The sequence below is a fragment of the Tachypleus tridentatus genome, chromosome 12, assembly GCF_004210375.1.
Source record: "Tachypleus tridentatus isolate NWPU-2018 chromosome 12, ASM421037v1, whole genome shotgun sequence".
Classification (NCBI taxonomy): domain Eukaryota; kingdom Metazoa; phylum Arthropoda; class Merostomata; order Xiphosura; family Limulidae; genus Tachypleus; species Tachypleus tridentatus.
Window position 1 is genome coordinate 16,412,771 of NC_134836.1, and position 278,842 is coordinate 16,691,612.

Sequence of the window (278,842 nt, forward strand, 5' to 3'; positions counted from 1 at the left end):
TGTTAGTGTCATCATTTGATATATTTTTAATGGAAGAAGGAAGTGTCTCTACTTTATGTTAGTATCATCATTTGATATATTTTTAATGGAAGAAGGAACTGTCTCTACTTTATGTTAGTATCATCATTTGATATATTTTTAATGGAAGAAGGAACTGTCTCTACTTTATGTTAGTGTCATCATTTGATATATTTTTAATGGAAGAAGGAACTGTCTCTACTTTATGTTAGTGTCATCATTTGATATATTTTTAATGGAAGAAGGAACTGTCTCTACTTTATGTTAGTATCATCATTTGATATATTTTTAATGGAAGAAGGAACTGTCTCTACTTTATGTTAGTATCATCATTTGATATATTTTTAATGGAAGAAGGAACTGTCTCTACTTTATGTTAGTGTCATCATTTGATATATTTTTAATGGAAGAAGGAACTGTCTCTACTTTATGTTAGTGTCATCATTTGATATATTTTTAATGGAAGAAGGAACTGTCTCTACTTTATGTTAGTGTCATCATTTGATATATTTTTAATGGAAGAAGGAACTGTCTCTACCTCGGTATGAGAAGTTTCTTCTCCTTCATCTTCGTTTTCCAAATTTTCGCTTGAATTACTTAATTTAAATATTTTTCTTTTAGGTTTTCTATTTTTTCTTGAATTACTTTCTTTATCTCCTTAAAAAGATGTTAATTTAGCTTTCGCTACATTACACAGTGCCAATAACGGGGAGTTTTTTTCTGTATTAGCAATTAATTTTAGTTTTTGGCCACCAAACGAACTAGACTTACCTAGTTTATTTTTCTGGCCGCTAGTTGTGGATGATCCTTCTTTTTCGGGAGTCATTGTTGTAGTATTATTAGCTGTATTGGTCGACATCGCTTTTTCTTTGGCGACCCGCAGTTTCCACGACGTAGTTGGGTCACTCTTGTTCCTTGACTGGTGTTGTTTCTTATAAAATAAGTAATTGATATGTCTAAATGGGTATAGTAATTTAACCCTGCCCAGACAAATGAAGGTGGCTCTCGCTGGAATTGGTAATAAGTTTTTCCTATGCTATGCCTATACTCTCAAGAGCTTGCAAAAACACGTCTATCTCTTAGCTCACTCTCGCCAAAAGTCTCTGGATTTAAATTTGATAACGAGTTTATTAGTTTTGAATTTCGAGCAAAACTAACCGATGGCTATCTGCGCTAGCCGTCCAAAATGTGGCAGTGTAAGACTAGAGGGAAGGCAGCTAATCATCACCACCCACCGACAACTCTTAGGCTACTCTTTTACCAACGAATAATGAGACTGACCGTCACAATATAACGTCTCCACAGCTGAAAGGATGAGCATGTTTAGTATGACGGGAATTCTAATCCGCAACCTAAGATTAGCACTCAAGCGTCCCTAACCACAAGGCTATGCTGAGCCCAATAACGAGTAACCTGCTTTGAGATTAATAAAGTTTGGCTACGGCTTGAATTGCTGACGAAGAAACCTTTATTACAACTTTAACATAATCACAATATGAAACGTCTTGACCAGGTTTTGTCGTCATGAATAACGAGCAGATTATCTAGGTGCAGAAATACATGAACAATATGGAACATAGATGTTCCATAACGAATGATCGCTAAGCAGTTTAGTAAGGGTATTTTGATTTGGTTCAGAGTAGTGCTGTATTATTTAATTATGACTGTCTCTGTGATTTTTCGTTTGTTGATGTCTGGTTATTTCTTTAAATTACACTATTTTCGATACAAAACGATAAAAATCATACAACCCGATCACTTTCGAAAAGTTGACCTTTCTTTTTCACGCAGGAATTGAAAATGGTGGTGAATCGAATGACTGACGCATAAAGAGAATTACGTAACATCATGAAGGTCATATGGCTATCCAGGAAGTGTTTAGTATATTTTTTTCCATGTACTGTTATTATAAGTGACTAATTTTCGATAAGATGTAGATGACGACGCAAATGTTATTTGAAAAGATGTTAAGGTTATTTTGCTTTAGAATTGGATATATATGTATATATAAATAGCTCTACTCAACAGACTGAGTAAAGTAAAGTTTACACACGGATACAATCAAGTTGATTATTTGTCTACCCAAATTAACTTTCTTGTCGTCACTGTCTTTTTAAATGCCTGAATGTTACACACAGACTTATACAAAACCCTACAAACAGACCACAGTACCTTCATTTTAAAAAGTTAACGGGACATTAGCTACTGGAATAAAGAAAATTTGTATCAAAATACAGAAAACACATAAATAATTTAAAACAAACCGTGTTACAAGAGGATATAAAGACAGACAGAAGTAAAAGACTACCAACACTCAGTGGGAAAACATGTAACAATAAATTTTTAAATAGAATTTCTTTTATTATTATGTATCACTTTAAACTCAGAAAAGTTTTAAGAATTCTAAAAAAAACACACACAAAAAACGTCATTTCCTACAACTAAACGAGTTCCTGTCGTCTAGTTTCGAAAAAGCAGAACTCTAGAATATACTCTAGTATCTAAGACCTAAATCACGCAAAGGTGAATTACATCCCACCAAGAAAATGGTTATCATCCATGTCATGAAGCTCATTGTCAAATTTGCAAGTTCATAAAAACTACTGACTCGTTTTCTGACAAGCATAACCAAAGAAACTTTAAAATATTCAAAGAAATCGCTTGTGAAACACAAATCACTATTTACCTTATATAGTGTAAAAAATAGAATCACTTATGTGTAGGACATACACAAACAACTCTTACAGAACGTTTCAATGACCTTCTATTAACACAGAAAAAGATTTCCTTGTTGCTCAACACTCTAACCAACCAATATTACTGTCATTAGCATTGAAACAAGATTCAAAACTAAAGTAGATAGAGAAATAATAAAAAAAACTTATTGAATTGCTAATCTAAACACTGTTCAATCTTGTAGAATCAATTTAGAACCTAGAATTAGTGATCTTTAATCATTGATTTGATCTCTGTTAAAAATATTTTGTATTCTTTGTTTATTTATTTCATGTAGTGTGAACCCTGACTTTTCTAAAATACACCATTTATTTAAGACACTTTTCCATACTTGTTTGTATAAACTGACTAGCTTAATATCTCTTTTTCAGTCAGTTTCATGGTATCATTTTTATTTTCTTAAAGTATAGTTTTATGTATATATATATTTAGCCAATCCTAAATCATATATATATCTAAAAACGTTTTACTTAACTCTTTAGTTAGTTACACCATATCGGAGAGTTGGCACTTACAATAGTACATGGTAAAATATACTAAACATTTTCTGGAGAAGCGGATGACTTTTACGACGCCACCCTTTATATATGACTCATTCACTTACCCAACCATTTTCAAGACCAACAAACGTGACTCACGACCACACTTAAAAAGAAAACCCACGCAGCCGCTTACAGCCTCGCCTGTCATTGATGCAGTTTTATCTATTCCACAAGTCAAGAACAATTCCACAGACAAACTCACGTTAGCCAACAGATGAAAACAACAAACATCTGCACCAAATTCACTCAGACACCACCAATCCTGAAGCTAATAATTACCACAGTCCAGACTCAAACCACACGTATCACTACACTGAACACGTCCGCCTCTGTTGACAACCAATCAACCTCCAGTCATTAGACCCAAGCCCGGATAATTAAGAAAGACAAAACTCCAGACCATTGAAGAACAGGACGTTGATTACCCTACGCCCTACACTCAATACTTCACTGTTCAAGCATGATACAGAAACCTCCCGACTATAAATTCGAGAACTCTGACGAAGACCATGACCCCTGACATTATATATAACAATATTTCAGCAACCTCCGACCTCGATAAAGCTAATCTATTTGCTCAATATTTTACAAACACCTTTGCCACCACTGATATCTCATCCTTTGACCAATCCCACTATCAACGAACTACCCAAACTGTGAAGTCAAACCCTGCTATGTTCTCCACCCGATTTCCCATTAATCTTAAGCTAGATAAAAATTCCCACTCTTATTACACTCGACCCATAACTAAAACTGAAATCAAACTTATATTTAAAAAAATTAAAAGCAAAGCCCCTGGATCTGCCAGCATTAGTAACCAAGTTCTTAAAACCTGTCCGATACTAACCTTAATCACCTAGTCTCAGTCTTCAATCTATCTCTGTTCTTAGGACACTACCCAAACCTATGGAAATCCGCTTTAATTAAAGTCATACCCAAAAAAGATAAAGATCTTTCTAATCCGAATAATCACAGACCGATTAGCCTTCTAAACACTCTAGGAAAACTTATGGAAAAATCCATCACCAATAGAATTACTTGCTACCTCGAGACTAACAACTTAATTAGCGAAAACCAAAACTCTGGTAGGAAAAACAGACAAACCACTGACCACCTCGCTCGTCTCAAAGAATCAGTATTTAAAGGATTTAACAGGAAACAAACAGCCGTCGCTACCTTCCTAGATGTTCAAAACGCGTTTGACTCTGTCTGGCATGATAGCCTACGCCATAAAATTTTAACCATCGACATCCCACATATTTTAGTCCGCTGGATATCCAGCTTCCTCACCAATCGTAATGCAAGTATTAAGATAAACAACTCGATCTCACACCCATTCAGCTTTAACGCAGGCGTGCCCCAAGGTTCTGTACTCAGTCCAATACTATACAATATATATGTTAATGACATAACTTTTCCCTCACTAAACTCAACCCTCATCTCTCAATATGCAGACGATATCGCTATTTGGAGCACCTCATGTAACCCCCATACTGCAGCCTCACGAGTTCAAGCAACCCTTGATGCAGTATCTCAATGGTGTAATAAATGGCGTGTCATCTTAAATCCCTTGAAATCGCAAGTTTTTGCCTTCCACAGAAAAGTTAACAAGTATAGGAAAAAATTCAAAAACATTAAACTCAACCTCAATAAAACTGACATTATTTTCACTAAATCTATAATCTTTCTAGGCCTTACCCTAACTCATAACCTTTCCTGGACCCCACACTTCCAGAAAACCGCTAACCGAGCAAGTAAAAGAATCTTCTTTTTGAAACGTATAAGTGGCCCCAACAAAGGCTGTTCTCCCAAAACCATTATCACTATATATAAAGCATTCATTAGACCCTTGTTTGAATATGGTAATGCAGCCACATGTAACATGACTGAAAGACAATATTCATTATTACAAAACCTGCAAAACCGCGTCATTAAAATTGCTTACCGTCTCCCCAACTACACTCCTGCAAGCTACCTCAACTCCTTAACTCAACTATTACCAATCAAGGGCCGATTCATCAAACTCACCAAACGCTATTATACCAAAGCTTCTGATAGAAACCTCCAAACTCGTCAATTATTCCAAATAGCAGATACCCCTCATACCTGGACTAAGTATACTTCACCATTAAATTGGACCATTAACTACAGTGACCAACACTAATGTTGGAATGTTAGAACAGACAATATAGTGTTTACATGTCATTAATATTTCTTTTTAACGTTCCAGGTTGGGCACTGGGTGGGTATTTTTTTCGGCGCCCATCCAGTGAAAGTGGTTTTCTCCGGGTACTCCGGTTTCCCCCACATCTAATTTCTCGCCATTGGATTTATAGATCCCAGGCACCTCGGCCCTGAAAGGACCGTCTGTCTCTACTCCCATCTCTATCCACCCCTCCCTTTCCTTTCTCTCCACGTGTTATTCTCTCTCTATCTCGCTCTTTTTTTAATCTCTCTCACTCTCTATATCTATCTTTTCTCTCTCTCTCTCTCTCTCTCACTACTCATCTCTCCCTCTGTCACTGGTTCCCGGGAGAATGTGCGACGTGCTGCAGCCTTGGTCACCCTGCCCATGATTAAGAAGATTTCCGACCAAAGCCGACCAGTCCAGCTCTCCCGCTCCTCAACTCTCAACTTTCATATTTTATTGTTACATTTTGTCATACAACAGTCAATTTGTTCTTCCTTTCTTCATGACACGTCCAACCTTACACACGTGTGGGGCTGAAGAGAAACAAAAGTTTCTGAGCGCCCCTGGTTTGCCTTAAGGGTCTCCCTAAGGTCTTTAAAACCAAAATTACTGTCAAGTCTAAATAAATAAATAAGACCACGACATTTTCTTCCTAGCCAGATGGTGACACCGGATGTTTTGTAGTTCCACAAGATGTATCAACACTCTCTCATGCTTCACTGTATCATCAATCTCGTTTTTAGTTTTCTTTCAGCGACGGTCAGGATTTTCTTAGGGTATTTTCGTTTCTTCCACAGCAAAACTATCGCCTTGAGCCGTTGGATCTTGTGATCCCTGCCCTGAAAAAGTGCCTTCTCCTTTAAAGTTAAAATAAAGATAGAACCAAGTTAAAAAACCAATGTTCAAGCAAACCTTAAATCTAAAAGTCCTGTTCTAGTCAATCATACTTTTTTTTATAATTTGAATTGTAATCCATTAATTAACTAAGGAATTCGTACTTCGCCACTGTCTTGGGAAGTGACTATGATCGGGCATCAAGAAAACAATTTCAAAATATATCTCTTGGTATATTTAGTAATAGATTCGTGTAAAGTTACAAAAATGCTATTTTACTAGCTATACCTAATTCTGAACTGATGAAGTAGAGGAAAATCAGATAGTAATTAGCATCCACCACCAGCTGTTGGGCTACTGTTTTCGAATTAGTACGTCTCGGTCTTCACATGAATTACACACTTATAGTTACAAGGTACCGACAGATTGTTCTTTTACCGCAGAAGGATGCAAGACATGGACTCTGACGTCTGTAATGTGGAACACTAAGCTACGCCATGCCCCTCAATCTCAAAGTTTTTATGAAGTAGAAACATTGCTCCCCAGAGGTACAGCAGGTTTATCTGCGAACTCACATCGCCAAAAACCGGGTTTCAATGCCTATGGTGGGCAAAACACAGATATAGGTTGAACATTATATTATAATGACTTCCCAAGCTGAAAGGGCAAAAATGTTTTATGACAAGGATTCGGATTCTTGACCTACAAATTATAAGCCGAGCGCCCTTACTACAGTGCCTTGTCAGTCAATGCACCATGCTGATTTATGTTTTGTATATAGTGATTCATTAATTTGTAAAAGTTTAAGTTTAATTTAAAATTATAAGCTGTTTCTGATAATCGACTTTCGCACCAGCTTGTATTAAGATTTATGGTTCATTTATATTATTGGCACTTTACTTTAAAGCTATTCAATGTCTTATCTACGCTTTGTCTAAAGCGGGTAACCGAACCCATGAATTTAGCATTGTAAGACTACAAATTTTCTGCTTCTGACTCACATAGTTTTGATAGTTGTGGTTGTACAATGATTGGGTGTCGTCTACTTTAGTTACAAACTAGATAAAATGACATCGAAATTTTGGTAGAGACTGACACACAAACAAAAGTTTGAAAATTGTGATATCTACAAATATTTGTGGAATATTTTTATCATATCTGAATGAAAATCGCAGACATACGTCACATGCGATGTTTTTTACAACCAAAGTAAATGATAACTTAAGTAAATAAAAAAGTATAATCATTATTACTAGTTTTCTATTTGCGCGAAATTCATAACAAACCAAACCAAGTGGATTTCTCATCATCACAAATTACTTAACCACGGCGATTATACGAGAAGTGTTTTTTTTTTTTTTGTATACTGTCTTATCTATTTAAATTTCATTATGTCTGAACTTATCTACATTAAGACATATGCCTGGCAATGGTCAGTTACGAACTCTCTTTGTTAACCCAAAGATGACTCTTGAAGCCTGGAATGTTGTTCTGTACTTTATTTTAATTGAGGTTCTGTTGCCTATTATAGTCTTGAGAATACATTTTTACTTAAAGTGGAATTCTTGTCATCACGAAAGCACCTGTTTATACAGTGTAATTAAAAACATCTTAAGTGTGACAAAATGTCAGTTAAAAAAGGATTCAGCGTAAAACTTGAAGAAATGAAATCACAATTGGCGAACAAACTGTTAACTACACTTATAGCATTGGTAAGAATTTTATAGCAAATATTCATTCATAAGTTAGCCAGGCCGCATTTTTTGTTTAACTTTGTGACTAGTGGTGGATAAAACCTTTTAATTAGGAAATCTTACAGTGAATTTTGCTGAAAAGCTGGCAATCAATAATAATCGTCCAAACTCATGATTTTTTTGAAAACGTGAGTTAGAAACTGTTAATTTAGTATCTGCACGTCATTTCAGCTTATATTTTTACTTCCCTAAATCAGCTATCTTTAATTTGAATGAGAAAAAATAATATAAATTAAAATAAAATTCTTACTTGAAGCTATAGTAAAAATGTAAGACCGATATATCACGTGACTTATTTTAACGGAAATATCTGCGTACAGTTTAAATGTTTTTTTATGAATAACGTCACACAGTTGGCTTATATACAAAATTATATATGAAATTCCTAATTGTAAGCTTTAGAGATCTATTAGCGTAATAAATTTAAAAAAAACATATAAGTGAAGTATGACTCTTTTCTATGAAATATAGTTTTGTACTTTTGGCGTGAAGAAAAAAAAAGGAAGAAACTCAATAAAAATTGGAAATGTTATATCTCAAGCATTTCTTAACAGATTGCCTTGAAATCTATATCTGAAGTGTCTAATAGAGCACATTCGCTGAAAATACGTGATAATTTAGATCACCAAAGTCTGAGGTACGAAAGGAAGAAAGTCTCTAAACTATCACTGGTGTTAATAACACATAGAGTATCTTAAAGGCTGTTTTTAGCCGCAAGATACACTATCATTTGTCTTAATTTTCGGTGGTTTGATTCATAGTCGAAGTATTCATCCATATTTGTGGTATTCCTGTAAACTCCTGTAATAAATGTGTTATATATCTTTACTAAATATCACGTCAAATATATGGAAGTTTATAATATTTCCATTGAGAATTGAATTGTGAAATGTAGTCTTTTCATGAATTATTGAATCGTATCTAAAGTAGACATACCATAAAGGCATCGTCAACATATCTGAATTACGTCTCTTGGCATGGGATGGTTGTTTTGAGGATGCTAACCTCAAAACGTTGCATTTATAAGTTACTAAGTATTGATGACATGGATGTCCCAAGGTCAAAGCTTTTTTGTTCTTGTAGAATTTATCGAAAGATTGGTGTTAACAGGAATTTACTGCCGACGCCACGTTACATGAACACGATAGCGTGCCAACTTTCAGTTAGGAGATTGGTAGTATGTCATCTGTACATATGAGTCTTGTTTCCTGCTTGTTAAAACTCATGGTTGGATTCGTGTACGTTGTTTCCCTGAAAAACATATGAAAGAAGACCATCTTTTCCATAGGTAACTCCTGCTCTTTATATCCTCCAAAGAAACATGGTGTCTTCTACAAGCATCCCAAAGAAACGATGTTTCTTCCCTGTGATAGGGCACACAATGTATGTATTGTACAGGATTATGTTGGCCAGGATACTGTTAGAAAATTGTTATAAAGACGCAAGTCACCAGATCGTAATTCCACTGATAGTTGTTGGACAGAAACGAGCAAGAAACCAAAACAATAAACCAGCTAATATAACTGAGTTGCAGCGTCTTCTAGTAAAAACATGGGATGAAATCACGACAAATTACATCAATAACCTCATCGAGAGCATGCCTTGTCGCCTTGAGGAAGTTATCAAAGCGTGAGGATGACCAAACAAATACTTAATGTTTAATATGAAGTGATACAAGGCTACAGATGTTATTTTTAATAGTTTGACGTTATTTTATGTTATCATAATTGTCCTGGTAAGAACATGTGATAAGTGTTAATGCTGATTTACACACCTTTTTTGTAGGTGTTTTATAGAACTGTTTGATGTTTTAGTAAATCGTTCATGATGTCCACAGGACCTGTCTCATTATACAAAATGCATATGTAGATGTTTAATATAACAGGTATTTCTGAGGTTTACAACACTAAGAGTATTTTTGTTCCATCTTATTAACAATGATCATATTTGTTTCAAAATATGAAAAGGTTTTGGTCTAGACTGTGTTTACAGAATTTTTGCTAATGGTCATAATTTGTTGTTTTTCCTATATTTAGTTTAATAAATATTTTAGCTCGAAATAGTGAAAAGAAATTATGTAAAATGAAAATGCCTGACCCTTAGTTACCAATGTTAGCTTTGTAACGTCATCTTGTCATGATAAAAATTAATACTTAAATCATTGATTTTCGTTGTCACCGTCTCTCTAAAATTAACTTTAATACGTTTCTTCTCCTATATCAGATTATGGTTTCTCCAAGCTTTGGGCAACAGAAGATTGTTTGGCATAAAGTTTATATTTTATTTCTAATTGAAGGATTTGTGTGCGTGTGTGTATATGCTACCTTTTTTCCATATTTTGTAACATTATACGCTAAAAGTGTTTCTGAGTTTTACGTGTGGTCTTGTAGTAATTCAATATTGTTTTGTAACACGCTCAATCAGATAGAAGAAGAGCTTTGTAAGTTATTTGAATTTGTCCAAATATAAAAATCGAGAGGTACAATATTTAGATATACTTTTTCAAGATTATTGTAAATAGTGTTTTGTTAAGTCAAGCAGCAGAAAAGCATATTGCGCTCCTGACTCCATTAGTAGGCAACAAATGTATATCAAAAGCTGTGTTTGCATGTATGAGTGTTAGTTTTTGTTATGTTTTCAAGGTCATGACCCAATTAGTAAGCATCATTAGTTGGACAGGTTTCCTCTAAGAAGGACACCAACTTTGCTTTAATCTAACTTGCATATCTCGTCCAATAATATATCTATATTGTGTGCCAGTCTGTTACATACCTTTTACTATCATTTCCTTTGGAAACTTTTTTATGTTTAAAATTATAACATTCAAGTGATGAATAGTAATACTGCATTTATAAAGAGCATCCGATCAAAAGTACAAATATATTACTATTGTCTAATTCCTGGTGTTATGTATCAAACCGTCTTTATAAAACTCTACAAGTAGTAATTAATATGGCTTTCGTCAGCTTCATAAATAATATTTGGATATTCTAAGATTTAAAATAGGAAAATGAAAATATTTCTAATGTTTAAGAAGCAAGCTAATAAATATTATTTTGTTGAGGTTTATCCTTACATCTTTATTTTGTTTTTAATCATTTAATTTGTGTAACCTGAACAGACAGATGATGTGTAACTATGCTTGCTTTATCAATATAAAGGTGTTTGGGTATATACTAAACTTTCTTGAAGTTTCGAGTAAAAGTACGCGCATTTGATAATTTAATATATCTTATAAATACCGTAACAAATCAAATGATCTTTGTACATATTTTCCGAAGGCAAACCAACTATAAAATATAACAATTGAAAACTGGCTTCGAGTTTTGTTAAGGTATACAGTAAATCAATAGAAACATTTTGCAACAAATCTCTCCTTCAATATTGTATTCAAAATGGAAAAAAAGAGAGCTAAATTAAATACTTTTTAGAATACAATTTAGCATATGTATGAACATCGTATCTTTTATGTAGTTCTAAGATATCATCAGCAAGTCTATTTTGTTATAGACGACTATGGGTTTTTCTCGTGTTTGAATAATTATTTAATAGTTAATTATTAGATAGAAAAACTGTTTTTGTTTGTTTGTATTTAAGCACAGAAATACATCAACGGATATGTGTGAGTTACCTACCACGAGTATCGAAATCCGATTTCTAGCATTATAAATCGAGACATACCGCTATGCCACTGGGGTATATAGAAAAGTGTATACGCGCGTAAATAAAACGTACATTATATTAAAGTTGTTTTTCTCTCTAGTCTTTCTTATACAAGTCCCGAGCTTGGACAGAGGGTAAGTTTACGGATTTATAACTCCAAAATCAGAAGTTCAATTCCCTACTATTATACAAGTAACTCATAGTATCTAGTGTGAATTACCAGATTGAACAAAATATATTTTTAACATATTTGACATATGGGTTTCTTAATTAAAATACAAACCCATGGGTCTGTTTTTGCTGTGCAGCTCACATACATGTTTTTATTTATTGCTTTTTATTAAGTGTTTTAAAAAAACAAATTTCCTTTCTTGTCGATGTTTATAAGTAACTTGTATATTGTTATGTTTATTGTAAGAAACCTTAAAAAATGGTCGTCTTGTTCTGGCTCATTGAATAAAAATATAATTTATATATCTATGGGAGTAAATAGACTTAAATGTTTTCAAACATTATTTTAACCATTCACTTTCATAAAAGTACAGGGAAACGTTAGCAAGTGGCTGTTAAATCTACACGTCGTATTCGTCTATTTCATCATAATTAAAGTTATTAAATAAAAAAATATTTATTTGCATCAGATTGCGATAATTTTTGAAACATATGTTTGAAAAGTTTCTTATTATTATCGCCTTCCTGGTAGAATAAAATTTCTTACTTGTGTTAATTTAATGTGTCCTCATGTGGGATATTTATATGTGACTATGCCTCAAAATTTACAAAAATAAACATTCTTGCTGAATTATAGATGTTTCATTTCGCTAGAGAAGAAAAAACTGTATTCAACAGTGTGCTCGTTATTAATAAAATCATTCTAAGAATAAAATCAAAATGTTTTGCTGATTCATGATTTTACATATCTAAATATTAGAGTATTTGGTCCATCTGGACATCGAGTGATTCAAATAGGCTACATTTTATTTCAACAATTATTTCTGTTTTTTCTGTCTTATGTAAGATTTGGTTAGAAAAAATTAGATTACGTTGTATTATTTTAATATACTTTCTAAATCTACGTTATAGTCTCCTTTTCTCTTTAATACACACCCTTTCTTTTGTCAGGCTTCATTATAACTGTGTTATAATGTTTTATTATTGATTTTGTAACTCACATGTTATATTTACTAAGATTAGTATTTTATGTTTCCACACTGCAGTTATTAAAAGACAAACGTGTTCCAGTCATTTGAGTTTTAATATTATCAAATAATTCATAACAATCTAGTCGGCTTGATTGATCGGATACTTGTTCCAAAAGATATTCAGATATAAACAATAAATCGGAGACCTAAGTTTTTCAGAGGTAAAAAAAATCTTAAATAGTACGGCAAAGTTTCATTATCATTCATAACATCATCCGAATGACAGCTAACAGTGTTCTCTGATTGTTATTTTATTAATATATCCAAATTATTACCTCCGCAACCAATGTGAACGGAGGCTGTTTTCATTCCTCTGTGTATGTTTGTGTATTTGCCAATAACATTTATTAAAAAAAGGCTGAATGGATTTGAACGAAAGCTCAAGTACATTTGGACTATGGCTCAAGTTAGAATTGTTTAATTTTTAGAGTATCAAGGCCGAAGGTTGTAGCCATAGCAAGGTCACAAAAAATTCCTATCTGTTAAGATGGGGACAGATTTTCTAAATTATTTTCGCTCTGTAACTCAGTCAAAAATGGACTTATGTCGAATATTACTTCTCATTGTCGTGGCAAAGGTGGCGGTATGCACTTTGCTGAACGCCACTCTAGTTAGTTTCTTGTTTTATGTATTAATTTCTGATGAATAAAAGTATTTTAAATCTTAACATGAAAATAACATTGCACTCAGAGCATTCAACACTGATACCATATAACTAGGGACAAAGGTTTAGTAAAAATATTTTGATTTTGTGTCCACAAAATACTTTCAATTCACTGGAACCTTTCCAAATTTCGTGTAGATACTTTCAGAATTATAGTGTGCATTCCAATATGGTCACATTGTGGTTACAAGGTCGGGAAAAATATGAATCAGTTGCATTAATTCCTATAAGACTTGTTGTTCTCTGTATTAACCTCTCACTTGCAAGCTAACACAGAAAACGAACAATATTTGAAAAAATGTAACTGATTTCAAATCTAAATACAGTTTAAAATACTCTGGAGTTTGTAAAAGATATTAAAAATATAGAGGTATCAAATAACGAAAAAATGTTTTGTTTGACGTTTGTTGTCTTTTCTCCAGTATACCTGTTAGAAAACGTGAGCAAATTGTTAATAATTGTTGGGATAAAGGAAAAAGTAAATCCTCTAAAAACCCAGAAGCTAGAAACAATAATAACATGCTGTTTAAAGTAGAACTATTTTAAAGACTAGGAATATAAACAAAACGACTTGTTAGCTATAGGTACTTAGCCAAGATCCTTTGCTTGAAATTTTCATGGATAATTTATAGAATATATCGTTTAGTAATGAAAATAATGTACACATGTTAAATATTTATACTAATATGTTTGTCATATGAGTTGTTTTTGATAGGCTCCAAACGTCAATTTTATAGTGTAAAAAAGTGTATTAAATTTGCTGTGGAATATGGTAAAAGCGGAAATATTAATTTTTTCACTCAAATGTAAACATAAATAATGGCATGTATTCCTTTCAAATTTTCATGAATCAACTTACAGTGACACCATCATAATACGTTTTTCAAGAGATCTATAGTCTCGCACACTAGCCGGTTTCTCACTGTACTCTTGTCGCTGAAGGTTATGACATTAGTGACTAGAAAACATATTGCTGTCAATAATGGTTACACAACTTTAGTAGTTATTAACAACAATGAAATGGTTTAAAATGAGAATATATTATCACAAAATAATATAACATACTGAAAGACATTTATACAGACCCGCCTCCTAATGTACAAACAATCCCAGGAAATATGCTGTGGAGTAGCAAGGATAAATTCGAAACGTACAATAGAAGTATTTTTTAATAATTGTCGTATAACGTCCACCTGTCAATAGTGCTTAAATAGGACAGACAGAAGGTTTAATAGAAAGAAACATAATTAGAAAACATTCAACAATCGGGAAATTGAGGTGAATGGATTCGCCTCGATCTCATGGAAACTAAATACTAGTTTCAATCAGAAATAAAAAGATGCAAAATTTTACGAGTGTGAAAAATGTAGAGATAAAACTTAATAATACGGAAATTTTAGAAATAAATATTAAAAACAAAAACACACAAAGTTCTCAACGATGAAATAAACTTTAACTCTTACACTCAGCGTGAATATCGAGGTTTCTCACCGGATCTTTATAAATACATCTGTTTACAATCTATTCCATTGTCTATCTAATGACGTCTTTATTGGCAAAACCATTGTTGTAATAGATGAAACGTTTAAGAAACGCACAATTTTCTTATTTCTGTAATTATAGAATTCCATCTAGTAACGACGATTTCGAGTTTTAATTATAAAAAAAGAAAAACCTGTCTGCCTCCGAAAGAACGATAAGTCTTCGGATTTACAATGCTAAAATCAGCGTTTCAATTCCCCTCGGTGGACACAACACATAGCCCGATGTGGCTTTACTATAAGAAAACACACACAAAAGCATTGCTGCGTTTGGAATAACACTTTTTAACTATCCAAGTCATTTTAACTGCAAAATTATCGTATTATGCTAAATAATACATTTTTATGAGTAATTTTTTCGGATGTTGAAAACACGACACATAGATAAGCAATTGAATTATCATTTCTCTTCTACTAAATTGCCTATAATTTTGCATCATCAGTGACTGTAAACTTTATTAACGTGATGATGAATTGAAACGCGTTTTTTAAAGTTTATATCCCATTGATATAAAACGAAAACTCCACGATATGGGAACGGTAAGTTTTACATACTTACACTTTTAAATCAGGAATTCAGTTCCCCACAGAGAATACAACAAATAATTCATTGTGTTTTTACTGTAAAACCAACCGCTAAACAAACTCAACGAATATTAAGTTTTTCACAGAGTGTTCGTCCATGCAGCATTAGATGGCACGACTATCGCAGTTTACACTTTAAATAACTTGATATGTGACACGGTATAATATGAACAATAATGTTTATGTATATTTAAAAACGGCTGGTATGGGTAGTAAAAGCACTAGTAGAGGAACGAATAACGTTTCGACCTTCGCCAGGTTTACAAAGAAAGAAAGAGGTAACTGACTGATAGCTGACCACATGTTTGAAGGTGGTTGTGTAATTGAGTGTAGGAATGTAGAGGGCGGGCTTAATGTTTGATATATTTATTAACATTGGTATAAAAGTGTTCCTATGTATCGATTTATTTTGAGCTTGAGTTGTTGTATAAGTAAGGCTTCTTTAATTTTGCGTTTGTTTATGTTTGTTTCTTTATTTAATATTTGGGTGTTTTCTATGGTTATGTTGTGTTTATTTGACTTGCAGTGTTCCAAAACATGTGGAGGTGACTTTTATGTTCTTTGAATCTGGTTTCCATTTTTCTACTTGTTTCTCCAATATAAAAGTTGTGGCAGTTATCACATTGTATTTTATAAATAATGTTGGTGTTGTGTTTGTCAGTGTAGTTTTTACATAATATAGACCTTAGTTTTGTGCCTGGTCTTTGAATAAATTTGGTATTAACTGGAATGTCATATTTTGTTACTAGTTTTTGCCAAATGTTAGTTATTTTTCTGCTGATGTCGGGAATACATGGTATGCAGCAGTATATGGTTTTGTTATTTTTTGATTTGTGAGTTATATTTACTTTTGTCGGTTGATTTTACTTTTTGTCTAGCTGTGTGCATATAATGTTTTCTACGGTTTGTCGAGGAAACTTGTTGATGTTGATGAAGTATTGTTTTATTTTGTTTAATTCATCGTTAATTTTATCTGGTGAGCATAGTTTTGTGACTGTGTTTATTTGGTTTCTTAAGGAATGTGTAGTCCAGTATGGGTGATTTTTCGGTGGATTCCTGTTTTAAATTGTGTATCGGTTCTTGTAATTTTGAGGTTAAGAAATGATATTTTATTGCTATCTTCCTGTTCACATCTCAAGTTAATGTTGGGATGTATAGCGTTAATGTGATGGAAAAAATTAAACTTGTGTTATGTAGATGTGAATCCCGTAATCGTTTTTACATATATAATTTTCTCTACAAGTGGGTTTTCTTGTCATCACGGATTAATAATCTTTTAAATAAATAAACATTATTTCAAGAATATCAAATTCCACAAATACTAATGTTTATAAAGGGTCAAAAACATATCAATATTGATAACTAGTTAGTTTGCACTAGATACGTTTAATGGGAAATGTTTTCGTATTTGTTTGTCTTTAAACAAAATCTACGCGATGAGGTTTTCTGTGCTGTTTCTCTTTGTCCCTAGACTTACCGCCTAGCCACTAGAGGAGATAACTGGATAACTTACGTAAAGAACAACTTATTTTTTAAGGGTACTCTTTAATTAGCAGGTAGCAGGATATGAAGTATGAATAAGAGAAAAGAAGGAAAGGTCAAATTATTTAAAACATAATATGCAAGCTTTAGAATTCAAAGTATAGTTTATTAGTCCAACTAACAAAATTTCGTTTATATAAAATTAAACGTGGAAACTATTAAAGATTTGTAGAGTTAAGCGATATAAAATTAAAGCTATTAGAATTAATACTGGACTATGCAGAAACTTAGGTCAGAAACGTACTAAACTATTTGCTAATTACCAATAAATTTTAAGTAGTCTTCCTTGGATGGGCTAATTTTAAAAAAAAAACATTTAATCTAAATTTACTAAACATGCCATCTTATTTTGGTAACAAATTCCCTTGCAAGGAACTATAATTTCAACAAGAAAATCGTGACGACATTGAAACTACCTCAAGCCTGCATCTGGAAAATTTTTTCATGCTGATTTAGTGTTAAGACCTGATTATAGTTAATACGATGGACCTGAATTCGGAAATGACCTCCTTTTCTTCTCTTTAAGTAGAGTAGTTCACAAATTACGTTTAAAAAAATCACTAGTTTAGTAAATTTTCATCGTACCTGAATGAATGATAACTGATTGCCCCTGCTACAAATCGGTTAGAATATATGATTAAATGTAGGCGCTTTTCACAAATTCATTAATCTTACTCCATTGTTTTTCAGTTGAAAAACTGCCACAGATATAGCAGAATATATTTAGACTGTCTGCACTTTCTACGATCAATTATAGCACTGTACTTATTGCTCTTAAATTTCAAAATTTAATCTGAAAAAGAAAACAAACTAGCTATTATTAAAAGTATAATTAATATGAAATTATAATTAATAGTAAAAGTATAATTAACATATTGACAGTATGATTATAGTATAATTACTTATGAAAAATAAATGAAATTTGTAATTTCGTTTTCCGGATTTTGTGGGAAAACCTGATCTGATACTAAACACTAAACTAATTTTCAGATTCACCGTACTTTTTCCAATATAAACAACTGTTACTTTCAAGTCAGTAATAACTATGCAGGGGGGTGTAATAATTTTATTTCTGACGATTTTGATTGCACATGATCCCTTTTCATGAAAACAATTTGTAAATTTAATTTAACAAATTCAAATAATAAAATTGATTATAAATGCAGGCAAAACAGAAACAAAAGCGGAAGACTAGCTACTGGTAAGTAACGAGAATCATACAATAAAACAAATTTAACTGAGAGAAATTGGCATCGCGATTTATAACAAGCTCATATTTGTTTATATGGTATAATATTCAGAAGTGATATGATGGTCATCGTTTTCTTCGTACTTACGAATAGCGGATGTGCAAAAATCTGTTAACGGAGATCCGACTTTTGTGGATGTAAGTTTTTATAGGCACGAACAACAAGATGCCGGTTTACTCTCGTAGTTGATTATAGTGTCACCACATCTGTCTTTATACATATAATGATCACATTTGTATTTGTATCTTGTAAATTTGTGGCAAAGCTAGTGGTGCTGACTACTACCACCTCAAGTTTGCTTTGCCGAACATAAGGCCAGTCATTAGGACCAACACCAATCAACACAAAGAAGTTTGTATTGGAATGACTAGTTTAATCTGAAAATGAGCTTAAAAGGGTAAACTGCGAGTATATATATATTGTCTTCTAAGCTGAACGTGGTAATTAAGAGATTAGGTGCCAATTTTTTCAGGTTTGTGCGTATTTTAGTGTGGGGAATCTGGTAGTTAGAACAGATTTTACAGGATTTGTCGATAATATAAATATATCAGATTTTGCTTATAGTAGCAGGATATGAACTTGTTAGAACTTGCCATCGGCTTCTATTGTAATTAGACAAATCTGTATTAATATTATCTGTAACTGAAATATGGTAAAAATAAAACATATTGAAGAATGTAACTTAATTGCATAATTTCTAATAAGTTTATTGCTTTGAATAATTATAATTTTAAAGGATTACACCTAGATTGGTATATTTCATGTGTAAGAAATGAACTAGTTTCACAAATTTAAACAAAAAGATAACTATTGACTAAAACAGCTAAGAAATCGACAGCAAAAATGTCTGCATTAATGTTCTGTCTGCTTCATAGGAGTCCTGTAGTTAACTACTGCCTGGGGATTCGTACAACGGTTCTGAGTTTTCGTTTTCAAGCACGACTTTCGAGTTCGTAGCTCCGCCATCTCTTGACCGATTTGAGATCTAATTATAGTTTTGGACTCAAGAGGTCAAACCCATTCGATTGATTATTTGACCACGTCCAAGGTCTCATAGATTCATATACTCTAATTATACCTAAGAGAATTTCAATTTGAGGATATGGAAGTAAACCTGATGTGCAATATAATCAATTCGTGTATCGTGGTCCCCACACTTGATATTCCTGGCGCACAAAAATATAACTAATAGAAACGGGGATAAAAAAGTCTTATAGATTAATTTAATTCAATCCTGCCTAAATAAGTTAAAGTGCCGCGACTATTGGGAATTCCTTCTTGTTTTTAAAATATTATTACAAACATTACTTCTGATGAAAAGACTGAAAAGTCATTCACTTGTTAATATGTTACTAAAATATAATTACATCATGTTAAGATGTTATAAAATTACTATCCCACAATGCTAATATCTGTATAGCTAAACTAAGTTTAAATGAGGTGGCATACACAAAAAACTGTGAGGTGAATATCAGTTTCTAAAAGAGGGTTTTTCAACCCAAGAAGCATTAGTATGCACCACAAAACATTTTGAAATAGATAATAGTTTAGGCATTTTTTATTATTTTTTTTGTTTATTCATTATTTATTCAGTAAACCAAATGTTTTTTCTACTCAAGCTACTCAATGAATTGCTATTAACCAACAATGTTTATAAATATTTTTTCTTAGACGTCAACCTCTCTTTTGAGTAAATTTAAATGTTCGTTATGGAAATATAGCTCATGGTTATTGGCTTTTTTATCATGAAAAAGAGAAGCAAGGAAAGGAAATTACAAATAAATAAAACAGGTTGTTACAAATTAAGTTCCAAGGATGAACTGGTCAGTATCAGATAATTTTCCTACCAAAATACAGTAATCTGTTGAATAAGCAAAAATGACAGAAAATTCATACAGTCTGGACCTTCCAAGGAATCTATAGCAGAACCAATGTCAAGTTAACAACCGATAGTCTACAGATGAGACGTCTTCTAGTCACGTTTAGCTTACAACAATATATCAAAATTAAATCAGTTTTAGCTGGCTGAAGCGTTGACTTCATTCAAAATGCCTATTCCAAAGCGAGATCAACCAGCTTTCTGACAGCTCCTGTATCACCCAGAAACTGTATTTACATTGTCAATGTTCGCTTTAGCAAAACTCTTAAAAGTAATTACTCTAGCACTAGACAGACCGGAGTTGGTATGCCGACATAACACAAAAAGATGGAAATTGGAAGAGAGATAGAGAGTGATGTAATCAAAGATGAAGACGTTACAGTTCCAAAAGGTTAGTGGTATGTTGCTAGTCTGCCATAAGAGGCAGCCATGATTGATGATTATATAATAGTACCACAAAATATAGAATATCTTTTTAGTAGTCATGACTCACACAATACATGTCTTATCATGTCTAAAATTAATCACTAATTAATTATATCGTTATAGGATGTCAACGATAGTTAGTTAAATAATATATAATTAATTCATTAAATTATTTATAATTAAATTATCATAAAAAGAAAGCTTAACACTAATTTATTTATAAGATATTAAAGATTTTCAGTAGTAAATTATTACATTTTCTTTCCTAAAACGTTTATACAACGTTTTACATCGTTTATTATACAATAATGATTTTACTGACTTGTAACAAAATAATTCACACACGTTACATTATCTCATTTTCTACTAAGGTAGATTTTCGCATATACTTAATCACCATCATTACTGTAGAATTTTAACAATTATACTGTGACAGTAATTCTACAAGTTGTCAAAAATATTATTTAATGTAATATATTTCAATAATATCACGACTTATGTGTTACTAAGTATGATTAGGTCTCCCACTGGAACAGTAGTAAGTTTACGGATAGATTCGATTCTCTTTGGTTGACACAGCTGATAACCGACAAGGTTTTACTATAAGAAACACACACCAACACGTATGATTAATTATTATTATAGAATAACAACGCTTACCATTAACTATTGAGACCATAAGACTTGTAACGTGTTCAAAACGCAATCTACAAAATATCTGTGATAGCTGCCTCAATGAAATTATACAAAAATGAAAAACATGTACAAACTTATATATTATTATACAACTAACAAACTCGTATCTTCTGCAGACCTTGATACTGTTTAACATTACTTCACAAGCATACGGAGAGTTATTGTTAAGCTTTATTTCACACTACTTTATACATCCTGACCGTTAACTCAACACAGTTTACAAAGTGTGACTCACTGAATATGACTGACTAGCTTGAAAACATACAAGTTAGAAAAATCATCTGCTTAGGATGACATAGGTCAGTCCTAAGTTACCCAAGCCTCGTAAAGGTGTGAAGTGAGTACAGTGTATTGCAATGTGAAAGTAAAGCAGTGTTTGATGTAACACACCTATTCAAAGAAATAAAACGTGAAAGTGCGAAGTAGTTTTGAAAATATACAATTTAAAAAAAACAACACTGGATGAGAATGACCAAGTCTATTTCACAATAACTGGCTAGCTAGTCCAAAGACTATGAATTACAGACCAAGTAATTAAAGTTTTTGGTAACATAAATAACACAATTCTGTGTTTATCATATATTATTATACATACAACACATCAGTTACTATAATCACTATGCCAACAAACTCTAAACAATATTAATTTTAACAGTTTATTTGGAATTAAGCACAAATCTACACAATGAGCTATCCTGTTCTCTTCTCACCATCGATATTAAAACCTGATTTCTAACGAATGAGTCCACAGACATACCGTTGTGCCACTGGAGGGTCTGTTTTACAGCTAACTAATTATATTCACTTAGACCATAATTGTAATCTTTATCTATGTATACAAAATATATTTAATAAAGAATCCTACATGTGTACACCATAATTTAATTACTTTTGCTGAAATTTAGAAGTCAGCAAATGTAGTTCTTTGCATAATGCTTAAATGAATATTTTATTGCTCAGTATAGATTATTATATAATTACAAGAAAACTACCAAAGCGTTTAGTTCACTTAGAATAAAACGAAAATATGTTTTATTTAAACATGTGACATTTACAATATATTTACGGAAACCTTTATTAAAATAATTTTAATTATGATAATTGTTGTTATCTAGGTATTTACAATATGTTTAATGTTTATTGGAAAATGTTATTAAAATAAAAGTAATTTATTATACACTGTAGTTTATTTACAATGTATTTAAAATAGATGGTTTACTTTGCAAAATTGTAAATATGTAGTGACACATATGATTTTAGTACAATTTTTGTATTTAATTAAACTCTACATTTCAAAAATATTATTAATAATGATGAAACATCGTTGATGTCTACGTAATTTCATTCATAGTTATACAAAACACTAGATGTATATTATCATTATTTTACGAATTATCATACAGTTACTGCATAGTGTGCCTAACACACAGTAGGCCTAGAACCTTTTATTTTCAAAATGATAGATCGGTTTTATTTAAATATATGAAGTTCATTATTATTTCGGTTATCTGTTGTTTAGAAACAATTTTGCCATGTATTAGACGAATATCTCAAATAATTGACAACAACCAGATTATCTAACCGTAGTGATAAATTTATTATGTGACGGTTTTTAAATCGAAGACAAGGCAAATGTTTTATTTGTGTAAATATCTACATCAGGATGTATTACATTAACAATTACGCAGGTAACACACAAATCGTTTAAAATATTTTGAGAAACACCAACCACCATCTCAATTATACAAAAAACATACTCTTTCACCTTTATGTCATTTGGCTAGTAATTCTTTTGTGTTACAATTAAAAATAATAAATGATTAACTTTCTGTTATTGATACATTTTCCTTTAAAAGTTCACAAAATATTGAAAATAACTCACAGATCCATACGATTTAGAACTTGCTTCAAAGATGATTACGTCGTCACACTCATACACTTATTTCTCAATGAAGGATGATGAGATTATTGTCTCAACACGTCATCAGTGGTTAAAAAGAAGAAGCTGACATTATCTTAGGTTCACAATAGTACAGCAGTATGTCCATAGACTTAAAATGCTAGAACTGGGTTTTGTTACCCGTGGTAGGAAGAGCACAGATAACCCATTATGTAGTTTTTGCTTAATTGCAAAGAAACAAACACTATCTTAGGGATCTCACATATTATTTTTAAGTGTAAATGATATCACACAAATAAAATTCGTAAAACTGTGCAGCTATCATTCTATATCACTGAAAGCCATTAAGTAAAATTAAAATGCAAAGTCATGTTAAATAGTGTAATGGATTTACTATTATATATCTATCTTAATATTCATGTTTCTTTAAGTTACATTTATACTTTGAAATTTACATACTTCATACTTTTAAATCTGTATTGCTAAATTCTCGCCTATTCACTAAAGTTGTAGAAGATTCTCGAATGTGAGAATCAAAATGTGAGAAAACACTAGCTTATCATCAGTATTGGTGTGCTGGCTAAAATTTCTAGAAATTCTCCTCACGCCAATAAATGTAATCAACGGAAAGCGCCAAAAGAGAATTTATATTAGTAGTTTGATATAGCTGACATACTGTAAGCCTCGGAAGCTATAACTGTGATTAATGCTTGTCAGTCGGGAACTTCAGATATATAAACTAAGAACATTTACAAATTCTGAACATTAGAGACCATTTAACTTCAGTGAATTCGCATCAGACATTAGTATTTGTTACGAAAACATTATGTAACTTCATTGGTGGAAAACTCGACACAGAGAATTGTTAAGATAACTGCACCTATATCACTATTTGTAATAACCATTGTTATAAATTTCGTTATTGTTTGTGTATTAAAATATGTTTGTATTAAGAAAGAAAATTGTGTGTATGATACTTGCTGGCAAATATAATAAATTTGATACACATAGACATTTAATTAACTTCTAATTTAAATTAACATTTAATTTGTACAAGGGTGGTATGTGAAAGTCAGCATGACGGGATGGACAAGCACTTTAGTTTTTAAATTTTTGTATAGTGTATAAAATAAATAAACTTTGTTTACTTCCCTCTTATATTTCATTTATGGTAATCTACTTGAATACGTATATTTAAACAGGTATTATAACATTGAAGTGTGTGTTAGTATTTTATAAACTCAAGAGATGTGATTTGTATGTACATATATAACACTTTTATATCAGGTTATGATGAAACATGAGTTTTCCTTATCAAATAGATGTTTGTTAGAAACTAATATTCATAGTGTGTAATTTAACCATAAAAGACTAAGCCTAACTAAGACATTTTTGTAAACACTATTCTAGTGTATTTTTAAGTTTTGTTAACAAATGTTTCAATATGTGTGATATTTATGTCTGAGATTTTACTTACATATACTTAAGATAATACATTAGTCTATAATGATAAGCGAGTTTCATGTAAGAAAATCACAGAACTATGGTGATATTTGCTCCTTTGATTAAGTGCTAATGACAGATAAATCATGTTACGGTAACAGTTTCGAAATCCACGTTAAAAAATATAACTGCTTCTCAGTATTGCGATGATTTTTTTCTATGTAACCAATAACTTGATAAAACAAGAATATGCGGCAGTCATTAGACACAAAGGTAACTTCACCTTTAGTTGTTATGCAATAGTGATCCTGTTACAACCTACAAAGAAAAGAACATTGTCATTATTCTTGTTTAATAGCTTAATAGTTTAGTTTTACTAATTTTATTTGCATGATAGATTTTGCGCTAAAGTGAATAATCTGTAGAAAATAGTACGTTTTACTATATTAAGTATTCGTAACAAGTTATTTAAAGTATAGTATGTGACGACCCTTAAGGTAGTGACAGCTCCTTTCTAACCGTTGATGACGTGTTGAGACCATTATATTATGACCACGTAATCATCTTTAATATAAGTTCTAGAATGTATGGGTTTATGAGTGAAGTCAAAGTTTCGTGAACTTTTATCAAAAAATGTATGCATAAACATAAGTCAATCATTATTAATTTTAGTTGTAGCGAAAAGACTGCATCAAAAGGAAAGATAGCATGAATTTTATACAGCATATCTTAACCTTAAATGAAATTGGAGTTACGTTAATAACTTAGGTTGAGCTTAGTATAATAATACCTTTAACGTCCTGGTATTACAAGCTACAGTATTGGTAAAGATTATATTTGGCGCAACTACCTTAATAGATTTAGTTTAATGCTCTAATCTGTAGAATAATAATATCAAGTAATCTTTACAATGATAATTAAAATTCAAGAGAATTTTAATAAATGTTATAATAAATACTATTAATGAAACTAACCTTAGAGAATGGCTAGAGCATGTTTGAGTTATGAGATTTAGAGTGGATACAAATTATTAGTTGATTCTTAGACATGGGATTATTAATCATTATATTATTTGAAAACATTTATTCCTGAAACTTTGTCTTGTTAATAATACTGCATTAGACTCAGCAGTATTACTAATGCAAAATTAATTAATACCCCCTAAAAAAAGAAATAAAGAAATTATGCAAGTCTTGACTCATGATATGGGATCACAGAAGAAATGTAACTCTGCAAAAGCTTGATGTTTTTCATTATCAGGTTCTGTGGTTTTGTATTGATTAGCTCTGTGATTGCCTTGTGTGATAAATATAATACTTCAGTACAAGCTATTTGATACTGATACTTTAGTGATAAATTTTAATGAACTTGCATTTCAGTTTTGAAAATGTGATTATTTTTCAATATTTTATTTTATGATGTTGAGTGTGTGGGGATTTTTTGCTTTATTGTTTGTTAGTATTTTTAACTTTAAAATATATTAATTAATTAATCATACATTGGTAAAAAAGGAGTTTATCTTGAATTAAGATGATTTATACTTTATAAAACTTCACTTTTTTCATTTTTAGAATGATCTTAAAATAGTGGATTCCCTTGAAATTACAACAGATGATTCTAAGATAATCTTTTGTCATATTTAGTTTGTTCTTTATTTAACACTCTGTTTATGGCATTGGGGCTGGAATGTTAAGGATGTTTTTGCTGTCTCGCTCGTTAATGTCTTGTGTTCAGTCGTATTCTATTTATTTCTTACCATTGTTTATGTTTTATTTATCAATGTTTTGTGAGCACATCTTCCCACATCTGGTTGCATATGGTGAAACGTTGGTAAAGATATGGGACGTTATGGGCTAGAGCATTAACATCTTCTCATTTTTGTTTTTTTAAGTATGTGAGGTCAGCAAAGTTGAGGTTAAACCCAATATGTGGTATACCCTCAACGTAATTTGGGTCTTAACTCCTGCTGTTACCTCAAAAAACTGGGGCGCATTAGTAATCATAATGTGCCATCTTAAGTTTTGTGGTTGTGTTTCCTTACTATCTCTCTCTTCACAAAATTTCATTTAGTTGTTTATAATATTATATTTTTATTATGGAGATTATTTTGCAATCTTAACAATATTATATGGATTTAAGATTCGCATAACTCTTCCTAAGTTAACCAACTTATTATCGGGTTTACAAGTAGGAACGTAAGTATAGTATATTTAATTATCTATAGTCATTACTAGGTTTATGTTAAGGTTTACTCTAAGTAAGTGGTAGTTTGGTCTGATTGAAAGTTAATATTAATTAATACATATTTTTATGTATTTCATTTATAACTTACTTACTGATAAATGATCGTTATTGTAGCACAGCATACTTAGTTGAAATTTCATAATTATCAATTCAGTATATTGACTTTTTATTTTAAATTTGCTGATTTATTTTATCTTTTATAAAAAAAATATTAATAGAAATGTACTTTTAGCTCCCACTAATTGATAATATAGCAAGATTTATATGTTCCCATATCTTCTAGGTATCATTAATATAATAATTTAGGAATACTTTAGTTTGCATTATAAATTTGAAACTAATTTTAAAATAAAAATTAGAAAAAGTTCCAGTTTGCAAGATAATCAACATTATTTTCAGGATTTACAAAATTTAATAAGTTTTTCTTTTCACTCAGTGAACAACGATCCATCGACGTGTAAAATATTCAAATGCACATTCAAGAAGATGAAATAACTTGCGTTGCTAATTGAGTTATTAAATAAGGTACAACTGATATAAATAAAACTTATATTTGTCTTGAATGTTAGTGCTGGAAGTTAGTGGTTTGTGAAATAAGCCTTGATATAAAGGGTAAAAACAAAAAATGACTTAATATCATTATTAAATGTGTGTCTATAGTATTAGTGTCTTAAAGTTGATTATACAGAAGATAAGATTTACCTTTAATTGTTAACAAGAAAGTAATTACCTCAAATATAAAACAGTGGAAAAATAACCTCATTTAAAGAGTTAAAGTAAATTCATTACGTACAAAAATATGATCAAAGTAAAACTAAGGCAAATCTTGATTCACTTTAAAGACAAACATCTTTTATGTTTAAAGAACCAGAAAAAAAAATGTCCTCAGCAGAAATTCGTAACAGATTATTGTACCTTAGACACACTAGAACAGAAATTAGCAAAACTCACTGAAATCAAAACATTTGGTGAAAAAATAGATGAATGTTCGACTTAAATTTATTTATATTATATTTTAACAAAAGTAGTTTAAAATAACTGTAATAAGTTAAGACAAATTATTGTTAATGTTTTATAGAATTTGAAAATTTTAGTTTTATTGCGTTGTTTGGTTTCATTGAAAGTTTTAAGAGAAAATTATTTAGAAATTGTAAAGGTTCTATTGTCGTTATTCTTCATAACTCATGTAGTCCTGAAGACATGACTGCTTATGTTGAATTAATAGACATTAGTTTGGTTTGTTTTAAATTTCACGCAAAGCTACACGAGAGCTACCTGCACTAGCCGTCCCTAATTTTGCAGTGCAAGACTAGTGGGAAGGTAACTAGTCATCACCACCCACCGCCAACTCTTTTACCAATGAATAGTGTGACTGATCGTCACATTATAACGTATCCATGGCTGAAAGGGCGAGCATGTTTGGTGTGACGGGGATTCAAACCCACGCCCTCAGATTACCATCTGGCCATACCGGAACTAGTAGACGTTATATTTAATGCTTATATATAATTACTTTATTTACGATCCATATATCTAACATATAATAGTAAATAGATAAGAATAAACCTTGAAATTTTACTTATATAATGTATTTTATTTACTTTAAAGCCACAATTTAACCAATACAAACCAACTTCGGGCAAAACTCACAATACAATAATTTCCAGTGTCCGTGAATCAGGCCGTCATGTGTTTTATTTACAAATCACAGTCGTCAAACTAAATAATCTGATGACGTCAATCAGATATGATGAAGCCTTGAGATGTCAAGACCCACGGATGGCACTATGTAACAGTTCAGCAAAAGAAAATTTTTCGTAACATTTTCATACATTCATTCAACTGAAATACTTCTACACATACAAGTCCCGAATGCATAAAAAAATACACACACGATAAATTATTACACAGTTTCAAAATAGCAAATGTTTTAAATGACAAAAAATTATAAAGGCGAGGAGTGTTGATACATCATAATGTATAAAAACAGTTCTCTCACTCGTGTCGATAAATTAATGAGATAATAGAAAAGAACTTTAGCTTGAATGGGTATAATTATATTTCAATGACTCTGATTTTAATCAACTAATATTAAATGCACAAGATATTCCAGATGATAAGGAAAACACATAGATCGATATGCCTTCTTCTATATTGGATATTAGTAACAATTCAAAAAGTTGATATTACTTTCATGTTAGTTTCTTCTTTTAATTAATAGAAAATTGTTCATTTAATTTATTCTACTATACGTAAAACATTACAGAGAAACATATGTGTAATGTAAAAATGTCTTAAACACGATGTTTTGAATACAAAGTTTTTATCGAGCGCCACTGTTTTTAACAGTTCATACTATAAACGGTGTGGAGTTTGCATCTTTCTGCTTCGTCTGAGGTTTTATGAAGAGTTAATGATATTTATCGTGTAAATTTTGTTTTAAACAACCGGATTTGTAGGTCATCTTGAACTGAAGAATCGTTAGTTCGTCACGTATTCAAAATAAGCCTAAATCTTATAGATGCGTATTCACTTATACTCACAAGAAAAAAGGAACAGTTGGTTAAAAACATACTCATCCTGCCACAAAAGTTAAATGGAAAAGATTCTCAGATGATTAATTTATTTCTCATTATAATGACTTCTTATATAAATGATTATTAGTGTTTAAATACATATAAACTCTAATCCACGTAAGTTGTCAAATAGCATTGGATAGAAATGTGACTTAACCAACTTTCAAATATGGCAGATTGTAGAAGATGATTAATAAATGTTTATATTGACCCAAATTGCATGACTTCTTGTGTTTAAAGGAGAACAGTATCAATACAAGTATCCCAGAAGTCTCATCAGGAAAAATTAAATGTACTTGGGAAATCATCATAAATGAACGAGAACAACTTATCAAGTATTCTCGAACAATGAAACTTAATTCCTCAGCGTAGCTTGCTCACTATAAAAAAAAGTTAAGCAGTTCTGGCAGCCAGAAGTGTAACCACGAGTTATTAAGTCGTTTCTATTCTCTCGTCCAATCCCATAAATACTTTGTGCAATTGTAGCCATCTGATGTCTTTTGACTTTATGACCAGAAATATCTAACTAAATAAAACTTTATAGTTTTTACAACAATTTACCTATTAATATACAGTTGCATCACTGCATTTGATCAGAAAGCCAAACATGTATTCTATTGTAAAATGTGCAAAAACATATTATATTTTTAGTTTATTATCTTTGTTTCAATAACCTTTTGTTTTTTCACAGTCACCGAAAGAAATTATTTTCATTCATAATATCCAGTCTCTCTCTAAAATCAAACGACAGATGCCAGTTCTATTGTATCTTCATAGAAATAATTATATGTAGACGAAAACATTTTAACAGTTACTTGTTAGCATTTTTATTATGAAGTTGAGTGTAAAGAACATAGATAGAAGTTGGGGGAGGTTTCTCAGCCGGAACTGCGTTAATGTCTAAGGTATTAAAGGACTAAAGCACTTGAAATCGTTAATACATTGACTAGAAGAGGAAACCATCCTTTTCAGCCAGTATGAATATTAGAAAACCTTCTGAGATTATGGAATGTTATAATCCAAACAACTGAAGGTCAAGAAAGTATGAATCTGTTTAGCATGGATTTGATAAAGGAATACGAAAGAAGGAGTCACATGAGAAAGGACCGTTGTACGTGATAGAAAACGAATAAACCGAGGGAATCAAAGAACGAAAGTAATAAGTTGCCAGTATGAAATAAAACTTCTTTTTATATCTTTGTCTAATTGATTACTAATAATAAACAACAACTTGTTATTAATTTTACGTTAATATGAGTCAATACCAGATTGGTATAAGTACAAATAAAATAAAGTAGATGAGCATAAGAAGGTAAAGATAGGTGCAACTACAGTAACGAAGTGGTATCAAAGCAATCTACAACCATTTTGAAAAGTTTAATTACGTGGAAAATTTCAGACATTAAGTAAATGTTTATCGCATTAACACGTTAAAACTCAATTTTAACACAGAACTAAAATATAATGTAATAACTGAAGTGCTACTGGTTTCACAAATATTTAATTTGGATTATTAAATAATAGTTAGCTCTTGGTTTCACTTATTTTATTGACGAAATAATATACGATTTCATACTATGATTTACAAAGCACTTTACGATGTTTGTGTTTTTGTGTTATTTCTTTTTAAACTTCAATTTTTATTCGATTCGTTATTTAACGTCATATTTCTAACTGTATTATTTCATTGCCAAAATACAGAGTGGTAATAAGTAAAAGTTATTATGGATGACTCGAAACAGATTTTTTAATAATGTGTTCTGAAGACAGCTATTTTTGGTTCAAGTCTGAATGTTTCTTTTCGTTTTAGTAACGGAAGCAGTGTCCAGATCTGCCTCTAGTTCACATAATCAAAAGAGTGACGCTGTAGAATGTCATCTAAGTTTATTTTAGAAAGACTAGGCTATTGGATGTTTCTTCAAATGAAGCGCTAAGTGGTCTGAGCGAGAAAAGCACCGTTCGCAGTGGATACATTTGAAAGGTTTGGAGCCTGTGTGCTTACGATAGTGACGGGTGAGCTCGTCAGATCGAGCAAACCGCCATTCACAGCCTTCCCAGTTGCACTTATAAGGTTTTTCTCCTAAAGAAAAGAAAAGAATTATTAGTTTCATATAAATAAGTAGCTTCCATCATGCTGTACACAATTTGTTAATGCACTCTATCAACTTGAAATTAACAGTGTAGTTAAATTATGCAAACTATACATTTTTATAAACTTGTACTATGAATAAAATACTTCTAAAATAACTTTACCATCATTTTACTATAAGTAACTAAAATACATTTATGTAAAGGCAACTTATCTGTTTTGCTTTATATTAATCAGCTAATGATCTCTTCTGTATCACAGTTCTTAAGGACTGACAAGTTATTTATCAGCTAAACTGCTATCGTCAGTGTAAACATTAATCCAACTAATTACTACTTTGATTACCCTAGAAGCTAAAGGAAGGAGAGAGGAGGGATGTTATTAAAGTTGGAAACGTTATGGTTCCGAAACTGTCCGTCATCAGGGACAGTTCCTAGACTGTCGTAAAAAAGTGGGTCATTATGTCATAGTTCAATAAAGTGTCACCAGATGATGCAATTAAACTTATGGAAGGTTGAACTTATACTTTGATACCAGACAGGCAGCTATAATGGATGATTACATAATTGTGCCACAAAGCAGAGAATGTGTTTCTAGGCCACCATTACAGGTGGCCACGAATCATACAATACATGTCTTATCATGTCGATAATTAATAATTAATTATTTAATTAAATTATCCTTAAAATGACGCTTAAGAATAATTCATTAAATCATTCATAATCAATTCACTCTAAAAAGAACGATTCACACTAATTATATAGTTAATCATAAAAACGACAGTGAATGCTAATTCATTAGTTATTTGATAATTAAATCATTCTATCACAAAATAGAGAGCATGTTTCTAGGCAACAATTACTCATAGAATACATGTCTCAACTTGTACTTAGACCTTGAGGGTGTCACCAAACATTCAGTTTTTAAATTGTTCTATTCGCCGGCAGAAATAATCATGTAGCTACAAGATGTACGCCAATTTACTCTCAAAATACGTCAGTAATCACAAAACTAATGTAAAAGTGTATCCTTTATCTACTAATTATCTTTCATTCTTTAATATAAAACTTAGACGACTATAACTTAAGGAGAACCGTGTGATATGAATTATTTCTGTTACTGTCGTGAACTTTAGTAAATATCGTAAACAACAGAAGTATAACAAGAATTATACACTGACTTGTATGAAAGTTAATTTAATATTGGTAATCCATACAGATTATAGTATTTATAAATACCAAAGGTATTGTATTGCCAGATATATTTGTCCCTCAGATAAAATGAAAAAATGAATACTACTGATATTTCTTTACTTGCCTAAATTATTACATCTTCAAGAAGCTATAGTATGTATATAACTTTGTCTGTTATATTTAACCGACAAATATGTGAGCTCTAGATTCAAAAGAGAAAATAATAGCCTAGAAGTAGAAAATAACTTCCTATTGCACCATCAAATATTGTGAATATACATTTAGTTTTCTATAGTGATGTGTAAAGTGTAAGAACAGATGAGTTTGTTTTCATATAGAACCATCCTCAGAGTTAATGAATAGTTGACGTACAGTTTCTTTTAATTTATTTTGTAATACACTACATGGCCAAAAGTATGTGGTCACCCCTTCTAATTAGTGGGTTCGACTATTTTAGCCACACCCATCGCTTATAGGTGCATAAAATGAAGCATACAACCATGCAATCTCCATAGACAAACATTGGCAGTAGAATGGGTCGTAATGAAGAACTCGGTGACTTTTAATGTACATTGTCATAGGATGCCACTTTCCAACAAGTCAGTTGGAAAGCAACGTCAGCGCAAGAACTGTTCGTCGAAAGCTTCGTGAAATGGGTTTCTATGGCCGAGCAGCCGCACACAAGCCTAAGATCATCATGCGCAATGACAAGCGTTGGCTGGAGTGGTGTGAAACACACCACCAATGGACTCTGGAGCAGTGGAAATGCGTTCTTTGGAGTGATGAATCACGCTTCAATATCTGGCAGTCTGACGGAAGAATCTGGATTTGACGGATGCCAGGAGAATGCTACTTGCCTAAATGCATAGTGCTAACTGTAAAGTTTTGTGGAGGAGGAATAATGGTCAATGTCTGTTTTTCATGGTTTGGACTAGGCTCTTTAGTTCCAGTGAAGGGAATTCTTAATGCTATAGCATACAATGATACTATAGAGAATCGTGTGCTTCCAACTTTGTGACAACAGTTTGGGGAAGGCCCTTTTTTGTTTCAGCATGACAATGCTCCCGTGCACAAAGCGAGGTCCATAAAGACATGGTTTGCTGAGGTTGGTTTGGAAGAACGTGACTGGCCTGCACAGAGCCTTGATCTCAACCCCATCGAACACCTCTGGGATGAATTTAAACGCCGACATCAGTGCCAGACCTCGCTAAGGAAGGTAGCTAGTCTACTCTTCTACCAACGAATAATGGGATTGACCATCACATTATAACACCCCCGCGGCTGAAAGGGTGAGCATGTTTGGTATGACGGGGATTGTCAGATGAAACTTGTCCAAACTGTAAGATGGATGATATTTCTTTACATGCTTAAATGATTACATCTTTAAGAACTTCAGATTATGTATCTTTTGTTTGTTTTTGTTTGTTTTGAATTTCGCACAAAGCTACTGGAGGGCTATCTGTGCTAGCTGTCCCTAATTTAGCAGTGAAAGACTAGAGGGAAGGCAGCTAGTCATCACCACCCACCGCCAACTCTTGGGCTACTCTTTTACCAACGTATAGTGGGATTGACCGTCACATTATAACGTCCCCACGGCTGGGAGGGCGAGCATGTTTGGCGCGAAGGGGATGCGAATCCGCGTCCCTCAGATTACGAGTCGCACGCCTTAACACGCTTGGCCATGCCAGGCCAAATTATGTATCTATCTTTGCATATTATATTTAAAAGTCCAAGAGAAGAGTTCTAGATCAAAACCTAGCATAATGGAGGTAACAGCTTATTTGGATAGCAAATTTACTGATATAAAAAGTATGTATTATATTTTATCATAAGAAACTTGAAAGCCACTGATACAGAATTTCTAGATTGTTTGTCTATTTTATATAAACTATTGAAATACTTTTTTGACGCATCCTCTGTATATAAATATATATGTTTAATATATTTGTTTTATTTAAATCATAAACATTTAAATATTCCATAATATTTGAGTATGTGTGGCACTTTACAAGTTTTGATTTGTATATTGAAAGTGAGTTTTAAATTGTAAGTAAATTGAACAGCTGATTTAGTTTTCATATATTTTGTATAATTTCTAAAATGAAGATAACTTTGATTATTTGTGCAATGTGAATATTAATTACAGTTTATTATTATAAAATCATTATTTTAACCGATTGTTGTGTTACAAACACAGAATTGTTACGAAAACTTTAACATTAATATTTCAAAATATATCTGTTCATTCTAGACATGATTTTTTCAATGAATTGTAATTTCATTTAATCTATTATGTTAAATAATGTTTTTGACAGTTTATTATATTCATGTCACTGAAAATATGTAAACACTTGTTTGATAGTTAAAAAAGTAAGTTTAATAAAATACAGACCTTTTATGACACATAAATGATATGAAAACGTAATTTACTAATGAATTAGTGTACATTTTGGGCAGATTAATTATAAATGAATTAGTGAATTAATTATAAATGTTTAATTAATGTTAATCATCTTTTTTATAATGATTTAATTAACTATAAAATTAATGACTAATTTTATTCTTATTGAGACATTTATGAGTCATGGTTGCTTAGAAATATGTTTTTTGCCCTGTGGTAAGATGATCTAATTATTAATTAACTAATTAATTAGTGTTAAGTGTCCTTTTTATAGTGATTTATTTATGAATAGTTTAATGAATTATTCTTAAGCATCCTTTTAAGGATGATTTAATTAAATAATTATCGATATAATGAGACATGTATTATATGAGTCATAGCTACTTGTAACGGCGTCCTAGAAACACATTCTCTACTTTCTGGTGCTATGTAATCATCCATTTTAGTCGCTTGTCTACTATTGAACTATAATCTCAGCCCACCAAAAGATTAGTTGCCTCATCTGGTGACACTTTATTGAACTATGACATAATTGTGTAATGTGTAGTGGGCAAAACACAAATGTATGATTTTATTAATACTGCTTGATGTTTATAGCAATTGACCTTCGGTCAATGGTCGCGGATCCGAATCCCAAAGATGCTCGTCTTTTTGCCATGGAGTCATTATAATTTATAGTTAATGCTGCTGTTCGTTAGTGAAAGAGTAGTTCAAGGATTGGCGGTGGATGGGGGTATTTAATAGCTGCCTTTCGTCTAGTCTATCTCTATAAAACTAAGGTCAGCTAGCGAAATTAGTCCTGAAAAAGCTTCTCGCGAAATTCAACAAAGAAACAATTAAAATTTTGTTTACAATTAAAAGGAGAATGTTAAAATCATTACACAATAAGACGTTATTAAAGCAGGGACTAACCCTAAAACAAAGTCTTTAAATTGTAAATATACTTAATTTCCCAGGCTACAATAACACAAATGACGTAAAATAATAGTTCACAACCAGTACACCTCACCGTTTGTCGATAACAATAATAAATGATTTAAAAACAACACTTCTGTAAAACATATGTATTTACAATTAAAAGGAATACAATGTTTTAATCATTACAAAATAGTTTTTAAAACAAGGACTTAGCGGTAGAGTTTTTTACTAGAGCAAGTTAATAACTATTTATTGTATGATTATTCTAACGTCATTACTTTTAATTTTACAGATGTTTTACACAAATGTTTTAATTACTTAATTACAACTGTGATAAAATATATATTTCTGCTCCAGTTGGCTTCGCAATATTGGTCTTGTTGGTAACAGGATATTAACATGGGAGATAAAATATTACCAGTAACTGTTGAATAGGTTAGTATGTGAGTTTTTCAAATGATGTTTAGTTGTGAAGTACAGCAACTTTTAAGACTTTAAATATTTTGTTAATAAATTCACATAACTGACACCACGTAATACTTCTCTACATGTTCTGATGAACCAGCTAAGATACCATAGTTTATTTTTATTAATATAAACAAAATCACAATTTTATCGCTTCTGATTCGTGTTAATAAAACTCTGCCTTTACTCATAACACAAATCTACTTCACTTCCATTAATTTCCTCAAAAATCGGCAACAAAAACAATTAATGTAACATATAAATGACAAAGGAAAGGATATCAATTACAAAGCGAGATGGCAGCACAGACAAAGAAATATCTTAGAATTAAAGTTCTTTTGTTGTTGTTTTGAATTAAGCACGAAGCTACATAATGGGCTATCTGTGCTTTACCCACCACGGGTATCGAAACCCGGTGTTTAGCGTTGTAAATCCGCAGACATACCGCTGAGCCACTGGGGGCAAAGTTCTTCTGAAATCCTACTTTTCTATCAATGCATATAGTTTGTTTCTATAATAATAAGCATAAAATTTTGAGTGTACTTAACTTATTTGTATTTATCTTGTTTACAAACATTATCATAAAGCAAGTACGTTTCTGTCATCTAAGTTTATTTTAATGAATTAACAGGATCCATTGTTACTCTAAGTTATATTATGCACTGGAAGATAAGTGATTTTGTAAATTCTAAGGTCTTAGAATTGCGTTTACAAGAGATTAGGAGCAATTATAATGGAGCAAGAAACTACTTTGTAATAATATAAAACGGAAAAAGAGTTATCAACTTGTAAATAATTTAAAACTTGACTTGAAGTTCTTACAAAATAATTTCATTGGTTTTATTTTACGGTTGTGAAAAAAGCGCTTCATTTCTGAGGTAATTAAGTTATAAGGGCGACAAACTCGCATTGTACTCATTTTGTCTCTATATTTCTTAATAAATGAACACTTAAATACAAAAATGCTACACCATCGTATGATCAAAAGCCTTGATGACTTCGACTTTACTTGGCTTTTATAATGAGTTTTATTGCCATAGCTTTCAGAACATTGCACATTTGTTAGTGTTGGACGATAAGCAAATATGAAGAAAGGATATTGAAATAACTTCATAGTTATTTATACGCAATTAGGTTATTATGAATATGAGACATCTATGTCATGCTTCTTTATTCTTATAGCCGGATGTGGATGTGTGGGTTTATATGATTTTTTTCTTAATGATCTTCAAAAACAGTCAAAGACACTTTGGTTGTTATTATTCAGCAGGTGACTATATTTCGCTGAAAGTACAATATAGATCATAGAATGCAAAATTACTGTTAACCTACTCAGATACCAGAATGAGGTTAGATAGTATCCCTCAAACTAGACAATGGTGGATAGCGTGCTTGTTTATACTGTTCGCAGTTGTTTTTGTAATGTTTCAAAAATATATACGTAAAAAGTGAATTAAAATTAACATAAGCATTTCCACGTAGACCTTTTATCGACCCATTAGATCATGGTTTTCTGTTTTTGCAAAAACAGTACGATGTAAAACGAAAAAAATACTAAAATATATCAATCTATAATAGCTGAAAAGATATTTTAAATATATTTTTAACAACATTGGTACTGTGCTTTATTCTGGTTTTTGTATTATAAAATATGCTGTTATTCAAACTCTCGGTAGCTTAGTAGTACATTTGACTTAAAATGGTAAAATCGGGAGTCAATCTATACGATATGAAAAGCACAGGTAGCCCTTTGACTTGCTTTGATAACAAACAAGAGTAGTATTAAAAATAGGTATTAAGAGACTAATAGGAAGGTAGAAAGATGATTTCAGTATTACGTATTTTATTTGTTTGTGATTTTTATTAAATTGAAGTATTTTATTTCCATTTTAGATTCTGTGTATTTATAATTCTCTTTGTTTCTCTTCATATATTTTTAGGTAATGTTTTGGTGCTAATTCTTTAGATGAACGTAATGTACATTTCTTGATAAATTCTAATAGTGTGGTATCTTATTTTAGCTAGAAATAAAAACAGCTGTCAAAAGCAAGAAAACGAAGAAGCAGGGGGAAAAGTCAATAAATGCGTTCATTTGTTTGTTTGCTTCTTGTGATAGGCTGGAAGGAAGACAGTTTGCTAACAGCACCCACCACCAACACTTATGTCTAACAGTGGGATCTAATCGTAACTTGTCGTCGTCGTGGCAGCTCCTCGAGGTTAAGGGTGATGGTCCTGCAAGTTCATACATGGGTCTGTAGATTGTTAATTAAGCCAATCTTTACTGCACAGGTCTTTTTGCAGTAAGGGTAGGTCAGTTCAGAGGGAAGGAGATGTTTCAGTAGTAGCTGGTGTTGTTTCCTCTTCTCTCACTTCGCTTCAAAATGTTGTCTTCTTGATGACTTAAAGAATGCTGCTCTTTGATGGGTAAAGGATCTCCAGCTGTTTCGGTCGTGAGCGAGAGTTTCCCAATTGTTAACATCAATGTTGCATCTCTTGAGTGTTGTCTTCAGACCATCTTTGAACCGCTTCTTCTGTTCTCCTCTCATTCGTTTCCCATTTTTCATTTGACCATGCAGGAGTTATTTCGGGAGTCGAGTGTCATCCATTCGGAGCATTGGCCTGTCCATCGGAGGCGGCTCTTGATGATGTTGATTCTGTATTCCTCCCATTTGATCTTCAAGATACTCCGGAGGTACCTTTGGTGGAAGCATTCCAGCTGGTTCAGGTGTCGACGATATGTTTCCCATGTTTCAGATCCGTACAGGAGGGTGAGGATAACAACTGCTTTGTATACGAGCATCCTGATGACTGTCTTAATGTCTCGATCCTGGAAAACTCGTGTTCGGAGGCGTCCAAAGGCAGCTCCCGCACATTTCAGACGATACTAGATTTCGAAGTCGATGTCTTCCAAGGATAAGAGATGGCTTTCCACATAGCATAAACTGCTGACGTTTTCTAGGAACTGGTCTTGTAGTTTGACAGCAGGCGATACAGGGTTAGCCGTCGCGGGTGCTGGTTGAAGGAGAATTTGGGTCTTGGTCACGTTGATAGAGAGTCCCATATTTTGGTAGGCAAAGTCAAAAGAATTGTTACTTGTACTCACATATTTGTATTTTTGCCCAACAAAGAAAGTTCTACGGGTGATAATTAGAGTTTCTAAAGTGACTCAAATCTCTAAAGTTTGATATTATTAATTGTGAGATACCCAATTCCTACAGATAGAAAATAAATGAACGTTCTGGACTGAACCCAATTTTATAAAAACACTTTTCTTGCTTAAATATCATTCAAGTTCATAATTATTAAAATATTTTGACACAATATAACATAAACTTATTATAATAGCGTCTATAGCCCTGTATTAATTCATATCAAACATTCAGTGCTTGTTTTGTCCTCTTTGTTATCTAATAACCTTCGCAAGGCGACGTGGCAAGTTCGATGAGATTATTGATATGATCTAACTTGATTTCATCCAAACTTGTTACTAGATTGCAGTGTAGCTCAGTTACAGTAGCTGGTTTAGATTAGCAATTTTCCTGCTCAATTCTGCTCAACAGATTTTGCTGACCATGACAGTCTTGTAATTTCCTTGTAGTTTAGATAATTCTGTACAATAAACGCACTATTGGCAGTGGTTTTGTCATCCTGGAACAGAAAGTTATTGCTAAATTTTTCCCTAGCACATGGCTGAAATATTATCTCCCTATGATGCCTGTAGGAGACGCTATTGTCGTTTATCTGAAGAATACAAATATTAGGTTTTCTACCATGATGAAAAATTGCCCAAATATATACTACACAATCTCCTGTGTTTCTTGTAGGAAAGACAATCTTCCCTCGTCTATTTTCAAGGAAAATGACGAAAACGAATCCTACCATCAGCTTTAACAAGCTAAAACATGTTATCAGTGTTATAACTGTAAGTTATCGTGCTCTCTTGCCAAAGAAACAAGTTGACGTCAGTGTACTTTTTTTTTTTTTTCGCAAAATGACTTTGTTTAATCAGTCGTTTATTCAATGTTCTTCTGAATATCATGGAATGCACGTGTCAATGCCCTTCCTGTCGTAAGGTTTTGCAAAACGCCTTTTGACCTTAACATGTTAACGTGATCGAAATATGATCATCTCGTGCTACTGTGTCTGACAGCCTACTTTCCTTGAAAGTCCTATAGTCCAGTAATATTTAAGGATTCTAGTACAATGGGAGTAACTTATTGTTCTAGCACATCCGTTTGATTCATGTCATTTCTGGACAGTCGAAAAATTTGACGTTCTATAAATTTTGGCACGTGATAAGACGTAACTCAACACAGAAAATTTATCTGAACAAGTGTTGATTTGTATTAAAAAAGATATACTAAAATAACACCCTCTTATACACAACATGAGTTTTTGTGTGTCGTGATGAACAAATGCTCAAATCAATTTAAACAAACTACAATAACACATCGAACATGCTTGTCTGATCATATGCTACCTTCTATGTTATCACTCAGGTATTTACTCAATAAATACTCTATGCACTGTAGATAATAATATCAATATCGAACAGTATGCTCACATTATGGCCAAGACAGTACAAGTATGTTTTTGTTTGTTTTTTTTATTTCGTGCAAAGCCACTAGAGGGAAAGCAGCTAGTCATCACTGCCAACTCTTGAGCTACTCTTTTACCAACGAATAGTAGGATTGACCGTCACATTATAACGCCCCCAGGGCGAGCATGTTTGTTGCGATGGGGATTCGAACTCGCGACGCTCGGATTTCGAGTCGAACGCCTTAACACACCTGGCCATGCCGGGCTCCGGTACAAGTAATTTAGTAATATAATTTTAATTTTTTCTTTTGGAAAGACATAAAGGACAAAGATTGACAGTTTTATGTTTTAAGATTATTTAACGAGCAAAATGATTTTTACAATCTAAGTTCAAAAAATTGTTTTCAATCCCTAGAATATATCCGTGGTAAATAAATGCTAATTGTGAATATATTGCAATGAGTTTTACTCTAGATGTAGCAGAATTAATAATTTAACTGACAAAGTTTCTGTTCTTTTAAAATGCATACAATTAAACACGTTGATATATATATAGAAATAAATAGATAAATAATGATTCTTTGGAATTTCGCTCAAAGATACACCAGGGCTATCTGCTCTAGCAATCCCTAACTCAGCAGTGTAAGACTGTAGAGAAAGCAGGTAGTTATCAAGACCCACCGCCAACTCTTTTATCAACAAATAGTGGGATTGACCGTAACATTTCGTAACGCCCCCACGGTTGAAGCAGCGAGCACGTTTGGTGTGACGGGAATTCGAACCCGCAACCGTCAGATGGGGAGGTCAAGTGCACTGACCACCTGGCCATGCCGGGTAATAAATAGTAAATATTATTGGTTGAAGTTACTTGCCATAATTTCGTCATATAAATGTTTCATTGAATGTACTTTATCAAAGGTGAGATTTTGTACTATATTGATTTTGATGTAGGTTCAACAAATAAACATTTACAACAAGGTTAATATATTTCCTTGAGTAAATCGTGTAGAGCTGAATGTAAACCGGGTCTAGCTATGGATCTGTAGGTTCAGTGTTTGTGTTTCTTTACAACAAAACAAAAATAATATCACATTTCGCAATTTAGGATGGCGACTACGTTACAAAGGTTACGGTGAAATCCCATTTCTTGGTCAGAGTTGGCAGTGGATGCAGTTGACTAATTGTCTCTCTGATAATCCATTTATTTAATATTACGGATGGCTAGCTTGTGTGTGTGTTTTCTTATAGCAAAGCCACACCAGGCTATCTGCTGAGCCCACCGAGGGGAATCGAACCCATGATTTTAGCGTTGTAAATCCAGATGGCTGGCGCCTTTGAATGGCAAATATTCGAAAAAATATCAGATTATTTAATTATAGATTTCTTACTTCGAGGCAATATTTAAATGATCTAAGAAGCATTATACAGACCTGGCATGGCCAAGCGCGTATGGCGTGCGACTCCTAATCCGAGGGTCGCGGGTTCGCGCCCGAGTCGCGCCAAATATGCTCGCGCTCCCAGCCGTGGGGGCGTTATAACGTGACGGTCAATCCCACTATTCGTTGGTAAAAGAGTAGCCCAAGAGTTGGCGGTGGGTGGTGATGACTAGCTGCCTTCCCTCTAGTCTTACACTGCTAAATTAGGGACAGATAGCCCTCGAGTAGCTTTGTGTGAAATTTCAAAACAAACAAACAGTATTATACATCAGTTGTACATTAAATATTAGGTTGAATTTTTAAAATATACAGACTGATCAGAAAAAAAACCTATTTTTATTTTTTTTCAGAAAAGTAAGTATTTTTAAAATAGAATATTAAAACATAAAACTGGCATATTTATTTGAAACCATTTAATTTGGTTTCGACAATAGATATCTAATACTTTATAGTTGTTATTTCTTATCTGGTGGCATAAGAATGGTTTTACTCTGTCATTTTTGAAGAGTACTTGATTTTTGTTTGAAAATGATTTTTCATCAGTCAGATCCAGTTTATTCTGTAAGTCAGTTCCTTTTGGAAATCAGTGTTTGCTACTCATTGTTTGGATTTTTGTGGTTCTTCAAAAGGAAACGCTGTTTCTATTTTGGTAACTCTTGACAACATATTTTTTGTCTGTCACAATGTTTTTTAATATGTAATCAAGGACAGGCAGCTCCTAAATAAAAGTTGCCTGATTTCTTGTTATAAGGAAATAAGAAGTCAAACTCTCGTAAACAAAATGTTGGAAAAGTTTTTCGATAAGGACTTGGAAATACAAATAGCTTTTTCGTATGAAATAGCAATACACCTGTAAAGCAACCACTTTTAAAATTACTTTATAAACAAGAATATAAAGTACATATTAATGCACCAAAATTCCAGAGGTCATTTGTAAACATCAAACTGTAACAAAATAAAAAAATTGTTCAAATGCTACTGTTAAAAGAAGTATTAAAAGTGTTCTATCACTTTAACAGTCAACTTATCATTTTAGCCGCGGAATGACTAATCACAGAATGGCTTCGAGTTTTTTCCTTGTTTTTTCAAGTACAAACGTTTAGCTCATAGCTCCGTCTTCTCTTAACCGATTTGAGATCTAATTAGAATTTTGGACTCACAATGTCAAACTTATTTGATTGATATATAAGCAACGACCAAGATGTAATAGACTAATTTACTCTAATCGTACGTAAAAGAACGTCATTTTAAGGGTATACTGATGAGTAATACCATCAAATTGGGTATGCGCGCACTCCACGCTTGGTATTGGTAGCGCACAAAAAATTCCTAAGAAAAAATAGATTAACTTACTCTAATCCCGCCTAAAATAATTTCAAGTACTGCAGCTATTGAGGATTCCTTTTTGTTTTTTCTTTTTCTTTTTCTAGTGCTCAGTATATTTCTACACGTGTTCATTAATGTATCTATAGAGAATACTACCCTCAATAATTCAATTAACGAAGGACTCCACTGTTTCCATAGTGATTACCGACAAATTTCAGAGAATCTACACGGATATTGTTTTTCTGTAAGTTTTTCTCAAACATCTCTCGGTAAAAGCTGAAAATGAAAGATGATTTTGTTCTTGCCTCTTCCTTATTTCCTCATCCTAAACTTTTGTCCCTCAACCACTTGACGCGCAGAGCTTGACATTAGTCAAGCACCATCATGATTAGTAACACATCATGTTCATTAAATTATCTTATTAATCAACGGCATGTGAATATGATGTATACATGTATTAGAGTCCTGCTAAAAAGTTACACTGAGACAGATCTGAAAAGTACATAAAATAACCTTCTTTTAAAAAGTCTGAGTGATATCAAAATATTATATATTCTGTTAGTAACGTATATTTTTGTCCATTTCGAATGTTTAGATATTGTACCGTTACATTAAAATAACTGTTTCATAAAATCTTTAAATGGTTCTTTCATAATGACTAATTTGTGGACAAAAGAGACAGTATCAACAGTATGTCTGAAAAATACAAAATATAGTAAAATTATAGAAAATATTCTTACAGTAATTAGAAACAGGTGTTCGTCTGGTTTTAAACGGGGAGAAACAGTTTCGATAAAATCCTCTTTGTTGTGGTATCAGAATTTAATAAACTTACAAACTCGGACGAAATGTTAGATTTTTCTGAAAACAAAGTAATTAGCTTTCTTTATACCACAGTTTTATCACAGTTGTCTCTATTGTCAATTAATGACAAATCTAAATGAGAAAGCAAACAGGTATGCATAAATTCTGAATAAAAAATACCAACTTTTATAAAACTGTAAGTTAAATTATTCATGTTAAACCTTTCGAAAACGTAATTGTTTGTTAAAGTTGCATAAACTCGCGTGTTTTTGTGTCAAAAATAAAGAAGTCCAACAATATTTCACTCGTTTATTAAAAAACAAGTAAACTAAATGAAAGAAAATAACTAACATTCCTTGCTATGAAGTATCAATCAGTGTCTGCATGCTTGATTTACAAATTACTTCAATCGTTTCCACATTGGGTGTTACTGCAAACATAATTGCAGAAAATAAATACGACTTCCGAGTGTTTACTGTTTAGGATACACTGTACAAGTGATGTATAAAGCAGGTCTTTTTCACCTCGTAAAATAATGTCTTTTAATTAGTATAAACACCTGTGCCTCATTTTTAATTCATTACATTGAAATCTTTGAGAACAAGATTATTAATGATTAGCCAGTTTTTAAAGTTACACAAACAAACTTTGATTGTCATACATTCCAAGAAAACACTTTATGTTACGTTATTCAGTAAAACAAAGTCTTGTAAATCAGACGTGATGTTGTAAGTGAGACCGTCAAAAATAAAAGAAAATGCTTTAAGTAGTTTTCCGTCCATACGAAATCCCTAAGATGTTAACACTTGTTTGAGGCAAAAGGCGGCGCTACATGTCTGTTATGGTGCGTGTGTGTTTTATTTTTGCAAAGCTACATCAGGCTAACTGCTGAGTCTACCGAGGGGAATCGAACCCCTGATTTTAGTGCCTGTTATGGAAGTTAAATGAAGAAATTATCATGGTCGCTAGAATAGCCTGTATAAAATTGCACAGAGCACGTTTTCAATTTTAATGAAAACCACATGTAAATTAGTAATACCATTTCTAATCAGAGCGTGGTGCAATATAACCACGAATAAGAAATTTTATGCCTAATCACATATTTGTTGTAACAGTGAAAGGCTTAATAAAATTATGATTCTTGACTCTCTTTTTTACCTCATACAACTTGTCTTATATATTTATGTCAGGCGTGTAGTTAAAAACTTATTACTGCACAATGACGGTACTTCTGATAATTTGGGTAAGTATTTAGCTATTTGTATTAACATTTTGGATACTGCTGAGTTAGCAGCTGTTCCATTTTGCCATCTCACGTATTTTTACATTAAATGAAAAAAAAAAGTATATATATTGACAATAATTACGTCATGACTATTTGGATCTTCTGATTATGGTAACAGCTAACAGGTAAATCATAGTGTGTACACTTACAGCCCAAATAGATAAACAAAATAGGAATCTATTCAAACATCAAAATGTGTAAGCAGTACTTATCTAATATGCGCTGTTTAATCTTCAGACTTATAATTTACTCGTGTATTTGAACTTTAATTTGTATATTTTGGATTTTTTTTTGTTATTTAACCACAAAACCACACAATGGAATACGTATATTGTGCCCATCACGAGTATCGAAACCTGATTTTTAACGTTATGATACCGCTAAGCCCCTGCGGAGCAGGAGTATCTCCCTTTTGTAAGGTTTCCTTGTTTTTCTTTTAATCAAAGGAATACTATACTAAAAATAAAATAACATATATACATACGTCGAATTAGTTATCTTTCACACTTTCAAACATATACATATATGAGCGCGCGTGTATCCACTTTTGGAAATAAATTACTTATCTTTAAAACATAAATTATAACAGTATATCGAAAGCTACAAAACACATTAACAGGATATAACTAACATATCATGTTTTTTTATATTGAGAATTATTCATAACTCTATCAAACAGTAATCTATAAGATTATCAAATAGTTACCAACAAAAGAGTTTGTTTGTTTTTTGAATTTCGCGTAAAGCTACACGAGAGCTATCTGCGCTAGCCGTTCCTACTTTAGCAGTGTAAGACTAAAGGAAAGGTAACTAGTTATTACCATCCACTACCAACTCTTGGGCTACTCTTTTACCAACGAATAGAAGGATTGACCGTCGCATTATAACACACCCACGGCTGAAAGGGCGAGCATGTTTGGTGTGAGAGGGGTTAGAACCCGCGACCCTCAGATTATGAATCGAACACATTAACTACTTAGCCACGCGGGGCTTGCAAAAAATGAAGTGAAGAGGTAATTTAATTTTGTGTAATATTCAACGTTAATTTTGGCACACGCACTCAACTACCTGAAAAGCGTTCTGAAACAGAAACAGAACTACACAGTCACAAAATCATAACGATCAGAAATTTTATTTAATTATATTTTACTGTTAGTGGTATTTCTTCTTGGGGCGAACACCCTAATAATTATTTGAAATGTCATCATTTACACTTTTTAAATGGTATTAATTTTTGTTTGTTTTAGTTTTGTGGCAAGTAATTATTCCAAATTATCGAAACTAATAAATTATTATTGTTTAGTTCGTCTATTATGGGCACTTAGAATGAATCATCGGACTTCTATTTAATTATTGAGCGACATACATACTTACTAGGTAAGTAATAACAGGAAGCAGCAACTTTCAAAATGAATTGTATGTCAAGTTATGATCAGATTTGATGAAATCGAGCTATGCTTTCCGTTACTTTACCTTCTCAGTCACCTCAAATATAAAGTTTTCACAATTATTGAATGTTACAGAGGATTTCACATCTGTAGTTGGCTTCACTAATAATCTATATTTATATAATATATATATTATATTAATATATATATATATTATTTATATATATTATATTAATATATATATATTTACATAATATATTATATATATATTTATATATATTTGTAAACAAAACAACAAGGAAGGACTGCGTTAAAAACAGCAAATCCAAACCTCTGACTAACATTGTAATTTATTAAAAAGTTTACAATATCTGAATAATTGCAAAGTTATAATGCTTATAACAGAAAGGTACGATATATTGCCTTTCCAATTTATGGTTTACCCTCTTTTAATAGTAATGTACCATAATAATGGTTGAAATACTGATACAATAATGAATAGTTAATAGATTTGATAAATAAACTTTAAATAAAATTATTAAATTACGCTGTAACAAATGTAAGAATGTATTAAATAAATATAAAGAAATAAAAATGAGACAAATTTTGCTCAAAATTTCTAATAACTACTTTTAATTATGAATAAGGTCATTTAACAATTTAGCACTACTTGATGCGGATATACACCTTGCCGCATATAAAAGTTTGTTTAGAGCATGATAGTCACTGTAGACTAGTTTATTTAGATAATTGGATGGGACGATTCATACTAGTGTAATTCGTTTACTGTACTATCAATTAGTGCCTTTCTACCACACTGGGGGCTAGAATGTTAACTTCAAGAAGTAAGTTTTCAACTTACTTACCCCATACGGTAGATCCTAATTTTCTTATTCATGTTTTTATTTCAATTAATTTTTCTTCTTTACCTGTGAGAGCAGTCACTGTCTGCACTCAGTGAAGGGTGATATAGATGTGGGACGTTGTGGGTTTGAGGATCCACATTTCGCTCTCCTAATTTCTATTAGTATATCTATTGCTACACTTTTATTTCTTATGTGAGACTGGTGAATAAAGGTTAAGACTAAGAGACAGCGTATCCCCACTGCAATGTAGGCCCTACTTCCTCAGTCACCTCCAAAATCTAGGGTACATTTTATAATCCCACATTATAGCTTGAACCCTGGGAGCTTTTCAATTAGTGCAACGTTTTCTGCTTAATATATTTTTGTTTTGGCTTGTTTTTTAAGTTATAACAACCTAATATATGCTTTCTTTTTCGTTCACGTAAATGGGTCAAAAGTTCATATTATAGCATTACATATAGAAAAATATAAAAACGCGATGCTTATGTTATTATTTTATGTTAAATCGCGCGTTTTGCAAGTGTTTTCTCATTATCAACGTTTTCATCAAAATTACATTCTAAAACATAAAATGTATACTGTATTATATTTTATTGGAATATTATTACACGTTAGAAAACAAAACACTATTTTGGTAATGCGCATGTGCAGTTATTAAATTCACTCTTTGCTTTAAAGAGCTACTGCATAATTGATAATTTTTATTAGACTATGCGTTTTCTTCAGTAGGTTCACTGCAATAATATATATCTATATATTAGCTTTAAGTTACGTCTGTGTCATTACTACAGTTGGATTGTAACTAACAATAATAGCATATGTGAGATATCTGTTGTCTCAGAAGCTACAAACTAACATCCAATATCACTAGTGTGACAGGGTTCCTGTAGGAACAGCATAAACTAGGGAACAGATCAGTGTCGAACGATCACGTGAACAATTAAATATATACCAGCGCGTGTTAGTCACGATGCTTTTTCCGGTAAAGACCGACTGTAAATGGGAGAAGGAAACTCGTAGTTTAATTATGAAGGGATCTTGTTCGTACACGAAATTGTTGACTCATGGCGTTTGTTGCTATCTTTGCCAAATGTCTGGCTCCATTATAAAATATATTGGTTATGTACTGCAACTTAGTTCGTTAGATAATCTGTTTTGTTCATCAAATGTTGATTACAATATTAAAAGTACGAAACATTAATGCAATGCTAAAATAGTCAGTAATCATACAGCTTACCTTTCGCTTAAATCGCCCATTTTGAATATAGTTCACACAGAAATAATTTGTTATTTTATTATTTCGGCAAATGAGGATAATAATCATTTCATGACACATAAAATTAATCAGTATATGTTAATTAAGATCATAGCTAAAGTAAGATTTGTATTTTCTGCAATCATTTAATTTGCTAAATGCATGTTGAATAAACTAACAAGAAAACATTATAAGTATGTGAAAGTAACAGGCGCAAGCCACTCAGAATTTCAACTAAGAAAGAAAGCTTTCAGAGTCACTATTAATTGATACAAATTACCTTATATCATAAACTAATATTACAACCTATAGATCAATTAAATTTAAGTAACATCACAAGTGCAATGCTGTGATACGGTTAGGAAGTTAAATTTCCAGTCCAAATTTTCATTTTTGTTTAAGATACAACGTCATTAATTAATGAAAATAGGTAACTGAATGAAACATAGCTTAAATTTATTTCATTTTCATTTGAAAATAGTTAACTCTAATTATGGTAATAATTTCGTGAGAATGAATTTCATGAACTGCTACTTTGTTGGTGAAAATAATTTCTTTATGGATGATTTACGTGAATGTCTTTAGTATAAACCAATACAGAGTCTATAACACCGAATCGTAGTATCGTCAAATGTAGAGCTTGTAGCCCCAAACACATTATTAATGCATAGTTTAATATTCAAGCATTTTGAAACTAACAACTGATGTCAGTTTCGTTACTCAGACGAGGTTTGGTTATTTCCCGATTTTCTAATTAATGTATTATTACTAAGTTTATTATAATCCAAACGTGTCATTTTAACATGTATATTAGCATCTGAGGCATCATCAACATGTAATCATTGTCTCTCGTCCATAGTTGCGACTGTAGATTTCACATAAAATTATCGCAATGTTTAGCAACGATATTTTATTGAGAAACATGCGGCATACCACCGACAGAGCATTTATTTGGATACAAAATAAATAAAGACGGAATGAGCTTGTCTATAAAAATCTGTAAAATTATGGGAAGATTTGGTTCAAAGTTGTTTTGCCTGCAACTTTAGTAATTTATGATGAATGGTAACTTGTGTATACTTACCAGTGTGAGTTCGCTGATGCGCTTTTAGATGTGAAGACTTAGTATACACTTTCTTACACCCACTGTATTGGCACTTGTGGATTCTTCTCTTATTATCTGGAACCAGGTCAATATGACAGTGAGACTCAGGTGAAGGATTACTTGTTAATATTCGAGGCCGTAATGTTGATGTTTTGTCTTGAAGAATCGAGGTCTTTGTGGGCACAGAGAGTTGTAAAGTAGCACTAACGCTCAAATTTTGAGATATACGTCGTTTTATTGCGACCTCTGATGAATTTCCTATTTTAGTTAGAAGTTTAACAGAAATTCCGTCTTCACCTGACACAGATAACAAAGACTTCTTTTTCAAAGTGTGAAATTTATTTGTAAGTTCAGAGGCGGTAACATCACATTCTGCAGTTTTCCACATGATGGAGCTACACATTGTATTATCGGAGGTGTGGTCACTGATGTCCACATCTGAAACACTAAGCCTATCTTCCCCTCCACTACTATTCCCACCATCAGTGTTACAATTTCTACTTTCTTTAGTAGAACTAAAAGTAATTAGATGATCGGATATAGAGTCGCATGAAGACGACTCTCTGTCGTTTGTTATTGTAAGCAAGTTTAAAGGTCCTTGTATCCCCTCATTCTCTAGCTGTTTACAGGGGTATATTTTAGGTTCATCCCTCAGGTACCGTTCCATTTCGAGGACCGTCTGGAAAATATAAATAAAATATGTATGTTGAAAATCAAGCCATTGTATTATATGCTACAGTTACGACAGAAAGTGTTCGTACCCCTGAGTCGTGAGTAGTTTTTTCCTCATAACTTAAAAATTATCACGATTAGGATAATGAAAGTATGGTACATTATAAATATTATACTAACACACATCTACATAATTTTTTTATGTAAATTAAACGACAATTAAACTGTTTATAAACAAATAACCAAAAATAGGAGGAGCAGAAAGTGTTTGTGCGTCTACTTTAATGGTCAGTTGTGTAGAATCACTTGGCGCAATCTCTCCTCATAGCCCTCCATGATTGTTTGACAGTACTCGACTGGTATTTTCTTCCATTCTTTTTTACAGAAGGCCTCCAACTCTTGCAAGTTTTTCGGATGACGCTGATGAACCCTGGTCTTCAATTCATGCCAAACGTTTTCAATTAGGTTGAGATCGGGTGACTGCGATGGCCACTCCAGAACTCTTATATGGTTCCTCTGCAACCAGGATTGCACATATTTCGATGTGTGTTTAGGATCATTGTCGTGCTGGAAGATCCAACGACGCCGAAGCCGCAAGTTCGAGCATCATTCTCGATATAAGGGTCTAATATATCAACGTACTCTTCTTTTGTCATGATTCCGTTGACGCGGTGAAGGTTGCCTACAGCTGAAGGAACCCCATAGCATGATCGAGCCACCTCCGTGTTTAACTGTATGGACGGTGTTTTTTGGAAGATTTTGTTCCTCCTTCTTATGGAAATATATCGAACATTATTGTGGACGAAAAGCTCGATTTTAGTCTTGTCTGATCAAAGAATACTCTTCCAATAGGTAAAGGGTTTATCTACATGTTTTATTGCATACCTCAATCGTGCTTCTAAATGAACAGGCTTTAAATATGGAGTTCTATGAGGGCGGCATGCTTTGAACCAAGAAGAGCGTAACATGTTCGTAACTGTAGAGGTGCTTACTTCAACCCCAGTTTCCCTTACCAGTTCCTGTATGTCATTATGTGTTAACCGAGGTTTCCTACTAACTTCTCTGAGAACCTAATCTCTTGGTTATCACTGGAATTTTGATGGGGCATCTGGAACGAGGGAGGTTAGCAGTTGATTCTGTAAGCTTAAACTTGGAATTATGCTTTGAACAGTAGAATTCAGCACATTAAGTTGTGTAGCAATATTGGAAAGAGACACACGAGACTTGTATTTAACAATAATTCGGTTTTTTAAATCACTGGACAGTTGTTTCCTGTTCGCCATGATGACCAAGCAGATAATGACGGAGACGGCGCTAAATTGTCGGAAGTAAATTTTTTGCCGGCTAAATTCCAATAATTATGAACCCAGTGTCTAGTTTCGGGAATGGTATAATGTAGTTTATTCGCCAAACTAAACAACGTTGTTACGGGAATATCAGTTTTTTTTTCACACATTCTGAACTGTACGAACACTTTCTGCACCTCCTATTTTTGGTTATTTGTTTATAAACAGTTTATTTGTCGTTTAATTTACATAAAACATTATGTAAATGTGTGTTAGTATAATATTTATAATACATACCATGCTCCTATTATCCTACTCGCATTCATTTTTAAGTTATGAGCAAAAAACCACTTGGGACGCGGGAGTACGAACACTTTCTGTCGTAACTGTACATAAATCATAAATGCATCTCGACATTTTTACACCAAATAACATTATATCTCGATCTGATACTGTTTCCACTTGCTTCAGGACAAAAATGAAGCAATAAAATGTCTTCGATGTGGGTGATTTAAAGACATAAACTCTCTTTTATTTATCATAACACAACTTGTGTAATCTACTTCATGTACACTAAATCATAAACTATTCAAAAAATAACAGCATATTTTATTATAAGAGAAGCTATACCAAATATGAGAGATATAGTTTTTATTACACTATATTCTTTCTAAGAAAGGTGGAGATAGAGTGACTACATGCATAGCATGAGGAATATTTTCTTTGATAAAACCATCCATTTGATGTAAGCCATGTTATATCACGTTCGTTACATACTCTTTCAACTGAATAACTTATACACTCATCATAAGTTTAACGCTCAATGTCTTGAAATATAATACCTTCAATGACACTTATGTAATTTATTTACTTTAATATCATAATATATTACTGAATTTAGTTCAGACGTTAAAAGTATTTAATTTCTGAAAGTATTATAATCTTATGTTTTAACAACGGCTTTTCCATAAAGAATAATATTATATAAAATAATTTTTCACACTTCTCACAGTCAAATAAATTTCCATTTGCCCTCAGCCTCCCACTGTAATTTATATTTCTTTTTAAAAAATAATAGTTATTTATGATGCAAACTGTCACTAAGCATGTGTTCGTTCCATAAGCTGACTTATCAAATTAAAATAAATCTAACATTTTTTCGTGAGGGATGATAAAAGAAAGTATTGCAAATAGCATACATATCTTTCAAATAGTTATTATGGACATATATATGCAGTATGTGGTTTTGAGCATATAAATAACTTTAATTCTCTTTGCACGCTCCGTGAAGTTAATGGTTTTAAGTAAAACGACCTTGATATAGGATTCTAATATTCTACCATCCTCCAAAGACGCCCTTACCTATTTATTGCTGTGTAATAGAATGAATACCCATATTACGTGAAAATTACATTATTATGTGTATTATTGCAATGTTACTAACTTCATTACATAAGTGTGAACTCTCCGCTGCTGTCAGCAATTTCTTTACAAGTTGTCAAAGAAAAAAAAGAGGAAAATTGGACAAAACGAAAAATAGGCCCATTCTGGCCATAAAGTGTACTGTAACCTTTTCGTGTAGCAATTTGGTATTTTCAACTGAATGGAACCTTATGCTACTCACGGGCTAAAATTTCCGGTCAGTCTCCACGGCTGTGGCATAGCCACCCTTATAAAACTTTTCTGACCATAGGTATAGAAAATCAGTCAGCAGTATCATCACCTAAAAGTAGCGCGATTGACTGTCGCTTTTGTAACACACCCACAGCTGTAAGTTGGAGGATATTCAGAGCTGCATATCACTAATCATAACTTTTAACCATTCCATCAGCAGCCTAGTACGCCAACCACTTTCCCATGAAAAAACACATAAGCAGTAAATTTTTGTAAGATAAAAGAAAGTTTGATTTCACCAAGTGGAATCGTTTTAGATTCACATAAATGGTGCAGTGTTTGTTCATATCCAAAAACTGTAATATTTCATTCGAATTCTTAATAAATACTTATCGCGTATATTCTAAATGTAATTGTAAATTTCAGAACCACCAGCCATAAATTTATATAAATCTATAACTTGGCATTTTTGTTTTAAATATAACTTAATATGTGTGTTAGAGAGAAAAATTTGGCTATTTTTAGTTAAAATAACACTTAAGACCGATTAATCCGCAATGGATTATCAGTAACTTTACGAACTCACAATGTTAAAGTCCTAGGTTTGATCCATGTGGTGGACAGAGCGCAGATAGCCCACTGTGTATATTAAAAGATATAAGTATGCAATACTCCGGCTGAAAGTATCAAAATAATCTGTGTAGGTTTCTTTTGTAAGCAAACATAATATTGGGTTGTCAGCCGAGGCTATATGTGTAAGCATTTCTCCATACGCTTCTGGAAGATAACAACGATTTCTCATGGTCAAACTTCACATCGTAGTTCCAATTTCAGAAATAAAGGTCACAAAGCAAATGAAGCATTAAAATTTAAAAATAGAAATCAGTAAGAGGTTCCATAAGAGTTATTTTCATGCGAACAAATTTATGAATACAACTCATTTTTCCGTTTCCTATTTTCAATCATTGAAAAAATTTCGGTTATAAGCTATTGCGAAGTTAAAGGTTCAGATAATACTACATAAGAATTATTTATTTTTTAAGCTGTATTGTAAACTTCGATGTGATTATACAGTTTCTCGTGTAAAGGTTCTCTGTTTGGTGATTTTCTGACTTTTGTTTTTCTTTAGAACCACCAAGACTTGCACATATTTATGTGTTATCATTTCTACATGAAGAAAAGAAGAAATATTGTAACGCATTTCAGTGCTGTCATTATACAATACCTCAACTTAAAAGTATTATTAATTTTATAAACAGATCCCAATTATTGCAAGCTTATACTTCTAAAATTCGGGATTTAATCCCTACTGGAAACATATTGTGAAGTTTATACTAAGAAAACAACAACTTTGTAAACCAAAATATCACAAGTTTAACAACAGAAGTTCTGCTAACTCTGTATGAATAGCTTTGTTCAACAAATTAAACGTATATTATTTGCAATTACTCATTACAGTATTTTTAGTAATACTGGATTTAAAACGGAACAATTTTCTACTCTTGTAAGTTAAGAAAGGTTTAGAGTATATATTTGTGTGTGTAAGTGGACTGGTAATTTACAAAAGAGCATTTATACGTGTGGTAGAATATATGGTACCACGCTGTGTGATTGACTTGGTACTTCATTACTGAAAATAACAAACGGATTGAATCTCGGCCATATAAACAATTAGGTGCACTAACCTCTTTAATGTAACACATAAATACTCATGGACATCTATGAACACTTGCATATTCATTAAAAATGCTGTAAGAATTATATGTGGTGTAAATAAAGCAGAGCTACTAATAAGAGAAAAAAGAAGCTATTTCTGGGTATAAAATTCAATAGAGATAAGTATAAGCTTGGATGATATTGAAATCAGTATGTTTCTAGTAACATACAAACATTATATCTTTATTTCTCTTACTCTGAGAAATTATAATTTTACGTATTAAAGACTGTCATGTGCTAAACATTTTGGTGATAGTACTTGTAATATTGGTTAGATAAATACAACTGTTTCAAAACGAAAACGTCTTTCTCACACAGCTTACTCTAATAATGTAAAATGTAGTTTGAAGAAGTAGCTTTGAGTTTACGTTTTGTTAAATTATTTTACTTAAAAGGTTCAGACTAGAAATAATGTCATCCATTTTTGTGCTTTGTTTGCAGGTTTCTACAAGGCAAATGTGCTCTTTTATGATACTTGAAAATCCCTGAGGTATAAATGAAGTTCTATAAAAACGAACACCCGAACACAAGCGAGGAGAGAATAGTTCTTGGTTTAGATACTTTTCTAACGGGATACTTTTATCGCAAGCTCAAACTGGAATTTATGACTTCATATAAACATAATGTGTAATAGTTTGCTTTGTGAGAGCTGGGAAATCTACATTTAACGGGTGTTTATAATGAGCTCATATACGTTACACTCTGTGTCTAAAACAGCTCCGGTCGTAGGGTTCTAGAAGCACATCTCAACTAAAGACCTGAAGCTTTAGAAATAGCTGTGGCTTTTGTGGATAATGTAGTGTTTATGGTTATTGAACTATGAGATTAACATAAAGTATCTGTTTTTAAAGTGAGAAGGTTATAAATAACGAGATATGGTAAAACTACTTGTTATAAATAACGAGATATGGTAAAACTAATTGTTATAAATAACGAGATATGGTAAAACTAATTGTTATAAATAACGAGATATGGTAAAATAACTTGTTATATATAGTGGGTGAAATGTTACTCCTTTTCGCCTGCTACTAATAGTACAGAAGGATTTAAGATTGTGTGGGCCCAGGAGCTAATAATTTTTGTGGGTCCTACATCCCATGCAATTTTACATAGAATAAATTATCAATAGGCCTCCATTAAAACCATGGGCTCTGGAGCTGAGCCCCCTCTCGCCCCTACCTAAATACGTCACAAGTTCTCTTTGTCCCCTGTGTGCTGAATATTTTTTGCTAATAGTAGTAACAGCAGGTAGAGCAAGTTGCGAGGTTTTGGCTTCACGTTTATGGAAGTCGATGAAATTGGACGATTTGCGCACCATCATTAATATTTCATAACAAGAAAAAAACAACAAGTGTAAAGCTCCACAGTGGGCTGCCTGTCTCCACAGTCTGGAATTAAACTAATAGTAGATAATATCCACAGAAATTCGAATATTTTAACTTTTATTTCATGCCATACGGTAAATATGAAGGTCCATAATGTTAAAATTCAGGTTTCAATAAACACGGTAGGCAGAGAACAGATAGCCTATTCTGTAGCTTCGCAACAAAATATTCTTTTATTTTTTACAGCGTGAGATGTGTTTTGAATCACAATCACTGCCCATAACTTAGCATATAAAACACCACTAAACAAGATAAATAAAGACTTGGAAATTTAAAAGTCTGCAAATAAGGACCTTAAAAAATAAGCAAACAAGGATGGAGATACTGTAAACATTATTTACTCAAACTACAAATCTCGTTTATGACTCCACCAAATTTAATTTAAGGTAAAAGTATGAAACCAAAATTGATGTTTGTAGTTTGGGTAAATATTATAGTATATCCACCCTTGCCTTCTTTTTTTCTCAGTTTCATCTTTGCAGGCTCTTAAATTCCAGAGTTTTGTTTATCTTGTTTAAAGCACGTTTAATTGTTTTCACACCTCACGGTCGCAAAGAGTTTGTTTTGAATATCGCGTAAAGCTACATCAGGTATCTTCGCTAGCCACCCCTAATTTAGCAATGTAAGACTAGAGGGAATGCAGTTAGTCATCACCACCCATCGCTAATTCTAGGGATACTCTTTTACCAACGAATAGTGAGATTCTCTATTACTTTATAGCTGAGAGAGTAAGAATGTTTATTGTGAGGGGGATTCGAACCCACGTTCCTCAGGTTAGGAGTGGATCGCCCTAACCACTTGACCATGCCGGGCCATTTGTATTTCAGAAAGAAAAAGTGTTGTTAAGAAAATTTTGTACTTGATACTGTAAGTGGTTAAAAAAGCACGAGACATAGGGTAAACTGGCCAAATTCAGATAATTGCAGACTTTTAATAACATTAATAAATAGTAAACAAATGTTATGTGAAACGAAACCTGTATGCAGTTAATAATTAGCATAAATCTTAACAATGTTGTGCTTAATGTTGCATCACAATAAGACAGGTAACAATTTCATCACCTAATCATTTCCTGCAAACTTAGTATGGGTTTCTAGTGGTCGAATTTTAGGTCTTCATAGACTCGGGAGGTTCAGGTTCAAAATAAACCTCTTATTCCTCCTTTTCTATTTTATATACTTCCAAATGCTATATGTGAATTCAAGAATTCGGAGCATACATACTGTGATTTGCACACTTATTTAAACTACAAATGCTCTGTGGTATACAAAATCTGAATTACCTGTTAGATTTAGTTGGGCTTTAGTCCCCCTCAGAGACAGCGAAAAATCTACCGATTAACAACCCTAAATTCAGGGGGTTGATTTTCCTCGATGGACACAGCAAATAGCCCGATGTGGCTTTGTTATAAAAAAAAACACACAAAACAAGATGGGCTTTAATTTTTTAATATCATGTATAGATTTGGATTTTAAGCTAAAACTGTGTAAATGATTTTTTGTATTGTTAACAGAAGTGTGTGTGTGTGTGTGTGTTTCTTATAGAAAAGCCACATCGGGCTATGTGCCGAGCCCACCAAGGGGAATCGAATCCCTGATTTTAGCGTTGTAAATCTGTAGACTTATCGCTGTACTGGCGGGTGCAGATATAGAAGAACTGAATTATTGTGGAATGCGTTTTTGCTATAGTCTGTAGTAGTTCAATTCTGTCTTGATGGTTTTGAGGATTTTTGTGCACTAATAAATTCAAAAAATGTATGTTTTGTGGCTTTAGATATGGGATTGTTCTTTATATTTGTTTGTAGGTTAACTAGTGTTTCATATCTTGTATGTTACTGGTATCGGTCTTAAGAAACGATTATTAGGGTATTTAATGTACCTCCTGTCTGTTGCATGGTGCTGCCGACGAGGCTATTATATAAATACTCTCTTAACTAAGAGTCTCACAAAAGACGAGTAAATAACGCTGTGATCTGAGTTATTTTCAGGCTTCTTGTGATCTGACAACATACGTATACATCACTACACAAATGTTATACTTTGCCAGTAAAAATTAAAAACGCATAACTTGCCTCTCTTGTAAAACCTTAAGAGAAATATGAGTTGTTTTAGTTGTGAGTTATACTCTTAGTTCATTTAACTCCTTTTTTTTTTTTTCCATATAGATCCGCAAAATGATCATGGTTCATCTGACACAGTGAAACAATACTTTACTGGTAATATGTATTATTTGTTCTTCTTTGGTTCTTGCAAGACATGTTGAACCTAGATTGTTCGACTTTTCCTTTTTAACATACGTAAGCACTACCTGTCAACAACACTTAATGTTAAAGGTGTTATCGGTTGTGCTAATATGAAACGACAATGGTTTAGAATTGCTACTTGTCACTCATAATAGAATTCGTTTCGAAGGTTTCAGTACGATTGTGTTTTTATCATATATGTTCATGTTTTATATTCAGACGTGTGTTTCGAAAATTTTACCATTTGTTAATTGGCAGACTCCGTTTTTTAGATGCGTTATATGCAGATTTATTTTCTTACAATTGTTAGTTGTGGAGTTTTGTATTTCGATATTCTCTGTGTATTTTTTTCACAGCAGCAATTTTAATATTTCATAAACTCTCATATATTTTTCCCTCAACACTTACTATATTCGTAATTTTTAATATATATTTTTTAAATATTTTTGTTCTTTGTACTACTTGCACCCAATTTTGAATAATGAGTTGATTTTGTTGGTTGTTTGTTTTTGAATTTCGTGCAAAGCTATTCGAAGGCTAACTGCGCTAGCCGTCCCTAATTTAGGAATGTAAGACTAGAGGGAAGGCAGCTAGTCATCCCCACCCACCGCCAACTCTTGGGCAACTCTATCTTTTACTAACGAATAGTGAGATTGACCATCACATTATATCGCTCCCACGGCTGAAATGGCGAGCATGATTGGTGCGACGTGGATTCGAACCCGCAACCCTACGATTACGAGTCCAACGGCTTAACCCAACTAGCCATGCTGGACCTTGATTTTGTTTCTTCTCAGAACGACAAAAACTAAATGAAGGCACACAAATACTTTTGTCTTTTAAGAGATGTTATCTAGGAGCTTTAAAGACGAGGAACAATCGTTTAATTTAATTTCAAACTATTCACTTTTATTTTGAAGCATGTACAGTTATGTGAAAAAAATTAGGACACCCTATAAAAGCCTGTATATTTTTGTAACAATTTTGGATAAATGGATATTTAATCTCAATTGTAACAATACTGAGAGATTAAAGTAATATAACTGAACAATTAAAACTGAAGAAAAGATTTTTCAATATCTTCTGTAAATGTAATTCTACAAAAATGCATATTCTAACTGAGGAAAAAGTTAGGACACACCCACATTTATTCCCACTTAAAATAGCTCAACTCACACACAGATGTACCAACCACACCAGCATTGTGAATGAGGCTTGCCCTATTTAAACCTCAGACATTTAGTTTAGTGTGCTCCTGACTGTTGAAGTGAGAGTGAGCACCATGGTGGGAGCAAAAGAGCTGTCTGAGGCTTTCAGAAAGAAAATTGTAGCAGCTTATGAGTCTAGTAAGGAATTTAAAAAGATCCCCAAAAGATTTTGAAATCAGCCATTTCACTGTCCGGAAAATAGTCAACAAGTGGAAGGCTTTGAAAACAACTGTCAACATGCCCAGGTCTGGTCGTCCAAGCAAGTTCACCCCGAGAGCAGACCGCTAGATGCTTAAAGAGGTCTCCAAAAACCCTAACATGTCATCACGGGATCTACAGCAGGCTCTGGCTACTGTTGTGATTTGAAAATGCATGCCTCTACAATCAGAAAGAGACTGCACAAGTTAAGTTAGCATGAGAGGTGTGCAAGGAGGAAACATTTGCTCTCTAAGAGAAACATCAAGGCCGGACTGAAATTTGCCAGAGATAATGTAGACAAAGGCCAGGCTTTCTGGAATAATGTTCTTTGGACAGATGAGTCCAAAATTGAATTATTTGGACACCAAATACAGCATTCCAGGAAACGAACCTCATACCATCTGTGCAGCATGGAGGTGGAAGTGTTATGATTTGGGGCTGCTTTGCTGCAGCAGGACCTGGACAGCTCACAATCATAGAATCCACAATGAATTCTACCGTGTATCAGAGGGTGTTTGAGGATCATGTGAGACCATCTGTAAGAAAAGTGAAGCTGAAGCGGACCTGGACCCTGCAACACGACAATGACCCAAAACATACCAGTAAATCCACCAAGAACTGGCTGAAAACTAAGAAATGGAAAGTTCTGGAATGGCCGAGTCAAATCCCAGATCTTAATCCCATTAAGATGCTGTGGGGTGACCTGTAACGGGCTGTACATGCAACAAACCCCTCAAACATCTCACAGCTGAGAGAATTCTGCATTGAGGAATGGGGCAAACTTTCTTCAGACCGATGTCAAAGACTGGTAGATGGCTGCAAGAAGCGGCTTACTGCAGTTATTTCAACCAAAGGGGGTAACACTACCTATTAGGGGTGGGGTGTCCTAACTTTCTCCTCACTTAGAATATGCATTTTTGTAGAATTACATTTATAGAAAATCTTGAAAAGTTTTTCTTCAGTTTTAATTGTTTAGTTATATTTCTATAATCTTTCAGTATTGTTAAAATTGAGATTAAATATCTATATATCCAAAAATGTTACAAAAACACACAGGCTTTCATAGGGTGTCCTAATTTTTTCACATAACTGTATAACAAAGTAGCATGTGCAATAACGAGTATAAAATTAGTAACTCGTTGTAGGTAGTAAATACCTGGGGGCATCATAATGTTACAGTCAATCCCACTATTCGTGGGTAAGAAAGAGTAGCCCAAAAGTTGGCGTGGGTGGGGATGACTAGCTCCCTTCCCTCTAGTCTTACACTACAAAATTAGGGACGTCTAGCGCAAATAGCCCTCGATTAGCTTTGCGCGAAATTCAAAACAAAGTTAATAACATTTTTAATGGCATTCGATAACAATTGAGATTAGGTTAGTATTTCATGTAATTACGAATGCCATAGAAAACAGCAATGGGTCATTCATTACATGGAATGTAGCAGTGGGATACGTGCTACTAATATAAGTGCTAAAACTTTAAGCTCAACAGACTTAAACACAACAGCACTAGATCGTAAGTTTAGTACTAATACATGCAAAACCAATACACCCATTTCTGACTGAATTCATCTTACAGTCTTAATTTTATAAGAACTGGAACAGTAACTCATGATATTCGTTCCTGTAAGATCGCGATATATTGTCTTGCCGGCTCTTTTCCCATTTTGATTCTGTTAGCTACCAAATTGATAATCCTCTGCCATCTACTAAAACTTTGGGTAGAATTTCACCTTTTTTTTATGATTGAAAAAAACAAATTTTCAAATGCCTGAAATGTCTCGATTTTTATCGTTGATGTATAAATTTCTCTTAGAATTAGAGCGTGAATAGCAAAGACAGCCATTTTGATTTTCACGAGGTTGAATAAATACCATTATAACAGATATATATCGAAAAAAACAACAACAACGCAGGTAAAATGGCAGGAACTGTCTACACTAGTGTGACACTTATGGAAAATGTCTTGGAATTTAATGTACGAAGTGGAACAGATGGGGAAAAAAGACGATGTTTCGAGAAACTTCTGTCTTTCGTCTTCAGATCTTGGGAAAAAAGTACAATGTTTTTAAAGGCGTTTCTGTCGTCTTCAGATTAGTCCTTTAAGACCTTCTCTACTAGTTTCACGCTACTCAATTCACCTTCGTTTGTTTATCGTGAAAACTCCATTTAAGTCCTATAAAATAGTTATATAGTTGTCAATTTGTATTGCAATATATACGTATTAATTCAAACAGTAATAGGTTCTAATTTATAGCTTAATACCAGATGGTAGTTAAAAGCCATGCTGGATTTTATGTGCTTTGTTATATCTTAAAACTATTAACTATTTTCTTGAATATATGGAAAGTTCCATATGGGAAGAAGGTTACAGTGCTAAATATTCGGTGGTGTTTTGAAATTCAAAACTGCATGCACAGACGAACGTCAGAAGAACGTAATATCGTGATGCTATGATTTCATTAAGTTTACTTTATTAAAAGTTTCATTATAATATTTGTTTATGGATTTTACAATGCACATTTTCATTATATATCGCAACTGTTATTCTAGATAAAATATTAAATTATGAACATGGTACTTTTAAAATGCTAAGCTTTTTCTTTTCTCAAAGAGAGGGTCTTAAAGAAAGAAATATCATTTTTTATAAATAATAAGGCCCGGCATATCCAGGTGGGTTAAGGCGTTTGACTCGTAATCCAAGGGTCGCGGATTCGAATTCCCGTCACACAAACATGCTCGCCCTTTCAGCCGTGGGGGCGTTATAATGTGACAGTCAATCCCACTATTCGTAGATAAAAGAGTAGCCATAGAGTTGACGGTGGGTGGTTATGACTAGCTGTCTTCTCTCTAGTCTCACACTGCTAAATTAGGGACGGCTAGTGTAGATAGCCCTCGTGTAGTTTTGAGCGAAATTCAAAACAAACAACATAAAAAATATATTTAAATATTTTGATATTTCGAACGCACTGGGATTGTGAATTTCTTAACTGTAAAGTAGATTATAATAACAAGATATTATTCACGATTATTAATTATTCTTATGGATTGTGACATACTGAAGTGAAATAGCTAACATATGTTCATTGTATTGAATTCATATTAAAACTATCACCTCTTCAAAGTAAACTCAAGAACTTAAAATGCTAAAATGTGGGGTCTCATCCACCGCTATGGACATACAGTAAATATGCGAAATATGCCATTGAACAGCTTTGCGCTTACAACATCTTAAAAACAAACAAACAAACAGCAGTCAATGAAAGCTACACATTAAGTTTAGTTTATCTCTAATAATGATGCTCTTAATATTAATTTTACAGATTCATCATCTAAAACTAACTCAGGGATTTATGATGTATCATCCACTGTACTGCGGCTAAAGCGTGCTTTATGGCTGAATCTGCATATATAAAATACAATATATGAATAATTATATTTTCTGCCTCCTAGTTCAATCAATCAGATTATAGGCTTCTATAATTTTGTTTTGTGGAAGATAGCAAGTAGACGGCATTAGTTTTGAACATTACAAATTATTTTCTATTTTTCTAAAACGATTATAATATAACAATGTTTAATTTATTGATAATATGATGTGTTATCATCGGATAGAAAAATATTTTTAATAGTTAAGGAGAGATAGGAAATGAAAAAGGAGTGTTTGCTTGAAAAGAAATATAGGTGCTGTTTGAAGTAACCATAATAAACCTACTTATAACATAATTTAGATATTAGTATGTAAGTTTCACCACTGTAGAAAATGTCCATGATATTTTACACCGAAATAAATATTATTGTATTTCTAGAGTGATTTCGCTGTACTTCTCAACTTACGGTTTTTTTTTATTTAACATTCAAAGACAAAAAGGGAACGTTTAGTTCATCTAGATTTTAGACCGTCTTATACATTAAATTAAAGTACACAGTAAAGACAATGTCTGAAAATTAGCACTTATCATTGAAATATTTATCAAACTTTTCTTTAAATCCCTTTAATATACCTGCCTTATATACCTCCGCACATCAAAAGCCAATCATAACTGGAGAAGACTCCAACCCTGTCAGAATTTATATTTGTATCCACTACTCTTACCATACTTACAATTACGTAAGAAAAAAGTATTATGCTAAAACACTATCAATTTCCTTAACAATTTTATACAACTCCATCAGATCCCCTCTAACTTTTTTTCCCAAACAATGTCAGTGATCTTAACTTCTTGTCATATGATATTTCCATCCGAGGTATGATCCTAGTAGCTCTCCTTTGAACCTTATCCAACATTTTACTTTTCTTTCTGTGACCTAGCCAATAACCTATACAATGACATTATAACCTCTTTAGAGCTGTATTCGATATTTCTGTAGATAAAACCCTAAAATTATATTTGTCTTAGTACTAGTAACAGCACATTGTTGGTGACGCAGAACACCGAGATATTTTACATCCATGATATTAGTTCCACAACTTATGCCCATTAAAACTGCATTTATAATTCAAGTTGTTGTATTCCTCATGTATTACAATGTATTTGTTAAAGTTAAAAGTCATCAATATTTATTCACCCAACTCGCTCAATACTTGAAATCCTTTTGAGTATGTATGTGTTTTCTTATAGCACAGAGGGGAATCGAACCCCTGAATTTAGTGTTGTGAATCCGTAAACTTACCCCTGTACTGGCAGGGGGCATCCTTTTGCGAGGCATGGCATCTTTCTCATAGCCAAAACTTTAATATCGTCATCAAAGTTATATAATATATTGACCAGTTATCATTACATCTTACCATAAATTTTATCTCGTTTTGTATGGCAAATTTCTCAGGCCATTTCCACGTGTTTTACCTGTAACCACGTTCAATAACTTTAGCAGTTCAGATGGATAAATGTTACATAGAGAGAAATCAATAGCTTTATTTGATCTTACAACAAGGTTTGAAAATCAAGGTTTATCAAGTTAACATTATATTGCCAATAGTAATCTCATATTACGCAACTACTGAATGTGCAGTGTCTTGTAAAAGTATTTACCCCATGCAAAGTTTCTACATTTTGTTATCATCTGAGTTTGCAATCATAAAACTTTCAAATTGGACTTTATATTTAGAATCTATTTCAAATGAGGAAGCTAAAAACACATATAATATAAGATCGATTTTCAAAGAAAATTATAATGTTCTGAATTGCACAACTATTCATTCCTTTTGCTAAGGCAACCTTAAATCTGTAAAGGTGGAAAAAATTAGTCTGACAGGTCACAACATTAGTGTAATGGTCTCTGACTGTGTATAATCAAAATGGCTTGAGTTGATATAAAAGTAAATGCGTATGTTCAAGCCACAACTCACATAGTGATACAACAAACTAACCATGAAGATCAAGGAGAGTTATAAACAAGTCAGGGATAACGTGCTAGATAAGCACAGATCAGGAGAAGGTAACAAGAAAATTTCAAAGTCGCTGATTAACCCCTTGAATACGATGAAGCCCATCATTAAGTGGAATGTGCTTCATACTAACAAGTCACCACCCAGATCATTCCGCCTTTCCAAACTAAGCGATTGAGCAAGCAGAAAACTGTAAAGCAAAAAAGTTGCTTTGAAGGATTTTCAATGTTCGATGTTGAGATGGGAGTCTATGTTCATACATCAACAATACCCCTGTTTATACATAAATTGGGCCATTAATGAGAAATAATCATCTTTAATCTCATATGTAGTTTACGACAAACCATGCAAATGACACTGCATATGTAAAAAAATTATGGTCATACGAGACAAAAATTGAATATTTTGTTTTAATTTAAAAATTTAACGTCATGGCTCAAACCCAATACAAGCACATCATCCAGTCAACAGAGTTCCAGCTGTCAAGCATGATGATGGTAGCATCATGTTATGGGGATGCTTCTCATCAGCACAGACTGGGAAGTTTGTCAGGATTGAGGGAAAGGTGGATGGTGCTAAGTACCGGCGAGTTCTATAGGAAAACCTGCTTCAGTCAACTAAGATTCTAAAACTGGTTTGAAAAATCACATTTTATCAGGACGATAACCCAAACCACAAGGTCAAAGTCACAATGGAGTGGTTTCAAAAGAAAAAAGTGAATATTCTGGAGTGGCCCAGACAAAGTTCTGATTTAAATCCAATAGAAACTTTATAAGGAGACTTGAAAATTGCAATTCAAAACGATCCCTAACGAACTTGTCAGAACCAGAACAATTTTGTCAGAAAGAATGGGAAAATATTACGCTGTCCTATTATGTAGAGCTGCTAAAGTCCTATTCAAAAATACTCACAGCAGCAACTGCTGCGAAAGGTGCTTCCCGCCAAGTAGTGACATAGGAGGCTGGATACCTATGCAATCAGTAAATTTCAATTTACATATTTTCTTTGCAGGTTTTGCTGACAATTAACTCCTTCACATATAACAGTTTTCAATTTGATCATTAGAGATTTAATAAAAACAACTTCGCTAACAAATTGTTTAAATTATTTGTATTTCATCAAAATGTGACATTAGTGGTAAGGGTGAATATATTTGCAATACACTGTAGGTGAAACAATAAAGTTTTAAACGTTAACTGTTAGTTAGAATATAGACATGTTAAACCTCAATTTCAAATTAACTAGTATTGTGTAACTTATAAAATATTTCAGCCTATCAAACTGATTCTCTCTCCTGTCAGTAAAAATTAATGAATAATTTCACTTGCTTGTGACAATTCAGTCCTATTTCTTATCAAACTTACAGGACAAACTGACCTTTACATCATATTAACACTTGATTAAAAATTTTAATTTCTTGATAATGAAAGTTTTTATAGCAATACACACTCAAAATAAAAAAGTGAAAATTAGTTAATCTTTGAGTGATAGGAAAGAGGATAATTAATAATCAGGTTGACCTATTTTTGATCATTTGTTAATTTAGTCATTGCTCAAGCGAGTTAACACATGATCACGCCAATTTTAAGCCAGGATGGTTATTATGATTCTGGTACCACTATATAATGCATATAATTGTGTGAACCACTCAAATTAAAGGATGTATTTGTTGTAAATTAAGTTTCTAGACGACAGGGTGAGAATGTTGTGGCTTTCTTTATTTCAATATTTAGTCACTTCGAGTTTGATTATTATTTTTCTTCTGGTTTCCATTTAAATCTAGACTAAAAATACACTTGATAGCGTTTCTTCTCTCACTTAAGATTAAAAATATACTCGCATTTTGTAAAGTGAGCTATGAATCAGGTTCCTACTTTCTCCAGAAAATTTTCACTCTAGCGAATTAGGCGTTTCCAGTTACTATCATGGTATTACAAAGAAGACTATTTGAGCCACACCTTTAAAAGATGTCACAGTGATGACCAGTTTTGTAAAATAACCAAAATGTAATATTCAAGTATAATCAAGTTGAATATGTCGAAGTATTTATAGTTACATGAAGATGCATGCAGAGAGGTTTTCGAGTAGTCACTATAACAGTAAAAGAAAGATAGTTCTTACATTAAATGCTATGATGTAACAGTATTAGTCTATTTCGAAAGATCAAATTTGAAATAATTTAGACTTAAACATATTTCAAACAATTGAAATATTTTTCATAAATAAGGGTTTTGTGAAACGAAAATAACCGGCATTTTTCAAACTTATTAAAAGATTTTCATAACAAGATTATTTTGTTTAGAAGGTATGTTTGTAACTCTTCTGTTACTAAGATATCAAACAAGAATGTTTTAAGTGCGATTTTCCTGACTGCTTAGATAGGTATATTTGTGATGTGGGTGAGAGAGATTAATTTGTAATTAATGATTATAAAACGAAACATAAAACAAAATTACTATATAACAAACAGATGTGACGTATCTTCTAACGCATAAGCAGTGGGCGTATTATGTATTCATATCCATAATGAAGCTTAATATTTTCATAAATATCTCCGTATTACATGATAAAAGAAATGATTTACAAGGTAATTAAATACATTTAGTAATTATTCTTAGAAGCAGATAAAATGAAAGTATATCTGAAGATTTTCTAACTCGATAGGTATGAGAATAATAAACGAAAGGATAAACAATAAAGGTATTCCGTGATGACGAGAAACCCACTTGTAGTAAAAATGTATCACAGAACGGCTCATATGGATATTAAAATGTTTACCAAAATAAAGCAGAGAACAATGTTCTTAAGTCATTTTCAGGTTAACTTTTGTTAACATTGGTCTCTGCTTTATTTTGGTAAAAGTGTTAATACCCATATCAGCCGTCCTGAGATACAATTGAAGTATTCATACAACAATGACACACAGTGTTCTTCGAATTAAAACATTTTTTATCTCTTTAAGTGAATATCATATATTTTTAAATAAGCGAGAACAGATCATTATCCCATAACCTAACTTGCAAAATCAACCCGAATATACTTATTTATTGCAAAAACGAGTTCTAATAAATAAAGTTTACAGAAACTATGGCAACCAAACACTTACATTATTAACGTTGTAAGCAAACTGAGAATTTATCAGTGTAGACACTGAGAAGTTTGGAACTGTCGTTTTACTTGTTAATGCTAAAATGAGAATAACAAGTTAAAACGCTACATTAGAATAACATCGATTTCTATAACTATTTCTATATATTGTTGTAAAATATATGTTGTGGTATCGTTGGAAAAATACTGAATAAAAATAGATATATAATAGCAAAATGTAACATTTAAAAGTAACAGAAAACTAACATGGAGATTAGTGTGTCTACCATGGAATATTTTCTCTTTATTTGGAGTTACAACAATAAAATACAGGCTTCGATGCCATAAAGTGGATAGAGTGCAGGTAAACCACTGTGTAGCTTTGTATTAAGAGAACAGAGCCTACTTTTTATTTAAGAGACACTGTTCTACCGTTTCAACATGAAGATATTTGATAAGCACGAAAGATCGTATTATCTAGTTTTTGTTGGCTCGTTTCGATTTTATTAGAATTTCTATTTATGGCAAACTGTTATGGTTGTTTGCTTGCATCCATACTTTTGAATTATTGGCCAGAGGAGGGACACCCAGTCAACAGTATCCAACCACTCACCATCCACACTAAAGGACTGACTGTTAGTTTCACAACATTCACAGTTTAATGTAAGGGAATATTTTATAACATAGCACGAATTTTAACTTGAATCATCCGCTTCGAAATAACAGAACTCTACTACAAGGAGAACCCGCGTCCTAGCTTGTGTAGTTTTTCAATGAAAAAATAAAACATAGACATACTATAAAATTAACGGCAATTTTTCAGTATTTTCAAGTAGCTTATTTAGTTAAGACGCTTTGTTTTATTATAACTGCATGAAATGCAATTTGTTAATAGCTAAGTAAAAGCTATAACAACGTCCAAAAAGAATTTTTATAATCAACTTACATAAAACTGAGAAAAAATAATATACACACTGTAAAGATATATAATGTATTACTTTAATTAAAAAAAAATGTCTTATTTAAACTTTATCTTAATTTCAAGAAACTAAAGTATTTAAATGTGCGTGTAATTATTGTTTCGGGTATGTGTTTCCTGTCGTCTCAGTTGAACATTATAATCGTGAAAGGTATCAAATGCAATAAAAGTTGTGAAAATAAAGTACAGTGAAAAGTAATAAGAAAAACAAAGAGCATTAATATGTAAAGATAATGGCTGAAATGCCTTTCTTTCATAAGAATTTGTAAATATAACTATAAAGTGCAAAGAATAAAATGTCATTTGTATAAATTCCTGGATATGAGATGATACAAATGACTACTTGAAAGATAGGACAGAAAGTCGAATAAAGTATTAGATAAATGCTTTATCATCTCCTTTCCCCAGTTGGATCAATAGTGTTCAAAATTATAATGTTAGAATTTGGGATTCAATTCTTCTTAGTGAATAAAACAAATAGAGCCCATTTTGTAACTTTACACTCAAAACAATAAATGAATTCTTAGATGGCGCTATATAAAAAGAGAATACGTAAGAAAGCTAATTTGTTGTAATATAGTAGATATTTAAATGTTATTTGGTTTTATTATTTTTATCTTTAGAAATTAGAGTTGAATAAGAAAACAGTAACTAGAATGGGAATTAAAATAGTAAGTATAAGCTATTAAGTTAAATTTTAGTATTGTAACGTGTAGTTTAACGTTAAATTAGGTTTAGTATCCCAAACGGTATTTTAGGTTTAATTATAATTCAACTTGCAAGGAGATTGCAAAACAAATTAAAAACATTGTTTTATTCAATAAATACAGTTTAAAACTAGTTAATTTTCAAACTTAGGCTAAACAGTCTTAACAACAGGCTACTGGTATTTAACAACAGTAACGAGTATTTATTTTAATTTACAAATAATACAATGGTTAAGACTAAATCGAGCGTTAAACGTTCCCAGTTTGTTAAGTGCGATAGATGCAAAGAATGTTTTTTTTTTTAGAAACTCTGGACTACTATGCACTTTTATGAAAGCTAGTAGGGAGGACGTTTAATTTATATGTGTAGAGTTTGTAGGTTGGAGGAAAACTTTGAGGTTATCCTAACTTAAGTGGAGAAAAGTATAAACTGTGAGAGTTAACAGTAAGACTTCAAGAGGAGCTTAACATTTTACATGCAAGGGAGACATCAACTAAAATTAACAATGACATTAAGGAAATTAGAAAGGGTAGATTTAGGGTTAAAAAAGCGATTTTAATTGCAAAGACCCTACTTTGTAAAGCAATAGATTTCAGCCTTTGGCTTATGTAGACGAGGAACTATCTGAGAGGATGAAAACAAAAGGAAATAGAAATGATATAGATTACGAACTTAAAGAGGTAGTAGTCATAAGTGATTCTTTGACACGGCATGTGGATAGAATAGTTTGTGGGGTAAACTAGGGAGGAAAGAGTTAAATTATTCTATCATGGGGAACACACAGGTGGTAAGCAAAACTGATGGAACAAGAGATGTCATGAAGGGGACTGGCAACGATGTAGTTTTTGTTGTGCACATTGAAGCTAACAATATAAGGAAGAGTATGTCAGAGGAGCTAACTAATAAGTACAAGAGGTTTATAAAATCACTTAATGATAAAGGACATAAAGTAATTATGTTAGATATACTGCCAAGAGTTAACTAGGGCTAAATGCTAGGCTGAAATTAATATATAAGAATGATCAGGTTGGCTGGTTGGACACAGAAGAGGAAAAGGAAACTTTTTGTAATGGATGGTTTACACTTAAATAAAAAAAGGTCTTGCATGTTTACAAGAGCTATTAACTCATTTGTAAGAGAAATTTTAAACGAGAACTAGGTAGTGGTGAGGGCAAAGACAAACTAAATGAAAGAAATCAGTGATGTCGAGAAACCCACTTGTTGAGAAACGTTGTTCGCTCTTCTATGTAAAATATTTTCTCAACCCAAACGAGCCGTTTTTGCATATAAATGAAAGAAAGTTGAGATGTAGAGGAAAGTTTAGTATACAAAATCAATACAAAAGTAGTTATAAAAATGGGTTTAAATATTACTATTGTAATGCTAGAAGCATAAGAAATAAAACAGATAACTTTAAAAAACAGAATATTTTGATATAACGGGAATAACTGAAACATAGTTAAATGTAGGTGTTTTTTATCACAAAAAGATATTTGAAGTACGTGGTCATAGGCTACTTAATAGAGACAGGATAGAAAAGAGAGGGAAAGCAGTGGTTCCATACGTAAAATGTGAGTTTCATCCTGTTGAAGTTGAGAATATTAAGGATAATAATAAGGAGATTGAATTAATTCGGATTTCTGTTAGTGGATATCAAGGGGATAATCTCTTAGTAGGAATTTGTTACAGATCACCAGATGAAACTGACGGAATTAAGGAGGGACTTTAAAGTAAAATTAAGATTTCAGTTTCTAATGAAATCATAATTATGGGTGATTTTAGTTTCAGAAATATTGATTGGAAAATGTTAAAGTCAAATCATGAGGGAAAAAGATTTCTAGAAACTGTTCCGATATGGATTTCTTAAACAATTGGTCGTAGAACATTTTAAAAATAATGCTATTTTATACTTATTGTTAATTTCTAATATAGAAATTACTGAGGGGGTAGAAATATTGGGGAACTGCTAGGTACAACTGATCATTGCTGTATTGAGTTTGATGTTTTGTTGCATATGAAAATCAGGAATAATGATATTTTTATTGCAAATTTAAAAAAAGTAGATTTTGAAAGAATGCAACAAGAATTATCTGTTGTAAATTGGGCAGCTGAGCTATTTAGAGACGTAGAGAAAATGTGGATTTTTTTAAAGAAAATGTTTTTCAATATTCAAAGCAAATATATTCTTTAGAGAAACAAAAACTAAAGCTGCAAGTAAAAAAAAAAAACAGGTTGGTTTACATGGGATATTATTGATAAAATTAAAGAAAAAATCACAGATTTTAAGAACTTTAAAGTGACTGTTCTTACAGAAGACAGAAGATTATAAAAGGTCAAGAAAGTTAGTCAAATAGAAAATTAGAATATCAATAAAGCTGTACGAAAAACAATTTCGCTGAAAACATAAAATTAACAGTAAGGATTTTAAAAAGTACATTAGGGGTAAACAAAGTGTTAGAATTGGGATATAAACCTTGAAGGATGATAAAGAATGGTTTGTATCTAATGATTATGAAGTGTCTAGGTAATTAAATTAAGGTTTTTCTTCAGGTTTTACTAATAAAGACTTATGCAATATTTCTCATCTTGAGCAACTGATAGATGAAAGCAAAGTTGAACAAGACAGTTGAATAATTCTGAAATTGTTAAAATGAAATTGAAAAGTTCAAAGAATGATAGGACTCCTGGGTCAGATAATATTTCTCCGGGGATTTTAAAGCGGTCTAGGATTGGATGTGTAAACCACTTGTCATAGTTTTTTGTAAGTTCTTGAATAATGATCTAAGAGATTGGAAATTAGCTAACGTCACTCCTATTATCAAAGGAAGTAATAGAAAGTCTTCTAGTAATTATATGTCTAGTGGTCTTAATCAATTGTTGGAAAAAGTTAAGACTATTAAAAGATGCTTTGTAAAGCAATTTAACAAAGTTTAGACAAACTGGATAAATGTTGAAAGTGGTGTACTTCAGGACTCAGTGTCAGAGCCATTGCTCTGTTTGAGTTGAATTAATGACGTAGATGAAGGAATGGTCAATAAATTACATAAATTTGCTGATGATATCAAAGTCTTTGGTATTGCTGTGTGAAAAGGATGCTGCGGCTTCACAAAAGGATTTATATCATTTAGTAAATTGAGCAAATAAGTGACAAATGAGTGTTAATTATAATAAATGCAAGATATTGCATGTTGGGTTTCATAAGTTAATTATAAATAAAAGTGGATGGGAATAACCTTAACAGTATCATGAAAGAAAAGGATCGAAGTGTAATCCATTCCATAAGCCTACACAATAAAATTATAGCTTCTTTTGATTTGCATTTCGATGTTGTGGAGGCAGTAAATTTGAATAAGTTTAAAAGAAAGCTTGATAGATACATGAATGATACCTTTTTGGCTTTAATTTTTTTTTTTTTTTTAGTTTGGTATAGAGGATAAGACAGCCGAGATGGATTATGCACGAGGACCCTTACTGTCCTTATACAATATGTTATGTTATCCAGTCATCACAGAACTTACTACAAAAATTTATCATCAGAAATATGAATAATTTTAACACATAGGCTAAGCTTAGTAAAGAACAGCGTTAGTGACTTCAGTTAAGTAGGGGGGTTTAGTTTTTAAAAAAACATCATTAAAACATTCACTCTTCTTAACGTGATTAACGAATCCATGTCCCAAATGTAGGGATTATTACCAATAAAATGTTATATCGATGACATATATGCTGCAGAACACATTTGATGATTTATTTCCTAAACTTTGGTTTACAGATCTTAGTGGTTAATAAGTGTAGTTTTTTCAGCACAGTCATCTTAATTAGAATAAACATAAAGTGGACGTATATATCTACGGGCAATGTAATTTAAATAATACAACGCATCGATCTTGTAATGAAAATTTATGGCTGGTAGCGTTCTCATGGTACCTGTAATTTCTAAAGCACTAATCGTAGCTCTTTCAAGAAGAAAAATTAAAATTAATTATAATATCCTTTTTACCATTATGAAACCAGTAATTCTTCATAAACGAAATTACCAATATAAGTGATCTAAAAACTGCAAGAGAAATATAGTGATTTAAATGAGCACATAAAAGCAGGAAACATCTTAAAATCTGCTTAGATTAGAAAGGATTCATTATATGGTATGGGAGCACGAAGATAAAAAAATTAAATAACTAGTTATTTACTGAAACTAACTAGACACAGTTTCGCTTAGATTATTTAAATGCAAGATACTTGCTAAAACACAATCTAAATTATTTCGTATTATTTATCCTGATCAAAAGAATTTGTTTGAAGAATTCACGTGTTGTGATGATAATTTTTTAAACAGTTAAAATAGTTTCAAATCAAATAAATATATCAACGTTCACGATATTTTTAAAAGATCAAGTAAGCAAATACGTTAGTTTAAGTAAAGGCATAAAATTCTCACTATGAGTCGAGGTATATAGTAAATACCCTCTAAAAATAAAATGTCAGATGCTGCAAGTACTTATATAAACTTTTTTGCGCTCTTTTATGTTGATTAAGTGTATTTTTTGGTCTAAAGTGAGTGTTTCAATCCTTAATAGGTTGAACTAGTATGCTTTGGGATTTAATGGGTTAAAACGGGAAGAAATAAATATAAGCAAAAGTAACAATGAATTTTACATTATTGGAATATTCCTAAACAAAGTATCATTATTTATTTTACGGCTCAAACGGTGTGAGTTTAAAAAAGCAATTATTGATGTTTGATTTAATACATATAAAGCTTGATCAATAAAGTAGTGAGACCTAAAATTGGTTGTATTAAAACGTAATGTTAACTATACTCTTTGACAGATTTTAGAAAAGTGTTTCAATAAACTCTCCCAGTGGGTCAGTTGTTCGGTTCCCGTGATGGAAAAGAGCGAAATTAAAAAAAAAAAAAGTTAAATGAATGTTCAATGTTCATTTCGTAATACAACCTGTACATCAAGTGATTCATTACCTTTCAGATGTCTGTGTCTTCCAAAAGCGTGTTTTACGACTAGTTTTTTATTTTAAACTAAATGTTATGTTTTATTAGTAGGGCAAACTACAGTCGCCTTGTAAAGTAATGAAGAAAACTAGAAAATATATAAATCCGGGCTATATCGTCATATACTCACACAACGTTTACTATAATTTAAAAGACCCTCATGGACGATATTCTATAGAACTGATGATTAAGTCTTTTCTCACATGTGAAGAGAATACTTCACATTCTTCTGACAGTCTTTATACATCAAACACTGTTAATTTGTAATGCAATTTGAAATCCTAAATATATACATGCAGCTTTTAATTACACTCAACACGTTGAATTTCATTTATATAAATATTTCTCCAGTGAAGTAAAGCTAATAAAAAACACAATAAGTATGAATTACACAATTTTTTATATGAGTAGTATATTGTTAAACATTATAGTTGCATCTAGCTTTACGTGTATTTCATTGTCTTGATTTCAGTTTGTTATTCACATTGTATCCTAACTTTCACTGATAATATGTACATTGTCATTCCGGCAGCACGGTTAACGTTGTTTAACCTGTGTAAACTGTCATGCATGATCTGTCAAACTAAAGAATAAATTTTGACTAGATTTATAACGTAATCTTTATGAAATACCATTGTACTGAGGTGATGTCAAAGTTTGCTTTTAAACAACAGTTAAACCGTCATGAGATTTTCTCATACACTGATCTTGCTCATGATAGGAAAAGTAAGTTATAATGACGTTAGACAGTTCATTTCTCTGACTGTAAGGTTTTTATGTGCCGTCAAACATAATATTCTAATATATGTAAATATATACTTATCATATTAAATGATTATAGATTTTTTTTTATCATGCGTAAAGTTTACTGGAAAATTGTTAATTTTCAAACTTTGAAGTAATCGTAATTTGTGTGGCATGTATACAATACATAATCTAATTTGGTGCTATATCGGATATTTAAATCAATATGGTAAAACAATATAAAACTGCATATGCATACATAACTAATAGAAGCAAATAAATAAAGACAGAAATAACACATTCAAGTACAAACGCATTATTTTGCAGCAATATTCATAGAAAACTATTATAATGATGCATTTTCAGCTTACATTTTATCATTTGTTTAGTTTCTGTTAAAATAATAATCAGTAGATGAAATAAAACTCTCATATGGTAACAGTTAACAAAACACTTTTTTTAATCACAGTTCCAGCGCTGTCTTTATAAATGACTAAAGTATTCAAAGGCGACGACAATCCTCCAGAAGGTTTTTTTTTTTTACCATCTGACTAGTATTATTGCCCAGACAGCAGACGAAATCGATATTATACAAATCTAAATATACATGTTAAACATGACTAACCAAATGGAGACTTTAGCTCACGATTTCACCCCTCCGCAATCAGTGGGTATTAAGAAAACTTCGAAGAATCATATGCCCGATAAGTGAAACTTTGTTTAAAGTGACATTCAGTGCTGTGTTTAAAATTCGACCCAATCGATTTGGTTTTAAGAGGCTTTTGAATTTTCAGGATGTTTTTGAATTATGCGTATATTTTTCATAAACAGAAAAGCAAACGGAATTTACTAATAATGCGTACTAGAACTATTTAACTGAAACCATTTTCATCGTTTTATAATGGTGGAACGCTCGTTACTCACTGGCTGAATATTTATTCTAGTTAGCTATGGTGTCTGTAATGTGCGAAATGTCTTGCGAATTTAAAATACCATAATTCTTACTTTAAAATGTTATGTATTTCCATGTGTTATATCATTTTAAACATTTAAGGAAGTTGTTTGTTTGTTTTGAATTTCGCGCAAAGCTACTCGAGGGCTATCTGCGATAGCCGCCCCCTAATTTAGCAGTGTAAGACTAGAGGGAAGGCAGCTAGTCATCATCACCCACCGCCAACTCTTGGGCTACTCTTTGACCCACAAATAGTGGAATTGACCGTCACAATTATAACGCCCCCACGGTTGAAAGGGCGAGCATGTTTGGTAAGACCGGGATTCGAACCCGCGACTCTCGGATTACGAGTTGAACGCCTTAACTCACCTGGCCATGCCGGGCCCTATTTAAGGAAATGACTAGTTAAATTGAAAGTTATGTTTACTTCTGGAATCAGTTTAATGTCGTTTTCTCGAAATATTAACTGTTCACAAATTGGCTCAAAACTTGTTCTGGCTACGGTCTAATTCCCGGGCAAAAATTTCACAATCTATAGAACTATGTTTCTGAGAAACATTATGTTTCGTAAGCCTGTTTTGAAATTCTACGTGAAGTATGTTTACTGATAGATTATAATTTTTTATCTTTAGCTTTTACGCTTACCATGTAAAAAGTTGATTCTACCATTGAATTAATAGATTTTTCTGCGCGTTTTTGTAATCATTTTAGCGCTGAGGTCACGTTAGCATCTAGTACATTTACTGAAAAAATTCAGAGCGCTTTGGGCAGACTCGGTGGCGACATATAGGTAATTTGTTAACAATACAAGTAAATGTCGAGACAGACTTCAGACACAACGTAGCCAACTTCCGTATCCCGTAATAGCTCTCGCCATTATAAGTTGTCATTACGTTAGCGTGACAAGCGGCTTCGTCGTACTTCGATTATTCCAGTGTATGTCTGGAGCAAAGTAAAAGAGCAAAACACTGTTCCAAATGTTAACGAAAGTTTTTATACTTTAAGCTACATCGAAGTTTTAATCACCAGCTTGAGTGATGAAACAACACATTCAATTAACTGTTTTTCTCCAGTTAACCAGTTGTACAGAAAAACAAAACAAATGGTTTCTTACACATATCGATCTGATTATGGTTCCGACTCTTTAGTATTAACACGTTTTTCACTATCTAGCAATCTGTATATATATATATATAAACCAATACCTTTAAACTGAAACCCAAAATTATTCCTTCCTTATCAGTCCTTGTTGTCGTCTAGAAGTCATACATTTTATTATACTGTCTTCGGTTTATATTAAGTTCATTATTGTTTTATAGTGCTGATTTTAATAACCAATCAAAAATTAATAGATTGAAAAGAATTATATATATGCGTTTCTCACTCTTACTGTTGAGAGAAGAGAAATAGGAATAAAAATACCTTAAAGTAATATAATTATTGAATTATGTTTTCTAATCATATATTTTGCTCATTATTAAAATTTTTTCAGTTTGATAAAACCAGCCCTGAAAACTTTAAATATAGATTCTCTTCATACTTTTGAATAAACAAGCTTCTGAAAACCCTATTTTTTTTTACTAGCTTGATGTTCCAGTTTTAAATAGCTGACTTAAGAACTTTTTTCTTCTTGGGGGCTTATTCTGTGATGCAAGCATGGATTTAAAACGTTTATGTATACACAAGGTGCACCAAAATAAATTCAAGTGGTTAGTCTAAGCGTTGGAAACTTAGCTATGGTAAAGGTTTAGCGCCGCCAGGTTACTGTATTAATCTCTTTGTCTCAATATAAAAAACAAATATTCATTGCTCTTTGATCAGTCTTGTTTGCTGCAACTTTCTCGGTACAACATGAAAACAATAAAAGAAAACTGTAGGAATACAGTTCGGATAATTGCTTTTCTAATTACCCTGTAAAAGTGGCTATTTAGGTTTCTAGTAACAAATTTATATTACAAAGGAAGTGAAATAGTAATAAAGTGGTTCCCCAGTTGCACATTGGAGTGTCTGCGGACCTACGACGCTAGAATCCATGTTTCGACACAAGTGATGGGCAAAACACAGATAGCCTATTGTGTAGTTTGGTGCTTAATAACAAGACAGACTGTGATAAAATGGTTGTTGTAGGGCGTAAATAAAGTTGAAGTCTATGTTTGGTTTTTGAATTTCACGCAAAGCTACATGAGGGTTATCTGCGGTAGCTGTCCCTAATTTAGCAGTGTAAGACAAGAGGGAAGGCCGCTAGTCATCACCACCGGCTACTCTTTTACCAACGAATAGTGGGATTGACCGTCACGTTATAACGCCCCCACGGCTGAAAGGGCGAGTATGTTTGGTGCGACGGGGATTCGAACCCGCGACCCTCAGATTACGAGTCGAACACCCTAACCCACCTGGCCATGCCGGGCTTTCAAGCCTTGGTATCTATTAGATTCTGTAGTAAGCTTGTAGAAGATGTTTTAAAATATCTTAGAGCGATATTGATAACTTCTGTTTAAATTAGTTTTGCATGAACCATGGGGCCATAAATAAAAGTTAGAGATATAAAGTTCACTGGTGTCCAAGTTGACTTTAGTATTAATGTGGTTGTTAGAAATAACTATTAAATTTTAGATTGATAATTTTTGTTCGTTATTCAGCATAAATATTTTATCTAGACTATGCCGTAGTGGTTATCTTAACCAGATGTTTAGCGTTTTAAACCTTCAGAATGCCCTAGCCACCAGCAGCCTAAAAAACATAGGATGTTCTTGTTTATTTACCACCTTTTGTAATAAGCTATCTGTTAGATACAATTGATAAATCTTAGAAAGATACAGTAGTTTCCTAGTGTGTACGCTACTTATTTTGTAATAAGCATCTTTTTAAATCGATATTTGAATATTTAAAAATCCAATCTTCTTTTATACATTGTAGCTTCGTGATAAGCCGTTTGTTAGAGGTTATAAAACGTCCTAAAAGGATTTAATTCTCTGGTGTTTATTTTCCCGAATGGGGGCCGCCTGGAAGGGTCACCTGATTATTCAGTAGTATACCATTGAACAGTAGTATGTTGTCAGTCAATCAGTTCGTAGATACTAAAATGACATCACATATGAGACACTTAACGATGCAGTATGTATTGTCGTGACGTCATAAAACGTGTGCATGTCATGAATCAGGAAAATAATTATATATATGTAAAAACGGCTCGTTTGGGTTAAGAAAACTTTTTTACGTAGAGAAGTGAACAACGTTTCGACCTTCTTCGGTCATCGTCAGGTTCACAAAGAAAGAAAGAGGTAACTGACCGAAAGCTGACCACATGTTTGAAGGGGGTTGGGTAACTGAGTGTCGGAATATAGAGGGCGGGCTTAGATGTTTGAATATATAATTTTATATTATTTATTATTATTATTATATTATTCTTTAATATAGGTATAAAAGTGTTCCTTTGTACTGGTTTATTTTGGGCTTAAGTTGTTGTATAAGTAAGGCTTCTTTAATTTTGCGTTTGTTTCTTTATTTAGTATTTGAGTGTTTTCTATGGTTATGTTGTGTTTATTTGACTTGCAGTATTCGAAAACGTGTGAAGGTGACTTTTTATGTTCTTTAAATCTGGTTTCCATTTTTCTATTTGTTTCTCCAATATAGAAGTCGTAGCACTTATCACATTGTATTTTATAAATAATGTATGTATTTTATAGGCTACAACACAGCATGAAATATGAACTTTAAAAGCATACTTGTTACTCATAATTTTTGGTTTATTTTTACTCTTGAAACAAAATACTTTAAGGGACTCTGCGGAATTACATTTAATATTAATTTTGTATTTGTGAAAACTTCATATAATGATGAATGTTTGTGAGATTATCTTTGCTAACAAGTAATCAATGTTGTTTTCATTTTGTTTTCTCAAGCATGTAAAGGTCATGGAAAGTTGCTAGCTTTACTTTTAACTGTTGAGTGAATAGTTTTAAACACTTCTAATTTATTGCTTGCTATATGTTTCGTGTGTCACACAAACGAGGCTGGTTTCGACACCAGTGATCTCTATAGATTAGTCCGTGGTTTGGCTTCACAGACCACCATCCCCGAGTTTGACGACGACTTTGGAAACACTATCACAATGCTATCATAGTTGAATATGACCATTTGGGTTATGGTTTGATCGTGTTCTGGAGAGATCTTTGATAGTTGATCAGTGCGAGAATGAGATTCTATACATTTTTGTGAAGCTGTGCACTGGTGCCATTAACGATGGCTTTGCCTTTATGGGTGCAAAAGTTACACATACTGTGCTTGGTACATGGGGGTAACATGTAAGAGCGAAACTACGGTCGTATGCAGTGGTCTGTTCGATCTCGAAGTATCATATCAATTGGGGATATCAGAAGCTTTCGAAAACCCGCTGTTCTCACCCTACCCTCCATGAACTTTAAGATGATTCTTGTGGAGAAATGGGTGAGGATAACGGGGAATAAACAACGCTTTTAAAAACACATTAGCTATCGAAAAGTTTCTTCCTTCTTATCAGTTTGTAAAAATAATCCATACATCTAAAGTTTTGCCATTTTTAGAGGTATTCTATTTCGCATTAAGAAATAAGTCAGTAAATAATCAGCTACAACTAATCATCTGTTATTAGCTGAATTCCTTTCCTAAATTTATCCTCAGCTAATTTTTAGCACCATAGTCATATAAAGTAATGTCTATACGCATATTAAGCTTATTCGAGAATAATGTGTACGGCCTTTTATTGTGTGTGTGTTTGTATATGCTCATGCATATTCATAATAGAAATAAGATTTAATAGTCAGTGTTAATTATGCATAATAATGATAATCTACATTTATTACTATCATCCATTTAATTTTAACAAAGTGTGGTTACTGGTACCGCTGAAAAAGATGAGCCTATATACTATAAAACAGTGACATGAAATTCAAAGATGTAAGCGTTTCGTTTTTATACACTTTGAATTAGTGAAGATAAACTGTTTCATGAGAAGAAAAATTAACTAACGTAAACAATATGTGGTAGTTTACAGTTTCCTAAAGTTGTCAAATAAGTGGTTACATCATTTAAATTGTAAATTATTAAATCAATACAAGGTGCATGAAAACTAAATTTATATGAATAATTCTATTTCACGATATTTTTCTCTCTCCCTTTTCATCTATATATATTCAAAAATCATTAAGTTAGAGTGATAAATTTAAGATCTTGAATGTAGTAGTTTGTATGAAGGTTCAAAGTAAAGAAACCCCAGAAAAAGTATAATACATTAGATCACGAGCAAAAAGTGAACATGCATAACATGCCAGCTAAGAAAGTCGCCAACTCAGCTCACAGACTCAGATCACTGGTGAAGAGTGAACATTTATAACGTGCCAGCTATAGAAATTCTCCCACTTAGTTCACAAGATCAAAGCACAAACTTTTGACTCTAAATTCTTTGACAATTTTGTGCTACGACTTTTTCCCACAGTGCACATAAAAGATAACTCATCAAGCAAAACGACGATCTAAGAAGAGAGCAGATATACCGTTATACTGAATAATCACATGTTCCAATATCCCCTCAGAACTCATATCCACAAAGTTGACTACGATGAAAATTATTAATCACAATATCATCTGAAGCTTGTATTGTTTTCACGTCAAATAACCTTCGTCTTTTGCAGAAGAAATGTGATATTCATTGAAACTGATGAGACTCAGATGTGATAACTAAAACAAAACACAGATCAACAATTTTTTTTATTTCATTTCATCACCACTAATTGGTAAATAGCAGCAGTCGATTCCAATTATTTTTCTTTGGTTGCTCCGAAATGAAAACATATCATTAGCTCATAAATCATTTAAAGTGCCACTCTTCTAGGTCGTTTCTTTACATCACAATTTACTTACGTAACAACGAAGCATCGACACTTTTCTGTGTGACATTACTTTTGAAAATACATTATGATTCTGCTGGAACTAACACATTACCATAAAGCAAGCAGTACGTCTTTAACTTTCGAAAAAGCGGTGTCTTTCGTCAGAAAAAAAACAACAAAAAAAGTTACCATTATTAGAGGTGCAGTTAACTTGGCCCAGATCAGGACGAATAAAGCAACACACTTTATGTCTTTCCAGAATAAACACTAAGCCATGGCAAGAAATAGATCTTCATAAAGGTTTTGTTCCTGGTGTACAGAATCAAGGTTTTTACGCGGTAGCCGAACACACCGTTCTGATTCTCACAGTTAACAACAATTTTAGGCTTTTTCTAAGAAATATTATTATTTTAATTCTACCTATGGCCCTTAAATTTTGACATATATATATATTTTATAAATCATAATCTTGTTGAAAGATGTCTTTTTATTTTTCTAAATCTGAGGACAAACTGATGATGCTATTTGTTATTAAGCGCAAAGCTACCCAAGAGCCTAACTATGCTTTGCCCACAATGGTTATCGAAACCCGATTCCCGCAGACATACCACTGTCGAATCCAAGTCAAAATATCTTCATAACAGTGCAATATTCAGTTGAAATAACACAGATGAAACTTTAGAGACGATCTATATTGACAACACAATTCATAGGATCACTTCATAATGTACGAAAAGTAATGACACAAATTACTTTTTTGTGTACAAATTATGAAAACAGTGAGAAAAAAGAAAGGTATAAAATACAAATATTATGGGACTGATATAACTTCCTCGTGTAGAAATGAACTGGCATGTGATGAAGGTAAATTTTCATTTTAATTTTGTAATTGAACAATTCAGAAACGCCATACCAGTAGTAAAACCTAAAATAGTAGTAGTGGTGTTATCCAATCATGGCCTCCGAGATTAAAATACCACATTAGAAACGTGTAAAAATTGTTTTTTGACAGTTGACAATTCACGCAAACAACTGCAATAAGACACCTTGTTTAACACAAGACACTAAATATATTAAGTTAAACTGGTACTTCTAATAATAAATTACCTTACTGAATTATAGGTATGAATGACACCTCAAAAGTAGTAAGATGTACATTAGCGTGAAATGGTCTCAGAGCACTAGTAGTTGCTCGAAAATCGCTGTTGAGAAGAGCTAACCAAACCAATGGATAGGATAAACACCGGACTACCAATAGTGGAAAAGGGCAAAGTTGGATAATTGGATTCAATTTTAAATTGTTTAATAACAACCAATGATTTTTTTTAGATGACTACGAAAAATCAGTACATGTTTGGGGATGTATCTCAGTCGACTATATTGGTGATCTACACAAATTTGACAGCATCCTGATTGCTGACAAGTACTGGTAATTTTTGGTTTATAATGCCATTCCGAGAGGATAACAACTCATCAAGCGGAAATCATTTCCAGCAAACAGATGATCTTGAGCATAGAGCAAATGTAGTGAAAGTAAATTCACATAGTAGACGAAACACTAACTATATGATGATTCTTGAAGAGATCAACCATTCTGGCTTAATTTTCTGTAGCAATTAGAGGATCTTTAACAAAATCGTACATTTAAAAACACAGAAAATATTGTAAATCTTTTTCACTTACCTCTTGTATCTTTATGTTTCTACCATTGGTAAATGTATCATATAGTTGCCATTATTCATGAATTGTGACTTCTATATGAGTGTCACCTATGTATTTTTAAAAATGATTTTCTTGCTTTGTGTATAATCGTTAATAATAATGAGTTTAATTTTAATGTAATTTTTACCAAGTTAATTCCAGTGAGATAAATGCGACACATCATTTAATAATTATACATGAATACACTGAAATATTCCATCCAGTCTAAATTAACATTAAATGTTTGCAAATAAGTTTTGAATTTGAAAGGTAGCATATATATGCACTCCTGACAAAATTTAGGTTCAAAATATCAGAAATAACATGGAAGTTATTAACTTCTCGCGCCTGCAAAGTCCTGTATAAACTCGGACGACTGTAATCATTGAACCTCCCCTCACCGTGGCTTAGCTTATATCGCACAAAAATCAGGTTTCAATACCTGTGGTGGCAGAAAACAAGCATAATTCATTCGGTATTCTGTAATTGTGACACCTTGAATTGTATTTATAATTTCTTATTAATTTTTGATAATAATATTTGAAAGTTATGAGGGAAGTTTATAAGTTAAGGTAGTAGTGTCAATCTTACCTCCATCGTTAACAGCTCCTACTACGATAGTAGCGTCAATTTTACCTTCATCGTTAACAATTCGTTCTACCATAGTACTGTTAATCTTACCTTCACCATTAACAATTCGCACTACAATATTCCTTGCCTTTCACAAAGAAGGCTAGTGGATTTACCGCTAACAGTCAACTTTTCAATATTGTCTAACGTTAACATACCCTTTTACGCTACCGACTTGTCTGGTGGATTAGCATTTTAATATCCTCTAGTAAGGCACTTGTCATTAATACATGTACTACATCCCGTCCCTTTTACGTACAATGTCTGTCTTTTCAGACCTAAACTAGAGTTAAACTGGATCATGATTAGCAGAATGTTTGATGCTTTGCTATTATCATGCTAAATGATCTAAAATTACTTATTTATTGTAGAAGATATTCTTATTTGTGTAACTCACTTTCTAGCTCTCGAAGCTCATTTAACGCCCTAGTAAAATCACAAACTTCAGACTGAGCCCACAACTGAGTACATTTACTGCTATGAAGGCTTTGAAAAGTCCATTGAACTTTATACAACGCAGGCTGTAAACAGTATTTTTTTAATAACATAAAATATTTTATGCACTAACGTATTATTACAATTTTGAAATATTTAGTTATGTTATTTTGACAAAAATGTAAGACTTTTTTTCTTATCAGCAGATATTTATGGAGTTCTTTATTTCACAAACCTCTTCTGTATAATTGTGTAAGTCAACTTTTAGATTGTATTCACACTAGTTGCACAGAAAAGTAGTCACTTAACGTCATACGACATATATTTAACCTTCTAAACAAGAACTAATGTTAAAGAAAGCAGCTTTTAAGTTATAAATACCCTCACTATGAAAGACAAACTTCAAATAATGTATCGATATCCACTAGCTATTGTAAGGTGTTACAGAAACGAGTCATAAATGTATAAAATTGGAAGAGTGCTGGAATATTACACAATGCCTTTAGATGAAGTTTTTAATATTTTATTTCAACATAACGACTATGGAATACTTTTTACATTGGGTTTTATTTAAAATTATAATACAGGGCGCTTTTATATTTGACTATAATTCACTTTGTTACCTTTTGTAATTTATTAGGTTTTTCATTTAGTTGCAATACATTTATATGTTCATGAGTGAAGTTACATGTATAAAAATAGGGGGGAACAATTCAACTTCAAAATGGTAGAAATGTATGGATGTTTACGTAAGTTTTCGTGCTCACTTCAAAGTTACACGAACAATATACAGGTCCAGTATGATTGGCGCTGCTTCATGAGGACTATCTCAGTTAGCCAAATCTAATTTTGAGGTGATAAACTAGTTGGAAGGCAACTAGTCAACACCATACAGCGATAATTCTTGAGTTACTCTTCCCTAAAAATTGTGGTATTTACCGTCATATTATAAAGCTCTTCCCCCCAACTGAAAAACGCAAGTTTGGTTTTAATTCCGTTACCTTTGGACTGTGATTCCAGTGCGCTGATCAACAGGCCTTTTATATGACTATGAAAGAAAGTCTTGTGAAAGTTTATAATTATTGCGCCATTGGAGAAGTTTTAAGGGGTTTGTTATCTAGTTATCATCGCCCATCGTCAGCTCTTGGGCTACTCTTTTACCAACGAATAGTGAGATTGACCACACATTATAACGTCTCCACCTCTGAAAGGACGAGCACGTTTGGTGCAACGGGGATTCGAACCCGCGACTCCCAGATTATGAGTTGAGCACCTAAACCGCCTGATCATGCTAGGCGTTTTAAGGGGACATTAAAATTCATTAAAATTTAATTAGATTACACATTTATAACAGACAAATAAAATAATTTATAAAAATAAACATTTAATATACCGTATCAAAGCTTAAAAGGCACCTGTTTAAATGCTCGCACCATTTTACAGTAATGTGTTGTCTGTCAGTCAGTCAGTAGACACCAAAATAATATCACATAATTTTTATTGCTCTGAAGTCAGTTAAACGTGCGCATGCCATTATTCACGTTAAGAACACTTTCGAGGACCCTGCGGAAGTATATCTAGAATGTATATCATTCACACCGAACTAAAAATTATACACGGTGTTAATTTATATATATATTGATAAAATATTTGTAATTCCAAAATAAGCACCACGACTGCATTAAAAATTAATTATGAATGTTGACGGAACACTTCATCTTGGGCCCGACATGGCCAGGTGGTTAAAGCACTTGACTCGTAATCTGAGGGTCGTGGGTTCGAATTCCCGTCACACCAAACATACTTTCAGCCATAGGGGCATTATAATGTGATGGTTAATCGCACTATTTGTAGGTAAAAGAATAGTCCAAGAGTTGACGGCGGGCAGTCTTACACTGCTAAATTAGGGATGGCTAGTGCAGATAGCCTATGTGTAGCTTTGCGCGAAATTCAAAACCAAACCACTTCATTTTGTTGACATACTATAGATTGCAATTAATAAGCAATATAAGCTTCAAAAGGGATATTTAAAATATGTAATTATACTAATTTTACAAACGTATTTATAGAATGTTTGTCTTCAAAACTCTATCAAAATGACTTTCGTACTAAAGCAATTTCAATATACAATAATGAACATTGAATACGTTTTTTATCAAAATTATTTAGCCGGAAAAAGAAATAATTCTGTACTAATTGATAGATTTAGTAATAATCTATTTCCATTTCTCTCTTCTTTTTTTTTTTTTTTGAGGGGGGAAAGAGAAAAAAAATCAACGGTGTTTATTATCCACGTATACAATCCTGTGGTATCAGTAACGATGTCAACATGAGGCGACCAAAATTATTTCTTTCAATGGAATATATTACCGTTTGACTTTATCCAAAGAAATTTTGATTAGCGTTGAAGTGACTCATTAAGTCTTTAAGTCTAATAATAACTTAGAACGATCATATTTCGGTCTAAGAAAAATTAGTACCCATTCTGTAAAGTAATTTGCTCATTAAATATAACTGCATGCTGGATATCCTTAAGATTAAACTATCTCCCAGTGGTTTTTAATGTTGTTATTCCTTCTTTCTTTAGGATAATATATATTGTCATAAGTCTTGGGTAAACAAGTAAGACTTAAACTATAAATGTTGGGAAAGCGTGTAGCTGGGAAAAATGCTAAAAATTATTTTCCCAGTTATCTGCAAAAATATCGATGTATTCTTTCAGAAGTTCCTTTCATATGTAATAAGAATTTTGGGTTGCTATGGTTACTACAGCAGGTGCGTTCCTAAATAACTCTTCAGTGTCAGTTTTCATCAGTATGAAAGAAAGAAATCCAAAACATGACATCCCACGGCAAACATGTACATACGTTAGTTTCTCATCGATTTGTTTATCGAACTGTTGAAACAAAGAAAGAGTAGACATTCCTTATTCGATGCTTCTGGTAAAAGTCAATTTTGAAAGAAAAAATGCACAAAATTTTAATAAAAATCATCATTTTTTATATAGAAATCACGAAATAATATAAAAATGAAACCTCATTAGTAATATTTTTCTATGCATTAGTTTGATTTATGGTGCTTAACAAATTATTCATGTTAACCTATAGATTTAGTAATAATCTATTTCCATTTCTCTCTTTTTTTTTAGGGGGGAAAGAGAAAAAAAATCAAAGGTTTTTATTATCAACGTATACAATCCTGTGATGCTAACATGAGGCGACCAAAATTATTTCTTTCAATAGAATATATTACCGTTTGACTTTATTCAAAGAAATTTTGATTAGTGTTGGCCGTTTTGTTTACATATGTAATTGTAAAAAAACTGACTGCATTTTCAAATTGGGATTTTAGTGAGAGTGATTCTCATCCGCTTTCTGTGACATGTACTTCTTTAACGAATATTCCGAAATATTTTAATTGTAATATTATTCGATATGTCCTCTAAAACACCAAATAAATAATAATATAGTTACTTTTTAGCCATAGAGTAGATTTATTAAAGAAAAACAACTGTGACATTTATCAAAAAAAAGTTTCTTTATTTGTTGTTGTACACAAAACTAAACAACGGGCTAACTGTGTTTTGCTCACTGTGATTACGAAACCCCATTTTTAACATAATAAGCATTGAGAGTCAAGCTGAGCGACCGGAAAACCAATGTAAAATTATAGAAAGCTAAACATCTCTCCAAATTAGACCTATGTATTGTTTACTTTTCAAATAATAAACCGTTTAAATAATTATTCACTAAAACTTCCATACTAATAATGACTTTTAAGTCGAGTAAATGTCGTTCCACTAACCAAATATCAAGCCATTCTAAGCTACTGCTAGAGCGTGAACTAATTCAGAAGAATTTGGATTTTTTATCTTCTTTTACGTAATAATTATTTAACATATTTAAACATTACATTTTACTTTTCTACAGACGAACTTTACACATAAAACGGGATCAAATAATCTAAAATCTATTGTCAATAATAAATACTTTTTACTAGCATATGCAAGGGTATGAAATTTATCAAGAGCGTAAAGTTTGCATTTATAACATCATTAAGATTTAAAAAAGGAAAGAATCGCATCCAGTCACAGCCATGTTATATAGACTTATTCTATAATTTCGTAGTGGCGAAACGATAGAACATACGGGAAAATGGAGCATCCTTTTCCCCGTGAATGAGAGCACCTTATTTTGACACCTCTGACTGACTTAATAAAATACACAAATCTACCCTTTGGAGTATTCAAAAGGTAACTTCGGGGTAGGAAATCATTAAAAATACCGATAAGTGGACCCGGCAGGGTAAGGTGGTTAGAGCGCTCGACTCGCAATCTGAAGATCCGAATTCCTATCCCATCAAGCATGCTCACCTTTCAGCCCTGGGAGCGTTATAATGTGACGATCAAATCCACTAGCCATTGGCGATAGGTGACGATGACTAATTGCCTTCCCTCTAGTCTTAAACTGCTAAATTAGAGACAGCTAGCGCAAATAGCCCTCGTGTATTTTTGCGATAACTGTCAGATAAATAATTAAGGAAAGTTATGATAGATGTCAACTTAGAAATGGAACAAGCAGAGTAGAATTTCACTACTAATCCTAAGCTAAACATCATATATTTTACTTAAATAATTTTAAATAGGAATAACCAATAATTTTCGAAGAAAAATAATTAAAAGATGTCCACAGGCTCCATTTTTGTAGTATAATTTTATTGAAGTAGACACATAACAATACGATTGTTGTTTTATTGGTACAAAGCCACACAATGGACTATTTGTATTCTGTGCACCACAGGGAATGCAAGACCAGATTTTATCGCTTTAAGCAGACCAATCGAGGACCAACTTACAAGTATCGTTTAATTTTAGACACATCGACTATAAACCCGGTCCGTCCATTGATATAAGGTTTAGGTTCCTGAATTGAGTGTTTGAATCCTTATAATATTACTCTGGTAAGAAATATGAGAAATAGAAAGAAACTTTATTCCAAAATATTAAAATCTAGAAAAATATCATATCTTTTCAATATTTGCCATGAAATCATATTTTGCATTACGATATATATATGTTTTACGAACAGTATGTTCAGAGCTCTTAAGAGAGAATGGATGGTGTTTCAGTGAAATATTGATTATGTCAGAACTCTATCATATAGCAATTGTTCAGATTCACTACACGTAATCTATTTGCAGCAGCACGTTCTATAACTTGTAATTCTAAATGAAATTTGGAGGTAAAAAACTTTCCTAGCTCCTTCAAAAATATGTTGTTTGATTACAAGCTACGTTAGGCTCACAGAATCGCCTAAACGTAATGTAGTAGAAAAGTTAAATTTCGATGTGAAAGAAACAGATTGATATCATAATATTTCTCTTAATGTTATGTTTTCTGCTTCTATGACTAGGATGATGTATTGTTAGTCAGGCGAACATTAATCTTGAGGTTAATTAAACACATTGTGTCACCTGTAACTATTATTTTAGCAGAATTGTCACGATTAGTGACTTAACGTTATTCTCGTCAGTATTTATACTTATTTTCGCTTACATTATAACTCTCCACTGAAGCGTTGCTGTCGGCAGAAATGTTAAGTTTCTTGTGTCCATGAATAAATATTGAACTTATGCAACGCTTGTACTTCATTTGATAAAAAGTAGAGTTATAATGTTTTTCGTGTGGCAACACATGGTTACAATGTTTTTGTTGTTTCTTAATTCTGAATTCTACAACTTCCAACAACAATAACAAAAAATCTTTGCCTATATAAAATGAGTCGTAAAAACCAAAATACATTTATCGAAATAGAATAGTTCAATTACCGTCTTTCCATTGCGATTTTAGTGACGGAGATGCAAGAGGGCTGTGAAGGAGAGAGTGCTGTGTAACCTTACATGCGTAGTGAGTGTTAATATAATAAGCCTAATGTAAAGATTTAGTGTGGGGAGCACCTAGACCAGAGCCAAGTGCATCAAATTTATCATGAAAGTAAAATATGGATTAGGTTTTAAACGTTTTGAATTAAGCTAGTTTCTGTTATATCACCAACATTTCTAACTGAAAACAAAAAAGCAAACGTTTTTAATAAAAAATACTCTAAATTCAGAAATCAACAAATATGCTTCTAGTTTTGTTGTTTAAACGTTTCATTTTATACTTTTTCAGTACATACACTAATAATAATATTAAGTTATATTTTGTTGCTAAGCAACATGGTATAAAAGCCAATCTGAGATGTAGCGTTACCAAAACACACTGGCTTTTTTACATATTAGAAGTTGTTAATCTAACTGATTTTTACCATAATTATTTTAATAGTACGTAACGAATTAAGTTATATTTTGTTGCTAAGCAACATGGTATAAAAGCCAATCTGAGATGTAGCGTTACCAAAACACACTGGCTTTTTTACATATTAGAAGTTGTTAATCTAACTGATTTTTACCATAATTATTTTAATAGTACGTAACGAATTAATTTCATGAATGATTGTAATTTTGATTGGCTCACAATGAAATTTAACAACGTTTGACTGCAGTTTTCTGTCTATTTGTTGGTCAAGCTTGATTTCGCCTAATTTACTTATTTCAGTCACCCATGAAATGAGACGTTAGGGTATGTATACTATATGGTAATACTTGCCACTTCTTTCTTGAAGGCTATACGCTTGTGTAGTAATAGATTCCACTGAGAGATCATAGCATACGTTACTTTTGATAAAAAAAATCAACTCAAATGTTTATGTCTTGCTATTGAGTTTAAAATTTACATATCAAGTAATGTGAAACTGGTATTGATATAACATGATTATGTTTGTTTCGGGAGCGATTTTTATCTAAAGAGAAATAGTTTTTCTAAAGTAAGTCTACCGATGTTTGAATAATGACATAAATGGCATCACAACACGATGCGTTATATAGTGTATTATAGGAAGTATGATTGTTTTTTATCTTACAGGATCTTTCTACAGAAGATTTTCTTTTACAGTTAAGACAAACTATGGAAAGATTAATAAAATGAATTAATTTGACTTGATCGTTGGGCTTAAAATAATTTACTTTTTCAGATATGCTACAAAAATCAACCATCCTTAAGGAAGAGTGCTATTTTTTGAAAAGAACAAACGAAAATTATACTTTTTTGCATAATAAAACCTTCCGTGCACGTACATGTTATTTTCAGGCGCACTGATTTGCTAAGATAAGTGTGGTAAACCTTCTAAAATGTGGTTTGTTAGAGAATGTGTTGCAGGGTATATATTGACCTTGACTTAAATGAATCAAGAAAGAAGACAACAGAGACCACTTTTTTACTCACGAGTCAAAGTATCAAACAGCACACTAATGTTCAGGCTCTACTTGACGCTTACATAAAACAAAATTCGTAGTACTTTTGCGTCTGAAGTAGAGAGAAAGAAAGATTAAATCAAGAAACTGGACAGGAACCTGGACAGGACGACAGGTTTAACCGCTACATACTTATTACGATAAGATCAACTCTCCCAGAACGCATTTTTCACCCAAGTCACCCTGTCACTTTCATTAAGAAAAATAGGGAAGGCGCAGTCGGAGCCGGAGTTATCCTGTGGAGATCCAGGATTCCTTTACGCTTTCGCTCACTTTTGCTGCAATACTATTTATACCGTAAAATAATACAACACTTAATAAAACAACATTTTTTTTGTAACTATTTGCACTCTTAATATTATTTTGCTGAGTAGAACAACAACAACAAAAATCCTAAATTTTTCTTAGAATAAAACATCACAAACTCAGCCGGAATCACCTCGGGAATTACAGATTTATCTTTTTTTACTATTGTCTCCGTCACCAAACTATTAGCTTAACAAAAAAAAACCTACATACAAATCAGTACTCGCTTACTGTATTTATTTCACGTTGCTGCAGATAATCAATTAACCAGTCCATTTTCATTCTAATAAAAATACAATATAATGTTCATTTATAAGATACTTAAACTCGTGTGATACCATGTGTAAATATCTTTCAACTTTAAGCGAAATTGTAATTAAAGCTATAAACAAAGAAATCCTAAGATATTAATTAAGTACATCAAAACTATTTCAGAAATATTTTACAGATATATATAATATGTACCCGCGTATACAATATTACATTTTCCTAACATGTGCTGATGCCTTTAGCACATAACTGAGCAAATTCAGATGCTAACTAATACTAATATTATCTAAGGCATGAGTGATAATTCAATTTAAGTAAAAGTAAATATACACTGTCTTAGAAATAGACTTTCTGTGATTTTATAGAGACAAAGCCCTCACTTATTTGAGAAAAATCCTAATTAATATTTTGGTAAATCCATAGAGGAGATCTTGTTGCATGATTAAACGCGTGTAGTTAATTCTTCACTAGTTTTAAAGGTGAAAATATTTCCTCTCCTATTGTCATAATCACAAGTAGAGTCAGAAAGATACGTAACGGAAGACTAAGATTTGGATACAGATCTGACAGCTTTTAAGTGTAGATATAGCAGATCACTCTGAAGATGAACAGGACACAGCAGCTGATACAGCATTTACAACTGAACCAATCTCGATATTCAAATCATTGTAGATAAGGTCACCCGTTTTTAGAGCCAAATGTTTGCATCATTCATTGAAGATATTCATATCTGTGGTCTTGCCAATATCTCTACCATTTAAAAGAGGAAGCTATATAAATTGTTGAAAAGTTCAAAATGGGAAACTCTTTCATTCAGGTTAGTTGAAATGCATCATCTAACAAAAGGAAGAAAGATTGTTTAAACCTCTCTTCTTGAGTTTCGGTGGCATCATCTGAACATGACATTCAAACATCTCTTTCTTCTTTGGCTTCTATGTTCTGGAACTGTTATCATATGGTATAGAATTTTTCTTTCAGAAACATCAGCTGATGCAAACTGACTTTATTTATAATATTACATAAAGGTAAGCACATTGTGTGAATTTAATTTCTAAGGGTGTTTATTGCAAATTCAATGCCTTGAAACAGTTAGCCTTTACGACTGATTTGAAACAAAACATCTTACTATATTAAAACACACAACAAAAGTTCCTTAAAAGAGATTTCTTGTCTAAGGTTCTATGTCTCTGATATAATCGTACTGTCTCTTTCTTTGATATTAATGCATTTTAATTTTTTCAATACAGCACTCCAAGCAACGGTCTGACATTTATTTGACAGCAAGTTGGGTAAAATGATGTCTGATTATTGTCTAGAGCTGAGTAGACGAACTTGAAGGTAACAAAACTACGCTGTAACACCTCAAAATATGTGACAATACAGATGATTACCAGTATCTAATACAAATATATTTAGGCTGGTATTTCGACAAGATACGAACAGTGTTTATTTTTTGTTAATGTTCAGTAATTTTTGCTAGAAACTAACTTTACCCTTCATACTACTTGAAGATGACATAGTTTTGTTATTTTCACACACAAATATTCATTATTTTCTGAAAACCTCACCATATGCACAGCGTAATTGACAGTTCCTCAGTATAGCTGACGTCTTGTGTGTTGTCCGTGATCGCACTAATATACTTTGCTTTATTAACCTTTCAAACAATAACAACCAGTTCGTTATGAATATCTTTAATGATTTGCAATTTACAGATTTTCTCGATTCGCCTCAAGTTTTCATTCATTACAGGTTCAAACTTTGCTAGCAGTTCAAGTTGACCAAGAAAATTTCAACCAACTGCTAGGGTACAAATACTTTCTGTTGCCACGAAAAGATATATTGCGCCCTGCCAAATTACAAATTATACAAATGAAATTTGTAAGAACAGAGCTTCTGTAATTGTGTTCCATTGAAATTAGCTACATGCGGATATTGTTATTGCTTCTGATTCCTACTTCACGGTTCCACCATGAATTCATGTTGCGTATATATGTCACTAAATGTTTATGTTTTTCCAGACGAGAGGAAAGGAACTTCCACATATTGAAGCCGCCCCTAGAAACGGCGTTATGACATTTCCAAAAAGAATACAATAAAAGCATAATAATCTAGCTGAACACAGAAAATTCACAAGCCATGGCAGGGAAACCTGTAAAGCGTCTGGTAGCTTTATCGTTATTTTGTATATCCATTGCTCCTTTAGGACCTTTTCCGACAAGTTTGCATCTTTGGTTGTCATTTAGATTTTTTGGTCACAGTGCTTGGCCATCAAATAGTATATGAATTATGTCCACCTCTGTATCCTCTAATTAGGTCTGTTCATTATCTTTGGTTTCAACTGGTGTTTCTCCAAGATCAAACGTTTTGGGGATTAGAAGCTGATATTTCAGCCGTTAGTGCGCTTTTATTAACAGACACGTAGTAATTGGAATTTTGACCTCTTGTGATGAAAGGAATGTGGTTAATTTGGATAAATGCCCTTAAGTGTTTCCCCTATTCCTATTAAATCCGTTGTTTTTTAGCACTGCGTAGATATAAACATTTATTCTTGCACATTTTTCTCATTAATACACAATTTGCTAGGGATGTATGCCTTACTCCTTTAAAAGAACATAAGTGTCGTAGGAGGACAGCGTTAAGTCTTCGAATTTACAATGCTAAGATCAGAGAATCGATTCTCCTCGATGGACACAGCAGGTAGCTCGATGTGGTTTCGTTAGAAAAAACAGAACATAAGTTATAAATAAATTACAAATGCAGTATGTCTTTTAAGCATTCAGTTATATCATTTCAGGCTTGTTGCTCTTTCTCTCCAGTGCAAAAACAATAAATCGTTGTTTATTTGTTTGTTTTATTGAATTTCGCACAAATATAATCAAGAGATATCTGTGCTAGCCATCTCTATTTCTAAAGTGATAAAGTAGGTAATAAGCAGCTGTTCATCGCAACTCATCACCAACTCTTGGATATGTTTTACCAACACAAAGAGGGATTGGCCGACACATTATAATGCTGTCACAGCTAAAAAGGGTATTATGCTCATTAAAGGAATTCAAGTTTCTAACCACTAGGTCTAATGGATAGTCTCACTTGCTTGTACTGGCATAATTAATGGAAGAGTAATGTTTGTGCAGTGTTTGGACGCAAGCAACAGTACTATGATGAATTTTTGTGTTGAAACAAGGCCTTCGGTATTTCTATACTTTTATAAGACTTGTGTGACTAGAAAACCCGTTATTACAAGCCTAAATGAATTTTTCAGCAACACAAGATTTATAAATACCAGATAGAGTGACCTCTGACGATCTGTGACTGGCTCAAGAATAAGTTCAATGCGATTAAAAGCCAATTATCTGTTCCAAGCATTTTATTGCTTTCAATACAGCGCTCCCAACGAGGGTCTAATAGTTAGTTGACAGTAAGTTGGGTAATATGATGTTTGGTTATCTTTATCTTACACCCACAAAACATTAAATGACACCAAAGTTTTCTCTTTTATTTTTTATCTTATGCATCTTACATTTCATACTTTTTAACGTACAATAAAATGTTTTTTTAAATAATACAAAAAAATCAGTGAATCATTTAGTTATATCTTACCTACCTTTCTAAACAATGCACACAAAAAGTGTAATATATATATAGTTTGTGAGTCCATATAGTAAAGTAACTTAATTTACCTGTAGGAATAATATGAAAACATTTGCTTAATTTACCATTCAATATTACATAGTGGACTAACTGTTTAATGATTATATTGGATATTTCTTTTATCTTCACCAAAGGCAAAATTGAAATTGAAACGATGATGTAAATGCCTAATGCATCATTTGATTAGTTTTACTCTCTTGTGTGGAATACCACTTTGTCTATACAAGGTTCCTTAGTCCAGCTTGGATCAGCTATCTAAAGAAATACAGTTAAGCCTCTTATAATTATTATAAATGTGTGTATAATATTTACATATTTTGAGTCCATTGTAACTTACTACATAGTAACCTAAATAAATTTAGGTGTATCAATAATATTATGGCACTGAGTCTAATTTAGTATTCGATATTATAAAATGGATCAACTGTGTAATCATTACATTGCAGATAAAACTTCAAAAACATACTTTGAAACAAAATACCACTTAACGATGCACTTCACAAGAAAACACTGCAAACCTTAAAATGTAACTTGGAGCGAATAAATTTCAGTTTTACTAAACCATTAATTTAAGATAACATACACATCTTCGAAAATCTTTACAGATGTAGGTAAAACACTTTTAGTTTTAAAAATTATGTTTTTAGAATAACAATACTTCAATAAAAAATATGAATTTCTCATATTAGAACGTGTTTCATTGAATTTCTAAGAGGAGACTCCCAAGGACTATCATGGATCTAGATGACACTTTCTTCCTTATGATATCCTTGACCTTGGTCTTCTTCGTACTACCAAGTTCCTCCTAGAACTGATGACTGTTTCTGTTCTGGTAATATTTTATTTGATTCTATAATGTTTTTACCTAAACATATATAAATATAGATATTGCTGGTAATTTAAAAGTACCTTCAATGACGTATTCGTAGCTTTATGGAGTATCTTCTCGTTTCTGTTATTTGAGTAAAGGTCACATCTGGTGAAATGGGTGGCATGGCATCGACTGCAATCACCAATAAGCTGATGGCTATTCTCATATCTGAGGCTTATTTTTGAGTAGATGTCAATGCCTAGGAGACTCGACATCTAAATTGAGAGGCAATTTCAATAATAGGGGGCTACAATTGTAGATATTTTTATCAGTGGGAGATCCTCTTCCATGAGCTTTTTACCTGCTACTGGTAGATCTAGTGCATTTCTCATGTCCTAGAGACTTTAAACAGTTCTCTAAAGTTACCTTGAAACATATTTTGAGATTTCATTATTGAAAAGGATAGTCTGGAAACACTTAAGTTTTCGGTCCAGTTTAATGAAATATCAAGCTAGCCAGAAAGCTTAAAGATTTTATATTATGTAGCAAAAGTAAGGTTTGAAAATACTTGGCTAATTCCATTTCTAATATCTTAGAAATTTTAATAATTAATATTGTAAGGTTCAAAGAGGCAAATGGACAGCCACAATCAAAATTTTTTTTCTATAAGAATACTTTTAGTACTATGTGTTCAAATAATTTTATTATTAAAGTGTTATTTCTACAGGCACATGTATGTATGTATATATATATATATGTATTATTAGCTTAGAAAATGTGACACATAATTCATACATGCAACTTGTGTGTTGAAAGCAGTCTTAGTTTTGCTTCCCAGCTCAAATTGCCAGTATCTGCAAACCAAGATCAATGAATTGAACATATAGACATATTTTCAGTCCATTCAGACATTTGACTGGTCATAGTATTGGAAGAACATGAATGCATATTTCTGTATTCACTCACCTAAAGACCAATAATTCTTGGCATATGCTCTCTCTCTTCGAAGATCTCTAAAATTTCAAGAAAGCCTACAGATCAGCTTTATTATAAAAAGTGGCTTATCTGTTATGCTTGTGTGGTAAAATATTTAGCTGAACAAGCAAAAGATAATGTGTGTGTTTTTCTTAGAGCAAAGCCACATCGGGCTATCTGCTCAACCCACTGAGGGGAATCGAACCCCCGCTTTTAGCGTTGTAAATCCAGAGACATACCGCTGTACTAGCGGGGGTCGAAAGATAATGAATATAAACATATATAATCTTATTTTAAGAACTTCACTACATGTTTATACTATAAATTCAGAGAGTGTAAGTAAATCCAACCACTTGAATGATAATGTTCTTTAGTATACAAATGGTTTGCTACAATGATGAATTCCGACCAATTATTTCCAAAACACTGAGACTGGCGATGTTAATCAAACTGCATTATTGTCATATGGCTAGTCATCTAGATGTCCTGAAACCAACAGACAAAGTAATAAGACGTGTTTTTTGCCTAGCATAAGAAAGGAGATTAAAAATTATTCGTAGTCATGCCATGTTTGTGATATGGTTAAATCTTACTTGAAGCAGAAAATTGAAGATATGCAAAGCACTAAACTAATGCAACCTAGTAAGGTAATAGGAACCTTATCCTAAATCTAGAACAGAAAGAAGAATTTGTTGATCATGTTAAAGTATTTCAGTAAATAGCTTGGATTATACATTTTCACTCCTGGAAAGCTACGGTAATTATTCACACCCTTACAACTCCATATTATCCTCACTCAAACAGTTAAGAGTAATTTAGTAATGTAGTATAGTAAAATATTAGTTCTACTTAATAGTAAATATTCACAATGATGTCTGCGTATATTGAAATCATCAATCTTTGCATAGTTATTCATCTGAATTTTCTGTAACAGTTATAACTTCGATTTAGAGTCTACACGTTACACGTCAACCAGGCTACACTTGAGATATGAGACATTCCTTTGTTGGGACCAACTAAAAAATTACCCAACAGCACCTCAACCATTAACATACGAACAGCAGAAATACAAGATGTCATACAGAAGGCAAGATCCAACATTCAAAAGACTCAAAAGCGACAGTTGAAAGCTTAAAACCGTAAGAGATGTGCATGAAAGTAGGTAATTTAGTATAATCAAGAAGACATCATTTGACTTCTGCAGTAAGTCATTTTACTTCAAAATATTCTTCGAATGGAATGAACCTTTCGAGATTCCGAAATATGTTCTACAATTGGTGTATGAATTAAAAAATCCTAGATCAAGTGCAGTTATAGAACAATTTCCCTATTGACAATTATCTCTACAGTGAAGAATATATTCATCATCCAACGCAGTTGCTGTCAACCGAAACTTTTGACTATAGAAGACTTCACTGTCTTTCCTCTGCAAGAAAAAGAGCTTCTTCAACGAATCCTGATAATGACTTACTTCTATCTCTTCTCAAAGGACATTGAAACCACGGTACAGAGTTAATTATTGTAGTTAACTGGTCTTCAAAGTGTAAAACTTTTAGTAAGCCACACCAAAATTAGAAGCTTTAAAAGATCTTAGCTGAATATTCAAAAACATGAATTATATTTTGTTTGTAAGGTATTTGAACTTAAGCTGTAAACGTTCCACGATGTCGGCATAAAGAGGGTATTAACAGTAAATATACGAATATTACTATATTTTATATGAAGTGATTAATGTTGTCACTTCAATTTTAGAAGTGTTAGTAGTGTAAGATACAAAATAATATTTTTTTTACTATTATGGTTGTGTTAATGATTCATTTACTATATCCTTCTGTTTTTTAGTTTATCCTAGAATTTTACTTGCATTAAAATGCTAACTGACCTTATAGTTGAACATCTGTATTTTGAGCAAATATGTGTGTATGATGAAATTGACACTTGTTTCTCTAGTAGTGATGTGATGCACAGATACTGTTAATATAGAAGAACAGAAGAAAGATTTAAGGTCACATGCGGTTGTACTCTCGTTACCTACTAGTGAATAGCCAAAAACCAAAGCCAAAAAAAAAGCTTCTTTAAGAGAAATAATCACGAAACAGTGAAAGATATTTTTAGATTATAGTATTTGCTATATTTTTAATTATTTTTTCCTTCTAATTCCATAATTTCAAATATGGAATTCTAATTCCATAATTTCAAATAATATTGATATGATTAATATTTATAATACATTGTTCATTAATACTGGTGTAAATTCCTGTCCATATATTTACTTATGAACTGTGTTTCGGTAAGTGTTAAACTTATTTCTAATGTGTTGTTATCGTTGAAAAAAATTGTTTTGTTGCTGAAACCTGATTGTTGTGATGTGTTCATTTTAGACCCTTACAGTTTTAGAAAAGTTTCAAAAAGGAAGTAAAAATAAATGTATAAGAGTAATTATATTACTACCCTTACTTCTCCTAAATTATAAAACATGAGAAGCAAACTTAAACTATGTTTACGTTACACAGTGTCAAAGTTACATAAGTTTGGAATATTTATATAAATAACATGCTTGCGTTTGCCTGTCCTGAGCCCTTCTCACAAATTCTTTTGATTAAATGCTACATATCTCATGTTATTAGAAATGCCTTTGGCTTAGGAGTTTGGCTTGCATATTGGCTCTTCGATTCAACATTTACTTTACCTGTGTTTAACTTAATAAAACTGTTTAATGCAATGAATATGGAACAATGTTGTTGTTATCATATTATTATATATTTCGATTTCAAATTTGTTTTTTTTTGTTTTTTGCAAAATATTTCACACAAACAATACATAACTAATGTGAAACTTCTTTAAAAAATAAACACTATGCTATGGTCTATCTTGATTTATTTAGGTATTAAATACGCAGTTCGTTTAAAACAATGTGCTTATCGGTTTGTAATTAAACATTCAGAAGCATCTGCAATAGCAGCTACGTTTGCCTTCATTGCAACTATACACTTAATTTACTTTGCAATAATTTAGCTTAACTTCGTTCCATAGGCTATAAACACCATTTTGCTAGTTTTGTTTTTCTTACCGGTTTTATTCTTTGTTTTTCTTACCGGTTTTATTCTTTGTTTGTGTGCATTTCTTTGTTTTAACTTATAAATAACGCTGGAAACCTGTAGTAGGCAGAGCACAGACAGCTCATGTACAGTTTTGTGCTTAACTTCAAACAATTTAATTCGTAAAACCTTGTCATGCAGTGAACACTGATTATCCATTTGTACCCTATGCATTATTATAAACAAAGTTACTTTATTGTTTACGCGGAGTTTTATTAGATAAAATTACGTCTACATGAGTTTGTTTGTCTGACAGCGTAATGTTTTCCTAAACACATAACAGAATTTATCGATCTAATACATAATATCTGAAAGTAGCATATCTTTGACGGTGTACATCAAATTGATATAGTAAGGAAAATGTAAGCGAAACGCATGAAAACTACTCTAGATGTTTTGCGAGTCGCCGCTAGTATAAGATTAATATGATTTGATTTAGTATCATTAAAGGACAGAAGAAAAGAGTGGATAATTTTGCTTGTTTTACTATAATATTTGCCACGAGAAAAGGTTAAGAGACATTTGGGTCATTCCTTTCGTTATTCAATAAGTTCTGTTGTGTGTCTTACACAAAAGAGGGTCTATATAGAAGCGATATTATGTAGTTCTCTCTAAATACCAATAAATGAACTACATCATATAAAAGTCGATTTTACGCATTGCAAATCAATTTTGTGTACATCAAATGTTAAACCTTTGGATTATTTTTTTATATGTGTGCTTGTAACGATAAAATTTCATTTTGTATCCACGTTATGTATGAAGTGAAGATTAAAAACCACACGAAAATAATTATCACTTTACCCGCAATTTAAAGATAACCAAATAACTCACTTAGAATTTTAAACATAGGACTGTTAAAATAGCATTCATAGTTATACTTGTCATAAGAAATTAGTATTAGAATTCGTAATTATAGCGGAAAACGTTCTTATTATTTTAATTAATATCCAAAAGAATAAGTTTTATCTTCTTTTTTTTTGCAATATTTATAATAGGAAGTTTCTTTCTAAGGTTTGTTTTAATGTCAATTATTTGGATTCACAGGAACTTCTTTTGCTCGAAAATGATCAAATAGAAAACAGTATCTGCAAAATTTTTATTTTTATCAAATGACAAAGAAATTCAATAGTTGACAGAAACTAATCGCTCATAAACCGACACATATCCATGTAGAAACAAATTTGTTAAATCGCTCTAAAGTCGCAACGTTTCTACCTAACGCTTAACATCAACCAACTTCAGATATCAAACTAAGCTGATGGAACACCAAAACATTCAACCAAATACACGAACTAAATATTGTGTTATGTACGTCATACAGATTAAATTACACTATTGTGCATATTTTTTCTTTTCAACATTACTTTCAGGAACTGCAGTTTAATATTAAACTAAAAGATTGTGATAATTATGTAACGCTGCACCTTATAAAGTTTTGTTTTGCGATGTAGGTCTGTAGCATTACAAAGATAAGAAAAAAGTACAAGATTTAAGATGTAAGTTATAATTCTACTAAGATGAATATGATAAGAATAAAAACTGATCAAAGGATGTCAACACTGAACAAAACAACATCGTATAATTCTGAAAATTACACGTTGCGGTAATTTACACATTATTTTCGCGTCAATATGTGAGGAGACTGCTCTTAGGGCTAGAAACACCTGTCCAGTTCAACACGCACTTAGAATGTCACTCCTACATTCGACAACTCTAATAATCTCAGTGCTTTTCGACTAAAATCCCAAAAGAAAAGAAGTGACGTTTGTAAGCAAGGTTACACGATACGGTTATCAAATATATCAGTGAGAGAAGAAAAAAAATCATTAGATCTGTAAAACTAATTACCGAGGTTTTCTGATAAATTCTTTAAGTAATAGAAATTACGACAATTGTGTAGGGTGACACTGACGGTAAATATTTGGAATGTTTTAGTATTATTCGTTTTAATTTAAATTTTGACTTGTTCAAGCTTATGCTCTATTTGTTTGATTTTTCCTTCTGTATTAAGCTGAGTTTCTAATTGTTCTTACCGATATGTTGTACGTACTTCTATAACAAAGTAGCTACCATGCAAGAATTAGAAAATGTAAATATTATCAATCAAGCCCACTTAGATGAATATGTTAGTAGAATACAATGTGTGTGATATACAGTGGAGTTTTCAGTGTTCGATACTTCCTATTATAAGATATTATAAATGGGTGTAGATTTATCGACCGTGAACTGTTTATTCTCTAAAAGAGTGGTGAATAGATATTACCTCTTAAACCATATTTGATTGATAAAGTAAGATTAATGTTGACAGTATGACTCTTTCGCAAACTATAACCTTAAATGATCAATTGAACTATACATTTCTCAAAATGCTTTTAATTTAATTCACACTTTTCTCGCAATTACTTGTTGCTGGTTCGAATTCTTATAGGGAAAATAACCGCATCTTTAGCTGTCAATATGTTGTAATACGACTTATTAACCCATTTTTAGTTGACAAAGATTTGGTTGTGGAGGATCAATCGCTTCTAAGTCTCGTATATCCCGGATTACCTGGTAAAAACTGGCACATAGTACACTGTAGTAACAAAACATTGAATAACATTATAATGTCAAAAGTATAATTCCTTGCTTTGATAACAGCACAGACACCCAATTGCATAGTTTTTCTCTGAAATAACTAACAAAAAGCTCAAAATTACTGAAAATCCAAGAACGAGACATTATAATAAATAATCAGTTAAACATTTATGGGGACATTACGTGTATACCACACTACAGAAACGCTGGTCCATATTTTAGTAAACTTGGAAATGTTGATTATTATTGTTCGTACACTGTAAAAAGGTACATCAGACAGATGAATAACACACTCGACTCATAATCTGAGGGTTGCGAGTTCAAAACCCTATCACACCAAACATGCTCGCCCTTTCAGGCATGAAGGCGTTATAATGCGGTGGTTAATAACTGCTAAATTAGAACGGCTAGCACACACAGCTCTCGTGTAGCTTTGCGCGAAATTAAAAAAACAAAGATAGTAAACATCATTTTTTGTAATATATTAACTAGATGTTGAACAAGTTAAAATGTACAACGTTTGTTTTTGCAAACTAAACGTTACATATACAGGATTGTCTGTATTTTGGATTAGTAATGTTCTGACTGAATTGTACAACATTTGGATTTTATGAAAAAAAAAACATTTTGTATATTAATTCAGTAAGGTTGCGCTTATCAGTGTCGTTTTCCCATTAAATATCTTGGATTTCTTTGGATATTCACATAAAGTTGCACAAAGACCGCTTATGTTAGCCTATGTAACTACTTTTGAACTAAAAGACCACAATCTAGCTCGCTATCACTAAGCCACGCCCGATCTAAAGCTACATCAGTGTTCTAGTAGCTTTTGTAAACAAATCATACGAAATTTTCAGCAATCTTAAAGATTTGTAACAACCGATTTTCCATTTTCGAAAACTAATTGTGTTTGATCAATACTTTCAGGAAATATTGTACTTTTATATGAAATTTTAAAAATCTCCACAAATGAAACTTTTACGCTTGGGTGTAAATATATATAGTACTTCAACATCCTCATTCAAACAGAAAAAAGTTGGTATTAACCCTTTTACTTCCAATTACACTTCTTCCTGTTCTGGAGCACTGTTATGAGGCAAACTTTGATTAATTGTTTGTTTTCAGATATTAGCGTAAAATCACTCAAGGGTGATCTGTGCTAGACGTCGCAAAATTTTAGCTAATATTCTAGGGAGCAGGCAGTAAGTCAACACCGCCCACCGCCAAGTTTTGGGCTAATGTAATCTAATGGTGGAATTTAACAGTCACAATTATAACGCATCCACTACCTCAAAGTGAGGAAAGTGATTTTCTTTTATTTTTGGGATAATGGGACGATAAAGGTAGACTCACATGTGTACAATCTAGTACACTAATTACTGATCAGCGTCGGTCTCACTGGCAAACTATGTGAATGACCTTTGTTTTAGACTTAGAAAGTTTGATATTAAGTAAAGGTTCTGAAAAATAGATGTGCATCAAAATCAGATATTGTAAAACTAATTAAATATCTTAAATATCGCATCTTAACCTGGAAATAAGTACACCGATAATTATTCTACTTGATGCTTCTTGTGATCTGATAACTAACATAATCATATCTGAAATATTTCAGGCAAATACCTTTAAAACAAATATTGATATACAAATAATTATACCATTTCAAACGTGTTTCTGTGTTTATACAAAAATAAATGCGTGCAAGAGAATAATTGCTTATCTGTAAACAGTGCAATGAACAAGTTAAAAAACACAGTATGTTCCACATTCAGTTCAATAACATAGTTATGAGTATTAAATATATTATGTATTTTACCACAAAACGTGTATATGTATTTAACTTTACACACTTTCCAAACTTCACGCTTATCTTACTTGCATTTTATAAGCACTCTACGCTAAAATATAAATTACAGTTTTGTAATTTCGATGAGTAATAGATTATATTGCCTACAAAACTGAACGTACAGCAATATACTATGATTACATTGATGGTCATCATAACCCTCACTGGATAATTAAATCATTCCCTCATCACTTCGAAAGTTGTGGCGTCAGATTGACGGTTGTCATGACAACTGAGAGACTCGACAACAAGGAGCCAACTTGTAACCACCTGGATCATATACCATATACCTGCAGACCTTGGAGGCGCCATCTACCTACTCTTGTGTAAATGTTATTGGTGACTCCGATGTTCTGTGTAAAACACGATGAGTCACAATGTCAGCTTGGCTACCATGATATATTCAAGGTTAGTGAGGAAACTATGTCACGTAAACTTCACTCGGAAATAAGGCGCTTCAAACGTTCTTGTAAACTAAAAGAATTGCCATTAAAAATACCTAACCAGTATTCGAAACGTGAAAAATAAAACTTGAGATTTAACGCCAGACAGAATATAAGAAATTTTAAAGTTGTAAAGATCAAATTCATTTTATGATTTACGTGATAACATCCAAACCACACCATAGTTCAACTATAAATTTTAATGTTCGAAAACATATTTGTTAATATATAAACAAACGATAATTTTATTATTTTAAGGAGAATATGTATAGATAACTTGTACACTAAAGAAGAACGTATAGTAGTATCTCGACTACTCATCTTGTGCACTATAATCAACAACCGACAAGGACTTTCAGAATATACCAAAACACTTCAAGTTGACTTGGAATTTAACACAAAAAACCTGAGAAACCTTTTACATTATGGTCAGTAACAAACTGTTTGTTAAAATACTGTTTATTTTATTATTATGTAATGTCATAGAAACTATAGGACAGCAGGCCATGCTTCGTAGGCATGAGATGTTACATACCGTTATTTGGTTATTGTTATTCACACTTTTTTACGTAGCAGATAGATAATGCTGTAATGTTAGTTTTTACTTCGTTTTGTTTCAAATCATGTAAAATAACAAGCTAAAGATGTGCATAATGTTATAAGTTTCACTAGATACAGGATATACATATTATTCGATATCTCCGTCTTTAATGGGCTCGGCATGGCCAGGTGGTTAAGACACTCCACTTGTAATCCAAGGGTCCCGTCATACCAAACATTATCGCCCTTCCAGCCGTGAGAGTGTTATAACGTCGCGGTCAATCCCACTATTCGTTGGTAAAATAGTAGCCCAAGAGTTGGCGGCAGGTGGTTATGACCAGTTGCCTTCCCTCTAGTCTTACACTGCTAAATTAGGACGCTTAGTGCAGATAGCCCTTGTGTAGCTTTGCGCGAAATTCAAAACAAAACAAACACATCACGGATAGCCCATTGTGTAGCTTTATACTCAGTAACTAATAAAGAAATTCATTTAGAAACAATCACCAAATGCCAGTAGCAGACTGTGGCTAAGGAACCAAAATAAGTGTGTAGTTTAATAAAAAGTAAAATAATGTTGAAACTATCTAAAAGTATATTATTACCTCAGTTGGATCTATATTGAGAGTTTAGGAAAACACCATACTCAATATTTAAACTTACCAATGCTCTCTGGTTCTCTTAAGAAATTTGAATGTACCAAAAAATACCATTCACTGACATAAATTACAAATCAGCAAAAAAATTTTAATCATGAAATTACTATACTTTATATAATTCTCTTTTATATTATGCTGTACGCTTTTGTTAAGGAGTCCTTACGGCGACCATAAATTAAAACTCATATCATTATTATTGGTTGACAAGGTAACGTTGCACCATAACAAACAAGTGGTAAAAGAATATTTAAGAAGGAAACCACGAGAAACTGAATTCGAAGAGATCCAACGGATTATCTCCCAAACACTCCACAAGAACCCATTAGTAAGGAAATGATTAATAATTCGAATTTGCAATTAAAAGTAAAATCAACCATATAGAATACAGCTTAAATAAATTTAAATAACATATGAATTAATCAAGACGATGTTATGTTTCATTACATCAGAAGATTAAATGTTTGCGTTGTATAAAGAGTCATTTGATTACCCTCGTTATTAACAATATTCTATGCAGTAACTCTAAAAGTATCTGACGATGGTTGGTATTCTAGAAGGTTTGTGTTGGACCTAGATCCGTACTAGAACTACAATTCAAAATAATTTTCATAAGTTTAATTATTGTTGAAATTTGGTTGTTGTTAAGCGCAAAAGTGGCCCAGCATGGCCAAGCGTGTTAAGGCTCGTAATCTGAGGGTCGCGGGTTCGCATCCCCGTCGTGCCAAACATAATCGCCCTTTCAGCCGTGGGAGTGTTATAATGTTACGGTAAATCCCACTATTCGTAAAAGAGTAGCCCAAGAGTTGGCGGTGGGTGGTGATGACTAGCTGCCTTCCCTCTAGTCTTACACTACTAAATTAGGAACGGCTAGCACAGATAGCCCTCGAGTAGCTTTGTGCGAAATTAAAAAAAACAAACAAACAAACAAGCTAGCACAGATAGCTCTCGAGTAGCTTTGTGCAAAATTCAAACAAACAAGCGCAAAAGTACACAACTGAATAATCTTTCTGCGTCCTTCTTACGTATTAAGACCAGATTTTTCGCTTTATAAATTTACCGCTAAGACACCGGAATAAAAGTGGGATATTGTTAGAGAATATTTCAAATTATCACAGTTTCATTAAATGTTACAATGGTTATAATGAAAACAATCATAAAAAATTACAATATGTTAATTCCTCAAACGTGTACAAATATTTTGTTTATATGCACATATTACAGGTTTATTTTCTTTTTGAGACAAATGTAAATTGGAAGTGTCGTCTGTGATGTAAAGGCCTAATACATTTTTGATTCATCGTACACTTTGCTGTGGACTACAGTTTCGCTTATTCAAGTTTAACCAGCATAGCTTTCAGCAGTAAACAGAAAAAAAAAAGTTTTATTTACAAAATGATGATGCATGTGTAAGATGGGGTGTTTGTGTTCTATACATTTGATCTGTGTGTCACAAATAATATTTTCGATTTTACCTTTGGTGAACAAGAAAAGAAATACATAGCACATACAAATAATTTTTAAACAGTTGGTCTGCTGTATAACATAGAATAATAGATTACACATAATGTCGTAATATTATTCACACACATAAAATAATATAGATTACTATATGGTGAATCAAAAAGGACTCAAAAGCTGTATAAATTTGAACAATTTTGCAATTTATATCCACAGGGTTTACCTTGATGCACATCCAACGTCACAAAACAATTTAGAGAACTATACCAATATGGTATAACTGCTTATCTACACAAACCTGACATCAGTATAACTAAATATATAATAATAAAACACAAGACATATTTTGTCCTTTATAGTTAGTTAAAAATTACTAATAAAACTTGAAACTTATATAAAATTTATATTTCCCTAAGCACTCGAAGCAATAAACATTGATACTGATTATACGTTTAAACACTGGAACAGTTAAAACTGAACTTTAAAATGTAAATGTTTAGGGGATTTAAGGTTCTCTCTTGAGTAAGTAATACGTTTATAGTATTAAAATGCGACAATCCAAAGTTCGATTCGCCATGGCTAAGAGAGCGCATTGTGTGTGTGACTTCGTGCTAAAGAAATAAGTTTTAAATAACTACAGTGAGGCTTCTACACTATTTTTTATTCCGTAACCAATTTCGAACAGTAACCAGGAAAATAAAAATTACAAATGCGATATAGTTCTTGTTCTGTTTTTTATTTAACGATTTCTCAACTTGCTTAATGACAAAAGCAAAACGAAAAAAGAACAGCGAGAAAGAGAGAGCTTCCTTACATTAAATAGGTGTTATGTAGTACAAGCGTGATTTTCATTGGTAATTCTGAAATATCTAATGTAGTATAATAGTGTAAAATCTTCTCCAGTTAGCTTCTTCGATAAATACCCTGTCAATTAAAACTCTTCAGAACTACCACGTTTCAGCTCACGTTTTGATGATTACCTTATCACACAGGACAAAATGTCATTTACAGTGGTCAAGTTATCACGTTTTGTCCACGACACCCTTCAGATAAATAAACACGTTGCTTCCTTATGGAAAGAATGATAAAATCATGAATACGTGTATTAGTTTAAACATATTTTAGAAGAAACAGCACAGAGGGACTAAGAATTATTTTACTAAAGATATGATAAAAATGTGATCTGTAGATGGCGCACATACAACAGATCCTACATTAAAGATTTCTTTTCACAGTTGTACAATCGGTCAATTTTGATTTTAAGTGCATATGTTCATAGTAACACAACATCAAACAAACTAAAGTTGGGCTATACTGATACGTGCACACAGAGGTTTCGCCCCAAATATACTCTCGAAAATACATAAAAACTAGTTCCATTTGAGCATGCACTGAATGCAATGTTTCATATCTTGTTAAACCATACGTTTATTAGCAGTTATTTAAAATAAAGTTAAACTTTTTCAAAAATAAAAATACTGTGTCAGAAAAATATCCTCAATGACAAGAAACGCAATTCAATTTAAAGTTTATGATTTAATATACTCTTACAGAAAGGACGAGTGTAAAACTTAATCTAATCTTCATATGTTTATGACCTTTTTGTATTAACCACACACATCATATTCTCAAACGATTACTGAATGTTTTTATAAAGGATTTTAATTAACAGTAATTAGTTAGTCAGCTTACTAATTGAAAAATTAAAAGAATAACTAAAGTCGATTACACTGTCATTTCATTTCACAGCATTGTATAATTATTCAGCATTATATTCCATAATATCTTTAGCAGAAAATTCGTTAGATATATGCACGAGGCTTATCCTAACGATTTATGCACTCATCAAGCAAACTTGATATAACTCCATTATTTTGTTTTACGGTGGGACACGTTCCAGTAAAACAGATTAACCTCGAAAAGACAAAAAACATATTATTTATGCAGCCAAGTTAATCAGAAGAAACAGAAGGAAAGCCATGGATCGAAATAATATTCAAAAATCACAAGATGGCTTTCAGTACTTTCAAAAGATTATGAAATGCTTTCTAAAAGTGACATTTTGACATTTTAAATGTAAATTTTACGTACTAAATACCGAACACGGAACAACAAAATTATGAAATAAACGTTTCTGTCGTGAATCATGAGGCACATTGGAGTCATTTGATCATTTTCTTGTGGAACAATCAATGAGATGGCTTGTTCCATATCGTTCGAAACTCTGCTCACATGCTCACAATTCACAATTTATTAGACAGTACATTTTTAACCCGACAACCCATCATACTATTCGGTTAAGAGTAGCCGTTTTGGCGGAGGTTACTGATTATGAGTTTCTCTAGTCGTAGTTAGTAGTCTTACATTAAAGACGATGGGTCTGAACCATGGGTTTTTTATCAATACATTTTCTCCTTGCGATGTAGAAAGAGTCTTTAAGGTTCAAAATACTGTAACTAATTTGATCGTAGCAAAATGCACACATATTTAAGAATTTTGTAAGTATTTAGAAATGTGAAACTAAGACCATAAATGTACAGAGCATACGTTATAGGCCTACAAATACATACATCTGTTGATTCATATAAATAAATACCATTTAGATGCTTGCAAAAGCATAAGTTTTGTTTCGATAGTCTGCAGAATAACTGTAAATACATACTCGTATAACATGCTTGGACAGGTACTGTTCAGAAAAATAAATAAATAAGTGGTAAGAACGAAAAAAAGATATGGTTCGAATCCCCGTCATACCAACATGTTCACCCTTTTAGCCGTGTGGGTGCTATTATGTTATGATCAATCCCATTATTCGTTGCAAAAAAGTAGTAGTCCAAGAGTTGGCTGTGGGTGGTGATGACTAGCTGCTTTCCCTCTAGCGCAAAAATCCCTCGCGTAGCTTTGCGAGAAATTCGAAACCAACCGACCAATCAAATCACCGTCATAAACATGTTTCTTATATATTATTGCCAACCGGGCCAACCATAAAGATATAAAGGTGCTTCGCTTACAAAAGTTCTCAACAGGTTCAAATTAGATGGGATTAAGGTCGCAAAAGAAAAAATAAAATGTCTAGCATATAAAAAATAATTTAATTTTTTACCTAAACTAACTTTTTTTTGAGAAAGCTAAGATTATCCACGAACAAATTTATATATATTTTTTACTTTGTACTTTTGCAATAATGTAAAATGAGAGAAATGGCACACTAGCATTATTTTGTCAATTAAGCCATGGGTAAAAATGGCTAAAGGAGTGATGGGAGATGGTAAAAGAAATTTACTACGTAAAAATCATAAACTTACAATTCTGTTACTTTTTTTGCCCTTTACTAAATATAATGGGAAGTTTCCTACTTTGTATTATTACTGGTGCCAGTACTATTATCACTAGATGTATTGTTACGTATAGCACTTTTTGCTGGATTCGTTATGTAGTTTTACGCTTGCCAGCTCTGGTTTTAAGCACATATGTTTAAATCTGTCTTATATAACCACTTTCCAAGTTTGAATGTAGTACCTAATTTTGTAATGTTTCGCATTTAGTACGCCTATACTTAAATAGTTTAATTAGAGATTTTATGATCAAATAAGAAAATATATTGGTATTTCATTATTATAAATGCATTAGCAAGCCCGTGGGCCTAGGACCCACATACAGAGAGCTGCTATAATGCAAATTTAATGCTCTATCTACTATTTTGGTCTTTCTCAATTTAACGACCATTTTCCTTATAAAGCAAATTTAATTTCTTTGATTAACAAACGAACAGTAATTAATAGGCCTACTTATACACGTGCTCTAATTCAAATCAATGCCAAATTTGGAGTCCGCTTTTGGGGAATCCCCGTAAAAGTGTTTTCGCAAAATTCCAATGTTCCCTAAAAGGTTGAGTGAAAAGTTTTACTCTTGTGCAAATATCGTAGCCGAGACGATTTACTTGCGACAACTTAAAAGTTTGTGCAATCAGCAGTTTAAAAGGAGTCACGTGACAGACAGGCTCAGAATCTTATTATATAGATTAGCAATACAGTAATAGCATTGTACTTTTTTTCCAAAATCTTTAAGATAGTTAAAAATTATCCAAAAGTTGGTGGTATCAAAAGCCTTCACAGAAAATGGTTAATATGGCGTTACATGAATTATAATCGTAAAAAATATATTAGAGTGTGCTACATTGATTGTTTTAATGTCTTCTCGGTGGTCATATAAAAGTATTGTTTCGGTGTTATCACCAAGCCATGTGTAAAATATTTTCGAGTAGTTAATTTTATGATCACATTAACTGATAAACCATTTAAGGGTTTTCGAACACTGGATAAGGTTATTTTAATCATATACTAATTATATATACTATATGTTTTTTATCCATGTTTGAAGGTGCCTTAAAATATAAAACACAATTATAAAATTAATATTTTAAACTGCTATGAAACAGAGTCGCAGTGAGAGAATGGTCTATTTTGATTCGTTTCTTGTCTTTGTTTAATGTATGTCAAACGTTAGAACGAAACGTTTTAATATGTCTTATGGAACAATATTTTGTGACAAATAAACAGAAAGGTAGAACAGTTGCTAGAACCAGCATTCTTTGACAGGTCTGGCATTCAAATAACTTTAAACGACTTTCTCCTCTTGGTCTTTTGTAATGTATAAACTATATCCACGAACTATAAAAAAAACACATTGAAAACAAAGGTAACAATTATTACAGAATGAGTATCTCTGATCTGAAAGTTGGACGTTCAAATCACCTTTTCCTAACATCCTCAACCTCAGTGTTTGTCGACTAGCCAAATAAGTAGGCATCATTTTGTAAACCGACATCAAACTATTTAGAATAAAGTTCTAATATTTCTAACTTGAAATTAAAGCTATCTATATTATAAAATATTTTAAGTTATTTTTTAGTTATGTTCGAAAACGTGTGAAGGTGACTTTTTATGTTCTTTGAATCTGGTTGCCATTTTTCTACTTGTTTCTCCAATACAGAAGTCGTGGCAGTTATCACATTGTATTTTATAAATAATCTTGGTGTTGTGTTTGTCGAACACTGGAAATCAAATAAATACAACATAACCATAGAAAATACCTAAATACTAAATGAAGAAACAAACATAAACAAATTAAAGAAGCCTTACTTATACAACAATCTAAGCCCGAAATAAACTAATATAAAGGAACACCTTTATACTTATATTAATAAATACATCCAACATGTAAGCATGCCCTTTACATTCCTACACTCAATTACACAACCGCCTTCAAACATGTGGTCAGCTATCGGTCAGCAACCCTTTCTTTCTTTGTGAACCTGACGATGACCGAAGAAGGTCGAAACGTTGTTCGCTCCTCTACTAGTGCTTTCTCTGTCCATACCAGCCGTTTTTACATATATAATTTTCTCTACAAGTGGGTTTTCTCGTCATTACGGACTCGTGTAGCTTTGCGCGATATTCAACAACAAGCTTAATTTTAATATTGCCAACGGCAGGTATATTTGATTAGCCCTTTCTTCTGTGTTTTACTAGAATTAAATGGCTAATATCATAAATAAAGCCACTGAAGAAATTTAGCTAACCTTCAGTTAGAAACATTTTACTGACTATTACCTCAATTACATTTTATCGAAAAATACCATTTGAATGTACATAAAACGTTAATTACATTACAAGTGTTTTATAAAATACCTTAATCATGAAGTCAGCTTGACAAGATTAGATATACTATATTTAGAAGACAAAAAGTAATAGATTTATTAAATGATTATATTCTAAAGGAGCAAAGTTACAAGCAAGATATGCATTATACTTTACGATATTACGCACTTAACAGAAAGTAAATTAAAATTTGCGTGGTTTAACAAACGAAGTTAATTTGAAATGTCAATTGAAGTATTTTAGCTTGTTGTTTATATGAGCGAAAATTGTAACACACATATTGACTTGATTGAAAGAATACAGATATATTCCTGTAAATGATATTCCAGTTCGTGAAGAAATAGTTAAATTAGCAGCATAGGAGAATGCTGTTTCAACAGCAAAAAAAACAACAACACAAAAAACACAAGGAGCTATTTATACTATACCCCAATGGTAACAATACTGAATATGATACATGAAACTTGACTTGGAGCTGACAACAGATGCTGACTCAGACTGAAACAACATTAAATATTTTGAGGGCACTACCAAATAATTTTCTAAACTGTTTAGTGATGTAATCTACTAATGTCTTTGGGATTGACCAGAAGCCTGCCACTTTCTCAGCTTCAACCGATGTTCATTACACCGAAGTTTATAACAAATCTCGAGTAATTTGTTTGATAGTTACATTTTACGCAAGGGTACATGATGGCTTACAATCCTTAATTTTAAAATAAAAGACCACAGGAAAACCAGCTATTCAATGCCATCCACCCCAAAGTCTTGAGATACTTTTTTGACAATGAATAGTGGGATTAACAGTCACATTATAATGCTCTTATGACAGAAAGAGCTAGTATTTTCCGTTACAGGATTCGAACTTGCGAACTACATGTTGCCGTGTCAGACTTTACCTCCATTTGTAACAAGACTAACGTCTCTCTCCAAGTTATTTGAGATATGTCACATATTTCACACAGAGCTACACAAGGGCTATCTACATTACTGTCCCTCATTATGAGGCCCGGCACAGTCAGGTGGTTAGAGCGTTCGACTCGTAATCCAAGGGTCGCGGGTTCGAATCTTCGTCACACCACATATGCTCGCCCTTTCAGCTGTAGGGACGTTATAAATTGATGGCCAATCCCACTATCCATTATAAAAGAGTAGCTCAAAAGTTGGCGGTGATGACTAGGTGCATTCCCTCTACTTTTACACTCCTAACTTAGGGACGGCTAGCGCAGATAGCCCTCGTGTAGTGTTTTGCGCGAAATTCAAAACAAACAAACTTAATTTTAAAGTTATAGATTAGAGGGAAAGTACCTACCGCCAATCCTTAGGCTACTTTTGCTTGAACAACCACTGGTATACCCGGTTTCTAGAGGTAAAAATCCGCAGGCATGCCATTGTGTCACCGAAAGGCAATTATGTTTTGAAAGATAAGTGGTATACCACTGTTCCTTTTATAGCGTCACCCATGAACCTTAACATAGGAATGTATTGTTTGACGGTAACGAGGCATGAACCATAGAACTTCGAATCACGCACTCATTGAATACCATTGTTAATTTAATCATGCACAACAAATAGACCAAAACAAAAAACAGCTCATTGACATGAGAGTATATAATTCGATACAAAGTAATGTCGACCATTCTGTAAGGTGAGGCTCTAGGTCACTGATAATTCACTGTCAGTTTTTGCTCCATTTTAATAATTTATCACCAAGAATGTTGAAAAAGACAATCTGTATTAGAAGTTACTTGAAAATTATCTTTCAAAACTTAATTGCCTTTCAGTGACACAATGGCATGCCAACGGATTTCTACCTCTAGAAACCGGGTTTCGATACCCATTGTGGGCAGAGCATAGATAGCCCTTTGTGTAGGTTTGTACTTAATAACAAATAAAACTGAATTTTAAATATGTTTATAATAATAAAAATACAACCTAATTCATATTTTATATTTATATCATACACATTTGGTTTGTTTCATAAACAAAAATTGAAATAAATTTAAACATTCATTTATCTAGTGTATTTAATTGCTTTAACTCTAAACATCACATATTTCAATTTTTGAACTTTAACGGAGAACTTTAACTGAACTCAAATTTAAAAAGGGAAAAGAACCAAAATACGATAATCATCATAAAGGATGGTTACTAACATATAATGTGTTATAAATTCAAATAGATCTTATGCAAATTAGTCGCACGTTTAAAAATGATGAAGTTAGGTGTTTTCATGGGCAATGAAGCAATGTCATGACTTCTTTCCCAATTAATTACAGGTTTTGGTCTTGTTATTAGGTTTTAATGAGGTGCTTTGTGTTTTTGATAATATTTTTCTGTTACGTTACTTTATTTGAAGGCTATAAGTGTGTTATTTTATAAGTTATCAGGAAAGAATATTGAGGTTAAATTATTATGTTAAATTAAGGTATGAGATTGTAAGCTACTTAGATAAAAGAAAGATGTACTTTTTAAATATGTATATTTTAGTGAAATTAAATAATTACATCCAAATGAAGCTAAACGAATAAAAAAATCATGAGGAAGAACTGCGTTTAAAACAGCCAATTCAAGCTTCTGATTAATTATATTATAAGCATAAAATTTTGACCCATAAACAGAACACATTAACATGAAACAAAAATATGTTATATATTTTAAAAAAGGATTCTTGGGTACAAACTACAACGAGGGATTATAAAATGTATCCGAGGTTTTCGAGATGACTGAAAAGTAGGACCCATATTGCGGTAGGGATGCACCTCTATAAGTCGTAACCTCCAATTCGCTAATCTCACATAAGAAAATTAGAAATTAGTAGAGTGAGAAGAGGGTTCTTAGGCCTAAAACGTCCCACATCTGTACAACAAAGACGAGTAGAATACATTCTTACTTATTGAGAACAAACTATGATTATCAGTTGTGGGTCGTTGTAGGCTTAAGCACCCTTATCTCACTATCCTAATTTTTATTTTCTTATGTGAGATGAGGGTGCTTAAGCCTACAATGTTCCACATCTGATAATCATAGTTTGTTCTCAATAAGTAAGAATGTATTGTATTTGTCTTTGTTGTACAGATGTGGGACGTTGTAGGCTTAAGCACCCTCATTTCACTCTCCTAATTTTTAATTTTCTTATGTGATATGAGGTTGCTTAAGCCTACAAAGTCCCACATCTGTACAACAAAAACAAGTACAATACATTCTTATTTATTGAGAATAAACTGTGATTATCATATACAAAATGATCCTGACCAAACAAAAGGCTGTCAAAATATCACATTAGTACATCAGGATATTAATATCGCCATAGTGAAAGTTAAATTCACTCTTAAATGTTTGTCACTTGGACGCGTTTATATAATTTACACTAGAGATCAACTAATTCAATCACCAAAACAGCATATTAAAATATTTCAATGACAAATATGAAACACGTTAAAACTGTTTGTATATGTGAACTTGAGCCTTCGATAATAAAAATGAAAAGTCTAGTGCGAGATAATGTCTTTATTGTCTTCTTAACTTGCTCTAAGTAAACATTCAGATGGTTCACACTAAAATATAATATAAATACTTAATTGTTTTTAACACATTTACATTTTCTCATACAGAATTTAAACACTATTTAGAGAGTATGTACTAGGGTTATGTAATTTGATAAATAACTTTTACTTTCAGAAATAAATGAACATGGGATATCAATAATATCCCTATAGTCTCAAAAGGGTTAAAAGTAATTGTGAACGTTTGGGTCGAGGAAGGCTTGTAGATAAGGAAGCGTAGCTCCTTTATTTTAATCTTTAATTGAGAAAATGATACATCTTTATGCCGGTATTTGCAGTCTTTTTTCACTATTTTTATGCAAGTGTTATGCATTTAAGTGGAATTCTTGTAAATAGAATATCGCAAACCTTTATTGTTACTTGGCTTAGATTATAATTATGTACTACATTGGTCATTCCATAGACTTTAGTATGCTAGATCATGTTCTTATATCATCACTCTTCTGGAAGATGGATCATACCCAAATGGAGGAATGGTAAAGATGCATATACATTTTATTACGAGATCATAGTTAGCCTCCATCTGGACGTATGTCATGGGAATTACTACTGATGTAAGTATTCGGGGATTATGAGATAATGCTCTAAAACATATATCTGACTTAATAATAGAAAGTATTGGGTTGAGGAATAATTCGTGAGCGTTTATTCAAGTTAAAAAATATATTCATAAATGAAACGCTTTCGCAAAATATTTCATGTCATTTGATAGATAATTTTTTGCTCTAATAGATGGTGTGTTTGATTTTCATATGTCTTTAATTTTTGCTTTCATTTTCAGCTCATTAAATGGAATGTCAAGTGGACAAAATCGAGCATTTTCGACACCATCTGCTTTTCGCATTTAATTTCTTGCAATTTCGTTTAAAACAATGCATACTATATACCTAGGTATTACATGAAATAAAGTATCATAATAAATGTTTTGGGTGTAATGTGTTCATGCATTGAAGTATTGTATAGTCTTGCATGTAATGCTTGAATGAAATTATTTGAAAACGCTCACGAATTATTCCTCAACCTAATAGAAAGAATTCTAGTGTCTCTCTGGTGAGGACAACTCATGTGTAACTTGTAGAAGACAGAAGTCTTGAATCATTTCTACTCCAGAAGTCAGTTGGTCCCACGAATCATAGAACTCTGCTAGTGTTGAATATAATCATTTTTTGTCTTGTTCTGTAGAGGTATTTCTGTCTTTCCTTTACAGCACAATTACTCATTGGGTAGCTTTGTGCTAAAACAAAAAACACATCAGTTGTCTATGCCGCCATGTATATAATAAATTTCTTTTCAATCTATTGCTTTTGAGAAGCCCATACTTACTTGTTAGTTATTTCTTTCGCTTTATGTATTCTCATGTCATTCTTTTTGTGATTCTTTTCTACTTGTGATTAATTCATTATAATTTAATGAAAGTATGCGTATTTAATTTTAATGAATCTGTTAAAGAAAAATTAATTAATTAAAATAAATAGTAAGCATAACACAACTAAAATTAGGAATATGTTGTTAATAATGACAGACCTGTACTTAAATAAAGCATATATTTATAGTATTCCTAAATAGTCCAAGTTTCTTGCGCAAAAATACATTAACAAAAACATACTGTTTGAAAATATTTTCTTTGTAGGTTCATGGTTCATTGGCGTTCTTTCAGAACTTCTTCTTTGCCTTTGACATACAAATTTCACAGAGATAATATGTTAATTATAAACTTTATTATGAAGCGATAATAGGCGATAAAGTACACTATTTTACTAGAACACGTAAGAACACATATAATTGTGTGAATATTACATACAAAACATTGAGTCTGAACATTGCATCGTGATATACAGCTTATGTGACTGCATTCAAAGCTATATTACCGCTTGTCTAGAGCACCTGAGGCAATCTACAGCCATTTTACAAGTCATTCATAATTGGATCTATAGAAAAAAAAAAGAAGGGAGAAATCAACCTAATTCAGAGGCACCGTTTTTCTGTCCCCTAGCTCAGAGAACGCCAAATGAACAGCATTCATGTTTCAGGACAAGTATTAACACCTGCGGGTATGCATTCTTTACTGATTACATCGCATAGAGGGATCCGGAACACAAGAAAGTAACTTTTCTCTATTTCTTGATATCTATGACCGTTATAAACCTGCCGTCCTCTGATTCGCAAGTCTGTACATCATATGTTGGAATTTAGGTGACATCTTCTTCACTCAGTCTTAATTCCATCTGGTTCTGAAGTCGGCCGCTTGGGTATTTTTGTATTAGCGAAGTATCTTACACTCTGCTGGATGGCCCAGACGGCAACTCTAAAGGTCGAACATGTTAGGTGACGGAGATTTGAACTTGCAACTTTCAGATTGCGAGTCAAGCGTCCTAATCCTCAGGCTATGCCGGGCTTGGTATTTGGATAACTAACATTTGCTTATTCTTTTAAGTCATGGGTGACAGTTCTAGTTCTCACGGCGAATTTTAAAGCTAGTTTTAAAATTTAGTATCTCTAGTTTAATATAAACAATACTATAACAAATTTTCATTCATAAGTTTAATGAATAAAAGGTAAAATTACTCTGAAAGATGTATCAGTTTTGAGATAAGAAATTCTATCAACAATTTAACATGAAACTTTAAAGCCAGTGTTTCTTTCATCACAAGTTCCACGTAAATATCAAGATCACCAGATTTAAAGTAAGCTTAACGCAAAAATAGTCGCATTACAAGTCTCATACTCTGTTGTTTTAAGTAAAATGTCAAGGTCACTAGTTTCACCAAGACCGGGTGGATAAGGCACTCGACTCGTAATCATAGGGTTGCGGATTCGAATCACAGTCACACCAAACATGCTCGCACTTTCAGACGTGAAAGCGTTATAATGTGACGGTCAATCGCACTATTCGTTGATAAAAGAGTAACCCAAGAGTTGGCGGTGGGTGGTGATGAATAGTTGCCTTTTCTCTAGTCTTACACTGCTAAATTAGGGAAGGCTAGCGCAGATAGCCCTCGTGTAGCTTTGCGCGAAATTCAGAAACCAACCACTAGTTTCACTTTAATTGTAACAACTAATTTCACATTAACAAGTCAAAGTAACTAGTTAGAGAATTACAGGCTTCACATAAAAATTAACGTCACTCATTTGTGCATATTTAAGTGTGAGCATGTCATACGGTGAATCTAAGGATTCAGGGTTTGCGGCTCTTTACTGCAAAAATATGCGTGAATACTCTATTTTTCCAGATAAGATTAGCCAAAATGTTGACTGGTTGCCTTCCTTCTAGCCTATCTCTTCAAAATTATAGACGCCCATATGTAGATAGTCATCTAGCAACTTTGTGCGAAAATTCTGAAACAATTTAACTTCATATAAAATGCTTAGTTTGAGGACTGCAATATCGAGGTTCTTCTGTATATCAGGATTTTTAATGACTCAAACCCTGGGATCCCAGTCTGTATTCCAAATCTTTTATAAATTTGCGTTCTGCTTTTATTTTAATCAAATTAAACTATTTGCATTTCTTACTTACTTAACTTAAATGGTAAAATTGAGAAAAATGTCACGAATAGCGTTGTTATAAAAACTGATATGTTACCATATGAGCGCTTGGGTAAAGTCAAATTTGTATGTACATTTGACTGCAACATTATTATCCAGCAAGTTCAATATAAAGAATGTAACCAGCTGAACCTGAGTACAGATAATTTTATTTTAGGGAAATTTAATCAAGAAACTACATTGGTAAAAAATCTATTTAAAGGTAGGTAGATCAGTAAAAATCACAGAAAAAGAAACGATTTTATACAGTTTTACATCAAAAAAAGGACATAAAAATACATCAAATACATTAATTTGTAAAGCTTTCTGAAATTACTGAGGACACAAAATGTAGTTTAGTGAGTCGACTGAAAGTTGTAGGAATATTAAATTCAGTTACACAGTTTTTAAAGGTCAAAACTAAATACCGTTCACTAGTTTTTCCTAAGTTTCGTAAAATTTGATTAAGCTTCCCATCGTAAGAAGAACAAAATCAGAGAATATTATCAACATCTCTTCGGTCTAGGAAGAGTTTAAGGCAGTTTTCACAATGGGTTCGTTTCAAACGGTCTCAGTACCGTTCATTTGCTTTGATGAATGCATTAATTGCTCAAATTTGCTTTCTGTACAGTCGTACCAAGTTCGTTTGGAAATTAACCGGAGTTTGCTTTCGTGATTCACTCACCGAGACTTTCTAATGCTCACGTTAGTTTTTTTCGACAAACTCATTTCTTTTACGAAATAGACGAGGACCACCTCTATTGTTGGAATTGTTTCGGTTCGTTTGGCAATCGGATTTACTTTTCAAACTATTCTCTAAACAAAACTAGCCGTCCTGTGTATAAAGAAAACACACAGTAAAAATAAATACCATTGTAAATAGGTGCTAACGTAATCCCGAAAATCCAGTTTTCTTTTCTGTGAAACTCGAGAATGCAACCCATAGTCAAGGTCATTAGTTTTAGGTTGATACTTATATATATTATTCATAGATTGTGATTGGGTGAATAGTTGGAACTTAGTACTCTGTTTTAAAACATCCTTAACCTTACAGATACCGCTTTTGTATAATCTTATATTGCAACAAAATAATGCCACAACCATTCATTTTATGTTATGGTATAAGATTCGTGCTTTTAAAACTTCATTACGTTATGTTTTATACATACCATGACATTATAAGTTTACTTTAATATCATCTTTTCCTTCGTGTTTTATTAACCACAAGTCATTGTATTTCTTCTGTAACATTTTTATCTATCTTCATAATTAGCTACTATATAAGGGATCACTTAAGGTTTCTGAGTTGCTGCCAAAATAGCTGTTGTTAATTAACAGGTTTGGCTTTCTCTTGTCTCAGGGTTCTAAACTAGAGAGTACAATCCAATAACAGTACTTTTTTTCTACAAAAGCATTTTTGTGAAATAAATTACCATTGATAAAATGTATATTTTTACATTTGCATAAGCCATTTATTTCTCATTTTCTATAAGAAACGTTAAGCGAAAAGCTTGTAGTTATAAACAAAGCTACATAATACGATATCATTGCTCTGCCCACCTCGAGTATCGAAACTGGGTTTCTGGTTCTGTGAGACTGTAGACATACCGCTGAGTGCCAACGCGTAAAAATATACACAAAAAATTGATAGAGCACAGAAAATGAACATTTTGCACGGAAATAAGCTTTAGGTTAGACAACGAAAGTGATTATATGAGGCAAAATATGACAAAAAAACTATCCAAGGGAATAGCAGAGACTGTCCATTATTGTTAAGAATCGTGTTCCATTTTGGTATCTTATAAGGAATGAAACCTAATTCTTATAGAGTGTTGTTTGTTTGTTTCAAACACAAAGCTATAGAATGCGCTAGCTGTACTTTGCCTACTGTAGGTATTAAAACTCGAGTTTTAGCGTTTAAGTCCTAAGACTTTCTGCCAAACCACCAAAGACAAATCGATGAAATAAACAATCAATTATACAACACAGAAATTCCAAAGAAACCACTGTCAAAATGATGTACACGATTTGTGCATTTTACATGATGCGAAATTTATAAAACTTGAACATTATAAAAACAGTATTAATCAAATTGCTAAAAAATACATTTTTTCCTAACGCAGATCTCACGCTGAAAGAATATTAATGGTGATGGTAAAATTCAAGAGATGTTAAAATGTACACTTTGATTGAATTAAATAGATTTAGTTGGAATTTCGCGCAAAGCTACACGAGGGCTCTTTTCTCTAACCGTCCCTAATTTGGCATGGTAAGACTAGGGGATGAGTAGCTACTCAATCACCACCCACCGCGAATTCTTAGGCTAGTCTCTTAGGCGCTAATAATGAGATTGACCGTCACATAATAGAGTTCCCACACCTGAAAGGTCGAGTAAGTTTGGTGGGGCAAAGGATTCGGACCCGTGGTCCTCAGAATGCGAGTCAAACGCTTTAACTACTTTGCCAAATTAAATATAAGTCACAGTAGTAAAAATGAAGAAACCAGAGGTGTTTGGGGGGAAACGGACAGGAACGGCGCCCCTATACTTTTTCTTTTTTTATGTTGTTCTAATAAGTACATGTAGAATAAATTTAAATAATAAAGCATTTTATAGCAATACACTTTCATGAGTAAAGTACTTTATTTGAAAATGATAAAACCACTTTATATTTAAAAAGATGACTTACAAATATACTACACACACAAATAATGCATTTTATGATGATATAAACAAATTAGATACCTGAAATGCAGCCTACTGGCGACAGTAAAGCTTTTAAGATGTTTTGGTCTGTTTGAAATTTCGCTCAAAGTTACACCAGGGCTATCTGCGCTAGCCGTCCCTAATTTAGCAGTGTAAGACTGGATGGAAGGCAGCTAGTTATCATCACCCACCGCCAGCTCTTGGGCTACTCTTTTACCAAAGAATAGTAGAATTGACTGTCACATTATAACACCCCCATGGTTGAAAGGCGAGCATGTTTAGTGTGACGGGGATTCGAATCCGCGACCCTCAGAGTAGGAGTCGAGTTCCTTAACTATCTGGCCATGCCGGGCCTTTTAAAATGGATTTCTTATTTACATTGGTATTTCTTAAATTAGAAAAGAAGAATACATTTTATATTGTGAACATTATTTGACTTTATTTTAAGGCTAAAAGACGACTAGCCACAATAATGATAAGACAATAATAACCTCTCACGCATTAAAACCATGCGGCTCCAATATATCGATCTGTTTCTGGTCACAAAGCTATACAAAAGGCTATCTGTACGCTGCTCACCTTACGGATATCAAAACCTGATTTGTAGGTTGCAAATCTGCTGATTTACCGTTGGTTGAATCAATAGGAGGCAAGAAACTTACGCAAAGTATTATATGTGTTGTATTCATTGTAGGGAACCGAACCAGAAATGTTTGTATTATAAGCCCTCAACTTTATCACTGAGCCAACAGAAAACGGCCAACAGATCTTAAGAAGAAGAAGTAATGTTAACGTGTGACAAGCATAAATAACAGAGCAAAGAAATTGAATATATGTTTTTCGATTTCTTACGTACATAAACAATCATTTGTTTGAATCCTTCTGATAAAAATATAATAGGAAAGCTCTGTTTTAGTTTATTTCAAAAAAGAAAGAAATTTTAATACCTGTTATGAACTAAAAGAGAGCCTACAAAACAAACTAGATAAAATCCGATGTTTAAATTTAAATTTAACTGATTAAACACACACGTATATATTGATTTATGCAGGAAACACTTAAACATAGAAGTACAATTTGCAAAATAAACATTTTGAATCACTTCCTTTGAAGTGAAATCTATCTACTCTGATATATTCTTACTTAATATACAAAGAAGTAGCTCAAAAAATGAAACTTTGAAAGAGCAAAGTGTTTTCTTAATCATTTCTTAGTTTTATTTTGTTTTAATTAATGTTCAACGTAGAAAATTCAATGTTCCAAAGGGAAACCTTGGTTAAACTTATTTGTGCTTTTAAAGTAAACGAGGCCACAAAAAATATCAACAACAAAACAGATCATCTCAAGAAAAAAATGATTCGAAATGATGACGTTTTAAAAAATAGTTCATAGCGAGAATAGTACTCATAATTGTGATATTCTTGCAGCAAATAAGAGTTTCTGGGTGAAAGCTAAAAAGGGAACGTGATAACACATACACCACATTGTATTTACAAAATCTGGAGCTAACCAGGACTTTGGTCAATATTAACACATTTGAGGCCGCCTGGGACATTACACACATACTAGTGGTGGAATTGTGTATGCATTTGAAGCACAAGATGGTAACAAAATAAATTAAAATTTGCATAAAATGATTTCTGATTCATGGTGACGAGAAACCCACTTGAAGTACAAATGTATTTCAGGACGACTGGTATGGGTATTAACACTTTAACTAATAAAGCAAAGAAGAACGTTTCGACCATCTTAGGTCATCTTCAGGTTAACAAACTCTCTCTTTGAAGGTCGAAACGTTGTTGTCTGATTTATTAGTTAAAGTGTTAACATCCAAACCAGCTGTCCTGAGATACGTTTTTTGATTCATGTTTTTATTATATTTAGTTTCGTTTGTTGTAATGGGAAACTGGAACCTACAAAAAGAAATATTTAGTTTTTGTATGTACATGCTTTAAAGTGTAAGGAAATAACATGATATATTCAATTCATAAAAATCATTTTCCAAATAATACTCTAATTTACATTTTTCCATCATTATATTATAGTGTAATAAACGGACGCCTACAAAATGAAGCAGTGGCCCGTTAGTACAACGGTACGTCTACGGATTTACTCCGCTAAAATCAGCGGTTCTGTTCCCCTTGGTGGACTCAGCAGATAGCCGAATGTGGTTTCGCTATAAGAAAAACACAGAATGGAGTATCTCCTTTTAGTTGTAGGTTCAGTAAGGTAAAGTGACTTTAAATTAAACATAACGATTTGACTGCTTCAGTTGCATAGCCATGAGTGTAATCGTGAGAAAATAGGGGTTGGATCAGTAAATATAATAGCGTCCTTTAAACAGACCACGTAATTTGAAAGCATGGAATAAAAATATATTATGATTTATAATTTGCTGTGGTATATTTCAAGGGTAACAAATAGTACCTAATATTAATTTAATTATTTGTTAGTAATACGTAAATTGCAAGTGTAACAGTGATATACTACTAAGGAATTTTATTGCCTTGAAGTACTTTGAATGAGCAGTTAAGAAGCACAGAAGTAAATCTGGGAACTAACAATGCTAAAAACTGGGTTTCGACAAACGTGGTGGGCACAACACAAATAGCACATTGTGTAGCTTTGTGGTTGACTACAAACAAACAATGAAGAATCTTGACATTTCTGATTTGATTAACACCAAATTACAATGTGGTGTTTTGTTATCATGAAGACTGGTAAATTCTTGTTCGATTTGTCATAACAATGTTATTACTTTGAACATTAGTAAATATTACTTAAGTAACCTTTAAGTGACATATTTAGAGAGAAAATGTGACCGCACTTACAATGAAGATGCTTTATTGTTTGAAGTTAAGCACAAAAATTACACAATGGCTTATCTGGGTTCTCCCCATCACGGATATCGAAACCTGTTTTGTAACTCCGCAGACATACCATTGTACCACTAGGAGTAGGGGATATAGAATACGAATATAAACTTGTGGTCACATAAGGTTCAAGGTCGACAAGAGGTGGGTTTAAAGGGTTAAACAAAGCCTGCAAAAAATTATAAAAATAAATATATATATATATTTACATGCAACAAGAAATGCGGTATCTGTGATGAAAGTTTATGTGCAGAAGTTAAATTAATATTACGTCGAATACCTGAGAATTCAATTACAAAAATGGTGATATCTATTATACAAAGATGAAAAGTCGTCCGTTTATCCTGCCGAAATCTAAGCCGTTACGGTACCCATTCGCACGCAACTTGCACGAAACGACGGCGTTTTCTACTGCAACAACTAATTCAAAAAAAAATTCTTCCAGCAATTTAGTAATTTGAAATGAGCTATGCACAACTTTGGACATATAATTAGATTTGAGGATAGGCCCAAATTAAAGCGCGATTATTCAGCTTAGTAAAGAAGAGTGAAAGGAATACCCCCGAAATTAATTTAAAATTCGCTTTCTTAATGATCACAATTAATAATTTGCGGGGTCATAAGGTGATGAAATAGTAATATGTTATTGAGACTGAGTTTTTCACGTTTTAATCTGTAATTATTTATCATGAAGAACATTTGAACATAGCTTAAGAATATACGGAGTTTAAAACGCTGAACGAGCAATACTTAAAGGTTTGTTTGTTTTTAATTCCGCGCAAGGCGTGCGACTCGTAATCTGAGGGTCGCGGGTTCGCATCCCAGTCGCGCCAAGCATGCTTGCTCTTTCAGCCGTGGGGGCGTTATAATGTAACGGTCTATCCCACTATTCGTTGGTAAAAGAGTAGCCCAAGATTTGGCGGTGGATGGTGATGACTAGCTGCCTTCCCTCTAGTCTTACACTGCTAAACTAGGGACGACTAGCACAGATAGCCCTTGAGTAGCTTTGTTTAAACCTCAGTGTACTTGTTAGTATGACGTGTTTGGCTTGCTCTTTTGTAACCAAAACAATAAGATATGCAGATACATATATCGCGTTTATGCTTTCTATGATGTGTGTGTTAACGTGGTCTATGTTTCACTCTTTATACGCTTCATTCAAAACATTTTAGATTACTTTATAGAAGAGGGAACTAAAATATTAAAAATATATCATACATTAGGCTTTATTGAAACAGTATTATGGAATCATATTATAAGTAATTTGTCTATGAAACACAGATATTTTTTGAATCATAATGCTCTTTGAATAAAACTGATTTGATAAAATATTAAACTATTTACTATCATACCGTATAATGTAGAAGAGTTGGAAGTTTTAGTAATTATGTATATAAGATCATTTACTTAATAATTGTTTTCTGATATTTTCAATAAATAATGATTTTAGAGAAAATATAGGATTGCATTTTCAAATTGAGAACAACATATTGTGATGCATTTCGGTATTACGTAACTGTCCTTATCCCTTTAATAAAAGGAAACTATCATTGTAATTTACTTTATTATTGTGTAATTGTCTGTCAATATTACGTTATATTGATACCAATTCTAATAGCATCAAAATTACTAAATGATCCGTAGAAATTTTAATAAGACTTCAAACTGCTGTTTCCCAATCAAACAGTTTATTTTATTTTAGAATTATCAAATTACTTAAATTGTTTCTTAACGTAAAGGCGAAATTTTCGTGACGTTCTTACTGCGCTATTTCGTGACATATACATTGTAAAAACGTGTAGATTCCTATTCTCATGGTCTCATGCTTATTTTTACAAACGTAAAAACGACATTACTTCTCAATTACCGTTAAGCAAAGTTTTACAGAAGAAAATCATAATACTTTTAGAAATTATTGCCTATTCTTTATTTGCTATTTTGTAATATATCAGGTCATGCCATAAGTAATGTCCGAAACTTTAATATAGAAAGTGCATCATCATTTCTGCCTTTGTGTGTGTGTGTTTTTTTATAGCAAAGCCACATCAGGCTATCTGCTCAGTCCACCGAGGGGAATCGAACCCCTGATTTGAGCGTTGTAAATCCGGAGACATACCACTGTACTAGCGGGGGTCAAAAAATTAAAGTGAAACGTAATACAATCTAGGACTATTTGTGTTTTTTCTTACAGCAAAGCCACATAAGACTATCTGCTGAGCCAACCTAACGTGACTCGAACCCCTGAGATTTTAGCGTTTTAAATCTGTAGACTTATCACTGTACTAGCGGGGCGCTTCCTGCCTTTGTAGAAGGCTTTAGCGACTAAAACATGTAGTAGGGCATGTATAAAAATGTTCAGACGAATAAAAGAAACTAATCCAACTCCATTTTATCAGATCATTAATCAAATAAACCCTATGAAGGTGGATGTGTCTGAGGAGCACATTAAGCATATAATGCTTTATGACTTTAAAAAAGGCAATAGTGCAGCTGAAACTACATGAAACATTCAAGGTGTTTATGGTGCGGAGTCTATCAATGCAAGAAAATGTCTAAGGTGGTTTCAGAAGTTCAGATCAGGTGACTACAGCTTAAGTGATAGTCCACTTCAAGTCGTCCTGTTAAGTTTAAGAGTGACTTGCTGCTGGCTGCACTTGATAAAGGTTGTGCTGTAACAGTTGAAGAATTGACACAGAAACTTAATTACATCCATTAAACAGTTCACCGTCATCTGCATCAGCTTGAAAAGATGTCAAAACTTGGAAAATGGGTCCTCCATAATTTGACAGAAGCCAACCTTAGAGCAAGAGTGGATATTTGCACTTCTCTGCACTCTCATGAACGTAACTTACCTTTTTTTGGACAGATTAATGACTGGAGATGAAAAAAATGGATATTTTATTAAAATGTTAAGCGACGCAGACAATGGTTCAATGTAGGAAACTGGCTAAAGAACAACCCAAAATCGACCTCCACCCTAGGGAAGTTTTGTTAAGCGTTTGGTGGAATATTGTTGGCAGCAACTCAAGGTATCGAGTACATCAGACTTCTATTTTCAACAGTTAGAACGCTTGAATGTTGCACTAAAAGAAAAGAGGCCTGCCTTGATCACTCGTAAAGGTGTTGTGTTACACCAGGATAATGCACAGCCCCATACAGTAAGGATCACATCTGCAAAGATTGAAGAGTTAGACTGGGTAAAATTTCCACATCCTCCTTATTCTTCAGACCTTGTTCCATCTGATTATCCTCTATTCCGAAGTTTGCAGAAATATCTTGATGGAATAGAGCTTGGAACACATGAAGATGTCAAAACTACCCTTTCTACATTCTTTTCCTCCAAACCATAATAATTTTATAGAAGTGGCATTCAGAAGCTTGTAAATCGTAGGTAGGAAATAATTAATAATAATGGAATACACATTGTTGATTAAATAACATTAAAAGCGTTTGAAATTCTTTTCTTCTGAAACTAAAATAAGACATTACTTAAAGGATGACCTGATATTTCGCATCTTATCGAGAACTACAATATTGTCGAATTTTAAAGATGATAAATTGCTACTGCTCTATAATAGACAACTGAAACGTTTTACTAATTTTTAATAGATAACTGAAACGTCTTGTACTCTATAATAGATAACTGAAACGTTTTACTGCTCTATAATACATAACTGAAACTTTGGGGCTACACATTCAAAACGTAAGAGTTACGAGTAATAAATATTTACTTCGTTTGTAAAAATGCCCATTAATATATACTGAAACAGCGCCCCTATCCATGGTCTTACATTTTACTAGGACGGTGAAAAAAATTATATTTATTTATCTTTGCCTATAGTGGCATAAAAATATTTAACTCGACGCTACAAGTATTTTTATTTTATTTATATATTTAATTGTCAAAACATAGCAGAACATATTAAACAAATGTACTATGAAGTCCTTTCTATTAACTATGTCGTAAAATAATTAGTCTAAACGTATACACTCATTTTTCTGTGTAGTAAGCGTCACATTACAATAGGGCTGACTATGAACTGAAACTTTTTTTTTTGTTTTAAACTGACATGGCCTGGCATGACCATGTATTTAGGGCGCTAGACTCGCAGTTTGATAGTCGCAGGTTCGAATCTCTGTCCAACCAAACATGCTCGCCCTCTTCGTCGTGAGGCATTATAGCGTAACGGTTAATCCCCCTATGCGTTGGTAAAAGAGTAGCCCAAGAGTTGGCGGTGGGTGATGATATATATGTAAAAACAGCTGCTATGGGATGAGACAATTTTTTGTGTAGAGGAGCGATCTTGATGATGACCGAAGAAGGTCGAAACGTTGTTCGCTCCTCTGCATAAAAAAAAATTTCTACCATACCAGCCGTTTTTACATATATATTTTTCTCTGCAAGTGGGTTTTCTCGTCATCACGGTGGGTGATGGTGACTAGCTGCATTCCATCAAGTCTTACACCGGTAAATTAGTGAAGGCTAGCGTGGATAGCCCTCGTGTATCTTTGCTCGAAATTGAAATCAAACCAAACCTAACTGACCCGTAATGGTTGCTAGCCATCACACACACACACACACACATGTACACACGCGCCTAAAAAAGAAGAAAAATCCTTCGCCAGGAAGTCCAGTGTACAAACGTACAACTTAATAGTCTGACGTAGCCAGGTAGTTAAGGCACTCGACTCGTAATCGCGGGTTCGAATATCCATCGCAACAAATATGCTTGCCCTTTCAGCTGTGGGGGCGTTATTCGTTGGTAAAAGAGTAGCCCAAGTGTTGGCAGTGGATGATGATGACTAGTTGTCTTCCCTAATTTAGCACTGTAAGAGCTCTTTTTTCCTTCATTATTAAATAAGATTTTTCTCTATATAATAAACTATTGCATCAAATTGCAGTTTAATAGTAATAATATGTATTAAGAAATATGATGTTTTGGATTTGTATTTAAAAAACGATGCGTATGAGCAGACTAAAAACAACAAAATATTTAATATCGATTTTAGTATTTATTTATAGTTGAAACGAAAACTTTTAGTAACATTTGTTTTATTAGAATAGATTTTAAACAAACAAAATATTTCTAAATGTTGTTTCAATTTAGAATATATGAGAATGTTAAATACAGTCTTTTAAATCCCATGAATTTCAAAGCAAAAGTAAGTGTATAGTTACAATATCGACAGAAAGGGATAAAACGCTTATGATATCGCAAAATGCACTGATGATAAAATTTACTACCAATCTTAACTTAATTAGTTGTAAAAAAGAAAGAACAAACTAAAATAAAGGAAGATAATAGCCTTAGTTAAATCTATTTATTGTTTACGCAATGGAATAAGGACGGTGAGATTAAATAATATTGTCATAAAAACGTCTACTTAACTGTGAGAAAGAAAAATAATTATTTTGGTTGATACACCTCGACCGTTCCTGTGAAGTGAGAGATAAAGATATCAGTTGGTTACACGGATAAGTTTAAGAGCGATAATTGCTCTACATTCCTTTCAAACCTTCAATAGCTGTAGCTTGCCTTGCTCCTCTGAATATGTTACCATATCCTCTTTGGATTTATCAAGATGAGTGGCAAGGATATGAACTTTCAGGGACATCCTGCAGCCCATTTTACCGTAGTTCTTTACCAAAGCCTCAACCAGTTTCACGTAATTTTCGGCCTTGTGATTGCCCAAGAAGCCCCGAACCACTGCGACAAAGCTGTCCCATGCTTTTTTTTTCCTTCCTACTGAGCTTCTTGAAAAATTAGGTGCACTCCAGGATCTTCTTTATTTGTGGTCCAACGAAGACTCCAGCTTTAACTTTTGCCTTAGACAGCTTAGGGAAGCGGTCGCGAAGGTACTCAAAGGCTGCAGACTCCTTATTAAGAGCTGTGACAAATTGTTTCATAAGACCCAATTTTACGTGCAGTGGTGGGAACGAAACCTTCTGGAGGTCCACTAGTGGCTCGCACTTGACATTGTGCCTCCCCACAGACGACTCGGGCCGTTGTGGCCATTGCTTCCTGTTGTAGTACGCTGCGGTGTCCCTGCTATCCCAAAGGCAAAGATAACAGGGAAGATTATATATATACATATACATTAAGACAAAGGAAAATAAGATATATATTAGGATGACGTAGGTTATTCAACAACCGAAAGTAAAGCGCAGTTAGTATTGGCCTTGACTTGCATTTTTGTTATAGTCTATCCATTTACAATATTTCAGTTTCTCATTATACCTGCTTTCTATTTGTTCCTGGAATTCTTCGCTTTTTTGTGTCTAATTCATTTGCGCGCGATGGACTTTCACCAGGTACAAGTGGGACTACTTTCTTAGCATACATAATCAGGTTTCTAGAAAAGGGAAGTCAGAAAGCTGTTGGGATTCTGACGTCATCTCCTCTCCTAAAATAGGCATATTCTCTATATATCTATCTCTAGCAATTACGATTCAGTAGATAACTATATATATATATATAACACAGTTTTTATTAAGAATGTACATTGTAATATTTTATATTGACTGCTTATTATTCTTCTCTCTGTCTTTTAAAAGAATATTTTCTAAGCGTTCTTTTGTTGTACTTTCGGGCCTTCTAATGATATATCTACAAGAGTTGTTTTAAATAAATTCATTTAGTACTTAACGAACCTTTTCTTAAATAGCTTTATCTATTTCGCTGTTGTATGAAACCAATTTGAAACAAGTCAGCAGATCTCAAGTAAGGTTCGGTGACGAACCTCGAATAAAATAAATATTTTCTTTTCATCGAACTCGTGAATGCTTCTTGTATGATGATGGAACCTTAGTAACAAAATTGTTACCTAGAGCAAGATAAACAGCTCTTAGATTTCTTGGAATTACGTTCGTATTGTAAGCTATTGCTTTCTTTGACATGATACAATTCACTCAGCGGTGGTGTAGACAGGAAAACAGGATTATATTTGAGCAAATCTTGAAACACCACGTGAACGGAAGTATAGAAAACAATATAATGCGGAATAAAATCATACTTTTACAAAGGTTTTGTTTAACAAATTGATGTCAGTAGAGAGTGTTATAATCCTATTTTTCATGTGTAAGCATTCAAAAATGCGTAATATGGTGAATTTTATGTACTCATTAACTAACTTCAAGAAACAAATTCAGCTATAAACGTTTATCACAGTAATGCAAAATTTCATCACTTGTAGTATAGTTTCCAGCAAAATTGCTTGTTTTTATGATAAATTTTATATAATGTATAATAAGAAAAATGAAAAACTCACAACCCTCATTAATCTATATACTATTCACCGCTATAATTTACTACCTGAAAATCATTCTCAAACTGAGATATACATGCTCAAACTATTTCGTAAAATTTATGTTGTGGATGTGATTAAGCTGTAGAATATTCCTGTATGGTCTGATTTGGAGTTGCCTTCCTCTCGCAAAAACTTCGCTGTCACGTTTTCCATTCCTCTAGGCCTGGAATAGCCAGGTAGTTAGAGTGCTGGACTCGTAATCTAAGAGTCGCAGGTTCGAATCTCCTCGCACCAAACATGCTGGCCTTTTTAGCTATGGGGACGTTATAATATGATGGTCGATTCCACTATTCGTTGGAAAAATAGTAGCCCAAAAGTTGGCGGTGGGTGGCAATGACTAGCTGCTTTCCCTCTAGTCTTACGCTACTAAATTAGGGACGGATATAACAAGTATCCCTCGTATAGCTTTGCGCGAAATTCAAAAATAAACAAACAATCCTTTCCTGTAGCGCTCTGACGCATCCTGTATAGACCAGTTGTACCCATTCACTAATGTCCTTCATCCAGTTCCTTTTCGGTCTTTGTATCTTTCCATAAGTCTTGCACTCCAATAATGTTCTCTGTATTGTCTACTTTTCGACTACATAACCATAATGAATTTTACACTCCCTTTGATTATCATTAACCCAAAGAGCAATTTTAAATAGAATAGTAACTTACTTTGTCATTCAACTGTGACCAACTGTAAAGAGTTGTCGTTAACAATAAAATAAAAATAAAGGACTAATATGCAGTGTCGTATGCAGTGAATCATGGTGAAATACATTTAATAATTTAACACAGAATATTCTTGGAGCCGTAATAATATACGTATACGTATATAAGAATAATCTTTTACTTGACGCAGATACAATTTACTTTGTAAAAGCAAATAGAAGAACGCTTACACAAAATATGTAACTGACAGATTTGGTAAAGTGATGGTGTATACTAAAACTGATGTTTTATTTGCTGTTGCTAACTTTTGTTTTTCTCATCTGAACGAAACCTTATACACTCGATGGATTAAACAGATAGCCCAGAGATCTCTGTGATTCATCCAGGTGTAGTAATCTCTAATGTCCAACTGTAGACGAGTGAAGAGGAGAACGAACAGTCGACAGTAGTCGTCGCTTAAAGTAGCCACCCTTAACTACCTCATAACGCACGAAAATTGAAAAGACGAAGCGTGTTTGATAAAACCGCACCTCAAACTCTTGGATTCCAGTGTGATATACTAATTACTAAGTCCACTTCAATATATTTCAATCATCTCATTGTACTGCCATAATAAAGATCAGTTTATTACAGGTTAATAGTCCTTTTTTTTTAAATAAAGAATGAAGATTTATATAATAGAAAATAGATGTTCTAAAACACTTTTGCTCATTATTACAAATTCAGTTATATCACTGTACTTATTTCCTTATGGTAGTAACGTAGTCGACAGGTAAGCACACTAGTAAATACAACAATTTATAAAATATTTAATCAACTACCTCCAACAATAACGTCCAAATATAAAACGTAAATGTAGTCTGGCTTAGGAGCTGCAAAATGTCTTCCAGGTCCGTGGGACATCAGTCAAGCTAGTTTTGATTGGTGAGTCACTCAAACTGTAGTATCTTATTGCTGTGTTATTCGAAGTTCGTGGACAGTGTTTGGTAGACAATCTAAAAACTTATAACTTATATGATGAATGGATTACTTCAGATTGTTTAAAATGTAAAAAGGGCTCAAGCTCAAGATGTATATATACAGATAACATTTCCACGTTATGAGTTGATATTGTGGATACCACTCAGCTCTATTATGATTGCTCGATTACATTTAAAGTAATCACTTGAAGAATTCTCCTGTTTGCATATTCTAACGTTATCATACTTTTCACGAACAATTACCTCTGGCTTTCTTTCACGTCGATTTAAAGATTAAACCAGTCTGTTCTGTGACTAAAAAAAATCTTGAAGCGCACTTCAATCCTCTACAGAAAGCAAAGAAAATATATCTTCTGTCGTGACTTTCGAGATTATCACTTTACCTTGAAATGATGGAAATAATTATTTTAATAATAGGTAAATACACAACACTGCGTAACCTAAAATAAAATTTGAATAACACTAAATTTATATGGATACAAGTCTGAAATCTTTACGTGTTCTCTTCAACCCAACGTTTGTTTGTTTGTTGAAAAAAATACGTGAATGTGTCGAAACTTGTATTCACATAAGTCTGGCGTTATTTAAAAGTAGAGGATCTAAAATATACTTCAGACAGGCTCAAGGGTTTACCAAATCCTAAGAACTGTTCTTATACTTTGCTGTTACCGAAATATCATGTAAAGTCTGTTAAGAATTAATAACACATATTTAAATAAAACAGTAACAGCATTTTTTGAATAATATATAGATTGCTTGAAAAAATAAGCTAAAACTGTTATCTCTACAACAGTTGAATTAAAAAAAAAGGTTTTAATATATTTCAAGTTACTAAATAAAACAATACTGTGATCGTGAAATAAAAACAATCTATGAAATTAATTAATTTATTACGTAGAAATTAATCTTTCAAGACCAAAATATGCGAACAGTGTACAAGTTGCTAGATACAGCTTCAAACTGTCTTTATATCCATTTCTTCCATGCACTGGGTGAAACTTGAATAATATTTCCAGAAACTATGTCATTTTGTTGTTCTATATACGAACGATTATTTCCACATCATCTTTCTTAATTTTGAGCACTTGTTCAATAGCACCTAGCGCCATTTCTTGGGCTACTGTTCTTTGGTCAAAAAGTGGGAATGGGCTGTCACTCTTATATCGCACCCAAAAACATGCCAACCATTAATCATGCGCTGTCACTGCAAAACTTTAATTGAAAAGGGTTAGACTGAATGTCTAGTCTGATATTAAGATATAATTTAAGTGATCAAATTAATAATCATAACCATTAAGACAAAAGACTATTAAAAATAGCCATTAGTATCATTGTTTCCTCTTTTTCCTTTTAAGCATTTGTTGACATTGAACTTAGAAAAGCTATTTGAACATTCAGATAAACTAAATGATTTCTGTTCTGGTCATTACTTTATTCGAAGACTACTGAACGAATATTCAGGCTAGCTAGCCGTCTCTAATTTTGAAATAATAGACTAAAGCAAAGATAACTAATAAATAACATTTACAGCAAATTCTCGGGTTATATTTGTTTGAACAAGTAGTAGGATTTGAACGTCATGCTTAGAACGCATCCATGGCCCCAAATTACGAAACGCGATATTCTTTCCCTTTGTTTGCCCTAGGGAGATGGTGAGATTGGATTCTGAGATGCATAGTCCAACACGTATATTAATGGGTCACGCTCGGCTTATATGTGTAGTTCAGCCACTTAAGTCACAAATTTTTGTCGACCTGATAAAATTTTATGTGGTCAAAAGAAAAATAGAATATTAACGATTAATCATCTGTTATTTTTAGATAGTTTCAACTACATAAAATGACATTTTGTGAAAAAGTTACGTACATGTTAATGTACTAGAATTGAATACAAAAATAAAATATTCCTTGAAGGTACCTACCTCGAAAAAGATAACACGCAGGAAGACTTTGTTGTTTTAGACATATTTGAAAAGCTACATAGTGGTTATCTGCATACAGGCGTCCTCACTATTCCACTGGCAGACTGGAAATTCTCAAAAACCCACCTCCAACACCTGAGCATCTTTCGTCCTTCGAATAAGGCATGTGATTTTACTGTCACTATACTCACTCTCTTCCAATGTATCATGAGAGCAATTCGCGATTTTGCGGCAACGTGTCACGAACCACAAATCCTCGGATTCATAGTTCGGGTACGCCAGCCACTAGTTCACGTTGATTCCTGTAGTAAACGTTTCCCCTATTAACACTCCTACGAAAAGTGGGGCCTAATAGGCCCCAGAGCAACTTGAAAGATTACTAATATTAGGCTAATAAATTTGTATTTAAATGAAATTGCCATTTCATTTGATAAATGAATCAAATTTAGGCCCCACTTTTCGTAGGAGTGTTAACATAACCATTAAGTGGCTTGACCCTGATCGTTCCGACTTTAGGCTTGCATTAGTTGATCAGTACATTAAAGTGCAGGAATCAGCATGATAGTGGACACTGATGGTGTTGATGAACGTCACGGTTCATGTCTAGGAGATGCCGCTGATGTTGTTGAGCACATGATGCATAGCATCACGTACACTGTTCATAATATGGACGTTCATGTGTGATTAGCCAACAATCGTAATATATCATTAGTTAGTTAAGGCGTGTTATATTACCTTTCATACGCTCACACGTACTCTCAATTCTACTCTGATTGGAACTTTTTAGAAACTTTATTATATTTGTTTTGCAGAGAGTGAACATTTTTTATTTAAAATCGTTAGTTAAATGATTATTTTAATATTTTTGCGACTGTTTTGTACATTGATCGGGAAAACGTAATGTGAACTTGAAAAAATTTCATCTAATAACAAGCTTCCACTGAATATTCAATGAGAAAACTTACAAGTCGTGTAGCGCGTCTCTAATAAGTCAATATATAGAACAACAAACGTAACGGTTGACTTTGTTTTTATATCTCTTCGAATTTAATTGAAATAAGAGATTTCCTTTTACTAACCTCGATATTTATAATTTAATAAAATAGTTTTATTCATTTCTATTGAACTTCTTCCTGTTGCTCATTAACATTAAATTATATATTGTTCTTCCTCTTGAAACGTGTCTAATTCGTTAACACTACGTGCTATTTATGAAAACGCGTAGAAAGAACGTGTTTATGTTATATGTCACGTAGGCGTACTTACATTGTATGTTTTTTGTTTTGTTTTTATCCATGTACAAATATACGTGCTCCTTTATAATAGTTATCATACAAGCAACCTGGAACTTTAAATTTTGTACAAATTCAAACGTGAAAATACACAGTTATCACACTTTACCAGACTTATTTAAAATTTGACATCTAATGTATGCATTCTACACACATAACAAGCTTACCAGGCTTGTCAACAGTCTATGCTATCATAAACCAATTTATTGTGTGATTTGTTCCAAACACTTGTTTAACCATAATCGAGTCAAACACTTGCCAATATTAACGATTACTATGGATTATCCGTAACAAATCTCACAACAGTATCTCATTTTTACATTAGCACCCGACTTAGGTCTACATTCTGATTTTTATTTTTAAATTTTCTTACGTAAATTTAGCTTATATTACGAGAAGTTTTATACATTCATCTTAAATTAAAATACACACAGTTCCGCTGGAGCTATTTCCCTTGTATATGAATAATGAAAACACGTAGGGTAAATTATGTGTTTCAATGGCGGTTAAGTTTGTTTGTTTATGAATTTCGCACAAAGCTACAGGACGGTTATTTGCGCTGGCCGTACCTAATTTTGCAGTGTAAGACTAGAGGGAAAACAGCTAGTCATTACCGCCCACCACCAACTCTTGGGCTACTATTTTACCAACGAACGAATAGTGGGATTGTCTCTTAGAATTGTAGGGTTCCCGTAAGGTGATCCTCTCTGTTCATTGTCCTGACGTTCACATGGCAACACAAAGCTTAAATCTGATTAGCATAAGAAGGAAGTTTGATAATATAGTTTCTGTCTTTTGTATGTTCATTCTAGTCATTACCTGAGTCAGTTCAGTGTAGTCTTTATTTTTTCTTCACTGCAGACATAGTGTTAGTCCAATGCTGTTTAAGCGTTCTTATTCAGTGAAGTTCGTTGTTTAACGTTTCTATAAGTACATTACGTAAACTTGCTAGTCAAGTGAGATATCAACACGAACATAACAATTCCAGTGATGTGTGTTTCTTTTTGTTGATTTATTTTAACATGACTTAAAAGCCTTCAAACATTTGTAACAATTTTAGTCTTTTGTTAATTTCGACAGAATTTACTGTTAATTTTTGTTGCTACAAGTACAATGCACTTGTGAGGATATTATAAAACGTTCACGTTTCTTGATATATAAATTAAGAAAAATAACACCCACGTAACTTAGAACATTCTATTGAAGATTACGTTTAAAAACTGAAAATTAATGTTGATTCTATGCTTTATATGTTGTAATAAGAAACATTTATATTCACTCTGATAGCATTATAGTTGCATGGAAATAAAATCAAGTCATGATTAAAACGTTGATGTTCAATGTTGATTCGTTGTGAAGTTTAACAGAAAAAAATATTCACATCTGTTAATTGTTCTTCTCTGATTGCACTCTTTTTCTAAAAGTAAATGGCCTTATAATATCAAATTGTTGTTTGTATTTAATGAGGTACTTAATACTTCGCTTTACAAGACCGTTTCACTAAAACACACACCGAATCTTACAATTTATATTTTAGTGTAAGACTCCTGAAGAAGCTGTAAAGCGACTGGTTTAATTTGTTTTAAATTTCGCGCTATCGAGAGCTACACGAGAGCTATCTATGCTAGCTATCCTTAATTTAGCAGTATAAGACTAAAGAAAAGGCAGGTAGTCATTGCCACCCACCGCCAAATCTTGGGGCTGCTCTTTTACCAACGAATGGTGTCGATTGCTCGTCACATTATAACACTTCTATGGCTGAAAGAACAGTTATGTTTCATGTAACAGGGATTCAAACCCGCGACTCTCATATTCGAGTCGAATTCTTTAACCACCTGGCCAAGCCGGGTCCTGTAAAGCGAAGCGTCAAATGTCTAATTAAATAAAAACGGCAATTTGGTGTTATAAGATCGATTATTTCTAGTATTAAAACGTTTTCTACACACCAATATGCACAACAGAGTAATACGTTATAGTTTCCGTTCGTATTACTAATATACTATGCAAAATTTTATTGTATAATGCACTTGAAAAACATTGTTTTACTAATAATAACTTATTGGGCCACAATTCTATCTTCCCTCTGTCAAAATCACACTTTAATCAGAGACTCTTTTTACAATGAAAAAGTGTTTTGCAATTACATTAATAATTTATAGCTATCTTGGTGAATTAAACTTTTTTTATAGTTCGTGATATCAAACGGCAATTCTTGTGGATATAAGAGATACGGATGAGTAAGTGACAAACAATTTTACGAACTCTGCTTTTACAGTCCTTCTAAAAGACAATAATAACAAGGAAACGTATTAGACCAATAGTGAACCCATAAACCTATAACACACATTTAAAATGTCGCTACTGTTACGTATTACGATTTAAAACAGCCAAAAATTGAATTAAATTGTAATTTAAATTCAGAAGTTAATTAAATGTCCATGTATGTCAAATTTATATTTATGAACAAGATTAATACACACAATTTTCTTTTTTAATACAAATATATTTTAATACACAAACGATAATACAATTTATAGTAATGGTTATTACAAATAATGATTTATGTACATAAGTTTTGCAAACTTATAAAAATATTGAGTTTTCTATCTGATCCAGAACTTCCTGTCGAGGGTTCGCGATGAGTGAATTAATTTCGAGTTAATATCAGTAGAATCCACTAAACAAAGAGCCAGTTAGCTTTTCGTTGATCTCATGTGATTTTTTCGCAGCTGAAGCTCTATAATGTCTTCGTACAAATACTAACGTCCGATGTTAATCCGCCAAATTGAAACGTTTTTAATGTTCGAAATCTGTAAGCATTTATGGTCAAGTATCTGAAGTTCCCGATTAATAAGCGTTAATCACAGTTATAGCTTCCGAGGTTTATAGTGTACCGTATACTAACAATAATACACACTGTCTCTTGGCACGTTGCGTTGGTTACCTTTTATCAAGGTGGACGAGATTCCAAAAATTTCAGCAATTGCAATAATGCTGGAAATTACATTCACGTATACATTTTTGATTCTTACACTCGAACTATTTCTACAACTTTAGTAAATAGGCAGGAATTTCGCGATATATATTTAAGAGTATAAACTACATGCATTTCTAGATATAAATTTAACTGAAAGAAGCATCTATATTAAAATAAATACATAATAGTAAATCTGTCACACTGTAATGTAAATTAATTTATATTCCGAGTTACAACGGTAAATAGTAGATTTACTTGTTTACATGCTGTAATGTAAATCAATGCCAACTTTGAGGTCCGCTTTTAGAGATTTCCCGTGAAACAGTTTTCGCAAAACATCTGGCATACCTAAGGGGTTGAGTGAAAAGTTTTACCTTTATGCAAATCTCGGAGGCGAGACAATTTCTTTGGCGCCACTTAGAGAAGTTCGTGGGCAAGCACTTTAGCAACGGTTACGTGACACACACATATTCAATCTTATTATACAGATTATTATGCCGCTTTGGAAAACAAAATTCTACATTATATCAACTGTCGTTAAAGTACTAATAATTAAAACAAGTGTAAATCTTTTAATAATCACTCCTAAGTGTAAGATTACTTTTATGATAGCTAATGTTGTGCTTTAATAAAGAAGGTAACTATAAAAAAATTCTACATGTTAGATAATCAATCGATTTTCACTTGAGAACCTATAGATTAACTGGACATAAAAAAGGAGCTGGAATATTTACCCTAACAGCATCTTATGCTCATGTGAATTAGGCGAATAAGTTTGGGACCCCTAGATAAGACTCAGTCATCTTTAGTTTGGACCTACAGAACAAGAAAGTGCACTCAGCTACTCAGCTCCCAAATTCATGTATATCATATACACCACTTCGTTTTGCTTTTATTTCACATATTACTAAATTAATGCCTTGTCGAACCTTTGTTTACCAGCATGGGTACATCATTCACCCATAGTTTTTGCTCTACGTTATATATATTTCCATTAACCTAAGTACATTTAGACACAATAATTTATAACGATACACTGTACATTAATCGTCAGGTTACTCTTCACACATATCACACATGTATTATGATATTTTTATATATCATGTTACCATATAAGAGTGTGTGATGTCGATACTTTTGTAACAGAAGGGTTAATAACGTAACATTTTAAATTAGGATGTTTAAGGATTTCTATGATAATACTGTAAATAAAATATTTACAATTCCGCGTACCCCCTGAGTCATACCTAATATTTTCTTCTAAGAACTTGACGATTGTCCTTTATGAGCTTGCAAACGACAGCTAAAAGCTCACTCAATATATATTAATCAGGATTTAGGGAGGGGGATCAGTTTGAAATTCATACAGAAAGAATTTTTGTCGTTACTGCGAAACACCGTCCCCTTTTCACAAATGTTCTTGGTGAAAAAAGAGAAATAGTCTATTTATTTTCGATATTTAGAAATATTCTTGTTTCACAACAATTTTTATGTTTTGTTTGTTTCTTAATAACCCAAACAAAAAATTAGAAAAGGAATTTTCAACTTGAACGACATTTTACGCGTAAACGGTCTAAAAAAGTAACGTAAGAAACCCCTAGTGTTCAGGTGTAGTCGTCACAAATCATTAAATACTAAGCAGAGGATGGGTAGCCACACAGAAAATGTCTTCACAAGAACTTTGTTCGGCTCTTTGGACGAATAGTGAGACTGACTTTTACACTTATGACAAAACAAAGTGTCTCGCCACATGGTACAATTTAAGGTATTTTAGCCTTATCTCTAGCAGTTTAAAAAGTACAAAAGAAACGGAGCTTTAGCAGGTGGAAAATAGGTTTTAAACTGGTTATAAATTTTAAATCAGTTTTCATGGTTCGTTTAAAGCATAGATTATTTTACTTTCGTCCAACATGACAAGTCAAAAATTTATTAAATCTCTCGTTACAGAATTAGTTTATATTTGTTGTTATTCATACATTTTTTTAGTTGACGCTCGAACATTTTCATACGACCAAAATCTTAAGTTAATGGAAATTAATTGTTATTTTATTTGCTTTTAATACTGTCTTTCTATGCAAAATACAAATTCGTAACGAATAATTATATTTTTCATGTCGTTTTCAATGTCCTACATAATAAGTCTATTTACTGGTTAAATAATATTTCATTAATGTTATTAGACACCAATTACCACTTTGTTTCCTATGTTTCGACTGTTCATATATTGCTATTGTCATAGAAGTATTGCAAGACAAGGCCTGCACGTGGCAACAGAAGCAGGCTTTCTATACTGTCTTCTTGTTAAAGAAGCAGATGTATGTGACGAGTTTACTATCATATATCTGTTTTAATATCGATATTTGGTAGAGTCAAATTTATACTTAGAAATGTGTACAACGTATATTGTTAAACCTGTATTGCGAAAGTCATGCCTATTTACGAAAATTGTATACAATTTTCGAGTGTAGAATTACACAATATATGTGTGTACGTACACCATAGTGAATCATCAGTATTGTTGTGTAGGCTGAAATTTTTAAAACTCCCCTTTTAAGCTTATAAATGTAACCAACGCGACGCACCAAGAGACAGTATATATTATTGGCTTGCTACAGTTGGTGTACTATAAACCTCGGAAGCTATGGTTGTGATTAACGTTTATTAATCGGAAACTTCAGATATTTGACCAAGAACCTTTATATATTTCGAACATTACAAACTGTTTAGCTTCAGCAGATAAACATGGGACGTTAATATTTTTACTTAAAACATTACATTACTTCATCGATGAAAAAACTTGACGTGTGATTAGCGAAGAAATAAGAATACAGAACTAGCTAGCTTCCTGTTAAATGAATTGTATCTATATCGAATCGAAATTAATTCTCATATTGTGAACCCTCAATAAGATATCAAAGAAGTTTCGAACCAGATTGAAGACTCAATGTTGTTTGTAAGCTAGTAAAACATTTATATATAAAACATTATTTGTAAAAATCGTTATTGTAAATTTTGACATTGTTTGTGTCTTGATATATATTATAAAAGAAAGAAACTGTGTATATTAGTCTTGTTGGCAAGTGTCATAAACTAGATACATATCGACATTTATTGAGCTTCTAAATCTAAATTACAATTTAACTCAGTTAACTATTTGAAATTGTAATTTGTAACATGTGATATTCACTCATCCGAGCTCTCACTCCTTTGGAACTTGAATCAATAAATATTTCAATACCCTGAAGAAGTATGTCAAGATATTGCTGACTTCTATGCTAGTTTGACTGAGTATGTTATTTGTTATTTAAATGGAGAAAGCTTATTATCTTTTTTTCTCGCGTGTGATTTATATTATATTATTTTAAAGCTATCACATTTCGTTATATAATTTTCTCCTCTAACATCATGATACACTACGATAACTGCTTTTCTGAACTAATGTCTTTTTATTAATATTTTCGTTCCTCAAGTGTGTTGAAGTATATAAACACAAGGAATATTACAAATGCTTCCTTCACCTTCCAAATGATTTTAAGTGGTTTAATTTATATTATATGCGACTTTATTATGCTGTGGCTTCTAAATAGTCCTAAGCTTATGTTATTTACGTATTCTTTGTATATTTTAAGCATTTGTTTGTCTTCTTAATTTTCTCTTCTTTTTCAAGTATTTGGAACGTCCATTATGAAGAGGATTCAAAGTGATATGATTTCTCACATTCTTCTTAGTGTCTTCTGTATTTAGTATATATTTTTTCTAGAGACAGGACAATCTATGATGATCGTTTTTACATTGTTTGAGTGATTGGTGTATAATTGATTTATTTACTCATACCCTGATTTCTTATAGGCTCTTGTGATTATAGATTTTGTATGTCTTGGGGGCTATTATATCTATAAAGTGTAGTTGGTCACATTAAGATCATATCTTCAACAAATTTGAACCAAATCCTTCGTATCAAAGTAGTTGTTTCGGTGTTGTTAACTTTGAAATATTTCATGGAGAGGTTAGTGAGCACTGTCCATAGGTTAAGCCTTATTTTGTTGATTGTATTTTACACAGAAACATTTTCCGTTAGCTACTCTGTTTGAAAGTAATTAGATTTTTGGGCTGTTGGTGGAATGTCTGTAGTATTCCAAGTGTTTATAAATGTTGAATACACTAATTACATTGAAACTGACAATAGTATTTTGTGAGGTTATTGTTGTTGTTCTTTAGGTCTGTACATGATGAGATAAGTTGTTAGCATGTAAGGTTTTAACCGGTTAATGGAGATATTATACTTTCAAGCTATTCAGCCAAAAGATGTGACGTGTTGAATCTCTGCTGTTAACTGTAGAGCGTAGAGAATAGCCTTGTTCATGACAGGTAAACCACATATCTATGGGGTGATGCTATAGTGTACTGTTAATCACTTAACAAGTTCTGTTCCAGCTAGTTTGATAGTTGGTTAAGCAGTTGTTTTGTTTCTCCATGTTAGTTGTTGGTTTGATCTTTTCAATTTAGCTTGAAACTAGATGATTCATGACCATAATTACATGTATTAACTGTCTCTGTTGGTATAATAATTCAGCTATCGTCCTTCCTCAGGTACCAGAGAACAGATTTTGCATTATCTTAATTTTCTAGAATATACTCTATTATAATTTTATTTTAACATGTTTGTGATATTCAGTCTAGCACGTAGAAACATAAGTAGTTTAGTTAAGTGTTTATATATTATTTGACTCTTGTATATACCAAGAAGTGCAAGTATATGATTTGAATAGATTAACTCCAATTAAATCTCATTAATTTCACACTAGTGCACATAACTGTGAGGGATTTTTTCACAACTATCCCTGAAATTTCAAATATTCAATTATTTAGTTATTAGAATCTCTGGTACCACACAGAAACGCTACATGTGCGATATTCTTTACATGAATGCGGGGCACGCGTGATGTTTTACTCTCTTGACTGGAAGTACAGAATGAAAAATGTTATTTAAGACTCTCGCAAACTACAGCCACGCTTCTTGAAACAGTTATCTTGTGAAGAAAAGGTTTTATAATAGAATTTGATACACACAAAACAACAGTTTCTTCACTGCAATATTTATTAATCACACACACAAATGGCCATCTTTACAGAAATGCAATCCTCTAATAGGGAATTGTGTAGTTCGTAAGTGTGTAATTTAACAAGTATTTCAAATAGTTTGTCAGCTTATCAATCACTAGAATGGCTATGCCATATTAAAAAAAAAATTTAGGTAAGTGGCCGCAAAAAAAAAATAAAAACACTGAATTGAAACTATTAGTGTGAAGTTCTCGTTAAGCTGATACCACTGGAATTTTTTATGTTAATTTCACAGATATAGGATTATTATTACACAAAATTTGATAAGAAACAAGTCATTACAGATAAGCCTTTACACTGTAAAATTTTATCATTATAGATTTCCTGGTTTACTGTATAATCCATCACATAAGAAGAAATACTGGCATTTGTCAACGGTACACTGATTTGCATAGGCTAATGTGGAATCCATCATCACACTTCCTGTAGAATCTGGATTACATTGTGTGCGGTGAGTTGTAGAAAAGGGGAAGAGATTCATTTTTTCACAGGAATTTTTATATTATGTTCTTGTGAGATAATCTCAGACACTTCGAGATCGAGAACTTTGTGACTGAGGTCATAAATTAAGTCATTCTGGAAATACTGTTTTGTTACATTTCTGTATGGAAACAGTGTAAGAGTGGCTTCATTCTCGCAGCTTGATAGGACCTATTAAATATACTCATGCTTATAAATACAAAACATATCACTCTTCTAGGTTAGTTAACTAGATGTATGGTTCAGAATCTGCTTTAGTTATGTCAGTTCCTGTGATATATGGCCAAAAAGAGTACACTACACTACACTACGTGAAGTTGCTTCAGATTAATACCCGATATAAATGGTTCGAGAATTGAAGTAATTATTTCATAAAAGTACCTACAAAGCAGTTCTTATGTGGAACGTCTTTCACAAAAGAAAAAAAAAAGGTTTTGAGAGTTATACTTATGTTTAAACACTACTCTTAACGCCAGAAACCGAGGAAATACGTTGGTTAAATACTTTAACAGTTTCATTTATGTTTTGCTTTGCTAAACATTCTTACAATAACAATAGCAGAGTAATTACGAAGCTGTTTGGTATATTTTATACACAAATGTTAATCAACTCACATGTTTCATTGTCTCAGTAAGAACGATCCACCGCTGACTACTGAAATATTTGAGCTTAAGTTACATTTTCCCCAAAACTCCCAGAAGAAGAAGATGAAAACAATGAACTTCCTTATACAGCTTTATTGTTGAGACGAAAAGTAATCCGAATAGTACATTCTAATATGAAAATGGCTTTCAAGCAAAGATGACTTGTAACGTCATAGTTTTTTATGCATAGTCAGAACTCATGCCATAAAATTCGTACAAATGTTTCAGAAAATAAAAAAAAACCTTGTTTAGTATTTATGTGAATGCAATTATTATTTTTAATTGATATTCTGAACTTTCATACGCTACTGAAGTTCGTGAAAAATAACTTCTCTAAATTTAGTGACACCTAAGTAAAAGTCACATGAACATTGTGTGGTTTTGATATTTGAAGATAAGTTATTGTAGTGCAAAGATTGAAGCCAAAACTCAAACTGAAGTTAAATTTCGCGTCAATTAAATGTCGTTACAGCTTTTATTCGTTATTGTTTATTTTTAAACTCTACTATAACCAAGAGATATTTGGTAAGAAAAGCGCAAAAGCATGAGGGTTTTTACATTTTTCTTTTACTGATCGATAATTTGCAGAAGTATTTTTAACCATAAAAGAAGTAAAATGACATTACAAAACCAAGTTAATTTGCCAGTCAGCTTGCACCTTTATTTCATTCCTTTCGCTTGATCTATTACTTGACCAATTTTACCAACAAATATGCGAAATAAATTACTTCCACATGTGTATCAATGTTCTTTGGCTAGAGATAAAACATGACATCCCAGCTGCACACATTTCTTTTTATATTTACGCGTACGAACACATACGTTGACATTCTGCAAATTTTTCAGTGTTACTCATGTTTATTATCTATGCAGCATCTACAGCATTCAATTACATTTCTTGCGAGATTATTGCTCAAAAACAGCTAATATGGTTATTTCGAAAATGTTTAGTTTAAAGGAGAGAAAGAACCTTACTCGTTTGCTGCACATGGTTAACGCTTTAAAGATTAGAAAAAAAAAGTCACTGATCACAGCACATAGTGATAATATTAGTTATGGTGGCTTGCAAAATAATAATAATTATCACACTGTTGTGATATGTAAATGATACGTTTTTTGCTAGCTGAATAAGGATCATTACAAACATATAACTAAAAAAGTCCGTAAGCATTAATGTGTTTGGTATGTCAAAAATTTGGTTTATGCGTTACATGGTGATTTCATGTAGCAACACGATTGGTTCTTGAAGGTTGCTGTTCTGATTCCGCTCACTTATGCCAAACATATTACATTCTAAATATATAATTTTTCTTCCCAATTAACAAAAACAGACACATAACTAGAGTTCAAGGCTGTCTCAGTTGGTGAGAAACAACTTGACACATCATAGTCATAAGGCTTTATTGCCTATCTTGTTAACAATCCACATTTTATGATGATAAAAATTACCTTCGAAAACAACAAACAATATTCTGAGCATACGGTTTTCAGCACACATAACGAAAAAATGACTATATGTGCATGAACGTTTAGATACATAAAATATATACAAACTCAAACTTTGACAAATTTTTCAGTTTGTTCTGTTTCAGTATGAATGCTTTCTCGTTTTATTTCTTATTTCAAACTCTACCTCTTCTTTTTTATATATGTTCTGACAGTTTTTAATTTTATATTCCAGTTGTATTATTCATCGTACACTAAAAAATTGATTTGTCCTCTTACTACTTAAACAACAACTCGTCTTATTTTAAACATTCATTAAAAGTTCAATCTAATTTTATATGTACAGATTTTGAGCATGTTATATCATATATCGTTACAGTCCATGTTCTTCCGTCCTGTCGTACTTTATCTGACGGTCATCTTGACTGCATAGTTTCCGTTGAAAATGGTTCCATCGTGTCAAAAGCACATGACTGTTTGCTTTCTATAAGTCGTCTAATGTTCGAAGATGATGGTTTCCCAAGACTAGTTTCAACAGGTCGGTAGCACAGAAATTCATAGATTATGTTTCTGGAGACTTGATCTGTTTATTTATAATTAAGCACAAAGCTACACAATGAGTTATTTGGGCTATACCCACCACGGCTTTTGAAACCAGGTTTCTAGCGTTGTAAGTTTGAAGACATGCCGCTGTACCACTGGGGGCTATGTGTGTGTTTTTCTTATATCAAAGCCACAACAGGCTATCTGCTGTGTCCACCGAGAAGAATCGAGCCCCTGATTTTAGCGTTGTAAATCCGAAGACTTATTGCTGTCCCAGAGGGGGACGACTTGATCAGCATGATTTCGTATGAAATTCTGGTGTGAACATTCTTCAGCTGACTGAAGTACGTTATATCAGCTTTTTTCTTCCCTTGTTGCCTCAGTTGCAAACCTGAGGTCATATAACGCAGAACTGATAATTCATTACGCAGCTGTTTGTTAAACAATAAAAGAAATCAAAACTTCACATAATAAATAACCTTTTTATATATTATTTTACTTTCTCATAATATTAATAAAGGTTTCATAAATAATTAGCTTCCTTCACAATTTACTTGTGATGGCTTACGCAAAATGTGTTTCCAAAATCAATTACACTGCTCTTTAATAATAATTGAATAAAAACATGTAGTACAGTAATATGTGTTTGTGTTTTCTTATAGCAAAGCCAAGTCGGACTATCTCCTAAGTCCACAGAGGGGAATCGAACCACTAATCTTAACGTTGTAAATCCGTAGACTTACGTACAGTAATATAAACTTTATTGTTTGTATGAATGAATTTTTCACTATGAAATTCCTTTCAAGAGTCATTATGTCAAGCACTGTAATCCATAATCAAGTTCTCTTAAATTCTGTATCATAAAGAATTGAAGCCAAATAAAGGAATGCAATGTATCAAAACCATAAATGTTTTATATATATATATTGTTTTGCCTCAAAACAAAATTATGTTAGTAATTAAGTAAACGTATATTAATGAATATGACTAAACCAATAAAATATTATGTAATTTCGACGACGTAAGGCATCTCGTGAGTAACGTTGAAGAGGGAAGCACTAAGAGCACATCAACTGAACAAATTTCTCAGTTTTACTAATACTAGTAACTCTAATTTTGTTTTCAACATTTTTTACTGGAAATTACATAAGGAATGATATTTTGTAACTTTTAAAATTTTATTTGTGTAACTTGCAAAGATATTGACTAGTGGTGTATCTCATAGATGATAACAAAAAGAATACGGAGTTTTCAAAACATAGAAAGCAAGACACACATGTGAAATTATTTTTATTGTTTATTTTTTGCAGAAGATTTTATTCGTAATAATCTTTGTGATATATCGCTTTTGTTTTAAAAGTGAAAGGATATTCGTATAATACATCAGATAACGATACTTAAGATTAGTGAGTACGAAAAGCCAGAAGTTTTACGACGGTAAACTACTATTATTATCAAACAACACAAGTTCTTAATTATCAAAAATAAATGATAATTATTAGAGGAAAACCGAGCTTGATTAAAAACGAGAACGGAAACTACATCTGCTCTCTTCAAGACTTTTTATTCTCTTTGATATATTATGCTATTTTTGTGGTTACATAACTGCTTTGAAAGATAAGCGAAAATAACAAATAGAAATAACCGAGGAAAATCAAACAAGTTAGAGCCTGTTAGATACATAAAATAGGTGAAGTAAAAATTTTCTGATCAATAATATTAAACGAAATTCGTTTTTTTCTTTCATATATTTTAATAGTCTCAAGTTAATTCAAAAAGAAATTGATGAAGTTTTGATAATAAGTTACACAATTGCAAAATAGTTTGAGCAAAATTATTAACCCCAATTTTGTTATAAATTCTAACGTAAAAAAATATAAATTATATCATGTATGAAAAAAAAATTAAATGTGTACAAATAAATATCTTGAACTAGTATTGGACAAAAAGGGCAAAATGAAAGTTTCTTTATATTGTAATGTTAAAAATGTGATTTAAGCTTTACAATAGTCTACATGTGAATAAGGGGATTGATCGTCACATTATAAAAAACCCCTACGACTAAAAGGGCGAGTATGTTTGGTGTGACTAGGATTCGAACCCGCGCCTCTCAAATCACAAGTCGAGTTCCCTTATCACCTGGCCATGCCGGCACTTATACTAACAGGAAACGATGCTTAAATATTATTTTCTTATGCTTTTGCCTATAAAGATACGACAGAAAGTGTTCAGTACCCCTGCGTCCCGAGTGGTTTTTTGCTCATAACTTAACAAGTATCACGAGTAGGCTAATAGAAGTAAAATATATTATAAATATTATACTAACACACATCTACATAATTTTGTATGTAAATTAAACGACAGATAAACTGTTTATAAACAAATAACCAAAAATAGGAGGTGCAGAAAGTGTTCGTACAGTTCAGAACGTGTGAAAAAAACTGATATTCCCGTAAACATTTAGTTTAGTTTGGCGAATAAACTACATTATACCATTCCAAAACTAGACACTGGGTTCACAATTATTGGAATTTAGCCAGCAAAAAGTGTACTTCCAGCAATTTAGCGTCGTCTCGGTCATTATCTGCTTGGTCATCACGGCGAACAGGAAACAACTATTCAGTGATTTAAAAAAACAAATTATTGTAAAATACAAGTCTCGTGTGTCTCTTTCCGGTATTGCTACACAACTTAATGGGCCAAAATCTACTGTTCAAAGCATAATTGCTAAGTTTAAGCTTACAGGATCGACTGCTAACCTCCCTCGCCGGATTCCCTACCAAATTTTCACAGAGAACCAAGAGGAAGGTTCTCAGAGAAGTTAGTAGGAACCCTCGTTTAACACGTAATGACATACAGAAATTGGTAAGGGAAATTGAGGTTGAAGTAAGCACCTCTACAGTTACGATTTGTTTGTTTGTTTGTTTGTTTTTTGAATTTCGCACAAAGCTACTCGGGGGCTATTTGTGCTAGCCGTGCCTAATTTAGCAGTGTAAGACTAGAGGGAAGGCAGCTAGTCATCACCACCCACCGCCAACTCTTGGGCTATTCTTTTATCAACGAATAGTGGGATTGACCGTCACATTATAACGCCTCCACGGCTGAAAGGGCGAGCATGTTTGGCGCGACGGGGATGCGAACCCGCGACCCTCAGATTACGAGTCGCACGCCTCAGCACGCTTGGCCATGCCGGGCCCTACAGTTACGAACATGTTACGCTCTTCTGGGTTCAAAGCATGCCGTCCTCGTAGAATTCCATATTTAAACCCTGTTCATTTAGAAGCATGATTGAGGTATGTAAGAAAGCATGTAGATAAACTCTTTACCTATTGGAAGAGTATTCTTTGGTCAGACGAGACTAAAATCGAGCTTTTAGGTCACAATGATGTTCGCAATATTTTCCATAAGAAGGGGGAACGAAATCTTTCAAAGAACACCATCACTACAGTTAAACACGGAAGTGGCTCGATCATACCATGGGGTTCCTTCAGCTCCTCTGGTGTAAGCAGTCTTCACCGCGTCAACGGAATCATGAAAAAAAAAGAGTACGTTGATATATTAGACCCTTATATCAAGAATGATGCTCGGAACTTGCGGCTTGGGTGTCGTTGGATCTTCCAGCACGACAATGACCCTAAGTGTACGTCGAAACATGTGCAATCCTGGTTGCAGAGGAACCATATAAGGGTTCTGGAGTGACCATCGCAGTCACCCGATCTCAACCCGATTGAAAACGTTTGGCATGGGTTGAAGACCAGGGTTCATCAGCGTCATCCGAAAAACTTGCAAGAGTTGGAGGATTTCTGTAAAGACGAATGAAAGAAAATACCAGTCGTGTACTATCAAACGATCATGGAGGGCTGTGAGGAGAGATTGCGACAAATAATTCACCTGAAAGGCTACACGACATTAAAGTAGACGCACGAATACTTTCTGCCCCTCCTATATTTGGTTATTTGTTTATAAACAGTTTATTTGTTGTTTAATTTACATAAACATTTACGTAGATGTGTTTTGTTATGATGTGTATAATATACTGTACTTTCATTATCCTAATCGTGATACTTTTTAAGTTATAAGGAAAACACTACTCACAACGCAGGGGTACGAACACTTTCTGTCGTAACTGTATATTCCTTTTATATAATTGTTGTGGTTAGATTTATTAGAAGGAACTAGTACAGTACTTCTTAAACAATACCTAGAACGACGTGTTTATAAGGAGTTTTCTTAGTGATAATTAGTCGACCTAACTACTATGTTCTGTAACTTTTCTCCTAACGACACATATATTTAATGTGAATGTGCTTGCAATTTCTCCTACACTTGCTACAAATCAGTACAATCACTGATAAGAAAATAAGGTCAAAATCACTAGTCGTGTGTTTTTTGTTGCACAGTTTAGCTTGCGCTTCTTTTTTCGTGTCCATAGGAGTCGTGGTTGCAAGATCAGCAATTATAGTGGCTTGTGATTCCAGGGCTTAAAGGTGAATACTTCATATTTCAAAAGGGTCAGCATGTTACATGAGTTAAACAACCTCTGCTATCTCTGTGTGATCTCGTTACTTTATTGTGTGGATATTTTTTATATATTTGTGCTTCCCTCGCTAGTACAGCGGTAAGTATACAGATTTACAACGCTAAAATCAGTGGTTCGATTCCCCTCGGTGGGCTCAGCAGATAGCCCGATGTGGCTTTGCTATAAGGAAAACTCGCACACACATATATTTACAGATATTTAACACTTACCTTCACTGACGTTAGAATGACAACCACTAGCGCAGCACTTTTCCTAAAAACGATACCTAGAATACGTTTATAAAGAGTTTCTTCGTGGTAATTTGTTGGTTTTACTGCCAATTTCTGTTACATTTCTAACTATCTACACATGTGCACTGCGTAAAATTGCATACCGTTTCTCATACGTGTAGTATACATCATAACGGTAGTGTCTGCCATACACCAAACATTTTTATGGCTGTATAGAGTTAGATAAGAGTTGTTAAATAAAAAATTACAAAAATATAACATTACGCATTGAACTTCTCATAACTGGTGCGTTAAGTGTAGCCTGTAACGACAAAATGCGTGTAAAATTGTTCGATTCGATTGATGGAATATAGCACCAGGATATAGAAGATTGTTTATGAATTTCACACACAGGTTGTCTGCATATATTTGTTTGAGTTGGTAGCCTAGAGAGAAGGCAGGATGTAAACAGCATCCACCGTCACCTCCTGGATTATCCTTACTTACTTATTTGATGTAACTGTTGTGGCGCACCCATGATTCCAGAGTCAGTTGTTGCTACTGTTAAGACACGACTGGTCCGAGAACAAATAATCAATTTCGAACCTATATCTTCTATTATTATTATTATTTTCTATATATATTTGTACTGAAGAGCCATCTATATTTAAAAGCTTTTAAAAGTTATTATGCATTCTAAACTATAATTGAGGTGTATAGTGGAAATTTTGTGTAAATGCTCTCATATCAGAATGTAATATTAAAGCACTAATGAAATTACTTGTAAAAATTTGTATAGTTACAAGCAACAGTTTGCAAGTTTATTCAACATGTGATTTTATGACATATACAACACAAATTTAAAGTGAAACGTAATACAATCTAGGAATATTTGTGTGTTTTCTTACAGCAAAGCCACATAAGGCTATCTGCTGAGCATACCGACGGGACTCGAACCCCTGAGAATTTAGCGTTGTAAATCTGTAGACTCATCACTGTACTAGCGGGGCGCTGTGATCTAGCAATTTATGGCTTTATACATTTCAGTTTTACGTTGTTGTTGTTTTTTTTCTTGGCGAATGCTTCAATTTTTGTTATTGTTTCAGGATAATTGTGTAACTGCTGATGTTCATAGAAGAAAGATTCATATAATTAGAGTAAGTATTTATGAAAACCGAAAAATATGTGACCGATAACTTTAGTGTATCTGTGTCACAACTGTGAACGTTATGAGAAACCTAGCAAACATTTCGTCTGAGCATAAACACAATATGAAATGTCTGCAGTGACATACAATGACCACAACATTGACATTATGCATGACAGTTTGTGCTACGTTTTGAGAGTTACCGAACTAGAATTTGTTTTGTTGCAAGTTAATGTCCATGGCCATATCGCTGTGATAGTGTGTGTGTTTTCTTATATAGCCACAAAGTGCTATCTGCTCAACCCACCGAGGGGAATCGAACCCCTGATTTTAGCGTTGTAATCCGGAGACATACCGCTGTACTAGCGGGGGCCGCTGTGATAGCGATAGACGTCTTGAACATTAAATCATAGTGGCTATAACTGTTGTGACACACATTGAAGAATGAGACATGATATCCGATAATGTCATGTTCTAACTGATGGGTTAGTTGTAGCACTTTCAGAAAACTTAGTTCAGTCAGGCCTTAACACTGATCACACTAAACTTGAGATTATATTTATGTATACTTGCCGCAAGTGAAACCGATTTGTGAACCGTATTCTATGAAAGTGATCTTAAAACATACGCTAACTCAAAATTATTTACGTAATTAAACAACATTTTTTACAATAAACCCTTGCCAGTGTAATGTTCTGTACTCCAGAAAACAAGGATCTGTTGTTCAAGAGTGCATGAATCACATATTACACGACTTTTACCCTTCTTATCTATCATAGTTTACGCACAAAAATTATCCTGCGTTGTTATGAATAAATTCAGAACTTAAAAATGTTTTACAGAACCTTAGATTGATATATCAATCATCCACGTGATAGATATACATATATATATATATGTGTGTGTGTGTGTGTGCGTATTTAAAGTTTTTTATTCTGTTGTTGTAGATTAAACCTGTCAATAAGTATATCTTGAGTAAGACTGATTGGTTTTATTGCCTGCGTAAGCTACTATCTATACACTCCTGCCAAACAGAGCTAAGCAGAAGAAGAAACAAGATAAACAGCACTATATTGTCGTGAATAAATTCAGAATTTACAAATATTTTTATAAAGTCTTAAAACGAATGATTAGACGAATGATTGTTGCAATCAATATGTATTAATACTTTAGGTTCAGTCAGTTATACTGATATTGGTGTGACGCGTACTCAGTGTTTGTGTCGCTAAGTCCAATATATTGTAATCATGCCAGTAAAAAACTTTTAAAACAAGTTTCACCGAATAAACGTCTTTAAAGAACAAAATGTGAATAATTAAGAATGAAATTAATTATCAGTAATCCAATGGAATTTTCATCACTGTTAGTTTTTTCCTTCCGTTTATTTTTTCTCCCTACCATACACCCGATAGTGGTTTATAATAGGGATCGCACAGGAATTTTCTGAAAACTCTAATAGAACATTCAGGTAAAGCTGCCTTAAAATACTTATTCTTAAAACAACACTCAAAATCTTATTTTCCAATAGTTAAGACCACTCAAACACTGATAACACTGTTAGACAAAATCATATTTCCCCATTTGTTCATATTATCGCTATTCCTATTATATTGTTTCACACGCTTACAGCAAAATTGGCTGAGTATTTTGCACCAAAATCTTGACAGATATACTATACGAAGCACAGCGAATGTCCAAGAAATATTTAAAAGTTTACTTAAGTGGATATAAATACACAGTAGATGCAATGTTCATATTAGCGGTTGCATTTGCACACAACCACCTGTGTCAGTAAATCATTACTTTAGAAGACACAACGTTTTATTTAAAATGGTATTTTAGACGTATTTCTTTATTTGAAAAAGGCTGCTTTTCTACTGGTAAAATGTTATACGCGCTTAGTGGGAGTTGTGTTTCACTCCAGGCGTATATTTGCTTACATACAAGAAAATTAAAAATTTAAGATTTAAATTATAGGAATAGAGAACACAAAAAAGTAAGTGAACGTGGATGGTGATCTACTGATGACAATTTACTCAAGCTACAAATCCCTATTATATCTCCATTATAAAATTATTGTAACAGATATTCACTGTAATGTAATGCCGCACAGGACATTCGAAAACAAGTGAAAGAGTAATTTCAAACTGAAATCGAACTTCTTAATTTTCTTGTGATAAGAAATATTTCAAGTCTTTCATTTTCCGCCGCCAGCTTGTGAATTTTCTCTCACATTAGTCGGAAACTCCTCGTGAAAGGTTCTTTATTTTGTTGTTGCATATCGCTTATTGTAATTGCATACCAGTACGTGTTTATTATTTGATGAACATTTGTTATTTATTTTGAATAAGTTCAATGTAATGGTTGGGTGGCAAGAAAAGCCGATGTAGCAGTAAACTGTTGAAAAACGTGTAAAAATTCAACTGAATGCATATGCATTTGTGCAGCTTAAAATTTATATTCCAAAAAGGAGTATTAAAAACTAAGAAACAAGATTAGTAAAAATTATTAATTTAAAAGGGGAATAGGGATAACCAAAAAAGTACAGAAACAAGATGAATCAAATTTGCAAAGGTTGTATTTTCAAGCCGAAAACTGGAGACTCCAAAAAACAGTAAATAAAGTAGGCTGGAAATAGTGTCTACCCTATTTTCTCACGCTACAAATCCCTTTTTTGACTCCACTAAAATTGATAAGTACTGTAAACATGGAATTAAAGTAGGGATTTTTAGCTTGAAAAATTATGTAAACATTATTAACATTCCCTAGATGTAGATTTGAAAATATGATATTTGATTTTTATTTCAACTTATTTCTGTACATTTTTGACGATCCCTATTTCCTCTTTTGGAATTAACAACTTTTACTAATCTTGTATATATATATATAATATGGATGTCTTCATGTAATGTAAATACCGTATACACATCGATAATGATACTATGAAAATATTTTCAAACAAACAGCAGCGCAGTAATGGTTAAAGAAATATGACTTTACTTATTTTGATAATGGTGTATGAGGTGAAGAACGGAGACAAATGACACATTCAGAGCAAAAATTACAGACGATAATTAATTAGATCGAGAAGGATTTTGAAATATAGTACCGCAGAATACGACAACTTGACCTTTAGGGATTATTTTACATATCTGTCATTAACATCATGTGCAGTATAAAGTTGCACAGTCATATCTTTACAGGATTAGATGTATATGCTATTGTTCATTAACCGAGTTGCATGCATGTCATTTACAGCAGTTTCGAAACTGATGTCCTGGTCTTGCTTCAAAATCATGACTGAAAACAACTAAAATCGAATATATACATTATCGTCCACTTTGTTCTTGAGCTCATCCAGATCGTGCTGCATCGTATGAAGTTCAAGGCAGACAGTCTAATGTATTAAGTCATATTAACCAATCACAGTTGCAAAAGCTTTCTTCTAAAAATGTCTTTCATCGTGTTACAGAAAAAAAACGTGTTTTTCACCTCAAAATACTATTATATGAACTAATACGATGTAACGGAATGTCCAGCATTGACTATTTTCTCCACTTTCAAAGTATGTAAAGAAGTAAAAAGAGTACAACAGTATCAAACAAAATAAGTATTACAAGGTCAACATATCGTAAGAACTTAACTAAAACTCATCTTAAAACTCTTAAGTCTTCAAAAGCAAAACACAATACGTAAAAGATATCGTTCTAGAGGTAGTTTTAAGGGTACATATTGTGTTTTCCCTTTGAATACTTAGAATTTTAAGATAACCTTTTAGTTAAGTTCTTACAATATGTAAAGGAAGTTTCAAAAACCAATTCTTTATGTGTGTATATATATATATTTCGTTTGTATACAAGCGATTCGCCTAACACACAGTAAGCTACTGAGACCTCAGCTTGACAAGTCAAAGTAGCTATAAAGGTAACGTATATTGATTATCCAACAGTCGTTCACCGACTATAAAGTTTATAACATAAACTTTAGTCACTTGGCTCTCACATATAGTTTCTAAATTCTAAAATTAATGATTTGACTCTTCAAGTTTTTATGAGATCTTTTTGTACGTTATTTATCGCATGTAGTTGTTTAATTCTACAATCTTATTTTGCCCATCATGCCTCATTTATTTAACCTATGTTTAATATTTCCATTTAAATTTAAACGGCGAGTATTGTCTTACCAGCTTTGATTTATTTGTATATTTAAAACATATACTGCTGGGTGTGATCTAGCAGTTACTTTTACGAGCTGTCGTTCATAAGATGCAAGGTTCGAGTTTCTATATGCTACTATGATGGTGATAGTTATTCCTACTATTCAGTTAGGAAAGATTGCGTAGGCGGCTAGTGCTAATGACAAGTTACCTTCTACATGATAAACAGCTGAAAGTAGGAATGATTCAAGGGGTTTCAAACTTGGTTGTTTAGCCCAAGTAGGGATGATCCATGACGCCTTAAACCTGAGTGATTAGTCCGTGTGTCACGTGAGATGTCATTTAGGTTTAAAAATATCAAACATCTAACATATAACATTTTAAATGTCTTATTCAACGTTGCTAGGTGAATGATTTCTTCATATATTTTTGTTTGATTTTATAGCTCTTTATATTATTCCTTGAAATATGTGTTATTAAACTAGTCTTTCGTGTGATATTGTCAAAGTATTCGGTTTTGTGTGTGTGTGTGTTTCTTATAGCAAGCCACATTGGGTTACATGCTGAGCCCACCGATGGGAATCGAACCCGTGATTTTAGCGTTATAAATCCGTAGACTTACCGCTGTAGTAGAGAGTTTTGTGAAAAAAACCGACAACAAAACATTTTGTGATATAAAACTGGTTTACGTTGAACTGAGCTTTTACAGTGTGCTTGTTTTTATTCAGTAAAATGTTTCTAAAAGCATCCCGAAGTTGTTGTTACTATACAATAATATATTAACTATTACAAGGTATTCATGTGCTTAGAGTGTTTTACATGTTATTTTTCTTTATTAACGGAATGAAAACATATAAAATTGTTTTTCACAGATTTAAGAAATGAGTTTTTACTTTTTAAGTTTAGATTATTTCTCACTTTTTTATGTTGCGTGACAATTCACAAAAAACAAAAAATAATTTTCCTAAGTTAATAAAATGATTTACTCTAAAACATTCCTACGGTATTTGTTTTCTATGTTTCATTTATCAAACGATATTTGTTTACTACTTCCTTTTTTGTACTATATTCAAATTTGATCTTACGATGTACTATAGACACATAAAAATACCAAGAAATCGTGATATACTTCTTGCACTTACTTGTACAAGCTAACATCAAAATAATGTTACTTATTAAAAATTTGAACCCCATTTCAATAACAAGATATCAATGTTATACGATAGTGACATCTAAAATATGAATATGGTCTTTCTATTAACATACATATGCATTTCTTAATTAATACACAACAGTATTTTAATGGCTTTCGTACGATGAATATATGTTATGTTCAAAACAACTATTAATTTGCTACTTCCCACTCTTTCACATCATTAAACATAAATATCATTTCCATCAATTTCTCTTTTAATAAATGTTCTTGTCACGTTGACGTGTGGAATTTCTTTAATCTGTATATGAAGTTGAGTTTCGATGGGGATCATATATATAAATCATTTAGTATACACGCTAAAACTTCTAGCATTTACATTTTTGACAAAATTTTTATTGTGAAATAATAGATATAGAACAACATTTTTCATAATAATTTTAATACAACAACACTGGCAATGCTGTGAAATATTGTGTTTACCATTACAAACTGGTAGTTGGCCCCCAGACCATGGATCGGCACATGATATCGATCCAAGATACATCTTCGGTGAACGACCGAACATACTCACATGAACTTCATTTATTCTTCTGAGTTAACTAAATGAAATGGGGGTTCTTTCATTCCGTAAAGCTAGTATCTTAAACTTAATAACAGTTTATGAAGAAACGTATCTAACTTTGAAAGAGGGTTGTGTTAGTAATTTACTATTGATTTAAGAAGGAATGACGAAATGATATGGTTGTGTTGAGTTTGTAGCGTATGTACAATGCCAAAAGAACAAGAACGTTAGTTCAAAACAATAATCACATACTAGCATTACATAGTTTTAGTTATTGCAGAACAACAAATTCTGACACCAGAATAGGCCGTTCTGAATCAAAACACATTTTAGTTCAATAGTCATTTGTCTGTCATTATTCAAATAGATGAATAACAAATATTTCAACAAAATTCAAAATTCTTAGATGGTAAACAAATAAATAATTCACTTATATACAAATCGAATAGAAATTCACTGATATTAAATAAATTTCAGAGAAAAAGTTTTGTATTAACTTATAAAAACTTCTTTTATGTACGTACAAGACAGTGGCAAAGTTGTCACATTTTTCGTATTTATTGTTTGTTTTTGAATTTCGCACAAAAATACTCGAGGACTATCTGTGCTAGCCGTTTCTAATTTAGCAGTGTAAGACTAGAGGGAAGGCAGCTAGTCATCACCACCCACCGCCAACTCTTGGGCTACTCTTTTAACAAGGAATAGTGGGATTAATCATAACTTACAACGCCCCCACGGCTGAAAGGGCGAGCATATTTGGTGTGACGGAGATGCGAACCCGCGACCCTCATATTACGAGTCGCACGCCTTAGCACGCTTGGCCATGCCGGGCCCTACAGTTACGAACATGTTACGCTCTTCCGGGTTCAAAGCATGCCGTCCTCATAGAACTCCATATTTAAAGGCTTGGCCATGCCGGGCCTTTTCGTATTTATAAATATATTATGCTAAAAGACAAGCGAAAACACAACCGTTTTCTATTATTTTCTGGTAAAGAATAGATAAAGTACAATGTAAATTAGTACGTAAGCGTAAGTTTTTTTCTCTCTCTCTATACCAATGACAGTGAATTTAAAAGCGTGACATAAATTGATTACCAGCGATTACTATAAAAGTAAATGTAATTCATAATTTCATGTAAAACACCTTTTCTCCGGAATTCCCATGAAATGTCTTGAGAATATCAAAAATTCTAGATATCATAAGTAGAGATAATAGTACCAAAAGAAGATCGCTGAGATAAAAACAACATTTGACCCAGTCTTGTGGTTTTTTTCCTTTGTGACATAACTAACTTGTTTGTTTTTAATTCTTAGACTACTATAGAAACAATATTTGGCCCAAATTAATTGAATTTTTCTTAATTCTTAAAATACTACATAGAGAATGTTTGGATAACTAAATTGAATTGTTTTTAATTCTTAGAAAACTATATGGAGAATGTTTGGCATAAATAACTTGAATTGTTTTTAGTTCTTAGAATACTATAGGAAGAATCTTTGACAAAACTAACTTGAATTGTTTTTAATTCTTAGAATACTACAGGAAGAATCTTTGACAAAACTAACTTCAATTGTTTTTAATTCTTGGAATACTATATGGAGAATTTTTGGCATAACTAACTTGAATTGTTTTTAATTCTAAGAATAGTATAGAAAAAAATATTTGACAAAACTAACTTCAATTGTTTTTAATTCTTAGAATACTATATAGAGAACATTTGGCATAAATAACTTCAACTGTTTTTAATTCTTAGAATACTATATGGAGAATATTCGGTATAAATCACTTGAATTGTTTTTAATTATTAAAATACAATATAAAGAATCTTTGGTATAAATACCTTGAATTGTTTTTAATTCTTCGAATACTATATGGAGAATCTTTGGTATAACTAACTTGAATTGTTTTTAATTCTTAGAATACTATATGGAGAACATTTGGCATAAATAACTTAAATTGTTTTTAATTTTTAGAATACTATAAAAGGAATCTTTGACAAAATTAAATTGAATTCTTTTTAATTATTAGAATACTACATTGAGAATATTTGGTATAACTAATTTGAATTGTTTTGAAACCTCAGGATACTATAAGAAGAATCTACGGCAAAAATAAACTTAATTGTTTTTAATTTTTAGAATACTATAAGCAGAACCTTCGGCATAACTAACTTGAATTGTTTTTAATTCTAATAATACTGTATGGAGAATCTTTGACATAACTAACTTGAATTATTTCTAATTCTCAGAATATTATAAGGAGAACCATCGACATAACTTATTTGAATTATTTTTAATTCTTTTAATACAATATAGAGAATCTTTGATGTAACTAACTTGAATTGTTTTTAAATTCTTAGAATACTATATGGAGAATCTTTGGTATAACTAACTCAAATTGTTTTTAATTCTTAGAAAAATATATGGAGAATCCTTGGTATCACTAACTTTAATTGTTTTTATTTCTTAGAATACTATTTGGAGAATTTTTGGCATAACTAACTTGAATTTTCTTTAATTCTTACAATACTATATGGAGAATCTATGGCGTAAATAACTTGAATTGTTTTTAATTCTGATAATACTATAGGAAGAATCTTTGACAAAACTAACTTGAAATGTTTTGACGTCTTAGAATACTATATGGAGAATTTTTGGCATAACTAACTTGAATTGTTTTTAATTCTAAGAATAGTATAGAAAAAAATATTTGACAAAACTAACTTCAATTGTTTTTAATTCTTAGAATACTATATAGAGAACATTTGGCATAAATAACTTCAACTGTTTTTAATTCTTAGAATACTATATGGAGAATATTCGGTATAAATCACTTGAATTGTTTTTAATTATTAAAATACAATATAAAGAATCTTTGGCAAAAATAACTTGAATTGTTTTTAATTCTTATAATATTATAAGGAGAGTTTTAGGCATAACTAATTTGAATTGTTTTTAAACCTTAAAATACTAAAGGAAGAATTTATAGCAAAAATAACTTTAATTGTTTTTAATTCTTAGAATACTATAAGACTAATCTTCGACATAACTAGCTTAAATTGTTTTTAATTCCTACAATACTATAAGGATAATCTTCTTCATAAATAACAAGAATTGTTTTTAATTCTGATAATACTATAAGAAGAATTTTTGGCATAACTTACTTGAATTGTTTTTAATTCTGATAATACTATAAGAAGAATTTTTGGCATAACTTACTTGAATTGTTTTTAATTCTTAGAATACTATAAAAAGAGTCTTTGGTATAACTAAATTGAATTGTTTTTAAACCCAAGGATACAAAGGAAGATTCTTTGGAAGAAATAACTTTAATTGTTTTTAATTCTTAGAACATTACATGGATAATCTTTGGCATAACTAAGTTGAATTGTTTTTAACTTTTAGAATACTGTATGGAAAATCTTTGACATAACTAACTTGAATAATTTTTAATTCTTAGAATAGTATAAAAAGAATCATCGACATAACTAACTTGATAGTTTTTAGTCTTAGAATACTAAAAGGAGGTTCTATGGCGTAAATAAATTGAATTGTTTTTAATTCTTAGAATACTATAAGAAGAATATTTGACATTACTATAATGAATTGTTTTTAAACCTTAAAATACTATAGGAAAAATCTTTTGCAAAAATAAGTTGACTTGTTTTTAATTCTTGGATTGCTATTAGATTACTATATTCAAATCTTAGAATACTGTATGGAGAATATTTGACATAATTTACTTGAATTGTTTTTAATTCTTAGAATACAATATGGAGAATCTTTGACATAAATAACTTGAATTGATTTTAATTCTTAGAATACTATATGGAGAATGTTTGGCATAAATAACTTGAATTGTTTTTAGTTCTTAGAATACTATAGGAAGAATCTTTCACAAAACTAGCTTGAATTGTTTTTAATTCTTAGAATACTACAGGAAGAATCTTTGACAAAACTAACTTCAATTGTTTTTAATTCTTGGAATACTATATGGAGAAGTTTTGGCATAACTAACTTGAATTTTTTTAATTCTAAGAATAGCATAGAAAAAATATTTGACAAAACTAACTTCAATTGTTTTTAATTCTTCGAACACTATAAGGAGAATCTTCGGAATAACTAACTTGGATTGTTTTTAATTCTTATAATACTGTATGGAGAATCTTTGACATAACTAACTTGAATTATTTCTAATTCTCAGAATATTATAAAGTGAACCATCGACATAACTTATTTAAATTATTTTTAATTCTTTTAATACAATATAGAGAATCTTTGATGTAACTAACTTGAATTGTTTTTAAATTCTTAGAATACTATATGGAGAATCTTTGGTATAACTAACTCGAATTGTTTTTAATTCTTAGAAAAATATATGGAGAATCCTTGGTATCACTAAATTGAATTGTTTTTAATTCTTAGAATACTATTTGGAGAATTTTTGGCATAACTAACTTGAATTTTCTTTAATTCTTACAATACTATATGGAGAATCTATGGCGTAAATAGCTTGAATTGTTTTTAATTCTGATAATACTATAGGAAGAATCTTTGACAAAACTAACTTGAAATATTTTGACGTCTTAGAATATTATAAGGAAAATCACCGACATAACTAACTTGAATTGTTTTTAGTCTTAGAATACAATAGGGAGAATCTATGGCGTAAATAACTTGAATTGTTTTTAATTCTTATAATATTATAGGGGAGAGTTTTTGGCATAACTAACTTGAATTGTTTTTAAACCTTAAAATACTAAAGGAAGAATTTATAGCAAAAATAACTTTAATTGTTTTTAATTCTTAGAATACTATAAGACGATTCTTCGACATAACTAGCTTGAATTGTTTTTAATTCCTACAATACTATAAGGATAATCTTCTTCATAAATAAAAAGAATTGTTTTTAATTCTGATAATACTATAAGAAGAATTTTTGGCATAACTTACTTGAATTGTTTTTAATTCTGATAATACTATAAGAATAATTTTTGGCAAAACTTACTTGAATTGTTTTTAATTCTTAGAATACTATAAAAAGAATCTTTGGTATAACTAAATTGAATTGTTTTTAAACCCAAGGATACAAAGGAAGATTCTTTGGAAGAAATAACTTTAATTGTTTTTTATTCTTAGAACATTACATGGATAATCTTTGGCATAACTAAGTTGAATTGTTTTTAACTTTTAGAATACTGTATGGAAAATCTTTGACATAACTAACTTGAATAATTTTTTATTCTTAGAATAGTGTAAAAAGAATCATCGACATAACTAACTTGATAGTTTTTAGTCTTAGAATACTAAAAAAAGGTTCTATGGCGTAAATTGAATTGTTTTTAATTCTTAGAATACTATAAGAAGAATATTTGACATTACTATAATGAATTGTTTTTAAACCTTAAAATACTATAGGAAGAATCTTTTGCAAAAATAACTTGACTTGTTTTTAATTCTAAGAATAGTATAGAAAAAAATATTTGACAAAACTAACTTCAATTGTTTTTAATTCTTAGAATACTATATGGAGAACATTTGGCATAAATAACTTGAATTGTTTTTAATTCTTAGAATACTATATGGAGAATATTCGGTATAAATCACTTGAATAGTTTTTAATTATTAAAATACAATGTAAAGAATCTTTGGTATAAATACCTCGAATTGTTTTTAATTCTTCGAATACTATATGGAGAATCTTTGAGAAAACTAACTTGAATTGTTTTTAATTCTTAGAATACTATAGGAATAATCTTTGGCAAAAATAAATGTAATTGTTTTTAATTCTTAGAATACCATAAGAATAATCTTCGACATAAATAACTTCAGTTGTTTTAAATTCTGATAATACTATAGGAAGAATCTTTGACATAAAAAACTTGTATTGTTTTCAATTCTTAAAATACTATATGTAGGATCTTTGACATAACTAACTTGAATTTTTTTAATTATAAGAATACTATGAAAAGAATATTTGGTGTAACTAAATTGAATTCTTTTTGAACCCTATGATAATATAGGAAGAATCTTCGGGAGAAGTAACTTTAATTGTTCTTAATTCTTAGAATATTATTAGAAGAATTCTCTGACATAACTAACTTGAAATATTTTTAATTCTTAGAATAATATAAGGAGAATCATCGACATAACTAACTTGAATTGATTTTAGTCTTAGAATACTTTATGGAGGATCTATGGCATAAATATTTCGAATTATTTTTAATTCTTAGAACACTATAGGAAGAATCCTTGACAAAACTAACTTGAATTGTTTTTAATTCTTAGAATACTGTATGGAGAATCTTTCACATAACTAGCTTTATTTATTTTTAATCGTTAGAAAACTATATAAAGGATCTTTCCTATAAATAACTCTAATTGTTTTTAATTCTTAGAGTAGTATAGGAAGAATCTTAGATAAAACTAACTTGAATTGTTTTTAATTCTTATAATACTATAAGGATAATCTTCGTCATAAATAACATGAGTTGTTTTTAATTCTGATAATACTATAGGAAGAATCTTTGACAAAACCAACTTCTATTGTTTTTAGTCTTAGAATACTGTATGGAGAATCTTTTACATAACTAACTTGAATTGTTTTTAATTCTTAGAATACTCTTTAGAGAATCATTGGTATAACTAAATTGAATTGTTTTTAATTCATAGAATACTATATAGAGAATTATTGGTATAACTAACTTAAATTGTTTTTAATTCTTAGAATACTATAAGAATAATCTTTGGCAAAAATAAATTTAATTTTTTTTATTTCTTAGAATTTTATATGGAGAATCTTTGGTATAACTAACTTCAATTCTTTATAATTCTTAGAATACTATAAAAAGAATATTTTATATAACTAAATTGAATTGCTTTTAAACCTTAGGATATTATAGGAAGAAACTTTGTCAGAAATAAGTTTAATTGTTTTTATTTCTTGGAACACTATATAGAGAATCTTTGACATAACAAACTTGAATTGTTTTTAATTCTTAGAATACTATAAGAAGAATTTTTGATAACTAACTTGAATTGTTTTTAATTCTTATAATACTATAAGGATAATCTTCGTCACAAATAACATGAGTTGTTTTTAATTCTGATAATACTATAGGAAGAATCTTTGATAAAACCAACTTCTATTGTTTTTAGTCTTAGAATCCTGTATGAAGAATCTTTGACATAACTAACTTTAATTGTTTTTAATTCTCAGAACACTATATGGAGAATCTTTGACATAACTAACTTGAATTGTTTTTAATTCTTAGATCACTAAATGGAGAATCTTTAAAAAACCAACTTGAATTGTTTTAATTCTTAGAATACTATAAAAAGAATATTTGATTTAACCAAAATGAATTGTTTTAAAACCCTAGGATACTACAGGAATAATCATTGGCGTAAATAACTTGAATTGTTTTTAATTCTTAGAATACTATAAGAAGAAAAGTTGGTATAACTAAATTGAATTGTGTTTAAACGTTAAAATACTATAAGAAAAATATTTGGCAAAAATAATTTGAATTGTTTTTAATTCTTAGAATACTATAAGAAGAATCTTCGGCATATGTAACTTGAATTATTTCTAAATCTTAGAATACTGTAGGGAGAATCTTTGCTATACCTAACTTGAATTGTTTTTAATTCTCAGAATACTATATGGAGAATTTTGGTGTAACTAACTTTAAATGTTTTTAATTCTCAGAATACTATGTGGAAAATTTTTGGCATAATTAACTTGAATTGTTTTTAATTTTAAAATGCTATATGAAGAATTCTTGGCATAAATAACTTGATTTGTTTTTAATTCTTAGAATACTATAGGAAGAATCTTTGACAAAACTAACTTGAATTGTTTTGAATTCTTAGACTACTATTTTGAGAATGTTTGGTAAAACTAAATTGAATTCTTGTTAATTCTTAGAATACTATTTAGAGAATTATTGGTATAACTAACTTAAATTGTTTTTAATTCTTAGAATACTATAGCAATAATCTTTGGCAAAAATAAATTTAATTGTTTTCAATTCTTAGAATACTATAAGAATAATCTTCGACATAAATAACTTAAATTGTTTTAAATTCTGATAATACTATAGGAAGAATCTTTGACAAAACTAACTTGTACTGTTTTTAAGTCTTAGAATACTGTATGGAGACTATTTGACATAACTAACTTGAAATGTTTTTAGTCTTAAAATACTGTATGAAGAATCTTTGACATAACTAACTTGTATTGTTTTCAATTCTTAGAATACTTTATGGAGGATCTATGGCGTAAATAACTTGAATTGTTTTTAATTCCTAGAAGACTATATAGAGAATCTTTGACATAACTAACTTCAATTGTTTTTAATTCTTAGAATACTATATGGAGAATGTTTGGTATAACTAACTTGAATTTTTTTTATTTTTAGAATACTATGATAAGAATATTTGGTGTACTTAAATTTAATTCTTTTTGAACCCTAGGATAATATAGGAAAAGTGTTTGGCAGAAATAACTTTAATTGTTCTAATTCTTAGAACATTATTAGAAGAATCTTCAGCATAACTATCTTGAATTGTTTTTAAGTCTTAGAATACTGTATGAAGGATCTATGGCGTTAATAATTTGAATTATTTTTAATTCTTAGAACACTATAGGAAGAATCCTTGACAAAACTAACTTGAATTGTTTTTAATTCTTAGAATACTATAATGAGAATATTTGACATAATTTACTTGAATTGTTTTTAATTCTTAGAATACAATATGGAGAATCTTTGACATATATAACTTGAATTGTTTTTAATTCTTAGAATACTATATGGAGAATCTTTGGTATAACTAACTTCAATTGTTTATAATTCTTACAATACTATAAAAAGAATATTTAGTATAAATAAATTGAATTGCTTTTAAACCTTAGGATACTATAGGAAGAAACTTTGTCAAAAATAATTTTAATTGTTTTTAATTCTTCGAACACTATAAGGAGAATCTTCGGAATAACTAACTTGGATTGTTTTTAATTCTTATAATACTGTATGGAGAATCTTTGACATAACTAACTTGAATTATTTCTAATTCTCAGAATATTATAATATGAACCATCGACATAACTTATTTGAATTATATTTAATTCTTTTAATACAATATAGAGAATCTTTGATGTAACTAACTTGAATTGTTTTTAAATTCTTAGAATACAATATGGAGAATCTTTGGTATAACTAACTCGAATTGTTTTTAATTCTTAGAAAAATATATGGAGAATCCTTGGTATCACTAACTTGATAATACTAAAAGAAGAATATTTGGTATAAATAAATTGATTTGTTTTTAAAACTTACGATACTAGAGAAAGAATCTTTGGCAAAAATAACTTGAATTGTTTTTAATTCTTATAATATTATAGGGGAGAGTTTTTGGCATAACTAACTTGAATTGTTTTTAAACCTTAAAATACTAAAGGAAGAATTTATAGCAAAAATAACTTTAATTGTTTTTAATTCTTAGAATACTATAAGACGAATCTTCGACATAACTAGCTTGAATTGTTTTTAATTCCTACAATACTATAAGGATAATCTTCTTCATAAATAACAAGAATTGTTTTTAATACTGATAATACTATAAGAAGAATTTTTGGCATGACTTACTTGAATTGTTTTTAATTCTGATAATACTATAAGAAGAATTTTTGGCAAAACTTACTTGAATTGTTTTTAATTCTTAGAATACTATAAAAAGAATCTTTGTAATAACTAAATTGAATTGTTTTTAAACCCAAGGATACAATGGAAGATTCTTTGGAAGAAATAACTTTAATTGTTTTTTATTCTTAGAACATTACATGGATAATCTTTGACATAACTAACTTGAATTATTTCTAATTCTCAGAATATTATAAAGTGAACCATCGACATAAGTTATTTGAATTATTTTTAATTCTTTAATACAATATAGAGAATCTTTGATGTAACTAACTTGAATTGTTTTTAAATTCTTAGAATACTATATGGAGAATCTTTGGTATAACTAACTCGAATTGTTTTTAATTCTTAGAAAAATATATGGAGAATCCTTGGTATCACTAACTTTAATTGTTTTTAATTCTTAGAATACTATTTGGAGAATTTTTGGCATAACTAACTTGAATTTTCTTTAATTCTTACAATACTATATGGAGAATCTATGGCGTAAATAACTTGAATTGTTTTTACTTCTGATAATACTATAGGAAGAATCTTTGACAAAACTAACTTGAAATGTTTTGACGTCTTAGAATATTATAAGGAAAATCACCGACATAACTAACTTGAATTGTTTTTAGTCTTAGAATACAATGGGGAAAATCTATGGCGTAAATAACTTGAATTATTTTTAATTCTTATAATACTAAAAGAAGAATATTTGGTATAAATAAATTGATTTGTTTTTAAAACTTACGATACTAGAGAAAGAATCTTTGGCAAAAATAACTTGAATTGTTTTTAATTCTTATAATATTATAGGGGAGAGTTTTTGGCATAACTAACTTGAATTGTTTTTAAACCTTAAAATACTAAAGGAAGAATTTATAGCAAAAATAACTTTAATTGTTTTTAATTCTTAGAATACTATAAGACGAATCTTCGACATAACTAGCTTGAATTGTTTTTAATTCCTACAATACTATAAGGATAATCTTCTTCATAAATAACAAGAATTGTTTTTAATTCTGATAATACTATAAGAAGAATTTTTGCAATAACTTACTTGAATTGTTTTTAATTCTGATAATACTATAAGAAGAATTTTTGGAAAAACTTACTTGAATTGTTTTTAATTCTTAGAATACTATAAAAAGAATCTTTGGTATAACTAAATTGAATTGTTTTTAAACCCAAGGATACAAAGGAAGATTCTTTGGAAGAAATAACTTTAATTGTTTTTTATTCTTAGAACATTACATGGAAAATCTTTGACATAACTAACTTGAATAATTTTTTATTCTTAGAATAGTGTAAAAAGAATCATCGACATAACTAACTTGATAGTTTTTAGTCTTAGAATACTAAAAGGAGGTTCTATGGCGTAAATAAATTGAATTGTTTTTAATTCTTAGAATACTATAAGAAGAATATTTGACATTACTATAATGAATTGTTTTTAAACCTTAAAATACTATAGGAAGAATCTTTTGCAAAAATAAGTTGACTTGTTTTTAATTCTAAGAATAGTATAGAAAAAAATATTTGACAAAACTAACTTCAATTGTTTTTAATTCTTAGAATACTATATGGAGAACATTTGGCATAAATAACTTGAATTGTTTTTAATTCTTAGAATACTATATGGAGAATATTCGGTATAAATCACTTGAATAGTTTTTAATTATTAAAATACAATATAAAGAATCTTTGGTATAAATACCTCGAATTGTTTTTAATTCTTCGAATACTATATGGAAAATCTTTGACAAAACTAACTTGAATTGTTTTTAATTCTTAGAATACTATAGGAATAATCTTTGGCAAAAATAAATGTAATTGTTTTTAATTCTTAGAATACCATAAGAATAATCTTCGACATAAATAACTTCAATTGTTTTAAATTCTGATAATACTATAGGAAGAATCTTTGACATAAAAAACTTGTATTGTTTTCAATTCTTAGAATACTATATGTAGGATCTTTGACATAACTAACTTGAATTTTTTTAATTATAAGAATACTATGAAAAGAATATTTGGTGTAACTAAATTGAATTCTTTTTGAACCCTATGATAATATAGGAAGAATCTTCGGGAGAAGTAACTTTAATTGTTCTTAATTCTTAGAACATTATTAGAAGAATTCTCTGACATAACTAACTTGAAATATTTTTAATTCTTAGAATAATATAAGGAGAATCATCGACATAACTAACTTGAATTGATTTTAGTCTTAGAATACTTTATGGAGGATCTTTCACATAACTAGCTTTATTTATTTTTAATCGTTAGAAAACTATATAAAGGATCTTTTCTATAAATAACTCTAATTGTTTTTAATTCTTAGAGTAGTATAGAAAGAATCTTAGATAAAACTAACTTGAATTGTTTTTAATTCTTATAATACTATAAGGATAATCTTCGTCATAAATAACATGAGTTGTTTTTAATTCTCATAATACTATAGGAAGAATCTTTGACAAAACCAACTTCTATTGTTTTTAGTCTTAGAATACTGTATGGAGAATCTTTTACATAACTAACTTGAATTGTTTTTAATTCTTAGAATACTCTTTAGAGAATCATTGGTATAACTAAATTGAATTGTTTTTAATTCATAGAATACTATATAGAGAATTATTGGTATAACTAACTTAAATTGTTTTTAATTCTTAGAATACTATAAGAATAATCTTTGGCAAAAATAAATTTAATTGTTTTTATTTCTTAGAATTTTATATGGAGAATCTTTGGTATAACTAACTTCAATTCTTTATAATTCTTAGAATACTATAAAAAGAATATTTTATATAACTAAATTGAATTGCTTTTAAACCTTAGGATATTATAGGAAGAAACTTTGTCAGAAATAAGTTTAATTGTTTTTATTTCTTGGAACACTATATAGAGAATCTTTGACATAACAAACTTGAATTGTTTTTAATTCTTAGAATACTATAAGAAGAATTTTTGATAACTAACTTGAATTGTTTTTAATTCTTATAATACTATAAAGACAATCTTCGTCATAAATAACATGAGTTGTTTTTAATTTTGATAATACTATAGGAAGAATCTTAGATAAAACCAACTTCTATTGTTTTTAGTCTTAGAATCCTGTATGAAGAATCTTTGACATAACTAACTTTAATTGTTTTTAATTCTCAGAACACTATATGGAGAATCTTTGACATAACTAACTTGAATTGTTTTTAATTCTTAGAATACTCTTTAGAGAATCTTTGGTATAACTAAATTGAATTGTTTTTAATTCATAGAATACTATCAGGAGAATTTTTGGCATAACTAACTTGAATTGTTTTTAATTCTTAGAATACTATAAGGATAATCTTGGTAATAAATAACATGAGTTCTTTTTAATTCTGATAATACTATAGGAAGAATCTTTGACAAACTAACTTTTATTGTTTTCAGTCTTAGAATACTTTATGGGGAATATTTGACATAACTAACTTGAATTGTTTTTAATTCTTAGATCACTAAATGGAGAATCTTTAAAAAACCAACTTGAATTGTTTTTAATTCTTAGAATACTATAAAAAGAATATTTGATTTAACCAAAATGAATTGTTTTAAAACCCTAGGATACTACAGGAATAATCATTGGCGTAAATAACTTGAATAGTTTTTAATTCTTAGAATACTATAAGAAGAAAATTTGGTATAACTAAATTGAATTGTGTTTAAACGTTAAAATACTATAAGAAAAATATTTGGCAAAAATAATTTGAATTGTTTTTAATTCTTAGAATACTATAAGAAGAATCTTCGGCATATGTAACTTGAATTATTTCTAAATCTTAGAATACTGTAGGGAGAATCTTTGCTATACCTAACTTGAATTGTTTTTAATTCTCAGAATACTATATGGAGAATTTTGGTGTAACTAACTTTAAATGTTTTTAATTCTCAGAATACTATGTGGAGAATTTTTGGCATAATTAACTTGAATTGTTTTTAATTTTAAAATGCTATATGGAGAATTCTTGGCATAAATAACTTGATTTGTTTTTAATTCTTAGAATAATATAGGAAGAATCTTTGACAAAACTAACTTGAATTGTTTTGAATTCTTAGACTACTATTTAGAGAATTTTTGGTATAACTAAATTGAATTCTTGTTAATTCTTAGAATACTATTTAGAGAATTATTGGTATAACTAACTTAAATTGTTTTTAATTCTTAGAATACTATAGCAATAATCTTTGGCAAAAATAAATTTAATTGTTTTCAATTCTTAGAATACTATAAGAATAATCTTCGACATAAATAACTTAAATTGTTTTAAATTCTGATAATACTATAGGAAGAATCTTTGACAAAACTAACTTGTACTGTTTTTAAGTCTTAGAATACTGTATGGAGACTATTTGACATAACTAACTTGAAATGTTTTTAGTCTTAAAATACTGTATGAAGAATCTTTGACATAACTAACTTGTATTGTTTTCAATTCTTAGAATACTTTATGGAGGATATATGGCGTAAATAACTTGAATTGTTTTTAATTCCTAGAAGACTATATAGAGAATCTTTGACATAACTAACTTCAATTGTTTTTAATTCTTAGAATACTATATGGAGAATGTTTGGTATAACTAACTTGAATGTTTTTTATTTTTAGAATACTATGATAAGAATATTTGGTGTACTTAAATTTAATTCTTTTTGAACCCTAGGATAATATAGGAAAAATCTTTGGCAGAAATAACTTTAATTGTTCTAATTCTTAGAACATTATTAGAAGAATCTTCAGCATAACTATCTTGAATTGTTTTTAAGTCTTACAATACTCTATGGAGGATCTATGGCGTTAATAATTTGAATTATTTTTAATTCTTAGAACACTATAGGAAGAATCCTTGACAAAACTAACTTGAATTGTTTTTAATTCTTAGAATACTGTATTGAGAATCTTTCACATAACTAGCTTTAATTATTTTTAATCGTTAGAAAACTATATAAAGGATCTTTGCTATATTTAACTCTAATTGTTTTTAGTTTTTAGAGTAATATAGGAAGAAATTTAGATAAAACTAACTTGAATTGTTTTTAATTCTTATAATACTAAAAGGATAATCTTCGTCGTAAATAACATGAGTAGTTTTTAATTCTGATAATACTATAGGAAGAATCTTTGACAAAACTAACTTGAATTGTTTTTAATTCTTAGAATACTATAAAAAGAATATTTGGTGTAACTAAATTAAATTGTTTTTAAACCTTAGGATACTATAGGAAGAACATTGTCAGAATAATTTTAATTGTTTTTAATTCTTGGAACACTATAAGGAGAATCTTCGGCATAACTAACTTGAATTGTTTTTATGTCTTAATATACTATATGGAAAATCTATGGCGTAAATAGCTTGAATTGTTCTTAATTCTGAGAACACAATATGAGGAATCTCTGACATAACTAACTTGAATTGTTTTTAATTCTTAGAATACTATATGGAGGATCTATGGCATAAATAACTTAAATTGTTTTTAATTCTTAGATCACTATATGGAGAATCTTTAATATAACTAACTTGAATTGTTTTTAATTCTTAGAATACTATATGGAGAATGCTTGGTATAAATAACTTGAATTGTTTTTAATTCTTATTATACTATAAAAAGAATATTTGATATAGCAAAATTGAACTGTTTCTAAACCCTAGGATACTATAGGAAGAATCTTTGGCAGAAATAACTTTAATCGTTTTTAATTCTTAGAACATTATAAAGAGAATCTTCAGCATAACTATCTTGAATTGTTTTTAATTCTTAGAATGCTATATGGAGAATCATTGGTGTATCTTACTTAAATTATTTTTAATTCTTAAAATACTATATGGAAGATCTATGGCACACACAACTTGAATTGTTTTTAATTCTTAGAATACTATCAGGAGAATTTTTCGCATAACTAACTTGAATTGTTTTTAATTCTTAGAATACTACAAGGATAATCTTGGTAATAAATAACATGAGTTCTTTTTAATTCTGATAATACTATAGGAAGAATCTTTGACAAACTAACTTTTATTGTTTTCAGTCTTAGAATACTGTATGGAGAATATTTGACATAACTAACTTGAATTGTTTTTAATTCTTAGATGACTATATGGAGAATATTTGACATAACTAACTTAAATTGTTTAAATTCTTAGAATTCTATATGGAGAATGTTTGGTATAACTAACTTGAATTGTTTTTAATTCTTAGAATACTATAAAAAGAATATTTGATATAACCAAATTGAATTGTTTTTAAACCCTAGGATACTACAGGAATAATCTTTGGCGTAAATAACTTGAATTGTTTTTAATTTTAGAACATTTTATGGAGAATCTTTGACATAACTAACTTTAATTGTTTTTAGTCTTAGAATACTGTATGAAGAATCTTTGACATAACTAACTTTAATTGCTTTTAATTCTGAGAACACTATATGGAGAATCTTTGGTATAACTAAATTGAATTGTTTTTAATTCTTAGAATACTATATAGAGAATTATTGGTATAACTAACTTAAATTGTTTTCAATTCTTAGAATACTATAGGAATAATCTTTGGCAAAAATAAATTTAATTTTTTTTAATTCTTAGAATATTATATGGAGGATCTATGGCGTAAATAACTTAAATTGTTTTTAATTCTTAGATCACTATATGGAGAATCTTTAATATAACTAACTTGAATTGTTTTTAATTCTTAGAATACTATATGGAGGATCTATGGCGTAAATAACTTGAATTGTTTTTCATTCTCAGAACACTATATGAAGAAAATTTGGTATAACTAAATTGAATTCTTTTTAAACGTTAAAATACTATAAGGTGAATATTTGGCAAAATAACTTCAATTGTTTTTAATTCTTGGAATACTATAAGAATAATCTTGGTAATAAATAACATGAGTTCTTTTTAATTCTGATAATACTATAGGAAGAATCTTTGACAAACTAACTTTTATTGTTTTCAGTCTTAGAATACTTTATGGGGAATATTTGACATAACTAACTTGAATTGTTTTTAATTCTTAGATCACTAAATGGAGAATCTTTAAAAAACCAACTTGAATTGTTTTTAATTCTTAGAATACTATAAAAAGAATATTTGATTTAACTAAATTGAATTGTGTTTAAACGTTAAAATACTATAAGAAAAATATTTGGCAAAAATAATTTGAATTGTTTTTAATTCTTAGAATACTATAAGAAGAATCTTCGGCATATGTAACTTGAATTATTTCTAAATCTTAGAATACTGTAGGGAGAATCTTTGCTATACCTAACTTGAATTGTTTTTAATTCTCAGAATACTATATGGAGAATTTTGGTGTAACTAACTTTAAATGTTTTTAATTCTCAGAATACTATGTGGAGAATTTTTGGCATAATTAACTTGAATTGTTTTTAATTTTAAAATGCTATATGGAGAATTCTTGGCATAAATAACTTGATTTGTTTTTAATTCTTAGAATAATATAGGAAGAATCTTTGACAAAACTAACTTGAATTGTTTTGAATTCTTAGACTACTATTTAGAGAATTTTTGGTATAACTAAATTGAATTCTTGTTAATTCTTAGAATACTATTTAGAGAATTATTGGTATAACTAACTTAAATTGTTTTTAATTCTTAGAATACTATAGCAATAATCTTTGGCAAAAATAAATTTAATTGTTTTCAATTCTTAGAATACTATAAGAATAATCTTCGACATAAATAACTTAAATTGTTTTAAATTCTGATAATACTATAGGAAGAATCTTTGACAAAACTAACTTGTACTGTTTTTAAGTCTTAGAATACTGTATGGAGACTATTTGACATAACTAACTTGAAATGTTTTTAGTCTTAAAATACTGTATGAAGAATCTTTGACATAACTAACTTGTATTGTTTTCAATTCTTAGAATACTTTATGGAGGATATATGGCGTAAATAACTTGAATTGTTTTTAATTCCTAGAAGACTATATAGAGAATCTTTGACATAACTAACTTCAATTGTTTTTAATTCTTAGAATACTATATGGAGAATGTTTGGTATAACTAACTTGAATGTTTTTTATTTTTAGAATACTATGATAAAAATATTTGGTGTACTTAAATTTAATTCTTTTTGAACCCTAGGATAATATAGGAAAAATCTTTGGCAGAAATAACTTTAATTGTTCTAATTCTTAGAACATTATTAGAAGAATCTTCAGCATAACTATCTTGAATTGTTTTTAAGTCTTAGAATACTATATGGAGGATCTATGGCGTAAATAACTTGAATTGTTTTTCATTCTCAGAACACTATATGAAGAAAATTTGGTATAACTAAATTGAATTCTTTTTAAACGTTAAAATACTATAAGGTGAATATTTGGCAAAATAACTTCAATTGTTTTTAATTCTTGGAATACTATAAGAAGAATCTTCGGCATAACTAACTTGAATTGTTTTTAAGTCTTAGAATACTGTATGGAGAATGTTTGGTATAACTAACTTGAATTGTTTTTATTTCTGAGAATACTATAAAAAGAATATATGATATAACTAAATTGAATTGTTTTTAAACCATAGGATACTATAGGAAGAATCTTTGGCAGAAAAAACTTTATTTGTTTTTAATTCTTTGAACATTATAAGGAGAATCTTCAGCATAACTAACTTGAATTGCTTTTAAGTCTTAGAATACTGTATGGAGAATCATTGAGAAAACTAGCTTGAATTGTTTTTAATTCCTATTATACTATAAGAATAATCTTCGTCATAAATAACATGAGTTTTTTTTTAATTCTGATAATACTATAGGAAGAATCTTTGACAAAACTAACTTGTATTGTTTTTAGTCTTAGAATACTGTATGGACGATCTATGGCGTTAATAATTTGAATTGTTTTTAATTCTTAGATCACTATATGGAGAATATTTGACATAACTAACTTAAATTGTTTTTAATTCTTGGAATACTATATGGAGAATGTTTGGTATAACTAACTTGAATTGTTTTTAATTCTTAGAATACTATAAAAAGAATATTTGATATAACCAAATTGAATTGTTTTTAAACCCTAGGATACTACAGGAATAATTTTTGGCGTAAATAACTTGAATTGTTTTTAATTTTAGAACATTTTATGGAGAATCTTTGACATAACTAACTTTAATTGTTTTTAATTCTGAGAACACTATATGGAGAATCTTTGACATAACTAACTTGAATTGTTTTTAATTCTTAGAATACTCTTTAGAGAATCTTTGGAATAACTAAATTGAATTGTTTTTAATTCTTAGAATACTATATAGAGAATTATTGGTATAACTAACTTAAATTGTTTTCAATTCTTAGAATACTATAGGAATAATCTTTTGCAAAAATATATTTAATTGTTTTTAATTCTTAGATGACTATATGGAGAATCTTTAATATAACTAACTTGAATTGTTTTTAATTCTTAGAATACTATATGGAGAATGTTTGGTATAAATAACTTGAATTGTTTTTAATTCTTATTATACTATAAAAAGAATATTTGATATCTCTAAATTGAACTGTTTCTAAACCCTAGGATACTATAGGAAGAATCTTTGGCAGAAATAACTTTAATCGTTTTTAATTCTTATAACATTATAAAGAGAATCTTCAGCATAACGATCTTGAATTGTTTTTAATTTTTAGAATACTATATGGAGAATCATTGATGTAACTTACTTAAATTGTTTTTAATTCTTAAAATACTATATGGAAGATCTATGGCACACACAACTTGAATTGTTTTTAATTCTTAGAATACTATCAGGAGAATTTTTGGCATAACTAACTTGAATTGTTTTTAATTCTAAGAATACTATAAGGATAATCTTGGTCATAAATAACATGAGTTCTTTTTAATTCTGATAATACTATAGGAAGAATCTTTGACAAACTAACTTTTATTAATTTCAGTCTTAGAATACTGTATGGGGAATATTTGACATAAGTAACTTGAATTGTTTTTAATTCTTAGATCACTAAATGGAGAATCTTTAAAAACCAACTTGAATTGTTTTTAATTCTTAGAATACTATAAAAAGAATCTTCTGCATATGTAACTTGAATTATTTCTAAATCTTAGAATACTGTAGGGAGAATCTTTGCTATACCTAACTTGAATTGTTTTTAATTCTCAGAATACTATATGGAGAATTTTGGTGTAACTAACTTTAAATATTTTTAAATCTCAGAATACTATAGGAAGAATCTTTGACAAAACTAAATTGAATTGTTTTTAATTATTAGACTACTATTTAGAGAATCTTTGGTATAACTAAATTGAATTCTTGTTAATTCTTAGAATTCTATTTAGAGAATTATAGGTGTAACTAACTTGAATTGTTTTTAATTCTTAGAATACTATATGGATGATCTATGGCGTAAATAACTTGAATTGTTTTTCATTCTCAGAACACTATATGAAGAAAATTTGGTATAACTAAATTGAATTCTTTTTAAACGTTAAAATACTATAAGGTGAATATTTGGCAAAATAACTTGAATTGTTTTTAAGTCTTAGAATACTGTATGGAGAATGTTTGGTATAACTAACTTGAATTGTTTTTAATTCTGAGAATACTATAAAAAGAATATATGATATAACTAAATTGAATTGTTTTAAAACCATAGGATACTATAGGAAGAATCTTTGGAAGAAATAACTTTGTTTTTAATTCTTTTAACATTATAAGGAGAATCTTCAGCATAACTAACTTGAATTGTTTTTAAGTCTTAGAATACTGTATGGAGAATCATTGACATAACTAGCTTGAATTGTTTTTAATTCCTATTATACTATAAGAATAATCTTGGTCATAAATAACATGAGTTTTTTTTAATTCTGATAATACTATAGGAAAAATCTTTGACAAAACTAACTTGTATTTTTTTAGTCTTAGAATACTGTATGGAAAATATTTGACATAACTAACTTGAAATGTTTTTAATTCTTAGATCACTATATGGAGAATATTTGACATAACTAACTTAAATTGTTTTTAATTCTTGGAATACTATATGGAGAATGTTTGGTATAACTAACTTGAATTGTTTTTAATTCTTAGAATACTATAAAAAGAATATTTGATATAACCAAATTGAATTGTTTTAAAACCCTAGGATACTACAGGAATAATCTTTGGCGTAAATAACTTGAATTGTTTTTAATTTTAGAACATTTTATAAAGAATCTTTGACATAACTAACTTTAATTGTTTTTAGTCTTAGAATACTGTATGAAGAATCTTTCACATAACTAACTTTAATTGTTTTTAATTCTGAGAACACTATATGGAGAATCTTTGACATAACTAGCTTGAATTGTTTTTAATTCCTATTATACTATAAGAATAATCTTGGTCATAAATAACATGAGTTTTTTTTAATTCTGATAATACTATAGGAAAAATCTTTGACAAAACTAACTTGTATTTTTTTAGTCTTAGAATACTGTATGGAAAATATTTGACATAACTAACTTGAAATGTTTTTAATTCTTAGATCACTATATGGAGAATATTTGACATAACTAACTTAAATTGTTTTTAATTCTTGGAATACTATATGGAGAATGTTTGGTATAACTAACTTGAATTGTTTTTAATTCTTAGAATACTATAAAAAGAATATTTGATATAACCAAATTGAATTGTTTTAAAACCCTAGGATACTACAGGAATAATCTTTGGCGTAAATAACTTGAATTGTTTTTAATTTTAGAACATTTTATAAAGAATCTTTGACATAACTAACTTTAATTGTTTTTAGTCTTAGAATACTGTATGAAGAATCTTTCACATAACTAACTTTAATTGTTTTTAATTCTGAGAACACTATATGGAGAATCTTTGACATAACTAACTTGAATTGTTTTTAATTCTTAGAATACTCTTTAGAGAATCTTTGGTATAACTAAATTGAATTGTTTTTAATTCTTAGAATACTATATAGAGAATTATTGGTATAACTAACTTAAATTGTTTTCAATTCTTAGAATACTATAGGAATAATCTTTGGCAAAAATAAATTTAATTGTTTTTAATTCTTAGATGACTTTATGGAGAATCTTTAATATAACTAACTTGAATTGTTTTTAATTCTTAGAATACTATATGGAGAATGTGTGGTATAAATAACTTGAATTGTTTTTAATTCTTATTATACTATAAAAAGAATATTTGATATAACTAAATTGAACTGTTTCTAAACCCTAGGATACTATAGGAAGAATATTTGGCAGAAATAACTTTAATCGTTTTTAATTCTTAGAACATTATAAAGAGAATCTTCAGCATAACGATCTTGAATTGTTTTTAATTCTTAGAATGCTATATGGAGAATCATTGATGTAACTTACTTAAATTGTTTTTAATTCTTAAAATACTATATGGAAGATCTATGGCACACACAACTTGAATTGTTTTTAATTCTTAGATTACTATCAGGAGAATTTTTGGCATAACTAACTTGAATTGTTTTTAATTCTAAGAATACTATAAGGATAATCTTGGTCATAAATGACGTGAGTTCTTTTTAATTCTGATAATACTATAGGAAAAATCTTTGACAAACTAACTTTTATTGTTTTCAGTCTTAGAATACTGTATGGGGAATATTTGACATAACTAACTTGAATTGTTTTTAATTTTAGATCACTGAATGGAGAATCTTTAAAAACCAACTTGAATTGTTTTTAATTCTTAGAATACTATAAAAAGAATCTTCTGCATATGTAACTTGAATTGTTTTTAATTCTCAGAATACTATATGGAGAATTTTGGTGTAACTAACTTTAAATGTTTTTAATTCTCAGAATACTATATGCAGAATTTTTGGCATAATTAACTTGAATTGTTTTTAATTTTAAAATGCTATATGGAGAATTCTTGGCATAAATAACTTGATTTGTTTTTAATTCTTAGAATACTATAGGAAGAATCTTTGACAAAACTAACTTGAATTGTTTTTAATTCTTAGACTACTATTTAGAGAATCTTTGGTATAACTAAATTGAATTCTTGTTAATTCTTAGAATACTATTTAGAGAATTATTGGTATAACTAACTTAAATTGTTTTTAATTCTTAGAAAACTATAGCAATAATCTTTGGCAAAAATAAATTTAATTGTTTTCAATTCTTAGAATACTATAAGAATAATCTTCGACATAAATAACTTGAATTGTTTAAAATTCTGATAATACTATAGGAAGAATCCTTGACAAAACTAACTTGTATTGTTTTTAAGTCTTAGAATACTGTATGGAGAATCTTTGACATAACTAACTTGTATTGTTTTCAATTCTTAGAATACTTTATGGAGGATATATGGCGTAAATAACTTGAATTGTTTTTAATTCTTAGAAGACTATATAGAGAATGTTTGACATAAATAACTTCAATTGTTTTTAATTCTTAGAATACTATGATAAGTATTTTTCGTGTAATTAAATTGAATTCTTTTTGAACCCTAAAATAATATAGGAAAAATCTTTGGCAGAAATAACTTTAATTGTTCTAATTCTTAGAACATTATTAGAAGAATCTTCAGCATAACTATCTTGAATTGTTTTTAAGTCTTACAATACTCTATGGAGGATCTATGGCGTTAATAATTTGAATTATTTTTAATTCTTAGAACACTATAGGAAGAATCCTTGACAAAACTAACTTGAATTGTTTTTAATTCTTAGAATACTGTATGGAGAATCTTTCACATAACTGGCTTTAATTATTTTTAATCGTTAGAAAACTATATAAAGGATCTTTGCTATATTTAACTCTAATTGTTTTTAATTCTTAGAGTAATATAGGAAGAATTTCAGATAAAACTAACTTGAATTGTTTTTAATTCTTATAATACTAAAAGGATAATCTTCGTCATAAATAACATGAGTAGTTTTTAATTCTGATAATACTATAGGAAGAATCTTTGACAAAACCAACTTGTATTGTTTTTAGTCTTAGAATACTGTATGGAGGATCTATGGCGTTAATAATTTGAATTATTTTTAATTCTTAGAACACTATAGGAAGAATCCTTGACAAAACTAACTTGAATTGTTTTTAATTCTTAGAAAACTGTATGGAGAATCTTTCACATAACTAGCTTTAATTATTTTTAATCGTTAGAAAACTATATAAAGGATCTTTGCTATATTTAACTCTAATTGTTTTTAATTCTTAGAGTAATATAGGAAGAAATTTAGATAAAACTAACTTGAATTGTTTTAAATTCTTATAATACTAAAAGGATAATCTTCGTCATAAATAACATGAGTAGTTTTTAATTCTAATAAAACTATAGGAAGAATCTTTGACAAAACTAACTTGAATTGTTTTTAATTCTTAGAAAACAATAAAAAGAATATTTGGTGTAACTAAATTAAATTGTTTTTAAACCTTAGGATACTATAGGAAGAACAATGTCAGAATAACTTTAATTGTTTTTAATTCTGGGAACACTATAAGGAGAATCTTCGGCATAACTACCTTGAATTGTTTTTATGTCTTAGAATACTATATGGAAAATGTATGGCGTAAATAGCTTGAATTGTTTTTAATTCTGAGAACACAATATGAAGAATCTTTGCCAAAACTAATTTGAATTGTTTTTAATTCTTAGATTACTATATGGAGAATCTTTGGTATAACTAACTTGAATTGTTTTTAATTCTTAGAATACTATAAAAAGAATATTTGGTGTAACTAAATTAAATTGTTTTTAAACCTTAGGATACTATAGGAAGAACATTGTCAGAATAACTTTAATTGTTTTTAATTATTGGAACACTATAAGGAGAATCTTCGGCATAACTAACTTGAATTGTTTTTATGTCTTAGAATACTATATGGAAAATCTATGGCGTAAATAGCTTGAATTGTTCTTAATTCTGAGAACACAATATGAGGAATCTCTGACATAACTAACTTGAATTGTTTTTAATTCTTAGAATACTATATGGAGGATTTTTGGCGTAAATAACTTCAATTGTTTTTCATTCTTAGAACACTATATAAAGAAAATTTGGTATAACTAAATTGAATTCTTTTTAAACGTTAAAATACTATAAGGTGAATATTTGGCAAAATAACTTTAATTGTTTTTATTTCTTGGAACACTATTAGGAGATTCTTCAACATAACTAACTTGAATTGTTTTGATTCTTAGAATACTATATGTAGGATCCATGGCGTAAATAACTTGAATTGTTTTTAATTCTTAGAACACTATATAGAGAATCTTTGACATAACTAACTTGAATTGCTTTTTACTTCTTAGAATACTCTATGGAGAATCTTTGGTATAACTAACTTGAATTTTTTTTAATTCTTAGAATACTATAAGATGAATATTTGGTATAACTAAATTGAATTGTTTTTAAACGTTAAAATACTATAAGAAGAATATTTGGCAAAAATAACTTGAATTGTTTTTAATTTTTAGAATACTATATGGGGAATTTTGGTGGAACTTACTTGAATTGTTTTTAATTCTTAGAATACTATGTGGAATATTTTTGGCATAAATAACTTCAATTGTTTTTAATTCTTAGAATACTATAAGAAGAAAATTTGGTATAACTAAATTGAATTACTTTTAAACGTTAAAATACTATAAGAAGAATATTTGGCAAAAATAACTTGAATTGTTTTTAATTCTTAGAATACTATAAGAAGAATCTTCGGCATATGTAACTCGAATTATTTCTAAATCTTAGAATACGGTAGGGAGAATCTTTGCTATAACTAACTTGAATTGTTTTTAATTCTCAGAATACTATATGGAGAATTTTGGCGTAACTAACTTGAATTGTTTTTAATTCTCAGAATACTATGTGAAGAATTTTTGGCATAATTAACTTAAATTGTTTTTAATTCTTAGAGTAGTATAGGAAAAATTTTTGACAAAAGTATCTTGAATTGTTTTTAAATTTTAGAATATTATATGAATAATCTTTTGCATAATTAACTTGAATTGTTTTTAATTTTAAAATACTATATGGAGAATTCTTGGCATAAATAACTTGATTTGTTTTTAATTCTTAGAATACTATAGAAAGAATCTTTGACAAAACTAACTTGAATTGTTTTTAATTCCTAGAATACTATTTAGAGAATCGTTGTTATAACTAAATTTAATTGTTGTTAATTCTTAGAATACTATATAGAGAATTAATGGTATAACTAACTTAAATTGTTTTTAATTCTTAGAATACTATAGGAATAATCTTTGGTAAAAATAAAGTTAATTGTTTTTCATTCTTAGAATACTATAAGAATAATCTTCGACATAAATAGCTTGAATTGTTTTAAATTCTGATAATACTATAGGAAGAATCTTTGAGAAAACTAATTTGTATTGTTTTTAAGTCTTAGAATGGTGTATGGAGACTATTTGACATAACTAACTTGAATTGTTTTTAATTCTTAGAACACTATATAGAGAATCTTTGACATAACTAACTTGAATTGTTTATAATTCTTAGAATACTATAAAAAGAATATTTTGTATAACTAAATTGAATTGCTTTTAAACCTTAAGATACTATAGGAAGAATCTTTGGCAGAAATAACTTTAATTGTTTTTAATTCTGAGAACACTATATGGAGAATCTTTGACATAACTAACTTGAATTGCTTTTAATTCTTAGATCACTATATGGAGAATATTTGACATAACTAACTTAAATTGTTTTTAATTCTTGGAATACTATATGGAGAATGTTTGGTATAACTAACTTGAATTGTTTTTAATTCTTAGAATACTATAAAAAGAATATTTGATATAACCAAATTGAATTGTTTTTAAACCCTAGGATACTACAGGAATAATCTTTGGCGTAAATAACTTGAATTGTTTTTAATTTTAGAACATTTTATAAAGAATCTTTGACATAACTAACTTTAATTGTTTTTAGTCTTAGACTACTGTATGAAGAATCTTTGACATAACTAACTTTAATTGTTTTTAATTCTGAGAACACTATATGGAGAATCTTTGACATAACTAACTTGAATTGTTTTTAATTCTTAGAATACCCTTTAGAGAATCTTTGGTATAACTAAATTGAATTGTTTTTAATTCTTAGAATACTATATAGAGAATTATTGGTATAACTAACTTAAATTGTTTTCAATTCTTAGAATACTATAGGAATAATCTTTGGCAAAAATAAATTTAATTGTTTTTAATTCTTAGATGACTATATGGAGAATCTTTAATATAACTAACTTGAATTGTTTTTAATTCTTAGAATACTATATGGAGAATGTTTGGTATAAATAACTTGAATTGTTTTTAATTCTTATTATACTATAAAAAGAATATTTGATATAACTAAATTGAACTGTTTCTAAACCCTAGGATACTATAGGAAGAATCTTTGGCAGAAATAACTTTAATCGTTTTTAATTCTTAGAACATTATAAAGAGAATCTTCAGCATAACGATCTTGAATTGTTTTTAATTCTTAGAATGCTATATGGAGAATCATTGATGTAACTTACTTAAATTGTTTTTAATTCTTAAAATACTATATGGAAGATGTATGGCACACACAACTTGAATTGTTTTTAATTCTTAGATTACTATCAGGAGAATTTTTGGCATAACTAACTTGAATTGTTTTTAATTCTAAGAATACTATAAGGATAATCTTGGTCATAAATGACGTGAGTTCTTTTTAATTCTGATAATACTATAGGAAAAATCTTTGACAAACTAACTTTTATTGTTTTCAGTCTTAGAATACTGTATGGGGAATATTTGACATAACTAACTTGAATTGTTTTTAATTTTAGATCACTGAATGGAGAATCTTTAAAAACCAACTTGAATTGTTTTTAATTCTTAGAATACTATAAAAAGAATCTTCTGCATATGTAACTTGAATTATTTCTAAATCTTAGAATACTGTAGGGAGAATCTTTGCTATACCTAACTTGAATTGTTTTTAATTCTTAGACTACTATTTAGAGAATCTTTGGTATAACTAAGTTGAATTCTTGTTAATTCTTAGAATACTATTTAGAGAATTATTGGTATAACTAACTTAAATTGTTTTTAATTCTTAGAAAACTATAGCAATAATCTTTGGCAAAAATAAATTTAATTGTTTTCAATTCTTAGAATACTATAAGAATAATCTTCGACATAAATAACTTGAATTGTTTTAAATTCTGATAATACTATAGGAAGAATCCTTGACAAAACTAACTTGTATTGTTTTTAAGTCTTAGAATACTGTATGGAGAATCTTTGACATAACTAACTTGTATTGTTTTCAATTCTTAGAATACTTTATGGAGGATCTATGGCGTAAATAACTTGAATTGTTTTTAATTCTTAGAAGACTATATAGAGAATGTTTCACATAACTAACTTCAATTGTTTTTAATTCTTAGAATACTATGATAAGTATATTTCGTGTAATTAAATTGAATTCTTTTTGAACCCTAAAATAATATAGGAAAAATCTTTGGCAGAAATAACTTTAATTGTTCTAATTCTTAGAACATTATTAGAAGAATCTTCAGCATAACTATCTTGAATTGTTTTTAAGTCTTACAATACTCTATGGAGGATCTATGGCGTTAATAATTTGAATTATTTTTAATTCTTAGAACACTATAGGAAGAATCCTTGACAAAACTAACTTGAATTGTTTTTAATTCTTAGAATACTGTATGGAGAATCTTTCACATAACTGGCTTTAAATATTTTTAATCGTTAGAAAACTATATAAAGGATCTTTGCTATATTTAACTCTAATTGTTTTTAATTCTTAGAGTAATATAGGAAGAATTTCAGATAAAACTAACTTGAATTGTTTTTAATTCTTATAATACTAAAAGGATAATCTTCGTCATAAATAACATGAGTAGTTTTTAATTCTGATAATACTATAGGAAGAATCTTTGACAAAACCAACTTGTATTGTTTTTAGTCTTAGAATACGTATGGAGGATCTATGGCGTTAATAATTTGAATTATTTTTAATTCTTAGAACACTATAGGAAGAATCCTTGACAAAACTAACTTGAATTGTTTTTAATTCTTAGAAAACTGTATGGAGAATCTTTCACATAACTAGCTTTAATTATTTTTAATCGTTAGAAAACTATATAAAGGATCTTTGCTATATTTAACTCAAATTGTTTTTAATTCTTAGAGTAATATAGGAAGAAATTTAGATAAAACTAACTTGAATTGTTTTTAATTCTTATAATACTAAAAGGATAATCTTCGTCATAAATAACATGAGTAGTTTTTAATTCTAATAAAACTATAGGAAGAATCTTTGACAAAACTAACTTGAATTGTTTTTAATTCTTAGAAAACAATAAAAAGAATATTTGGTGAAACTAAATTAAATTGTTTTTAAACCTTAGGATACTATAGGAAGAACATTGTCAGAATAACTTTAATTGTTTTTAATTCTGGGAACACTATAATGAGAATCTTCGGCATAACTACCTTGAATTGTTTTTATGTCTTAGAATACTATATGGAAAATGTATGGCGTAAATACCTTGAATTGTTTTTAATTCTGAGAACACAATATGAAGAATCTTTGCCAAAACTAATTTGAATTGTTTTTAATTCTTAGATTACTATATGGAGAATCTTTGGTATAACTAACTTGAATTGTTTTTAATTCTTAGAATACTATAAAAAGAATATTTGGTGTAACTAAATTAAATTGTTTTTAAACCTTAGGATACTATAGGAAGAACATTGTCAGAATAACTTTAATTGTTTTTAATTCTTGGAACACTATAAGGAGGATTTTTGGCGTAAATAACTTCAATTGTTTTTCATTCTTAGAACACTATATGAAGAAAATTTGGTATAACTAAATTGAATTCTTTTTAAACGTTAAAATACTATAAGGTGAATATTTGGCAAAATAACTTTAATTGTTTTTAATTCTTGGAACACTATTAGGAGAATCTTCAACATAACTAACTTGAATTGTTTTGATTCTTAGAATACTATATGTAGGATCTATGGCGTAAATAACTTGAATTGTTTTTAATTCTTAGAACACTATATAGAGAATCTTTGACATAACTAACTTGAATTGCTTTTTACTTCTTAGAATACTCTATGGAGAATCTTTGGTATAACTAACTTGAATTTTTTTTAATTCTTAGAATACTATAAGATGAATATTTGGTATAACTAAATTGAATTGTTTTTAAACGTTAAATTACTATAAGAAGAATATTTGGCAAAAATAACTTGAATTGTTTTTAATTTTTAAAATACTATATGGGGAATTTTGGTGGAACTTACTTGAATTGTTTTTAATTCTTAGAATACTATGTGGAATATTTTTGGCATAAATAACTTCAATTGTTTTTAATTCTTAGAATACTATAAGAAGAAAATTTGGTATAACTAAATTGAATTACTTTTAAACGTTAAAATACTATAAGAAGAATATTTGGCAAAAATAACTTGAATTGTTTTTAATTCTTAGAATACTATAAGAAGAATCTTCGGCATATGTAACTCGAATTATTTCTAAATCTTAGAATACTGTAGGGAGAATCTTTGCTATAACTAACTTGAATTGTTTTTAATTCTCAGAATACTATGTGAAGAATTTTTGGCATAATTAACTTAAATTGTTTTTAATTCTTAGAGTAGTATAGGAAAAATTTTTGACAAAAGTATCTTGAATTGTTTTTAAATTTTAGAATATTATATGAATAATCTTTTGCATAATTAACTTCAATTGTTTTTAATTTTAAAATACTATATGGAGAATTCTTGGCATAAATAACTTGATTTGTTTTTAATTCTTAGAATACTATAGGAAGAATCTTTGACAAAACTAACTTGAATTGTTTTTAATTCCTAGAATACTATTTAGAGAATCGTTGTTATAACTAAATTTAATTTTTGTTAATTCTTAGAATACTATATAGAGAATTAATGGTATAACTAACTTAAATTGTTTTTAATTCTTAGAATACTATAGGAATAATCTTTGGTAAAAATAAAGTTAATTGTTTTTCATTCTTAGAATACTATAAGAATAATCTTCGACATAAATAGCTTGAATTGTTTTAAATTCTGATAATACTATAGGAAGAATCTTTGAGAAAACTAATTTGTATTGTTTTTAAGTCTTAGAATGCTGTATGGAGACTATTTGACATAACTAACTTGAATTGTTTTTAATTCTTAGAACACTATATAGAGAATCTTTGACATAACTAACTTGAATTGTTTATAATTCTTAGAATACTATAAAAAGAATATTTTGTATAACTAAATTGAATTGCTTTTAAACCTTAAGATACTATAGGAAGAATCTTTGGCAGAAATAACTTTAATTGTTTTTAATTCTGAGAACACTATATGGAGAATCTTTGACATAACTAACTTGAATTGCTTTTAATTCTTAGATCACTATATGGAGAATATTTGACATAACTAACTTAAATTGTTTTTAATTCTTGGAATACTATATGGAGAATGTTTGGTATAACTAACTTGAATTGTTTTTAATTCTTAGAATACTATAAAAAGAATATTTCATATAACCAAATTGAATTGTTTTTAAACCCTAGGATACTACAGGAATAATCTTTGGCGTAAATAACTTGAATTGTTTTTAATTTTAGAACATTTTATGGAGAATCTTTGACATAACTAACTTTAATTGTTTTTAGTCTTAGAATACTGTATGAAGAATCTTTGGCATAACTAACTTTAATTGTTTTTAATTCTGAGAACACTATATGGAGAATCTTTGACATAACTAACTTGAATTGTTTTTAATTCTTAGAATACTCTTTAGAGAATCTTTGGTATAACTAAATTGAATTGTTTTTAATTCTTAGAATACTATATAGAGAATTATTGGTATAACTAACTTAAATTGTTTTCAATTCTTAGAATACTATAGGAATAATCTTTGGCAAAAATAAATTTAATTGTTTTTAATTCTTAGATGACTACATGGAGAATCTTTAATATAACTAACTTGAATTGTTTTTAATTCTTAGAATACTATATGGAGAATGTTTGGTATAAATAACTTGAATTGTTTTTAATTCTTATTATACTATAAAAAGAATATTTGATATAACTAATTTGAACTGTTTCTAAACCCTAGGATACTATAGGAAGAATCTTTGGCAGAAATAACTTTAATCGTTTTTAATTCTTAGAACATTATAAAGAGAATCTTCAGCATAACGATCTTGAATTGTTTTTAATTCTTAGAATGCTATATGGAGAATCATTGATGTAACTTACTTAAATTGTTTTTAATTCTTAAAATACTATATGGAAGATCTATGGCACACACAACTTGAATTGTTTTTAATTCTTAGATTACTATCAGGAGAATTTTTGGCATAACTAACTTGAATTGTTTTTAATTCTTAGAATACTATAAGGATAATCTTGGTCATAAATAACGTGAGTTCTTTTTAATTCTGATAATACTATAGGAAAAATCTTTGACAAACTAACTTTTATTGTTTTCAGTCTTAGAATACTGTATGGGGAATATTTGACATAACTAACTTGAATTGTTTTTAATTTTAGATCACTAAATGGAGAATCTTTAAAAACCAACTTGAATTGTTTTTAATTCTTAGAATACTATAAAAAGAATCTTCTGCATATATAACTTGAATTATTTCTAAATCTTAGATTACTGTAGGGAGAATCTTTGCTATACCTAACTTGAATTGTTTTTAATTCTCAGAATACTATATGGAGAATTTTGGTGTAACTAACTTTAAATGTTTTTAATTCTCAGAATACTATATGGAGAATTTTTGGCATAATTAACTTGAATTGTTTTTAATTTTGAAATGCTATATGGAGAATTCTTGGCATAAATAACTTGATTTGTTTTTAATTCTTAGAATACTATAGGAAGAATCTTTGACAAAACTAACTTGAATTGTTTTTAATTCTTAGACTACTATTTAGAGAATCTTTGGTATAACTAAATTGAATTCTTGTTAATTCTTAGAATACTATTTAGAGAATTATTGGTATAACTAACTTAAATTGTTTTTAATTCTTAGAAAACTATAGCAATAATCTTTGGCAAAAATAAATTTAATTGTTTTCAATTCTTAGAATACTATAAGAATAATCTTCGACATAAATAACTTGAATTGTTTTAAATTCTGATAATACTATAGGAAGAATCCTTGACAAAACTAACTTGTATTGTTTTTAAGTCTTAGAATACTGTATGGAGAATCTTTGACATAACTAACTTGTATTGTTTTCAATTCTTAGAATACTTTATGGAGGATCTATGGCGTAAATAACTTGAATTGTTTTTAATTCTTAGAAGACTATATAGAGAATGTTTGACATAACTAACTTCAATTGTTTTTAATTCTTAGAATACTATGATAAGTATATTTCGTGTAATTAAATTGAATTCTCTTTGAACCCTAAAATAATATAGGAAAAATCTTTGGCAGAAATAACTTTAATTGTTCTATATCTTAGAACATTATTAGAAGAATCTTCAGCATAACTATCTTGAATTGTTTTTAAGTCTTACAATACTCTATGGAGGATCTATGGCGTTAATAATTTGAATTATTTTTAATTCTTAGAACACTATAGGAAGAATCCTTGACAAAACTAACTTGAATTGTTTTTAATTCTTAGAATACTGTATGGAGAATCTTTCACATAACTGGCTTTAATTATTTTTAATCGTTAAAAAACTATATAAAGGATATTTGCTATATTTAACTCTAATTGTTTTTAATTCTTAGAGTAATATAGGAAGAATTTCAGATAAAACTAACTTGAATCGTTTTTAATTCTTAGAAAACAATAAAAAGAATATTTGGCGTAACTAAATTAAATTGTTTTTAAACCTTAGGATACTATAGGAAGAACATTGTCAGAATAACTTTATTTGTTTTTAATTCTTGGAACACTATAAGGAGAATCTTCGGCATAACTACCTTGAATTGTGTTTATGTCTTAGAATACTATATGGAAAATGTATGGCGTAAAGAGCTTGAATTGTTTTTAATTCTGAGAAAACAATATGAAGAATCTTTGCCAAAACTAATTTGAATTGTTTTTAATTCTTAGATTACTATATGGAGAATCTTTGGTATAACTAACTTGAATTGTTTTTAATTCTTAGAATACTATAAAAAGAATATTTGGTGTAACTAAATTAAATTGTTTTTAAACCTTAGGATACTATAGGAAGGACATTGTCAGAATAACTTTAATTGTTTTTAATTATTGGAACACTATAAGGAGAATCTTCGGCATAACTAACTTGAATTGTTTTTATGTCTTAGAATACTATATGGAAAATCTATGGCGTAAATAGCTTGAATTGTTCTTAATTCTGAGAACACAATATGAGGAATCTCTGACATAACTAACTTGAATTGTTTTTAATTCTTATAATACTATATGGAGGATTTTTGGCGTAAATAACTTCAATTGTTTTTCATTCTTAGAACACTATATGAAAAAAATTTGGTATAACTAAATTGAATTCTTTTTAAACGTTAAAATACTATAAGGTGAATATTTGGCAAAATAACTTTAATTGTTTTTAATTCTTGGAACACTATTAGGAGAATCTTCAACATAACTAACTTGAATTGTTTTGATTCTTAGAATACTATATGTAGGATCTATGGCGTAAATAACTTGAATTGTTTTTAATTCTTTGAACACTATATAGAGAATCTTTGACATAACTAACTTGAATTGCTTTTTACTTCTTAGAATACTCTATGGAGAATCTTTGGTATAACTAACTTGATTTTTTTTTAATTCTTAGAATACTATAAGATGAATATTTGGTATAACTAAATTGAATTGTTTTTAAACGTTAAAATACTATAAGAAGAATATTTGGCAAAAATAACTTGAATTGTTCTTAATTTTTAGAATACTGTATGGAGAATCTTTCACATAACTAGCTTTTATTATTTTTAATTGTAAGAAAACTATATAAAGGATCTTTGGTATAACTAACTCTAATTGTTTTTAATTCTTAGAGTAGTATAGGAAGAATTTTAGATAAAACTAACTTGAAATGTTTTTAATTCTTAGAATACTATATGGAGAATCTTTGGTATAACTAACTTCAATTGTTTATAATTCTTAGAATACTATAAAAAGAATATTTTGTATAACTAAATTGAATTGCTTTTAAACCTTAGGATACTATAGGAAGAATCTTTGGCAGAAATAACTTTAATTGTTTTTAATTCTGAGAACACTATATGGAGAATCTTTGACATAACTAACTTGAATTGCTTTTTTAATTCTTGGAATACTCTATGGAGAATCTTTGGTATAACTAACTTCAATTGTTTTCAATTCTTGGAACACTATTAGGAGAATCTTCAACATAACTAACTTGAATTGTTTTAATTCTTAGAATACTATATGTAAGATCTATGGCGTAAATACCTTGAATTGTTTTTAATTCTTAGAACACTATATGGAGAATCTTTGACATAACTAACTTGAATTGCTTTTTACTTCTTAGAATACTCTATGGAGAATCTTTGGTATAACTAACTTGAATTTTTTTTAATTCTTAGAATACTATAAGATGAATATTTGGTATAACTGAATTGAAATGTTTTTAAACGTTAAAATACTATAAGAAGAATATTTGGCAAAAATAACTTGAATTGTTTTTAATTTTTAGAATACTATATGGGGAATTTTGGTGGAACTAACTTGAATTGTTTTTAATTCTTAGAATACTATGTGGATTATTTTTGGCATAAATAACTTCAATTGTTTTTAATTCTTAGAATACTATAAGAAGTAAATTTGGTATAACTAAATTGAATTGTTTTTAAACGTTAAAATACTATAAGAAGAATATTTGGCAAAAATAACTTGAATTGTTTTTAATTCTTAGAATACTATAAGAAGAATCTTCGGCATATGTAACTTGAATTATTTCTAAATTTTAGAATACTGTAGGGAGAATCTTTGCTATAACTAACTTGAATTGTTTTTAATTCTCAGAATACTATATGGAGAATTTTGGTGTAACTAACTTGAATTGTTTTTAAATCTCAGAATACTATGTGAAGAATTTTTGGCATAATTAACTTAAATTGTTTTTAATTCTTAGAGTAGTATAGGAAAAATCTTTGACAAAAGTATCATGAATTGTTTTTAATTTTTAGAATACTATATGAATAATCTTTTGCATAATTAACTTGAATTATTTTTAATTTTAAAATACTATATGGAGAATTCTTGGCATAAATAACTTGATTTGTTTTTAATTCTCAAACTACTATTTAGAGAATCGTTGTTATAACTAAATTGAATTGTTGTTAATTCTTAGAATACTATATAGAGAATTATTGATATAACTAACTTAAATTGTTTTTAATTCTTAGAATACTATAAGAATAATCTTTGGCAAAAATAAATTTAATTGTTTTTCATTCTTAGAATACTATAAGAATAATCTTCGACATAAATAACTTGAATTGTTTTAAATTCTGATAATACTATAGGAAGAATCTTTGAGAAAACTAATTTGTATTGTTTTTAAGTCTTAGAATGCTGTATGGAGACTATTTGACATAACCAACTTGAATTGTTTTTAATTCTTAGAACACTATATAGAGAATCTTTGACATAACTAACTTGAATTGTTTTTAATTCTTAGAATACTATGATAAGAATATTTGGTGTAATTAAATTGAATTCTTTTTGAACCCTAGGATAATATAGGAAGAATCTTTGGCAGAAATAACTTTAATTGTTCTAATTCTTAGAACATTATTAGAAGAATCTTAAGCATAACTATCTTGAATTGTTTTTAAGTCTTAGAATAGTATAAGGAGAATCATCGACATAACTAACTTGAATTGTTTTTAGTCTTAGAATACTATATGGAGGATCTATGGCGTAAATAATTTGAATTATTTTTAATTCTTAGAACACTATAGGAAGAATCCTTGACAAAACTAACTTGAATTGTTTTTAAGTCTTAGAATACTGTATGGAGAATGTTTGGTATAACTAACTTGAATTGTTTTTATTTCTTAGAATACTATAAAAAGAATATTTAATATAACTAAATTGAATTGTTTTTAAACCATAGGATACTATAGGAAGAATCTTTGTCAGAAATAACTTTAATTCTTTTTAATTCTTGGAACATTATAAGGAGAATCTTCGGCATAACTAACTTGAATTGTTTTTACGTCTTAGAATACTGTATGGAGAATCATTGACATAACTAACTTGAATTGTTTTTAATTCTTAGAATACTATAAGGAGAATCATCGACATAACTGACTTGAATTGTTTTTAATTCTTAGAATATTATATGGAGAATTATTGGTGTAACTTACTTAAATTGTTTTTAATTCTTAGAATACTATTTGGAGGATCTATGGCATACACAGCTTGAATTGTTTTTAATTCTTAGAATACTATAAGAAGAATATTTGACATTAGTAACATGAATTGTTTTTAAACCATAAAATACTATAGGAAGAATCTTTGTCAGAAATAACTTTAATTCTTTTTAATTCTTGGAACACTATAAGGAGAATTTTCGGCATAACTAACTTAAAATGTTTTTAATTTTGAGAACACTATATGGAAAATCTATGGCGTAAATAACTTGAATTGTTTTCAATTCTTAGAACATTATATGGAGAATCTTTAACATAACTAACTTGAATTGCTTTTTAAGTCTTAGAATACTGTATGGAGAATCTTTGCTATAACTAACTTGAATTGTTTTTAATTCGTAGAATACTATATGGAGAATTTTGGTGTAACTAAGTTGAATTGTTTTTAATTCTTAGAATACTATGTGGAGAATTTTTGGCATAAATAACTTGAATTATTTTTAATTCGTAGAATACTATAGGAAGAATCTTTGACAAAACTAACTTGAATTGTTTTTTATTCTTAGAACACTATATGGAGAATTATTGGTATAACTTACTTGAATTGTTTTTAATTCATAGAATACTATAAGAATAATCTTTGGCAAAAATAAATTTAATTGTTTCTAATTCTTAGAATACTATAAGAATAATCTTCATCATAAATAACTTGAATTGTTTTAAATTCTGATAATACTATAGGAAGAATCTTTGACAAAACTAACTTGAATTGTTTTTAAGTCTTAGAATACTATAAGGAGAATCATCGACATAACTAACTTGAATTGTTTTTAATTCTTAGAATACTATAAGAAGAATATTTGACATTACTTACTTGAATTATTTTTAAACCTCAGGATACTATAGGAAGAATCTTTGGCAAAAATAAGTTGAATTGTTTTTAATTCTTAGAATACTGTAAGGAGAATCTTTGGCATAAATAACTTGAATTATTTTTAATTTTTAGGATGATATTAGCGAAATTGCTGAGTGTTAAATAGTTGTTTGGATAATGAAAAATAAATTTATAGTTATAGTTCCTTTTTATTCCCTCATAAGAAAATATCAAACAGTTAAATATAGAATTAAAATAGAATTGAAACATATTGTTTCGTCGTAATGTTGATATCTCTTTAATATGTTTGTTTGTAAGTGTGAAATTACACAATGAGCTTTCTTTGTTGTGCCCCCATGGGATAGACCCGGCATTTCGAAGCGCGTTAAGGCGTGCGACTCGTAAGCTGATGGTGGCGGGTTTGCATCCCCGTCGCGCCAAACATGATCGCCTTTTCATTCGTGGGGGCATTATAATGTCACGGTCAATCCCACTATTCGTTGGTAAAAGAGTAGCCCAAGTGTTGGCGCTGGGTGGTTATGACTAGCTGCCTTCTTTCTAGTCTAATACTGCTAAATTAGGGACGGCTAGCACAGATAGCCCTCGAGTAGCATTGTGCGAAATTCAAAAAAATATACACAAACAAACAAAGCCCTTCATGGGTATAAAAAGAAAAATTAGTGATATAATCTTTCAGACTTTCTGCTCATCCACTTGGGGCTATGAAAATTTTGTTTGTTTATTTTGAATTTCGCGCAAAGCTACTCGAGGGCTATTGCGCTAGCCGTCCCTAATTTAGCAGTGTAAGACTGAAGGGAAGGCAGCTAGTCATCACCACCCACCGCCAACTCTTGAGCTACTCTTTTTACTAACGAATAATGTGATTGACGGTCACATTATAACGCCCCCACATCTGAAAGGGCGAGCATATTTGGTGCGACTTGGATTCGAACCCGCGACCCTCCGATTACCAGCCGGGCTGGCTATAAAAATATACTCATCTTTATTATGATAATAGACAAACGAAATGAGGTGGCAAATATGTGCTCGATTGTAAAAAAATAATGACCTATACATTTTATTTTAACTGCTCATACGTAATAATACAATAGTAAAACCATAAAATACAAATTAACACAGATTTAGCGAGGGGACCTTCTAAAATTAAATTATAGTGTGTTTCCTATGCCTTTATAAAGAAGGTCCTCTTATTTATCACTGCAACAATCACTGGGCCAATGGTTGTACTTAAGATTCAATAAAAACTACTGCTGCGATGTATGTCACTGTCCTCATTATGACGAAATCTGCTGAGCGCATGTCCTCATTTCGGTAACAAATCCATACTTGCAAGACACCAATAATACTTGAAAAACTAAATAGTTTATGAATGAAGTGCCAAGCACAACTTGTAGTTGAAAAGTCATGCTCTATATTTAGATAATGGTGATGATGAGGACTGCACGTGCGTATTTTGCGTTATCCATGCGCATTTTTTTTGTTCGGATCTCTCTATCGACTATCTGCGCGTGCTCAGTTGGTAATAAAATGCCCAGCCAAGCCTGTTTACTACACATCACTTCGTTGTTAGGGTGATATATCTGGAAGGTGCCTCATTGGTCGATATAGTAAACGGTTGCCATATAAGGCGATCGTGGGTATTTCCTAAATTGCAGTTAATAGTAGTAAGAAAATTAGTTAAAATGAGTTTTATGAGCGCACTTTGTCAGGTGCTGTTGTAACAAGATAGGTGTATTATCATTATTATGTAACTTTTAGGAATTCTTCGTGTTTTTAGTATTATAAAGAATACACAAATTACTTCTAAATAATATTAATTGTAGTTTTCTTTTGAAGCGTTTAGTATGATGCAGTTGCTACTTCCCGTACACCAAGTTTATATAGACCATTGAAATGTAAAAGAGTAGGTTGTATTACTGCATTAAGTGGAAGCACATCTCGAGAAATAGAAAGTCAAACTGTATCGTTCAATGTTTACCAGGTAAGTTTCATTACGACGTCGCTGTACTTCAGAATTATCGAAGATAAAACGGGACCTGCTAATCGTTATCTGAGTGTAAGAGTAACAGTAAGATGTACATTTATTACAAGTGATTATTTTGAGTGCTAGAGAAGAAAAATGTTTACAATAATATTATTAGATCAGTCATTTTTTCATTAACTTGATAGTATTAGCTCAGTATAAATTATAAGTAATGTACATGAAAAATTGAGATTAAACCTCTACAAATAATTTTTGAATGTTTGTATACTGGGTGATCTCTTTTTCCCCAATAGCTATGATATTTGTCTGTTTGTCTTTGGAATCCAAGGTATCATAAATCAATGAAGTGTGCATGGATAGATACAATGGTAAAATAAACTACTTCCAAAGCTCACAAGTATAAATCCATCATACCAACATGAATAACTATAGCTATTGTTCCAATGAATAAAACAAGATCAAACATTATATAAACAATAAAATATAAATGTCATTGAGAAAACGGATTGTCCAAAAAAAGGCTTTGAATGGGTATTTTACTCGATTACAAGTTCAAACATTAACATAAAAAACTCCCTTTTACTTTAAAGGAAAAAAAATCAGTTAAGAAAAAAAATAAGTAAAGTTAGAAATGGTTTAACAGGGTTTGAATAAAACTACTCATATTTAGAGGAAGAGAAATATTCAAAACCACAATTGTAAACAGTTGTCTTTTACCATAATTTTAAATTAATTGACATCCAGGTACGTCTCATATAGAATTCAAGTGATTTTATTTTTAAATACAATTATGTGTTAAAAAGAGTTTGAGACGTAGCATGAAGAAACTTTATAATTATTTTATTTATTAATTATCTTATCACTGTCATGCATACATTTACTAAATCTAAATCAATTTTTATAATTTCCATTATATAGCTTCAAGTTTCACTATATTATATCTGGTCTCACAATTTCAAGCACATATTGTTATATTTCACTAGAAACACGTGTTATTGAAAAATAAATGTGAATTTAAAAGTCAGTTTACTGTAATCTTCACCCTGAACACCATGAAATTGAAACAAATGTTATGAGGTAAGTTAGTCATATGCAAGAACTACACTTTTTGACGTCGAGTTCTATGGCATTGTTTGTTTGTTTGTTTTGAATTTTTCTCAAGAGATGTATGTGCTTGTCGTCCTAGTTTTAAATTTATAGACTAAACAGAAGATAACCAAACAAAAGTGCCAGTAAGAACATTTTGGGCTACCTTAATCGAATAATGTCACTATTTGGGATTTGACCGTAACTCTTACCAATTCCCTAAAAAAACATATCGCAATTTTGCAGCAAAGAAGCTCGAACAATAATACCTTGGCTTCACACTCTGGGTACTCATAATATGGGTCACACCTGACACCCGTATAATTATAATGCTAATATCCAATGCTCCAAGCATACGTTTTTAGCGCTGAGAACAATGTAAGATAAGATTTTCTGTTAAATTTATTGTAGTCTATTTTCAATCTTTTACAAATGATATGCTTTATTAAAGCGTGTACTGTCTATTGAAATAATTGTTTCCACATCTTGGCAAGCATTTTAATTTATTACAGTTTTCATATTTAGTTTAAGAAGTAGTTTACAATTAATAGATTGCAATTGCTCTTGAAAAGGAATTATAGTGATTTTTTTAATACAAAAATTGGCTACAAGTGGCCCTTAAGTTCTACATTTTCGAAATCCATACAGAATATAGTTGGAATATTGTTTCATCTGGAGTTTGATGGTTCTGTTTACTTTTAACACTTCCTCATTAATTCTATACACCCCTTTCTGTTTTGCATCCATTGTAACTTGAAACGCAAAATGTGTTTATACCTTCGTTTATTCTGAATAATCAAACATAACAACCATATGTAACAATTACTTACGTCGTTCGTACACAGTTTAAATGCTTGTATCAAAGTATCATAGAACAGAAATACAAATCGTTTTACCTTCAACAAAAACGTATTTTAGGTTTGTCTCAGCATTTTTATGATATTGAAAATATTCATCATAGAAATTAATGTAATATATTTCAGTGAACTTACACACGTAAAGTACACGCATTTTTCCATTCCAATTGTATGTACGTATATCAACAGGGATTTAAATTAATACATTTCAATCAAAGACCAATAAAAACACATTATTTAAACTTATTTTCTGTCCCAACCTTGCTTTGGTATATTCCTCGAATGACAGTAAAATATGTTGTTTCCTTCAGAGAAATTAGTGTCGATTACATTTTTAAAAAATGTTAGATTTCATCTTCTAATGTAAGGCTAGTAAAGTTTCTAACGAAACGATATTATACGTATTTTCCAGATTTATAAATGTGATTAATATAAACAAATAATGATTATTTTACACTCATAAAAGATCATTTTAATATACATACACAAAATTACCTTACTCTTTCACGAAGGAAGCCGTGCTACATATTGAAATGTTTGTTTTATTAAGAATTTTGACCTTTCTTTCTCTTTATGATGAAGTTTCTGGCTTCGTAAATGCCTGAAACGTGTTAAAAAACAACAACAAGTTAATAAGTATAACTGTGGAAAATGTACGTAGCTTCAACGAAAAGGTTTTATTTATTTTCTAAATTTTTGTGCTGTTCGTTCAGTTATTCAGTTACTAAGACACCTGTTGTTATGTTTCATTCCCATTTATCGTCTGCGTAACAAAAAAATAACAGACAGAGAGTGAGACAATGGAGGGGAGAAATGTACTACTTTTCGTCTGAACTAATGTAGAAACAATCATCACTCTATGTATTTTTGTGCAGTGTACCCCAATGGGAAAATGTAATATTTTCCTACCTGTTGCCATCTATCTTCAAGAGATAGCTGAGATGAGAAGTACCCAGTGTCGTGGACAACTTGAAGTTCTCGAAATATATTTCCACTCGGTAGAATGTCCATCATCTCCAGTAAAACACAGGTTATCAATCGACAGTTTTTACTGATGAAGTCGTATAAAAGGAACCCTAAGACACTTCAAAATGTACACAGTTAACAAAGTTCATTTCCTCTTTGATATACGTATGTCGATCCGCACTAGATCAAGGTCCCGCTTTCGCTTGCCTACACAGATGACAGAACTCCCGAGATCCTTACATATCACGAGCATGAGCTCAGAATTGGCTAGCCCTTACGCTACGCACAGTTCCTGTGGAGTGTAGATGGCACCAGAATTGCAGGCAATGCTTGTAGCCTCGCTACCAGCAATCTCTTAGTTAAAAGCATACTGAGTTGAGATTAAGAAGCGGAACACGCGCTGATACGAATGGCTAACACACGCGACTCCAATAACACTGTGATAGGTACTTCCTAGCAAAGCAAATTCAATATAAAGATTACTGCACTACGAGATTTTCTAACACTAAAGCCTTGTGTTCTGGTTACAAAAATAAGCATTTTATAGAAACCATAATTAAAAATATAATAATATATTTTAGATTAAATCAGAAATAATATTACGCTGTCCTTGATTGAATATTAATAATAATTTTAAAAATGAAACGTTTCAAATCCTCCGAAAGCCAGCATAGTGACATCTATATCCTATAAACTAAAGTTTACTTGAATAATTTCTTCGAAGACGACATCCGCAAACTAAATCACTTGCGCTTGAAAATTCTATATAACAAAATAGCATGTCATTACCTTAAGATACATCTCCGAAGTGACACCTTCTAATAAATCGAACGTTTATTAAGTGTTCAACTTATTTATCAACCAGGGATTAGTCATGGAATGAGTATGCTATAAATATCTTGGATTGTGCGCTTCTTGTTTTATTCTCTTAAAAGATGTTTGAAAGAAGTTTACATTTATAAAAATAGCTTTTTGTACATGATTAACTCAAAAGACCAGCTTGTGTAACTAACATATTCATATTACTTACAATGAGGATATTCAACTTACCACTGTAAGTTTTAAGTCTTCACATGGCCTGGCATAGCCAAGTGGTTAGGGAGCTTGACTCGAAATTTCAGGGTCGCGGATTTGAATCCCGTACCACCACACACGCTCGTCGTGGGGGTATTATAATGTGACAGTCATTCCTACTATTTGTTGGTAAGAGTTGATCGATTGTTAAGTTGTTTTTAAATTTCATGTAAAGCTACACGGGGTCTATCTTTGCTAACTGTTTTTAATTTAGTAGTATACTGCTAGAGAGAAGGCAACTAGTCATCACCACCCATCGCCAACTCTTGAGCTACTCTTTTATCAACTTATAGTGGGATTGAGCATCACATAATAACGCCCCACAGCTGAAAGGGGGAGCATGTTTGGTGTGACAGGGTTGGTAAGAGAGTAGCCCAGAGTTGGCAGTGGATGGTGATGACTAGCTACTTTCCCTCTAGTCTTTCACTACTAAATTAGGGACGGCTAGCACAGAGAGCTGTTGTGTAGCTTTACGCAAAGTTCAGAAATAATAAGTACATTTACATTATCTTATGATGAGTGTTTGATATTAATGTTTGCTTCTACGTTTTACTTGTAAGGAAACAAAAACCTGCAGATGCGTGAAGCTTTTTATCAGAAACCAACATTTCTATAAACGTTTGAGTACAAACTTTCACTCATTTGTCTAATTTTTCAGTGATATTCATAAACATTTATAAAATTTCAATAAATATAATTATCATTATAAATAATATAAAATTTATTGCGAAATAAGAAAAGGTTCCGAAGTCTAGCGTTTTCATCTATACCAGAGGTTAAAATTCAAACTAGATTGTTAAACATAATTGAGAAAAATGTAATATTTAAATGAATTAAGATATTAAAGTCCTCAGGTGCAACTAGGTTGTTGTTTGATATCAAACTTCTAGAAACCTTTTGTGTCATGTGTAGATTTGTGTATTTTTGCACGAAATTTCAAACAAATCAAACCAAGATCTTCAAATTATTTATCCTAATGACTCATCTAATGTTTGTAGTTTCACGAAATAGTAAGAGTAATTTACATACATTACATATATTAAGAAATGATTTTAATACAACCCTAGTTTATATAATATTTAATTTCAACATGAAGTTTTTGCATCAGTTTACTTAATGGTTTACATATTCTCAATCTTTGTCTGAAAATCCAGTACAGTGTACATTGATTTACTCGTTTTCAGATAAGTTGAAGTAAACTTAGGGTTTAAATCCAGGGTTAAATTTCCCGTGGCGATCAGAGTGCAGATAACCCATTTTACAGCTTTGCACTAACACAAAAACAACAGTTACTTACATGTGGCGAAATGTATTTTTTGTGCGCATGACTTATAAGCGTCTGTAAAAACACAATTGTTCGTGAAGTTCTAAAAGTCGTATTTATTTGTCCATTAATCTATGGAGCTCCAAGTAGTCTACCTTTACGTTTATTTAGTGCAGGTAAAAAACAATCAAATGAAATAACTTCTTTTTAGTTTTTTATGATAAAATCTTTGAGTTGTGAAAGTGTTGATTTTTTGAAATGTAAATACCTTAAACGATTATTTTATATATCCTGGCCCAGGCCTAAAATGTAAAAATAAATTAACAATGCTCCCACCTGTTGTTTGAGTTTTTATCTGTACTATTTATTAACTACGCCTATCACACACGTAAAAGATAGCTCATTTCGCTCATGAAATGTCACGAAATACCATACTCAAAACCATTTAGTTAGAATATCACTAAATATCCTATTCCAAGCAATTTAGCTAGAATTTCACGAAATACCCTTTTGAAAGTCATATAGGTAAATGTCACAAAGTTCTCTATTCAGACACAAAAAGTTTGTTCTTCATGTTGGTACTATACCATACGTGATTGCGTTTGATATAAATGATGAACAAGATTTGCCAATAATGTTTTTAAGGTACAAATTACAAATAATACAACCAAAGTACCTTGTAATCACTTGACATTATTTGGGGTTTAACATCACCTGTATGAACGTAGATGTCTGGGTAGTGTAGGTATAAAGCATATCATACAATTCAAATATTTTAAACCATCATGAATTTTCAATACTTACCTATTCCATATGAAAGCCAATGGCCATATCGGATGTAACAAAAGGTGGATTGTGTGAGATAAAGTATTGTGTATTTTTCTTACAGCAAAGCCGCGTGGGGCTATCTGCTGAGCCCACCGAGGGGAAACGAACCCGTGGGAGAAAGTAATGGAGAGTTGAACTCTGTCAGGTTTGTTGGCACTACCTGTAACGTTTCTCATTGTTCGTTTTGAATTTCGTACAAAGCTACACGAAGGCTATTTGGGCTAGTCGTCCCTTATTTAAATGCGTAAGACAAGAGAGAAGGCAGCTAAACATCACCACCCACCGCCAACTGTTGAGTTACTCGTATACCAAAGAAGAGTGGGATTGACTGTCACCTTACGATTGAAAGGACGAACATGTCTGATGAAACGGATATTATATCACTGAGTACAGAGCCTATTCGTCCTATCTTCATATAAGGAAGTTGAGTACATTATACCATAACTATTTTGGATCTCACCACGTCGCTGCAGTACATGCTCGCTCTTGCTCTATATGACGACTGTGTACCATGATAATAACCTTGGAATTTGGATTCTAGTGCAAAACGCTCCTTAGTAGAACTAGTATGCTCATAGAACTTAAATCTTCCATGTTGGTTTCTAAAATCCATATAGTTTATGTGAATGGCAATTTCCCAATCGAATAGCTGCTTAAGGTATGTAAAGGGTTGAAGAAGTATGTCTTTAAAGCAGCTTGTGTACACGTGACTTGAGTTGCTTTGGAACATGAGAGGACCTTCTTGATTATGTATGAACTGTTTTCTGAAGCACAATGATACATTTTGTAAATGACCTCTGTGATATAGATTCACATCTGTTACAAGAAACTGCTTTTTGTTTACTACCGCTTGATACAATTTGTAGAAAGTCTCTTTCTTGATGGTCCTGAATTCTCATGTTGATCCATATTCCTTTGTTTTCCAATGTCATTAACTATAAGGGATATCCCTGTCTTGAAAATTCTAAATTTAAAGTGTATAAATATTTTGCTTCGGGAAGAGCTGTTCCCAACGCTTTCGGTAACATCACACTACGTACAACATATCAAATTATGTCGAGTACTTAGTTCTTATCCGTCTTTTCTATCACAACTTTATATCTGTTGTGGTTGACACGTAACATTCTGATATGTATATTTGATTATTTTTAATATAGCATTCTCAGCCTTTTGTGTACTTTTATATCATCGTTGTGTTTTAATGTTTTAAACATTAGATTTATTGTTGCATCAAAGTCAACGTTTGGTTGCGTTAATTGAAATACAATTTTAACACTTTTGAAATTAATCAGTATATCGAAATTAGGTTTTAATTCCAAATTATAAAGATATAATAAAATGCTGGCTTATTTATTATGAGCAAAAGACTTTATGTGTTACAGATAATTTATTACTTACGCGGTTTGTCAAATATATATATATATTGAGCATAAAATTTCAGGTATACTATGAAACTACGTTTTACCCATATTTGGTCAGACGTATCATTTTATGAATCCATAATGTTTTTGAACAGTAACTATATTCTTACAAGTTAGTGAAATTCTCACGACTTGGTAAGATTCTGTTGGAAACATATTAATCTGCAATTGTTTGTTAATGCTAAAAATATAGTTTAGCTTTGAGGTCTACGTTGAAAAACAATTTAGCTTCTCAGATTTTTTATATTTGGACGTACATTGGCAAAATTTTGAGTGTACTGTTTCGGGTGTTTGTACTAAAATTTCATGATAAAAATAGGTAGAAATTTGTTTTGACATAGTAACACAACAAAGACTACTGTTCCAAGTCACATTCATCGATGAACTGCTATAGTGATAAAAATATGTAATATTGGTAAACGTATCGAAAGATTTCATTGTACACACACAGATACACACATAAATATCAATATAATTTATTGGGATTTACTTTATTCTTAATTAAATAAAAAAGAAAACACTTTAAACTTTAAGCCTATATTACAAATTAAAAGTTGAATTTTTGGTTATTGTAATGAGTTGATTATGACATTTATTCTGAAAGATAAAGTAACCGCCCCCAACCCTCTGTTGGTTCAGCAGTACTCCTGAGAGCTTATAAAACTAAAAATCTGACTTCAGTATTCGCGACGGGCAGAGCACAGTTATCCTAGTGCGTAACGTTTGGCTTAAGATCACGAAAAGTGAAAAGTAATGGATTACGAGTCAAACGCCTTAACACACTTGGCCATGCCGGGTCCATAAGATATGCACTAGATAGTAGAGTGAAGTGTCTAACTAGTGTGTTATTTGAAGCAGAGCTAGTCTTGAGATAAGGAACTGGAATAGATATCGTTATCAATGATTCGTAGACATGAGGCTGCAAGACCCAACAACGAGATGGTTACCTCGAACATACTACGTCATTCTGTTGTACTGTTTTCGTCACAAGTTTTTGTTGTTGCATACTTTGAGGGTCCTGCACTTTCTATCTAGTTCTGGACCCCGCAGTGGTTAAAGCTAGAACTGGTTAAATATTATAATCATAAAAACTGAAAACTCTCCATGTTTGATCCATAAAAATAAACGTAAAACTAGCTCTAGCATGGTAATGAGAAATAAAATTGACACAGGAGCAAGAATAGTTATTTATAATTATACTTAAACGAATTAACAAAATATTTCTTTGTTTGTTCATCGGTAAGTCGTTATGTACGTATTGTGATCTGTCATGGTATACTTGTTTGTTTGTTTTTGTCTTATTTTTTAATTTCGCACAAAGCTACTCGAGAGCTATCTGTGCTAGCCGTCCCTAATTTAGCAGTGTAAGACTAGAGGGAAGACAGCTAGTCATCACCCACCGCCAACTCTTGGCTACTCTTTTACCAACGAATAGTGGGATTGACCGTCACATTATAACGCCCCCACGGCTAAAAGGTCGAGCATGCTTAGCGCGATGGAGATGCGAACCCGCGACCCTTAGATTACGAGTCGCACGCCTTAACACGCTTGGCCATGCCGGGCCGGGCCGTCATGGTATACAGACACTTTCTTCAAAAGTTGAGATAAAAATCGATAATTTAATCAACTGTTTAGATTTAGAAATTTTTAAAAGCGCAGGCGAGGTGTAAATTAAGCTCCTGAAGTGTGTTTAACTTTATACAGTAAGCGGGAGGGGGGATAATGAGATAAAAAACAAATATTTAGGAACCTATAATATACATATGTGAAATATTTCACGTAGTTATTACATTTACCGACTACAAAAACAAGAGATTATTTAAATATCATTGCTGCAAAAGTGGTGCAATAAAGAAGTTCAAGTATATAAATCTTGCAAAGATACAGAAAGTATTTATAGCTTTTGATTTCCGTTTGTGTAAAAACTGTCCCAAACAATTATTGCATATTTTTCTGATCTGTACTGTTAAGTACATTTTTAACTTCCAGTGACACAGCAGTATCTTTGTGGACTTAAAGTTAGAAACCAGATTTCTATACCTATTGGGCAGAGCAGAGATAGCTCATTGTGTAGCTTACTGCTTAACTACAAACAAAATGCTCAAATAAGATTTACATAGTTAATTAATTCAATAAAAAGGGGTAAATAATAACCTACTTGATGGTTGAAATAATAAAATGAATAGCGTTTGTTTTTCCTTTAATGATGATTGTCATGTTAAATGTTAATGAAAATAATTGTAAGGAGATTAATTATTTTTAATAATGTTAAGAGTTGTATCTATTGTGTAACTTGCCTTTGACGAATACTTTATAACTGAAGAAGGTCTATGACCGAAAATATGCAAAAGGATATAATACTGGACGAGTTTCAAAATAGTCGAATTTATTACTGTCACCATAAGGATAGCCCACTGTGTAACTTAGCAAATAATACAAACAAATACATTATGTACTATGAATTTCTCGTTGTTTTACAAAACAAGTGCCATTGGGGTCAAATGACAGAACTAAATAACGACATTCGCACTTTTTCACCGTTATATTGTGTATTTCCCCAGTGAAACAGTTTTTAACTTGATAAAATCTGAATTTGGAGTTTGTTTTCTTCAAATAGCGTGGTACTTTGATCATAAATTTTTAAAATGAGTCAGTCTACCAAATGTTATTACTGTGTTGATTCAGCCTAGCAAAGATGTATGTTTGGATGAAAATCAATGAGCTGTTATCTACCAATTAAAAAAAGTTTACGGCAGAGCATTGTAAATTAACTGCTGACAAACTTTGGTAAAAAATGATCAGTCACTTAATTTTATGTAATTCATTTTATAGAAAAGTACGACCTCTAGTCTTACACTGCTAAATTAGGGACGGCTAGCGCAGATGGCCCTTGAGTAGCTTTGCGCGAAATTAAAAAAACAAACAAACAAACAATCTGCCACACATTACTGCAGTAACTGTAATTTAAAAGCAAATTTACGAAGATCACCGCATGTAGTTCCCCACTCACTTCGAAACAAATATCAATATGTATCTACACAAAATATTTAAAGTAAAATCACCCATAAGTAGAACCTTAAATGGATACTAACTTTAAAACTCATCAAGCCAGTAATTATCAAAACCTTACCTTCATTACCTTCATGCAATAACGGCAGGAAGTGAAAATGTAAATAAGCTTGAACTAATGTTTTTGTCAGTTCGATCAGCATGAAACTTTATATCCAGAATTTTTATTCGATTGTTAGTAATGTTAGCATGAATACTCATGTTACCATTACTAACGACTCAACGAAAATTCTGGATGTATATGCTTCCAACTTACGTGTTACCCAACTCTCAAAACACGCCTCGATTCTTGACGTAATTAATCAGATTATCAGCAGTTCTACCATAAACTTAACAGATTTCTCTCTCAAACCAACAAACATGCCACTGTGTCACTGGGGCCGTTTGGAAGTTGATGTAATAACATCATAACGTTAATAAGTAAGATTGTTTAAGACCTTTTCCATAAACAAAAAATTGTTTAAAAATACTGAACTAAAATATTTGCAATAAATATAATACCTGATCATGTTTAATACGATCAAGAGTTCTCACATGGTCAAATTGTAGGAAATAAAACCCAAAGTGCGATATAAGTAATTGACCAATAAGTTAAAAAATCTAGGAACAAAGAGAAAAAAGTTCACAATGAAGTTTGATCTAGTTCCGTAACTTTTATCATCTCTTTCAATAAAAGTATAACTACAGTTTATCGTTTTTCTAATACAGTTTCTTACTTAAAACTTACATTTACCGTAATTTGATAATATGAACATAACATTTACATGAGCAGTTTTACGGCTCTCTTAGTAACATTTTAAATATGATATAAAATTGGTTTTGAAAGCGCAAATATTCGCTTGAGGACATTTCACGATATTTGTCAGTAGCTTTAAATTGTCGTAGTAAGATGTATGAAATGAGGTCAGTGACGTTTCGCGACTCGAATCTTTGACAGTTGGACTTTGGATTACACATTAAACACTAACCCATGTCTGACCATAGCTACTAAAGAAGAAAGTTATATTAACTTGTGAGTTATAAGGCACTAAATGGAATATTTCTTACCCAAAATATTAAAACCTACAAACATATAACGTATGATAATACACGATTCCATCCTCTGTTTAAAGGTTGTAAAAATTACTCTACATGTTTGAACATGGTTTCACGTCATCTTCAACAGTGAAATCACGTTGAAATACGAGTATATAATGCGTCTTACAACTGTCAATCGGTTCAAATAAATATTTTAATTCCGTATTTTAAAAAGTTCTTTCTTTTATGGGTTTTAGTATTTTAAACACCCTGACATAGCTAGGTGGGTTAAGGCGTTCGACTTGTAATTGGAAGGTCGCGGGTTCGGATCCCGGTCACACCAAAAAACAAACAATATTTTAAGCTTATACACATCCTTCCTTTAATTTTAGCTTTTCAATATTCGTTACACGTTTTGTTTGAACTCGCTATTCCCATGTCAAATATTTGCCAATTTGTCAGTTGGTGACGAGAAAGACCAACATATTTTGTCAAGCAAGAAGACTGCACCATTACGACACATGCATCCCCCAAGTGGCACAGAGGGATGTCTGCGGGCTTACACCACGAGAAATCGGTTTTCGATATTCTTGGTGGATAGAGTAAAGACAGCGTTTGTGTAGCTTTTAGTTAATTCAAAAACAATCGATCAGTTACGATATATCTTCTCAATTGTTTTTATAGAGAAGGATATAAGTGATAAGAGTACATTGAAAACATTAGAAAAAGAAAAGAGAAGTTCAATAAGTTTCATCATAAAAAGCATAATGTAATCATTGTCTATTAGTGAATATTATTATTATTTAATAAATAGTCTACCTCTAGAGTGACATAGGCTAACTGGTGTGTAAAATATCCATTTAACCCACTGAATCTTAAAAAAAAGTTTAATAATCTGAGGTTAAAAAATACCGAGTAAGAATTTAATTACTTTGTAATGTATTAAATACTCAGGCTAAAACCCGCAATAGGCCTAAAACTTAGTTGTTAGAAATCTCTTCTTGTTTTAAAAGGTTCTTAAAAAAGTAAGTTGGAGCTTGAATCATTGACATATCGTAATAAGTCATTTCTTTTACTGTATTAACCGACTTAAGCATACCACTTATTTTTCAGACAATAAAAAAATAAATATTTCGAGAATGCAAGGTAACAGCTGCTATGTTCAGAAGAAACCTAATGATCGACTGAGTTTAAACATATGAATAAGTTCTATTATTGAAATAAATCCAACAGTATATCATAATTGTAGAAAGAAAAGCTACACTCTAAAATATTGTAGTTCAATAGTGTAATGATTATCTCTTTGTACTTCAAATTTATGTACTTGAGTTCAAATCTTCGTGGGACTTGTGCTGTTATTAATGTAAGGTACTTTCCTTTATTAGATGTCTAAAATAAGTTAGATTTTACAACGTTGAATTATAATTATTGCTTATTTTGATTAGTTTTAATAAAACAGATTGTATCGTTTTAACCACTACTTTAGAAAACGAACTAGTGTGTTATTAGTACACTCTAAGGTTTCAATTAGAATACAGTTATTTAGTTCATTATGTAGCGGTTATTAAAATAGTTTTTAAACAACAGCAGTATTAAGTAATTTATAAAACATAGTTTTATTGAAACTGTCTTTCATGATGTAATCAGAAATAAACGCATACATTTTTATAGACAACTTCAACTATATTAGAAGTAGCTATTAATACTTTATTTTTTATTGTTATCTGCGCCATCTAACGAAGCTATTGAAAATATGTTACCAGTCTCAAATACCAGCAAACTACAATTTCTTGTAAACAAAAATAAAAACTTCGTAAAGCAATGGAAACGTTAGATATTTATATATATACATAACATAAATAAGCGAACGTAATCAAACTGTTACCTATATTTTGACAGTAAGCTAAAAATTATTATATTAGGAAAGATAATATTCTTTATAGTTATTTTACTTTTTATGGCCGAAAAAAAATTGATACACATTTTAAATATGTAAAGTATCATAATTCTCAGATATTTAATAGATTACTAACTTATTTTGTAGTTTGGGTTCGGAATGTGAAAAGTGTATGAAGGATACAAACGTGTTTTGTGTTTTTTTTTTCTTTTAAACTGGGAACAAATCTGGTGGAAGTACTGAGTGCTAGTTCGAAACTAATTGAACAAACTAACTAAATTTAAGGCAGACTAAGTGCAACAACTACAGCAACGCCGAAAAAAGTAGTGCTAAAATAATTTAGGTAAATTTAAGAAATATCTTTAACTCTGTATTAAAAAGTGAAAAACTTGTGCTCCTAAACTAAATATACTTGATTCATAATTCTACAATGTACTTTTAAAGTTTTAAAAATATAAATTACAAAAGTATAAATTACTCTGAAACACAATTTATCATCAAATTGATGGAAATACGCCAGCAGTTAGCATTTTTCCTGGTATAGCTTTTTAGAATTGCGTTTTGTATAAGTAAACTACACTAAACTTACACTTGAATTTTCTCTCTCAATGTCATATGTAGAAATAGCGCGAGTTTCAGTTATCTTGATTCAAACGCAACTTGATTTACCACTTTATAGAACCAAAAAACGAATGTGGAGCCCAGCATGGCCACGTAGTTGAGGCGCTCGACTCGCATTCTTAAGGTTATAAGTTCGAATTCCTATCACACCAAACCTGCTCGCTCTTTCAGACGAGAGGGCGTTATTATGTGCGGTGAATCCCACTATTCGTTGGTAAAAGAATAGTCCAAGAGACGGCAGTGGGTGGTGATGACTAGCTGCCTTCTCTCCAGTCTTACACTGCTAAATTAGAGACGGCTAGCGTGAAATTCAAAAACAAACTAATGTGGTTCTATCTTTTATATTTATATTATATCGGAAAATAACGCTAACTGCTGCTTTTTGGCTTGTTTATTTTGCTTCGTTGGCTTTATAAATTAAAGTTTCAGAATTTTTAGGATTAATCAGTATAGAAATAGCTTTGGTTTATCGCCATCTACTGGTTCTAAAAGTTTTCGTCTGAAAAAAAAAGCAACAAGATCTTAGCTCAAATAGTTAATATAAATCAAAATGATTAAAAGAAAGATAGCCCGATGTGGCTTTGCTATAAGAGACAAACACACACACCCAAATACTTTAATAAATATAGAGAATGAAAGTCGGTAATATGAGCTTTAAATAACCTATGTTTGTCTTTTGTTTCCTACAACAATTTTGTTTCCCTCAACAGAAGTGTATCGCGAATTGCGCCTGTGTTCTTGTGATTATATGAGACACGTCAGTTCGATCAGTTATTTTTTACTGTTGTGCATGCGTTGATATATGTTCATGTGATATTTGATATTCCACTATCGAACCGAAAAGCAATGATTTACTTTTCTTTAACCAGTAAAATATATATACGTTAATCAAATGTAAAATTTATGTAAACAATAGCAACATTTTACTTTAAGACATATATTTCAATTTTGATTAATTATAATCATATACAAAATTACAAAAATAGACGTTTGACTTTACAATATTAGAAACATTTTATGATGCGTTATACATACATGTATATTTATAATATTAATATGTGTTTAGAAATTGCTGAATGAACATTAGACAATAACTTATAAGATAATACTTGAACAAGTACACAATAAAGCGTTTTAAACAAAGGATATCAGATAATAATCTTACTTCCAGATCTAGAATTTTTACGCCCCTACCCCTAGTGGGACAGCCGTATGTCTTCGTAGTTATAACGCTAGAAATAGGATTTAGATACCCAGTATGGGCTGCGCATACATAGCCTATTCTATAGCTTTGCGCTTAAATACCAAAGATAAAAAGTAGAATTATACTTCTTTCTTCAGAATATATGGCTTGAACATGTGTCGTAGCCGGTATTTTGTGCTAAATATAGTTTATTCACATCTACTTCGTAGTCCTTCTCACACGACGTTGTTATCCACTTATTCAATAACGAACTGTTTTTCATTTCAGAGTGTTCTTCGACTATACTTGGATAACATGATAAGCCTGAAGCAGAAAGACTGAATTTTTGTTTTCAATTTTTATAATAAAACATCCACACTTCCTAATTACATACTGGATAGATTCGATAAAGCCTTACCTCATTAAAATGAAAGCTGAATCGTAGAGATTTTTTCATATATGTTAATAATACGTTCAGCTAATCTATGTGGTCTAATGGATGAAAGCCCTATGATCATTGGACGAAAGGTGTGTAAATTATGCTTTCAATAAACATAGTAATCTAATGCCACTTCGTCGAGTATTGATAACCTGATAAACTTAAAAACGTGATATTATATTAGCACTAAAAAAACGTTGGATAAAAAAGATTTCTGCAAGAACAATTTGGATACTTTGATGTTGCCTTGGTAACGTAAGTTATTTCAACAAAGGAAATCACATCGTAAATCGAAAACAAAAACTTCTCATCTATGTGACTGTCTCTACCCTTAAAATAAGAATATGCTAGACCAAGCAAAGCCGATTGGTTGTGTACGATAGCATGTAGAGATGGATTAATTTCCAACGTTGCCAGCAGACGTTACCATTGATTTTTTGGTCTGCTGTCGTATACACCTTTCTAGTCTTATGCTGTAGAGCCAAATCAGCATTAGCAAGTATTGTTCTAAAGAAAACACCGTTTTATCAATGTAGAATACTGACACGAGTGCAAGAAATTTGTATATATATATCCAATCTGAAGTCATATCATTGGTAAGTGCCACGTTAACTTTTAATTGTTTATTCTGGCTGCACAAGCAGTAATTATGTTGATTCTTACTAAATTTGTTACGTCTTCAAATAAGAAATGATTTGAAAGGATTCTCACTTTTTTTAATACTGGTGTATGCATACGAACATTAGAAAAATAGCGTAAATATTCGTGTAATTTGTTGTGGATAAGAAAAAGGTTGTATCTTATAGAACTGAACTGATGCTGCTTATTTGGCAAATAGTTTAGACAAGAATTAGTTCTTAGAAAGACTTATAATCTTCCATTTCAACAATTTAAATACAAAACTAACATTACTTGTACCAGTGTGTAACAAAAATTATTGTCTATGAATAGTGATAAAACGTATAGCAATTAAGAAGTAACAATTGTTCGTTTGAATGACTAAGCTTAGAATTAGATATGAATGTTTTTAACTATTGTTTAAATAATGTAATTTGTATAAAATGCTGATTTAGTACATGAATATTATAAAAAACATTCACTGGGTATAAAGTGTATACGTGAAATACTTAACAATTTATTCGGCGTTTGTTACTTAAAGGTAATTAGAAAACGGACACTCAAAAATCTGCTGATATTGAAAAAAAAAAAGCTCAACCTAAGAATCTATATTCCTGAAGGTGTTTTTAACTCTAATCCATGTTGAGTCCTGACCAAAGAAACTTCCTTACAAAAATAAATCAGAAATAAAAATCAACGTAGTTATGAGTTAGATAGTTAAATATACTGTTATCATGTTCTTAATATTCCAAAATACGTTGGGTCGTCAGTTGGAATAAATACAGAAGCCATACGCTTGACATATGGATTTATGCGACAGTAGTTTTCTTCAGTATTTCAAGAAACGAAATAAATTTAAAACCGTAAATAAGTGTATTTACTAATCTGCACGAATTGTCTATGGTTTTGTGACTAAACAAAAAGTCAAAAACAGTTCAAATTCAAATTTAAATATCTCACATATTGACCCTCGACGCTCATAAAACACGTATCTTGAAATGACATTTCAAAATAAACTGCGACAACATTGATCTACTGAACATGCACAAAATGCGTCACAAAATAAACACTAAATGACTTGTGGGAATGAAGTGCGGAGTCAGTCCTACACGGGAAACACAAAATACCACTTCTTTTTTATGGGAAACAAAATGGTGACGTTTCAGCATGAGATGCTCTTCCATAAGTAAACAAAAGTCAGGTGTTACCAATAAGAGATAGGAAAATCAGTTTGAAGTACAGGCGGTTTAATATTTAGCACATTTTGTAAATGTGGCTGCAGGTTGTGGAATAAGTAACCTTTTATATATTCATGGAGAAATACAAAACACATAATTACCTTAGGTAGACACAACGTATATTGAAAACCAAAGAAAATAACCAGATTTATAAATTAACTTATCAATTCAAATAATCCAGTAACAACCCTGTTTTTTTAACTTGTCTTTCACAATTGTAACATGGTCAACACTAAAGGGGGAATTGTTTTGTTTGTTTTGAATTTAGATCAAAGCTACTCGAGGGCTCTCTGCGCTAGCCGTCCCTAATTTAGCAGTGTAAGACTAGAGGGAAAGCAGCTAGTCATCACCACCCACCGCCAACTTTTGGGCTACTCTTTTACCAACGAATAGTGGGAATGACCGTCACATTATAACGCCCCCACGGCTGAAAGGGCGAGCACCGTGGGTCAATGAGTCACCGGTCAAAAAACCCGAAATACAAGTTTACATCAAATAGCTTGGTTTTAGAATTACTGTGCAAATAATAATTTAGTTTAATTGAATAAGTAAAATATTATAATAATAACAGTAAATTTTGGCTGTTCAGTAAACACAAATTACCAAAATATTTTCGAATGTGTTTAAGTAACTATATTTTGTTTTGAATAGTATACCATATATTCTATTGTAATACATTCTATAATTTCAAATCTTTAATAGATGTTAACAAGGTCGTCGTTTCTATTAGGTTTACTTCATGTGGAGCTGTACTTAAGAAATGAAGTCGTTTTCATTACTGGATTCTTCTAGAATTTATTTCACGTGAAGAGAAAATAAAGGAAACCGAACTATTCAATGATCTTGAAAATTATTGAATTAAAGGTTGTAAAAATTTTACTTACATATTACATCATAAAAAGTTTAAATTATTGATTTCTGATTTTTGTAAACTCTTTATGTTCATGTTCACACATTAAACCAAGGAGTTTATACAATTGTGTAATGAATTATTATGCGTAATATAAATAATGTTAAATATTCAGTGTAAGACGTACCTGAAAAATGGCATGATAATCTACAAACTATTAAATCTTTTTATACTGGTGTGCATAGATGCTTCAACGATCAGTAAATTACCAAATCAATGTGAGGAAATTTCAATTCCCATGTGTAAGGATATTGGTTACAATGCAACATCCATGCCTAACTCTTTTTATCATACCACTCAAGAAGAAGCAGGGTTTGAGGTTCATCAATTTTGGCCATTAGTTGAGATCCAATGTTCTAATGATCTACGATTTTTTCTGTGCTCTTTGTACACACCTATCTGTATGCCAGATTATCAAGGTTCTATTCCAGCATGTCGTTCTGTTTGCGAGAGAGCGCGTCTTGGATGTGCTCCCCTCCTGAAACAATATGGATTTTCATGGCCTGAGAGAATGAACTGTGTAAGTTTTCCTGAATATGGAGATCCGGATCATCTGTGTATGGATGAGCTAGAAGGGGCTGAATTTCAAGATCCAACATTCAATATCAATGAGCAAAACCCTTCTCAGAATGATAAAGGTAGAATAGAAAGTGAATTACATCCCAAAAGGGAACACACATATGTTAATGACAGGGCTCAATCTAAGAAGTCTGACTCAGTGCTGAAGCATAATCCATCTTTAACTATTGATTCTGTTTGTGGTTGTCAGTGTCGATATCCAATGGTTGCTCTCCAGATGGAAAGAGGATACTACAATAAAGTTCAAAGTGGCGCTATCCTTGATTGTGCTGTACCGTGTCATGGCTTGTTTAACGCAGAAAATCAGCATCTATTTGCGACCTTGTGGCTCAGTATTTGGGCCGTTTTGTGTTGTTTATCCACTACAATAACTGTAACAACATTTATAATTGACATGAAACGGTTTCGTTATCCGGAACGACCTATTATCTTCCTATCAGGATGTTACCTTATGGTTTCTATAGGTTATTTGATCAGAATCGGATTGGGACACGAAGCTGTGGCTTGCGATGGATCTATTGTTAGATATCAAAATTCAGAGAGATCTGCCCCTTGCACAATAGTATTTTTACTTATTTACTTCTTTGGAATGGCCAGCTCCCTCTGGTGGGTAATGTTGGCCCTAACATGGTTACTGGCTGCGGGAATGAAGTGGGGGAGTGAGGCTATTGCTGATTACTCTCTTTATTTTCATTTGGGAGCTTGGGCGATTCCTGGTGTGAAGACAATAATAATACTGGCTATAGATGGAATCGAGGGTGATCCAGTAGCTGGAATTTGCTATGTCGGAAACAAAAACGTTCTTTTTTTGAGAGGATTCGTTTTAATTCCATTGTGTGTTTACCTTCTTCTGGGAACCTCATTCCTTTTAGGCGGGTTCGTGGAGCTTTTTCGGATCCGAGTCGTTATCAGACAGCAAGCAACAGAGAGTGTCGATAAATTAGAAAAGCTGATGATTCGAATTGGTGTGTTTTCTGTTTTGTACACTGTGCCCGCTACCTCAGTCATCGGTTGCTACGTTTACGAACATGTCTCTAGGGATGTGTGGGAACGGGAACATAAATGTCATTGTAGTGCTCCTGATGTCAGGCCACATTACTCCATCTTTATGCTAAAGTATTTTATGTTTCTTGTTGTTGGAATAACATCGGGATTTTGGATCTGGTCCAGAAAAACCCTATGTTCTTGGAAAAGGTTTTTGGTCAAACTGCGCAGCTTAAGAACTCGTGAAAATGAAAATGCTAGAGCTATACACATCAATCGTTTCCATCAACTTCCAATATAAAACAGTCGACGTTGGTGCACATTTGAAGAAGACAATTTATCGTACATAAAATGACATCTCCAGGCTAATATTTTGAAGAATTACTTTTCATAGTGTAATTAACAGTTAAATCGAATTCATGTTATGCAACACGTTTAGTGCATGCATATTTAAAAGCTAGCAGTTTATTAACTGTGGCAAGGAGATATGGTTCAATATGTATGTATATGTATTTCATACCACCAATTATTGTAAAACGTGCTTTCTGTTTTCTTGAGTTGTGATGTCTTGTCATTAAGTTACTAACCATTTTATGTATAGATGTCTTCTTGTATAGTGTAGAGACACGAGTTGTCTGAAAATAAACATTTTTATGTATTGGACGTATACTAAAAACCTAAGATGTTTTACACATATCAGTCACAATTAACTTCTGGAAAATCTACATCAGCGTGAAGAGTACCCAGTATGTTATGTTTCACATCACTAAAATTATCTAATAAAATAAAACTTTGAAAAAGAGAAACAAATAATTTTTTTTTACCAAATACTGATTAAGTCGTGCTTGTTTGTTTCTTGTCAAACTCGTAGTTATACCAAGTCTATTTGTCTGTCCCAACCATGAGTATCAAAACTCGATATATAGTGGTGTGATCCCCGTAGACTTATCACTGATTAGTAAATAAGATAGAAATATTCAAGATTTTTACATTACTAGATAAAGCTTGTTCGCTAAAGCACTATGATTAAAAACAATCAAAAGCTATTGTTTAAAATTGCTCATACTTGTTCTCTAATGAAGGTAACTGTTTATAAAACTGTAATTTTACATTAAGATATCCTATGTCTTATAGGTAATAAGAACATGTTGCATGTTCCGATTTTATATCGGATTACGTTAACAGAATTTGTACATCTGAGTATTTGCAATACGATTCTTACATTTAAAGAATATCTTCATTTTTCCTGTAACACCTAATCAGTATTCAGTTCTTAAGACTTTATAAATGTCCAGTTTAGTTATTTCTATTGTGATTTCGAGTTTCAATGATTATATTTTTCTGACCTCACTTTTACAGCCTTTTCACATACATCAGTTAAGGTCGAATTTATTGGATAACAGACAATTTTATCATTCTACAGTATTTCAATCTTTTTGTTCATTTTAATTTCCATTTAACAGTAATGACCATTTACGTTGTACCTGTTTAGGAACTTTTTACTTATTAAAATATTTCGTGAACGTAGAGTCGGAAATCTTTGTGGCCTACTTTATCAGGTATTTAAAGTGTGTACAGTTCAAAAATGTCTATAATCACTTTTCTAGCTGAGAAACTGGTTTTTCATTAGTTAAATGTTGATGTCGTTGATAATAAACAAATTATTTATTATTTCATCAGACAATCTTCAGAACTGTGTAAATATATAATTAATGTAGACTTAATTCCAAAAAATCACAACAACAAAAGTGAGAAACGTTACAGTTTAATGAGAGAATTTATAGAACGAGCCTGAAACCACAGGAAAATATAATTTCGGTAGTGCAAGGCGAAAATATCTTTAGCTATATATATAATTTTCTCTGCAGTCTAGGCTGTTTCTAAATGCAAATAAAGCCAAACTGTTACTGAAAGTCATGGAAAAGCACTTCATAAAGTGATTTCTTAAGGTAGAAAAAATATAGAAATGTATACTAAAAGTTAATCGAAACAACTGGTTTAGGTAGTTTTGATGGCAGGTTTTGTTTTATGAATGTATTGAAGAAAGTAATTGCCTTTTAGAAATATCCAGAAATGAAACTTTGGCAGCGCTGCTCTGTCTAGCCTGTAGTAAAATAGCCAAGATATTTAATGGTGTAAAAAAATGTTGTCCATTAACCATTTACCATCGGTAAGTAGATCAACCTGCAAGCAAATGAAAATAATAGCAATAATTGGATGGACTAGAACATTTTACCAATTGAAGATATTTGTATCTTATTCGATTAATGTATTATTTGAAAATCCATCAAATGTGTTTAAAATTATTAATACCTCTTAGTACATGCACCGAAGAGCATATAAATATTTTGGAAATAGAGAAACTAAAGTAATATTCTGAATAAGAGATTAGTAGTGGATTTTTTTCATCTGAATATTTCATATTACAGAACACATCTTAGCCAAAGAATCTCGTGCTACGAATACAGATCACCAAATGATCTGTTCCTAACACAACACAGAATTAAAATGTGTTTTTCTCAATTAATTTTGTCGGTATTCCAGTCCTGAACTTTAAAATAAATATTTAGTTTACTGGCGTTTGTGACAGATTTCTCACATTAGCTGGAAGACCAACAAAGTCACTCTGTTCTTTCCTCATGTGTACCACATACAGGAAAGGTACAAGTTCGTGTGTGTATGTGTTTTTCGTATAACAAAGCCACAAAGGGCTATCTGCTCAGCCCACCGAGGGGAATCGAACGCCTGATTTTAGCGTTGTAAATCCGGAGACATACCGCTGTATTAGCGGGGGGCTGCAAGTTCGTCCAAAAGTTACTTCTCTTAGAGGAGATTACTAATTTTGTAATCTGTTTTGGAGTAATGTATGACTACACACAAACAGTACATAAACATTGCATACACACCGTCAAATAGTTAGTACTTTTGATGATAAAAATTAAATGTGATTCACAACAAAATATTTAATTGTAAAGCAAGTAGCTTTTAGAACACCTTGTATATTTGATTTTTTTCCAAACAATTAATTAAAACAATCAACTAGAGTCTATTGTCTTTTTTATCTTCTTAACCGACAAAGAATTTGAATGCGGTGACTGTTAATACGTTTGCAATCCAAGATTAGGCGGCGGGTGTTGATGAGAAGTTTCCTTCCTTCAGTTTTTCACTGTTAAATGTGGACAGCTAGCACATATAGTACTCGCGTAGCTTTGCGCAAAATTTCAAGTCAAACCAAACCAATTATTTTACCTTCAGCTAAAATAAAACCATGAGTTTGTGGAAAATTTTCGATTTCGTCCGGACTAATCCAGCTTACATAATTTATTAATTAAACAAAGTTTTATTGATTCTTTACATTCTCCGTTAGCTCAGCAGTAACGTTGAAGTATTATGATGCGAAAATTTATGGCTTCAAAACAAACAAGGAAACTATCCTTTATATTTATTTGCCTTTGTCTCATATCCTATCTAATGCTGCTCTAAATGGTTATATATGTTTACGTGTATGTTTGTGCAATAAAATCAATAACAGAAACGCCGGAATCAGAACAAAATCGCCAGAAACACAACACAGTAAAAAGGTTAATTTTCTTAGAGGGACTGAGCAAAATAATTTTGACTCTAGCTTTGTTTGACGGAATAAAAGTTTGTTTGTTTGTTTTTTGAATTTCGCACAAAGCTACTCGAGAGCTATCTGTGCTAGCCATCCCTAATTTAGCAGTGTAAGACTAGAGGGAACCCACCGCCAACTCTTGAGCTACTCTTTTACCAACTAATAGTGGGATTGACCGTTAAATTATGACGCCCCCACGGCTGAAAAAGCGAGCATGTTTGGCGCGACGGGGATGCGAACCCGCGACCCTCAGATTACGAGTCGCACGCCTTAACACGCTTGGCCATGCCGGGCCCCGGAATAAAAGAATCAATGTAAAAAATATATATAAAGATAATCGTTGAGGCATATTGAACCATAATTTGTATGAACTGGAAACTTTACTTTCTTGTGGAGGAAAAAACACAAATTCTTAGCTAGACTTGTTATTCCAAAATTTATATTTTACCCAACAATTACGTTGGTTTCATACATATTCGATATTCGTTCGGTTCTCTTTATTTCGGACACTCAATACAGTTCTTGGCGGCTTTTATTCTGTTGTGCTTTGATACTGTCGCGGCGTTGTTCAATATCCTACAATTTGAAGAGTGTATATTAATGTATAAAAATGTTCAGACGAATAAAAGAAACTAATCCAACTCCACTTTTTCAGATCATTAATCAAATAAAACCTGATGAAGATAGATATGTCTGAGGAGCACATTAAACATATAATGCTTTATGAGTTTAAAAAAGGCAATAGTGCAGTGGAAACTACATGAAACATTCAAGGTGTTTATGGTGCGGAGTATATAAATGTAAGAAAATGTCTTAGGTGGTTTCAGAAGTTCAGATCAGGTGACTAGAGCTAAAGTGATAGTCCACGTTCAAGTCGTCCTGTTAAGTTTAAGAGTGACTTGCTGCTGGCTGCACTTGATAAAGGTTGTGCTGTAACAGTTGAAGAATTGACACAGAAGCTTAATTACATCCATTCAACAGTTCACCGTCATCTGCATCAGCTTGAAAAGGTGTCAAAACTTGGAAAATGGGTCCCCCATAATTTGACAGAAGCCAACCTTAGAGCAAGAGTGGATATTTGCACTTCTCTGCACTCTCGTGAACGTAACTTACCTTTTTTTTGGACAGATTAGTGACTGGAGATGAAAAAATAGATATTTTATTAAAATGTTAAGCGACGCAGACAATTGTCCAGTGCAGGTAAACTGGCTAAAGTAAACCCAAAATCGACCTCCACTCTAGGAAAGTTTTGTTAAGCGTTTGGTGGGATATTGTTGGTGTGATCTACCTTGTGTTGCTGCCACTCAGTGTATCGATTACACCAGACTTCTATTGTCAACAGTTAGAGCGCTTGAATGTTTCACTGAAAGAAAAGAGGCCTGCTTTGGTCAATCGCAAAGGTGTTGTATTACGCCTGGATAATATACAGCCCCATACAGCGAGGATCACATCAGAAAAGACTGAAGAGTTAGACTGCGTAAAACTTCCACATCCTCCTTATTCTTCAGACCCAATCTGATTTTTATAGTTTCCGGAGTTTGCAGAACAATCATATTTTGATGGAAAAGAGCTTGTAACACATGATGATGTCAAAACTACTCTCTCTACATTCTTTTCCTAAAAACCCCAAGAACTTTATAAAAGTGGCATTTAGAAGCTTGTGAATTGTTGGAAGAAAGTAATTAATAATAACAGAACATACATTATTGATTAAATAACACTAAAAGCGTTTGAAATCCTTTCTCTTTTTCTGAACCTAAAATCGGACATTACTTTAGGGATGACCTGATATTAACTACCATTCATTGTTTGTTAATGTACTTGCCACAAATAGTAGGAAGAAAAATACGCATTTTGAAAGATTTATTTTTACTTTTAGTTTGTCAAATAGGTTAACATGTAAAGTACCAGTTATCATAGAACAGTGATAAATGTTTCAGACCATAAATTATCCTCTGCAAATTATGTTATGAAATAACATGTCAAACACTAAGGGTTAAGAGTGTAAAGGGTCATTTCATTTTATATGTTTTCAATCTTATAGATGAAATGTAACGTAGTATATCGATCTGTTCATTTCTAGTTTATCTGCTTGTTCAGTGATAGCAAAATGAAAAACAACATTGGTTTCGTTACCAAATGAGACTTTATTTTACGTTGATTCTAAAACCACAATAGTTTGATAAACAATATATTTACTTTTCTTTGCTTATTAAGATCAGTTAAAAAACTATTTAGGGGCGTATTAAGTTTTTATCTTTTCCAAAGTGGGGTTGGACGTGACTGTGAATCCAAGGGTACATGGCTTGCATTTATTTTCAACAAGCTTGTATACCGCACTTTAAGTTTGTGAGTGCGTGATGAAAGTAAGAGTCAAATCCTGGTTATGAAACCCAAGAGTTGGCAGTGAGTGCTGTTTACTAGCTACTTTTCCTCTAGCCAGTCAGTTCAAATTAAGGGAAGGTTAGCTTAGTTAGCCATTGTGTAGCCGTGCACGAATATCCGAAACAAACAAGCATTTCTAGAATAATATAAAATAATTTTAAATATCCTCTAAAATTGCACATAAATATTATTAAAATAAAATTTTAATATGAATCGCAGTTTTATAATTTATATTTATTCGATGGTTGCTATATGCACTTAAAAATACTCAATAATAAAATCTGCAGGAAGATCAGATAACCGTTTATATTGTTACATACTTAGTCATTTTGTAGTTTGTAAGATTATCATCACAAACCTTTTTAGGTTAATGGTTTAATTTGGCCTTTCTTTAGTTTATATTATTAGAGGGTCATATACCTATCACCACACTTAAAGAGCCATGTCTTCAGATGTATATGTACAACATGTGTAACACAGATGAAAAAGGTGAACAGTTCAACTATTTAATTTTTATGTCTTCGTCAATATTTTGCAGATTCATGTAGCTTCATCAAGTTTTTATACTTCTCTCACAAAACTAACGTGATGAAAACAAAACTAAAACATGAATACAATCATAAAATAATCAGTTGATTTATTCAATGGTTATTATTATATGAAGGTGATTTATTCTATATTTTGAAACTAGAATTGAATATCTTCTAAATTAAGAATTACATTTTTAAGAAAAAAAGAAATTATTTGCGTAATGGCTGAATAGTTAGGGTGCTTGACCAGTAATCTGAAGGTCGCGGGTTGAAATCTCCGTCCTATTACTCATTCTTGCCTTTTAAAACCGAGGAGGTGTTATATTGTGCGGTTAATCTAAAAATTCGTTGGTAAAAGAGTAGCCTATGAGTGGGTGATGACAACTAGTCACCTTCCCTCTAGTCTTTCGACACTAAATTAGGGACGGCTAACCCAGATAACACTCGCGTAGCTTTGCTAAAAGTTCAGAAACAGTAACTTAGAAACTACATTCTAAGTTATCTTATGATGAGTGCTTAATATTAATGTTTACTTCTACGTTTTAGAATTAAGGAAACAAAAACTTGCAGGTGCGTAAAGCTTTTTATCAGTAACCGGTATTTCCATAAACGCTTGACTACAAACTTTCACTCACCTTTGTAACTTTTCAAAGATGTACGAACGTATGTTTATGGAATTGCAATAAATAAAATTATCGTAATAAACAATATAAAATTTATTGTGAAATAAGAAAAGGTCTTGAGGTCTAGCGTTTTCATCTATACCAGAGATTAAAATTCAAACTAGATTGTTAAACAGAAATGAGAAAAATGTAATATTTAAATGAATAAAGTTATTGAAGTTCTCAAGTGTAACTATTTTGTCTATTAACTATAGCAACTGGATTGTTGTTTGATATCAATCTTCTAGAAACCTTTTGTCTCACATGTAGTTGTTGTAGATATTTCTTCTGATAGTAATATGGGAAAATGTTCACATACCATTCAACACGGTTACATTTAATTTAACTTCTAAGTCCGTATACCTTATGAGAAATGAATCACGCAACTGCTTAGAAATGTGGTACCTTTACGCGAAGTACAGTAATTCAGCGTGTACGGTACAAGTGTATATATCTCGATAGTGTTGGGTTGTGGTTAATGATATGGTCAAAGTTTAGGTAGTTAGTTAGTTCACATATTAAAGTGCTCTTCACAGGATCATTTTGTGTTTCATGTGGTTTATTCAACTTACATAATATATATATACAAATATATAAGATACTTACAAACTATCAGTTTAACATTTTAACTTAAAGATATATTAGAAATCCCTTTTTAGTATAATGGCATTAAAGACTTAACATTAAATTACTGGGGTAATAACAAGTTCATATTTCGAGAACATGTAAAGACAAGCACTTGCACGCGTTTCTTTTTTTACTCAATATTCAGTTGTATTTTAATTGAAAACTTTGTTATTTGAATATCTTACACTACTCTTAATTGAATTCGATCGATTCTCTCTTTTTGTTTATTAATTCACAGACCAATGAACATTAAACAGAATAAACATTGCGGTATAATTATTTTTAAAGCACAAAACAATTTCAAGTTTATCTTTCCACAGGTATGGGAAAACCTTAGGTACATCCAAAGTGTAGTGGATTTACTACAATTTCATTTTTATTGGAAGATAAAAGTTCGTAGATCATGTGGAGTTACTATTGCTTTACGCTTAATAATGTTTTTAAAATGATGACACCTTCTCTGTGTCATCAAGAAACTGGGAAGATTCTAAACATAATGTTGATTTGATATTTATACAATAGTTAGAAGTATCTTATAATAATTGACACTTAAAATAAAAATGAAAATATAAGGTATTGTTCAAGCATTCATTCCAGGTCTTGTTTTAAGAAATAAACACTTTTAATACTGTGATGACGAGAAACTTACTTGAAGTAAAAATGTATTCTCAAGACTGCTGGCATCGGTATTAAAACCTTAACTTTTCTTAACCTGAAGATGAACTAAGAAGGTCAAAACGTTGTACTCTACTTTATTTTAAGTAAAGTATTAATACCCATACCAGCCGTCTTGAGAATGCACTCTTGTTACCGATTTGATCAGTATAACTCTACACAGTGGTTTTTTTGCGGTCTGTTCACTGCGGAGAATCGAATTCAGAAATTTAGAGTAGACTTATGTCCTACTTTGTTCATTAGTAACAACTACAGCCGTTTGATTGTTTGTTTGTTTTGATTTTTGCGCAAAGCTACTCGAGGGCTAGCTGTCCCTAATTTAACAGTGTAAGACTAGAGGGAAGGCAGCTAGTCATCACCACACACCGCCAACTCTTGGGTTACTTTTTTACCAACGAATAATGGGATTGACCGTCACATTATAACGTCCCATGGCTGAAAGGGCGAGCATGTTTGGTGCGACGGGAATTCGAACTCGCGACCCTCAGATTACGAGTCGAACGCCTTAGTCCAGATTTCACTGCTAAATCACTGTGTAAACAATAATAAATTCTTTTATCCTCGTTTTACTTAAGAACTAATATTTTAACGTTGAGTAAATAATTGTAATAATTGTTCCATACTCGAACTGGTTTGATATGGGTCTGTAATTATTATTTATAATTGCACCTGGTGGTCAGCAGTAGGTATAACACAGGTAGTCTTTGTGCTTAACAATAAGTTTGTTTGTGTGTTTTTTTCTACCAAGGGAAATCGAATCCCTGATTTCAGCTTTGTAAATCCGTAGACTTACCGCTGTCTCAGGGGGTGGCACTTAACAACATACAAAGAAAGAATTATTTAAAACTAGATTCCTCGGCGCACGAATACCTAATGTCCAAACTGAACTCTGACACAAAAATAAAAATTAACAATATAAAACATGAAACATTTTATAAAGTTAACAGTATTCTTGGATGATGTATATATGTGTTTTGCGGTCCCTCTCCCAGTGGTTCAGCGCTAAATTTAAAGGCTTAGAATTGTCTACACCAGGCATCGATACCAGTAACAAGCACGGTAGATAGCTTATTATGTAGCTTTGCGCTCTACAACAAAATCTTACAGTCATCTAAGTACCTTCTTTTTAAAGATTTCCGAACTTTCCTGTCTTAATGTATTTTTATCTCTTTTGTGTTGTGTATTTCGTCTAATTACATATTGTATTATTACATCTAATCTCCATTATCATAGCACTTTAATATATTTTTATCCTTTATATGTTAAAACGAAAGATACGTTTCTAGAAGGAATGCTCTTTTTTCTGTGTGAAAAGAAAAGACCTAATTTTAAAACTCCTACTTATGCTGGTATGTTCAGCGTATTTTCTCTAAGCTAATAAAAACGTACTTTGCGTAAACGATTTCTCTATGGAGATCAGAATACCACTACGAAAAACATTTCCAAGTTCCACTCTAACTTATGAACATTCAACCAGCAGTTTGTAAGTTTAGCGTCGTTAAATATTTTTGCTTAAGGCTAATAGGATTGCAGAAACTCCTGCCTCCATATGGATGCATTTTTGAGGTAACTGATACAGAGACGGATACTCACAGTTTAAACAGTAGAAAAATTCAAATAGTTACTTTGAGAAATAGTTTTTTATGATTTTTGTGTTACGTTTGAAAATAAATTTTAGATCGGAAACAGCGAATCAGACTTACGGAATTACTAAACATTATTGGGTTAACCTCAAAGAACACATGACAACATCAATCATCATGACTTGATGTGGATAATAAAAGACAGATTATAATACTTACTTTCTTGTTTAATATACTATAACACCGCCATCTGTTCTGGAAACAAAATTTCTAAAGCTTTATGGTGATATAAAAAAACTGTATCATACAAGATGGCCCTTCTCATAAATACTGATTGATGTAAATCTCGATCTTGATATGAAAAACATTTTTGTAAAACCCGCTGGCAAATTCAAAACAGTAAAATAGAAGAACTTTATGTTTTCAATGAAAATATATCTGTTAGTAACAAACCGAAAGTGAATTATTTTCTCATAACAATATTTCATAAATTACTTACAGATCTCAAAAGAAAACAAGATTCTGTGTAACAACTTTTAGAAAGAATTTTTTTTGCAAAATTTCGGAAATAATCTTATTTCTTGTTTCAGTAGAGTTGTCGTTTAGCATCTGACGTATATATATATTGTTGGCTGTGTATTGCGCAAGTCCCGCCTGGTCTGTAAATTTATAGAAGATTTTTAAAATGAAGAATCAACAATATTTGTGTCACGTAAATGCTATCTCGTTTTCGAACATTATTGAAACTTCGAGAAACTCGCATGATTCATATAAAAGCAGCTTTGTAGTCGAGAGACAGTAATATAAGAATATTATTGATCAGCGATAGTCAGTGTGTTGTAAGCCTCGGAAGATATAATTGTGATTAACGCCTATTAATTGGAAAACTACAAAATTTGACCTGGAACGTTATAGATTTTGAACACTACAAACCGTTGAACTTCAGTGAATTAACTTCGGGTGTTAGAAATTTCTTTGAGGACATTAGATATCTTGGCCAGAAAAAAAGTCAGGTTATAAGGGTGTAAGGCCAGTCAAGAAAAGGCAGTTAACTAGCTTAAGCGAGGTGTGACAGTGTCAACTCAGAATTAGTTTACTCATAGTGGACCTGGATCGTCGATAAAATATTCAGTTCTAGACCAGATAGAAGACTTAGTATTATCTGTAAGCTTGTAAAACTCTTGTATATAAACCATCATTTGTAATAACTATTAGTCATAACCGTTATTATAAATTGTATTGTTGTTTGTATATTAAGATATATTAGTGTTAAAAATAAAATTGTGTGTATCAATCTCCTTGGCAAATACGAAATATATAAAATTGTTTGTTTGGAATTAAATAGTTCAAGGGTACACAATGGGCTATCTATGCTCTGCCCACCACGGGTATCGAAAACCGATTTCTAGCGAAGTAAATCCGCAGACACTGGGGAGTTTTTGAAATTGCAATACGTCAAGATAAGTAGCATATTGATTTTTTTCCGAATTAAATTATAATACATGACAACAGATTGTGGATAGATATATATCTGACCAAATATTCTTTACATGTAGATACAGCCAAACTAGAATAAAAGAGATCAGCCATCTAAAAAGGAATGTGATATATATAAATAAAGGAGTTCACATATATAAATGTATAGAGAGATATAATGTTAAAATAGTAAGCTTTAACAAGACACAATTTAAGCAAACTCGACTTCTCCTTTATCTGTAAACTGATAGCGAGATGAATAAGAAGTGAAAGAAAACAAAAGGTACCATTTCTCATAGAAAAATGTGTAATATTTCATTTATTCTCAGCATCTCATAATACCATATTAAGATTAAGGGTAACGACGCTACATATATGTGTAGTTAGATATACCACGTATAAACCTAAATACTTTACAAATATATATATATATATTTAGATATACTACGCATAAATCTAAATACTTTACAAATATATATATATATATTTAGATATACTACGCATAAATCTAAATACTTTACAAATATGTATATATTTGCCACAAAGAAACCCAAATATCTTACAGTTATTAACTGTTTGTTCATTTTCACCAAATTAGAACAAATAGACACCCACACATAAGCACACTAAACAGTTAGCTCAGTTAGTAAAAGAAATTATAAGTGCAAGACTGTGATAATGACAGAAAAAGTATAAAGTGACAGTCAACTAGTAAGAATCGATATTTTTTATGGAGTTCAAAATCTCATCCAATGAATTAAGAAAAAAACATTCGAAAACAATAGTTCTATTTTATACAAGTGCTAATGTAATATTGGAAGAAAACATGTATGTGCTAGAGTTCTATATTTTTTGTTTAAATCTTTGAAGGGTTTTTGTGAGTAAACTTATGTCCTACTTTGTTCATCAGTAACAACTACAGCCGTTTGATTGTTTGTTTTGAATTTTGCGCAAAGCTAATCGAGGGCTACCTGTCCCTAATTTAGCAGTGTAAGACTAGAGGGAAGGTAGCTAGTCATCACCACACACCGCCAACTCTTGGGTTACTTTTTACCAACGAATAGTGGGATTGACCGTCGCATTATAGCGCCTCACGGCTAAAAGGGCGAGCATGTTTGGTGCGACGGAAATTCGAACTCGCGACCCTCAGATTACGAGTCGAACGCCTTAGCCCATCTGTCCATGCCGGGCCCCACACCCGATTGAACTTGGAAACAAGTGTAGTAATGTCGGCCTGTTGCGAAACGAGTTGAAAGTATGATAAATATGAGAACTTGCGCAAATGTCGTGGCTGTTCATGTATTTTACTTCGGTAAGTGAAATAATTGATAAACGTTCCCGTGATCTAGTCAAACACAATACATTAATAAGAACGATGTATCTCATCTTTACTGTGTGTAATTTATCAAATTTGTCGCTATGATTGAAAGAGACATGCCAAAAGAATAAATTAATTTCCCCTAAAGCTGCTTGGATGGGTCACTTGCTTTAACTACTTGGATCATGATACAGTAACGTGTTGTCTATCAGTCAGTAAGTCAATCGGTTGACACCAAAATTACGTCACATAGGCGTGTTAACGTTACAATATACACTGTCTTGATATCAGTAAAACGTGAGCATACTATGAATCACCAGAAGAATTATGTCGTATGAACTTCAAAAGTAAGAAGTAAAAATATTTGTTATTCTTAATTAATGTTTTATTTACTCTTAAGACAGAACCCTTTCGAGGACTCTTCACAAGCACATTTAGCATTCGTACTGATTTTAAGAAGAAACTAAATCTAAATATTTAAATCCGCATACTAAATTTTTGTTCATTAAAAACACACACAGCCTGTTCGTGGTTGATCTAATGCTAAACCCATCGCTCAATGAAAATATACGACAGTGTCCAAGATGTTTGTGAAGTGGCTGTGTTTCTGAGTTTCTTTGATGGTGGTCAAGATCGCATTTGGTTTGGTTTTGAGCTGACATATTCATAAGTTTATGATTTTTTTTTATTTAAAAGAAGAGAGAAAAAAACTTTGTGAACATATTATACCCAGTGAGAAACATCTTGTACCAGTTATTTTTATGTGATAAAGAGACATTTTTCTGCAGTTGTATCACCCAAACAAATAACGGTTATTTTATGGACTTAGAACGCTAAAATTCAGGGTTCGTTTATCTGCAACAGACAGAGGTCAGTTAGCCTGCATGTAGCTTTGGCCATCAAAAATGAGACAAACAAATATTATCTGTTGTTATCTAGTAGTATTGATAGTTAATAAATAGTTTATTTATTTATAGAACAGAATTTTGTTTCCAAAAATGTAGAAACTGTTTTTGTTAATATTATACCTGAACAAGGTACTTATGATACATGATTTTTGTCTTAGTTACATTTATTTATAGCATTATAGCATATTTTTTGTCTTAATTAGACAAATGACACTGTGCTTTTATGTGAGAAGTCTATCATGATTTGTCTTACCCATTAACGTTTTAGGTGCTTTTTGAGTTTACTTGTTATAAATTGTATATTTTTGTATATGTTATTTATATGTTAAAGCAATTTTGGAAACATCAATAAAGATATTACATATATAATTCAATGCTTCGCTAACATAACCAAGTTCACATCACATTAATTATACAAATTGTTAATCAAATAAGAAACACATTGAAGACATTGGTAATAAACAATTAAATAAAAAAATCAGAAAATTAAACAAACCCGATGATTAGTATTATCCATTATACTGAAAACGTTAGTTGCCTCTAACAGAAATGTAGAAGACAAAACAAAACTTATCAGTAAATATAACCTTAACATAACAGCTAGGTTCATCTTCACCCCTGAAATCAAATTAAAAACAAATTAAAAAATTACCAACTTTTCAAGAAAACATTTCTAAAATACAATGTGTAAATGAACGCAATTTTTTACGTGGGTTAAACAGAACGTAATTTGAGCAGTGGGTTAGAAGAAAAGAAAACAACTAATTTTTCATTTCTATGAACAAAATAAAACAAATTTTCTCAAGAGAATATTAGTATAACAATATATAGATCTGACATTAACAGGATAAAAACCAGAATAGAAAACCAAATAATTTCATAAACATTAAATACCCAAGCAAGACTCTATACCTGTTTGGTAATTATTACTCTAGACATCTATATTTTATCCACATTTTTCTCACAACAAATCCATATATTCAAAATCATCTACTTAATCTATGAAAAGAAGTAAATAAATAAAGGAACCATCAAACCATGTCAACTGATATACACACATAGTTAAGCACTGTTGAATCTCTTACTTAAGTACGTTGTTTATGAATTGTTATGGTGTTGAGTTAATATATGCGTAACCTTCTCTACCAGTATAACCTGAGTAGTTGAGAATGATCAAAACGTTATACCATTCCAAGTAAAGATGTTTCCTTAAAGCCTTCTGTAAAAGCTGTAATTTATAACAATATTTATCACAATTAAGTAATCTTAGATAAAATTGTATCTCTAATTCCATGTTATATAAATTTCATTTATTATATGTTACGCTGTTTTTAACCCACTTATATGCTAAATACATTCAATATTTTGTTCAGTTTCCATAGTCGTATCTTCTTTATCAAGTTAAATAATAACTCTTAATTTTTTAGCGTTTTATCTTAAATTTACTTTCTTATGCTTTTATCATAGTTTAATTGATTATTTTCCAAGTTGTTATAATGATTTTATTGTGAAATTATCGAATTATACTGTATAAGTGGGCTTATTTCGTATTTTGTTTTATCATGATTTTTGAGTTTTATTTTTATTTTGTTCAATGTTCGCCTTTGCTTATCCTTTAGTAAATATCACGCTATCTTATATGTACTCTTAGTATAATTTTAATAGAAATAGTTAGTTATAAAATACATTTATTTTAAACTTAACTATTTATTTTTTTTTAAATTTGGGCCTAGGAAAGTCATTATGTAAGAAGAAAGTAGTATAGAAGTTGGAAACAGCTGGATGTTATCCCACCTATTTTAAGAAACAAATATATGTATTTATGCGGGCACATTTAGGTATATTTTCCACAGTTTTTAGTTTTTGTAGATGTTTTGTTCTTTTAGCTAACTAACTTATTGAAAAGATGTAAGTAGTTGTAATTTTGCATGAACCTTTTCCAAACCGATTGATGTTATTGACACCCATTGGTATGTTTGCTTTCTCATACTAAACACACTTAACAAAATTGCATGAATCCCACTAAGACGTTACTAAACAAAATCTAGTCAAGACTTTAATACCGATACAGTTTTATTAACTTTTTACTATATTTTAAACTGTGAAATGTCTAATATTTTATTCAGAGATACTGTTTAAAAAACACAAAAATTCTTTCGAATTAATATTTGAATATTTTGTATTTGCACAGAAGTTTTTAATTTACATAGATAATCCATTTAAACTTACCTTACCTTCATTAATATATTTATTTTAGTACTTTGTTTCTTCAGTTTTTCGTCTGTAAAATGTAGAAAAGCGAATATTCTTTTAAAAGTTACTTGTAAAGACGGCCCGATGTGGCTTTGTTATAAAAAAAACAATACAAACACATACTTGTGACAATGGCGCCAGGGCAAACTAGGTAACAGGATTATTACTAACAATGTTCTTTACTGATATAAATATGTTTAATAAAAATAGTTTACTTTCAATAAATAATAAGTACTTTTATTTATCTGCATTGAGTACGATGAACTTAACAATAATACTCAATAAATATATTTTCATGTCGCCTACCATATTCTCTAAATCTAACTGCCATACAAAATATTACACAGCTTTTTGCTGATGACATTTTGACACATTTGGAATCTATTTAAGATGGCTTGCTGTAATTGTCTGGCTTCCATTTATTCAATTACTCTTTGAATGAATTAACTTCTCAAATGTCTTTTCTAGCCGTGGTTTATGAATAGTCTAGAGTACTTTGAACTGTGTGATTCATTTGAAAGTGTCGAATGAGACAGCTTTTATGAGACCACTTTATATATGGTGCGGACTGAATGATCAATAATTTGCATTCCAAACCCTTGACTGATCATGAGATGGCTATTTTTGTGATACCGACTGAGAATGGTGTTTGATATATTTAAAACAGTCTGTTTTGCTTTGTCATGGTTATATATTATATATTTTGATTATATTTCTAAGTATTTTAGCTTTGTATGTACAAACTAGTCTTTATAAGTATTATAGATGTTAAAGTTTTATTAGTTTTGTTTACTGTAGTGAAACTGAAAATTTTAAAGACAATAACTGTTGTTCTGTACGTAACTGACTTTTCAATTGCTTGTTATTTTATTTAAGTAGATGCCATTTTTCAGAACTAAAACAATTTTACAAATTCTGTAAAACCGAATTCAGCTTAAAATTTAAACTATAAAATACCATTTTCAGCCCGCATGCTTCTGTTGAACAAAAATATACTTATAACCTACAACTCTTACTAAACGTGCACATACAGAAGTGATAAACAATGACTAATTCCAACTAAATATTTAATTTATCTTTAGCACATTATATTCATTGGTACGAAATAAGTGCAAATAATTGTACAGTGCACTATAACCTTGTATTTGATTTAAACAGTATTACGCTACCCTAAATTCATCAGAGTAAGATTATGAAATATTACTTAAATGTTATGTGTTACTCCCCATAATCCATACAAGTTATCTGATTATCGTTTGACCTTCTCAGTTTACATGTTAGCCAATACAGTCTTATTAATATTCTCATCTCAACATTTTGGAATCCAAGTTATGGATCTATAGTAAATGTAATTTGTTTTCATTCTGTCTGTGAAGTAGCCTTCATCAACCAAAACATTAATTTCAAGACTTGTTATGTTTTGTTTTGTCTTGATAAAAATGAGTGCAATCACAACATTGCTACTGGGAATGGTATTATTATCTATACTCCTAGAGATTTATGCTGGTATGGTATTGTTTTTATGACAACTAATCAGAGATTTGATTGTTTACCGCGATATTACTGTAATGCAAATAAAAGGGAAAATAATTCTGTAATATTTACCATTTATAATCATTGTCTTCACTGTTCTGTAGTCATTGTATTCACTGTTTTATAGTCATTGTCTTCACTGTTTTATAGTTATTGTGCTCAATGTTCTCTAGTCCTTTTATTCAATGTTTTATTGTCGTGTAAAGCTGTTAATATAAGTGTACCAATCACCTATGGACCGATCGAATAGATATGATTACTTTAAATGAAAAACCACAAAAAAAGAAATAATAATTAACATTAATGATATTTCTCTTCAAAATTGCTGTTATTATAAGTCCTTCCGTAACCAGTTATTAAAACAAAACAAACTTAGTTGACTTAAATTAGTGTATTTTGTTATTTTGGTTTTTTCAAATTGGATGAAAACTACATTTCAAGACAACTAAACCTCTTGGTCATTTTGAAAATAAATTAAATCAAATGTGTAACAACATAATAACATATAGGTAAAACCTACAAATTAGACCTTATAAATACGTTTAGACTAACTGCAGTATTTATGAAGCAAGAATTTCATTATGGAATAAGCCAAGGTACACTTAATACGCATCTTTAGTTAAACTTCAGGCCAATTAAACCTTTAAATTTTATCTTTCCAATTTTATTAAAATGCTTGGTAAATTGTGTTTTGAAACAATAGCAGGACTAATAATTAGCTATGAAATTTAGTATAACTAAATCAACACAGCATTTATCAAATAAATTACATATGAAAATACTCATGGTATCGTAGTCGGGAATGTATGGAGGTTTCAACACAAGGGGCAGAGGTGTCTTCCGCCCCCACAATTTCAGGATCAAATCATAGAAGCCATCCATGAAAATATATCATTATGTGAATAGATAAAGCGTGATTTCATGGAAGGGCATTGAAAACACTTTTCAACCTCACACCTACAGGAATACTCCAGTCCCTTCCCCAGCTTGATTTTAATTTGGAACAATATCACTTACATTGCCTCTTAATGTGAATTCCTGTACATGGTGAGGGGACCTCCCAGGAAAGGTTCTGTTCTTTCAGTTTATCTCCTCTGAGGTTTAAAATCCACCCACGAGTTTGCCGTGCCTGGCGACCAATGAAGAGGAGGAGAGGATCCTGGTGTTTGAGGGGTTTAACCCTAACACGCCACTTTGGCCTTGAATTCCTGTAGACGGGCGGCATTGGGGTGCCCCCCCTGGATCAATCGACTGGTCCACTTGGGCTAGGGTCAACAAAGTACTGATGTTGGATGTTCTCAACAGGTGTTATGGACATTGTATCTGATGCTAGTGTTTGGGTGTAGTGCTCACAAAATCTCGATGCTGCTGCAGGGTCCTTGTTTGACATTGTAGTGCATTCCTTCGTAGGGATCAATGGTGGGTAGGGTCAGTGGGCACCGAAATATTCCTTTTTTATTATGGATTTTCCAAATAAAACTTAAATAAAAGAGTGGAAAACAGTTCAGAGGTAAATAGCCATATCTTGAAGATTCTTAGCAGCAATATTCAACATCTGTACCACCTGTTGTACCTCATTTTTTTATCTGATATTCTCTTTCAGACAGAAGGACTAGAGGAACTTGCTGCTCTCCAAAGTCAGTAAAGAAGCTTCAGTCTGGTGACATTTTGGTGGAAACATCCACATCTCAACACAGTGAACTCCTCATGGTACCTTGAATTTATCACAAGGAGTTTTTGTTGAGAGGAATTTGAAGAGCATCCCGGAGTCAGAGATTCTCGCTGGCTTCTCCATCCAAGGAGTTGCTTCAGTGAGGCGTATCTCCCTTCCCAAAGATGGAATTACGATGCCGACGAATATTCTCATTCTGACATTTACATCACCACGCCCACCTGCCACCATCAAGGCAGGTTATCTTAATCGCAGGCTACGACCATACATTCCAAACCCTCTCCAATGTTTCCAGTGTCAGCAGTTCGGTCATTCAAAGATGCCATGTCGTGGTTCCTTGAGGTATGCTCGTTATGGTGGCAAGAACCATGATGTATATAAGTGTGAAACGGACAATCATTGCGTCAACTGCATGGCTCTCTCCCATCCTACTTTCGTTCTTGCCCTAAATGGTTGAAATAAATAGATGTGCAGCATTTGAAAACGATTCATAAGATTACTTATTTTGATGGTCGAAAGTTGCTGTCCACCACCTCATCTTCGACATATGCTGCTGCAGTGGGAGCGCAGACAGATCTCTCTGTGCCTCCAAAAGATTTTAATAAAAATAGGCAAATGTTGCATCCTGCCTTGGGTCGATTTAGCAGGATGCAACATTTGCCTATTTTTATTAAAATCTTTTTAATAGACAGGAGATTCCAAGTTTGTGTGGGTTCAACACTTTTCCTTTTTTTTACAGGAACTTAGAGTCCCCAAGGGTTATGTTTTGAGTGTCACACTTTTCAGTATAAAGATTAATGCCATCACTGACCAACTCCCTCTCACTGTTGCAAACGGGCTCTATGTCGAAGACTTTCACATCTCGTGTCAGTCGTCGAACATGAGGTATATTGAGCGAAAGCACTGATGTAAACCACAGCAAACGGCTTTAACTTCTTTTTATCTTAAACTATTTGCATGCACTTTTACCGCCAACGAGTTATTCACCTTGATCCAGAACTTCGTATCGGTGAAGTTATGCTGCTTGTGGTCCCTGAGACAAAATTCTTGGGGCTTATCTTTAACCGTAAGCTGACCTTTATACCACACATCAAGCAGCTACAGGTCAAATGTAAAAGAGCACTAAACATCCTCTTGGGGAACAACTTGGGGAGCTGATCGATGTTCTAAGATAAAGATATATCGTGCTCTTAACTGATCAAAACTCAACTATGGATCACTGGTCTATGGCTCTGCCAGAACCTCGGCCTTAAAGATGTTGGACCCCATTCATCATCAAGAACTTCGGCTCTGCACTGGGGCTATCCGTACTTCCGCAGTTGAGCGCTTATACATAGAGTCTCGTGAATCTTCTTTGCACCTCCGCCGTTTGCATCTGTCTTTACTACATGCTTCGAAACTTCGTTCCTTACTAAAGTATCCCACCTGGGGTTGTGTTTTCTTCCTCGGTGGACCATACGTTTTCTTTTCAGAACAGACAATCTGCCATTGCTCCTTTTGGCCTTCGTATCCAGGCGCAGTTGGATGAATTGGGTCCGTCTTTGGGTAACGTTGATGTATCCACTGGTCAGCCCATTCCACCATGGCTTCTTAAGTCCCCAAATGTCTTTAAGTCATCTAAGAAAAGCAGACACTCCCGATTGGAAATACTGTCTGATATTTGCTGAACATCTTTCGAACCATCCTTCCATTCCTATTTACACAGATAGTTTAAAATCAAGTTACTGTGTGGATTCTGCCATGGTTTATTGTGGTTCGGTGGTTGCACACAGAATCCCCTCTACAGCTTCTGTGTTCACTGCTGAACTATACACTATTTCTCTTGCCCTGGATCACATAAAAGCCAAGTGGTACTCAAACTGCACTATTTACTCTGACTCGCTTAGCTCTCTACTAGCCCTGGAATCGCTTCATGTTAGTTCACACCCTGTTCTTGCCGATATTCAAAACCGACTGGCCCATTTCTCTTTAACACCTACTTCTCTCCAGTTTTTCTGGATACCAGGCCACGTTGGTATTCGCGGGAACGAGCTCGCCGACACCGCAACTGAATCTGTCTACTCTGGCACAGTGCCTGTTCCATACATGGACTATCGTCCTGTATTTAAGGCTAGGCTCCGTGCCAGCTGGCAATCGACTTAAAGTGAGCAACGTGAAAACACGTTTTTCCAAATAGAACCCCATATTGGACTTTGACCGTCTTGCTTCCGTAAGGATCGGAAAGAGGAAGTTGTTCTAATTAGACTACGCATTAGTCACAGTTTTTTTAACTAATAGCTTTCTTTTATCTGGAACTGATGCACCAATGTGCAGTTTGTGTAACACTCAGATCACAATAAGCTACATTTTACTTTCTTGCCGTCCTTATGATTCTCAACGACGGCACCATTTTAAACATATTCTGTCCCAAGGTTTATCCGTGACGTTAGAGAGTGTTACTGGTGATAGTGACACTGTCCAAATTTTTAATTTTTTAAAAACCATTTATCTTTTTAATGTCATTTAAGTGTTTTAACTTATACATTAGATCTTTATTAGTGTGATTCCCTTTTAAGAATCACAGTACATCTAGTTCGATTTGAAATTAAAAAATGGTCGCAACGTTGAATAACTCGAAACCAGGACTGGAAAGGCCAACTTCAGGTCACTGATGGTGGTTTTTGTACTTACCTGTCAGTCTTCCTGGCGAGTTATGATCATTACAATTATGCTACAGAAGCCCTTTACAACTTGTATTACTGTACTTTTTATCTTAACGTTGTAAACTAGATGTAAACATTGGTTTTATGCTATTTATGTTTTTTAAACTTTGTTTGTTTTATCTTAATTTTTTAAGAATTTTACTAAATTTACTTTAATTTGAACCTTTTACCGGATGTTTGGCGCAAGTAGCCTTATTGCTTTGTGCCATAAAACACCAGATCAACCAACCAACCACACACTTTATCTTTATGATATGCTTGATGAGCTTCATTAATATTATTGTTCAAGTCATTAGTTAATTTCAACATCACTAACAGGTACAAGGGAATGATGCCCATGAAGGAAAAATGTTAAGGATGAAAATACTACATACTGCATTAAATCGTAAAATATCCGCATATCTCTTGCTTACCTAGGTCATATGATGTAAATAATGTTGTGCTTAATTGTTAATATCTCATTTCACTTTTATCAAGACTTCTTTGATCTACGTGTTTTTAGAACATCATTTCCTGAATGTAATCTCCAAAATTGTTATCGTCTTGGAAAGATACAAGGACACAAAAAATCCACCAAAATCATAATTCAGTCATTTGTATAAATTATCTCTTCTATAATATGATTCACAAAGATCCCTCGCTTTGAAAATATGTAATAACCGGCCCAATGGAAGCTTAAAAGTGATAACTTTAAAATTTTGAAACAAACATTACAGAATAAACATTCACACCCGATACGTTTTCTCGCAATTTTTCTAGTTTGATTTAAGCTAGTTTGATAGCGTACTTCAAAGATAGAATTATTATATGCAAACCCTGGAATTAACGTGAAAATCATATGATTTTCGCTATACTGCCTTAATAGAAAGCATGCAGAATCCTTTACTTTTGCGAAATAGTATTTTATATACAAATAACAAGTTCAACCCTGGAATTAGACTTTCTTCTAACAAAACATGTAATTTTATGAAGGAGTCAAATGCTCATAAAATGAAACAATAATTTATAGCGTATACATAAGACACGATAAAATTTTGCTTATAGAAATAAATCACAATCAGAAACGTGAGATAAAACTCAGATAATTAAACTCTACTGCTCTAATTTGTCTAAGCTTCTATTGAAGGTTAATCTCATTTTATAAAAAGAGTTTCAAAGTCTTAGTTTTTTCTTCTAACTACATCTTCCATGATCGATCAGGCACAGTCTAATTAAGACATCGAAATTTCCATTGTAGCTTGCTAACATCATTGAAAACTAGCGAGGTTAATATTAGATCTCACGTACTGACAAAGGTTCTTCAGACTTCGTGTAGGGACGTAGCCTTCCAAGAAACTATTTAAACAGACAAAAGATACGAAATTTCAATGGAGTTACGGCTTTCTTCAGCCTTTTACTTTACACAAGCACAGCCAAAAGCTTGCATCAACCTCATATTCTTATTTTATTACGGGAAGAATGATATTTTTCAGTTTCTCTGTAGCAGATTTTCGGGACACAGAGCTTGTTTGTTTGTAATTAATCACAAAACTACACAATGGGCTATTTGTGCTCTGCCCACCACGGGTATCGATACCAGGATTCTAGCGTTGTAAGTATGCAGACATACCGTTGTGTCACTGAGGGCATTTATCTTGTGACTATACTTTTCATTTAAGAATAAGAACGTGGCTCCATATTGATAGTGAATATTGTTATAAAACATGATGATACCCTAAATACACCGTTGTGCTAATTGTTATATTTCCATTAATAACATTGAAAAGAACTTTTTCGAAAAACTACGTTTTGGATTGTACATTTATTAGCAATTTTGCACATTTAATACCATTTATTGGAATGGGCTTTAAGGTGTTTCTTCAGTTATGTACTTATCCGCAGAAAAGAGCACTGCTGAATTATAAAAAATCATCCAGAACCAAAAATTAAAAGGCGCATGTAGAACGATATCGTACTACTTTGTATGTGTATGTGTTTTTTATAGCAAAACCACATCCCGTAAGCTTGATATGTTCTTCTTCATATTCATATTAGACTCAGTTACACTTGGCATGGCCGGGTGGTTAAAGCACTCGACTCGTACTCCGAGTCTCGCGGATTCGCATCCCCGTCGCACCAAACATGCTCGCCTTTCCAGCCGTGGGGGCGTTATAATGTAACGGTCAATCCCACTATTCGTTGGTAAAAGAGTAGCCCAAGAGTTAGCGGTGGGTGGTAATGATTAGCTGCCTTCCCTCTAATCTTACACTGCTAAATTAGGGACGGCTAGTGCAGATAGCCCGCGAGTAGCTTTGCGCGAAATTCAAACAAACTATCTGCTGAGTCCACAGAGGGAAAGTACGACATTGTCATATGTAACGTGTTATTATAAACTATGATTAACACTGCGTACATATGTATAGGTCACGAAAAACCCATTACTGAAAATATTTAAGGCTACAATTAAAACCATTATCATTATAGCAATATTTGTAGATTATAATGTTTTTAATTATTATCAGTAGGGTAGTAACCTTACTTAAATTAAAACTGATATGAAAACTCATTTCTCATTAATATTTTGAAGAACTGAAAGCCATATATACTGGACATTAAACATATTTAATAGCCTCTTATTATTGTTTATTTCACATTTATTTAACATTTGGTCGTAACATTGAAGTTTAATCTAATAATATTTGAACTTGATTCTGTAGCCGACCCTAATCTGTTAAATATATCTCATTCAAATTAAAAAACTGTGGTTTAAAAAGCATTTTTCACACACACACTAATAGAAAAAATTGTTATTGAAAAACTAAACGCTTAAGAATAATATGACTTGATTTTTTTTAAATATGTAAAAATCTTAAGAGTCTGGAAAAAAATAGCGATTTAAAATAATTGCAACTTTAAAACTTCCTATCCTAATTTTTATACCCAACCCTTGAGGATGCAATGTTGTATAAAATGGTGAGCTATGAATATCATCATATGAACAATTTTGTACTTGTTGCATGCCATCCACCAGTATCAAGGTTTTCTCCAAAAAGACATGCCTTAATATTTTTCCTTTAATGGTGATTGTTCTCTTTCGCTTTTTTAGAGATGTAGGTGAAGTCCACAGCCTTTTAAACGACTATAAATAACTCAATTCCAAATTTGAATGTGTAGCAACCAGTAAATATCAAATCATTTTACTCAAGTGTAATAAAAAAGATATTTTCCCATGGTATTTCTCAGCAAGGAAAAATGTTGTGTGATTGTACATTTCTCCTAAAATTTATTTATGTATTTTAGGTAAAAAAATACAATGGAGAAAGTGATTATATACATATCTTACGTACATATGTTTTTGATTGCTTAATATTGAATGGACATTAATAATAATGTTAAGTTGACATTTCCTTGGCCCGGCATGGCCAAGCGTGTTAAGGCGTGCGACTTGTAATCTGAGGGTCGCGGGTTCGCATCCCCGTCGCGCCAAACATGCTCGCCCTTTCAGCCGTGGGGGCGTTATAATGTGACGGTCAATCCCACTATTCGTTGGTAAAAGAGTAGCCCAAGAGTTGGCGGTGGGTGGTGATGACTAGCTGCCTTCCCTCTAGCCTTATACTGCTAAATTAGGGACGGCTAGCACAGATAGCCCTCGAGTATCTTTGTGCGAAATTCCAAAACAAACAAACATTACCTTTGTTGTATTAATGTACTGCCATCTGTTAATATAGTAAGTAACGAAAACAAGTGTAAGTCATTCCTTATATATATTTAGTTAATAAAGTGATGTCGAGAAAACCCACTTGTAAATAAAAATATATATCTAAAAACGGCTCGTTTGTGTTGAGAAAATATTTTACGTAGAGGAGCGAACAACGTTTCAACCTTTTTTCAGTCATCGTCAGGTTCACAAAGAAAGAAAGAGGTAACTGACCGGAAGCTGACCACATGCTTGAAAGGGGTTATGTAACTGAGTGTCAGAATGTTGAGGGCGTACTTAGATGTTTGAATATATAATTATATATTATTATTATTTATTATATTATTTATTAATATAGGTATAAAAGTGTTCCTTTGTATTGGTTTATTTTGGACTTGAGTTGTTGTTTAAGTAAGGTTTCTTTAATTTTGCGTTTGTTTATATTTGTTTCTTTATTTAGTATTTGAGTGTTTTCTATGGTTATGTTGTGTTTATTTGACTTGCAGTGTTCGAAAACGTGTGAAGGTGACTTTTTATGTTCTTTGAATCTCGTTTCTATTTTTCTACTTGTGTCTCCAATATAGAAGTCGTGGCAGTTATCACATTGTATTTTATAAATAATGTTGGTGTGGTGTTTGTCAGTGTAGTTTTTACATAGTATAGACCTCAGTTTTTTGCCTGGTTTTTGAATAAATTTGGTATTAACTGGAATGTCATATTTTGTTACTAGTTTTTGCCAAATGTTAGTTATTTTTCTGCTGATGTCGGGAATACATGGTATGCAGCAGTATATGGTTTTGTGATTTTTTGATTCGTGAGATATATTTACTTTTGTCGGTTGATTTTGCTTTATGTCTAGGTGTGTGCGTATAATGTTTTCTACGGTTAATACATACTTATAAATATTTATTATTTCAGCTATTATCACGATCGATATACAATGTACAATACAATGTTTTCAAAAGTTTATTGATACCTTTCTCTCGTAAGTAACCGTTTCTTTATAGAAAATAAACTGTTTTCTATTTACGAAACATACTGTAAAACGTTGGTTGTAGTTAAGCACAAAGCTACACGAAGGGCTACATGTACTCTGTCCATCACAGGTATCGAAACCCGACTTTTAGCTTTATACGTCTGCAACAATGCCAGTGTACCACTGGGGGTGGGAGTTGCTATTGCAAAAGATTCTTTACACTTCATTTTTGGAAACCACCCAGAGCTTACCTGGCAAGTTCTTCAACACAGAATTGTAATTCTAAAACGTAAACTGGTCTATTGAGAGAGAAGCAGCTAGGTAACGACTGTTCTCTACAGGAGAATGCTGATCTCTTGAATATCTTTGCTGAGTCATTGTTAAGAGTTTGATAACTAGGGAAAGTACGTTTTTAAATACTTGTTTGTCGAGAGTAGGCACTGTTTTATAAAAAGCCTAGCACGCCACTTGAGTCTAAAGTGTTTGTGCACTGACATAAATCTATAGGGAGTCTATGTTTTTCTAGCTTTAATGACTTAAGTCCGTAAGGTTTGAAACATGTAAACATTAATCTACCTATTAATAGAGCTAAAAACTGGTTACTTATTAAAATGTCTATGGAATGAGTGTAACTGTATGATAAATAAACAGTGACAAATTACAAAGTAAGCATGTAAACTTAAACTTGTACAACTAGAACGAAATATGTTTCCCACAAGATTTACATACATAAATTTTGTAATCTGAGATTTACCCACAGGCATACATACACATATTTATATTAACATAAAAGCGGTTCTACGGGCTTCAGTTCGGTCAAGTTCTTGGCAAGTTGAACAATGTGTTTCTCTACCACGAAATTTCTTCTGACTTTTTATAGATGCGTCTTGGTAAGAAACTTGATGTGCTTCTGTATTTTGGATTTCTTCTTGACTTATTTTCACTGGATTATTGCCTCATAACATGGTGAGCAAGCCAGTTTCTTTCTTGCATTCTAACGGTTCATTTTCTTTCTCAATGTTTCACACTTTCTCTGTGATAAGGTGATAAGTCACTTTTCAGTTTGAAAATTTTTGACGTTATGATTTTCAATATTCTGATCACTTTATGCTTATACTAAAATTAAAAAAAAAAAACTTAAAAAGATAAAGTTGCTACACAATTCCTGCAAATCAGTATCCAACGAAAAACGAACAAACGACTTGTGTTCACAAAACAATTTAATTCACAGTGTTTTTGTTTTGAATTTCGAGCAAAGCTACACGAGGATTATTTAGGTAAGTCATTCTTAATTTAGCAGCCAAAGGGCAGAAGGAAGGCATCTTTTTATCACTGCCCACCTGCAAATCTTGGGATACTCTTTTACCAACGAATAGTGGGAACCTTGTTTGTTTGTTTGTTTTGGAATTTCGCACAAAGCTACTCGAGGGCTACCTGTGCTAGCCGTCCCTAATTTAGCAGTGTAAGACTAGAGGGAAGGCAGCTAGTCATCACCACCCACCGCCAACTTTTGGGCTACTCTCTTACCAACGAATAGTAGAGTTGACCGTTACATTATAACGCCCCCACGGCTGGGAGGGCGAGCATGTTTGGCGCGACTCGGGCGCGAACCCGCGACCCTCAGAATACGAAGCGCACGCCTTAACGCGCTAGGCCATGCCAGGCCCCTAGTGGGAACCACCCTTACATTATAGAACCTCAATGGCTTGAAGAGTAAGCATATTTAGTGGGACGAGGATTCGAATCTGCGACCCTCAGATTGCGAGTTAAGCGCCATAGTCACTTGGCCATGTTGGATAATTCATATCGTACGCATAAATTCTCCAACAAAAAAAGCACTTCATTCTAAAATATCACAATAATTCTCCACCAAGAAGACTCTGCATTAAACTCATTAGTACAATTTTAAAAGTTTTATTTTAAAAATTAATTTCGTTGATAATAATAAATGTACAAAATTAATATACATTACTAAAAAAGGAAAGAAAAGAAATTGTTTCTATTAATGAAACGATTTAGGAAAATTGTTAAAAAATAAGGTCCTTTTCATTTTAATGAGGGTCTATTTTATAACATTTTCTATTTTGATCGACATAAAGCTATTATTAACTTATTTCTTTTCAAAAGGGGATACATGTACTAATGTACTAAATAAAGTTTTTTTCATAAAAGGTTCAACTGTGATAAAATTTTCTTAGGAACTTCTCATGATGATGAAGTTTTATCGAAATCTAACTTAAACTATGGGAGGATTTTTTTTTCAGACAAACGAACATTAACTAGTATCTTATATATATATATATACTCTTCAGAAAAAAGAAACACAAAAGGCAAAATATGAGACAAATTGTTAACAAGTTTATTTCGGGTAGTTCTGTATGACATGTGTGAAACTTTGCACATTCACTGCTGAACATCCAAAGTCTGCAAAGGTGAAGTCCACGCTCACTAGGTGAAGTTTAACGTCACTCAACGTCAATAACGATTATGCCCCCCCGTGAGCATCAATAACTGCTTGGCATCTCCTGCCCATGGAAGCGATGAGATGACAAATCACATCCTGTGGAATGGCTGTCCACTCAGCCTGCAAAGCTGCTGCCAGCTAAGGAAGAGTCTGCGTTTGAGGTTGTCGCCGTCGCAGACGTCGGTCCAACTCGTCTCAAAGATGTTCGAAGGGGTTTAAATCTGGTGATCTGGAGGGCCAAGGAAGAACGTTGATGTTGTGGTGTCTCAAGAAACAGTAGTGAGTCGGGCTGTGTGAGGACGGGTGTTGTCATGTTGAAAAACGTCGTTGACGTTCACCATGATGGGTTGCACATGGGGCCTAAGAATCTCGTCGACGTATCGTTGAGCCGTAAGATTCCCTCGAATGTGCAAAAGGTCTGTTCTGGCATTGTAGGCGATGGCAGCTCACATCATGACGCTGCCACCACCAAATCTGTCAACTTCCTGCACACAGTTTGCTGCAAAACGTCCACCTCGGCGACGGTAAACACGGGTCCTTCCATCCTGCCTACGAAGCATGAAACGTGATTCATCGCTGAACCAAACATGCCTCCATCGACGATGAGACCATACCCGATGTGCCCGAGTCCACTGCAGCCGTGCTTGACGATGTTGCTGGGTGAGGATGACGCCTCTGACTGGACGTCGAGGTCGGATTCCTGCATCTCGTAGACGGTTCCGTACGGTCTGATCGGAAATCCTACGCCGCCCTTCTATGGTTGAGGCAGTAGACGTCGCAGTGGTGGTCCTATCCCGAAGGTGACGTAACCGGATGTAGCGATCTTGTGCGGGCGTGGTCACACGAGGTCTGCCAGATCGTGGACGGTCACGAGTTGATCCATGTTGTTGGTGACGATTCCATAGCCTTGTGATGGTGCATGGGTGGACATTCACAGCTCTGGCAACATCTGATCGAGATTCGCTTGCTACCAATGGCGTTGTTGCGTTGTGCTTCAATCAGTCTTGGCGTAACTTTATTGCGTGTCGGTGGCTTAATACTGAGCTATGGAAACCGAGAACCCGTCACTTTTATAGGGATTTTGCACATGTTGCACTTGCAGAACATGCAGATCCCTGAAACAAATTTATTGGACACACATGCGTTTTGGCAAAAAATCCGATGTTTTCCTCCGTTTTCAAAGTGCACAACTTTTATTGTAATTTTGGTCTGACAATCAGTGCCTTAACACGTGTAACATCACATACTCCGAGCTTGTAACGTTATTACATATATTTCTCTTTAAAATAACAAAAATATCCCTTTTTGCGTTTCTTGTTTGGAAGATTATATAATGTTTTTGCTCAAATTCTAAAAGATCAACTTGCGTTCTATCTGTGTTAGCCTTCCCTTATTCTGAAGTTATAAACCAGAGGGAAGGCAGCAAGTCAACACAGTCTACTGTCAACTCGTTAATTATCATCGTCGAATAGTGTTTTTGTTTTCTTTGTTTTGGCTGTAAGGAGTGTATGTCAAGGAACTTGGCTGCTTTCGACCCATACACTAATATGTATGTAACAACCACTACGATCCTTGGACTCGTTTGTTTATTTCTCATTAGCTTAGCGGTATGTCTGCGAACTTACAAGGCTAAAAACCGGGTTTCGATGCCCCTAGTGGGCAAATCATAGAGAACCCATTGTGTAGCTTTGTGCTTAATTCTAAACAAGAACTATACTTTTATCTATACAATAACGTGGCACCAAAGTATTTATGAAATATTTTTTCGAAAATTAACATTTTACGTCTTAGATTACAAATCATGAAGGGAAGACATGAAAATATCATTCCTTCACAATTTTAAATTTGGTGATAATATATTCATTAAAATATTTGGTAGCACACGTTGGACATTTTTGTGTGTGAGAGAAACCTAACAGAAAATTTATGTAAATTCATCTGTAATCTTAACTTATCTGTTCACCAACACCGAATTCACCATGTTGTACACATTAAAGAACTAATGCTACATATATATAATTACAATTAAATAAATCATTAATGGAAAACAGAATACAATATAATTTGTCTTTACCGTTTTGCAATTCCAATATAACTTAAACTGCATAAACAACAATTCTTTTTTTCCAAATAAAAATATTTTTTGAGAAAAATCTCTTTTTAAGGTTTATTAAATAATATATATATATATATATAGGCTGTCTTCTTCGTAAAATAATTTTATTTTTCTTGAAAACGTCTTTTAGTCTTTTAAATACACTATTTGCTTTAATTGTTTATTAACAAATGAAATCAATATTAATGTCGGACGATGAATCATAGTTTGTTTTTGAATTTCGTGAAAGCTACTCGAGGTCTATCTGCGCTAGCCGTCCGTAATTTAGTAGTGTAAGACTAGAAAGAAGATAACTAGTCATCACCACCCACCGCCAACTTTTGGGCTACTCTTTTACCAACGAATAGTGGGATTGACCGTCACATTATAACGCCCCCACGGCTGGGAGGGCGAGCATGTTTGGTGCGATGGGGATGCGAACCAGCGATACTCAGAATAGGAGTCACACGCCTTAATCCATCTGACCATGCCAGACAATGAATCACACCAAAAGGTACGTTCTTCTCTTTAGGTTTACTAATGTCTCAACCTGAATGTTTAGTTAAAAGCGTAATTCTCAAGAGTTTCTAAGCCTCTCAGTATAACACCTTCGGATAGTGACACTGTATTAAATACTGTTTTAGCTCTAGTAAACTAGTAATTCGAGTTTTTTTCATCTGAAACTAAGCGTTACAATTTACTTGCCAGTTTTATTGAAATATTTAAGTTTATGTGTTTGTAATCGTTAGTACAAAAATCTGCATACTGATGCGATTTTGTAGGTTTGTAAATTATACCATTTAAAATATTTTTCTGATTGCATGTTTACTAGTATATACACACACATATATAGTAGTACTTTATTTTCTTATTCTTATTTTTATTTCAATTAATTTTTCTTCTTTACCTGGGAGAGCAGTCACTGTCTGCACTCAGTGAAGGGTGATATAGATGTGGGACGTTGCGGGCTTGAGCACCCACATTTTGCTCTCCTAATTTTATTACTATATCTATTGCTACACTTTTATTTCTTATGTGAGACTGGCGAATGAGGTCAAGACTAATATACGGTGTATCTCCACCGCAATGTTGGTCCTACTTCCTCAGTCACCTACAAAACTAGGGTACATTTCATAATCCTACATTATAGTTTGCGCCCTGAGATATTTTCTATTAGTGCAGAGTTTTTTGTTTAATTTATTTTTTGTGGCTCGTTTTTCAAGTTATAGCACACTAATATAATTAGTCAGAAATTTGAATTTGCTGTCTTTAACGTAGTCTCTCCTTGTGATTTTGTTTACTTAACTTTATCAAAATGTAATAATTCTTCACTAAAATACACACAATTACACGCATTAAGTTCCACTCTTTTTGTATTTAATGGTTCAGTGTTTGTTTGAATTTCGCGCAAAGCTACCCGAGGGCTATCTGCGCCAGCCGTCCCTAATTTAGTAGTGTAAGACTAGAGGGAAGGCATTTAGTCCTCACCACCCACCGCTTTCTCTTAGGCTACTCTTTTATCAACGAATAGTGGGATTTACAGATACATTATAACGCCCCTATGGCTGAAAGGGCGAGCATGTTTGGTGCGAGAGGGATTCTAACCCGCGAGACTCGGAGTACGAGTCGAGTGCTTTAACCACCCGGCCATGCCAAGTGTAACTGAGTCTAATATGAATATGAATAAGAACATATCAAGCTTACAGGATGAGGAGTTTAACCATTAATAACAGAGTTCAGGGCGAGTTAAGTTGGTTTGAAGATAGTTACTTTAAGATGGTGGAAACAAGGTTCTGAGTATGCTTAATTTTTTTATGTTAAATATCATGTGATATTTAAAATCTTTATGATAAAAAAGTTGTTGATTAACGACATTAATATAATATCAGGGAAACGTTTTGATAATTTCAATAATAATTGCAAAAGCACCAGATAACCAGGTTTCAAAACTAATTAAAATAAATATGAAAGTTTTCAAGCATATTTTTTTTCCCTTAGGTCGTAATAATAATTTCATGTGGCATGCATAATATCCATGAAACAGAGAAACTACAGTATGATACCACTATTATCAAATAATGGTAGTTTTAGCTATTGTCTATACGCTTCATATAACGATTTTCCTAGAAAAACGTGTTGGAAAACGTTAGGAAGATGTCTAAATAAAGTTTTCGATTGTTGTTGCAGTGTAATTTATTAAAATTTTAAAATAATGAATATATAATTATTTCCGAAGCTGATAAACTACGTGTGCTCAATGACATCGTTCTGTCAGGAATGCATTTTACTTTTCATTGAAGTATAGGCGATCAACACTTTATTTTTCATTAAAGTATATGCCATCAGTTGTACGATATTAAGGGATCTAGATCTTGTTACGTTTCTTATTTATGCTGTTTTCTCATGAATCCAAGTAGATGACATAAACAACATTTAACATATTAATTACTAGTGTTCTATAAATCATATTTTCATTGCATTCAGAAGAACATATGATTGAGTTTTACAAAAATGTAATGAATATCAAACGATATACACATTATTCGAGGTTATTCATTCGAACTCCCACTACATTAATCAACGTAAAATCAACGAAGAGGGCTGTGGATTGAATGTTTACCCTAAACCCACGATTTCTGGTATTTTATAATTTTTTTTTACTAATTGTTTTCAAAGAATATTTTTGCCAAAACTTATATAATCAAATCTTACAATTCAAATAGCTAATTTTTATATATTAAAATAACAAAGTTTAAGAATGCAATGCAACTGATTATGTTTCCTGATGGTGTTATTGAAAGAATAATTAAAGGCAGGTTCAATCCTGCGGTTAATTTTCCGTATAACACCAACTTAGTTTGGTATGGACAACACATGTTTTTGTATATGTTAAAGTTTTCAAGCACATTGTATTCACAAAAATTGCAACTTATGTATATTTCAAAACCTTTTATACAAGGTAATACTTTTTACTTTAAAATTATGTTTTCAAGATTAAACAATTCGTGTGTTCTTTACAAGTTTACACTAAATTTGTGCCAAAAAGAATATGTTCGATCCACCATTTAGTAACTATCATTTTAAATGAATAACATTCGCTGTTGAAGCCACTTTTTAACCCACAAGCTCTTATGACGTAATTTATTGTTCTAGTCAAATATTGCAAGTTGTAATTGCGAAGGTTTTATAACTGCCAATATGAAGCTGACTTTGAAAGTTAAAAATTCTGTCCGTCTCTTATACGTGTCAGATACATTAGCGTAGTTTGCCATATAAAATAATACAAAGTAACATATGTTATTCCATCATTATTTTACTTTTTTGTACACATTTGACATTTGTATATTTTATGCTATTACAACTGATTTTTTTACATTTTACGAAAATAACATGACCACTTTAATTGTATTTAATTCACCCTTTATCAGTATAAAGCAAATAAAACGTAGGAGGTTATATATAACACTATGTAACAAAATTTTTACTTTTTCTTGTTCTTTGGCAGAAAGTGTTATTTCCCGATTGCTTATGCCTAAAGTAAATGGAAAAACCTATTCTACTCTTCAAACTTTGCTTTTGTGACCAAGGAGCATATAACGAAAACATGATGGGAGACTATAGTTGAAAGTTATTTACATTACAGTCGCAAATCTCGAAAAACTACTTACTTCTAAACATTTTTGTATAACTTTAGTATAGATATATGTAAATCTTGATTCATAGGTTGTTTTATTCAGACCTTATGTAAATGAAAATGTGCAAATTTGTCTGTTTTTACACAGAAAATAGATTAATTTCTAAATTTCATTATTCAGGTCACAGAAGCAAAGTTTGAAGGGAATAATGAACATTTTCTGTACTTTTACAACATAAGCAATTAAGAAATAATACATACTGTCCAGGAACAAAATGTGTGTTACATAGTCTGATCAACGGCGATAGTTTAACTAGTTCTTTATTGTAACCTAAACAATTCTGTAATTCTTAAAGTAGAATCGTTAAAGATGGTTTTACAAATTATTAAATTAAGTTACTGAGGAAGAAAAAATACTTGTAGAACTTCCTTTCTACAGTTTGGGATAGTCTAAAACAACGTAAAGAGAGGCAGATATCTTCATTAGGAATTACGCAAGCTGGCTGACCACTTAATATAAAAAGCAATCACCAATGTTTACGGGTTGTGTCACAGCACAGAATAAGGGTAGGATAAAACACAAGGCCTTCATTGTCACAAGTCGTTTTTCACACCACTTTACTATATTCACACTTTGCTTTCTCTTCAACTTTACTACGGTTGTCCTTATATATTTTGGAAGTTGACTCATGTCAATATAAACGATTTTATGAAAATCTGTAAATCCCTCTACCATGCACAACAAATTCTGAAAGACAATTTATGAGCATAGCAAATTTCTTTTTACTACTGAAGACAATAATATGTGGATTTAGAACTGGATTTTGTTTCTTATATGACTTTTTTCTTTCCCATTATTTAATATTAATAGTATCACTTATAGCAATTTGGGTTAAATAAAAAAGATGAATTAGATTTGATAAAAATTGATAAATAAAAATAGTAAGATTACAATGTTAAATTAGAGCTTAGTGGTATAATCTGTACTACAGCGTTACATTAGGCTTAGGTTGTATAATTGTACTTTTAATCTTAGCTGTAATTTATCTTACTGGTAAATAATAAAATATGATAAATACATTGTTATATTAAGCAGACGCAATCTAAAGACTAGTAAGTTGGCTCTTTGTGGTTTAAGAATTATCTTGTTTACTTTAGTTTAGTTTAAATCCATTAGTTTAAATTCTATTCAGGGTAGGTTATTAATAAGATTAAATACACTGTATTATTATTACTTTTAATATCAATATTACGTAAACATCAAATAAAGACTAGTTATTTGCCTTTGCCATAAAATTGAAGATAAACTTAGTTCATTTAGTGTTAATATAAAGTAGTGATATATTTAATTCTAAAACATGAGACTTCACAATAATAGTGTTGGCAAAAGGGTACGGTGTTTATATTTAGAACTGAGTATTTCTTTCCATGCCACAAATAAAATGGTTAAGACTAGTACTGAAGTCAAACATTCATGGTTTTCTAGGTGTTATAGTTTCAATGAGTAGGTTTTATTTGAGAACTTTGGACTGTTACGTACTTTTGATAAAGCTGGTACTAGTAACGAAGATGCGCAATTTGTATGTATAGTTTATAGGCTGGAACAGTTGGGGGCTATCTTAATTAAATCAGAGAAGACAATAGATAAAGAGAAGGGTTTGGTTTTGAATTGCGCGCTAAGCTACTCGAGGGCTATCTGCGCTAGCCGTCCCTAATTTAGCTGTGTAAGATTAGGAAGCTAGTCATCATTACCCACCGCCAACTCTTGAGCTACTTTTTTACCAACGAATAGAATTAAGAAAAAGTAGAATTTAATAACTCATCCATCTATAATCATCAGATACAAGCCATCCTTTATTATCTTTCGAAGGTTCTTACCCCAATTCTAACATTTGTTTTTACCCGAAATGCATTTTTTTAAAAATCTTTACTATTATTTTTTTTACATTGTAAGTCAACCTTTTCTTCACAGGTCTTTTTATATCCTAATTTTGTTTAACCAATATTTTTTATTTCTATCATCTTCTAAGTCTCTCGTCATACCAGTCAACTTAAATATTTTAAATTTATGATGCTTTTCTTCACTTTTATTTCTTACACCCTTTTTGAACATGTTTTAGTTTTTACTTGGAGTCACCATGTTTATTTTCAATATTTATAAAATTTGACTTTTTGACATTCGATTAGCGCCTCCAAGTAACTCAGCTGTTCAATTTACAACAGATAATTCTTGCTACATCCTTTCAATATTTGCTTTCTTGAAATTTTTAACCAAACTATCATTATTTCTGATTTCCGTATGCAGGAAAATATCAAACCCATTAGAACAACGACCACTTGCGCCTAGATGTAAGATAACATTTTTCTCTTAATGAAACTATGCTGAGAATCCAATATATTTCTAAACTTTGTTAGATGACTTTGCAAAGCATCTGTTAACAGATTTCCAAAACTTCTCTCACAACTTCTATCCAATGGATTTATTTTACAGATCTGCTTAAATAAGGCCGACTTACTATAGGTTTTAAAACGTTATTTAATTTTTAGTGCTCAATTCGAAAGGCATAATAATAATTGAGGTAATTGATACTGTAAGAAATCAATTTGTGGTCATTCTTATTCTTTGGTTTAAGCAAGTTTTGTTTAGGTGACCATAGATGGCGGGTTGTTTGAACTCTATTTCATGAAATTTCTCGTAACGCTTCCCAGTAACTCAGTAGCAAGTATGATACTTATAACGCTAGAAATCGGTTTCGATATCCGAGGTCGACAATGCATGGATAACGTTTTGTATAGCCATTTCTTTACTGTGAACAAATAAACACTACTTATAACAGGTTATCTGCGATAATTTTATGTAATATAATCTATTATATTTTCACATCTGCTAACACTACAAAATAAACAAGTAGACGAGTATTTCTAGAATACTTTTGTAATCCTCTCACTTATAAATGAGTAAATAAATGTTCGCCTGTTATAGCAATTTCCAACTGTTAGGTTTCATCGGAAGAAATATTTTTGAACATTTTCTTGTGTGGATTTTTCATGTCCAATCTATAATTTAGTGCATAGATTTATTTGAGCATTCATCAGTACTCAAACATTACTGTCTATAATACTTTGAATTCAAAGATTTGTCAACGGTTATAAACAATTCAAGTAAAGTAAAAACATTTGACAGAAAAATTCTAATGCATCATCTTTATCATACTTACATATTTTATTTAAACGCAATTTATTTTATATTTGTTTGCACTCCTGACGTTTATCACTCTAATTCTTATATACATGTTTTCTTTAACAGTCGTTTAAAATTATTTAACAACAAACACTAAAATCGATATGTCTTGTTTCTCGTTTGTAATTAAACACAAAGCTATGCAATGCGATAGCTGTGCTGTGTGCACAACGAGAATTTTAATATTATAAACCCACAGACTTAGCCCTGAACTGTAGAGTGTAGGAGGACGAAAACAAATGGAAAATTTTGCATTGCTTTTCTTAAATGACCAATAGATGGCAGTTAACCTAACTTTAAATAAGTTTAACCTGATGATGTTTTCTCCATAAAATATCGTTCGTGGCAAGAGTTTAAACGTTATGAATGCTCCTTATATTGCTTTCTGTAAAGTTATTTTAATAATAAATTTCACATGTAAGAAAACTGTGCTTGCAGAATAACTTCATTAACGGTTTTCTACTTGTACAGTAATTTGCGTGAAACATCCGATTGTCCCTTCACATTCGTATACGCTAAACAATCGTGAACTTAACAACTTTGTCCAGAATGTGTGCCACACATTATAAATGTTCAGAATGTTTAAATTTAGAACGAAACATCGACGAACGTTTTCGAACCAAGTAACAATTTTCATAAGGAATCTTTACAAACGCGAGTGGTTGGTAGTTTGACGTAACAAAACTAAAAGTAAACTAAAATAACTATATACATCCTACTAATATTCGATTCTAGAGCTTACCACTATGATATTGAATAAATGAATGTTATCTCAATCTTATTGAATCCAAAAATAAGTTATGATATGTTATATATTTATTAGTTTTTATGATTGACTAAGTACCTATCCATAGCAGAAAATATTATGTTTATTATAAATTTAGATTCAAAAGTGTACAACATCAAACTATATGTTATACATTTTTCAATTTGTTTTACTTTTCTCATTGCTGTGCTTGTTAAGCTCGGAAAACATTCGTGCGACTTTAAATACCAGTTAAAGACGTTTATATTGATTTACACCCAAATATATTGAATTCAGCTGGTCAAAAATTGTACAACATGAGTTATATAATGATACGTATTATAACTTATCTCAGACAGTCTCCAATTTATTATGTTACGTATTACGATTTCAAATAACAGGAAATTTTAATTTGTGAGTCAATTAAATTTCAATATATATTTCATATATGATACTTACCAACAAGTTGATATACAAAATTTTTTCTTAATACAAATATATTCTAATACACAAATAATAATACAATTGATAACAACGTTTATTACAAATAGTTATTATCATACTATAATAGAAATTTTGCTTATATGATACTGGAAAACCGTTTTATTACGCGATATGCACCCCCTAACTTCGTGAAAGTTTTATCCTGTATGCATGTAGACTTGTAATAGGAGTCACGATTTTCCCGTTTCACCTCCGTTTCTCATCATGCATAAATTTATTTTTATCTATTCTCGGGGGCAGCTATAACGTCATGAATACGTCACATGTATATCTAATGCACTGGCGCTATTTATATAAATGTAATTGTACTGTCTCTTGTATGCCCATGTAAACACTTCACAGGGTGTGAATGGATCTTCAGCAAAATTGGCATGGAGGTTCATTAGGTCCATAGATAAATGTACACAAATTTACATTTCTGCATTTTGCGGTTTTTACGAGTGTTATACCACTAATTCATCCCTGTTGATGAATCTTTACCAAATTTGGCGTGAAGATTTGTTGGGTCCACGAGAAGGTAATGCAAATTTACGGTTTCACATTTTATTTTGCTGTTTTTATGGGCGTTTTGGTTTGTTTTTAATTATATATAAAGGAAACGACTTTTCATGTCTTAAGATAACATTTAATTAATTTACATAACTTCCGTCCAGGATACAGGTGTCCCAGCTAGTTACAAATAATAGTTTATAATAAGAATTTTACAAATTTACAAACAATACTGGCTCTTATATCCTACCTAGAACAGAATATTTTATCGATAGTTGAGATCCACGACGAGCAAATTAATCCTAAGTTGATACCGTTACGCTAGCTGTCTTTTTTGTGATTGGCCCCACACCGGGTATAAGCTGACTTCTTTTAACAAAGATATTTAATGTTTTCGTAGAAATAATAACGTTTGAAGTAATTCACTGAAGTTGAACGGTTTGAAATGTTCAACTCTATGTACGTATTTACAGAATTCAGTTTCTTATATCTCATTTCTGTAAATATATAATATTTATTTTTTTAAAGTTTGTATAAACTAAAGCCATAGGTTTTATTATTTAATATTTTGCGTTTCTTTATTAACAATAAGGTATTTTCTCATGTTAGGCATAACCTAATTAGACAAAAATACCCTGTATTAATTTCAAAATACACTCTTATAATTTTTTTTATAATATTTTAACTTTTTGAAACTCGATGTTTAGAGGAAATTAAATAATGAAGTTCGATCTCGAACACTGCAAATCAAATAAACACAACATAACAATATATTTGTTATTATTTGTTATTTTTTTAATTTCGCGTAAAGCTACACAAGGGCTATCTGCGCTAGCCGTCCTTAATTCAGCAGTTTAAGACTAGAGGGAAGGCAGCTAGTCATCACCACCCACCGCCAACTCTTCGGCTACTCTTTAACCAACAAATAGTGGGATTGACCGTCACATTATAACGCCCCCACGGCTGAAAGGGCGAGCATGTTTGGCGCGACAGGGATTCAAACCCGCGACCCTCATATTACGAGTCGAACGCCTTTACCCACCTGGCCATGCCGAGCCGTTACACTCAATTACATAACTATACAACTGTCTTCAAACATGTGGTCAGCTATCGGTCAATTACTTCTTTCTTTCTTTGTGAACCTGACGATGACCGAGGAAGGTCGAAACGTTGTTCGTTCCTCTACATAGTGCTTTCTCTATCCATACCAGCCGTTTTTCACATATGTTTTAAACAGAAAGTGTTGAAGTATATTAGTATATATCACAGGAGAGATCTGCTACAAAACGTATGGGATATAGTGAAAACATTTCCTTCATTTATTCAAGAATTCAATAAGTAGTAAATGTGTATTCAACAAAAAAGAAAACATTTTACTTGCACGTGCTACAGAAATTAACGAAGATTTTACAAATATTAATCTTTTATTGGGTTTTACAGTATAGAACGAAACTCTTACGATTTATGGTAACGATACAAGGATGAATCTTTATGCAGTACATCCTTCTTTACAGCCACTAATTACACATTACTCTTTTGCAGCACAATTCCTGACTGCTGCACAAAATGCTGATGTTAATGCTTACCCTTCTCTTCACATGTTTTTCCTGCAATGTGAACGGTTTATGAAAGTCTATTTAAATAACTGATACATGTATAAATATCCATATAAGATGTTTGATAATGGTAGCAAAAATTCTCACTTCTACTTGTATTTAAATCACGAACCTCCAGAACTTGATTCCAACAGACACTGCTTAATTATCAGCTGTTAGAGAATCTTGTGTTTACAACTACAAGGAAGATATTATACTGTCTTCAATGGGTCATCGGTTATTGAGTTAATTTTAGTGTTAGAGTGTTCCACTTACTTCAATACCTTCGGTGTGCGATGGGTAGCTGGTTGGACAATAGTCTGTTTTCATTTGAATAAGTCACGACTCTCTTTGCATGCCTATATAGTTTAAAACTCCGTATATTCTTTTGTTGTTGTTGTTTTTATAGCGAAAACGTTCATGATTTTATAATCGCAGAATATAACTTTCGTATAGGAAGGTTCGGTAATATGACCATCATTAAGGAGTCAATTTTAAACTACATTTGCTCTTCCGAGTCAACAGTGAGGCCTATAAATTTGTGTTAATATTTATGGGTTACTTTAATTTGAAAATAAGTACACTTGAAATGATTTAAGAAACAGAGAGTCAGTGTTTTTAACCTCTACTTTTTGAGCGAACAACATTTCCCTTTCTAGTTTATGATCTTTTTTGTTTTAGGTAATAATATATTTTGAATTGTTGGTGTTTGTTTCGAAAGAATGTTATGTCAGAATAGTGTTTGACAAAAGTGGTTGTTAATTGACTGTTGTTTTACATCATGATTATGGTCGCTGTATTGTTTGGGAAGAATAAATTTTGTTAATTACAGGGATTTCGTTTTGCTAAGAGTTGGTTCGTGCATTTAGACGTAAAAACAGTTGTTTGATGTGTGTTTTTTTTTCATTTTCAAGGGTTGAGCTTTGTCCGGGGTTCTTTGTTTGTCTCATTTTAATATGTGGTTAGTCTGGTAGCTGTGTTTAGCTTAAGTAAAATTTTCTAACTGTAGTTGTTTCACTTTACACGTGCGTTACTTTAGTTTTTGTCTATAGTTCTATTACTTTCTGTTATGTAATTATAATAATTATTGCACGATCGAAGAACTTAATAAATTAGTACTTACGTTTAATTTTGGTAGTACAATATTTTCTTTTAGGAACATATTTTTCCGTGTTTTCCAAACTTAAATAAGCTGTATATCCTAATTATGGATGATAGGCAGTGAAATTATGCCTTTATATTGTTCTACTTGGCTCGGCATGGCCAGGTGTGTTAAGACATTTCACTCGTAACCTGAGGATTTCGGGTTAGAATTCCCATCACACCCTGTTCTTAAGTTTCACGCAAAGCTTCATGAGGGCTATTTGCACTAACCTTTCCTAATTAGCAGTGTAAGACATGAGGGAAGGTAGATAGTCGTCACCGCACATCGTCAACTCTGGGGCTACTCTTTTACCAACGAATATTGGGACTGACCGTCACATTATAACGCTCCCACAACTGAAAGGGTGAACATGTTTGGTGTGAAGGGGGATCGAACCCGCGACTCTCGGATTATGAATCAAGAGCCTTCCCACCTGGCCATGCCAGACCAAGAAAATTTCAAAAGTAGAGATTTTGTGATGTAAGCTATTTCAAATTTCAATCATGCATATACGTGCATCTATGTTAATAGAGGCTCAGGTGGTTATGGTGCTCGACTCGTAATCTGATGGTGGCGGGTTCGAATTCCGTCACACCAAACATGCTCGGTCTTTCAGCTGTTGGGGCGTTATAAAGTGACAGTCAATTCCATGAGTTGAGGGTGAGTCATGATGACTAGCTGCTTTCCCTTTTGTCTTACTAAAGGAATGGCTAAGTTAGGAATGGCTAGCGCAGATATTCATCATGTAGCTTTGCGAGAAATTCCAAGAAAGCAAACAAATAAACAATTTGTCATTTCACTTAAACTTTGATTTTTCTTTGAACTAGAGTGCTACAATACTAAAATGATGTAAAATATATTTTTTACCTGCACTGCTATATTGGTTATGGTTTCAGGAGTTCTAATATAACAGCCGATTTCAGGAACTTTAGTTGTTACTCGAAAAAGCTTAACCCATAACTACTATTAAAGAGTAAGTGAATACATTCTAGAATGTGATTTCGCCAATGAAACATAAACTCAGAGTAAACATCTCCTATAAAACATCTCTAAGTTTTTTTTTCTATAAACAACATACATTTCTTGTTTTTATTTTAATTTATATAAGTGACTATGTAAACTATTACGTCTCAAATTAAAACAATTTCATATTTTGAGTTGAATTAATGAATGATATTTTAAATAATGAAAGAGTATATTTTGAATGGTAAAACACATATGTATATATTTGTCTTTTAGAAACCCAGATACAAATGGATATTATAACAAATTATGATAATTGAATATACCTCTTGCATTATACTGGCTCAGTATTGTTTTTGTTTTGTTTGTTTTTTGGAATTTCGCACAAAGCTACTCGAGGGCTATCTGTGCTAGCCGTCCCTAATTTAGCAGTGTAAGACTAGAGGGAAGGCAGCTAGTCATCACCACCCACCGCCAACTCTTGGGCTACTCTTTCACCAACGAATAGTGGGATTGACCGTCACATTATAACGCCCCCACGGCTGGGAGGGCGAGCATGTTTAGCGCGACGCGGGCTCGAACCCGCGACCCTCGGATTACGAGTCGCGCGCATTACGCGCTTGGCCATGCCGGGCCCTGGCTCAGTAAGCTTGGTATCTTAAAACTTTAATATTCGTGGTTTGTGATGGGCACTATTAAATAAACAAAAAAAAAAACAAATATACATTTGCTTACTTATGGTTTTTGTGGAAAAAAATGTTCGTCTTAGCGATAATACAGACATAATATTCTAAATATTTTTTATTTGAAAATCTTAGGAAACATACAATGTTGGAAATCACGTGGAAAGGAAATTGCAACTTAATTGTTAGTTTATTATTAGTATAATGCACTAGTAGTTCCTATTTGCTATTTATGACTAAATTGTTATAAAATATTTTTTCAAGTTGTATGTATTACTCCAAACAATTTAGCCAGTTGGTTTAGTTGCTCTTTAAAGTTTTGTTTTCATAAAAGCCTGTATGTACTTTCTATTGTTAATATTTGGACTTTTGCCTTGTTTTAATTTCCCCCTATATGTTTCATTACCGGGTCTTTTTCCGGGGGAAATGAAATGACATGATGAGTAAGAGTTTGCTTTCTTGCTGTCTTAAATCAGGATTTCTTCAAGTTTTGTATAGGTTTTCAACACTAGTGAACTTCAAACAAGCCTCACTGTACACTGACTATAGTAACCTTTCTTCATATGCAATCAAAGAAATTGTGCTTAAATGTCGTAAAACAATTTAAATTCATTGGTAAAATGACTAAATTTCTTATAAAATATGATTAGCAGGATATTAATTCATTTTAAAACCTTTAACGACTGGAGACCTATACAGTGCAGACCTTGAACTCTATATTAAAGAAAGTCTCCTTATAGCTAAAAGACCGCCCTTCCCTTAATGATTCTTTAGACCTAATATTGTTCTAAGTATTCACACGTAGCCCAGCAAGAGTGTAATATATAGATAAACGTTCTTTTATCCACCCATTTCCGCTTTTATTAATAACTAAATAAATGAATGATTGTGTTATATTATAATTTCAGTAATAATTATCTTTGTAACATAATTTTCAAATTTCGCTGATGATAGAATAAGTTATTCCAAAACGTTCAAGCTTGAAAGTAAAATGTCATATGTTTTATCAACCGTCTTCATCTAAATTATTAAGCTTTGGTTTACTCACCATAGAAAGGTTTTTATGTACTTTCTATATTTTTATCTTTTGTACACATTTTTGTCTTAAAATGGTTTTGTGCGTATCAAACCCAGAAAATACCGTGGCCTATAAATATAAATCATTATATACACTTTTATGTAACCTTGATACACATGTTATTCACGTAAATATTATAAGGAACTCAACACAAAATGAATACATGGTGCTGGTGATAGATGAAATCAATGCATGCAATAAAGACGATTATTTTACTTTATGATATCCAGGTAAAGAGCTTTTCAAATAAAAAAAGAAAACACTAATTTTTTTACAGCGTGATAAAACTAATAACTTCAAACCCAACAAGTTAATTAAATACGTAAAAGAAAGATAGAGAAGGGCATTAATGACATAGTTAAAGAAAATCTGCTTGGTTTAGTAGATTTTATTCCCTGAGTTTTCTACACATTTGGACAAAAACAAATGCCACAGATAATTTTTATAATTGAACGATTTTGAAATAGTTTTTTAAAGTAAAAACAAAACAAGCCTAACGCCGACCCATCATTAACACAAATTAATATTTTTTTCATTCAAGTTGACAAATAACGTTTATGAAGTCAGAATTTAAATGAAATAAACTACATTTACTAACTCTGCCAGTTTTACTAGAAGCTGTTAATGTTACTTCCCAACTTCTACTACAAGTTTAAATATTCAGGTTTTAGCACCTGTAAGTATACACTAGTTTAATTTATACAAGGTAGAACTTTTTAAATTTAAAGAAAAAAATGCTAAATGTTACGCAGTTTATTTCTGTTACTTTTTACCAAGCTTGGTGTGTTTTTAACTATATTTTTAGCCTTTAAACTCTAATTTCTAATGTGTTTATAATTATTTAAAACCAAATCAATTTCAAATTACTAAGATTTTATTTTACGTTTTTATTCTTTTACCGAGCTCCCAGTGACTAAAATGTTCAAACTGTCGAAAATGTATAACAACTCGTTTGCTTTTTGAACGAAAAACTGCTCATGTTATGTCAAGTGTAGGGATTTAACCCCAAAACTTAACATTAGAAGACTTCATTCCTGTTATTAAGCCATAGGGAACAAAAGAAGAATATAAAATTACAGGACATTTGATAAAAAAGAAAGTATTTTGTTGTCTACAGGTGTAACAAAGTACATTTTATTCTTATTAAAGTCATTTCTGACGGTGCAAGGAAACCGAGTTTATAATTACCGTATTTTCCGGTTAATAAGCCGAGGCCAATTTTCAGCTCTGAAAATGAGGGTTTTTGCTTATTACCGCCCAATAAGCCGAAGCCATTTTTAAGAAGTGACAAGTTTCTTCAAAATGATTTCTTAGTCTCGTTTCAGCGTCAGCATGCATGTTGTGTGTGATCATTGGCGTTCTGTAGTAAAGCAGAACGTGTCGTATTGAGACAGAGATGGAATCAATATGTCATTCGTTATTGGCTCCACTCACTGTAATTAGGTAACCAATGAAATTCCAGAAACAACGTTTCACTGTAGTCTTAACGTGCTTTGCTGATGGGACAAAATTACCGCCTATGGTAATTTTCAAAAGAAAAACATTTCCTAAGAAGAAGAAATTTTTGAAAGAAGTGATCGGCCAATAAGCCGACCCCAAAAAATCAGGTCCAAAATTTAGGGCCAGAAATTCGGCTTATTAGGCGGAAAATACGGTATTTATCCTTAGGATTTTAATTAATTTATACATATAATTAGTCATTATATTTTGTGCAACATTTCTTAAAATGTGCATACGATGAGATACAGTAAAAGAAATAATAAAACTAAAACTTATAATATTTAAACTCAAATGAATTAATTTTAGACTATTTTAATATATTTTAGTATAAGAGACATATGATTATATTCTTTTCGACTGCTTTCGTGGAGAACTTAAATTTACACCTTGTTAGAAAGAGGGTGAGATATTCAGCTCTCCAGCAATCCTTAGTTAAAGTCAAAGGGTAAAACTATTACTTTGATTCTTTTTGTTTTAATAAACTTAAACTCTTCGTTACTATCCTTTGTTAAACAACTTAATAAAATTGAAAACAATAATTAATATTGATAATCTGTTGAAATGAAGAATAAATGTTTATCATAAATATCTAGGTGTCAGCTATCGACTTATTTCTTCTGCAAGTAGATTTTTAAAAATCCTTAATGATGTAACTAATTATTTTTTAAAACATGCATAGGAAAATAAATACATTATCCCTAAATTTTAAAATTGGAGTAAGTTTTGGAAAAAGTATAATTTTTGTTTAAGTTTGATGAATAACAGAGTTTGAAAACATTAATAATAATATATAATTGTCAGAATTTCCTCAACATATTCTAGAAACGGATAACTATTCCATTGCCATTTAGCTGTATATAACTACGGAAGTATAATTTGTTATTATATTGTAAGTACATTTAATTAATATTATTTGTTAAAGAAGACAATATGATTTAGTACAAAGTAGTGTGACTTGTCGTAGGCAGAAAATACCTTATGTTATCGTCAAGTTTCAAATCTCGAGCTCTATCCGAGGGTCAACCCACATATTCGGAATAAAGTTACCTCTTCAAACTCCAAATACACTGTTTAACTTGTTTGTTTTGAATTTCACGCAAAGCTACACGCGAGCTATCGAAACTAGCTGTCCACAGTTTAGTAGTATAAGATTAAAGTGAAGGCAGCTAGTCTTCATCACCCACTGCCAACTCTTGAGCTACTCTTTTACTAACAAATAGCGAAACTGAGCGTCACATTATAATGCCCCCTCAACTGAAGGTGCGAGCATGTGTGGTGTGACAGGAATTCGAACCCTCGGCCCTCAGATTACGAGTGGAGTTCCTTAAGTACTTGGTCATCCCAGGTCGCTGTTTAACCAGAATATCCTTGCTTTTAAGCAGAAGTTATTTTGCACTTGTAAGAGGTGAGTTGTCTTGAAATATCATTGAAGAAAACTTTTATAGATTTACTTCTTGTTATTATGGAAGTTATAACAAAGATAAACTTAACTAAGAGTTCTGAAACACGGAAGTTGGATGATGAAAGAAATTTAAATTTTATCTTATTTAGTAGAAAATCCTTCATTAATTAAAATGTATTCTGTTTAATTTCCTATATTAATAAGATAATTAATGACACTATGTTTTATCGAGTCTAATCTTTATTATAAATTAAATCGAAACATATTTAACATGGTCAATTATTTTTCAATTTTAGAACAAATCTCAAAAATAATTACTGTATTCAAAACTGAAGGCGTTCGTAAATATTATAAATTATTTTAGTATTGGTAGAAATGAGTCATTTTAGAATATAGAGAATTCGACCGTCTATTAAGAACTATTGTATTCCACAACATTGAAACTTCAAATGTTTGTAAGAGTACTTTTTAGTATGATGTTATATTTAGGGATTGGACTGCGAAAGGAATATATATTGTACACTTAACTTTTTTTTTTTTACTTTATCATGCCTTTTGTATGCAAGTTTGCTGTATGTAGCCTGAACTGTAGTCGGCCAGTGACACACAAAGCTCAGGAACTGTGGGCGTAAAGATATTCTCATTTACTAGATTATATTTCGTTCTGTTTTCAAAACTGTAAAAGGTGGTATGTGGATTTATTAAAACCTTTTTCCTTAAACGACTTCTACAGCTATATTTTTCATGTGTCGTGGAAGAAGGTCAAAATTCTATACACAGTACTGTGGAAAAGTGTTATAACAAACTCAAAATTTAGCTTTCAGGCTACTTTCAAAAAACAATGGAAGATAAATCAGAGGTGACATGTCAATATTGTATTATACTTCAGATTTAGTTCAATAGAAACTAAATGTAGTGCTTTAGTTTCGTAAAAAGTTAATATTTTGTGTGTCTCCCTTTTTCTTTATGACTGTAGACAGTCTTTCATGCATTGTCGCAACATATTTAATAAAAGACTCCCACGGGATTTTATTTCAAATGTCTCTATTACACTCCCATAAAGTTTCTTTGGAAGTAACTTTTGGTTTATCAGATTTTTCATTGTGAAATTCCAGATCTGCTCAAGTGGATTGAGATCGGGTTCCTGTAGGGAATCGGGCATAATTTGAATGACTCCAGGAACTTCTTTAAGGTGGTACATGCGCTTGTCCATTATTCCATCTATTTTGCAAAGATTTCCTGACACCTGAGCAAAATCGCCATCAAAATCATCACATTGCCTCCCCCATACTTCATAGTAGGTGCTATGAATTAAGGTAAGTATCTTTCACCTTTCTCCCACAGAACGTATAATCTATGATTTGAACCATATATTTCAAACTTGGACTCATCTATCCATATCACCCTTCCCCAATTAACCACAGTCCAGTTTTTGTACTTCTTTAGCAATTTTATTGACAGTATTTGGAGATCAAAGTAAAGTCTATTTAACTGCTACGCGACCAAATGCTCCATTTTCATTGAGTCTTCATGATACTGTAGATCTGGACATTTTTCTGTCATTTGGTACGAGGTTGTTTATCTCATGTTTAAGGTCAGTGGTAGTCTTTCTTTTGTCCCGAAGACTGCATAAACGAAAATACTTAACACCAGTTTCATTGAGTAATGATTCTGCCTCTTACTTTCATATTTTCAAATTTCCTGTCTCATCTCACGATCTAAGGTCTATTTGATAGTGTTTGGGGACATTTAAAGTCTGAAGCAACTGGTCGGAGAGTCCAACCAGAATTACGTAAAGCTTTTATGCGAACACTGTACTCTACTGACAATTTTTACACTTTTTTGTGCCGTGGCACAAAAACAAAACTTAATATATAGTGTTAAACATTGTTTCGATTAAGGTTTATTTATGGAGTACTATTAAACTGATTTCTTTCAGCATATACCAGTACCATATGTTAGTTTCTTGCAAGATTCTTTTTATATAGCTAAGACAATACATGAAATACAATGACAGTTGTTTCGGACCCTAAATTTGATCAGCAAGCTCATTCAAGTAGAACTCTTATGATGTGCTCTTGGTACAAAAGTATGAGAATTCTATAAAGTGATAAGTATTTTCACCCTGGCTCATCCAAGTGTCAACAGGGATCAGTGAAGAATTACCATAATGTTGAAGTTTATATTCTGTAATGGCAGGGAAGAGTTAGCGCCATAAAATAGAAAGGATGACAAAATTTTCTATTCTTCTAATACTTTTGGATGGTAATGTTTGTTAAAATGTTTTATAATAGTGTTATTATCTAGTGAATAATGGTGAAAGGTTTCTAGCCATGTTGTTATTGATATTTTCAGCTCGCGTAATATTATTAGATAGGACCTGCAAATTATGATGAATACGTTAGTCATACACCTGGCATTTATATACATTTGATGACGGCAATAGCAATCATTGATATTCCAAAATGTACATTGGTTTAGTAAAGGGTTAGCGTGTTATATTAATATTATAACACTATGTAACAGAAATTTTGTTCCTGGACAGTATGTGTTACTTCTTAATTGCTTATGTTGTAAAAGTACAGAAAATGGCCATTATTCCCTTCAAACTTTGCTTCTGTGACCTGAATAATGAAATTTAGAAATTAACCTATTTTCTATGTATAAACGGGCAAATTTGCACATTTCCATTTATATAAGGTCTGAATAAAACAACACATGAATCAAGATTTACATGCATTTACACTAAAGTTATTCAAAAATCAACAAAACTGTTTAGAAATAAGTAGTTTTCCGAGATTTGCGACTGTAATGTATCAGTAATATGTAATACTTTCACGTATCAGCCCACAAATATAGTCTTCCATCATATTTTTGTTATACGCTCCTTTGTAGCGGCGTTCAAAGTCCAGTATATCTTGGTGGAAGAGCTCGCCTTGCTCCTCTGAGAATACTCCCATCTTCTTGAATTTATCAAGATGAGCGTTAAGGATATGGACTTTCAGGGACATCCTGCAGCCCATTTTGCCGTAGTTCTTCACCAGAGCCTCAACCAGTGCCACATACTTTTCGGCCTTGTGATTGCCCAAGAAGCCCCGAAAAACTGCGACAAAGCTACTTTAAGCTTTTTTTTCCCTTCCTACTTAGCATCTTGGGGAATCCTGTGCGCTCCAAGATATTCTTTATTTGTGGCCCAACGAAGACACCAGCTTTGACCTTTGCTTTAGACAGCTTAGGGAAGAAGTCTCGAAGGTACTTGAAGGCTACAGACTCTATCAAGAGCTGTGACAAATTGTTTCATAAGATCCAATTTTATATGCAATGGTGGGAACAACAATTTCTGGAAACCCATTGGTGGCTCACACTTGACATTGTGCCTTCTTACAAAGAACTCGGTCCGTTGTGGCCAGTGCTTCCTACTGTAGTGCGTTGCGGTGTTCCTGCTGTCCCAAATGCAAAGATAACAGGGAAATGTGGTAAAGCCTCCTTGGAGACCCATCAGGAATGACACCATTTTGAAGTCTCCGATGACTTCCCAGCCATACTCATCATACTTCAAAGCTTCTAGCAAGGTCTTGACGCTGTTGTATTCCTCTTTCAGGTGGAGCAAGAGGAAGAGACAGATACTTATTCCTGTTATAGAACAGCACAACTTTGAGGCTTCTAGATGAGCTGTCAGTAAAGAGGCGCCACTCGTTCGGGTTAGAGGCAATTCTAGTTGCCTCGCACAGACTATATACATTGTGGCAGAAGCAGAGCCCATCTTGACGAGTAAAGTTCTACAACATTCTTGAAAATTCTTGTAAGTTCGAGAAAATTCTCTAGCAGCTACTCAGTACTGAATCTACGTGGAATGTTCTGGAAAATGTGTAAACTTGAAAATTTAATTACCTAGGTTTCAAAAGCAAAGTTTGAAGAGAAAAGTAGGTCTTTTCCATTTACTTTAGGCGTAAGCAATTGGGAAATAACACTTTCTGCACAGGAAAAAGAAAAAGGTAAAAATTTTGTTACATAGTGTAATTATTTGTTAACGTCTTGTAATTTGCATGGATTAATATTGCAAGAAACAAGACACAAACGAATGATTGTAACATGACACGTTGACCTTTTACTAAACCAATGTATAAATGCAGGTAAATATAAAAAGAACTGTTGATACGAGTAAGATATGTTTCGGTTATGTTATTCTCTAGTGATTTGGCGTGATGATAATGTTTTGTGCGGTTCTCAATTAGTTTTCTATGATTTTGGATTATTCGTTTTCGGCTGTAAGCGAATGATTGTCTGCTTGGTTTACGTTGAATGTTGACAGATATTGGTTTGAAGAAGTCATTGTAATCGTGTGATAGATGGTGGGGAAGTTTAAAGGTAAATATTGTCTCCTTCAAAGATTGTATTACACATTTACGAAGTATAAATAGTGCGGTGCTAATTGTTGTGAGAGTTGATACTAACAGATGAAAGAGTTATCTTTTAATGAAGGTAACTCTAAAAGAGACTAACTAAGAGGTGAAGATTGTGGTGTGACACATGCAGTGTTTATGCTAATACTGATTTGTTGAAGGTTTGGAGATAAGGGAATGAAAGGGTTTATGAGGAAAAAAGAACGAACAATAGAAGCATAAGAAGAACAAAAGTTGCTACTGGTGGAATGTGATCTTTTTACCCTGTCAAAATCTGATTATTTCTCCCTACTTACTCCAATGTAACTAGCAATTATTCTGTTTCTTTAAGTCTTTAACGACATTATCTGAAATTGAATCAAAGGTTAGTGGCTAAGATTATATTGTCAAAACTCCAGGGCAGTGAAAACAAAAACAACCATATCATATCAGTACGGTTTTTATTAGGCAACTAAATGGAGCGTAACACTCATATAACTGTTATAAATCTCGTGTTTAGAAGCCTAAAGACATGTATCATCTGCGCAAGCAAATACATCTTTCGTGTGAACTAAACGTATACATAAACTCCACAAAGGATATTACACTAGTTTAAATACTCAGAAGCTCAACAAACTAACAAAACTAGATGTTCGTAGAACCGATTCATTGTCGAACTACATTGTGCAAAAAGTTTAAATAGTTCCAAATAATTTTTTTCTTACGTATGCCGAACTAGCAGCTAGTCATCACCATCCACCACCAACCCTTAGATTACTCTTTTAACAATGAATAGTGTGATTGACGTCATATCATAACGCTTCTATAGCTGAAAGAGCGAGAATATTTAGTGTGACAAGGATTCGAACTCGCGACCCTCAGATTACTTGTCATGCGCCCTAGGCACCTGGCCATGCTGAGCCTAATAAGATTCATCTGAAACAATATGCTAATAACACTGTCAATATTAATTCCAATAGAACCTCAGCACTTATCATGCTCGTTTTTACCACTGATGATATCCATCTTGTTGATTTTATATGTAACGCTTCTACAACACTAACACCCATTCTTTTCAATGCTGTCTACTGCTTTGAAATTCGGAACCCAAACTCGTCATTACCAGAAGAAAATCTCCTGAACCTTGATAGTTTATCAAGCACTGTAAATAATCAACATTATTAAATTCGCAAATACTAGTACTAGGCCTAACCTCTCCATAAAAGAGCTATTTACTCTCTTCACCCATAAAACCTAGAAGGACATCGTCATCAAACTAGAGACAAAGATGACGCCATTGTTGTTTGGCGTAAAGGTTTGTGTGTTCATGAGGCTAACAGGTAACTAAGTGACTCCACCCTCTACAGACCTCTCTATGATGACCCCTTCCCCATTTTAAGAAAGTAATTAAAGACAGTAGAGAAGAATTTATAAAATCTAATCACCTTCTCTCTTTTGCCAAAAATCATATACTTTAATATCCCAAAATCCACAAAACTTGATGTCCAGGATACTCTATAGCCTCTACCTGTAACTACCTCACTGAATTGAACTCAACTTATCTTGAGAGTATTTTTCAATCCATATTAGACATCCTCCCTACATTCGTTAAAGATAATACTTAGGTTCTTGATATCTTAAACATATTTGATTCTACCACCTCCACTGACATTCAACCTCAATACACTATTATACTCTAAAATGACAAAAATGATTGTGCTTAAACATTTTCTATAGAAAAGAAAAAACTTATATTCCCCCCACCCCACCCAACGGACACCATGCTTCAGCTGATTGACTTGGTACTAACTTTTAATGCCTTTAATCTTCACGGAAAAAACAAAACAAAACATATTGATATTTACAAGGTCTTGCCATAAGAGCAAAAATAGGTACATGTTACGTAATTCTTTTTGTTGGTTATGTAGAACAACTTTTCAGTGACTTCACTCACAAACTTCCTACCTATTTTATCAGGTACATGACGATATGTTGGGTCTTTTCACTGGATACAAAGACGAACTTGTTCTTTTCATTCATTGTGCCAAGACTTATCACTCATCTCTTAAACTTACTCCCACTTTACTTTCAGAAAACTAACTTTTTAGACATTACTCTTGACATTTACACATTAATATTTATTAACAGTGTACATTAGAAACCCACTGACCGCCATTCCTATTTATACTTTAATTCTTTCCATCCTTCTGAGCACAAACCCACTATTTCTAAAGGACAATTCTTACGTTTGAAAAGTCTGTGCTT

General features: G+C 31.6%; 2 protein-coding genes and 1 long non-coding RNA gene across 4 annotated transcripts in view; 1 reads left to right on the top strand and 2 right to left on the bottom strand.

Annotated features, from left to right (window-relative positions):
- LOC143235055 (uncharacterized) overlaps positions 1-1,949 on the bottom strand; it is a 13,158-nt gene extending 11,209 nt beyond the window's left edge. Inside the window, exon 1 of the long non-coding RNA XR_013018908.1 lies at positions 790-1,949. This is a non-coding gene — a long non-coding RNA (uncharacterized LOC143235055). The remainder of the gene's footprint in view (positions 1-789) is intronic.
- A 26,751-nt stretch (positions 1,950-28,700) lies between these two features.
- On the bottom strand, positions 28,701-207,266 carry LOC143234987 (Krueppel-like factor 6). The gene is made up of 3 exons (XM_076472682.1): positions 206,871-207,266; positions 50,736-51,435; positions 28,701-31,766 (listed from the first exon to the last, which is right to left on the bottom strand). Exons 1-3 carry the CDS (start codon positions 206,973-206,975, stop codon positions 31,585-31,587), a joined length of 987 nt encoding a protein of 328 aa, XP_076328797.1. The 5' UTR covers positions 206,976-207,266; the 3' UTR covers positions 28,701-31,584.
- Positions 203,717-225,636, top strand: LOC143234986 (frizzled-5-like). 2 transcript variants are annotated; one of them, XM_076472681.1, is made up of 2 exons: positions 203,717-204,015; positions 222,327-225,636. In XM_076472681.1, the coding sequence occupies exon 2, from the start codon at positions 222,607-222,609 to the stop codon at positions 224,368-224,370; it is 1,764 nt and encodes a 587-aa protein (XP_076328796.1). In that variant the 5' UTR covers positions 203,717-204,015; positions 222,327-222,606; the 3' UTR covers positions 224,371-225,636. The 2 variants fall into 2 exon arrangements, with proteins under 2 accessions (XP_076328796.1, XP_076328795.1); XM_076472680.1 differs by lacking the exon at positions 203,717-204,015 and adding an exon at positions 219,422-220,336.
- The last annotated feature ends 53,206 nt before the right edge of the window (positions 225,637-278,842 follow it).

Excerpts from the sequence above, each read along its gene's own strand:
- LOC143234987 (XM_076472682.1), bottom strand. The coding sequence starts at position 206,975 with ATGATGGACATTCTACCGAGTGGAAATATATTTCGAGAACTTCAAGTT. Across the intron at positions 51,436-206,870 it reads TTGAAGATAGATGGCAACAG|ACGGTCCTCGAAATGGAACG; the intron begins GTAGGAAAATAT and ends TATATTTTCCAG. Across the intron at positions 31,767-50,735 it reads GCATCAGCGAACTCACACTG|GAGAAAAACCTTATAAGTGC; the intron begins GTAAGTATACAC and ends TCTTTTCTTTAG.
- LOC143234986 (XM_076472681.1), top strand. The coding sequence starts at position 222,607 with ATGTTAAATATTCAGTGTAAGACGTACCTGAAAAATGGCATGATAATC.